Source organism: Bombyx mori, chromosome 12 (genome assembly GCF_030269925.1).
Source record: "Bombyx mori chromosome 12, ASM3026992v2".
NCBI classification, from domain to species: Eukaryota; Metazoa; Arthropoda; class Insecta; order Lepidoptera; family Bombycidae; genus Bombyx; species Bombyx mori.
In genome coordinates, this window is record NC_085118.1 from 1,979,542 (window position 1) to 2,261,490 (window position 281,949).

Sequence of the window (281,949 nt, forward strand, 5' to 3'; positions counted from 1 at the left end):
CCCACCTTAAGATATAAGTTCTAAGATCTCAAGTATAGTTAAAGCGGCTGCCTTCAAACCGAAACGCATTACTGCTTCACGGCAGAAATAGGCAGGACGGTGGTACCTATCCGCGTGGACTCGCAAAAAGTTCTACCACCAGTAAAAATACTGATATATCCACTATATTGTTTTTATGATTGAGAGATTACTGCTGGCCCGGAGGCCTTTCCAGTTTCACCAGGACAGTTGGGCGTGCAAAGTCTCAGCCAGGAGGGGTGAGGGCTGAAGGCATCTAATGCAAAGATTATTGGATCTAATAGGTCCGTAAGGACGTGTCTAGGGCGTCGACGGTGACTGGCTCCTGCGTGATCAGGATTCGGGGAGTAGTCAGCGGCGGCAACGATAAGGCGATTATCACGACGCATAGCCTTATCGAAGTACCGTTCCGACGCTGACTTCATGTATTTTTGGATTGATTCGAGGCCCAGGTCGTCGTGTAGGTCGACGTTCCTCACGAACCACGGAGCTCCGACGGCTAACCTGCAAAAGCGGGATCATAGAGATTGGAGAGTCTATGTGTGTGCGGGCCGCGTGAGCGAACACCACACTCGCGTAAGTCATGGCGGGCCTTATGCAAGTTTTGTAAAGTGTCACCTTGTTCCAAAGGGACATTTTACTCCGCTTACAGATCATGGGGTAAATAAGAGGTCCTACCACCAGTAAAAGTAGTGACATATCCACTATATTGTATAAAGGCAGAGTAGGGTTGTGGGTGCGTCACCTGTTGACGTTGTCGTGGCGCAGGTCGCAGTGCAGCACGAGCCCGTCCTCGCCGGCGGACAGCACGCGGTGCGGCTCGGCGCCGCTCACGTGCAGCTTGTGCGCGGCGCGGGAGTGCCCCATGAGGCGCCGCCGGGTCGCGCCGCCGCCGCTCGACGGACACTGCACCAGCCGGACCTGGCGATACCCACTCGATAACAACCAAGTCTCCTTGTGCCTTTTCATATATATTTAGTTACTATATTCACATTTCATTTTCTGTTTAATTCATTAAGCAATTACATTTCCACTGGTAGCGGCAGTCGAAAGGGACAATCCTTGCACTACCATTGAGACTTGAATCATCATCATCATCATCATCAGCCTTTATCTGCCCACTGCTGGACATAGGCCTTTCCCAATGCCTTCCACATAATGCGGTCCTCCGCCTTCCGCATCCAACGACTTCCCGCCGTGCGCACTAAGTCGTCAGTCCACCTGGTTGGAGGACGCCCCACGCTCCTTGTACCCTTCCGTGGCCTCCATTCGAGGACTTTCCTTTCCCACCTGGCGTCGCATTGTCACTTTAGCCTGCTAACTTTGAGAGCTATGTCGTCGACTTTGGTTCGCCTTCGAATTTCTTCGTTCCGGATTTTGTCCCTTAGAGAAATACCGAGCATAGCTCTCTCCATCGCCCGCTGTGCGACTCTTAACTTATGGGCCAGACCCTACGCCAGTGTCCAGGTTTCCATAGGTCACAGCGAGGAGAACGCAGTGGTTAAAGACTTTTGTTTTCAGGCATTCAGGAATTGGAAGGAGGAGACTTGAATGTCTCAAGGTAAATGGTGACAAGCATTGTGATGTCTATGTGCTCTAACCATTACTAAAAATAACTATAACTATACTGACTATACTGAGATCTTAGAACTCCTGTCTCAAGGTGGGTGGCGACATCTACATTTTAGATGTCTATTGGCTTGACTTAACTTAACACTTAACACCAGGTAGGCTGTGAGCTTGTCTATCCATATATGCAATAAATAAACAAAAAGTAGTGTAAGAAAAATACAATTATAAATTTTGTACAAGAACAGATTTCTCTGACTACCCACCTGGCCATCTCGAGCACACGTGACTATGTTTAGCTGACTCCTAGAATTCAAATGCAGAAACTTGCTCTGGAAAACATTTGACTTGTGACCCGTTTTTATAGTTTGAATCACTTTCTTCCTGGCCCAATCCCATATCACGACGTTTGTGTCATCAGAACCGGAGGCTAAAAGCCGACCTGTGTACAAAACAATTACTTTTTATAACAGAGTATCAAAATATCGTACAGTACTGATATCATTCAGCAATTAAAACACACAATGGAAGTACGAATCAAATTAAAATAAAGGCTATATAGTTAGCTTAGCCCCCTTTGGCCGATCATTCAGGCCTCGTTCTTAGTTTTTAGGTTCCTCAAATAATATCCATCCTGCAGTGGTTGTTTGTAAAAACGCATTTTGTTCCTCAATCATTTGGTAACAGGTCAGTCTTTAGCAAAACTTTTATGTTTTATAATTTAATTAAGTTAATTACAAGCTTTATCACATGTTAAGTAACATGTCAGTTCAGTGATTAGTAATGCTTTTAATGAAAAATAAGTACAATTACTCTCACTAATTCACTAAGCGAATTAAAATTTCAGATATGCTCTTGGAAATAAAACTTACCTTCGGGGTGAAAATTTATCGAATTAACACAGCCCCTGTGTTTTTGTAGCTGATGCAATTTCTCCAGTCTGTATACAGCATGAAGTGATCCATAGAAATTCTGTTCAAATATCACATCTGTCTTCGTCGTTTTACCGCAGGGAAATGTTATTCCCATCTCGCGTTTTATGATTTCTGTAAGAATATAAAAAGAACATCATTAGCATTACTCATGGGGGGTAGATGTTGCTCGCGTCCGTAGGATTACCATCTTTTCCTAGACCCTCCCTACACGTGCCCTCCGGGTGGTGCAAAATGAGCAACAACGCCGAGCTACAGGCGGCGGTTAATTAACCTGAATAATGGTAACCACAAACCATGAGGACTAAATTCCCTCAATAAGAGTGGCGATGGTACCTTGGGAAAGTATCATTAGTATTTCTCCCAACCCCTTTATAAAAATATGGAAAGTCAGAGTAATGAGTGTGATTTGTCATGCGCCCCGGCTAACCCCCGGCGCCCTCTGGTACCCGGGCCGGAGGGTGTGAAATCTGCTACCGAAGACGGCATAGAAGTGGCAACCCAGGCTTCTATGCCAGTAAATGCTACTGGTCAAAAGAAGTTAGTTCAGCAGGCATTCCATCCTAGCCTCTTTTTAAATCGGCCAAGAAGTTCGTCCCTAGGAAGTCTTTCAAACCAAGCGTCTGCTAAAGAAAAATGTAGTCAAAGCTCTGAGGACTCTGCCGAAACGCTAAGAGATACCACATGCCCACCACCATGGCAAAGAGTTCCTGTAAGCAGAGGTGTCAAAAGAAAGAAAACATCTTACGGTCCAGTCCCAGAATCTGTGATAACCTCAAATAAATTTAGTGGTCTTCAAATTGATCTAACAGACGAAGACTCTGAAACTACTACGCTTAAAAAAACAAGTAAACCGCCCCCAATTATTCTATATGGGGTCGACGACATTAACAAACTTACTGAAATGCTAGAAACTGTCGCGGACGTGACAGAGTTCACATTCAAGATCACTAATCGAAACCAACTAAGGATGAACTGTGTTAACATGGATGTGTATAAAAGAATCCTTACCCTAGTGAGAGAAAAGGGGCTAATAGGCCACACTTTCAATCGAAAGGATGAAAGATGCCTCAGAATTGTCATACGGAACTTACACCCTTCTACACCCATTGACATTATCAAAGAAGAAGTAGAAGCCACCGGAAATATTGTTAAGGGAGAAATAATTAATGCGAAATTCGGCCCCGAAAAGAAGCCTACTTTCACCTTTTTCGTGAATCTCTTGCCCGGCCCAAACAATAAAGCTGCTAAAGACCTTAAATTTATATACCATCAGTCTGTTGTTATCGAAGACCCGAGGAAAAGAAGGTCTATAAACCAATGTCACAGATGCCAGCAATACGGGCACTCTAAGAATTACTGTATGCGACCTCCTCGTTGTGTTAAATGCGGCCAATCCCATAAGACCTCCGATTGCGATAAAAAGACCGTAATACACCTGCGCTTTGTGCGCTCTGTAGTGGACCACATCCAGCCAACTATAAAGGATGCGAGGTATACAGAGAAATCCTTGCACGAAGGATGAAGCCGCCAACAACTAAAAGAAAGATCCTTGAAAATCCACCATCCACTAAAGGGGAGCAATTTAAGACTGCATACCCAAGACAAAGAACCCAAATACACAACACATATGCGGAAGCCATAAGATCTAACAGCACACAACAGACTGATGACTCTCCTGATTTGCAGCCACCGGTCTCTTCACCAATAGAACAATTACTTCTCAAACAAACAGAGAAATACGACCTCATCCTACAACAAATGAGCGCATTAATGATGCTCATAAATAAACTCATTAATAAGATCTCAAAATGACTTCATTAAGAATAGCTACGTGGAACATTAACGGCCTCGCCCCTAATAAGAACGAAGCGGAACTACTTATGACTCAGCATAATTTAGACGTGCTGCTAATCTCCGAGGCTCACTGTACCGCGTCCTCTAGTATAAAATTCAAAAACTATGTGCGTTACGTCACTACTCACCCTGATGGTATTGGACATGCAGGAACAGCAATAATAGTACGAAAATCCATTAAACACCACCCAATGCCTGGCTACAAAACCGATCACATTCAAGCCACTACAATACTAATTGAAGACAAAAGTGGTTGTTTTAACTTGTCAGCAATATACTGTCCGCCAAAGCATAAAATCATGGGGGATATGTTCATAGATTTCTTCCAAAGTCTCGGAAATCACTTTATCGTGGGTAGAGACTGGAACGCAAAATGCACTTACTGGGGCTCGAGACTAACGACCACAAGAGGACGACAGTTGAAGCTCTGTGTGGATGATTGCAAATTAACCACAGTTTCAACTGGGGAACCGACTTACTGGCCCTCAGACCCAAATAAAATTCCAGACCTATTGGACTTCTTTATTTTGAAAAGGTTTTCAACACACTATATCAAATCTGAGTCGTGCTATGACAGCTCCACAGACCACACTCCAGTCATACTAAATTTAAGTACAATGGTGATAGAATATACGACACCTGAAAAGTTGAGTAATAAAAGCACTGACTGGAAATCGTTCAGGGAAACTCTTGATGAAAAAATTGACCTGAAAGTAGCTCTGAAAACACCTGATGATATTGAAAATGCGACTAGATACATAACTAATCTGATCCAAGAAGCATGCTGGGTGTCCACGCCTGAAGAAGAGTCTGTAAAAACTCGTATAAACTATCCATTGGAAGTCAAAAAGGCAGTACTGGAAAAGAGGAGGCTTAGAAGAGTCTGGCACGAAAGCAGATTAGAAGCAGACAAGAAAGCGCTGTATAGGAGTGCGGTTCAACTAAAAGAAATACTGAACAACTGGCACAATAAAACGTTGGAGGATCGTCTCGTGACACTAACAGCCACTGCAGCAACTAATTACTCGTTGTGGAAATTCACCAAGAATTATAGCAGACCTCAGTCATTCAAACCTCCGATAAAAACCATGAATGGTTGGGCGCGAACATCTCAAGAAAAAGCAAACGCATTCGCTCAACATCTTGAATCAGTTTTTAAACCAAATGCTGACATAGATTTAGTACATGAGGAACATATCAATGAAATTCTGCTACAAGACTTCCAAATGCTACCCCCACAGCGGCCAGTCACAGTACGCGAAGTTTGGAGAGTTATATCAAAACTACAGGATAAAAAGGCTCCCGGATATGATCTTATAACCAAGGAGATATTAAAACAAATTCCAAGGAAGGTGGTAGTGTTCCTGACTTCACTCTATAATGGCATACTAAGAGTCCAATATTTTCCAATGGCCTGGAAAGTATCTCACATAATTATGATTCACAAGATGGGCAAACCACCCAATGAAGTATCCTCATACCGACCGATAAGCTTGCTGCCAATACTTTCCAAAGTTTTCGAGAAGCTCCTGAAAGGTAGACTTGTCCCAATTCTCAATGACGAAAAAATCATTCCTGATCATCAATTTGGGTTTAGACGAAATCATGGCACGGTCGAACAAGTTCACAGAGTCTGTGAAAAAATACGCAAAAGTTTGGAAGAAAAACTCTACTGCTCCTCGGCGTTTCTAGATATACAGCAGGCCTTTGATAAAGTGTGGCATAAAGGCCTCCTGTATAAATTAAAGGCAGCGCTACCTCATCAGTATTATTGTCTGCTAAAATCGTATCTCGCAGACAGAATATTCCAGGTGAAAGAAAGCGATTCTTTGTCACGATTCTGCGATATCTCAGCAGGTGTACCACAGGGATCAGTCCTGGGACCACTATTATATACTATATACACTGCTGACCTACCTGAGGTTAATGATGTTACCACTGCAACATTCGCCGATGATACTGCAATATTGGCGAGTCACACGGATCGTTTTGTAGCATCACAGAGATTGCAAAAAGATCTTGATAAAATATCCACATGGCTACACAAGTGGCGAATAAAAGCCAGTGCAAACAAGTCGGTACATGTTACATTCACATTGCGAAAAGGCGATTGTCCACCTGTCCATGTTAATAACGCTATATTGCCCCATCAAGACAATGTAAGATACCTAGGAATGCACTTGGACCGCCGCCTAACATGGAAACACCACATTCAAACTAAGAGACAGGAACTAAACATCCGATACAAAAATCTCCATTGGCTGTTGGGACGTAACAGCAAGCTGAGTGTTGACAACAAACTTTTAATTTACAAAGTTATCCTTAAGCCAGTTTGGCTGTACGGAATCGAATTATGGGGTAGCGCCTGCAATTCGAATATCAGTATTATACAAAGAATGCAAAACTGTATCTTGCGCTCCATAAGTGGTGTTCCGTGGTTGGTCACAAACACTGAAATACACAAAGAACTAGGGATGCCTACAATAATGCAGGAAATCGTAAAATTTAAACAAAAACACCACGAAAGACTGGAAAAGCACCCAAACAATCTGGCTGCCGCCTTGAAAAAACGAAGTTACGGTAAACGGCTCAAGAGAAAAGACGTCATATAGTTCAATGACAAATCTTAAATTTAGAGCAGATGGCTCGCTGGAGTCACGCTCTTACTGACTTAGAAAATTTCAACTCATCTAATAAAAGTACTGGATACTGATTGTAGATAAAAAGAGAGAAAAAAAAAAAAAAAAGAAATTAGCATTACTCAAATCAGTTTAAATACAAGTATCATGTCATAACTACAGTAAGATCTCAATAACTGTAATGTTCATCTAAATAGAACTCATTAAGACTATCGACCATGAAAGGCTTCACTGGAATCCTTAGACATTCAGCATATTTTATAATTAAAAATGAAAGTAGAAAGTAGAAAGTATTGAAGTTCTATGGCTTCTCTAAGGCTCTATTAAAATAGCCTGCTAAAATCCGTGAATCCAAAATGAAATCAATTACAAAGAATTCAATGGCATTCAATCAAAAACTTCACTAATTGAAACTAGGAAAGTTGATGCAGTAAAAGTTCTTTATTCACTGTTTTTTATTCATGTTATAATTCTTTGCAGGAAACAACTACAACCTAGTTTTAGTATTCATGACTACAAATTTTTTTTCGTGGCTGGATTGAGTGAACAGAAAGGGATTCAGTACTTTTTAATAAAATGTCTGCCATCAAGCAGGTCGAATGCAGGCAACATTGGAGGAAGCTGGTACAAAGACTAGACCAAGGTGGTCACGGCCCTAAGTAATGAGGAAGCGACGAAGAAGAAGAAGCCAGCAAAATATTGACTTAACAAAATTAATTATTAGCATAAAAGAATCATTGGATAAACGAAAGCCCGACACATTGAAACCAGGTGAAAAATACTTGTTTGGTATGTCAGAAATGAAGGAGAATCTGCACAAATTAGCACTTGGACTGACTATGTTATTCAAGTTGCAAATGGATTAGGACATGATGCTTGATTTGATAGATGACTTGACTGAAAATTACCAATGAAGCAGAGCCTGATAGCCTCTGCAGAGCAGAGTGATAAGCACTTTTGCCTTAAAAAGTCTGAATGAAAGTTTACATATGGAAAATGAACTTTGTAATTTTTTCATATAAAATCATCTATGGAAACGAGCTTTGGTTTTAAAAGTCTAGCTATTAATGCTAGAGCTTAATATCAATTTGAACTTAATGATCTTTTAAATATGGCCAAGAAATAATTATTAAATTGTTTAAATCCTTGCCTGAGCTGTCAATAATGATTAATCTTAATTGTGAATCAAGAAATTGCTTTTATTCTGATACAATGACATATTGATTTTCCCTAAATACAGCATGAATAAAGATTTTTTACTATATTGTATTTTTCATGGAATACCTTGCAAAATCACATAATTGTGCTCTGGTTTTGCTTTTAAAAGTACACTTGGTGTTTTTTGTCTATTTTCTTCTGATTCTTCATTTTCATCATTATCATCATTCAATCTACTCCATGGCACATCTTCATCGCTGTCTGTGTCTCCAGAGTTTAGTTGTATCATTTCATCTGAATCTTCAAACGTGTGACTGTCTGGTGAGTTTTGTGAACTAAAGATTGTTTTAGTGTGTGAATAACTTCAATCGAAAATTTAATTATGTCGACGCTTGAAAGACAAACTTGACTAAGCGACAATAACTGCTTTGTACATAAATTATAGGCAATAACCATATTCAATGCGCAAAAAAAATATATTTCTATCTAAAAATATATATCTGTCTATTGAAATCATTTCAATCTTACAGCTACTAGCTAGATTCTACTACAGCTAGATTTGTTAAAATAAATTTTGTTTTCAAGTATTTCAACTTTAAATTAGTCTACTGTAAAGTTCACGCATTGTCGCTTAGTCAAGTTTGCCTTTCAAGCGTCGATATCTGTACCTAAATTCTAATATTTTACAATATTAATAACATGTTGTATGACAAAAACAGTATAAATTTGTCCAGGTAGGCATTTGCTATACATACTTTTAAGTTCATATTTTATGAATCCACAACTTACAACAGACTATTCTAGAGGACACCCACTTAGCTTGAAAACTATTTATCAATTTTCATTAAAGGAATGAACTAAACAATATTACATATTATAATAGTGTATAGATTCATAAAATTATAAGTGATTACATGGTAAATAAAAAGATTCAGACAATAAGCTAAGAAAGTTTAAAGTATTAAATGAATTCAAATTCTTTTTGCACTTAATGGGTGGAAAATCATAGCCCAACTGCTATTAAGTAATTACTCCCCTATCTTATCTTAAAATTTAATGAGACAAAAGTCCAACACTTTGAACTCATTAGATCGGTTTTCCTTCATCATGGAACTCAATCATGACCACTTTTTAGATACATGTTTCCGTAAAAAATTCATACCAGATAAGATTTGCCCTTCAGCATAAGCAAATTGTTGATACTAAAACACCATAGGTCTTTTTCTTTAAGCTACAATGGGTGTCATGCTTGTTCACAGCAAACTCATTGTTAACTTAAATGGTGGTTTTAACCTATTTTAATTAAACCTGTTAGTTAAGACAAATTAATACAGTCAGATATTTATATACTCTTTGTTCTAAATTTATAAAAAAAATATATTAGATTGTTCGAAGATATAATAATCTTGAATTTTCACTTACCCACTATTTGAACTATCAGATTCTGTTGCACACAAATCCATATATCTTGGCTGATCATCGCTCTCTGTTTCTGAATTACTATTCTCATTCTGTCTCGCTGGCTGTGGAGTGTCTTCACTAGATAAATCATCAGAATCTTGAGAAGTATCATTACTATCAGTATCACGCTCAGGCGTCTTCCTTTTTCGGTAATTTCTATTGCGTTTTGGACGTCGTATGTTCAGAAGTATCGTATGAATATTACTGGTCGAAGGGGCTGCATTTACCAACTCGTTAGACGGCCCTTCTGATGTTCCAGCGCTGTGACCTTCACTGCTGGTGCTCTCTGATTTATCTGCTGACACTCCACTATCAATATTTTCATCTTTGCTGTTCGAAACTGAAAAAAAACGTCAAAATGGACACGAAATCTTTACGTCACGAATGTTTTTAATTACAGAAATTTTAATTGTAGTTACCAGTCTCCTTGAAACTGTCCTGAGAGCTTCCGTCGTTAAGTTTAAGCTTTTTACCACCTGATTTGGGACTTGCAGGAGATTCTCTAAATTCGTCATCGCTGGAATTATTATCATCCATAGTTTAACTGCTTTTCAACGTCCGTCTGGTCACTTCAAGGTGAAAATAAAAAATATCACAAAGCTTTAAATATGTAGATTAGAAGCAAATAAAATTTGAAACTCAAAGAAAAACGGAAATATTCAGTTAATTTATGAAATAATTTCTTTGCGAACATAAAGGATTTTGGCAACAAGAAATATGAAAAATAGTGAGTAAAAAGTGATAGACTTCATCGATAAGTATAGGAATAGCAATCGATTTTAATTCCAATTATCGAGTAGAAATTATTTTAATGTTTTTTTTTTCAAACAAACTGAACATCTAAAATACAGTTCATTTGATTAATACATTTTAGAGGCATAGAAACCATTAAAGTAATCTTAATTTAAATTTATTTTTGATGTGAGATATCTATAGCTGCACGTAAAACTGATTGCTGGCTAATTTTTTTTTATTACACAACACTATATGAAAATTAGTACATGATCAACCTTTTTCAACAGGCGATGTAGCATCATACGTCGTAAACATTCACATCCGTTTCTTACAATAAAAAAAAGATTACCCTGTTTGATTTAATAGAAGTAAAATCCGTGAACTGCTATTTATTTAGCATTGTGAGGTGATTAACCTACACTAGGCCAATATACGAATTTGGAAATAAATAAAGGATTTTTATAGTGCCAATAATCTCTTTCAGATAGTACTAATAGCTCAATTTTTTAATAAAAATAATATCGATATGAGTTTAATCGACACTTTTAGCACATTTCATTCCTATGCCGGCCACTGACATGCGCGCAAATATTCGTACATTGTACGAATGTTTGCGCGCATGTGAAGGGCCGTCAAACATTCATTCGCAAACCTAGCGGCTGTGCAAATAGGTTCGCATACTCAATTTGCGAACCCGTTTGCGCTTCCTCCTACACTTGTTTACGAATGTCTCACGAATTTCTCCTCCTTTTTAATTCGTCAATAGAACATTGAAGAGAAAAAGAGTTTTGAATTCTTTCCCAGAGATCATTAACAGCCATGCTGTTTTTATGGGATTTCTTTTGATGAAGATACGCTACACAGTAGACGTCACGAACTATGAAAATGGCGATACGTCCGTTACCTTCGCAATCGTCGGCGTAACTGGGCAAACGAATGTGTGGGAGACTACGCGAAGGTTCGCGGTTCGCGCACTTTGATGTCTGTTAAAAAACCGACACAGCTTGGAAAACCACGAATGTAGCGAAAACTTTGCATAATCATTTGCAAATGTCGTCCTACACTTGCGGGTTTGCGTATTCGTGCGCATGTGAGTGACCGGTGTTAGATTATAGACACGTCAAAGGTATAACGATTGTTCTTCAAACAAAAAAATAGTTCTACCTCGGGTAGGTATTTCTCCACAATGAAACCAAATCTCAAACTCGTTTACAAAAAAAAACAGTGTTTGTTGCCATTATACGATGCAAGTCATAAAAGACAAAAATTAAATAAATAAATAGGAACGAGAAAACTGAACAATTTAATAGTTGAATTGTATTCAGTGGACTAAATAAATATGTAGCATGTACGTTTCCTGAATTCTTAGAATAATCGTTGTGATTAAACAATTATTATAAACCCGGATTATCCAACATACTTCCTGAGTTGAGCCTAGGCACTTTATGCAAATAGCCCTTAAAATATAATAAAATATAATACAAAGTTAAGATCAAGAAAACTGGTTGTTGGTAAGTAAATGAAGCAGATGGACATTAAAAATGTACCTTTATTAGGTACCGTACCAAAAAAATCTTCACTAACTATATTAATTTTACAATTTGACATGACATGAAAGTGCCATTAGCATTTATAAAAGGATTCTTTGTTGGACGGTTAAATTTGAGGCTTGGGTTATGTAGGTGAGGGGCTATTTAAAAACACTCTGCTTCATGGTTAATATATATTGCAAGCACTTTGTACACTATTACATCATTACAATATTTTATTTTTATAAAACCCTAAGATGTTGCACTGTCCGCGTCTAGATGAGAAGTTATTTTCTCTAATTATCTGACAACTTACAAAATCTGTCGCGGATCATTTCCCAACTAAATATAAATTAATCATAAGTAATCAAATGTAATCAAGTTTTAGTTATATATTTTTTTACTTTTGTTGTCAAAGCACTGTCGATTGCATCTATAATTAAGGTGACATCTGCCATGTACTTTTGTCAATTTTTCAATGTTTTATAATGAAGATCACTTTGTTGGTGCAACTAAATAAATAAATAAATTAAAACCAAGTAGTGCCAGCCGTAGCAAATTTCTCTATTGACACTAGGACGTCCCCATTAACCCAAATTTCCGGGTAAATAGGGATATCACCTATTTCTGCTTTTTTTGGCTTAAACTGGAATGCTAATTGCATAGTTTTAAATTGGAGAACAAAGATAACCCCAAGACTCTAATCATTTTGATCCTGATATAGCATTATATACATCAACAACTACCTTAAAATTGTTCAGCAAGTTGGAATTTGTTCCTAATCACCCCGTTTTACAGATACTTATTTGCTGACTCCAGTAACCTGCCAAAACACAGATTAAACTTTGACATTTTTCACATGGTTAACATGGCTTATTATTTACGTAAAAAACTTTAATGAAAATATTACATACCGTACACAACGTACCGGCACATATCAGTAATTAAATACATTGCAGATTGATTCTAAAAATGTAATACATAACACCGTGTATTGGTACATACAACTTAATTTTTTTTATCTTATTTCAGACAATTAGTATGAGAACTAGAAAAGAGTAACAACTTTCTACATTTTACTTTTTTGTCCCGACTATCAATTATTACGGCTGCTGAGAACAATGGATTCCAGTGATGAAATTCTATCATTCCTAGATTTATTGGATCTAGACGAGGAGCTGATAGATAAAAGATTAAATTCTATAATGCTAAGAATTAACCACAGCAACGACCATTTGAAGAATGCACTTCAACTATTACAATATAAACATTTAATAAACACTCGTGAAGATTCAGAATGTGAAAATAAACGAGAATGTGATTTTGTTGTACAGCTCATTCAGAACGCACATGATGAAAACCTAAAATATATTTGTAAGATACTTAAAATTGTGCTTAGATTAAATCCATCAACTATAGTGAGTAAATCTGAACATATACTACAACAGATATTATCGAACATGGCGCTGCCAGATAAGCCAGAAACAGAATTTAATGATAATAATAAAAATATAATTCTGAACTTAGAAATCACAAACAGTATATTAGATGCGGTAATCAGTTCAAATGAAAAAATATCATTGTTATTTTTAACAAATCCTTTAGAAAACATTTTGTACTGTAATAATGATAAAGTAAAGTTTTATTTTCTAACTAGTACAGTACCTAAGTTATTTGAATGCATACTAGGCTACAGAATATTGGATCGCATATGGGATCACATAACAATATTACAACTTAATAACAATGAGGCTTGCCTGAAAATTATGAGTTGTCTGTCTGATTATTACTTACCTAGTTTTGATGCACAAGGAAATGCAAAATTTGAATCAGTCATTGCAATGAAAAGTGAATTCTGGAGTATGATATTATTGGGTTTAAATTCAAATGACACTTCAATTAGAAGAATTGCAATTTACCTTGGTAAAAGGGCTATAGATAACTTGATGTTTCTAAAAATGGATTTCAGAGCTAGTAATGACGATTTTATAATATTCTTCTGGGAACACAAAAATGCCATAACTCACAAGAAAAATTGGGAAAATTATTTCATTCTTATTGAGAGTCTAGAAGAAACTCAAAGCAATATTGTATTACCCTCGATTCAACTATTTGATAGCTTAAAGCATATTGGCAACCATTGGCTGAACTGTTGTTTCAACATAGGCTTGAAACATGACAATACTGAAGTAAGATTGAGATGTATTGAAAACAGATTAAAAGTGAAATTTTGTTCAAGGAATGAGGCCATAACTTTACTAGAAGCTCTTAATGATTTAAATATTTACCACAACTCCAAAGAGTACAGATTATTAAAAGAAAGTATATCAAAATGTTTGTTAGACAGTGATTGTCTTGAGAGCGTAATTAATGTAATACCGAATATTAAATGGTCACCAGTACCATTGTATCATTTAAGTTATGTCTTAGGGGAGATCAAATTACAAAATCCAGTCAATTTTAGAATTTTTTGTGATAAAATCAAAGAGATATTAAAATTACATTGTACAAATATACCTATAAGAAAAGCGGTCTATATAAACATATCACATTTCATAGCTAATAACTGTTATGGTATTGATTGGGAAAGTTATGGTAATATCTACCCATTGTTTCATTTCGAATTATTTGAAAATCAAAGTTTAAACACTAATCCATTTATCTTGTTAGTTAATACAATGTCAGTAGAAAAAGATGAAGAACATGATTTTTTTAAATTCATTACAAAATCATATGAAAATATTGATTTTGCTTTGTTATATTTAAAACAAAATGACAAAAACAGGGATATATTTATTGAAGAAATAGCCTCAAAATTGAAGAATGTAGGAGAAGTGATCTCTCGACAATATTGTGATAAACTAGAATGCTTTCGAGATGTAATATATTTAATAAATATCCACACTAAGACATTGAAAGATGAGAACAGTTTTATGAAAACTTTAAATATGATGATATCAAAAGAATATTCAGTAATATTACATTACATATTAGAACTTCTAATGAGTGACGTGGTTTTGAGCATAGAAGAATTGAAAGTTCTTTTAAAAGATCAGACTATAATGATATACAATACTGATAATAACTGTGCTCACATTCTTCTGCACCTTTTCAAAAGTTCAATTTTACTGCTGAATGACGAAAATACAAATATTTTTAAAAAAGCTTTCTCTCTGACAGTAATCGATTGTTTGGTCTTTGAAAATTTGGCAAATAATTCTGTACTACTTAATCATGTCGATAATATTTTAACTGAAGTGGAAATTGTTAAATTTGGAGAAATGGATACTATAAATAATGCTGAAAACGTAAGTAAGTTCAAAAATATATTCCATGAAGAATCATGTATTTTAATATACAAAATTATGAATAAGAAAATTCTGAATGTAAAAACAATAGTAAAATATGTTGAAAAAGTGATTGACTGTGGAGGATATGGCTGTCTCAAATGGATTTTAAAAATTATTAAAAAAGTTTTGAAGAAACTGCTCAATGATGATACAATTCAGTTCGATATACCGCAGTTTCTTAACAGATCATGGAAAGAAATTGAAGAATTGAAGTCAAATAGTCAGTACACACCATGTATAGAAGAATTTGTGAACATTATTACTGATGATGATTTACTAATGAAGTTATCAAACAATATAATTGTATTTTATTGCAGTAAGATAATAGAATATGGACCAGCGAGAAATATTTCACTATATTTTCTGACAAGGCAGTTGAATAAAAAAGAAATTTTAACATCAGAACTAGTGTATGTTATATGTGAAATTCTGCTATACAATCCTGTACTTAAAAAGGATCAGAGGTGATTAGTAATTGTATAAATAGTTTCAAACTGTGCTTAATTTACTTTGTATTCAAATAAAGTTTGTTGCAGGACTATAGAAAATATTGAAATTGATATTAAGAATAATGGAAAATTTAAATTGAAAGATAAAAGGTATGTAATTTTCTCTTGTTTGGTATGCTTCTGCAGATTACCAACTGGAATAAACAAGGGGCAAGACTTATTGTGAACCTGCACTGACTTGCTTAATTTAGTGTTAAGTGGGTAACCAAGTTATGATGTCTCAGTTAAATCTCAATTTTATTATATGAGGACTGTCCCGCACGTCACAGTCGCCAGGATAGGAGGTCCGGAGTACTCCGACCTCATGTTTCAAGGCGTGTGACGATGACGTTGTGATGTGTATCGATGATGTGAGTTAGATTAATTGTACATCCTTATTCCTGTCTCGTTTGTGGGTTTGTGTATCGATGATGTGAGTTAGATTAATTGTACATCCTTATTCTTGTCTCGTTTGTGGGTTTGTGTATCGATGATGTGAGTTAGATTAATTGTACATCCTTATTCTTGTCTCGTTTGTGGGTTTTCTATATATATAATGCAAGAGAATATCCTAAATACCTGAAGATTATTAATCCTTTTAACTAAATTGTTTGCAGCTTCCGCAATCATCACAACTACGAAATACAGTACCTGGCGTTGTCTACTCTAAGTAAAATAAATGACTTGGAAACGCTAAAAATAATTATCAACATTTTCATGAATAAAATGAATGAAGTGTTCAAGAATAAAGTCAGATATCACGGCAATTCTCAGACGCACAGGCTCATCGCGACGGCTCTACAGAATACACTGTTCATTGCGTTGTTAGATTCGAGAACAATCGACGATGGCGCAATGGATTGGTGTTTGAAACTATTAGGAAAATTACCTCATCAAGCCAGTGTTAAAATCTATCTTGAATGGCATATTTCTTTATGTTTGTATTTGAAGGTAAGTTATGAAGGTTAAATATGAAAGGAGTCTGAGAAGGGTCTGAATGTGGCTTTTATTATGCAATGCAGGTCCATGTTGAATTCCCAAGGAGTGGATATAATTTTTTAATACGCTTTTATTAGCTTCAGACGTATGTATGTTAGTATGTAACGGAATCTTTGAACATGATTTTGACCCCCTTCAAAACGTCGGATTAACTCGAGATTTGGTATACTTATTAAGGACAGATGACAAAATAACATTAAAAAAAAAATAGTTTAAAAAACTAACAAAATACGCTTTTATAGCAAAACCAACTAAAGCAGCACTCCACGCTTTTTTTTACAATAAAATCATTTTTTGTTACGCACTTTTTTTTACACTTTTTAATTCAAGTTTATTAAAAATTATTTTCTATTTTTTAGTTGGTATTTCTATAAAAGCGTATTTTGTAAAAAAATTTAAACTATTATCTATTTTGAAAGGAAATACGTACTTTATACGATCACGATTTCTTCTTCGTATGATAAAAAGAATACCCGCAAAATTTATAAATTCGCATAATTATTAATGGTAGAGCGTGCTGTGTAGACGGTTAGAGGTTACCGTCAAGTCTATTTCTGCCGCCAACCAGTTATAAAATGCACCTGAGACTTCATGTCTCAAGATGGGTGGGAGGCATTCACGTTGTAATGTCTGTAGTCGCCGGTAATCACTTAACGTCAGCTGGACTGTGAATTCGATCGACTAAAGTGCCATGAAAAAATGAATTAAAAGGGCTATTTCGCAAACACACAAACTACCGTGAGAACAAATGCTACATGTTACTGTATAATAAAGATTCCAAGCCCCATTGATCAATTAATTGAAAGTTTCCGTTTCCTGCAACTTATATTTAGATTGTTTTAGGCATTTAAGGTATTATTATTTTTTTAGAAAATTATTCTCAATGAGGACTTACAAAAACTCCTTGGCTCGTACAATATCCCAATATCATCACAGTTCATGATATTGTACTGGTTAATGAAACGCAAATTGTCGACAAAACGATTCGTTAACGACGAATATGATTTTGTGATGGACACTTTGCTGTCGCACACTATGGGACAGATGTTCAACACCAGACTCCACGCTCAATATCTAGCCGCAGACTTGTATCGGCGTAACGAGATTCACGCAGCCAAATACGAATACACAATTCGAGTCATAGAAAAAACGTTTGCCGAAAGTAAAAGAGACAAGAACTTTCTGAAACTGAAAAACGATTATTTTGTTAATAATTTCGATATAATCAATAATCTAACACCGTATTTCATTTATGAATGTTCATCGAAATTATCTGACGCTACTCTCAATGAGGTAAAAGATTTGGAAACAGTAAAACATCAATTGAATGTTATTAATGAAAATATAAAAATAGATATGGGTGACGATTTGAAAACTGAGTGGCTACGGGGACATGCGTCTGACGAAGAATTTGAAGAATACGAACGTATTTGTGTGTTAAATCAAAGGGAAGACTACAGTAAGGAATGTGTGGGAACAATACAGAAGAAATATATACCGTGGAAGAATATGAGTGATGTTAACTCGTATGATCACAGCAAAAAGGTATGTAATTATAATGATTTTATTTAATAACTAAGTTGCTGTTTCTTCTGGGTGATACTGTGGTTGTCTAAACGGCCGTCTGGTGTAGTGGTAAGTGACATGGTCACTGCATAAGAGGGTCGCGGGTTCGAATCCCGCCAAGGGAAGATATTTGTATGATAAATATAAATGTCTTTTCCAGGGTTATGGATGTATATTAAATATATGTATGTGTATCATAAAAATCTTACATTTATTTCCGTTATCTGGTACCTGTAACACAAGTTCTTTACAAACTTATCACGGAACCAGTTAACGTGGCGTGGTTGTTATTAAATATTTATTTATTTATTAGTATTGATAATAAAATCGATTATATATGCAAATAAACAAGGAAACGGAAATTGTTTCTAGTCTGTGGACAAATCGTGCGAATTTTTAAATCGAAATTGTATTTTTTTTTTTTTTTTTTTTTTTTTCCACAGGAGAAAATCGCCGGATCCCCACCCGCACGGCAGGTGGGGTATGTGGGAGTCGAACCTCACTAAAAACTCCTGCCGCTCACAGCCGGCGCCCTACCCCGGACCGGGTGGGAACCCAGTCGGAGTTATTGAGACGGCGGGACAGGGTTTACGCAGAGCACATTACATCCATCCCGCCGTCCCCCAGACGCCGGACCGGCGGCCGCCAGCAACATGACCGCCGGTTCCCTCGGTCGACGGGCCAAGAGCCCGATTGGTAGCGCCGCGCTACACCTTCCCCCGGAGCGGTCGGGGGAACGCGACCTACCACGCCGCCCCACGCCTAAGCTCCTCCCCGCACAAAGCGGGTGGAGCCCGAAGCTCTTAGGGGGCCGGGTTACGGACGAGACCCCGGTCCCGACCCCCTGCTCGGCGGCGGCGGGTTTCTGCGTAGTGAGGAGAGCTTTGCCTCACTCGCCCCGCCGCCTCCTTCTGCGAGATGGTGCACTCGCAGAAGTCGAGCATAGCCTTCCAGGACTCGTCACCGCCAAGCATCGACGCCACGACGCCAGGCAGCGACAAGTCCGGTCCTATCTTTGCGACCAGGACACGGCGCTGCACCTCCCAAGCGGGGCAGACAGCGAGCGTATGCTCCGCCGTGTCCAGGTCGTGTCCACAATGGTGGCACCTCGTCGTCGGCTCAGCTCCTATCCGGTGCAGGTACTTTCCAAAGCATCCGTGCCCAGTCAGCACCTGCACCAGACGGAAGGTGAGGCGTCCTCGGCCACGATTCACCCAGTCATAAAAGACCGGGTAAACCGCCTCGACGGTCCGTAGACCCCACGTGGGGTTGGCCAACCGCCTCGACCACGATTCGAGCACGGACCGCCGAGAATGGGCCTTCCGCGCCCGCAGCTCACTTTTGGAGGGACGCGCCACGCCCAGAGCACGAAGCTCACTGCGCCACCGATAGTCGGCAGCGAGCGACTCCGCCTCCAGCTCCCATGGCGGCGTCCCCGCCAACACACACGCCGCCTCGAATGAGACGGTGCGATATCCACGGATGACCCTGATAGCAACGGTGCGCTGCGGCCGGCGCAGGAACCGAGCCATAGTAGCCCGATTGAGCGGCTCAGCCCATACAGGCGCACCGTACAGGGCCATCGATCGCACCACCCCAGCGTAGAGGCGGCGTACAACCTGATCCGGCCCCCCGATATTCGGGAGCAGTCGGTTCAAAGAACCGGCTGTCCTCATTAATCGAGGGACCAGCTCCGCAAAGTGAGCACGAAAAGCCCACCGGCCGTCCAACACGAGGCCGAGGTACCTTAACTGCACCCCGACCCCTATCCGGACGCCCCCAACCACGATGTGGGCGTCGACAGGTGGCGCTCTCCGCGGCCCGTGAAACCACAAGGCCTCGGATTTACTGAGCGCCACGTCGAGGCCCAGCCTCTTGATCCTCCCGACGACGAGGGCCACTCCCGCTGTGGCGAGACGGGCAGACTCTCTATAATCATCCCCCCGGGCCACGACCAACGTGTCGTCCGCGTAACAAATAACGCGGAGACCCGGGAGGAGGGCACCCCTCAGCACCCAGTCGTACCCGATGTTCCACAAGAGGGGTCCGAGAACCGACCCCTGCGGAACACCACGCACGACCGGAAAACGGTGAAGGGTCCCACCGTACCCGGTACATTCGACCGACCTGGCCTCCAAATAGGAGCCAACCAGCCGGCGGAGGTAGAGGGGCACCCCATGCCTCTCCAGTGCCCCCCCTATCACAGACCAGGGCAGGGTGTTAAATGCGTTGGCGATGTCAAGAGACACCGCCAGTGCCACCCCACCCCGTGAGACAGCCTCGTCTGAGAGGGCCCGCACGCGAAGAATTGCATCCACGGTCGAACGGCCCTCCCGGAACCCGAACTGCTCCGCCGACAGGTCAGGTCCAACCCCGACCAGGTGCTGAACGATGCGGGCAGCCAGAATACGCTCCAGCAATTTTCCCGCCTCGTCCAGCAGTACGATAGGACGATACCCGGCGGCTGTATCTACCGGGCGCCCCTCCTTTTTCAACAGCACAAGTCTGCCCGTCCGCCAGAGCAACGGAAACCGTCCCGACTCTAGGCAACCATTAAATAGCTCCAGGAGCCGGTCCCCTAGGGCATCGAGGGCCAAGGCCAGCACCCGACCATGGACTCCGTCCGGGCCGGGGGCCGTGTCCTTTGCAGTCATCCTGACAACGGCCACACGGAGCTCTGCCCCAGTAATATGGGGCACCTCAGCAGGGGCTTCGCCGTCGATGGCGTCCGACGGCTCACCCATAGCGGGGGGAACAAAACCCTCCCGCTCCTGCGGGAACAACGCCGAAACGATGTCCCGCAGCTGTTGAGGCTGAAGTCGCTCAGTCAAAGGGGGGGCCCACGGGCGCAGTTTACCGCGCACCAGTCTGTACGGGCTCCCCCATGGATCCGCTTCGAGCGCCTCCAAGAGTCTCTCCATGTTCTGCTCCTTGGCCCGCCTGATGGCCAGCCGCAGGGCGTCCTTCGCAGCGCGATATTCGCCGTGCAGCCGGGTCTCCTCCTCTGCGAACGCGACGGGGTCGTCGCGCCGCAGGTGACGGCGACGGCGGTGTCTAGCACACTGGCGGCTCGCCCGAATGGAGACTGCACGCAATCTCGCAATTTCAGGCGACCACCAGGGCGACTGCCGCCGTCCGCAATGCCGAGGGCCGACCCGGGGCATCGAGGCATCGCATATGCGGTGCATCGCGCCGCGGAACCATTCGGCCTCAGCCTCCACATCGAAAGGGTGTGGGCGCATGGGCGTCCACGCCGCCACCATAGAGGCCTCCACCAGGAGCTCCTTCTTCAGGAGCTTCAATGCCCACCTAGGGAATGATCGGAACGCACTCCGCGGGGGGTTAACCCCGCGAGCGCCTGCGGCCGGCGTCGGCGCGGGAGCGGAAAGATCGAACCGGATATATCGGTGATCCGACAACGATTCCGCCTCCACCACCACGCCCCAGCCGAGGATGCGCTGTGCGATGGACGAGCTCGCGAACGTCAAGTCCACGATAGACTCTCCCGTCCACCGCACGCATGTCGCGACCGAGCCCCTGTTAACGATACAGAGATCGGCCGCGACCGCCCACTCCTCCAACAGCCTACCACGAGCGTCCGTGGATGGGGAACCCCAAGCGACAGACTTCGCATTGAAGTCCCCCGCCAGTATTACCGAACGGGGAGAGAGGTGACGAGCGATCACCTCTAGCCCGTCCAGAAACCGCTCGAACTCGACGGTAGGCCGATTTGGAGAGAAGTACACCCCGATCACGACGGTATTTTCTAATTGTACCGCGACGATCCCGGGGCCCCTGGTCACCATCGCCAGGGGAGGAATCATCGCGGATCTTCTTATATGTATGGCCGCCAAGCCATCAACGTCCCCAAACCAGCAGTCGTCCGCTGGGGGAACGAAGTACGGCTCGGCGACCACAGCCACGTCAATTGACCACTCCGCCATAGTCTGGAGCAGCATGTCCTGAGCTCCGGCGGAGTGGTTCAAATTTCCTTGGAGGAAGCGATAGGTGTGATCCATTAAACCTGGACCACATCCATCGCCCCCTCCCCTACTCTATTGTCCCCGCTATCGGGCTCGAACGCCTCAGCGGGGGCCAAAGTGCCAGCCGGTGCTCCCCCGGCCGACCGCTTCTTTTGGCGACGCTTAGCTTGGCGGCGCCAATTTCTAATTGCATTTTTGCCGGCCGGGGGGCATGCCTTGCCCCCGGTCCGGTGGTCAGCCTTGCGTCCGGCCGCCGCACATAACGAACAATGCGGCGCAGCCAAGCACACGGCCGCCTTGTGTCCAGGCTGACCACAGCGGAAGCACAGTCCGCTGCGGTCAACCGCACTCACGCACCTGGCGAGGCAGTGCCCAGTGCTGAAGCACCTTAGGCACCGCCAGGCACGCGGTTCTAGCAGGCGCACGTGGGCTGCTATCCAGCCCACGCGCAACCTGCCCGGATCCCCCGACGGTCTCCCGGGCGGAGGAGCAGCCAGGGCAACGGCCGCCTCCACCGGGCAACGTACCCACACGGAACCAGCCCCGGTATAACCGGAGCGCAGCTCGCCTACTGTTATGTTCTGCAGGGCACAGTTGCCCTGGGCAGCGACGGCCGCCGCCACCTCCTCCCTGGTGGTGCAGTCGTCCAGGCCGGTCACTTTCAATTCGGCCATCTTGACCGGCCTATGCACCCGCACCTCCTCTTCAGGCAGGACCATACGGAGCCTTGCCGCCAGACGCTCCGCGATGCCGGGACTATCGGCAACGGGACATTCTAGCAGTTTGGCCCCATTGGCTGTCTGCCTACAGCGGAGGCCCTCCCCCGCCCCGATCTCATCCAGGTCAACTGCCGCGCGCGCCCGAGCAATGACATCTCCGTATGTCATGCCCTTGGCTTTGGCAGCCGGCAGCAGCGTTAGGACCACTGCCGCCGACCGCGGCGCGCGCGGTTGCTTCTTCGTCGTTTTTTTTTTGTTTTTGTTTTTAGCGGCTACAGGCGCCCGACCCTGATGGGGAGCAACCTGAGCCGCTGTAGCCGCTGGCGCTCTACCAACTTGTGCAGCTGCTGGTGGAGCCTTCTTGGCACCCCGCCGGGCCACCACGTTCCACCCTTCGTCCATGTTAGACGGGGGCGGAGGCAGCGGACGAGGCTGGGGTGCTTGCGATGGGCACTTCGCGTTGGTGCCCCCCCCCCGCTTGGTTCTATCCCGTCCCGGGCCCAACCTAGTGGCTGGAGCCCGTACGGGGGCGGGGCGAGCGGCTGGAGTACCCGACACCGCGGCATATGCCGGTCGCCGAGCATCAGCCGGAGCAATGAGCTGCGCCTCGAGGGCCGCCAGCCTGCCGTCCAGCCTTTCTAATACAACCTGGACGGTGCGACTGATGACCTCGTCCAGGCTGAATTTTCCAGCCAGCTCCCGTGGCCCTACGAGTGCTTGCTGCCGCTTGGTAGCGGTCATCTCCCTAGTGCGCGGCGACGGGAGACGTGGCCGCTGCTCAGCCGCGCGCGGTGGCGGCAGCACAGGCCACCCATCGCCAGTCAGCGCCGGGGAACGGCGCTTCTGAGGCGCCCCGGCGATACATGACGTCGCTGCCGGTACATGGGCCGGTGGAGTTCGCAACCCAGTGGCCCGGGGCAACGCGGGCGACGGCGTTGACGCCGCTGCCTTACTCGAAGCAGAAGCCTCATCATCAGGCTGCTGTTGGGCTTGAAGTAGTGCTCGAAGCCTCGAATTCTCCGCCATCAGCTGTACCACCTGGTCATTGGCGGAAGCAACCGAAGGCAGAACCTTCGAGACCTGCGAGACTACCTCTCGCAGCTTACGGCCAGTGGCTTTGGTCTTAGTGCCGTTGGCCGCATATGACTTGACGGTCCTCATGGCCCTGTCTATGACCAAGGCAGGGTCTTGAAGGCCGCCTTCTTCCTCCTCTGTCGTTCGCCCGTCCAGTGAGGCGACAGACATCGACGCCGATGACTGCGCCGGTGACGGCGCGCCCCTCCTCCGGGCGGGTCTTCCTTTTGGGGGCGGCATCTCCTCCGCAGCAGAGGCCGCATCGGAGACTACCAGAACCTTCTCCGGCGGGGCATCTGCGCCAGAGGATGACGTTGGATCCCCTCCCCCCTCGCGTGAGGAAACTCGCTGGGTCTTCCTTTTCCGCCTTATCTTTTTGGCGGTTGTCTCTTTCGAGCCAGCCGCCTCGCTGTCACTGACGTGCCCAGAGTGCGTCAAGTCAGCGCTGGCGTGTCTCTGTTCGACGGGTTTTCCGCTGCCCGTCACACAGCCCCCTTCGTCATGGCAAGCTTTGCCCCCCCCAGAATACGCGGGGCAGCGTGCTCCCACCGAGGTGGAAGCACGGAGGGATTCTCCACCTAAGGTGGTACCCTCCTGGGGTAAATTTTTTAAAAACTTTGCCATCATTTGTTTTTTCCTTTGATGTTTAACCAGGGGTCGGTCCCCTGGGACGGCCCTCACGACTGGACTCCCTCCAGCCACTCATCCCATCACCGGGCACGTCACAAGCTTAGGATTAGGGCATTTTTTATAGAGGTTCGCATCCTCGCGGCCCCTGCTAATCAGCGGCCCCCGTCCCCTACTCGGTAGGGATTACGGTATGCTTCTACGAAGCCACGCCGGTAAACCGGTACCCCCCTCTGGAGGGCCTTCCCCTGTAGCTGCCAAGAGGCAACCGGGGACATGGCAACCAGCGACCGGAAGGGAGTGCCCTCCGGTTCACTTCTCATCCTCTTGGGGTCTGCCATTACTGACAGACCCACACGTCTGACCATGATGTGGCCACGCCGGCGTACCGGTACCCCCCTCTGGAAGGCCTTCCCCTTTAGCAACCAGAGAGCTGCCGGGGACATGGCCTAGCATCCAAGAGGGCTCCAGAAGGGAGCCCTCGCCCCCTTCACGCACCCTTTGTCCAGCAAAGGTGGGAAAAAGGGAACACGGTATGCAGTCTACTTAGTTCGCGGCACCCCTGTGCAGACAACGCTGCTCCACGGTGTCGGGGTGCACGCTTAAGCCCCACCGCCACGACAAGGCGAGACCACGCTTAGTGGGGAAATCGAAATTGTTGGTTGAATTTTAACTAATTTCGATTAATTTTAGTGCAGTGATATCATTTTCATCATTTAACAACATACTCTATGCATAGTTGTAATAAGGTCTATTCTACCTTTTTATTACGACGCGCTTACAAAGGACTTTCTGGTGGATACCTACCCTACATATTGGAATCCTTTTTATCAATGTGTATGTACCGAATTGATCCACGAATAAAGAAATCTTTAGCCGCGAATATAGGAATTGATTCGCATTTTTTTAAATCTGCGAATTCTGAGAAAGCCAATGAAGGAAGTGCGAATAAGGTGCTTTTATCGTATATCTGCTTGAACTGTCTTGAACTTTCAAATAAGATAGCATATGTATATTATTTTTCATCACGGCTTACTGTTGTTTATTATTATTATTATTATTATAACCGTAATGTTAGTCGACAGATGGCGTTAGTTTCATATAATTCTTTAACTGTACCATCCAAGCACTTTTGTAGTCCTCTGTACAGACTTGAGTTTCATTTGTGAATCGTTTTGAATAGCAATTGACCGACTATAATAGACTTCTCTGAACACATAATGAAAATTGCGAATAAGGAGAAGTCGTCGTGGCCTAAAGGATAAGACGTCCGGTGCATTCGTATATAGCGATGTACCGGTGTTCGAATCCCGCAGGCAGGTACCAATTTTTCTAATGAAATATGTACTCAACAAATGTTCACGATTGACTTCCACGGTGAAGGAATAACATCGTGTAATAAAAATCAAAACCGCAAAATTATAATTTGCGTAATCACTGATGGTAGGACCTCTTGTGAGTCCGCACAGGTAGGTACCACCGCCTATTTCTGCCGTGAAATAGTAATGCGTTTCGGCTTGAAGGGTGGGGCAGCCGTTGTTGAGTTGAGTTGATATTGAGACCTTAGAACTTACATCTCAAGGTGGGTTGCGCATTTACGTTGTAGATGTCTTTGGGCTCCAGTAACCACTTAACACCAGGTGGACTGTGAGCTCGTCCACCCATTTAAGCAATAAAAAATGTAGCTTTTACTGTATTTGTATTTTTTCTTTACAGAAAGAGATCATCGGAGACTTGATAGTGGTAGCTTCTTTAGTAGATAAATTGCCGAACTTGGGCGGCATGGCCCGGACCAGCGAGGTGTTCGGGGTGAGGAGCTACGTGGTGGGCAGTCTGCGGCACCTCCAGGACAAGCAATTCCAGGGATTGAGGTAACTTCCTAGTTGTGACGTCACCAACCACGTCTATACAAATAAATAAAAATTGGAGTGTCTGTTTGTAATAATACTTAGTCACGTCATAAATTCTGTCACATGATTAATGTAAAATAATTGAAACAAGTTTTTTCATAATGTAACCATTCATATACCAAAATGAACTTAACAAAACATAGATTCTTATGACACTAAAGTTTATTCAAAATGACCTCCGTGATTTTGAATACAGGCCTTCAATCTGCGCGGCCAGTCGTCTATCGCAGCACGAACGAGGTCCATGTCAATATCGGCGGCTGCCTTAATCAAGGATGTCTTGAGTGACTCCAAATTGGGATGAGGCTTTGAGCACGCCTTTTCCTCCAAGTGTTGCCATATCTTGTAATCTAACGGATTCAAATCTGGACTGGAGGAGGGCCAGTCTTCGTGCCGGATGAAGTCGATTTCACGCGCCGCCAGCCAGTCTTGTGTGCTCTTCGCTCTATGAGCTGGCGCCGAATCTTGTTGGAATACCCAGTGCCTGTTATTGAACATGGTATGAGAAACAGGTTCCACAAGGTTCGTCAGGACTGTATTTTGATACACAACTGCATTCGTTTTTACACCTTTCTCACAAAAATGTACCTCTGTTAAGTCCCAATAAGAAACTCCCAACCATACCATGAGCGAGGATGGAAAATGACCTCGTTGGACACGCGGAATACGGTTGCTCGCTTCTTCACTACTGTGTGCATACACCTTATCATTTTGTTTGTTGTAGCTCTCTTCTACGGTAAAAATTTTTTCATCCGAAAAAAGAATTTCCCGATATTTTTTTCCCGCGTACCGCTTCAACAAAGCGCGGCATCTCTTCAGTCTCAGGTCCATTAGACGAGCATTCAAACGATGTCCTGTTTTTCTTCGATATGCCCGAAGCCCTAAGTCTTCATTTAACACCCTTTTCACCGTGGTTCTGCTTAACCTCATCTGAAGGGCCAACAGTTTCTGCTTACGTTTGGGATTTCTTTGAATTCACGCCTTCACAGCTTTTATCACTACTGGAGTCCTAACAGACCGAGGGCGATCACTTCTTGACCTGTCATCTACACTAGAGTCTTCATTGTATCGTTTGATGGTACGATAAACGAATCTTTTGGTTATATTCAAATTTTTCAGTATGTTAAAAATTTGAATTGGCGCGTAACCGCAACGATGCAACGCAATAAGTGCAACACGGTCTTCTTTAAGCGTCCACTCCATATTTAAAAATGAGTAAAAATTCTAAAAGTATACATTTTTATTTTCATGAACAATTCGAGATTCGAATTCAATAAACTTTTTTGTGGCCAGCATTCTAAAAGAAAAGTTTTTACTGTGTGACAATACTTATGACCTGACTAGGTATAATAATCACTTTTTAGTAAATACGTAAGTATGTATACCACAGTACATATACCAAAATATTTTATTTTTATTTTTGTCTGTTTATTCCGGCTAATCTCTGGAACGGCTGGACCGATTTTGACGAGACTTTCACTGATAGGTAGCTGATGATATAAGGAATAACTTAGGCTACTTTTTTTTTAGATTAGCTTCGCCCCGCGGCGTCACCCGCGGATAACATGTTTAATTTTCGGAAACATTAACACATTTAATGTTTCCGAAGCGAAGCGAGGGCGGGTCGCTAGTTATTAATATAATGAATTAAATGCTACCAGCGACCTCGAATAGCTTCGGGATCTGTAATTCATTATTGTTTATGAATATAAGATGGCAGATTTTTTTCCTACTTACTTGACAATTATCGTTATATTTTGCGTAAATCACACTATATCTGTATAATTATAGCCTAAATATAATTATAACATATGCTGCTGTGTCAACTATATTATTGTAAAGCTTCGTCATAATCAAAGACTAACAAATATACATCCATACATTCTTACAAACTTTCGCATTTATAATATTAGCAGGATGTAGACTGAAATGTCTAAAATTGACTAAATAAAATAGAATATAAGATAGCAAAACGAATAATACGTAGTCCGTATTGTTTAGTTTTAAAAGTAGATTTAATTAGAAAATAAATATTTTTGGTACGTAAAAATTTATTTATTTTTCGATAAATACCCCGAAAAGTCGCATACTGATGGCATACTTTTACTGGTGATAGGGCCTCTTGTGAGTTGACACGGGTAAATACCACCACCCTGCCTTTTTCTGCCGTGAAGCAGTAATGCGTTTCGGTTTGAAGGGTGGGGCAGCCGTTGTAACTATACTGAGACCTCAGAACTTATATATCAAGGTGGGTGGCGGCATTTACGTTGTAGATGTCTGTGGGCTCCAGTAACCACTTAACATCAGGTGGGCTGTGAGCTCGTCCACTCATCTAAGCAATAAAAATAAAAAGTATTTTTTGAAATTGGTTTCGTTGTGTCGCAGTGTGTCAGCCGAGCGATGGATAGACGTTGAGGAAGTGAGACCCGGTCAGCCTCTGAAAGAGTTTCTGGCCAACAAGAAGTCGGAAGGTTACTCTGTGGTGGCAGCCGAGCAAACGTCGACCAGCGTCAAACTGGAAAGCTTTAAATTTCCAAAGAAAACTGTTTTATTACTCGGGTGAGGAATTAGACTTCTTTATATTAGAAACGTGAATATTGAGCGTAGGTCTGGTCCGTGAGTTCAAAGTCAATATCATTTTGTTATAATACGTACTTACCAAATGTTCACGATTGACTTTCACGGTGAAGGAATAACATCGTGTAATAAAAATCAAACCCGCAAAATTATAATTTGTGTAGTTACTGGCGGTAGGACCTCTTCTGAGTCGGCACGAGTAGGTACCACCACCCCGCCTATTTCTGCCGTGAAGCAGTAATGCGTTTCGGTTCGAAAGGCGGGGCAGCCGTTGTAACTATACTGAAACCTTAGGACTCATATCTCAAGGCGGGTGGAGGCGCCCCGGGCGGCATTTTTTAGGGGGCGGCAAAATTTCACAATAATTAATAAAAATATTTGAAGCATTTCATATTTTTATCGCAACTACAAATTTGGACCGATTGAACAAGCAACACCGTTTGTGTTTGTGCAAACTTTTTTATTTAAAATCTTACCTGTAGATATAATGCATAATAACGATGACTGCTTTTGCCAAACAAAAATTCTAGAATTAATGTATAGTATACATCAAAGTGAAATACCTAAAAAAAGAGCGGCAAAATTGTCTTCTGCCCCGGGCGGCTGACATACACGCTACGCCACAGTGAACCACACAACTTCGCTTCTCGCGTTCCCGCCAAAAAGTCCAATATGAGTAGTAGTAAGAGCTGGGCACAGAATAACGTGCGTGACATGAATACTTTAGACACGAGAAGGAAGGCGTGCCGTGCGACCTGCTGCCGCTCATGGACCAGTGCGTGGAGATCCCGCAGCGCGGCGTCGTGCGCTCGCTCAACGTGCACGTCGCCGCCGCCATATTCGTCTGGGAGTACACCAGGCAAAACGTCTTGTGACCTCAACACTGCAATACGAAATAAACGATTGTATATATATACTAGCTGACCCGGCAAACGTTGTGTTGCCTTAAATAAGATTTCTAGGGAAATTCTACTGTAGAAAAAAAACCTCATTTAACCACATAATACCTTATAAACAAAAAAATATATCCAAAAAATAAAAATAAAAAATAAATGTTTGGGGTGGACAACCCCATTTCACTTAGGGGTATGAAAAATAGATAGTAGCCGATTCTCAGACCTACTGAACATACTATTGATACACAAATAAAACCAAAAAAACATGGCTGAAAATGTATAGTATTGTAGAGCTCTCAAATTATATATTAAGTGTATAATCTATGATGTATAGTGAGCAATGAAGTAGGAAACCTATGGAAATGAAACGTCAACCAAAATTTCGTGCCAGTGTGACGTCATCTGGCCACAAAACATGGCGGCTTTAGTGCTGTACAAAAGATTTCAATGTTATCAGGTTTTATCGATAAACGTTCTTGGCTCATTTTATTTTAAATATTGTTGAGTATTATTTATTTGTAGAATTTATACTTTAATGGGAAGTAAGTAGGTATATTGTTATGTGCAAATATGATATGATTTAGATGGGTGAAATCTAAGACAAGTTCGTCCTTCGAAATTGCCAAGTAAACGATATGATGATTTTTAAAAGTTGCTACACTGATTTTATAAAGTTGTCGTTTGTCGCAAAACATAAAGATATGGCGTAGTTCAAAGCCATCAGCCCATTTCTAGCATGCTAAATGTTATCGTATTTTGAGTACGTGTTTTTCGTAGACTATTACAATCTATTTTAATTGTTTTGCTGACTCTAAAGTCCGTAACATACTACCGCAGCGCACCCCAAGGAAGGTGCGCCGCACCATTTGAATCACTTTCGCTTGAGAGTGATTCAAATTTTAAACTTATCAAGGGACCGCGTGAAAAAAAAAACACCTACAGAACATTTATTCATTAATTACAAACGTCATTTCTTGTGACTTCCTCTCTAAAATCACTTAATTATTAAAAATTTAACAAATTTACAATAGTGTTTTACTCACCGCGGAATAAAACTATTTTATTTAAATAGTTCCGAAGAGATTTTGTCGGTAGCCTTTTTCCCGAAATATCTAAACAGAATGTCTAAATATGTTTTGATGACATATTTTAAAGTGGTATTTATGATTAGTGTCATGATCAATAGATTCCGACCGAAAAATGGATTTTTCGGATGAGGGCTCCATAATGAATTTAAATACATATAGATAATAGTTTTAGGACATCGACTTTCTTGAGATCCTATAAAATACGTTTTAATTATTATTTTTGTATGTTTTAAGCATGATAAATTATGAAATTTTATATAATCAATCATATTAAATCGATATCATAGTCTATAAATAATGTACAACCCAAAACAGACGGCCGAACTGACGTGACAATGACATTTGGCGCGCTAAACATGGCGGATTTTCGGCCTCATTAGACGGAGACGGAGATATTTACGTATATTCATGTTTCATTTTATGTACGCACTGAAATACTGTTATATTGTTTTCCTGCGAGTTAAAGTGCTGAGTAAGAACGAGATAGATATATGTTTATGTATGTGCCTTCAAAATGGGTGCTATTTATATAAGCAATTGTACGTATAGAACAATATGTCGTGTCCCTACTATATAGGTCTATGATAGTGAGTGAGTAAGTAAGACAGGAGACCGGCTTCGTCCTCATCCCTACTACGTGATGTTTGCTGGATGAGTGGTGACACCTGGCGGGGATAGCTGATCAATTGATAGTTGATCAGTAGTCGACCGGCGAGGGCGGAAGATCAAATTAAATTTAAAAAAAATCATAATTAAAGGAACTTGAAATTATAAACTCTGAATAAGAATTTATCGTACTACAATTATAAAATTTGATTGCCATCTTGCAACCTTATTGCAGATCTGTGCATAGAAAAAAATATATTAATCGGGGTGGAAAAATAGGGGTTGATCATATAAGAGTGAAAATTGAGAGTAATATGATTTTTTTTATTTTAAGTCATAACAAAACAAAATAAAAAACTTGCCAAAAAAATTAAAGTTTATAATTAACAAATAAAAAATAGGGGTTGATCATAGAGGTGTGAAAATTTCAGAGTAATATGAATTTTTTTATTCTACGTCATGACAAAATAAAAACAAAATTCTCGCAAAAAATTTTAAGATTTTTAATTCTTCTTCTTCTTCTTCTTCTCTGTCGTTTCCTCATTGCTGAGGGTCGTGACCACCTTGGTCCAGTTTTTGCACCAACTTCCTCCAATACTGCCTGCATTCGGCCTGCTTAATGGCGCCCGGGACGCTGGTGTTTGTGGCCTCCTTGATAATGTCCGTCCACCTGGTTGGCAATCTAATAAATTAATAATAATCAAATAATTAGCAAATAAAAAATAAGGGTTGATCGTAGAAGGGTGAAAATTTAGGGTTGTATGTATTTTTATATGCTGTATCATAAAAAAATAGAAATAAAAAATTTTGTCTAAAAAATAAAAAATAAAATTTAGGGGTGGACTACCCCTAACATTTAGGGGGATGAAAAATAGATGTTGGCCGATTCTCATAGATACCGGATAAGCACAAAAAATTTCATCAAAATCGGTCAAGCCGTTTCGGAGGAGTATGGCAACGAAAACTGTGACACGAGAATTTTATATATTAGATATTGTCTTCGGTGTTTCAACTTTTTTTCCCTACCTAATCTGAGAGCCTTGAGAGGCTATATCAGCGTAACCTTAACTAGTAGGTGAGCTCACGGGGCTCAAACCTGACGACGTTGCTAACACGGACCCTAGCAAGAACAGTGCTTCGCAGAATCTACCACCGGGTCGGAAACGCGACCCACTGAGAAGATCCGGCGAGAAACTCAGTGGGCTGTGTCTGTCGGTAAATTTTTATCATTAACCCTTTGACTGTCATGTAGGGCACCGGTGCCCTACGCGACGCACTGAAGTAATTACGTCAATTTCTGTTAGTAAGCGCGTGGATTGCCCTTTGCTTTTCTTTTGAATGTATGTCTTTTTTGGTGAGAGTCAGCGCCAGGTGGCTCCTGTGCGCTGCTCACGGTGTGTCTCCCGAGACGACGTCCTACGGGATCTTCCCGGGGATGGAATCCCGTCCTATTGTCAGGACTATAAAAAAAAAAAGATACAAACATTATGGTGGTTGCGAAGTTAATGCTTGAAAGGAGTTCCCAATTTCAATTAAAATTAGATTTGTCCAAAATTGTTTGTCGATTGATTTTGAATTTTCAACATTAGCGCTAGACTCTATAATCTTACATGTTCGACTGTTAATTGAGATAATTTTTGCAAGATTTTTGCGAGATAAAAATAATTTAAAATCTATAGTGTAACGCAGCGTTCCGTTTCGCGGGGCAATAGTAGCCAAAGGGATTGTGACTCAGGTCCGTGCCGCGACGACCCACCCCGCGCTACCCGCGCCCGCGCATCTATTGCATCATTCGCACCCCCAGTTGGTGCGCGCCAGACTTTGAAGCGGAATACACGCGTCCCCGGTCGATACCGGAACTGACAACCCGAGAGTCTCATGCCAGTCGGGCACCTAACATTAAACTGGCGCCCAACGTTGGGGCGGGGCGGGGTGGGTCGTCGCGGCACGGACCTGAGTCACAATCCCTTTGGCTACTGTTGCCCCGCGAAACGGAACGCTGCGTTACAATAGTGCCTATAGTAATTTACCGTTGACGTTTATATAGTAGTATTTCGGTGCTCCATATACTGCAACCGGCTAATATTGAAGCTTTCATAAAATGACTGTGTTACATTAAAAAGCATCATGAACATTTAACAATTATTTATTGACAGAATAATTTAATAACTTTTGGCATTAACGTTATTTTAATTGGTTTCATATCAAAATCCTCCTTGTCGATTTCTATAACTGTATCTCTATCCGTTTCTTTAGGTGTGATCTCGATGGTACGTGCAAAAATTGGCTCTGGATCCGAGTTTGTCTTTATTCTGCGCCAACCTTCAGACACAAAGTCGGTGTATGAGTAACTGTTTCTGCCCAGAAATATACTCAAGGCTGGTATCTGATGGTTCATTGCAACATTCTGCGTTTTAATTTTGAAATCGCAAGTTCGAAAGCACAGTTCTTTCGATGTCAGGCACTCTGGATTTAGAATCTTCGTTTGGTCAAGCTGCCCAGCCGCTTCGGTGGACGAAACAAAGAACCATTTTCGTTTTACTTCCGGCCTTTTAGCTGTACAGTTGGTGCACCCGACACACGGAGGAGTATATTTGATGGTGCCGCTGCAATTCCAGTTTAATGAACTCTTGTAACCATTGAAGATGTAGGCAGCATACTCTCTTAAAGGACCATAGAACCAGTACTTATCCTTCTTTGCTAGGGTGTCCCTAAAAGCTCCCCACTCCATTGATGCCATAGCGTAAATCGGACGATTAGGAGTTTCAGACTCATCAGTAACTTGTTCTATTTTCATGGCATCTTTCCATACTGTGTTTCCTTTGATGATTGCCATTGAGGCGGTGATCAACTGCTTAACTTTTTGTACACCCTTACCGTTTGGAAATAAAGTGTTACCGATTGAGTTTGTGCGTCCGAGTGGCAACACTCCTACTGGAAACATGTTTGCTTGATCATTTCGTCTTAACAATCCTGAAACAGATGATATATGTACCATATATAAATGTACGTATGATATGTATATGTAGTATTTAAGATATTATAAATGAGGCCTATAAAATCAAAGGCAGCTATATCCATGTCTGTCAAATATTCAGGTAAACTACAAAAATCGGCCCTAAACACGTCATTACGGATCCTCCCGATCCATCGAAGTACTGCTCTTGCTAGGGCCAGTGTTAGCAACACTCCCGGTTTGAGAATCTGAAATAACTTTGTTCGATAGTTTTTTTTTTTTTTTGGTCATGAGGAAATCGCCGGACTTCCGCTCTTTTCTGGGGATACACGATATTCTTTTATTATTATTTTATTTATTATTTTATTATTATTTTATTTTATTTATTTTAAAACAGATTTATAAAGAATGAGAATATTACTAATAATCAGAATTTTAAATGATAAAACTTCGTTTATTAGTACTTAATACAGAGTAAACATAACTTTTTTGAACTGAATTTGTTAGAGATTTAGCTGCATTTGTTATAACATGAAAACACTAAAGCATGTTCAACTAACTAAACAAGATAGAGCCATTGTTAATACATTTTACGACATTATGGCGTTTAGCTGCCTTTGATTTTATAGGCCTCAAATATATATATGTTTTTAGGATACAATTTATTCAGAAAAATTATCTAATTATTATTATTCACTCAAAATTTAAATCATAACAGTCCCCACTGTGGCCTCCATTTACAGAGTATTCCAAGGCAATGTATAATGAATATAAGTCGTCGTAGCCCAAAGGATAAGACGTCCGGTGCATTCGTATCTAACGATGCACGGGTGTTCGAATCCCGCAGGCGGGTACCAATTTTTCTATTGAAATACGTACTTCACAAATGTTCATGATTGACTTCCACAGTGAAGGAATAACATGTAATAAAAATCAAACCCGCAAAAATTCTAATTTGCCTAATTACTGGTGGTAGAACCTCTTGTGCTGCCGTGATGCAGTAATGCGTTTCGGTTTGAAGGGTGGGGCAGCCGTTGTAACTATACTGAGACCTTTGAACTCATATCTCAAGGTGGTTGGCGCATTTACGTTGTAGATGTCTATGGGCTCCAGCAACCACTTTAAATCAGGTGGGCTGTGAGCTCATCCACCCATCTAAGCAATAAAAAAAAGAAAAAGAATAATGTACATATATAATAGCTCCGTATGTAGCATTTGTAGGAAATAAGAAATAAAAATATTCAGCTTGAACTTTCATGTGTAATGCAAACACATTCTTACCAGTTACAGTCTCAGACAAAGTACCATCTCCTCCTGCAACAATAATAGCTTCAGTACCCCTTAATGTTTCTACAATTTCTTTTGCATTTCCTTCTGAAGCTGTTTGCACAACATCTACCTGAAAAGTTTGTGATTGTTGTATAGTTGTGCTAAGCACATGGGTCATGTGTCAAGGAGAATGGTATTCATGAATTGAATCCATCAAACTATTTCTACTTGTGGTAAGACATCTTGTAAGTCTCTGTGTGGGTAGGTACCACCACCCTGCCTATTTTTTGCTGAGAAGCAGTAATGCAATTTGGTTTGAAGGGTGGGGCAGTCATTGTACTGTAAAAATGAAGACTTTAGAACGCATATCTCAAGGTAGGTAGCTAGATTTACATTGTAGATGTGTATAGGCTTCGTTAGCCACTTAACACCAGGTGGTCCGTGAGCTCATCCATCCATAGAGCAATTAAAGCTATGGGCTGTAAATATATTGATTTGAATTAGATGAAAATATTGATCTAGATTAAAGAAGCGAAATCTTTACATTTTATTTCAGATTTTTATCAAATATATGTAACATAAAATGCAAATTCTTTATACAGTAGACCAGCACTAATTTAATATGCCTGTAACTGGATCATATCAGGTCTGGATCATATCATTTAGATTAAGAGACATATTGCTTAATATGTGACATTTATCTTTGTAAATAAAGCTAATGAAATAGCCTTTTACCCCTCAATATAAATTAATTCTGTTAAATTTTCATTAATGCATGTTTGAACTATGTATACAACATAATTCAAACCCCATTGCAAGACATTTGTCTAATGACAGATCAAATGTATAAACAATTTATTGAAAACTAGTTGACCTAGCACTTTTTAGTGCCTCAATCGATAAATAAAATACCTAAGCTTTTGTATAAAATAAACTTAGAACAAACAAATGGAATCCATCCAACAGGGGGGACATATCAAAGGAAAAAAGTGCTATTTTTATTCAATTTTGAGTATTTTCATATTTATCTACCTTTTAAACCTTCTCTGGATTTCCACAAATAATTTAAGACCAAAATTAGCCAAATCGGTCCAGTCGTTCTCTATTTTAGCGAGACTAACGAACAGCAATTCATTTATATATATATATATATAGAATAGATATAGAAGATAGAAGATTATACCTGTAAACCACCTAATAATAGCAATGGTTCACAATATTTCTCAAATTCTTGTTTTGCTTTCCTCTTGTTGGCTACAGGGTTGAGAATAACTGTTATGACTGTGGGGTTTCTTTCGATGGGCAGGAGAGCTTCGCCGTAAATTGCAGCCTCTTTACATGCTGCTCGCATAAGTATATTAATTCTGTTGACAATACATAAACTAGATTTTTTAAACTTAAGTGGTAGGCGCACAGGTGATAAAGGGGCGATTAACTTGGCTGGACAGTTAAAGTGTTGGTCAAATCTTTAGTAGTAGATAGCACATAAGCTGTGGTTCTGGAAATGCTTGTAGTGAGTAGGTACGGTAGCTGCATAACATCAGTTTGGTTCGTATGACTGCCATGGTGAAGAGATGAAAACTTTTTTTGTGAATTAGTAACTCAGTTACAAAATTTAGTTTTTAATTTGAAATTTTACGCACTCATATTTTTCTTTTGCAGTCGCACTAGCGTAGTATATAGCGACTGCACCAAGGACTGATTTCTTCCAATTGTTTCGTATTGTTTTGGCAAACTTCGCTATTCTTTCCATTTTTTTGCATTAAATCGAATAAATCAAACTATAAACATAAACATTTAAGGTTATAGAACTTACAGATCAGCTGTATAATTCTACTTTTTTTTTCAGAATGGCAATCGGCTTCTGGCCATGTCCTTGTTGAGCTGTTTAAAATTTATTGTTTTGTTTTGTTTATTTCGTCTATTCACATAGGAACGAAGTTGGTGAATTGTTTTATTTTGTTAATTTTGCTGTTCTTCAGGCTTCAATGTAATTACCATCCCATCTGTGAAAGCACACAAATGTGGTAAAATGAACAAAGCTGCTGTGCTGAAAAAGTCAACTCAAAAACTAAAAAGTCTCGTAAAATTTATTCTATTTCATCTTGTTTCCTTTTATTTCATCCCAATTGATTAAATGCTATTTCACTATTTATTTTTTTCATAATCTATGACTCGAAAGTCTTTTTATGCCATTAGGACTTTTTGGCGGGAACGCGAGGAGTGAAGTTGTGTGATTTGTTTTATTTTGTCTATTTAGTGTCTCTTCAGGTTTAAATGTGTAATAATGGTGGTTTATTAACTGTTTAATATCTGTGAAAGTGCACAAATGTGGGAAAATGAAACAAAGCTGCTGGACGTAACTTCTCGGGTTCCTTCAAAAAGACCACTGAAAAAATCTCAGTAAATGACCACCATTTTACTGCGATTATATTTCATCCCATATCATTTCATTTCATTAAATTTCATCCCAGTTGCTTAATGTCTCATTAATCATCTTCATTTCATTCCACTCCATATTATCATTTTTCATAAAATTAAGAATATAAAGTAAAATAAGACATGACTTAAAGGTCTTAGTTACCAGGTCATAAAATCTCTTAAAAAAAAAAAGTTTATGCCATTAAAATTCCTAAAAAAAAAGTCAATGACAGGTAAAGGAAAAGTAGCTCATACAGTCAAATCCTGGTCGCTCTGCCAAAGCGAAATTTTTGTTGTATAAAAAGTGAAATAGCATGGAAATGAAATTGAGAGGAATAAAATGAAACAATATGAATCCGGTGACATAGGTCAACAACGTAGGTGCAAGATGGGATAAAATAAAATAATCACCGAGTAAAATTATAAAATTTTGATGAATCATAAAAAGAACCTGAGAAGTCAAGTGCAGCTTCATTTTCCCGCAATTTGTGTAGATGTGACCTATGTAGATACTAAACGGTTGATATTGGTCTAGTATTTTTTTTATTACATATCTAAATTTAAGAAGAAACATTAAATTGAGAATATAATAGTAAATCCTTCAGTAATTTTTTGGTGTTCCCGCTAAAAAATTCCAAAATCATGTCATTAAATTGTTACCAGAGTAATCAATTCCTCACAATTCAATTTAATGTGTTCCAATGATTTCACATGCACAATCGATCAATGGGGATGTAAAATATCACTTTATCCATTTTTTTTATCGCTATAAATATTATTTACTTGCATGAAAATTAAATGATGAGTTTTCCGTTGTCAGAAATTAGAAGAATGTGCACATAAAATCGATTTTAACTCAAACTATGACGAAACCATTAAATAATCGAAGTGCAGCACTACGCAATACAAATTGATTTGTCAAGAAATACATTAAACATTATTCGTGATGTGTTAATCAGGAATATTCAAAATAATAACAAATTTAACAAAGTATCTGCCATGAGTTCGAGTTGCAATGAAACATCTCAACTTCCTGATGGCTGGGTACTTTGCACTTCCAAATCAAGTCCTGGAAGGAAGTACTATTTCAATAAAAGAACGGGAAAGTCTTCCTGGACGCAACCACAGGTATTTTTTCTCTATATTTACAGATTTCATCGCTGTTACTACGGTCAACGCCTCAGTAAAATTCATTACAGGAAACGTTTTTACAAATATGTTTACGTTTAATATTGCTTTACCTACCATTCGTAGTTGGACGAGAGTAAAGATAAAAGTAAAAAAGAAAAAGATAATCAAAGGGATATGAAAAGTAAAGAAGAGGAAAAGAAGAGTTTAAAGCGTAAAAATGATGGCTCTGAACAAAACTCCCCAATTCGAAAGCAGAAAGAAGGTACTTTTCAGTCTAGTCTTTATTATGTATTAAATATAAAAAATACTTCTCAAACAATGTTTTTCGTTCTATATAATTTACGTAATCAAAATAGGTTTCAACCTAAACGTAGAAAAGTAAGGATGAGTTTGCAAAGCTAATGGTTTTGTTGGTAACCAGAAATTGTTGTTTTATTGAACCTACCCTAACATTGTACTCCTTCACATAATCACCTTTTTGACAGTTAAAATCTTTTTAGCTAAATCTTCTCCAGGGAAGTGTTGGCCCAGTCTTAATGAAATATCTCTTAAAAATGTAGAAACAAAGAGACAGAGCACAAGTCAAGAGCAAACTCAAAAAGATATCCCGGGGAGAGCACAAGAATCATACAGACACAGCAGCAGCCAAAGAGAGTCAGTCTCTAGAACAGACAGCCCTGACAGACGCACCCCAGCTAAGAATTTAGCTAACACAAGACTCACACAATTAAGGGCCCAACTTTCTTCAGAAGCACAAAAAGAGGAAAATAAAGATTCTACAGTAAAAAAACGCAAAATGTCCACAGACACTGAAACTTCACGTAACAGTAGAACGGAGAAAAGTCCTAGTTCTAGTGATGTAAAGAGTTCAACACAGTCTCCCAGCAGTGAGAGCCTACCATCAATACCATCACCATCACAGTTTTTTGCAGCAAATAAGATTATTTCATCCATGAAAGCTCAGTTACCTGAAGAATATTGTGATAAAGTGAAGCAAAAGGATATGTTTGCTGATATTGAACAAGGAATATATAATCAAGTTACAGAGTATCCATATATGAAACATCCAGCTACTCCACCACAATTTTCAGAAGCCAGCAAACTGGTTTCAGCTATAAAATCTAAGTTGACATATAAAAGTTCTGGTGTTGATTGTGACTTGATTACATATTCATCGGCACAAGATCGCTTAGATGCTCTACGTACAAGGTTGAGCAATGATGCAACTAATGCAGAATATAGCATCAACATTCCGGAAAGTAAGGAAGATTTTGCCTGTAATGAAGCTATGGACGTTGATTTGAAGAGTGAGATAAAAGAGGTTTGTATATTTAAATTTATACAATTTAGTATTCTAATGTATTCTTACATGAATTGTAATGAATATGTTTCTTCACTTTTGTTGTTGATGATTTATCTCAAAACCATTTTCTTTAAAAGATACATAGTATATGAAATTGGAGCTTTTTGTTTGCTAGAATATGCTATATACATATTATATAAAATTTTAGACTTCAAATTGAGCTAGAAAAAATAGATGTTCACCATGACTATAAATCTTTAATCTGATTAAACTATTAATCATTTTACAATTTAGCATGTAAAACTTATAGTTTAGTTTGACTAGTTTCATAACAATTTCAGACAATTCTATGTTACTTTTAAGCTTTAATTTTAACTGTATTCAAAAATGATTTGAATACAGTATTCAAAAATACTATAATTGAATGTGGGCATTTTGAAACTGCTAAACCTAGTATAATGGTGGTAGCACTTAATCAAAACTCACCTGGGTAGGTAACTAAATTTTCTGTATTTCTACTGCAAGCAAAAAGGAAATGTGTGTTTTGGTTTGAAAGATGGAATAGTGAATTTACAACTAATTTTAAATTTTGATCTTTTGTTTCTAACATTTTTGCTGCACCATAACTGCATCATAACTGGTGGTAGGACCTCTTGTGAGACCGTGTGGGTAGGTACCAGGGTGCCTATTTCTGCCGTGAAGCAGTGATGCGTTTCGGTTTGAAGGGCAGCTGTTGTAACTGTACTGAGATCATAAAACTTATATCTCAAGGTGGGTGGCGCATTTACGTTGTAGATGTCTATGGGCTCCAGTAACCACTTAACACCAGGTGGGCTGAATGCTCGTCCATCCTGCTAACCAATAAAAAAAAACTATTAATATACTCCAACAACACCTTAAAATAAGGAAGACGGTGTGATCAATATTGGTGGGGGCGGTTGTTTATCAATAGTGGAACTATACGTGTTGCAAAAAAAGGGGAATATAAATAAATAAATAAATGCACTTTCTGAGATCAGAAATTTCAAGTTTGCACCAGTAACATAATAAACTAGATTGTTAATTAGATAATTGCATTGCGTCATCGTAAATAATATTATTATTAAGGACATTTCAACCTTTTTTATTTGCATTATGTATTGCTGTGTGTGATTTTAGTCAGCGGCTTGGCTCTGCCCCTGGCATTGCTTACGTCCATGAGCCATGAGCGACGGTAACTACTCACCATCAATTGGGCTGTATGCTAGTCTGTTTACTAAGGCAATAAAAAAATGCCTGGATTCCAAATATTGCTATGACTAACTGTATTTAATACTTTTGTAGTGTTTTTAAAAATTATATTAGAAAATTAAATTATAAATCTACAAAATACACAAGATGGCATGGTAGCTTTTGGATAAATTACAACACATACATCTCATGATTAAGAGTCCTTACCCTGCTATGAAGTCTCAATAAAAATTATTAAAATAATATTTTCAGCCAAGATCAAACACCATTTCACCAGTATCAAGTTTACATGAGGATACAAGTGATCTGAAGGAGAATTTAGTATTAGTTGTCGATACTAATATATTCATACATGAGCTAGATTTCATTAAGGATGTGTTGAATTCACACGTAAAAGGTAAGAATTAAAAGCTGCTAAATTGTGGTTATTAATTGAGTACATAATTTGAAATAAAAGTAATAAAACCTCTCAGTTTGCAATACTGTGTGGGAGTATGTGTTTGACATCTATATAAGAATACTCATCGTCTTTGTACTTGCAACAGCGCTGAGATATCAGATGCTCGTGAAATGTAAAAATTGTATTAAGAATCCATTAAATCATAGTGTATGTAATCTGTATGAGAGCCTAGGCACACTGCATTGTGCACCTTGAGAAATCTGACAGAAGTCCTAATTATATTAACCAATACCTGTCCTACCCTTCATACTAGAGTACTTATCGGTTTCCTGGCAGCAATAAGCAACAGTCTCTGAACATGTGTTAAATGTCTTTTCTTAGGAACAACATGCCTGTGGTATGAGAGCGTTGGAATAATCACATCGCATGACTTGAACTCTTGAACACACTGGGCGTCTTATCCTGTAATATAATATCTCGAAATTATTTTATAATATAATATGCCAATCTATACTTCTATACTAATATTATAAAGAGGAAAGATTTGTTTGTTTGTTTGTATTGAATAGGCTCCGAAACTACTGAACTGATTTGAAAAATTCTTTCACTGTTTGAAAGCTACATTATTCCCGAGTGACATAGGATATAATTTTTTTTTGAAAAAAAAATTAGGGTTCCTTACTAAAACTCCAATAATGTAACCCAAGGTGTAAAAAAAATACCTGAAATATTCTTTACATCGCGTGCTCTGCGAAAACGATTGATGATAGAATAAAATAATGTACTACGACTTTGTAGAACACATTACTATTTCCAAAATTGTCGCCACAGCATATGTCTAACTATTATAGTTATGCCACAATAAGTGTTCTTTTATTTAGAAAAAGAAAACAACGTCAAATATCGTTGAGTTTTTTGTTAAAGAGCCAGAGAGCGGGCCTCTTGTATGAAATAATTATAATATGTCAAATCAAAGTGAAGTTAATTGTATTTAATTGCAGGTTACAGTGAGCAGCCAACTTTGTTAGTACCGTGGAGGGTGATAAATGAACTGGACAGGCTAAAAGACAATAACAATGGCAATGGTGCCGTGTGCAAACGAGCCAAGTCAGCCATGGATTACTTATACAAATGTTTACCTGAAAATAATAGGATAAAAGGTAAAAGTTTTGAACTTGTCTCAACCTCTTGTATCTTTGTGCTTCAAGATGGATTGCAAAGCTGTTTGTTTTGCTCCCCAGTAGCTTTGCGAGCATCAGATTGATTCTAACAAAGGCATCAGATTACTTCTAACAAAGGCATCAGATTGCTTCTAACAAAGGCATCAGATTGCTTCTAACGAAGTTAACAAGGGGTTTCGTTGCATTGGTCTCATAACATGTCCTATCGCCATTAATTTTTCCCTCATATTTGAAGATATTTATGTTGAATCCACAATATGACTAATCGAAATAAAAACAAGACCAACGAATACTTCTCTGGATTGTCTTTTATTGAACTTAGTGCTAGGCAAAGTATCTTTTGTCATGAAAAAAATACATTTTAATTACATATAATAATGCAACAAACAGCCAGTTCTTTGGAATTTTTTTTCCCTAAATATCTTAGGCAAATAAATTACCAGAAAATAAATTTTCTTATGCCAGTTGAAATAAATATTTTAGTTAGAAATTGATAACTATCTTAGTACCAGATTATGTAAGCTGTATAATAGCCACTATGAGCTAGATATGTTAGAAAAATTGTAAATTATTCAAATACTTTTTACCATTATTTAATACGAAAATAAAATGCTGAATATTTGAAAAAGCGGATTGTGAAAAAAAGTGGATTAGCCTCATGGTTGATCTGCTGTTAGTAAATACGAGAGTCCATAGACATTATAATGGCGCCATTCAATTATGCTCCTTCCATCCATCCAAGTTGTGTTCAATTTAATTGGAATGCATTATATTAAGATCTACTTATAATTTTTTTTATAGAAAAAAATAAAATATTTTTCTTACAGGTCAATCATTACGCGATGCAAATTCTCATATATATCCGTGCGAACTGCCAGATGACGAGATACTGAACTGCTGCCTTCAACAAGCTGAGCGGAGCAAGGATGTGGTAAAACTAGTTTTTTGCTATTTCTACAACGCTCAGTCTAGTGGAGACTCGGTGGCATATCGAAGGGTGAAAGGCTATTTAGTTTAAGCGACATTTCTCTTTGTAATCAGGGCCGCGCCACCCCTAAGGGCGCCTCCACCGAAATTATTCATGTTACACTTACACCACGACTAACTCTTTGTAGAGGAGTATCGATAAGTAAGTAGGTATAATAACCGGCAAACTTCTTGAGCATTTGTTGACGTAGTGGGGGTAAATTTGCGCATGGTACACTCACGTGCAAAAACATTACTTACTCTGCGTCATAATGCTATTAAATTATTAAAATCAACATATGTATTTATTTATATATTTATTAGAACATCAACAAAACATATAGGTTAATAATTGTAATAATTTAATCTTGGGGTAAAATAGATATTCCTTCTATTAAGTCAAAACTAGAGCTGTTGCCAGGTCTTGGTTCAGTTAAAGCGAAGCTGGTATTTGTAATTTTTTTTTCGTTATCATAATCTTGACCATCATCATCATCACTGTTTTCATCACCCGAGTCGCTATCATCGTGATGAGTCGACATAGGGCTCATCGGTGTAGTTTACGACTCGGTCGGTTCGATCTTCTTTTTTGTCTATAATTAATTATTTTTTGAAGATATTCGATTCGTAGTAATCGAATGTTACTTTTTTCATTTACCAGCTTCCGATTATTTTCTGTTCTTTTTTTCCATCTGAAGCCTAGCTCTTTCATAATTCGTCGTAAGCTTCATTCCGAGCTATTAAAATTTATATCTTCTTTAAATTTTTCGAAGCCTTTCTACGGTACGGAGTTTCGCTGCTTGTTATGTAGTTATTATGATTACATCTTTTTATTACAGATTGAACGAAACTATCCATTCCGGTAACTTTCTTCTTCCCTGATCTTTTCTTACCCGGAGTCCGAAACACGGCGAGCAAGCCAGAGCCTTTAGCTTCGTTAATAATGCACCTAACAGTACTCACTGATGTTTTTGTTGCTTCCGAAGTCTGTTTTAATTTTTCCATATCATTCTTCCCCTGTTTTATAATGAAGCAATATACGTCGTACACAAATTTTCTACCCTTTCTTTTAAGTACTACACCAGTTTGTCACGGCGTAGTGTATGTTTTATAAAAAATCAACAAACACTCAACAAATAGCAATGGCAACAAAGTCCACAAGCAATTATAACAAATAACTTAACGATTAATAACGATAGACTTTCCACTGTACGCAAGCGTACTTTTGGGAGCAAGCGGAATGAGGGCGCGGTGCGGGACGCAAGGTTCGACTGATCTACCAATAACGCGCTCGATACGATGTCCCCTGCCGTCGCGCCTCACCCTCACCACCAAAGTGATCTAAAATTCGGTTCTGCGCAGTCAAGGTCATTTGCTCAAGAAGTTTGCCGATTACTATACAATATGTGCAATGTATGCCTTTTCAATAAATAAAACATATGAATTTATAGTACAAGTCTCCCAAGATTTACTTGACGTAAACAATAAGTCAAAATTAACAAATAATAAATAAAAAAATACATTGAAACATGAAAATTCGTAAAAATAGGAGTCACTTCATTGGTTTTGCATACAGTCGTGCGCCTGTTTGTTATTAATGGTCCGTTTTATTTGGCATTAACATCAACAATTCGGTATTTTTAATTGAACTTCAATTAAGTTTACTCCATTAAAATAGCTGAAGAAGTTTTTTGTTACGATATTTTTTTCTAAACTATAAACTTTAAATATCTCTGATGTAATGTTGCAAACGTGACGCTTAAACCAAATAGCCTTTCATCCCTTGATACGAAGGTTGGGCTATTCTGGGAGTCGGAACGCGCGTCGCAACACTCTGGGGATTCCCCGCCCTACAGTTCTCTCCATCGTCAGCTCAACGAGTGTGCGAACTTCGTCCAAAGATGACCCCAGCCTTCTTACATTTAAAAAAAAATTATGCATGGATGGGTGGACGAGCTTACAGCCCACCTGGTGTTAAGTAGCTACCGGAGCCCATAGACATCTATATATATATTTATTGCCCTTTGTAGGCAGACGAGCATACGGCCCACCTGATGGTGAGTGGTTACCGTTGCCCATGGGCTTCAGCAATGCCAGGGGCAGAGCCAAGACGTTGCCTAACGTAAATCTCGCCACTTAACTTGAGATATGAGTTCTAAGGCTTTAATTATTATTTCAATTATTACATTATTATAAATACGACGCAAAACGCACAGCGAAATACATCATAACTCTTATTTTAACGTTCTGATTTATAACATATACACGACACTTTTTAGACTAAGATTGTTGTAAAAATAGATCCGATAGAAAATTAATGTTCACATTTATTGCACGAAATAAATCCGTCCTTATGTTATTTATATTTTTCAGTTGTTTTTAAATGTCCTCCAGGCCCTCCTGTCGAACGACAAGAATCTCTGCAACAAGGCGGTCATAAACGGCGTGAAATTCTACAGCCTGTCCGGGCTGAGGAAGCTGCTGGAGAACAAGCCGCCGGCCAGTCACGACCCGGACCTGATCACCGGACTCAAGTACTACGAGAATGCTGTGTACCAGCTACTGTCCAATATATTGGAGGTCAGCTGCTGTCTACACACACGCGCACACACACGCACGCACGCACACGCACGCACACACACGCACACACACGCGTACACGCCCGCACTCAACGTACACTTTTTTATTGGTGGTAGGACTTCTTGTGAGTCCGCATGGGTAGGTACCACCACCCCGCCTATTTCTGCCGTGAAGCAGTGGTGTATTTCGGTTCGAAGGGTGGGGCAGCCGTTGTAACTATACTGAGACCTTAGAACTCGTGTCTCAAGATAGGTGGCGGTATTTGCATTGTAGATGTCTATGAGCTCCGCTGTGAACTCGTCCACATTATCCAAATTAATAGCACACACTACCATATTTATTACATATTAGTTTTTTGATATAGTCAAATATTATATCTGATTTGTTTTTTTCAAAAAAACTTTTTCTCATATCGTGTTTTGGTGCACACCAAAGATTATAAATACAATAGGTAACCGCTAATTTTTTAAAATAAAAACTTCTAATTGTTTACACACCAAGTCACACACAAAAAAAAGGACTTATCTAATTTTGAAGTCTCCGGCAGATCGGTCAAGAGGTCATAACTGTGGCTTATGTCATTGACATTGGCACTATAGTAGAATTATTTTGTCCGTGCAGTTTGGGTCATAAAACATAGCCCGGCTAGGGCGGTGAGCATGTTGCGCGGACGCAACGCCATTATCGATAAAAACAAATGAGTCATCGAAGGCAGGTACACGGCGGCGGGGTGATATACGAAGGGTGGTGAGACGTTGTTATGTTATGAGTCATTTGTACTTACCCGCAAATTATAGTACATTGTCGAAGAGAAACGTGTTTTTATGCATAAATTCGTTCTCTGAATTTCTTTAGTGACACAATGGCTACTCCTTTGTTTTGTATCAAAACGGCAGAATTTATTCAAAATAATAATTGCACAAAAATGAAAAAGAAAAAAATTGTGTTAAAAATTTTCACTGAAATAAGAATAGATCTCGAAAAGTCACAAAGTGTTAATTTCTGCCGTTCTAGTTAACTTGCTGCGGCGATATGTGGTGTAAGTGTTCGATCGAACCCACAAAATGACAAAACTAAATACACTACCGATAACGCTTATCGACAACAATAATGCGCATCACTATGCCCGTCCATAAGGCTCGTGAGTGGAAGAGAGAGCGAAATACTCGCTTCACCGCTCCGATTTTTTATGACTCAAACTGCACGGACAAAATAATTCTACTATAATATATCGACGCTTGAAAGGCAAACGTGACTAAGCGACAATAACTTCTTTGTACATAAATGATAGGCAATAACCATATTCGATGCGCAAAGAAAATATATATTTCTAGGTCTATTAAAATCATTTCAATCCTACAGCTAGATTCGCTAAAATAGATTTTTTTTTCAGGTATTTTTACTTTAAATTAGTCTAGTGTAAAGTTCACGCATTGTCGCTTAGTCACGTTTGCGTTTCAAGCGTCGATATGTTGTCTCTTGTCCGTTGCAGAACGAGATGCGCGCCAAGTACAACAACCTGTGGCAGCACGTGCTGCTGAAGGCGCCGCCCTGGACGCTGCGCGACGTGCTGCAGTGCCTGCTCAAGCACTGGGTGGCCGTCTTCAACGACGTCTTCCCCAGGATACAGCACCTCATCCTCGACCTCAAGAACGCACTCACCGAGGTGCAGAGCAAAGGTAACTGCAATCTTACGATCATTAATACGAGTCTATCGGAATAGGATAAAATATAATATATAATAAAAATAATCAAGGGCATCCTCCACTTTATTAATAGGTAGGTTAATGTAATTGTTTAATGTATTATATTGTGAATAATTTTTTTTTTTTTTCTTACATTATTCGTTGGATTATTTTTTGTTATTGTGTTGTTTTGTCATAATTGTAAGGAACATTGTTGTACAAATTCAGCACTATATGTCTTGTTTTGTCGTGCGCACATAACTTATGTTGCAAGCCAGATTTTGTTTGTTTTTATTTGTGTTTTTTATGTATCTTTAGCTTGTGATGTGTATTGTGAGCCTAATAAAAAAAAAAAAAAAAAAAAAACAAAAATAGGAAAAGAATACAAGTGTTAAAATGGATCCGTGCAGCCATCGTAAAATAAAACATTACCTGACTCAAACGTCGAGTACTATGGCTCTAAATATGGCTCTAGTAGCAACGACTAACTTCAAAAATATAGAAAAATTGACGATCGTCGGTCAGTAACAGTTAACGCAAAGGATCACGACTATGACGTCATAGTACTTGCTGACGTCACAGTCTGGCTCACTGTGGATACATACGACAGTGAGATTTATCTGTGAATTTTATTAACTGTTCAACGACATGCGAGATTAGAATCAATTTTTTTATTGCTTACATGGGTGGACGTGCTCACAGCCCACCTGGTGTTAAGTGGTTACCGGAGCCCTTAGACATCTACAACGTAAATGCGTCACCCACCTTGAGATATAAGTTCTAAGGTTTCAGTATAGTTACAACGGCTGCCCCACCCTTCAAACCGAAACGCATTACTGTTTCACGGCAGAAATAGGCAGGGTGGTGGTACCTACCCGTGCGGACTCACAAGAGGTCCTACCACCAGTAAGTTGGTAGCGGCTCGGCCGTGCCGTTCTTCGTTAATTAGTAACCTGGTTATTGTTTCGCAGACCCGACCACGATCTCGCAGTCGGACGTGTCGAACTTCAAGGAGCTGTCCCTGGACCTCGCCAAGAAGTGTCAGATAATCCCGGAGTACATGGAGCTGGCCAAGATCACGGTGGAGCGGCTGTCGCGCGACGCCCGCGACTCCGACGAGGAGGTGCCCGTCATCGAGGCCTTCGAGGGGCTCTGGACCGTGTTCTCCAGCTACTGGTGCGCGCTGAGCTCCTACTCACGACTATACTTACTTATATAGAACACTAAATAATGACCGGCCTTTGCTCAGTATTTATCTTTTTTTTTAAATTGTGTTTTTTAGAAATTATATTCATTTAAATACGAATTACATATTGATAAAATGATGAAATATTCCAAGATCGTTTAGGCACTTTTAAGTGAACACGTGAGTTAGAAAGACACAAATCTATACTAATATTATAAAGAGGAAAGATTTGTTTGTTTGTTTGTTTGTTTCGAATAGGCTCCGAAACTACTGGACCGATTTGAAAAATTCTTTTTCCATTAGAAGCCGACATTGTCCCTGATGAACATAGGCTACTTTTGAAATTTTTTTTTTTTTTTTGTTTCATGTGTGTTTTAATGTTTCCGAAGCGAAGCGAGGGCGGGTCGCTAGTAATAAATAAATAAACAATTCATTTTCTTGGTCTAACCTTAAACCAAACACTCATTGGCATCGGGTGGCTTAACAACGCCATCTGCTGAAACAGCTTTAGTGTTATTGTGTCTTTAAAGCAGTTAGTTGCTCTCAATTATGAAAAATAGTATTATTATTGGCCAATAGATGTCGGGAAGAGTCATAAAGTTGAATATCGATAAAGTTGATTATTGAAAACATGAATAAAACAACATTTTCTGAAAATAAATCGTAGCTAGATCGATTTATCGCCCCCGAAATCCCCTGTATACCTAATTTTATGAAAATCGTTGGAGCCGTTTCCGAGATTTAGATTATCTCTAAAGTTGTTTGCACGCATAGCCATTTTTAACCAATTCAATGGGGTCCCATACGGTATGCCATTGAATTACTCGTAAAATATAAGCCTTATGATGAAAATTATAATATTAACGAGAAATTATATTTTTATTTATTGCTTTGATGGGTGGACTAGCTCACAGCCCACCTGGTGTTAAGTGGTTACTGGAGCCCATAGACATCTACAACGTAAATGCGCCACCCACCTTGATATATAAGTTCTAAGGTCTCAGTATAGTTACAACGACTGCCCCACCCTTCAAACCGAAACGCATTACTGCTTCACGGCAGAAATAGGCAGGGCGGTGGTACCTACCCGCGCGGACTCACAACAGGTCCTACCACCAGTAAAGTAATTAAAATAAAAGCCTGACATTCGAAGTCGTCGTGGCCTATATTATTGAAATAAATATTTTATATTCACGTATAACGTTCACGGTAAACAAATAACGTCTTGTAATGTCAGAAGTCGTCGTGGCCTAAAGGATAAGACGTCCGGTGCATTCGTGTGTAGCGATGCACCGGTGTTCGAATCCCACAGGCGGGTACCAATTTTTTTTAGCGAAATACGTACTTAACAAATGTTCACGATTGACTTTCACGGTGAAGGAATAACATCGTGTATTAAAAATCGAACCCGCAAAATTATCTTGTGGTCGTCTTGTGAGTCCGCACGGGAAGGTACCATCACCCCGCCTATTTCTGCCGGAAACAGTAATGTGTTAAGGTTCAAGCAATTGTAATAATAATAGAAAGAAATGAAACGCGGACCTCATGCCTCAATGTAACGTCTATGAGCTCTGGTACTTACCTTTTTTTTTATTGTTTAGATGGGTGGACGAGCTCACAGTCCACCTGGTGTTAAGTGGTTACTAGAGCCCATAGACATCTACGACGTAAATGCGCCACCCATCTTGACCTAATATATACCTAGTCAGGTCATAAATTCTGTCACATGTTTAATGTAAAATAATTGAAACAAGTTTATTCATTATGTAACCATTCATATACCAAAATGAACTTAACAAAACATAGATTCTTATGACACTAAAGTTTATTCAAAATGACCTCCATGATTTTGAATACAGGCCTTCAATCTGCGCGGCCAGTCGTCTATCGCAGCACGAACGAGGTCCATGTCAATATCGGCGGCTGCCTTAATCAAGGATGTCTTGAGTGACTCCAAATTGGGATGAGGCTTTGAGCACGCCTTTTCCTCCAAGTGTTGCCATATCTTGTAATCTAACGGATTCAAATCTGGACTGGAGGAGGGCCAGTCTTCGTGCCGGATGAAGTCGATTTCACGCGCCGCCAGCCAGTCTTGTGTGCTCTTCGCTCTATGAGCTGGCGCCGAATCTTGTTGGAATACCCAGTGCCTGTTATTGAACATGGTATGAGAAACAGGTTCCACAAGGTTCGTCAGGACTGTATTTTGATACACAACTGCATTCGTTTTTACACCTTTCTCACAAAAATGTACCTCTGTTAAGTCCCAATAAGAAACTCCCAACCATACCATGAGCGAGGATGGAAAATGACCTCGTTGGACACGCGGAATACGGTTGCTCGCTTCTTCACTACTGTGTGCATACACCTTATCATTTTGTTTGTTGTAGCTCTCTTCTACGGTAAAAATTTTTTCATCCGAAAAAAGAATTTCCCGATAATTTTTTCCCGCGTACCGCTTCAACAAAGCGCGGCATCTCTTCAGTCTCAGGTCCATTAGACGAGCATTCAAACGATGTCCTGTTTTTCTTCGATATGCCCGAAGCCCTAAGTCTTCATTTAACACCCTTTTCACCGTGGTTCTGCTTAACCCCATCTGAAGGGCCAACAATTTCTGCTTAAATTTGGGATTTCTTTGAATTCGCGCCTTCACAGCTTTTATCACTGCTGGAGTCCTAACAGACCGAGGGCGACCACTTCTTGACCTGTCATCTACACTAGAGTCTTCATTGTATCGTTTGATGGTACGATAAACGAATCTTTTGGTTATATTCAAAATTTTCAGTATGTTAAAAATTTGAATTGGCGCGTAACCGCAACGATGCAACGCAATAACTGCAACACGGTCTTCTTTAAGCGTCCACTCCATATTTAAAAATGAGTAAAATTCTAAAAGTATACATTTTTATTTTCATGAACAATTCGAAATTCGAATTCAATAAACTTTTTTGTGGCCAGCATTCTAAAAGAAAAGTTTTTATTGTGTGACAATACTTATGACCTGACTAGTTATTTTAAGGTCTCAGTATAGTTACAACGGCGGCCGCGCCCTTCAAACCGAAACGCATTAGTGCATCACGGCAGAAATAGGCGGGGCGGTGGTACCTAGTCGCGCGGACTCACAAGAGATCCTACCACTAGTAAACCTAGTATCACGTATAAAAGAAGTGAAGTCATATTGAGCCCCCTTACAGTGCTAAGCTGTCCACCAACCTGGGCATCGTGCACGGCCTGGAGGACAGTCTCCCCCACGACGGGCCCGACAACCTGTCCAGCAAGCTGCCCATCATCAGCTGCCACATCAGCGGACTCACGAATGCTATCGAAGGGTAAGTGTGTCAAGAAAAAAGAAATCACGCACAATCATCCAGCCACAATTTAAGATTCCCTGCGTCATAGGTACCAGAGACTGACGTACTTATAGCAGACCTAGACAAAGAGCAAACAAAACTGTTTATCTATAACACGAATGTTTGCGTACCTGACACTGAAAGAATTTTTCTAATCGGACTAGTAGTTCCTGAGATTAGCGCGTTTAAACAAACAAACTCTTCAGCTTTATAATATTAGTACAGATGATTCTGAATTCGTTAACAGCGCACTCAGCATAGAAGCTCACGACCCGAGCCTGGACGAGCACATGTACCGGCTCGAGACCACCTTCAAGGAGAGCCTCGCCTCGGCGGGGATGGACCCGGCCGTCGTCAACCAGGGGAACCTCACCGTCTTCTGCATCAAGTGCAGGTACTCAGCGATCCAATGGTAGCTTCCAGAATAGGTAGGTTAGGACCTCTTGTGACTCCGCGCGGGTAGGTACCACCGCCCCGCCTATTTCTGCCGTGTAGCAGTAATGCGTTTCGGTTTGAAGGGTGGGGCAGCCGTTGTAACTATACTGAGACCTTAGAACTCATATCTCAAGGTGGGTGGCGCAGTTGCGATGTAGATGTCTATGGGCTCCAGTAACCACTTAACACCAGGTAGGCTGTGAGCTCGTCTACCCATCTAAGCAATAAAAAAAATATTATTTACTTAGTAACCTTAAGGGGTTATTCTAGATTCACCCAATTAGTAGGTGAGCTCACGGGGCTCAAACTGGAGTGTTGCTAACACTGGCCCTAGCAAGAGCAGTGCTTCACAGAATCTACCACCGGATCGGAAACGCGACCCACTGAGAAGATCCGGCGAGAAACTCAGTGGGCTGTGTCTGAGGGTTAATTTACTCGTCGAGCCCTTCGTTGCAAGTGATGTGCTTGAGGTACCTAAAAGCACCGTTAGTGGATCGGGAGTATCAGTAATGACGTGTTTAGGGCGACATCGACTGTTTACCATTCGGTCCACAGGATCGGGTATGATTATTTACTGCGAACCGCCCGACAATACAATAATAAATAGAACTCGTTCTCTCAAAGCTATATTTTCGTTCTGCATGCTGAAGTGAATAGTGACGTCACTGTTCACAAGCGAAGAAGCACGCTCATCGAAATAGATATGTTTAAGTTTAAAACTGATTAAAAACATAAAAAATGTTAGCTTTATTTGTGTAGTGGTCAATGATCCTGATTGTTGTTCCGGTCTGTCCTCGACTCTCAGCTGACGGTCACTGTCCTTAAAGACCTTTGATGACGTGTTCCAAAAACACATATCCTCAAAACAAATATTATTTTCAGAAATATGCTCCAAGAGGCGTACACGAAGTTTGCTCAGCTCACCGAATTGTTAGACATATGCAATAAAAATACAATATTTAAATAACAATTATACAGTCGTGTGCAAAAGTGTTAAATCAAACATAATATTCGTTGTTTAACAGAATTTTCATCTCTGAAAACGTTTGTAGTGAAGTGAATAGTTTCGAATCGTTCCATACGCGATACGGGTACGCCTTCGAATAAAACTTTTAACACTTTTGAGCACGACTGTAACTATGTATCTAGTCCGATTTTTTGTACGCGATTGTACAATTCGTTTTTTAGTGTACGTACGTGTATAAGCTAATATTTTCGTTCTAATGAAGTTCCTTTCGATCCTTGTAAATATAGGTTGGTGTTAGGTACATATAGAGAATCAAAGATAAAATAAATGCGGGAGGTAATTTCATAATCCTTTGTCAGAGAGACAATTGAGATTTCGACCTTATGTTTTTAAGCGGAGAATCGCATTCAGTTTGGCCAGGGGACTGTTAGACGTCGGATGGCAAACAAAAAATTAAAATGAAACCACCGTTTTTTATTTATTTATTTAAACATACTTAAAAAAAAATAGCGTAATGCACAGTAATTGTATTATAGAATAATATATGTTGTATTTTTTAAATTCGTTAAATTTATCTATAAACCTAATAATTATCTCCTGACTTTATTCTTTAAAACGTAAGGGTAAAAGTCTATTTTTTTAATACAAAATACATTTTTATACAAAGATGTATGTAAATGTTAAATTGTAAATTATAATCCAGTGTTTGTATATTAAAAAGATAGGTGGTACTTAAAAAAAACCTTGCGCGTCCTCTTTTTTTTAAGCGATAAGTTTATATTTTTTAGATTTGCGTCACATTTACAAATTGTATGTGAAATTTCATACTAAACTTGTAAATTTTTAAAGTAGGCAAAATTAAAAACAATTCGATTATTCTAATGTACGACAATAGAGATCTGGAAATCAATATAATGTTATGGAATGTTCTAGAATGATTGAACAATAATAAAGTAATCAGTTACGTTTTCTGTAAAATACCAAGAGAACAACATTTAAAGCCTTAATATTCCTATTTAAATTAAATTATTTTAAACAGTATTATTGCATTATGTAAAATTGAACTCTTTTTTTTTTTCAATGACAGACAGGCAATGAATCTGTTTTAAGAAAAAAACATTTTTAAAACAAGAGTTTTAAAGGTTTTTCTTTACATCTTACTTTACATATTTAAAAATTGTCACGCAATCCACAAATTCCGGCCGAATACGACTAAGCTGTGACGTCATTTGGGGCCAAAACGTGCGACGCATGATCATCGGATGGTGTCCGGTTGACCACTTGTGACATCATACGTTGTGGATTGGTGTTCAACTGACGCGAACAAATGTTAGTTATAGATTCTGTTTAGTGATTGCTAAATGTAAATCGATGTTACTTAAAAAAATGAATATCGATTTATCGTTTCAGTTTTATACTATTTTTTGCCTAATGTGTTTATATCGCAAAGGAAATGGTATCTAGTATGTGTATCGCGGAGTAATTCAAGGTCGCATAGACGATAGTGAGTCTCATCATTAGAGGCATAACGTCGGATATCCGTGATTTCAAATCTATATAAAAATAAAAAAAAATGTATGTTTGTTCTCTATTATCTCCGTTCGTCCGGTCGTGGTGAAGGTTCCTCTGTGGTAATAAACAACAAATAGCGACAGAGGGCGCGCGAGAAGCCATAAGAACTTTTTGTTTCTAAGGTTTTTTCTAAACGATTGCACTAAAAAATCGATATGTCGAGTACTCGATATAAAGAAAATGTTCTACATACGATTACGTATAAAATCGATTCTTGCAAATACTAGATCCGACTTTATGTTTCCGATTATGAGCTTTTAGTATTCGAATTCTATGAATGTCTAAGTTTATAATCGTAGCTTTGACGCAGAGCTTACTGACACTGCATAGGACTAGTTTTGCGTAATTAAATCGATTATTATTTGTAATGAATCGGTTTAAAAAAACATGTAAAAATAAACTGGAAGGAACTTCGCATGTCTTCAAAGACTGACTGATTATTATAATTTGAATCTAATTACCTTAACAGAATATAGATAAGAGGATGTATTACCGTAACACTTAGACTAAGGATAACGATGTTGCTTTTGTATGAAGGGTGTTCATGGCGAAGGCGGATCGTTAAGGCCGTAAGCGGATTGAAAAATAATCGCTTATTAAGCCGCGCAATGTATCGTGTCTTGAGACTTTAGGGTCGCTGACCCCTCGTATCAGCTGGTACAGTTAGTTTAATATACATTGCGTGCGGTATCTAATAATTCGCAATTTCGCTTTTTTTTTGTAAATATAGTGCCCATGCTTACAGAAATTATTGTATATATATTTACACTTATTTATAATGTTCTATTGTAGCTTATCCAATGGAAAATGAAACTGGTGGAGATTGTCTTGTCTCGAAGACACTATTATCGAGATAAATTACAAGTCTTCTTCGTGGTAAATCGCCTTTCCCATGATTTGGCCGGATTTGAATGTCATTTTAGCTCGCAATTTTATTTACACACTTGATACTCGTTTTGGTAAGAGAGTGTTAACTATGTTAACTATAAGTGTTAACTATGAATGTGGAACGATATAGAAGAAGAGATAGACCTAAGAAGAAATGAATGGATTGCGTGAAAGACGTTATGTGTAAGAGGGGAGTGAGCGAAGAAATGGTATATGATAGAGGAGTATGGAAGGAGAAAACATGTTACGCCGACCCCACGTGACTGGGAGAAGGGCAGGAGAATGATGACTTGATACTCGTGTTCTCTTCAAAAATACTTAATGAATTGTAACGAGTGTTCGTATTAGACTGTCGGATCAAGATAATCTTACGACGAAATTTGAATTGATGCATATACGTAATGTAAATAAAATAATTAAATAGTTGTAAGTAAAATCTCCATCGAAATGACACGTCATCGTCACCCCTCGCACAAAAGTAACCCTCGTTTCGTTGTCATTAGATTATTTATATTTAGTAATTGTACATATGTATATACTTACTTTTAATTGTTAAGGTACCTTTGTGCTTGTGTACAGTCGGCTACAGAATTTGCATGGATATCTCGAATAAAACATAATTATATACAGTAAAAGCTCTTTATTCGTGGGGTATATGTTCCGTAAATATGCCGCGAATATAGGAACTGAATATGAAATGGTAATTTACATATATGATATTGTACGAGGTAGATAGAGGGGGATAAGGGCGACCGAAGAGGTACATGGATGAAGTGTGTGAATGCCGATATGAGAGAGAGGGGTGAGTGTTGAGATGACGGCTGATAGAAGAGAATGGAATAGAAAAATTCGCTGTGCCGACTCCGCCTAGTGGGATAAGGTGGAGAAAAAGAAGAAGATATTATACGAGGATAAGTTGCCACGTGGCAAAGTAAAACATACTTTAGTCATAATTGTAATAAGTTCTGTTATACTTTTTTATGAGTCCATTGGATGACGCGTTTACAAAGGACATTCGATTGGTTATCTACATAATGAAATATTTTTTATCAATGTGTATGTATCGATTAGATCTGCGAATAAGGAAATGTTTAGCCGCAAAAATAGGAATTGGGGCGCATTTTTTTAAATCTGCGTATACTGAAAAAGCTAATGAAGGAAGCGCGAATAAGGAGCTTTTACCGTATATCTCCTTAAAATATTGTCTTTCAAATAAGTTAACATGTACATTAATTATCATCACGGTTTACTGTTGTTTCGTTAGTTTCATATAATTCTGTAGCTGTACCATCCAAGCACTTTTGTAGTCCTCTGTACAGACTTGAGTTTCATTTGTGAATCGTTTTGAATAGCAATTGACCGACTATAATAGACTTCTCTGAACACGGAATGAAAATTGCGATCTTACTGACAAACAATAGACAGTTTTTTGTTTGATAATTTGGATTTTATAGACACATTTATGAGATTAAAAGCGAAATTTAAAATTATTAAATAAATGTGCAAACAACACACACAAACACAAACTTTGAATTAACTATTGAGGTCATTTAAAATAATTGCTAATATTAACTTTAGTTCATATATTTTATTCTGTTATTTTGTTAATAGCATGCCGAGAAATCGTCTCTGATGCATAATATTCACAGAGCAAGGTTTGATTGAAATAAATAAAAAAGCTGACTTAATTCGTGAAGATCCTTTCCTAGATTCCGGCATCGAGTGGTTACCGCAGTTCATAGAGCCTTCGAGAGTTACTCTTTGACCCTTCAGCCTCTATGATTGTTTTGCAGACATAAGCAGGCTGCTGATACCTACGCCTTCAGGACGAAGACGAGATGTGAGTAGATGCAGATCCGTTTGGGTTTTTTTTTTGTGGACGTAAATGTGTGGACTATTTCACAGTTCACACTGGTATTAAGGTATTACCGGTGTCCATAGACATCTACAACGTAAATGCCGCCACCCACCTTGAGATATGAGTTTTAAGGTCTCAGTATACTTACAATATAGCTTCAGCCAGTATAGCTTCTCACATGTTCGCTAGAACGCATGATTGCTTCGCAACAGTTACGGGTAGGGCGGTAGTAACAGCAGCTCTGGTACAGTACCGAAGGACGCTGCTACCCGCTCCTCTCCGCTCAGGTGGATTCCCCAGTCGGCAACCCACACGGTAAGAGATGGAGCCAATCTCAAGTTCATAATTCAAGTTTTGGGTAGTATTACGCTTGACATAAAAAAAATTTGTTAAAATGATCACATTTAATCATGTAATATCTTGACAAAAACAATGATAAAACAATTTGGTTTAATTTAATTAAGATCTCTTGATACTATTTGTTAGTTTTTTTTTTTAGGTATCCGTTTGCCTAATACAACCGTGAATTTTCCTTAATATCTCTTAATTTGTTTTGAAATAAACTTTCTCTCTGAAGTTGCTCTAAGCGCGACTAGTACCTACGAGTGATATTTCGAGCCGATCATGGCCGTATATTTTTTTTTAAATTGGGATACTTTTAAGTAAGTTTAGTTTTTGTTGAGATTAGTGTGCCGCATGCCATATTTAGTTCAATTAATAATTAATTATTTCAAAAAAAGTTTAATAAATGGTCGCATATTTATACACACTAAAACCGATTGCAATTTGATACGTCTGCGTCATGGAAATCCGATTTTCATTCTGTGTTGCCGAGAAATACGTGTTTATGGTATATTTATTTTTGATCGTCACTTTTAAACACCTTTAATATATTAGAAGAAGAAAAAACTTTCAGTAAAAATATTGAAGTCCACGAATGTATGATAGAAACAAAATATGATAGTTCACTAAAAATTGTCAGTACAGATTATGTATACGTTTTGTTGATGGTGTTATAGTGTTGCCATATCATGTTATAGATATTCCCCTATATTGGTGTTCAGTTGAAATGTAGTTGTTGGTGGTTGTTTATGAAGTTTATTTCGAAAAATAGATTATATATTATGTAATATTTCCGTAGATTGTGTTGAGAACTTGCTGTTCAATCATTTCGCTCACACTTCAATGTTTCTGTGTGTGCGTAATAAAAAGACAATCGATGTTTTATGTATATATTTACTAGGCACGTTGTTTATTGTAAGTGTATGTAAAGAAGACTTTAATGTTATTTGTAGTTATATTTGTACATTTTTCTTTAAATATATTTAAAGTTCTAACGTCGTATGTATTTGATTTTTAATACGCTTTTATTAACTTCAGATGTATGTTTGTAACGGAATCTTTGAACATGATTTTGATCCCCTTCAAAATATCGGATTAACTCAAAATTTGGTATACTTATAAAGAACCGATGACAATTGAATATTTAAAAAAAATGAGAAAAAAAATTGAAAAAATTGAATATCAACTAAAAATTGAAAAATAAATAATAGTTAAAAAAAACTAACAAAATACGCGTTTATAGAAAATTAATATCTATTTTCTATTTTTACCTGGATTTTCTATAAAAGCGTATTTTGTAAGTTTTTTAAACTATTATATTATTTATTATTCTTGCTCATTGAATTCAAAAGCGCATATATTCCGTCTGATTGCTAATCGTTGTCGTTGCTTATGACTATGACATGTATACGAGCTTTGAAAAATAACTATGACAGTTAGACAGGGTAGTTTTTTATTATATGTTTTTTGCTGGAAGTAAATTTGTTAATAGGTGAGTTCGCTGATGGTACGCAGTCTTTTTTATCGAATTCCAGTTTCATTTCCAATATAGTAATACCACGACTTATGCCACCCAGGTTTTACGCGAATACGGAGGAACGAGTTTTTAAGTTTTGACGGGCGCTCGTATCAGGTCTCCCAGTCCGCCCCCTTAGTAATCCGATTTCTTTTTGTTGTTTTTTTCCTATCTATTCTAGTGACCTCGACCCATAGATAAGACAGATGCCGCCAAGCGACTCAATTGTATTCTATAAAGTGTCTCCTGAACTTCGTTCCGAAATACATAATAGTTTCAGTACAAAAAAAAAATGCAAAGTGGTAGTGAATTTTTTATATTTTTTAGTGCGTTGATTCGTATTTTAATTTTTTTTTTTTATGCTGAACGTGAATATCGGTCGTAAGTACTTACTTGTTGACTTACAAATTAGACCCTTCAAGGCGTGAAGGCCTCCATGACCCTAATTACTAACCCTCGTTCAAGAAATTTATTATAGAGGAATATTTTTGTGGTACCAAAAAAAATCAGTGATATCATTCATCGACTCTGATCGCGTATAACGAATAAAGAAAACAAAATATGGAAGAAGAATATTATACCATAAAAATGGTATTTACTCATCAAAGATATTAGTTAAGAATAATTTATATTTCAATGGGCGCGCGGTCGAAGAACTCACTTGTACTAAGTGTACGGGCGACAAAAAGGATACGCGACATTTTAAATCAATTTTTCAAAAAGACGCGATAGTTCAATTTAGCTCGTAATTAATTTTAAGGGAAATTGGAAATAGGAGACCGATCTTTTTTTAAATATATTGTATATGGCTAGTTACATTAATAAAAACTTATTTTCATAAAAAAAAATGTTGAACATCGCAACCCCTTTCGCAAACCTCTTCGGTTGGCGTTGACGTTATTTCAATGATGATCGATTGTAATTACGTTCATAAAAGGTAAAAAAAATACCAATAGAACTATATAAATTAGTTTAATATAAATTAAATCTTATTAGCAAAAACTATAATACGTTAAAGACAATTTTCTAGATGTCCATGATCAATCTTGATCATATCCGCCGCCTTCTCAGCTATCATTACTACTGGGGCATACGTATTTCCGCTGGTTATGGTTGGCATAACGCTAGCATCCACCACTCGAAGACCTTTCACACCGTGAACTCTTAACCTCGAGTCTACCACCCCTATATGTTTATCGCCCATGGCGCAAGTCCCTACGGTATGGTACTGTGTGCTGGCTAAATTAAGGGCATAACAGGCCCAGTACTCGTGACTTCCAAAGGGCCATTGCCGACATTGTTTCACCTTTAGATCGACCACTTGAGACTTCAATTTTTTGAAGTGTGTACTGTTGATGACCGTGTTGAAGTTCTCTAGGTAACGGGCGAAATTATCTAAGTCGTTTTCGTTAGTAAAATAGCCGGAGTAGATAATTGGTGGATCCTCGGGATTAGAGCTTTTCAGAGCAATCTTTCCTCTCGATTCGGGATGTAGCAGTGTGATCAATGAGAAGACAGTTTCTTGTCCTAAGCCCGCTTCCGATAGGGCGATGCATATATCATCGCTCAACATGAGCATTTGCGAGCACATCAGCACTGGAAGAAATGAGGCCGTAGGTGAAACTGTTGCAGTTACTTGATAATCTGGATACGACTGGGATTTGTTCAAAGCGACAAAGCCCAAAATGAGCGGCACCGGAACCTTATCCATGTTCAACAAAGGGTCTATGTTGCTGATAGCAGAAGATATGCTTTCCATTCCTGTTAGTAAGACAGGGACTAATATGTGGTCTTGCATGTTTCCTCCGACGTTAGGCGAGTCAACTACTAAACTGATGTTCATATCTTCCAAGTGCTGTTTAGGTCCGACACCGGAGAGCATCAACAATTGCGGACTGTTAATTGCACCGGCTGATAAAATGACTTCTTTAGTCACCGAAATATTCAAGAAACCTGTGGGAGTTCTCACTTCGACGCCAGTCGTTTTATTGTTTTTGTCAAATATGACTTTTCTCACTAAACTGTTCTTAATGAGGTGCAAATTGGGTCGATTTTTTATTGGCGCTAGGAAAGAATAAGCAGTGCTTTGACGTTTTTGACCGGCTATCGTGTATGCGGGGATCGAATAGCCAAGTTGTTGTTGTCCATTCGTGTCGAGTAACACTTCGTGGCCTTGTTCTTTGAAAGCGTCAAAAAGACCTTCGTCGAAAGACTTCCACAGCGGTCTCGTGACTCCGAGGTATCCTTTGTTGCCGTGTAAGTCTGCGGATTCACTGCTCAAGATATGATTGTCATCGAGTCTTTCACTTTTCTTAAAGTACTGAATGACTGTATTCCAGTCCCAGCCTTCGTTTCCGTTTTCGGCCCAATTGTCGTAATCAGCCCTGTTCCCTCGGACGTAAAACATAGAGTTGAGGGAACTCGAGCCACCTAACATTTTACCCCTCGTGTGTCGGATGCTTTTAAATTTCTGGCCTTGACTCGAAAAGTCGTCGTTTACGCCGAAATATCCCCAGTTCGGCAGTAATGTCGAAGTTATAAGCGAATAACCGGGACTCTGCGAAATGAGGAATAATTGAATTTATTTTTTATTTATTTAATGCTTAGATGGGTAGGTGATTACTGAAGCCCATTGACAAACAATGATAATGCTGCCACCCACTTTGAAACATGAATTCAAAGTCACAGTTCTATAGTACAATGCGTTGCTATATTTAGATTTTATGATTTTTATACAGCTAGTAGGACGTCGTGTGAGTCCGCACGGGTAGGCACCACCGCCCTGCCTATTTCAATCGTGAAGCAAGTACCTATGCTAATGTTTTTCGGTTTGAAGGCTGTGGCAGCCGTACTGTAAAAATGGAGACTTAAGAACTCATGTCTCAAGGTGGGTGGCGGCATTTACGTTGTACATGTCTATGGGCTCCGGTAACCACTTAAAATATGGTGAGCCGTGATCTCGTCCACACATCAGAGCAATAAATAAATATTTGAAGCCTAGGCTTCTCGTTTGGTCGTTTTGAATATTATTAAGAACTTGCCAGTAGTTTCTGAGCTATCTCTAATAATTCATATTTAACTAGACGTCGACTTTGTACCTACTCATTTTTTTCATTGAAGTCGGTTTTAGTTTTTGTTAATATTTTGTATTACCGGCAATTAAACTTAATTTTTAGTTTACGTTACAAAAAAAAATATACTTCTAATGTGAAACATGACTCGCTCATGACACATAATTAATGTTTTTTCCGAAGGTATTCCAAGGCCCGTCACACGGGTTTTTTTTTGCTTCTAATTTCTTTAGAAAAAATATTTTGGTCCACACAACGAATGAAACGTAATTCACGGCACGTCTCCTGTTCAATGGTTATTGGCGCTCATTGACATGACGATCTCAACGCCATATGCCACTATGAGACACTTATGAGACACTTCGCGGCAGAAGTAGACAGGATAGTGGCATTTATCCGCGTGCCACTGTGTTTCTCGCCGATTCTTCTCAGTGGGTCGCGATTCTGATTCGGTGATAGATTCAGCGAAGCACCGCTCGCAAATTCTCGCATTTTGAGCCCGTGAGCTCAGCTACTTGTCCGAGCAAAGCTGAAATAGCCCCTTAGGCTGCCTGGGATTAGGTACGGGGAAAGCAAAATATGGGGAGGTGATCACAGTATGCTGGCATGATATTCGGAGAGCCCCGCAGCCTATTCTCCGATGAAATCGCCTTTTAAGACAACCCAAAAGGTGTGATAATGCTCATTCAGGCATCAAACAGTGCATAAAATATCTTTTTACTGGTGGTAGGACCTCTTGTGAGTCCGCGCGGGTAGGTACCACCGCCCTGCCTATTTCTCCCGTGAAGCAGTAATGCGTTTCGGTTTGAAGGGTGGGGCAGCTGTTGAAACTATACTTGAGAAAATAGAACTTACATCTCAAGGTGGGTGGCGTATTTACGTCGTAGATGTCTATGGGCTCCAGTTACTACTAAAAACCAGGTAGGTTGTGAGTTCGTCCACCCAACTTATATATTATATTATATCTTAGTGATTTGCTAAATAAAATACAAACATTAGCTATGCTTGGAGGGTCATCGCCAGCTTCTATCATCAGCACAGTCCAATTGGCGACTTCGGTGAGTCTGTTAGCTAGTACGCAGCCAGCTGATCCTCCGCCCACGATTATGAAGTCGTAACTCGAATCTGCTGAAATAAGTAAATAAATGAATAACAAATGGGAACAAGTCACAAACCGAAAAGCATTACTGCTTCACGGCAGAAATAGGCGGGGTGGTGGTACCTACCCGTGCGGACTCACATGAGGTCCTACCACCGGTAAAAATGAATGAATAACTACAGAAATAAGTCACCCACGGACATCTGGCGCCAAACTAGGATTCCCATACCATGGGAACCAGAGACTGTTAAATGTGCATACTTATATAGACGGACTCGGTGGTGCAATAGTTAGTTCCTCTAACTGTTGCGCCAAGGGTTGTGGGTTCGATTCCCACATCGGGCAAAACATTGTGTGATGAATAAGTTTGTTTGCTCTTTGTCTTGGTGATTATTAACTATATATGTATATATTTAAACCTATATACCTAAGTATGTTTATCAGTCTCTGGTATCCTTACCAAAGGGAATCCTAAATCCGGGCCGGATGACCGTGCGTGATTTAGTCCTAGCTATTTATTATTAGTTATTTATTGAATAAGTCTAAATATCTATGGTATGACTGTAAGGCTTTTCTAATGACGAGACATTTGCAGACCGTTTTAAACTATTTTTAATTTATCGAGTACATATCTTCATTATAGAAAGATGTTAATTTTAATCGAAAAACTAAACGTAATTTGATAAAACAAAATAAGTTTAGTGATGAAGTCGGTGTCAACTAATTTTGCAGTATTAACGATAACGTAAAAACGTATGGTCAGCTCTTAAAAATAATCATTAAAATTGGAGACAAGTTCTTTATAATTACACTATAAAAAAATCGAACTGAGATATTCCAAAATTTTTTGAAGTCTGTTGACAAACACGAACCACGCGTTCCGTTTATTGGGCTGTAAGATAAACTAATTAGATGACTGTGATATATAATATATTTTTATAGCCTTCATTTTTTTTCCCTACCTAATCTAGTAACCTCGAGGGGCTATACTAGATTCTCCGGGCGAGTAGGCGAGCTCACGGTGCTCTAACCTGGTGACGTTGCTAACGCTATTGCTTGCAAGAGCTGTGCTTCGCAGAACTACCACCGGATCGGAAACGCGACCCACTGAGAAGATCCGGCGAGAAACTCAGTGGGCTGGGCTTAAGGACATTTTAAATCTTGTTGAAGAACGAAACGTAATTGCCCTCTTGATAATATAATAATTTGATTTCATAGTATGTACTTGAAAATTGTAAGCTAATTAAATTCCCTCTTTGCATAAATTTCGTTACACGTTGTTAAATTATTATTTCTGTGTCTAAGTATATGTGTAGTGATGTAAATTCATGCTAAATAAATATTTAAATTCAAAGCATATTAGCATAATTATCCGATTACGAATAACGTAATAGCTGACAATAGTCTTGCCGGATCGCCCCTTTGTCTGATGGGTGATTAGGGAAACGGTAAAACAGGTTCAGATACGTTTTAAAACCGAGCATACTTCACTCTTTGTTTTTCTACCTATTCTAGTGACCTCTAGGGCTGATGCTAGATTCGCCGAACGAGTCAGTGAACTCACGGGACTCTAACTTGATATCGTTGCTAACATTAGCTCTAGCAAGAGCATTGCTTCGCAGAATTTACCACCGGATTGGAAACCCAATGAGAAGATCCGGCGAGAAATTCAGTGGACTACTTCACTCTCTACGGGCAAAAGAAAGAGAGACCGTCCCAGAACAACTTGACGTCGCTCGGTGGGGCAGGAGCTGGGCGTCTGGAGATAGACTGCCCAAGACCGATGTAAATGGAAGGATTTGATTCGAGCCCTATACCTCAGCAGAGGGTAATAGGAAAGAAAGAAGAAGAGGATTTCACTCTGTTTAAAAGTTCCCACTTCCTACACTATTTTTTTTTATTGCTTATATGGGTGGACGAGCTCACAGCCCACCTGGTGTTAAGTGGTTACTGGAGCCCATAGACATCTACAATGTAAATGCGCCACCCACCTTGAGATATGAGTACTAAGGTCTCAAGTATAGCTAAAACGGCTGCCCCACCCTTCAAACCGAAACACATTACTGCTTCACGGCAGAAATAGGCGTGGCGGTAGTACCTACCCGTGCGGACTCACAAGAGGTCCTACCACCAGTAATTACGCAAATTATAATTTTGCGGGTTCGATTTTTATTACACGATGTTGTTCCTTCACCGTGGAAGACAATCGTGGACAATTGTTAAGAACGTATTTCATTAGAAAAATTGGTACCCGCCTGCGGTATTCGAATACCGGTGCATATACGAAGGCACCGGACGTCTTATCCTTCAGGCCACGACAACTTAATGTGGGCGTTAGATTGTAATTTTTTGTGTCCGTTCACAATCTATTGTTCGTTTATAATCGCACTAGATTAATTTTATTATAAACCAACTGATGGTAAGACCTCTTGTGAGTCCGCACGGGTAGGTACCTACCACCGCCCTGCCTATTTCAGCCGTGAAGCAGTAATGCGTTTCGGTTAGAAGTATGGGGCAGCCGTTGTTACTATACTGAGACCTTAGAACTCATATCTCAAGGTGGGCGGCGGCATTTCCGTTGTAGATGTAAGCTCTTCCACCCATCTAAGCAAAAAAAAATCAACCCTTCAATCCGGTGACGTATAGATCATTGAATGGTCGATTTGTTCTTTGTCATCTATTTCAAGTATGTATGTTTTTTAAAAAGGCATTGAAAAAAATGTCTCCCAGTCATGTTCGTCCTCGTTCCATTTCTTTTCTTTTGTTTCTTTTTGAATCACCTGTCAAATCTCTGTCTTAGTCTATGTCTAGTCTTTGTAGGTCGTATGTCACAGAGGTTGTAAGCCACGACAGTCATGTATAGGAGTCCGGGCGGTTTCTTCTTAATAACGAAGTATATCACGTCACAGCGTTAAGACTGCTACTAATTTTGGGACATGGAACTCTCAACAACGCGATTGTTATCTAGTCAGTGAATCTCCCTTTTCACATCTTTGTTCGCGTCACATTGAAACATTTTGAATGTTTTTTTTATTGTACGATTTTTATTTACATTACGAACATTATAAGTCACTAGCTGTACCCATCCGTTTTGCTGGGAATTTAAAATTAACATTATTATTTCTCACCCCCACAAAGATTTTCATCATTAACGCCCCCGCAACTGGTGTAGAGAGGCCAACCCTCATATAAATATTAGCCTATCCAATAAGTACATGTATTTTCTACATGGATACAGAGTTTCAAGTCAATCGGATGCATGTATCAGTAGTTATAACGGAACACCCGTAAAACCACTGTAGATTTATATATTAGTATAGATAACATTAAAAGTATATTTGAACTAATAACAAAGATATATTATTATGAACATCAATCTCCCTTTTAACTTCTTCGTTCGCGTCACATTGAAAAATTTTGAATGTTCTTTATATTGTAAGATTTTTATTTACATTACAAACATTGTAAGTCATTTATATTTATGGACTAATAACAAGTTTTCTGCAAATATAATCAACGACCTCGTTCATAAACGTATTCGGAGTTCAGTTTTATCGTAAACAGAAACTCATTCAAATCATTACCCACGTAGCGTTGTTTACAACTATGTATATTTAATTATTATTTTATAAAGTAAAATTTTTCGTATAAAATAATTACGAGAACCGAATATAATATAATGAAAACTATTTTTACCACGCTTTTTTAGTTTATCTATCGAAGGTAAAAAGTGAAATAGATTCTTTATTAGAGTTGATAGTATAGAAACTCCTTATCAAAAGAAAACATATACATAGAAAGCTTCGATCAACAATAGTAACTAGATTTCGGGTCGGTGCATAAAATCCGTCTCGTCAAATAACAGCGCACTTGAAATGTGAGCTCTTATTTTGTTTAGTTCACTTCAAACACAGCCAATGTCAACCCGTCTCACAATACCGCAGTGTGTATTCAAAAGTTGCAAAAATAAGGCCCGAAAAAGCAATTTAACGGCCGGAGTATCTTACTTTCGGTAAGTACATGAAGTGTAAACTATATTGTAAGCTTTAAACTTATAAATAATATTAAATTTTGAACAAAATTACCGATTTTTAACCACCGCTACAAATGTTGGCCAAGGCTCGGCCAACACATGGACAAACTTTTGCTTAACAGAACAGTAAATGCATGGAGTAGATTTGTGTTGTAATAATTTTTTAAAATTTGTTAGCAGCACTTCAAAATTAGTTGGTTAAAATTGGTTAATGCTACTTTTGTGTCTGTTTGTTGGACTCTCATTAGATACTTAGCTTTCCATTTTTATTTTAGCTTTCCTAGCAATCACGTGTGCAGAATGGATCTCGATTGTCGCCAGAGAAACAAGAGATGACTTTTATAAGCCAGCTAAGAACTCCGCTTATTGACACTGGACATCTTTGCCTTTCGTGCTCACGGCTACTGAAATGTGGCCGAAACATTGTAATAAAAATACCACGCTTGAAACCGTTTAAACGTTGTTTTATTATGTGCACTGATCGCGAAAACTTAAAAATATATATTACACAAAAACGTAACGCTAATAAAATAATAAGTAATGTATAGATACTAACAAACATACATTTCCAAAACATAAAAAGTAAACAACTAAACTTTTACTTTAATTCATTAATAAATTATTTTAGTGTTAAGCGCGACTCCCTTACCTCCTGTAGTAAATAGAAATCGGCATTTCAAGAAGTAAAAATAAATTAAGCAAAACGATGTTAGTTCTCAGAGCAATTAAGGGAAAAGTTACTTTATTTGTTGCGGCTTAAGATTGATTTAACATTAAAAGTTGTTTAAAATATGTCTTTTTATTGGTAAGTGACAGAAGTAATTTATTGCTTTGCTCGTTTTATGTGACGAATGATCGTAAGTATTAGATAATGTTTTGGAGATTTGTGACTTTATTACTAGGTACCATAGTTGTTATTAGTTTGAAAGTAAAAGTGTTTCAAAACTTTTTTCTCCGTTTGTTAGTGAACGAATGTAGCTATATAAGTATATATTCACGCGGACAGTTTTTGCTTTAATTTTATACGTATCCCTTTATCTAGTTACTATTGTTGATCGAAGATAGAAAGCAGTGACAAGAGGTGTCATAAGAATAAGTGAAGAAATGTCTGTCAATTCGTGAAGTAAAATAAAATAACAAAACTACGATTTCGATATAAAATTCTAAAACATCGAGGTAACTAATACTAATTTATAAAAGTGTGTTAGTGTATTATTTCGTAACTGCCTGCACTCTGCGATTTAAAGATTGGACTCTGCTACCGAGAACTTTAAATTATATCATTCTTCATTATTAATCATTATTGCATTGGCATTTACTATCGGCAAATGTTCTGTCGACCTGTGGCTAAAATATTTTCTATTTGAATTAAGATTAAAAGATGTAAACAAGTTAATAATAAAAAAGCTTAAAATAACAATCCCATAGTCGTCCACTGCTGGACATTAGTGGACATAGTTCTCCACCAAGGTTCGCCATAATAACAGCTTCTGCGCTGCGGATTTCTAGCGGATTCTCGCGACCTTTAGCAGATCATCGGTCCACCTCTTGGGAGGCCTACCCACGCTACGCCTTCCGCTCCGTGGTCGCCACTCGAGAACAATCAAACAACAACTCGCCACAGAATTTGTATTGTACAGTTTATTTCATAGCAATGTAGTGAGTGATAACTGGATTATTTTAATAAAAAAAAAATGTAATCATTTTAAAATAAGAATTAAGTTATCAATGAAGCGATTAACTTGATGGGGTCTTTATTAGTGTATTCTTTGGTTTTCGCGACATGATTAAAATTTACTAACGATTGAGTCGACGACAGTCATCTGTGCCTACGAAAACTGTGCAAAATTAAAAAAAATATATCATTATATACTATCATACTATTATTATTATATATATATATACACTTGTATCATCAACATGGTGGGTACTTTTAAGAAATTTGTGTCTACTGTTATAAAAACTCGCAAATTATTTTTGCGTTTGCTTTCGTTGCCAAGAGGACTTTTTTATGATGGAAGGATTACTGGTGGCCCGGAGGCCTTTTCAGTTTCACCAGGACAGGTGGGCGAGCAAAGGCTCAGCCAGGAGGGGTGGGATTTGCTAACAGCTGCCCTAGCGCCTCCGAAGGAGACCTAACAACTCAAGAGCAACTGCTTCGCTAATGAGAAAAGGACAGCTATAATCAGATCAGAGAAATTAAATATTTACCTGGCACGTTGGCGTGAGCAGGGTACAGAGGCTCTCCAATTTCGAAAGACGATAGAGCGATTATTAGCAGCTGTATCACTTCTAATATTGGTATCAGAATCTTCACTTGGAACAGGGCTATCGCTTGAAGGAACATTCTGTGGAAGTATTATATTTATATTACTGGTGGTAGGACGTCTTGGGAGTCTGCACGGTTAGGTACCACCACCCTGCCTCTTTCTGCCGTGAAGCAGTGATGCGTTTCGGTTTGAAGCGTGGGGCAGCCTTTGTAACTATACTTGAGGCCTTAGAACTTTTATCTCAAGGTGGGTGGCGCATTTACGTTGTAGATGTCTATGGACTCCGGTAACCACTTAACACTAGGTGAGCCGTGAGCTCGTCCACTCATTTAAGCAATAAAAATATATATAATATATTTACAGTTTTATTATTTGTTACATAAAATATACGTGTTTATTATCTACCTATTCTCTGATAGCCTAAGGGGCCATTCGAGCTAGAGCGATATTTATGGTTTTAAATACGTTTTTATGTTATTAAAATTATTGTTACTACTGCCGTGCTCCGTGACAATGAAAACTGTAGAGTATTTTACATGATAATGTATACAAAATGGAGTAAGTACTAATAATAATATTCTTTTCATCATTCAAAGGTTATCTAGAAAAGATCGTTCGATTGTCGATCGATAATGAGCCCTATTGTTACGGAAATAGGTATTCATTGTTGTTTGTAAATAGATATTTTCGTTGCTATTGTAAGCAGACCAGCATACGGCTCACCCGATGGTAAGTAGTTAACGTCGCTCATGGACATCAGCGATTCCAGGGACACAACCGGGCTGCTTCGTACTTTTACCTACTTTTGCAGTAAATGGGCTGAGAAGATTACGATCCACTTGAAGTTATGCGGTAATAAGAGCTCAATCTCACTTCGGGTGGATGCAGTCCATTTAGAGACAACATCAAACACGGCTAGTTCAAAAAGCTGCATGAGGTTCAAGACAGCAATGGATTTGGTGGACCAACAATAAATACTTTTTTTTATTACCTAAGCTGGTAGCCTTTATAGGCTGTGCCAGCGTAACCGAGCGAGTAAGTGAGCTCTCGGGGCTCAAACCTGCGACGTTGCTAACACTAGCCCTCGCAAGAGCAGTGCTTCGCAGAACCTACCACCGTATCGTAAACGCGACCCACTGAGAAGATCCGGCGAGGAACTCAGTGGGCTTTGTCTATGGGTTAGTTTACTCACCGAACCCTTCGTCGCACGCGACAGGAATAAAGGCTTTGGATCTTTGTTGTTGGCATAATGACAAACAGATTTGATTTGAGATTTCGATCGAATGCAGCGACTCTCAACCTTTTTCTACTCAGCGACGCACTAACATACTCTTTTTTTTCCTACCTATGCTGATAGCCTTGCGAGGGTATTTCAGCTTCACCCTGACATGTAGGTGAGCTGACGGGGTTCAAACCGGAAGTGTTGCCAACACTGGCCCTAGCAAGAGCAGTGCTTCGCAGAATCTACCACCGGATCGGAAACGCGGCCCACTGAGAAGATCCGGCGAGAAACTCAGTGGGCTGTGTCTATGGATTATTTCGCTCGTCGAGCCCTTCGTCACAAGCGACGGGTTTGACGAGGACGGTGATCGGTGCTTGTGGTGCCTAAAAGCACCGTTAATGGATCGAGAGGATCCGTAATGTCGTGCTTAAGGTGATGTCGACTGTTTACCATTCGGTCTACAGGATCGGATATGTAATTCGCGGCGGCCACAATAAGAGGGTTTTCATGTCGTGCCGCCTTTTCGAAGTGATCATACTCTACAATTTCGCGACACATACATGCAAATTTTTTAATTGTTAAAACGAGGGTTGATGCATGGTAGTTACATTTAATTTTATTATACATTATTAATTAATCTATTAAATTTAGTTGTACAGTCAACATCGTATTATTACACCGGAAATGTAATTCTCCGTGTCAGCTTAGATAAGAATATCGTATTTGTAAATTTAAAATTTACTTTAAATGTTTATTAAAAACTACAAGTACAGCTTGACAAAGTGGATGCTTGGATGCAGAGATGGCGATTAAAACCTAGTGTAACTAAGTCAACGCAGGTAACATTCACCCTTCGAAAAGGTGTCTGTTGCCCTGTTTACATGGAAGGTAAAGCTTTACCAAATGCCGACTCTGTGAAATACTTGGGATTACACCTCGACAGAAGATTAACCTGGGCGAACCATATAAAAGCAAAAAAAAAGAGAAGCGAACTTGCAATTTCTCTCTTTGAATTGGTTACTGGGACGCCAGTCTCCACTATCACTAAGTAATAAACTCCTGGTCTACAAAGCGATCATAAAACCTGTCTGGACTTATGGAATAGAACTGTGGGGTTCCGCTAGCAACTCGAATATCGAGATCTTACAGAGATTTCAGAACATTGCTCTTAGAACTATCTCAAACGCGCATTGGTTTGTAAGAAATAGTGAGATTCACGAATACTTATAAATGCCGACTGTTCGAGAGGAAGTCAACAAGAACAGCAAGAGATACAAGGAGAGACTAAATGAGCACTCAAATGAATTGGCAAGGTGCCTGCTAGACACAACTGGAGATGTGAAACGTTTAAAAAGATGGCAAATTTTAGACTTAGACCAAAGAAACTAAATCTATTGCTGTAATTGATGACATTTAATGTAATGTCATCCACAACTCGAATCTCTTGGAACGCATCTGATTATGGCTATATAGCCGATTGCAGATAAATATAGAGAAAAAAAAAATGTTTATGGTAATAAAATGCAAAACATACAACAAAAAACCGGATGAACTAAATAAATAGTAAAAGAAAAAACAGCAAAAAGTCCTTCCAAATGCCACATTGAAATAGATATAGACCAAGATAGGAGGATGTCAAGTGGCGGTCGGTCGTGACATTCGTGCCAGTTCCCTATGTAGCATGATGATATGGAAAAAACGCAAGAAGAAGAAGTTTTGTAAATATCGCGACACACCTTTTTTTTATTGCTCAGAGGGGTGGACGAGCTTACAGCCGGTGTTAAGTCGTTACTGGAGCCCATAGACATCTACGACGTAAATACGCCACCCACCTTAAGATATCAGTTCTAAGGTCTCAAGTATAGTTACAAAGGCAGCCCCGCCCTTCAAACCGAAACGCATGACTACTTCACGGCAGAAATTGGCAGGGTGGTGGTACCTACTCGCGCGGACTCACAAGAGTTCCTACCACCAATAAGTGTATTTTGAGTATGTGCGTGTGCGTGGTGTATAGACAGCAGCTGACTTCCAATATATTAGACAGTAATTGGTACACAGCATTCTCACCAGTAATTACGCAAATTATAATTTTGTGGGTTTGATTTTTATTACACGATGTTATTCCTTCAGCGTGGAAGTCAATTCAGCGTGGAAGTCAATCGTGAACATTTTTTGAGTACGTATTTCATTATAAAAATTGGTACCCGCTCGGGATTCAAACACCGGTGCATCGCTCAACACGAATGCACCGGACGTCTTTATCCTTTAGGCCACGACGACTGGCACCTGACCTGACAGCAATGTGTCGCGGTACGGTCGTCGAGAACTGCTGATCCAACAGATAAGGTTTCCGGCTTACAATGCGACTACATCGGAATTCAAATCTCACTTTAAATACGTAAATGAGTCACGACTTCCCTAATGAAGAATCAAGTTCAATGCTTTTTTTTTTATTGCCCTTGTAGGCAGACGAGCATACGGCCCACCTGATGGTGAGTGGTTACCGTCGCCCATGGACTTCAGCAATGCCAGGGGCAGAACCAAGCGGCTGCCTACCGCAAAATGCCTACAAATGCCGCAAAATGCCTATGCCTACCTGCAATGATAAAATAGTTATTTGCAATGTATTCTATGAAGCGAAAAGGCGATATCAAACGGCAAACATAATAATAATAAACGTTTTAGCGTGTTATTGTTAATTAAAGGCTTTATTTTATTCCTAGCAAAGGATTGCACACGCGTTTTTTTGAAGTCTTATTGCTTCTTGCTCCATGAAACCTTGCTGACTACGAAAGGGATAATTACCTACAGTTTGCATTGAAAATTGCTGTATAAAAATGAAAATTAACATTGAGTGTTTCTGATTTTACCTCCAAATCTACATCGATTTAAATGTTTTATTTTATTTGCTTTAACAATACATTTGATGAATACCTGAAAAAGACGCAGAAACAGAAAGGAAGATCTCGTTAATGGCAGCGATTAAAAAGAGAGTGCGTTGTATATTCGTTAATATTTGATAAATACTGCACAATCAAAAAGCATTTACCTATATAGAATAATAAATTTGCGCGATATGTCTTTGCTCAGTGATAAGATTAATGGCAAGTTATAAGCATAAACTCGTAGTATTAAGGGGTGACTTTTTCCATAATAAACGTCAATACTCTTGATAAGATGAGCTTGTAAGTTTTATGTATTCGTAAATGAAATAAAAAAATAATCGGAAAGCTCATGTCAAGAGCCATTCCAGTTTATTATAGGGTTAAAATATATTTCGACACTATTAGACGCCGTTTATCTTGAAGTGTCCAAATGGGTGGGTTTATTATTTTATGGATATCGGGATAATAAGAGTGTGAAAATGTAGATAACTTGAATTGAAAATTTATCTTTATATCAATATTAACTATTAAAATCCCCGAATCCCCCGGAACCACTCTTCGTTTTTGGGCTCTCACTCTCTCACCGTTTTTGGGGTCACCGTCCTCGTCGAATTCGTCGATTACGACATCGAGTTATCAACGCTTAATCAACTATTTAATTGCATTCCTTCCAGTTCGCAAAACATATTGTGTAGTTTTGTTGTAAAATATTTTAAAGTATAGCTTAGGTACGCTTTGTCTGTCTGAAACAGCCTGGCGCAAAATCAAGGTAAAAAACGATTCTATAAATCGGAAGCGAATTTTTAACCCGTCTAATATTATGTGTATAATCTATGTCAGTATGTAATTGACGGCATTGGACGGACTTTTTGGCGGGAACGCGAGGAGTGAAGTTGTGTGATTTGTTTTATTTTGTCTATTTAGTGTTTCTTCAGGTTTAAATGTGTAATAATGGTGGTTTATTAACTGCTTAGTATCTGTGAAAGTGCACAAATGTGGGAAAATGAAATAAAGCCGCTAAACGTAACTTCTCGTGATCCTCCAAAAAGTCCACTGAAAAAGTGTCAGTAAATGACCACCCTTTTTTCTGAAATTATATGTCATCCCATATCATCTCATTTCATTCAATTTCATCCCAGTTGATTAATGTCTCAAATTAAATATCTTCATTTTATTTCATTTCACTCCATATTATCATTTTTCATAAGTATAAGAATGAGTAAATTAAAATAAGACATGACTTAAAGGTCTTAGTTACCAGATCATAAAATCCCTTAAAAAAATATTTGTTACGATATGTGACATTATGTGACATAACCTTAAAATAACAAACAATGTTAGTATTTTTAAATTTTAATTAAATTTATCAAATAACAGGAACAATAACAGATAGGAACAATGTCTAAATTACGTCAATTAATTAGCACATCTTATAGTCGTTATTATAGCCTCCAGCAGGCTAAGAAAAAATTACCTATTATAACATGCAAGCGACCGGAATTCAATCACTACGAAGGACAGAGTTATAGCAAGTATGAAGGTATAAAACTAGCTTCGCAGGGGTGGCTACACAATAAATCAAAGGGAGACTATTTCATCATACACGGGAATGCAAATAAAAAAGAAGAAACACCCGTGTATAGGAAGACTTTTGAAGATATCGGCTTGAAAGATAATTTGGTTAAAGTTGTCAAAGATTTAGGGTTTACGCTGCCCACGGCCATACAAACAAAGGCTGTACCCGCCATTCTCAATGGACACAATACGGTAATCACAGCGGAGACGGGCTGCGGGAAGACCTTAGCGTATTTGTTACCTATAATTCAACATATACTGGAATGGAAGCCAAGTATTCAAGAAGAATTTAATAGTCCATTGGCTGTTGTTATTACACCGAACAGAGAACTAGGTGGGTATTTAGATGTTCACGATTATTTACCATTTATTACATAGGTACCATAAGTTTGAAAATTTAAATGATTTATATGCTTATTATTTATATGATAAGTCATTGTCAGTCAGTATCAAAGTGGGTTTTTTAAATTATATGTATCACAGAATAATTCAAAACTGAAAACAATAAAGAAGTCTTTTGTTAATCTGTAGTTGTAACCTGCTTAAGTTAAATCTTTTGATCTTTTTATGTACAAAAATGTGAATTGAAAAAATGGACAACTTAAATTAGTAAATTTCTAAGATTTGGAGTCAGATAAACTCAAATTATCTTACTTTGCATGTAACTAGGTAAGTTAATGAAATATGGGATTTGCCTGACCAATATACGGGTAAATTAAATTAAACTAATGCAATATTGTACTGTGGTATTAACTAGGTGTTAGCCATTTTCCCTCAATTTATCTGGTTCTGTCCCAACCTGTATTCAGCTGAAGGATAGGCAATAGAGGGGTTATTAAATAAGTAACATAACCCACATACTACTCACTGGTTTCAACTTGTGAGCTAATCTTGTCGTAACTCAACATTCCATCAAAAGCATGGTGGCTTCACTTAGTTACATGTCATATATTGCTAGATAATACCTACATTAATAGATAAGTTTCCTTATTAAAGTCTCTTCAGTGACTTTATAAGTAACAACAGATAAGACCGGCAATTAAATTGGAAATTCTTAGATTAAATCATTAAGTTAAGTTAACTCTTAAAGTTATGAAAGCCTTAAGAACATGAGTAAAAAGCTATAATAAAAAATAGAGTTATGAAAGCTTTAAGAACATGATTAAAAAGCTATAACAAAGAATAGACATTAAAAGGTTGGGATGTAGCGTGTAACAATGAATTGTGAGTAAAGTTAGTCACTATGACTGTAATGTAAAAATAATAATAAGGTAATAATATATATCATTAAGTTAGGAGAATCTTACATGAAAATAGTCTGTTCTTATTTATTAGAAGTTTAGAAGGGTATATTCCTTTGGTCTTCTTGATTTGTAATTACAAGCTACCTAACATCTGTGCACAGTATAAGTGTTCTTAACACGAGTGAACTGCTCCTATTGACAATGGGTAAGCTATGCTAGGATAACTATTAACCCTATTCTTGTAGTGAACCAATTATGTTCCAGTTGTCTGAAGTTTAGAATAGGAATTTTAATGCATATGAGACTCACTAGTATAAGTCTGTAGTGAATTTTTTCTCAATTCATTTTAGCTCTACAAATAGGAGAAGTGGCTCAAACAATAGCACAAAGCATAAACATAAATGTCACGACTTTAATAGGAGGCAAAACGAAAAAAAAAATGTTAAACCCTCCAATTGAGCACAGTGACATATTAATCACAACGCTCGGAGCTTACAGTAAACTAGTCACAACTGGAATATACAAGATTCACAATGTGCATCATATTGTGCTGGATGAAGCAGATTCCCTTTTGGATGACACATTTATTGATAAAGTCACATATCTGTTGAAGAAATTTTCGGTGAGTAAATATTAAAGTTGTATTATGTTTTATTATTTAATTATGAACTTAAACGTATGTGTTGGGCAACAAATCAGTTCATTGTGTGTCTGTCTTTATACAACCCTTTATTAAAAGGAGAATAAGTACTCTCACTAATACGCTATAGGTTAATTATGACCAAACCAATTATAGCATCTATACCTTCTTTTTTGCCCAGGAAGGCATTAGTGTATGTATCATATATGAGTCGTCTATTATCAAAGGCAATCTGTGCATTTGGACAAAAAAATGTTATTGATATGGCAATACAGATTGATTTGAATATCAATCGTCTCCTTCAAAGAATACGGTTCAAAACCTGCATTAAATAAAGTATTAACTTAACCTGTTATTTGTCTAAGATGTCATTCAGAAGAGTTTTGTGACTGCCAATGGAATACAAAGTCAATAATTAGTTTTTCTGATTTACCAATAATTGTCCAAAAGTCACATTGCCGGCTTTGTTAATAGTCGACTCATATATCATATTCTTAGTACAGCTTCAATTAAATAAACATGTTATACTCATCTTCCTTTTTGCAATTAAGGTAGTTAGATTTTCTATTTCGTCATAAAGGAATGGCTTCGATAGAACACATCACCTTATCCCTTTAAAAGGATAGAAAATTTACATAATAATATTGAGTAGTTATTTGAATATAAAAAGCAATAGTGAAATCTAGGTTAAACAGGTTGACAGGCTTTTAACATACCATTGCAGACTGAGTTCAGAATAATATTAGTGGAACTTGGACAGAAAAATCAATAATAAAGTAGACACATAGATATGATACAAATTGAGTTGTAGAATAAGTAATGAGGAACTATTATACTATATAAAAAAAAGAAACTGCCGTACAATTGTAATGAAACCACTAATCGTCAGGTGGTTCTTATAGAGTTACTTGTCTTTAAGGCAATTAAATAAACCAGAATGCACAATCATAGCAGAAAATAAAATAGTTTCTGATATAAGAACTAAACTTCACTTTGTTTACTTTCAGATACAATATAAAGTTGATATTCAAGTCCCTCCCACAGGTTGTCAGTTGACTTTAGTTAGTGCAACACTACCTAGGGACCTTCCGGAAACTGTCAATAGTTTTGTAGCGGCTGAATCACTGAAAATGGTTAGAACTTCAAATATACATCGGATATTACCACATGTGCCGCAGAAGTAAGTTGAAAACGATAGTTAAAAGTAGGGTGAACTAAAGTCATTAAAAATATTGAGGAAATTAAAAATAAATAAATAATATAAGACCTTAGAACTCATATCTCAAGGTGGGTAGCGCATTTACGTCGTAGATGTCTATGGGTTCCAGTAACCACTTAACACCAGGTGGGCTGTGAGCTTGTCACCCATCTAGGCAAAAAAAAACCCATAGTAATTTGATTACCGCGTGGATATTGCTAAACTAAGGGGCTATTCCTACTACTCACCGATCTATGGGAGATATTATCTGATGCAAATATACACACATACATTGTTAAAAGACCCCAATTTCAGAACGTTGAGCATTCAAAGCCAACTGCCTCTGTTCTACGTCATCATTTCGTTTCTTTTGAGTTAAATTCCAGTTAAACCTTATGACTTCTATCAGCTGACCTTTGAATAACTCAAAGTGTGATTTTTAATTAATATCCCAGATTCTTACGTCTCGGGAAGGCGCACAAGCCCGCGGAACTCCTCAAACTTGTCCAAGCGGATCAGAACGAGAGGAGACCGGTCATGATCTTCAGCAATCAGACGTCTGGCTGCGACTTCGTGTCCATGTTCCTGAACGAGAACAACGTTGAATGCATCAACATCAACGGCCAGATGCCGGTACAGCTGAAGTTGGGGAAGTTTGAAATGTTCAGATCCGGGAAAGTTAATGTCATTTCGTGTACTGATATCGTTTCCCGAGGATTGGACACTACTAGGGTAAGTTTTAAATAATTTTTTTTGGAGATATTAAAAAAAAAGCTCTGTAAACTCACTTTGTGACCAATAAAGTTTATCAAAGTAATGAATAAAAAAATTGTATTCTCATTGACATTCTTCGTCCAGAGATGCATAACACATTCATAGGGTACATAGTACATATATTAAGGTTAATTTTATTCTTAACTTGTTTTTTTATTTCATAATATTTTTTCCAAATTTTAAATTTTCAATTATGGCACTTCTGTAAAGTTACAAAAAATGTCGCTCAAATCAATAGCCTTTCACCCCTAGATATGTTGATTATAGCCCATCTACATCAATAAGATTGACTAAGTTAAAAAATTGTTAATGATATTGAATTTCAGACGCACCACGTAATTAATTACGATTTCCCTCTGCACACGTCTGACTACATCCACCGGTGCGGGCGCGCGGGCCGGCTGGGCTCCCCGCCCGGATCCCACGTCACAAGCTTCGTGGCCTGGCCCCGCGAAGTCGAGCTGGTCCAGAAGATCGAGACCTCGGTCAGGACAAACTCTGACCTGCCCCACGTTAACGCCAACATCAAGCGGGTCATACGAGACAGGATTGTCAGGATGAGCGGGGCTCTTGCTAGGGCAAGTTGAGGAGGAGTCGGTGTTGCCAGCCGCCGTCGGTGTAAAAAAAATGTAAACTTATAAACGCTTCACTTTCCCCCCTTAGCCTGTCGTGAGTTCTGTCTCAAGCGAGGTTCGGACTTCGGTTGTTGAGCAAAAAAAAGTGGATCGGATCGAGATTTAAGCATTTTCAAAACACAATTAGTTACATTTAATTCTATAGAAGCATTGCCAATTATAAAAAAAATGTCCTAGAAAAAGCTTGAATGACTTTGAGCTAATCACACATTGAAACCGAATGTCGTTCGGACATAATTGATTGTCAGGTGACTCAGCTATGTAAATTTCACGGATATACAGATAAGCCTTCTATAACACGGTAGATACGTTCCTACAAAGTCCCGTGTTGGGCGAAACCGCGTTATATGAGACTAGAAGTCAGTACAAAAAAGAGAGTAATTTTTCTGAATAAAACATCTCAACTATGCCTGTATGTATTTTTATTATACATAAAAAAACAAGCAGTTAAATTTCTATTATTCCTTTAAATTGTGTGTCCATAGTGCATAATGTAGTTTTCTAAATCATTTTAAAAGAAAATCTCGTTAACGTGTTGTAGAAGTACCGTGTTATAGGCTACCTGTATATTTAAATTACGATTTACTATGTATATGTAAACATTTATAAACTATTGAAATAAAGACTATTACAGTTAATGTTTTGTTTTATTGAATTGGCCAATTACAACAAAGTTGTGAATTTAACCCTTGCATTACTATCGGTGACTATATTTACCCCCCACAAAATGTTGCCAGCTCCGTTTCCTTCGAAACACTGTGACAAGGCTTGCCATAGCGAAAGAGTTGAAATAAATGTCTTCTGGCAATTTTTTTTTTTCTCCATCGTATTAGGTTGAACCACCTAATACCGGATACAGAACCCCAGGACCCCAAGACTTTTAAATGTGAATACCGCCAACCACTTTGAGACATGAGATCTCAATATTGTATAATGGTTCTCAAACCGTAACGCATCATTTTTTCGTGGTAATAACAGGCAGGTGGTACTTACCCGTGGGAGCTCACAATATGCTCTACTACCAACATGGTCGTTGTTACCACTTAATGGAATGTTTCTGTCATAGTAGCATCAACGTAAAAACAAAAAAAATATACCTAGTATTTTCTTCATAATAATAATTAAAACTGATACTTTTACGGTTTAAAGTTGCGTAATAATAAAATATTGATAAAAAAATATTGTCATCATATGTATTATTCCCGACATTTATATTAATTACTTTATAATTTGCGTAGTCACGGACAACTGATCATGTAATTTTTTTTTGTTTATATTTTAAAATCAAAAATGTGCAATGAATATAACTAATGAATTGGATGTATGTAGGTTAACATTAGCTCACGTGTTTAATGGTGGTGCGTAATACCAATTTTGCATGTTTTTTGAAATTACAATTTACATTTTACTTTTTCAGTGAACTTTTTCGAAGATCCCGAGAAGCTAGGTACCTTCACCGCATTTGTTTCATTTTCCCATATTTGTGCACTTTCATAGATGTTGACAGTTAACAAAGCACCGTTATTAAACGTAAACTTAAAGAAACACTAAATGAATTATTTAAATAGAAAACAATTCACACGGCTTTGCTCCTCGCGTTCCCGCCAAAAAGTATAAAATACTTATGGTAAATGTCAATTGCCATATTATTTTATAATAGCGGTAAATTTATATAGAGATTTAGATATATAACACAAAAATAAAATTATGTTAATGGAAACCAATACATAATTACATAATTTATTTATTTAATCGACTGGTTATTTCTTACTTTCTAAAATAACCTAATTATGTATATTATGTCTAACGAGTATAATTAAACTGAACGATACACTGTTGGATAGTTTGAATAGGCATTAATTTTAACACGCTTTTCAATGTTTTCATACAATTTAAATTGAATAATTTTCATTGTGTTCATATCAAGATCCGAAAAAAAGGTTGGATAGGATAGATGACGGTGAGGGATTACAATATGTTCGACGACTTGCCTGCCTTGCAGCTGATATGAGGAAACGGAAATCAATGTGAGAAAACATAATAAATACGTAATACATTTTTCCTACTAGGTAAAATCTCAAAAAATCTATTCATAAACGACATTTTATTACTAAGTACACACCACACCATATATCTAACTTAACTCTAAAAATATCTAGTAAAAAAAAAAGTAGAGGTATACTAAATATGACCACTAAATAAAATGGTATTTCTTACTAATATTATTTATTGCTTTGCGTAGGCAACACTTAAATTTGGCTATCTTAAAACAACACTTAATTTTATATATGGCTGATTATTTTTGTAATTCCACTAAAACGGGTTAATTATTAGGCGGTTGAAGATATTTTAATGTACCTATTCGTATACTATTAGGTATATAATGTACTATTCGTGAATGCATATTATCTTCTACATATAATATATGTAAAAAGATAATGACATAACAGTTAATTATCATTTTCTTCTCTGTTTTTTATTGGAACGAAGTTCCTTACGGCAGGCTTGGAGGAGATAGGGATTTTGCGGCGCGTCCGAACTGAAAAAAAATGTGATAGTAAAACCGTAAGAAAAAGTCCGTGGAATAAAATCGTTAAATGAGACGTGCGCAGGCGCGACAGTCGTACACACAAGTGAGTAGTGTATAATACCTTTCTCTTTCTCCTTCTTTTTTTTTGCAAATTGTGTCGATTCTACATTAGCCGAAGGAACTTCATTCCTACCTGGTGTCCCACGACACCACATCTTTTTATTGATTTATTTCTTGTTTCGTTTAGTATTATAGGTATTGATCTTGAGTATTATCAACTATCAAGAAAAACTTTTTAGAAATAGTCTTTTTTTTTCAAAGTCTCTGCCAAATAAAAGTGGAATTTATGTCTTACATAATATGAGTATCAAATTTGAGGTTTCATTGATTGTGGCTGTTTTTCAAACATTCGAACAACACCAGTGTTGGTTAATTGCTAACAGGCTATATAATTTTATAAAAGCTATGACAAAATTTTAAAAGAAAGCGGCTGTTTTATTATTTTTTTAGCAAGAAAGACACAACTTCAACTTTTATGGAAGTTTTCAACACAAAAACCCGTAAAGCCCAATTTTTTTTCATCACTTCGGCTTATCATATGTATCAGATAAATAAATACAAGCTGGATTTCTTCTTAAGCGTTGCATCATTAATCAAATAAATTCAGTTATATAAATAAATTATGAGAAAAACCGTGACTTGGTTTGAACCGTGGTTTTACGGGTTTTTTTCCGTGGCTATATTGCTAAACTCCAGTCCACCCGGTGTTTAGCGGTTGCTAGACCTTGTTGCTTGTTGCTTGAAACAAGAGGTCAAAGTCTGAGTTTGTGTAGAACAATCATAGCAGCTCTAAGTATAGCATAGGTCATATAAAAAGGAAGCCACCTGACTACGTCGGAAATTTGGCATTCCTGCTCGACCTCCCCGGTCGGAGACCTAGAGGTAGACCCAAGACACGGTGGAAGGATGTAGTGCTGAAGGACAAAAGGGAATGCAATGTTGCTGACGAGGATGTCGAAGACAGAGCGAAGTGGAGGAGGAAAGTAAGGAAAGCTGATCCCACCGCCATGTGGGATAATTGGCTGGTAAGAGAGAGAATCATAGCGCCTGTTCTACAATTCAGACGCGTGTTTAATGTATAAATCGCCTTCTGTCTGTAATATAATATCTACATAAATTCATATTCCATAATTTACTAATAAAACCTACTAGATCGTTTTTTATTACTTACAAATACGAAGAAAATATTATCCGCACAACAAACTCGCTGGATATATTAATATTTATTACAACTTATAAGTTTATTTCTACTTTTTGGTGTTAATATTCCTTCATTTTTATTATGTACAAATTATATTATGTATTTTTGTTCTAATCTCAGTTAAGTCTACTCTAAATATTGACAGATAGATACCCTTCAGACATTGAAATAGTTACTAATTCAATTTTAAATTATTTAATTTACAATTCATACTACAGTCCTAGCGCGAAAAATTAGTGTAAAATATACAAAAAATACTATGTACCAAAGTGGGTACTTGTAAAATACTGGAGCGTTAAATTGAGTTTCATTTAAATCAAGTTCTTAATCATTCCTCGTCGAAGGCCCAGGCATTGCGTCTTCTGTAGACTTCGATCTGCTTTCTAGTAGGGTCTTTCCTCTATCTTCTTGATGGCTGACGTTCTGATGACTAAACCTTCGCTGCTCATCAAAGGCCTTGCCAGACACGCTCAAAATGCTACCGGCACTGGTTTTTCTTGTATCTAGAAGACTATTGGTCAAGCTGCTAGCTGTAGGAGTTATCCTATGAGGAAACCTTGGAGAGCCCTTGATTTTTTCATACGAGCTCTGGTGGGACATTGGTCTTTGATGTGTCGGTGGTAATACAAAGTTTACTTTGGTCTCGTGCTCAGCAATATATTTCTGGGGCCCTATGTGTACGCTGTTCTCCGGAATGTAACTTGAGCAGGACGGCTCGTCATCGGTTACCCGAATGATAGGGCCGCTTTTCGCGTAAGACTCTCTTCTCAGTTTCATCTCGGGGTTCGGCACGTGTAGCGTGTTGCAGGATAACACCATTGAGTGCTTTCTGGTTCCCGGAACTAATCCTGCGATCATTCCGACGTGCATTTTCAAAGCTGCCGCGATGCTTTGACTTGTCGGGTCGGCTATTGATATGGCAGACGCCTTTCTACTGGAAGGTCTACTGCCGAAGAAGCTTTTCAGTCTTCTGAGTAAGCCGGGCTGTTCTCGTTTATTGAGACACAAATTGTATAAGTCGATCGCTGGATGCGATTTCCTTTGGTCGAGCTTAGGTTGCGAGCTGAAACTGACGGAGTTCCTGCCGCGATAGGCTTCGGCTGAGGGCCAGCTTGCTCGGGGTATGACTGGCGGTAGAACTGACAGCAGGAGCATGGGTAGGCCACCGCCGATGCTTGGAGTACGTCGATCGTCGTAACGTAGATTACCTTCCTCTTCGACTGTGTTGAGCTCCAACTGAAATCGCAAAATTGGCTTATTTATGCCGAACGAACGAAGTCTGCAAAATAATAATTCCCAAACCCAACCGAGAGTTTACTAATTTATTACATTTAGGCAAATGGAAAATAAAATACATGTTCTAATACATTGAACATTAAATATCTATGTGATTAGGCTTAGACGACGATGGGAAGATGGCGGTAGCCATCACACGACACAAGATATTTGACAGAAGAAGAAGTCGTCGTGGCTTAAAAGATAAGACATCCGGTGCATTCGTGTTGAGGCGATGCACCGGTGTTCGAATCCCGCAGGCGGGTACCAATTTTTCTAATGAAATACGTACTCAACAAATGTTCACGATTGACTTCCACGGTGAAGGAATAACATCGTGTAATAAAAATCAAACCCGCAAAACTTTAATTTGCGTAATTACTGGTGGTAGGACCTCTTGTGAGTACGCGCGGGTAGGTACCACCACCCTGCCTATTTTTGCCGTGATGCAGTAATGCGTTTCGGTTTGAAGGACGGGGCAGCCGTTGTAACTATACTTGAGACCTTAGAACTTATATCTCAAGGTGAGTGACGCATTTACGTTGTAGATGTCTATGGGCTCCAGTAACCACTTAACAACAGGTGGGCTGTGAGCTCGTCCACCCATCTGAGCAATAAAAAAAAAGCCTGAGCTCCGTGAGCTCGCCTACCAGTTAGCGTTAAACCAGAATAGACCCTCGAAGCTACTGGTCGCCTGGTCGAGCCAGATAATGTTCATAATTGCATTCATAGTTCAGCATTAAATACAGCGAAGCAAGACCTAGACTTGATAGTGTACGATCAACAATTATGGCTGTACTTACGCGTCTCTGCAAGGATATCGAGGCGTTTGACCCAGTGAAGTCTAGCGGCTCTGATAGCAGTTTCTCAAGTCTTCCGATTTCTTTGTCCAGCGCCGCCACTTCTCTCCTGAACACTTTATTCTGTATTTCTATCCTGAAATGTAGTTCTTGGGTTTCGTCCGTAACGAACCTTCTGGTTTTACACTCCAGCCTCAGGCCCATGCTTTGTATGACGGGGTCTTCTTCAACTGAAATAGATATTTCTGGTGGCAGGATATGTTGTAAGTCCACATGGGTCGTTATACACCTTAAGCTCTGCCCTCATGTTTCAAGATGAATATCGGCCTTCACGTTGTGTTAATTATGGGCCCCGGTAACTACTGAATACCAAGTGGACAATGACGAGAGCTCGTCTGCCCGTCTACATATTGACACGTTCACTGCCGTGTAGGTCACCGGTGTCCTACGCGGCGCACTGAAGTAATTATGTGGATTTCTCTCCAATTTTTTTACTAAGGCGCCGAACTAACTATCTAGCAGACTGGGAAAGTCGAATCCGGAGATAATGAGAATGAATCTATTTCTAAGAGACTTAGAAGACCAAAACATACAGTAACACCACCCGCCACTGGAGTAGAGATTATTCATACTACCTTTGGAATGAGCTCCCCTCCACGGTGTTTCCCGAGCGCTATGACATGTCCTTTTTCAAATGAGGTTTGTGGAGATTACTTTACGGCAGGCAGCCGTTTAGTGTAAATATTTTTATAAGTAAAATTATATAACAGTCAACCAATTTAGTGAACGTTTCGTTAATAATATAGAAAATGAGCTAACGAGATGGCAGATGCGAAACATTGATATTATTTTGTACAGGTATAGTGGCATAAAAGTATAGTTTACGACAGGAAATTTAAGTGGTTTAATGAAAAAATATACACATTATTACATTACAATATGGACTGTATATAGTATAAAGTATAGTGTGTTTATACTATCTTATAGTGTCAGCAATCGGTTTTACGTGCGTCTATAAGTATTCCACATCAAAACTGCGCCAAAAAATATAACATCGAGCATACGTAGTTATTTCAAAAGTGAAATATACTCACTATTCCTTCTAATTGCGACAATTTTCGGCAAGAACAGCAAACAGAGCGTTGATGTCGTTGTAATAAGGATCAAACTAGTTATACTGATGTAAGCCAAAGTGGCTCTTTCGGAAATTATGGTTCCTATAACAACAACACTTGCGCTGGTGATCACAACAGAATAAACACTGATTCCGATGTATTTCGAGTCGTTTAGGGCAGAAATCTTAACGTTTCTGGTCTCCCAAGCCATGTACACCCCCACTATGAGAAGGAGGCCCTTGTAAGCGTATAAAGCGCAAAGCCAGCCCGTTGTGTTCTGAGACTTGCAGACTTCTAGCTGAAAGTAATATGGAAAAATCACTTAAGCCTTAGATCTTCTTTTTTTATTTTTCCTACCTAAGCTGATGGTCTAGAGAGACCATATCAGCGTAACCTTAACTAGTAGGTGAGCTCATGGTGCTCAAACCTGACGATGTTGCTAGCACGAACCCTAGGAAAAGCCGTGCTTCACAGAATCTACCATCGGGTCAGAAACGCGACCCACTGAGAATATGCGGCGAGAAACTCAGTGGAGCTGTGTCTGTGGGTTAATTTACTCGCCGAACCCTTCGTCGCAAGCGACGAGTTCGACGAAAACGATGACCGGCCCTTAGATCAATGCTGGTAGATGTTGTATGAACTCTAAATGGCTTACACAAGCAAGTCAGAACATATCATTTTTAAAATACAATTAGTATAGAATGAAAATTACATTGATTGTATAGCCATTAGCAACTTAAGATTGGTTATTGATTATGATTTAAGGTACATGAAATTTTGTTTCTTTATTTGGCATCAGACGCTCCTTAGATTTTATCTCTCACTACGAGTAACAATGTCAATACCTGAGGTTGATAAATCACGCTTCTATCGTTAGCGCTGATCTCAATCGTCAAGTTCTTCAGGTGTCTCTCCATTGGATCTAGGATGGTCCAGAGAGTGACGATCATGCCGTCGATCACAAGTAAAGCGCAGACCAGGGATATGAGAGGCGTATCTTGGAGTAGCTTCGTTTTGCAGACACCACTTCTGTTACTGGAATATTATAAACATTTTTTTTTCTACCTATGCAGATAGCCTTGAGAGGCTATCTATATCAGCGGAACCTTAACTAGTAGGTGAGCTCACGGGGCTCAAACATGACGACATTGCTAGCACGAACCCTAGCAAGAGCCGTGCTTCGCAGAATCTACCACCGGATCGGAAACGCGACCCACTGAGAAGATCCGGCGAGAAACTCAGTGGGCTGTGTCTGAGGGTTAATTTACTCGTCGAGCCCTTCGTCGCAAGCGACGGGTTCGACGAGAACGATGACCGGTATATACATCCCTGACCGTCGATTATATACGTTTCTTTCTCGCCTTAACGTGTGAGGGTTAGAAAAGGAAGCAGTATTGGCTAAGATTTTTCATTTAAATTTAAATTTTTTAGAAATTTAATTACAATACCGTTGGTAACATAGGGTTGCCAACTGTGTTGTTTTCTACGAAAATGTTTTAGGGCGTTTTTGATGTTTTAAAGAAGTAGCGATGAGAAGGGGTTTTAAAACATGTTGTTATGATTATTTGGTGTACTTGAACATTATAATAAAAATACCGCATAACATTTTGTTAAGCTGGACTAAATATACCTATTACTTAGATATCTTTTATTTTACGAATAAATATGCTTATTGGCTTATGATGTCTTTGTTGTGCGTATGAGGCATTGGTACTATTCAGATTTCATAAGCAACAGTAAAACTATGTTCTATAGTTAAATTTTACCTTACAAATATCCGATGAACTCTGTACGTTTTGGCAAACATCGAACCAAAAGCCAATGAAAAACCAGCCGACAGAATGTACACTCTACCCTGGAAAATACAAATTTTTACACGCTTTATATTAGCTTCACTTGTATGTATGTTTGTATGTTTGTGTAGGGATCACAAATGTCCCCATAGCATCTAATAATTACTAGATGATGACCGAGCTTGGCTTGGTTTTTTTTTTTATAACGCCATCTTATTGTGTCTTTAAAGCGGTTAGTTGCCCTCAATTAAGAAAAATAGTATTATTATTCGCCAATAGATGTCGGGAAGAGTTGATTATTTAAAACACGAATAAAACAACATTTTCTGAAAATAAATCGTTTATCGTCCCCGAAATCCCCTGTATACTAAATTTTATGAAAATCGTCTCCGAGATTCAGATTATATAAGTACCTATATATACAAGAATTGCTCGTTTAAAGGTATAAGATATTATTATGCATGTGTTAGCGGTAATTATATTGCAATGATGCTACGCCAGTCTCGGGATTGTCGGGCTGTCGATAGCACGTGAGGTTGTAATCCCAATATATGTTAGTCACTTAACTGAACAAGTGTCTTATTAGACAGACTCAACATTTGTAACTGACTCCTTTAGACGCGATTTTGATCCACTTTAAACGGCCAGATTTCATTCAAACTTTGTAGATTTATCGAGGACCGATGACAATACACTAATTTGATAAGATTATTCCATTATTCAATTTGCAAAATAAGATTTTTGCCAAATTTATATAATTTTTATCTATAGTCGATAAGGCAGGGATTGATGTTATAGTACTTAATAGTTTTAAAAATACGCTTTTATAGAAAATTTAACTAAAAAATGAAAAATAAATAATAGTTTAAAAAACTAAAAAACACGCTTTATATAAAATTCAACTAACAAATAGAAAATAAATTTTAATAAATTTAAAAAAATAATATTTCATTTAAAAAAAAACGTTTTTTTTTCAGAACTAATTAACATTCATCTATCTCATTTTATCTTAATACTTACAGTACACATGGCAGAAAAGGGCACGTATGATGGTAAAGTGGCATTGTCGACGCCCAATAACGCAACAGCAGTATATACTAGCACGCAACCAATCAGAGTCATGTTGTTCAGTCTCGGAGATGAGAGTTTTATTGATCTGAAAAATAATTTATCAAGAGCTTTAAAGCTATACCCGAAAGCTCCGCATATTTCAGTGGTGATATTACGGAGCACCTTGTGTTACCAGCGCTTATAGGCAGTACAATATACGGATACAATTGGATTGAAGTCGTCGTGGCCTAAAGGATAAGACGTCCGTTGCATTCGTATCTAGCGACGCGCCGGTGTTTAAATGCCGCAGGCGGGTACCAATTTTTCTGGTGAAATACGTACTTGACAAATGTCCACGATTGACTTCCACGGTGAAGGAATAACATCGTGTGATAAAAAATCATAATTTGCGTAATTACTGGCGGTAGGATCTCTTGTGAGTCCGCACGGGTAGGTACCACCACCCTGCCTATTTCAGCCGTGAAACAGTATTGCGTTTCGGTTTGAAGGGTGGGGCAGCCATTGTAACTATACTGAAGAACTCATATCTCAAGGTGGGGAGCGGCATTTACGTTATAGGTGTCTATGGGCTCCGGTAACCACTTAACACCAGGTGGACTGTGAGCACGCTCACCCATCTGTGCCTTAAAAAAACATAATAAAAACATAGTACGAATCCAAAACGTTTTGTGAAAGCATAATGCTGCGAATCTGCTCCATTGGTACGTGGTGCAGTGATAAAATAGAACGTCAGGATTATTTTAAATTATTTCTGAGAGCATTTGTGTTTCAAGATAGGCTTGACGTTGTAGTGGTAGACATGATTATACTACGTGAGCCACGCTCTCTAAGCTAATACAAAAAAAAAACATACCTTCTTTTACTGTAGTGTAAATTAAAGACCAGAAATGCCAGCGCAAGAGCCACGCCAGCTGCTGCCAATGTAGCCACCGCCAGTCTAGCGGGAGCCCACACGGAATCGACCCTTAGAACGAGTACCCGTCTGGCCGCGGGTATGCCACCAGCCCATTGTGGCTTGGCGCAGTCAGTACACGAGATTTCTCTGCCATGGGTGTATAATGCAACGGTTTTTGGACGACCACCTAAAGAGGGATTCATTCACTGTAGATACTTAATGACCCTCATAAAAAAACATGGACAACCACATGTTCATATATTGAAATGGTTATGGATTAAAATTGGTATTTTGATTAGAACCGTCATACCAGCATACTAGCTCATTTACTGAGCCTTTCGCCATAAGGCGCTGTTTATTTACATATTGAAATGCATATTCAAGTTTAATTGATTTATCTTCTTCTTTGTCTCCAACTAATCCCACTAGGTGGGATCGCCACAGTGAATTTTTCTCTTCCATTCTCTTCTATCAGCCGTCATCGCGACACTCAATCCTCTCTCTCTCTCTCATATCTTCATTTACACACTGCATTCATGTCTTCTTCGGTCGACAACTTCCCCCTCTACCTTGCACTACCATTTCCATACATCTCCTGGTCACATGCATCTCCTCTCTACGCAACACATGTCCATACCACGCTAACCGCTCCTTAATTAAGTTTAAGTAATTTATATTATAATTAAATGTCATCATACCGTCCTTGTTAAATGTTAAAGTAAACTCTACTAATTTTTCTCAAACACCACAGTCTTCAATTGAAACAGTAGACCAAACTCAGCATACTAGTTTTGGCTTAAAGTTGAAGCTCTCATATTTCCCAAATCGTATACATTCCCTATAATCTATACAGACCCTAACGTACCAGGGAATTTGAATTTACTTGCTAATAGCTGCTTGCTGGTAGCTTCTTGGTCCTTCATACTTTACTACTTTTTGGGGAGAGCCATAACGTTAATTTATTGATGTTGAAACTGTTAATAACAATAAAAAGTTATAAAAATATTTGAGTTTTTCTGTTCAAAATATATACCTTGAATTTGATAAAACGCTGATGTACCGATTCTGTCTGCGCCATTGAACGATACAGGTCCCTGGAATAAGAAAAACGCTTATTTATTTCGAACCAAATTTTTTCGAGAGTACTAATTTCCAGCTCCTTTGTGGGTGTAAATATATGGTATAGTAAGGATAAGAATCAATATCTTGAATAAGCAATTGTTACCCAAACCAGTGGCAATCAGTTCTTTATTACGTTATTGCATTGATGGATAAACGAACTCACAAGCCACTTGATGTGGTATCACAACGTAAATACCATCATCCACTTCAAGGCACAAGACATGGGACAAGTCTTAATTGGACTGTAGAATGGCTGGGTAGGATAATAATACCTTCCCCTTACCAATATATGGAGGTTAGCGACCATAGTATACTGGTATAATAGCCCGAGAGCTGCTGACCATTCATTGATTATTTTACCTTTCAGTCACACCCACGGGAAGAGACAGGGTGGGGTCATCCTAGGCTACAACGACTAGTTTTTGTATGCTAAAATTAACCTCCTGCTGAATATCTTGTTGCTGGAAATCATTCTTACAATGATTCGCACTTTAAGGTAATGAAACACTATTTTTACTGATATTGAACATTGAATAGTCCCGAATTAGTATTGGGACAGAGCGCCAGATGTCATACTTACAGAAACACCCAAAAAACTCAAACTCTCCAACTGATTGAGGAAGTCCTCGGCCATGTCCTTCCGGTCGTAGTCGAAATGGTCAAGGGCCAGTTTATTGTTCGTAGGCGTTCCATTGATACCCTGACTCCATTGCTGTTCAGCTCTGCTTAGTGCTAGTGCTATGACCCAGACTGCGTCGTAGGTTTGTGGGGCGTACGGAGCGACTGGTACTCCTACGGCTTCCATCTCACGGTGAAACATTTGGTTTGTCTAAAAAAAAAGATGAGTGGTGTCGTGGGACACCGGATAGGAACGAAATTTCTTATTATAAAAATATTAATTTTAAGTTCTATTCGAGGTATAAAGAAAATAAAACTGGAGAATTCAAATTCAAATTCAAATTCAAATTCAATTCAAATTCTGAGATCGTGGTAAATGAATGATAAAAATATGTTCTTGTTTGTACGTTATTACAAAGTTTAGTCGAACACTGTGTGCATTACTAACAAAAATCTTACGTTACGGACGTTTTATCCCGGTTAGGATACCCCTCCGCATCGTCCCATAAGGAACTTCGACGCAACCAAAAATTTTTAGACGAATTTACTATTTAATTTCTGCAACTGGTAAAATCACGGTCGATTTGAATTTGTCGAAAAGTCTAATGCAATGCATTTCCTAATCTAGGCCATTTGTATTAAAACCTCATTTAGATTAAACATTATTCTAAATATAAAATACCTTTGAATCATCCATAAAGAAGAAGGTTCTTACACAAGACGGTACTTATAAATAATACATTATCACGTGTTACAAGTGAATGGAATAATTTAGGTTAAATTTCTGGCCGAGAAACATGAACATAACGTGGAAATTTTCGACTTTCTTACGTTATTTCTTGTTTGCGTTGAGTTTTACTCGCAAAACTTATGTTTTTAAGCATTTTTTAATTGAATGGAGATTAATTGAGTCGACTATTATCAAAGCCGGCAATGTGACTTTTGGACAATTATTGGTAAATCAGAAAAAACGAATTATTAACTTTGTATTCCATTGGCAGTCACAAAACTCTTCTGAACGACATCTTAGATAAATAACAGGTTAAGTATTAACCTTTATTTAATGCAGGTTTTGAACCGTATTCTTTGAAGGAGACGATTATATTCAAATCAATCTGTATTGACATATCAATAACATTTTTTTGTTCAAATGCACAGATTGCCACCTTTGATAATAGACGACTCAATTAATGTTTTAGTTATTTTTCCTCTGCTTGTCAGTTAAATGGTAACGATGAACAAAAGAACGACGAAAAAATGGACAAGAATAGAGTAAAGTTCGGTGATTCCTATTAAGAAAGGCCGTCTTTAGCTGTGGACAGAACTGATATGTAAATATTCGTTACAAATGAGATGTTTGTTTTTTTTTATTGCCCTTGTAAGCAGACGGGCATACGACCCACCTGATGATGAGTGGTTACCGTCGCCCATGGACTTCAGCAATGCCAGGGGCAGAGCCAAGCCGCTGCTTACCAAGCCACTTTTCAAAATTATCATACCTACATATTAAAAAATGCTTATCATGTACAACTCACCAACCCAGAGAATGAAGCCACGTCTCCCACGATTCCTCTATAAGCTGTGACTGTGACGAGGCCTTCTAAGGCCCTGGCCAGCTGAGACCTGGCGCAAGGCGCGGTGCCTCTAATGCGAGGCGGCATGCCGGCAACAAGCCAGGCATATTCCGCTCCAAACATCCCCAACCGGAAAGCCTATAAAATAATTATTTCCGTTACTTATTTATTACGTGTCTATTGTTACGCGCTGGGGTTCGATATAAATAAAATTACACCGAAGTATAAACTAAAAACTGTATTCAACACTTAGAACACTTTAAAACTCTCAATTCCCTTCTTCCGCTTCGCTTCAGGTGATCCGTTCGCTGTTTCGCTTCGAGTAGTTCGATTACTAACTGACTGCGTGCCATCCCTGCAGCTTTTATAGTCAATACCACATCATTAGAATTATCGAGAACACTCCACACATATCTAATATTGTGTTTCCGCTATCTGACAATAGATGGCGTTGTACTTCTCGAGCGTTCTAGGTGTTACTAGATCCTTCGATATTCGTTCGACTATTCGGCGATAGATGGCGTTACTCTTACCAGCTAAATCGTGTTTAACATCTAAAGCAATATCTGCTGTCACATATCCAATAAAAATCATATAAATACAGCGGGTCCATGATGCGACCACGATACGATGGCTGCACGTGGAAAATAAGCTGTGTCTTTGGCTCTCATACAATTTCAAATAAGCACGGAAGTTAATCTATGCGAGTTTTTAAATATGTGATGGTTTAAGTGACATTTCGCTTAATAGGCGACACTTGAGTCGACTATTATCAAAGGCGGCAATCTGACTTTTGGACAATGATTGGTAAATCAGAAAAACGAATTATTGACTTTGTATTCCATTGGCAGTCACAAAACTCTTCGGAACGACATCTTAGATAAATAACAGGTTAACTATTAACCTTTATTTAATGCAGGTTTTGAACCGTATTCTTTGAAGGAGACGATTATATTCAAATAAATCTGTATTGACATATCAATAAATTTTTTTTGTCCAAATGTACAGATTGCCGCCTTTGATAATAGACGACTCACTTATCATAAGGGTGCGTTTTATGTGGTATTATTGGTAGCATCAACAGTTCGGTGATTTTAATTGAACTTCAATTAAGTTCACTTCATTCAAATAGCTGAAGTTTTTTTTTTGTTATGACATTTTTTCCAAATTTTAAACTTTAAATGGCTGTTCTATAAATATGCAAAAATGTCGGTCAAACCAATTTAAAACTGAAACTTAAAACCTGTTCCGTCATTTTAATTGTTGAATTGTTCTGTAGATGAAAATATTTAAAACTTCACAAGATTGCGTAATCCCGAAAATTGTCTTTTTAAATGTAAAATTGGAATGGCGTGTTGTAAGTGCGCTCGGCATTTTCTCGGTTCGAGAAATAAGCTTCTAATATCCGAATACGGGGCTCTATACTCCGGTGACGCAGATAAGGTAATATTGTAACCAATGGAGAATAAATTCGCATGAATATAATATATAGGGTAAATCGTTCTAAAGATTGTATTAATGTTTTTTGTACGCCAATAATACAATAAAATTCAATCGATGCATGTATGCATAAAAAGGACATGCTTGCTGAGTTTGTTTCTGTGAGAACTGTGGCTCTATTTGGAATCAGTGGTAATTTATTTTCACTTTCAATAAGAATAATCTATGACTCAGAATGTGATTCAGATTGAAATAAATGTCTATATATTTTGTAGTTTATGTATTTTATCACCTTTTTCACGTGAAAACGTCTTATAAATCGACGAACATAGGCTGCACGCACGAAAAAGTGTCACGTTCCGCCTGAGACTGAGCGTGCAAGCGAGAGTACGGAACAAGCTATAGAGAGACACGATCGGCCCAAGCGTTGGCTTGTGGCACATTTATCTCTCTGCTCGCGTGACGTCAGAGCTAGCAGCTCGAATAGTTTTGTTACTGACGTCATCACGTAATACTATAGTCCGTAAATCGACTTTACAGACAACCAACAATTTTTTTTGTTGTAAAATACAATTGAAAATTCGACCTCACATCTCAAGGTATTATAGATGAGTAGGAGCGTTCACGTAGCGATTGTTGCACGCAATCAACAAATCCTTCACGGCCATGCGATACGCCTCACCACAAGAAACTCAGTAGGTTTCTCCGATACGCTACGGTACAATGACTAAAACCTGTACCACACTAGGAGCAGGCTTAGAGACCCCGCTAACCTTACTCGTAGAACTCGGCAAAGAGCTCGACGTGCAACCTAACCTAAACATCAGCCCTCTGAGTTTCTCGTCGGATCTTTCAGCAGGTCGCGATTCCGATCCTGTAGTAGATTCATTCGCGAAGCAGCTATTCTTGAGTTGTTAGGTCTCCTTTGAAGGCGCTCGGGTAGCTGTTAGCAAATCCCACCCCTCCTGACTGAGCCCTTGCTCGCCCACCTGCCCTGGTAAAACTGGAAAGACCTCCGGGCCACCAATAATCTTTCAAACATAAGAAAGCCTGTACTGGTAAGCCGAGAGCATGACTGCTTATCTTACGAAACATTAGAATATTTAAAGTTCAAAAACACCATTGAAATTATTTTTGAAGCTAATCTGTAGATGGATACATTGCATTGATTAGAATGAAGAAACTTAAACAACATCTAGAACTAGAAACAACATTTACCGAATAGTGCGACGGAGTATCGCTAGTATATACATACATTATTTACTTAGAGATGTTGAAGTTATTCAAATAAATTTCCGAACAAAAACAAAACATTAAGTTACACACAGCTTTGAAGTTTTAATTGCTCGATATCGTCACTCGACACTCACGTCATTACCCACGGAGTTTCTCGCCGGATCTTCTCAATGGGTCGCTATTTCGATCCACAACTCTATTCAGCGAAGCACTTAGGGCTGGTGTTAGCAATTCTATCAGATTGAGCCTGTGAGCTCACCTACCGGTACATAGGTGATCAGGTAAGGAAAAAAAAACTCACCTCGCAAAATATTTTCGGTATCATCTCCTGAGAAAAGCTTCCGATTATAATTCTTGTATCTAGTTCCTGAAATACAAAAATAATTAATTATTTATTTCAATGATTCTATGTACACATGCGGATTGGATTCTGTAAAAAAAAATTATTCAAATTTAATTGATTTTAATAAAAACCTTTTTGCACATAGAACATAATGTTTAACGGCAAACATTCATAAGTTGCATTGCAAAATGCGAGATTTTGTTGTAAGCTCTAAAAGCACTGGGCAAGTAAACACAAGCTGAAAACTTAGTTGACAGGTCCAAAGCAGGCGAGCTTCTGAAACTTTGCGTCCTTTTTAATTAAAGTTTCTAATTACGTTTTTGCCCAGACTGGCTTTAGGATCTTCAGCATAATAAGTATTTAAATAGCACTAGTCGGTTCATCGTGTATTGACAACCCATAGACACAGCCCACTGAGTTTGTCGTCAGACCTTCTCAGTGGTTTGCGTATCCGATCCGTTGATGGATTCTGCGAAACACTGCTCTTGCTAGGGCCAGTTTTAGCAACACTTCCGGTTTGAGCCCCGAGAGCTCACTTAGACGCTAGGGTGAAGCTGAAATAGCCTCTTAAGGCTATCAGCATAGGTAGGAAAAGTGTAGTGACTAGTAACTGGTATCCAAGTTTTGAACATGATGTTGTAGTCACAGCTTTTTTTGTGTGTTGTTTTTTTTTTCAGTTTTACCAGAGCAGGCCCACCTGCTGAGCAAGGGCTCAGCCAAGAGGGGTGGGATTTGCTAACAGCTACCCGAGCGCCTCGAGACCTAACAGCTCAAGACTAGCTGCTTCGCGAATGAATCTACTACCGGATCGGAATCGCGGCTTGCTGAGAAGATCCGGCGAGAAACTGAGCGGGCTGATGTTAAGGTTGCTTTTATTGTACGACCTACCAGTGATTATGGAGATAAAAGCGTGTTTAAACCTTGTTAGAGATTAGCAGTTGGTCCATCTGACGACAGACTAACGATGATGATTCATAGAAGTTGGTGAAGAAATGTTAGGAGAGCTGGTATTCAGGATTTTACACGACCAGTTAGACCACAGATTCTTTGGGAATGTAAGACAACAAGAGCATCTCAAGCCATTCGCCATCTATCGCTCATTCAACACTATAAAACTTGCAAACATCTTTTTATATTGTTGTTTGTTTGAATAAAAGTTATTGGTCGGTTATTGTTGTACTTATTCTAATGATAGTCTAGAAGTGATCTAGATCTAGATAGACCGCCTATTGTCCTTTTGTGTTTTCATTGTGTTTGTGAGGTAATCTTCTTCGATCGTAATGATATATACTAGTGTACGCTTAGTGGTTGATGTTAGATTATAATATATATCTACTGATACTTATTTAGATTTATTTCACTTTTTATTTAATTCTATTTTATTTTTTTATTTAAGTTTTTTGTTGAAAACACGGGAGAGCGACTATTCCAATTTTGCTCTTTAATATGGCTCGTTATGTATTATATTATAAACATGTCTCGGGTGAGGACTTTCCCAGCCGACTTTTGGATGCGGGTTGTTAGGTGACAGTGGCTTTAGTCACTTCAAGTACAACATTTTTATTTTATTTATTTATTTTTGAATGCTTAGATAGGTGGACGAGCTCACAGCCCACCTGGTGTTACGTGGTTACTGGAGCCCATAGACATCTACAACGTAAATGCGCCACCCAACTTGAGATATAAGTTCTAAGGTCTCAGTATAGTTACAACGGCTGCCCCACCCTTCAAACTGAAACGCATTATTGTTCCACGGCAGTAATAGGCTACCTACTCGTGCGGACTCACAAGAGGTCCTACCACCAGTAACATGCCTCGTATCCTCTTAGTGCGTAGGCTGAAGCATTAATATATTTTTATTATTTTTTAATATTTAATATTCTAATATTTACTAACAATCACGCCACGTTAACTGGTCCCGTGCTAAGTTCGTAGAGAACTTGTGTTACAAGTACCAGATAACGGAAATAAATATAATATTTTTATTATACACATACATATATATAATATACACCCATAACCCTGGAAAGACATTTATATTTATAATACAAATATCTTCCCTTGGCGGGATTCGAACCCGCGACCCCCTTGTGTAGTGACCATGTCACTTACCACTACACCAGACGGCCGTTAGCGAGCGAGCGAATTCTTTATGACCCAAAAATGGTTGGTCTATAGGCAGTAAACAAAGAAAGGCAATCGACTGACAAGCAGAGGCAAGAAGGTACAGAATCTATTTATCTTTGCTTATTTCTATGCAGATTCTACTCTAAAGTACATTGCCGAGGAAAACTTTGTGAAAGAAAAGTTTGAATTTTCTTTAAGTTTATAATGAGAGCTTTGCTTTCTAGTCTCTCTAGGCGAAGTGAAGCTTCGACGTTGAAACTTTAGTTTTATATTTCAGTTCTGTTAGCTTATGAAGTATTGAATGAATCTGTTATATGTATTAACCGACTTCAAGTGAAATCCAAAAAGCGATATTAATCCAATTCGTAGATTCCATCTTCACTGATCATCATCGACTGATTTGACACTATGTCCAATGGGAGATACTCAATTTTGTTAGTTAATATTGGTGCCGAAACATTTGACCAAACATTACTATCGAATTTGAAAGATAATTCAAGAATTCCGAAAATTTATGTATTCGAAAAGTTTTTTTTTTGTACTGAAAGAAAATAATTATAGGCCAGCCCAGGATGAGGCAGAGTATGAGTGGTACTATGTGCTGTTGAATATATAAGCCATAGATTGCTATTTCAAACTAAAATCTCGGCGGGTTGTGGTCCCGATACTGGCAGATGAACTCGCAAAGCAACTGATCTTTAGCTATTAGGCCTTCTTTGGAGAATTTGGGGCCCAAAACACGTCATCTCGGATCCTCCCGATCCATAAATGGTGCTTCTAGGTATCTCAAGCACCGGTCATCGTTCTCGTCGAACCCGTCGCTTGCGATGAAGGGCTCGACGAGTAAATTAACCCTCAGACACAGCCCACTGAGTTTCTCGATGGATCTTCTCAGTGGGTCACGTTTCTGATCCGGTAGTAGATTCTGCAAAGCACGGCTCTTGCTAGGGTTCGTGTTAGTAACGCCATCAGGTTTGAGCCCCGTGAGCTTACCTACTAGTTAAGGCGACGCTGATATAGCCTCTCAAAGCTATCAGCTTAGGTAGGAAAAAAAAATGTCTATGGGCTCCAGTAACCACTAAACACCAGGTGGGCTGTAAGCTCGTCCACCCATGTAAGCAATAAAAAAAACTTACTTTGTTTAATTGATGTTGGAGAATATCTTCAAACAATATTACTTCAATATATTATGTTTTAGTAAGATTTGTATATTTCATTACAACAACTTCTAAAATGCGCAGTTTAAATCAGAACGTGTACATATATTAGAACACAATACATCTTCGTGTTGTTTCAGTTAATTACACGTAGCATACCCTTACGTTTCCACATAACATATGTACATATGTACGTGAGTTCTGATTCGATTTCACAATTTCCACTACTCCCGAAAACAACTTCTTATTGCTGATTAAATTCTATTCATTATAACAATAGGTTAAGTGTTTTTTTTATTTTATTGATTAAATGGGTGGACGAGCTCACAGCCCGCCTGGTGTTAAGTGGTTACTGGAGCCCATAGACATCTACAACGTAAATGCGCCACCCACCTTGAGATATAAGTTCTAAGGTCTCAAGTATAGTTACAACGGCTGCCCCGCCCTTCAAACCGAAACGCATTACTGCTTCACGGCAGAAATAAGCAGGGTGGTGGTACCTACCCGCGCGGATCACAAGAGGTCCTACCACCAGTAAACCTTCCCCCGCCACCCCACCGCCAGAGACAAGAATAGATGTAGAAAGATCGTGCGTGCGAAGGTGATAAAAAAGGGTTGTCACGACCCTCAGCAGTGAGGAATACCACACAAGGAGGATGTTTGAACAAAAATAGTTTACGTCACAATGACTGGTTTACTGGTGGTAGGACGTCTTGTGACGTCTTGACCTTACAACTCACGTCTCAAGGTGGTTGGCGGCATTTACATTGTAGATGTCTACGGGCTTCGGTAACCACTTAAGATCAGGCGGCCGTGAGGTCGTCCACACATCCAAGCAATAAAAAAAAAGACTATACATGAAGCTGTGTTTGCAATATTAAAGAGTTAAAAATCGCTTTTTATTCATACTTCTACTTCTAAATTCCCGCCGTTTCGCTAAGAGTTTTTATTATTGTTGCCAAATTAAGTTTTTACCATTTAACTAAGAGTTTTTAATATTGTTGCCCAATTCAGTTTTCTTTTAGCCACCGGCAATCTCATTCAGCCGTAGCGAAAAAAGAAATACATAACGAACCCCAGAACGTAATTGTGAAATGAATCCTTTTTTTTTACCTATGCTGATAAAAGCCTTGAGAGGCTATTTCAGCTTCGCCCTAACATGTGTAGGTGAGCTCACGGGGCTCAAACCGGAGAGTTGCTAACACTGACTCTAGCGAGAGCAGTGCTTCGAAGAATCCACCACCGGATCGAAAAACCCGACCCACTGAGAAGATCCGGCGAGAAACTCAGTGGGCTGTGTCTATGGGTTAATTCGCTCGTCGAGCCCTTCGTCGCAAGCGACGGGTTCGACGAGGACGGCGACCGCATCAGAAACGAATCGATATTTTCAAATCGACATGACGTAATCGTAAAAAACAAAAGTCGTAAAAATAAAATACAAAATAATGAGCTCGTAATTAAAGCATACACACATACATAATAAATACAAAATAGTTAATAGACCGCAGTACACGTAATGTATCCTTGTTGTGTATAATTAACACAAGATTCGGTGTTTATAAATTCGCAAGCGTGTGTGGTTTTGTACAAAACAGAACTACATTCTCCTACATTAGTTCATTGAACCATACAAAACAATATATATAATGAAAAATCAATGAACATAAATATTTATTTATCCGTGTACTTTCTTTTATTTTTACGATATTAAAGTTCTTGGCTCTTGATATTTTTGTGTTTTTATTGAAGTTGTGCGTTAATTAGGTCTGTATTTGTGATGTCTGCATGTGTGACTTTGGAATGGATTGGAAGCAATAATAAAAAAATATACATACACGGGCAGACGACCTCACCGCTTGGTAATAAGATAAAGATATTCTAAAACAAATTAATATACACTAAAAACAATAATCATCGAAATCGGTTGGCGTGATATTGAGTTATTGAGTTATTCATCTATTTGTAGCGCACTTACTTAATGCAAATTTAAGACTTATACGGTTTTCTCATGGATACCATTATCAGAACTCGACTAAATTGAAATGGGACCACACAGGAAGCGTCAGCTTTCTAATAAAAAAAGAATCATCAAAAGTTGATTCACCCAGTCAAAAGCTATAAGGTAACGAACATATAAAATACAGTCAAATTAAGAACCTCCTCCTTTTTTAAAGTCGGTTAAAATTACATTACAGCTTACGTGTAAATTGTATGCATAAACTTCCTACCCACCAAGTTACTACGGGTTAAGCCCAACATACATCGTTGAGTTCATCGCTAATTGCATAAAAACATATATTTCTTAAAAGTAGTCAAAAGCCACCTATTGTGTAAATTATACTTGTAAGTATTGGTTCTGTAACAGAAGCCTTCCTGATGTGCCAACAGCTGTAGTAATATTCATTACAATAATGCGAATGGCATTGGAATTTAATAATATTGATAGGGGAGAGAACATATTATTATGTACACTTTTATTTATCGTTTGTCAAATTGTCCAAATTCAAATATATGGATTTTTTTTTCTTGTATTCTATTTAGCGACCTTAGGGATTTTTTGAAACAAAAAACTTTTATCATTTTTTGTTAACACTACCTATATCTCATCAATATGTAATTGGTAGGTAAAAAAACAAAAAGGTAATCTGTTGACAAAGATACAAGGAAATGGCATTGAAATGTTTGTCTATTCCTAATTTAGATAACCTATAGAGACTTTTGGCGGGAACGCGAGGAGCGAAGTTGTGTGAATTGTTTTATTTCGTCTATTTAGTGTTTCTTCAGGTTTAAATGTGTAATAACGGAATTAATAACAGTTAATAATGGTTAATAAATCATTATTAACTGTTTAATATCTGTAAAAGTGCACAAATGTGGGAAAATGAAACAAAGCCGCTGGACGTAGGTTCTCGGAATCGTCCAAAAAGTTCATTGAAAAAGTCTCAGTAAAGAACCAACATTCTACAACATAATATTGAGATTATATTTCATCCCTTATCATCTCATCTCATTTTATTGAATTTCATGCTAATTGATTAATGTTCTAAATTAATCAACTTCATTTCATTTCACTCTTTAACATTTTTCATTTAAAAAAAAAGATTAGGCAGTATGACATGATTGACACCATTGCCTTTCCAGTTGGAAAAATAGAACTACAACTATAACCTTTAGATAAGCGGGTACAATTGATACCAATGTATTCATATACCGAAGATACCAAATTACTTCGTATTTACATCGAATGGTATTATACAGGCTTCTTATTATATCCAGTTTCAGAGTAAACATATTCTATGCTCGAAGGAAACAACATTAATATTGGAATATTGGTGAATTGAAACTCGCGGTAAACTAATGTAACTCACGAAGAACATTACGAAGCATTCCCGAAAGCGCCCATCAATTAATTTAGATCGAAACTTTTGTTATTACCAAAAAGTTCGTTTATTAATTTTACTAAGCTCCGCATTTTTATTAACATAACAAGCGAAGACAAATCACACGCCGTCATACGGTCCCAAACTAGGATTCCATGTACAATACGAATGAGAGACTATATCATATATTTTTATCAATAAAAAAATTATATACCCGAATAATTATTTCCTTTATACCTCGAATATAACTTAAAATTAATATTTTTATTATAAGGAACTTCGTTCCTATCCGGTGTCCTACGACACCACACATATTTTTTATTGCACAAGAGCAATCTTAGAGGAGGTTCATCTGAAGAGGAGCAGTGAGCGTCACATGTAAACGTGACGCTTGCCAAGCCACTACCTATTGAGACACTATTGAGATTGACTCATGTCTCACATCAGCAGACATCAACAGACCTTTAACTGTTGCAGTTGCTCCTTGAAGTCCGACTCCGCGAAGGTGATGGAGGCGGCACAGGTGATATTGGCGGCTTCTAGTTGCGTGACCAGCTCGTTCACAGCCAACGAGTAAACCTCCTCGTTCTGCGAGAAAGCCGTCACCGTGTCCCATCCGAATTGTCTGGACAAAGTGTATTATTGTGTTTAGTCTATTCAAAACATACCGATGTTTAGGATGACTTAACAAAAAAATTAAGGTAGTTGTGTTGAAGCTTTTGGGCCTACTTTGTTATAAATTGCGAGTTCATGAAAAGCTAATCTGAAACGGTAAATAATTAAATAAATTTTTGTTTTTTGAGTTAAAAATAATTAAATGAGAGAAGTCATGTTTTGAATTTTTTGCAACTGTGTTTTGATCGGTTTTTTTATTTGTTTTATCTTAGCGGACGGGCCCGCGGCGTACCTGATGTTCAGTGGTACCCAGATCCCAAAGCCATCGTCCCAGTATTAATGCCACCATCCATTCTTAAACTTGAAGTTCAAGAACTCTCAATTATCATAGCTGGTGTTCCGTCTTTCAAAGCGGAACGTATAAGTGAAGGAGAAACATACCCCACCACTAGTAAAATATTTTATATGTATCAGGGATGGCCAACCGGTCGATCGCGCTGCGAAATATTTCTAAAAGCAAGGTAATTCTCAAGTCTAGATTTTCGGACAATGGTTTCCAAAATCAGCATTTCTCTACTTAAAAAGATCTCGCTTGACAGACTCACATACATTGGATTCTTTAAGGTTGGCTATTTGCAAATACCAACCTAATTTTGAAAAACTAGCGCAAGATGCTCAGGCGCAATGCTTACACTGAGAAGTAGTTGCTAAGATTAAAATTCAGTTTTAAGTTAAGCATTTTAATAAAATTAAACATACTACTTATTTGTTTACTGAGTTCTATTGTTTCATTGAATTTTAAGAAACTTCAAGTCGGCCATCCCTGTTTTATAATAAGTGGATAGTAAATTATTTCAAAAGTTAGAACTTATTTATTGTGATACAAAACGATTCCTGGAAACCTAGGACACTTTGTATTACCTGATGAAAGCTATCCGTGCGGGGTTATGTGAGGAATCAGGCGCGACGGTGCGGCAGAAGAGGGGAAATTCTGATCTATCACTCAGAGCTGGTGACGTGGAACCGAAGGACACCTGTAACAATTAAAAATGTCCCGGTATTTTGTCGCGCACGATCGCGGTCCAGAGTGAAAACGCAATAAATAGAGTAAAGTTTATTACTCTCGTATTTATGCTTTTTTTCTCCTACCTATTATCAGCATAGAGAGCCTTGAGAGGCTATTTCAGCTTCACCCTAATATGTAGGTGAGCTCATGGGGCTCAAACCGGAAGTGTTGGTAACACTGGCCCTAGCAAGAGCAGTGCTTCGCCGAATGTACCACCGGATCGGAAACGCGACCCACTGAGAAGATCCGGCGAGAAACTCAGTGGGCTGTGTCTATGGGTTAATTCGCTCGTCGAGCCCTTCGTCGTAAGCGACTGGTTCGACGAGGACGGTGATCGGTGCTTATGGTACCTATATATTTTGTTTATTGCTTAGGTGGGTGGACGAGCACACAGCCCACCTGGTATTAAGTGGTTATTGAGTGGCTCCAGTAACCACTTAACACCAGGTAAGCTGTGAGCTCGTCCACACATCTAAGCAATAAAAAAAGCATCCCCTTTCAAATAAACCAGATTCTGAATTATCAAAATCGGTTCGCCTTAAAAAGGTTTTCTGGTAAACACACATAATTTTTGATGTTGAATTGAGAACCGCCTCCTTTTTTTTAAATCGATTAAAATGAAGCATAATAATATCGTTTCGTTAAATTGCCAGACGAGAAAATCCTCGCAGTCCACACCACTAAATTGAATAGTCGGTCCTATCAAAGCACGTAACGTTGAGTTTGAATACGGCCACTAAAGTTTCGTGCTTAACGCGAGTAACAGCTTTCGTGGTACATAATGAGATTCAATCAATTAAATGGTTTGTTAATTATGATTACGTTATCAACGCAAAATTGACGAGAAATTTAAATAAATACTGTTGGTTATAAATAGGTTTCTTTCTCAAGAAACAAAAGAAAAAATGTTATTATCATAATACTAAGTTGTTTGTTTATTATAATAGAAAAGCAACAGGTGCTATCTTTAAGTAAAATGTAATATACTGAGAAATATGTATACACGTATGTGAGACCTAAGATAAGCTAATTATAGATTTTCCTAATATAAGCTATACATAACAAACAAGGTATGAAAAACTTTTACAATAGTTATAAGTAAACTAAAATAATCTTTAAACTATTTCATCATCATCATCATCATCATCATTTCAGCCTGTCTTCTGTCCACTGCTGAACATAGGCCTCTCCAACTGATGTCCAGTGCGGCCGGTCCGTTGCCACCTGCATCCAAACTATTTAATTAAACAATATTTTGTTTTAAATTATTTTATAAAACGTAAACAGAACATTAATACGTTTTCAAAATATAAAGAAAAAACACGCATTAAATATTCATATAGAACGTGTTTGTTGGAGTGTGAAACAGTAGATAAACATCTGAACACTTTGACTGTATATTTATATTTATATATGTATATTTATATTATAATATTTGTGCACGAGTGTATCTCTGAAACAGTTAATAGTAATTAATAAACGGTTAATAATAATAATAAATAGCTATACGAAAAAAATATGTATATAAAAAATCTTCCAACCCGGTTGGTCACCGTGGAAGAATACGACCAAAACCCTCCAGAGAAGTCACCAATAGAGGAAAGAAATACCCTAGATAAATATAAACTAAGCATTAATGGGCATCACTGGAGGAGGCCTTCACCCAATCTGGGGTTCCAGTAGATTAAATAACTACATAATATTAAGTAAACATAACTATATAATATTAAGTAAACATACTAATTATATTAAGTAAGTGATAAAAACTATATAAAAAATTATATAATATTAAAATCAAATAATAAAAAAAAAACTAACACATAGATAGATTTTAAGCTATGTAAATTTACTGGAAATAAAAAGGCTTTATTATTATTATTATTATTATACGTAAAAAAATGCTTTTAACAAATTTAACTGTTTGTAAAAATATTTATGTTCAAGTTTGAGTCTAAAAAAATACTAATGTAATAAGTTGTATATTCTAATCATGGTGAAGTTATGTACGTAATTAGTGTGTGCTAAGCTCGCAGTGAATAGTTTATTGTGTCTAATGCGATGTGGGTTTGAGAAGAATTTAATTAGCGTAATTAAATAAGAACTATCGATTTGGCATAGATAATTATATAAATTTGTTTTCTATTAGAGTAGACTAAGATTTTCTGTAGTACAGTCTTGGATGGAGGCTTTCGTCAGATGTGTTTCACAATGAGATAGTCAATGGAACGCCGTGTCGTGCACAGAGGAGTAGACGGAATAAGCCCGCGCGGGGGCTCGCTAATGCAGTGGGGGGGTTCCCTAAATGAGTGTAGTAGAATTGCCTCGAACGGGGAGAGATGGCGGGACATCGTGAGACGCGTCAAGTCCACCCCCTCCAACACTACATGACGACACGACCACTCTGTCACGAGTGAAACGATTGAGAAGAAGGGACCAAGATTTCAACCAATATCAACATTCTAAGCCTCACTGCTGGGTCTAGGCTGGAGGTCAGATTTTTGTTCTTATCGTCCCTGCCTAAGTTTAAGCTAGTAACTTTACAGTTAGCAGCTGGTTAAGTTGCTTATTAAATTAAATTTCGGTTCCTCATAATTTTCTTATTATTATCCTGTGTTATGTACAGGGAGAGTTTGGTTAGAGAAATAAGCAGTTTCGATATCCTTAATTTTTCAACTAGGTTTTTATGTTGTGTATATATGTCGCAGGCAATTTGTATGATTACGCCGTTCACAAACGGCATCGTCATTATAAAAACGCTCGCCATCATGTAAAATGCCGAAGGCAAAATGATAACTCGTTAAATTGTTATAATTTCGACTGGTTAATTGGTTGTAGTTTTAGGGTGACCATAATAAAATGCAGTTTATAATAATCTGACTTTATTTCCGCAATCAGCTACTAATTAAGATTTCAAGTAAGACTAAATTATGTGCTTTGGTTTTCTTAAAGTACTTAATTAAAATATTTAAGTAACAAAACAACATTTAAATTACAAACATAATAATATAATCATGACAATAATAAAACTTCTAAGAATAATATGACACTTTCAAATAAAAAGGGTGCGTGTACTTATGTACGCGCGTAAGAAGTTATACTTTATTTTTATTCAATTTATTTCTTTTTTTTTATTAAAATTTTAATCAATTTGAAAAAAAAATCGATTAAACAACATCCTCAAACACGCATATTGGACATCCCTTTTCTTGACATCGTATAAATTCGGTAATTCTCGGTACGGTTCGGATAGTTCACCTGCGGCTGTATTCAGACTCGCCAAGTTACGTCGGTCGTATTGTAATGAGCGATTTAGTGGGCAGCTTCATTCCGTTAATTTTGTGTCACGGTGCGCGCGCATCGTAAAATTTCACTCTCATCAATTTTTCATAACGCGCCTAAAGAAGTATAACTTCAAAAGTATAACTTGATATATACATCCAATAGAACTAAAATTTCATGTCATATCCAGAAATTTCAGTTTTATTTATTCCGAGCAATGATTAAAGGTCATTCACAATTGTTAGTTGGGGCATAAAACACGTTGTGTTCTGAATACAATACCCCGTGATGGCAAGATTGAGCCACGGACGCTTCAATTTCCGCATGCAATCACACAGTCCCTCAACGTAACGTTTGATTGAAGGGTACCCATACAGCCACTCTCGAATGTCGAACCTAACTTGATTACATACAAAACAAGCCACGTATTGAGATTTCTACTAAACTAGACCGTGCAAACGAATATAGAACTTCTGCTGCACATTAATAAAGTTCCAATTCGCTTCGATGCAACGCTCAATGTTTCCGTATAACTTTTCGCTTCGGTTAGATTTAGTGTTTGTATAAACAGCATTCGCTTTCAGGCGAAGTCGATTGCGACGGTTCAAAGTTTAGATTTAATGATATGGTTTGCAAGTTTGATTGCTTTTAGTATTTTTGTAGAACGAATTCTATAGTTGAAGCATTAAGTTACTTGTTGTTGGTTTAGTTTGGTTGTGGGTATCGGCATTGCTGACGTCCATGGGCGTCGGTACCACTCATGGTCGGGTGAGCAGCATGCTCGTCTGCCCGCAAGACCAATTAAAAAAACCGATTGGTAAATCGATTGGCAAACGGTCGAAGCTCGTAATCTACGGCACGCTAGCAAAAACTTTAGGATAGGTTGCTTTATTTGTTTAAATTACCTAAAATACTGAATCTGACAAACTATCAAAATTATGTCTTTGGAAACAACTACAAAGATATAAAATCGCATTAGAATCTATTCTAAGTGTAAAAATGCCTGAAAAATAAACAGATTGCAGCTAGAAATAGGTCTATCAATAAAGCCCAAGACAACTGGTTGAGAAGTTAAAATAAATTCTGTTTGCACTGTGCTAAGACAACGCTTATGCAAAAAAGTATATTGTGTATGGCACCGAAAATATTCAATAAGCTACCTGATGCTATATAAAAGACAAATTATTTTTATTTAAAAAGAACTTGAAAAAATTATGAACGTTAAGATGTTATTTTTTAAATGGTAAATCATTATGTTAATTTTAAATTCGCTTTTTTTCTTTCCTTTGTTTTCGTTTTATGACCTAAATAACTAATTCTTATTCAATTAATTTATTTTGTTGTTTGATATTTTAATTAATTAATAATATATTTACTAATGATGGAAACTAATGGATGCTTTTATGCGAAAAGGAAGAGACAAAGATTTTGGGTACTTATAATAGTTATTTGTTGATTTTATGCAATTTCTTGTTATAGAATTAAAATTAAGAAGTCGGCCTAAAGGATAAGACGTCCGGTGCATTCGCGTGAGCGATGCAACGGTGTTCGAATCCCGCAGGCGGGTACCAATTTTTCTAATGAAATACGTACTCAACAAATGTTCACGATTGACTTCCACGGTGAAGGAATAACATCGTGTAATAAAAATCAAACCCGCAAAATTATAATTTGCGTAATTACTGGTGGTAGGACCTCTTGTGAGTCCGCGCGGGTAGGTACCATCACCCTGCCTATTTCCACCGTGAAGCAGTAATGCGTTTCGGTTTGAAGGCAGCCGTTATAATGTTAAAACTGAGACCTTAGTACTCTTGTTTCGAGGTCAGTGGTGGCATTTACATTGTAAATGTCTATAGGCTCCGGTAACCACTTAACACCAGGTGAGTGGCCTTGAGTTAGTCCACCCATCTAAGCAATAAATAAATAAAAAGTTCGTGTTTTTAAAACACATCTGTACAATTGTTCACTGGTGGTAGGGCCTCTTGTGAGTCCGCGCGGGTAGGTACCACCACCCTGCCTATATCTGCCGTCAAGCAGTAATGCGTTTCGGTTTGAAGGGCGGGGCAGCCGTTGTAACTACACTGAGACCTTAGAACTGATATCTCTTGTAGATGTCTATGGGCTGCAGTAACCACTTAACACCAGGTGGGCTGTGAGCTCGTCCACCCATCTAAGAAAAAAGAAAAAAAGAATGAATGGCTCAGCGTTGTAAATTTCACCACGTCGAGTTGACTGATACGTGTAGACGGGGCCTTTACCTGTACAATGTTCCAATAGGGTACGATTTTCGCGATGCTCTCCGTGACTTCAGAACAAGCAGTCCCCAGCAGCATGACCATTCTTGACTCCCGCTCCGTGTAGAGGGCGTGAAAGAACCTATCCACGCCCACACCTGGATCGCACTATTAAAACAAGACACATATTTGCTGCACACGGTTAAGATTTTGAACGGAACAATGAATAGCTCTGGCGCGTATTGCACCTCCGTCAAGATTGGATTAGTTCGACTATCTCTCTCTTTTGTTTGAGGATATTACGAGAACAGAGATGATATGTCAAGTTTCCGGGAGTCTAGAGGGAGATGCATGCACAAAGTGCTTTTCGGCCCTCTCCGGAAGCTTGCAAAGCATCAAGGATGAGAATTACAGTTTTACCGTAACAGAAGTTATAATTCGTAGCTGTCATAGATGCCCAGCTTCCAGTAGAAGATAGGAACGATATATCAATTAGACTATTATTACGCCTAACCAGGGAGATAATTTATTTATTGGTTTTTAATTTGTCAAAACATAACATATTATGATGATTACAAGGACACGTGTAAAGCAGTCAGGAATATAAAGCAAGCAATAACAATACCTTTGTGTCATTGGTGATGAGATGCAACTTATACCCAGGGAGTAGGTTCCTTTTGTTGACATGTTCCACTGCGAGCTTGGCAGCAGCGAGCTCTGATGCTCCGTCCACTCTTGGTGTATCTCCCACAGACAACTCGAAGAGACCGAGGATAGACACGACGCGGCTGGTTGTGGCTCTTGGTAATTCTGTTGAAAAACAAACTTGCTTGAGTATTGGATTCCCTGATCAAAGCAAAAATATTTGCTTTGATGTCTGCAGAATGCGTAGTTCTATTTTCAACACTTTTTTTTCCTACTCAAATTCAAATTCAAAATCATTTATTTCAACTTAGATGTCAGTATAACAAACTTGTTGAATGGTAAAATGTAAATAACAATGTTAACTCTACCACCGGTTCCAAAAAAAGCCACAGTCCTGAGAAGAACCGGCGAAACAAACTCAGCGGGCTTTTTTTTGTTTTTTCTCATATTTTTTTAAATAAGTAAATATGTTTGCAATAAACGAAAAAACAAGTCAAAAAATACAATTAAAAAATAAAAAAATAATGAAAAATGAAAAGGCCAGGAGCGAACGCCTCATTCCCACGTAGTGCCATCTAGTAAATAATCCTTAATTTTATACATAGGCGGCACTGAAAATTTCGGGAATTAACGAAGTGACAACATTACTATTTAAAAATGTATTTATTGCTTTTCGAAGTATTCTCCGCGAAATTTGACACATTTTTCCATACGATGGAACCAATCATTGAAGCAACCATTCCATTCGGAAGTTGGGGTCTCCAAAATGGCCGTTTTGTAGGCGTCCACAGCTTCTTCAGGTGATGAAAATCTCTGTCCACGCAATTTATTCTTTATTTTAGCGAAAGTATAGAAATCATTAGGGCTTAGGTCGGGGCTGTACGGCAGATGGTCTAATAATTCTATGTTTTCTTGCTCTAAAAACTCTTTTGTTCTGTGCGCGGTGTGAGAACTCGCATTGTCGTGATGGAGGATGATGCGGCGGTTGCAGTTCTCTTTACGGAGTTCAGAAACGACCTGTGGCAAGCAAATGCTAGCATACCATTCTGCGTTAACCGTTCTTTGTCCCTCAAGAGGAATAGTCGTAACATGGCCGGTTTTGGAGACAAACGTGGCCACCATTTTTTTTGCAACACTCCGTGAACGAACAATTTTTGTTGGCTTTAACTCATTTTCGAACACCCAAACTCGTGACTGGTTTTTTGTTTCGGGTTCGTACGCGTATATCCAGGATTCGTCACCTGATACAATGTTGTATACAGCATTTGAGGATCCTGCGTGGAATCTTTCAAGAGTTCTGACGCACCAAGTAACGCGAGCCGCTTTTTGCTCTTCACAGAGCGAATGCGGTATCCATCGGGAAAACAACTTTTTTACACCTAATTTTTCATGCAAGATTATTTGTATTTGACTCATGCCAATGTCTAAAGTTGCTTGAATTTCGCGGTATGTCACATGTCGATAGCTTACGCACAGCATCAACGTTTTCTTGGGTGACTGCAGTGTTTGGACGACCTTGACGGGGATCATCACTGAGCTTGACACGTCCACGTTGAAACTCAGCAAACCAGCGATAAATTGTGGTTTTGGATGGGGCTTCATCACCAAATGCAGAAATCATCCGGTCAACACACTGTTTTTGTGTTAAACCACTTCGAAAGTCATAATAAATCATCGCTCTTGAATTTTCTCGTCAATTCCATTTTCTCAACGACTAAATAAGTTTTGACAAAACCTCGTGACAAGACCGAGAATCTTTTTTTAAATAAATAAATGGTATTCGATCTTTAAAACCAAGGAGTTTTCAATTAAAAAGATTTTAATATGACAGGAACAGTGGAAATATTCCATTCCCGATACTTTTAGTGCAGCCTATGTACTGCTTCACGGCAGAAATAGGCAGGGCGGATTAACTACCCGTGCGGACTCACAAGAGGCCCTACCACCAGTAATTACGCAAATTATAATTTTGCGGGTTTGATTTTATAATATAATAGGTGACCGGTACAAAACACATTAATAGTAGTTTTTTAAACAAGGAAATCCAAACATACAAGCTTTAGTAGTTCAGGAGTAAGAGTTTTGAACCGAATTTCAAATAAAATGTACCTTCGGCGAAAGCCCGGTCTCCGAGCACGGCCCTAATTAATATTTGCTTCCGAAACTGTGTTTAACTTCTGGATCGCGAGTTTCGCTATTTAAGTGGACAGAAGCCCTTATTATTTGTTCAACTATATTTTATCGCTTTATTTAGGTAGATCATGGAAGTGAGACGCTTAAGATCTGCTTACAGCAATGATACGGAATGACGACAAGAGTGATTCGACAAAGGAAGGAAGGGTGGACGAGTTTACGGTCCACCTGCTTTTAAGTGGTTATCGGAGTCCATAGACATCTACAAAGTAAATGCCGCCACCTAGTTTGAGATATGAGCTCTAAGGTCTCCGTTTTTACAGTATAACGGCTGCCCCGCCCCTCAAACCGGAACGCATTACTGCTTCACGGCAGAAATAGGCAGGGTGGTGGTATCCACCCGCGCGGACTCACAAGAGGTCCTACCACCAGTAATTACGCAAATTTTAGTTTTGCGGGTTTCATTTTTATTACACGATGTTATTCCTTCACTGTGGAAGTCAATCGTGAACATTTGTTTAGTACGTATTTCATTAGAAAAATTGGTACCCGCCTGAGATTCGAACACCGGTGCATCGCTCAACACGAGTGCACCGGACGTCTTATCCGTTAGGCCACGACGACTTCTCGAGGTTTTATATTATTATAGCATATCGCTATTTGTATGCAATGAATTGGCTGTGTTTCATGGCATGGCTTTCATACCCGATCCTGTGGATCGAATGGTAAACAGTCGACGTCGCCCTAAACACGTCATTACGGATCCTCCTGATCCATTAACGGTGCTTTTAGGTACCTCAAGCACCGGTCACCGTCCTCGCCGAACCCGTCGCTTGCGACGAAGGGCTCGACGAGTAAATTAACCCATAGAAACAGCCCACTGATTTTCTCGCCGAATCTTCTCATTGGGTCGCGTTTCCGATCCGGTGGTAGATTCTGCGAAGCAATGCTCTTGCTAGGGCCTGTGTTAGCAACACTTCCGGTTTGAGCCCCGTGAGTTCACTTACACGTCAAGGAGAAGTTGAAATATCCTCTCAAGGCTATCAGCATAGGTAGGAAAAAAATGGCATTCCATGATTGACTATTGACAATCAAGTGAGCCGTCTCCTATTTACGGCAATAAAGAGCACGATACAATGCCCCACGACCCACGCGCGTTCCATCAATGCAAACATTTGAGTCGTATTCATAACGTATTCACATTGAAATCTAGGCAGATCTCTCGGAGGTCGTAATGCGGGTACGGCACGGTACCGCCGGTATTACGTTCACTTGACCGAGTCGAGTGTGTGGGAATTGTGTAATGCTCAACAGAGGCCCGATGAGTTTTGTAATTTCGACTGTATATAGTTCGGACGCTATGTCACGGGATTTCGTTTTGACAGAGAAATATGTCGAATGCTGAAAGGGTATTTGGTAACGTAAACGCGCCACCCACCTTGAAATTTAAGTTCTAAGGTCTCAGTATAGTTAGAACGGCTGCCCCACCCTTCAAACCGAAACGCATTACTGCTTCACGGCAGAAATAGGCAGGATGGTGGTACCGGTGCGGACTCACAAGAGGTCCTACTACCAGTAACCAAACTTAATTGAAGATCAATTAAAAACATCCAACTTTTGATGTTAATACCAAATAAAACGCACTTTTTATTACAAAGATAAATGTCGCGTGTTTTTAAACTAAATAGCCTTTTACTTCTCGATATAGTTGGCTATTATATTGCATTTGGAATGTTGAATGTTACAGGCGCTAATTTGGCATCTTATAATCTATAAAGGTCCTAATGTGTACAAGGAGAAACCACTAAAGTATTCATATCAAACAAACAACACCTCCGTATTCCGAGAACATGAAAATCGTGTCCACAACGACCCGATAGCGATCCCAAAAATAGATTAGGTATTGAAGATTACGAAAAACTTATAACAAACTGCTTTATTTTTAAAATCATATAAAAAATTGGCATTTTATTCATAGTTTCATATTTTCGATTCGACTGTGAGGTACTTCCACCGAAAAGTAAGCATCCGTTTTTATAAATGCATAATTTTTGTGGTCACCGATGACACTCATGTTGGAACTTCAAAAATTTACGAAACAGCCTTACAAAACAACGTTATCATAAGCATTTTTTTCGATAATACTGCTATTGTTTCATAAATCGTCTTCTTTTTCTGTAATTTATCTCACTAGGCGGGGTCGGCACAGCTAATTTTTCTCTTACAATCTCTTCTATCAGTCGTCATCTCAACACTCACTTCTCTATCTCTAATATCGTCATTCACACACTATCTTCGGTCGACTTCTTCCCACTATATCTTTCACTACTATTTCAAAACATCTCCTAGTCACATGCATCTTCTCTCTATGCATCATATGTCCACATCACGCTAATCGTCCGCTCTTTAATTTGTTGATTACCGTTTTTACTTTCACACTTCCTCCGCTATTGTTTCATAAATGTCAGATACATAATTATATTTGAAGTATCATATTTGAAGTATCAAATATAATGGCGAATAGATAGAGCTGAGCGAAGCCCGGTCGCTTATGTATTTGAAGTACAATATCTAAGAATAGCCAACACGAAAGGGACTTTTTTTTCTTTCACTATAAAAAAGATACAGAGGTCAACACGATTTTTTGTAAAAACATAGTAAATGTAAATGTAAATATTAAAAAAGGCGAAATACCAATTAGTCATTATGAGATTACAGAAATCATATGTGTGATAGATTTTCAATTTGGTATAAATACAACTTTTGCGATGTAAGAAGTTAATAAGAACGGATTTTACGGAAATCCTGTACGGAATGATTTTTCGACCATCATTTAAACATAAAGTTAACAGTTGGCAATGCTAATCGTAGCTATAGGAGACTGGTAGTTTATGCATCACAAGCAACTCCTGACTCCAGGAAAATATAATATGTTTAATCTTTTTTAATAACAATTTTATCACTTGCGAAACTCCGGGACGCGTTAATATAGCACAGACCTGGTGAGTCGAATCAGTTTTTCTCGCGGAAAGAATTGTATAATGTATTTCCAAATGAATGATTTTTCGTCTTCGATTATTGTGACTACCCCTCATCGTGAAAGAAGGTGTGAAACACAGTCCAGGATTTTACCTAAAATGAAATACTGAAAATGGTTAACGTGACCCGGGAAAAGGAAAATAATAATTAAATTTAGCTGATATATTTGTTATTATTATTATATTGCAATGCTAACATTTCTTAGACAAATTGTTATTTTATTACTGTTGATGGTCAGGAAAGTTAGCCCATCTGCTATTAAGCGTATAGTTTGCAGGGCTCATAACGTGAATATTGCCATAGTTAAAGTCTATGTTGTGTTGCATGAGGATTGTACTATCTTTCAAAAAAGGTATTGAGGTGGTACTATTACTACTACCTATGCCTGCTTGTGCCTATGGGCCGCACTTGGTGATGGCATTAACGATGTTATTAATATCTGGGAACTCTGGTAGCCTGTGAATACCAGGTAGGCCCTTTAGCTACCCAGCCAATCTAGGACGATAATGAAGAGTCATTCAAAATAAAACTGTTATATTCTTTTATCAGATCAATTTGCAGTATGTTCCTTCGAGCACGATTGTAGAATTTGTATTTACTTTTAATTAAATATAATTTTTGACCGAACTATATTAATTTAGTTTCATATTTGACGGCGGGCACATTGTTGCGTTACGTAGCCTCCGCTGAGTATGTCCACTAGTGGGAACCGAAATGTTAGATATTCTGCGGACATTAAGCCGGGGTCTCGTTTTGATGGATGTGCCACGTGTTCATCCCCGGGGCTCTACACTGCTATTTTACAAACCTCTCTTTACAACACGAAAGATATTCCCTTTCCCTGTAATTTGTTATGATAGCTTATCAAACAGGCGTTTCGCGTATGATGTAGGAAGTTCTCGACCGAAGGGATAAGCCTTCGGCTGTGTTTTTGTTGGATGTGAACTCTGCCCTTAACGCAGATAACTGTTTATGAAAGTTTTCGACAGAAACGGTTAATGGAATTTTGTGAAAAGGATATTTTTGTAAGCCTGCTTGAGTTTGATTTTTTTTTTTTTTTTTATTGCTTAGATGTGTGGACGAGCTCACAGCCCACCTGGTGTTAAGTGGTTACTGGAGCCCATAGACATCTACAACGTAAATGCGCCACACACCTTGAGATATAGTTCTAAGGTCTCAGTATAGTCACAACGGCTGCCCCACCCTTCAAACCGAAACGCATTACTGCTTCACGGCAGAAATAGGCGGGGCGGTGGTACCTACCCGTGCGGACTCACAAGAGGTCCTACCACCAGTAATTGGTGTAAGTTTTCATTATTTTGGAGCGGTTACACCGGTTTGACTTTGGTTAATGCTTCAAAAGTTTACTGTAGATACGCAGGCGAGTTCAATTGAGGCTATAGACACCCCGCTACACGGACCACAACAGAATATTCCTTTGGATTTATCGTTATCGCGATCCAGGTGTAGCTTATGTACAATCTTGAATTTGTTAAATAGGAATTTTAAAGTAATACTTGTAAATCTTTCGCAGGGTCTTTCTTCAGTTTCAAGCTAATGAAATCCATTACGTCCACCGCCAAGTTGAAGACGGTCCTACCTAAATACTCACTTCGCCTTTATTAAGCTTTAAAATGGACGGTTAAATCTGTTTTAGCTAATTTTAAAAAAAGAGGAGGTTTTATTTTCAGTTATATAGATTTTCTTTTGTGTGTTCATTGATTTCTCCGAATACTGTGGACAGATTTTACGTGCTATTTTTTTACAATAAAATCATTTTTTTTCAAACACTATTTTTAATTCAAACTTATTAAAATTTATTTTCTATTTTTTAGTTGGATTTTCTATAAAAGCGTAGTTTTTTAAACTGTTAGGTATTTTTAATTTTTTAATTAAATTAAAAAAAAATCAATTTTCTTTCTGAATCAGTCAGTTACTTATCCGAGAAATAGGTGGTCGGCGCGCCTGGTAGTGTCCCTTCTTGGTCTTGACGCAGACGCTCCGGGTCTCAGGAAAACAAAAAATCGCAAATCCTGATTATCCTAGTAAGGATAACCGATCAAACTGTTTAAAATATTGAATTGTTATCGGTCCTTAATAAGTATGCCAAATTTCGAGTTAATCCGACGTTTTGAAGGGGGTCAAAATCATGTTCAAAGATTCCGTTACGTACTAACATACATACTAACGTACGTATGAACCTAATAAGAGCGTATTAAAATATAACTATATATTTAAAGTGTTATAATATTGACCGGTTTTTATATGCAGGATGTAAGCCAACCGCTTTATAATGAATACGAAGAAAATGGTTTTTTTTATTGCCCTTGTAGGCTGACAAGCATACGGCCCACCTGATGTTGAGTGGTTACCGTCGCCCATAGACTTCAGCAATGCCAGGGGCAGAGCCAAGCTGCTGCCTACCGCTAAGCCGTATTTTAATATTTTAACCGAATTTTTAATATCATCATGTACATGGGCCGTTTTGGTTGGCCATGTCTATGATGATATAAAAATAAAAATCATGTTTTTATAAAATAATGTTTTTTTGCGTGTTGAATGCAATGAAATATATACACGGCACGCTGTTTCCAATATAGTTTGTGGGTTCATTAAAAACGAACTGAGCAAAATTAGAAGTATGTATTTATGCTTAGTTTAATAATTGAATATTGTTTCCTTTCAGTATTAATTTCAGAAACACCAGAGAAGACGTTTTAAACGAAATCCTCATGTATCTATAATTTCATGATGTTTTTTCAAAGTAAAAGATTTTTCATTTATCGAGGTCATCAAAATTAGTCTAACTCTACATTCGGGTTATAGGTTCGCATATCCAAAATTAGAATTCTATGAATTGATCATTTTAAATTATACGGAACCAAAGTTAAGTTAAAATTTGTTTAAGTTATAAATTGAAAATTACAATACAGTAATACTGTAACATTTCAGTCAATACAAAATGAGATCCTAAGAAAAAGAAAAAAATAAACACAAACACGCATTTAAGTTTAAAAAAAAATTCATTACATTTCACACATAGTTAATTAATCCTAATCGAAAATTATAATAAAATCTTATACTGGAAGTATTATAAAAAAGATTAATTATGTCAGTTCTTTCTGTGTAAAAAAAAAACTAAAAAAATAATTATATTTAAAATTGAACAATAGTTAGCGCATTATTCAAATGTCTTATAGTTGTCCGTGATGACAAAAATTGTAACGTTTTCAAAATGTCGGACACAATAGACTGAAAATAATACTGGCGGGATTAAGCCGTAGAAGTAGCTTCAAAAACTCTCAAAAAAATGTCACTTAACTAATTTAAACAGTTAAAATGCAAGTTTTAACTGTTTAAATTAGTTAAGTGGTCGTCGAAAAGCTCACAAATTTAAATTTACCGCCAATCGAAATGCGAACGTAATGATTATTAAACCATTAAGACACTCCGGAACCATAATGGAGGAGCAACAGGCTACGCCTAAATTCGGTTAGTGGTCCTAATGGCGAAACTGAATCAAGATGGGCACTGAAGCGACCCCGACAAGAGGTCAGGTTAAAGGTCAAACGAGCTTGTTAGTTGTACTAACTCGATAACGTTCTATTCAAGGTTCAGGTGGACGGAAGACCTTTGAGTGACCTAGAAAATATCGGGTCGGTTTTTGAAGTTAGAGGTTTTGAAGATATTATGATATTGTATGCACTGTTTCTTTGATAGCTGGAGACATCTGAATATCGAAATCTGTGATGTATAAATAAATAGATAAGGGTGTGAGGATATGAATAACGATTTATAGTTGGAAAAGATACGGATAACGTCTTGACTTATCGTTTGGTGTACTCAGGCAAATGTAGCCGAGGTATTGGATGTTAAAAATAATCTTATGTAGGCTATTGGAGACAATTGCACGAGAGCACCTCAGAAGTAGGTAATTTTTGAAACTAAAATCACCAAAAAAGTATCTGTTAATTAATTTTTTGCTGATTTAGACTATAAAAATGTGAAGCTCTCTTGTCTCTAAGGAACGCGGTCGCAGTCAGTGCGAGGTGACGGTACGCTTACGGGCAAAATGATTTCAAGACATTTAACTAAGTTTGGGGCGTAATATTTTGAGTGCACATTACATTATCACCTTCTGAAGGCGTTTTAGCCTAATGGGTTAGATGCACGGCGGACTTGTATGCAGTGACTCAAGGGTTCAAATTTTGAAAGCGAGTTACGTATTTATGAGCCCGTAAGGATATATTTAATTGGAACGAAGTTCCTTACGGCAGGCTTGGAGGGGATAGGGATTTTGCTGCGCGAATGAACTGAAAAAAATGTGATAGTAAAACCGTAAGAAAAAATCCGTGGAAAAAAGTGCGTGGAATAAAACCGTTAAATGAGACGTGCGCAGGCGCGACAGTCGCATACACAAGCGAGTAGTGTATAATACCTTTCTCTTTCTCCTTCTTTATAATTATTTCTATTTCTGTGTAATTTTCTGTTGTCAAACAAAAATAAAGAGACATATTTTGTTATTTTAGTTGATAATTTGAATTACGATGTTTTTTTATTTTAAGTAATTTATTATTTCTTAAAATACTGAATTTCCTAAATACTTTCTTGTACTTAAATAAAAACTAATCAGCAAAATTTAAGAAAAAAATCAAGAAAACCTACATAAAATTGAGCACGATTTTTTTTGCAATTTTTGTCGATTCTACATTAGCCGAAGGAACTTCGTTCCTACCTGGTGTCCCACGACACCACATAATTTTTTTTAACTAGCGGCCTGCTCGGGTCTTTAACAAACATTTCAACGATATTTGACGTTGTTTTATTTTTAAAATAAAAGAACACTTATTGCGGCATAACTATAATAATTAGAGATATGCTGTCGTGACACTTTTTGTAAATAATGTGTTTTCTACAAAGTCGTAGTACATTATTTTATTCTATCATCAATAGTGTTCGCAGGGCACGCGAAGTAAAGAATATTTTAGGTAATTTTTTTACACTTTTGGTTACATTATTGGAGTTTTAGTAAGGATCCCTAATTTTTTCAAAAAAGATGTATGCCTATGTCACTCTGGAATAGTATAGCTTCCAAATAGTGAAAAAATTTTTCTAATCAGTTCAGTAGTTTCGGAGCCTATTCAATACAAACAAATAATATAACAAACAAATTATTCCTCTTTATAATATTAGTATAGATGACATTTCTTCAAAGATTCTGAAGCAGTCACGTGAAGCAGTCACGAGTTTTGGCTTAAAGGACGTGACAGCCTTTGTATAATTCAAATGAGACCTCAACCTGGTGTGTCAAGATTGCGCTCACATTGTTATGGACTAACCCGGAAACTGTTCAGGGCATTAAAATATTTATAACTCATACGATGCTTTCACGAAAAATCAGAGAGCAAGAGCCACGCAATATTTTCTTCATTGTGCAGACGCCGCGCCGTTCCGATAGGATTTCACACATGGTCGCACTGTGTGCTCAATCGTTTCAGTTCAGTGGAACATACACGATCCTGAGCGAATATGCATGTCCTGTGTTCGAAGATTATCTACTGTATAAGCTTTTTTGATGTTCTGATGGCTTTTCCTCGGCAAGAAAATATTCGGCAAATATTTTTTAAGTATTTTTGAATACATTTCGCTGGGGCTTTGGCGCTTGGTCGAGATCACATTTGATCTGTCAGGCTATTAGTATTGTTACGCCGGTAAAAGTAACGCCATCTATCGCCGAATAGCCGAAACGAATATCAAAGGAACACGTAACGCCGAGAAAGCTCGAGGAGTACAACACCACCTATTGTCAGATAGCGGAAACACACATCGAAGCTACTTGACTTGCCCAGAATGTTCTCGATGAATCCAGGGATGTCGCCTCGACTATAAAAGCGTTGCAGAGATGGCACGAGTCAGTCAGTAATTGGATCTACTCGAAGCGAAACAGCGAACGGACCACCTGAAGCGAAGCGGAAGAAGTGAACTACAAGTTGTAAAGTGTTCTGTGTGTGTTTTAAATGTTGAGTACAGTTTTAATTTATACTTTGGTAGAATTTTTATTTATCCCGAACCCAGCGCGTAGCAGTATGCATCCGAGAGGGCCGCTCAATCGTAAACATGATTATTTGCGTGTGTACCCTTTCGGAATAAGGGGCATAATGATTGAGAGGGGGCGTTAAAAGCTACGGATTATGACCCCTTGTCTGCTGACTGATCGGCTCCTATTTGATAGGTTTCTTCTGAAATCTAATTCGATTTGCACCAGACCTTAGTCCTCTATTGGGGATCTTTGGATTCGCCCCCTCCCTTAGGACTGTTACGCATAACACCTCAGTGGTTGTCCGCGGCAGTTTCATTCGTCGTTTCTCGCAATAGCCTAAAAAGCCACTGGTCATTAACATAATAAACAGACTGGATAGTCCGTAGCCCAGCTGGCCATCCAAGTCTCCAGAATAATCCGCCGAAATGGGCAAGTAGCTATCTCCAAGGTATAGGTAGGTAGGTATTCTAGTTTGAAAGGCACAATATTCGATATTACAATACACTTTAAGCTTTGCCTCATAAGTGAGTGGGCGCCATAAAACTTTCAATTGAGTACCGTGAGCTTTTGTCTATCCGTCAGATCAACTTTAAAAAACGAATCTAATCCTGATAACTTTCTGCAGTTAATTCCTCATAGTTCTAACGCAGTGGCCTTATTACCAGCTCGAGCGTCGAGAAGTACTGCATCTGTCTTCGGACTTCAGACTTTCTTAAGTTTAATTAAAGCTCGACTCAGCTGTCTTCGGTCAAGCTTAACGTGAAAATATAGCAGCGCAATTTCCTTATTTACGTTTCGTCTTACATAATGTTTTGTATCGTAAGAGCTCTTTTTAATACGCTTTTATTAGCTTCAGACGTATGTATGAATGTTTGTAACAGAATCTTTGAACATGATTTTGACCGCCTTCAAAACGTCGGATTAACTCGAAATTTGGTAAATACAACATTTAAAAAAAAATTAAAAAGAAAATTGAAAGAACTGAAATTCAACTAAAAAATGAAAAATAAATAATAGTTTAAAAAAACTAACACAATATGCTTTTATAGAAAATCCAACTAAAAACAGAAAATAAATTTTAATTGAAAAAAGTGCAAGGAAAAATGATATTATTGTAAAAAGCGTGGGGTGATTTTCAGGATATTATCAAAATAACCCTTCTACTCATATCCGTTCATAAAATATTTATAACTACTTATACCTGCATGGTATAAGTAGTTATAAATATTTTATGCTTTTTTACAATAAAACCATTTATTCTTACACTATTTTTAATTCAAATTTATTAAAATTTATTTTCTATTTTTTAGTGGTATTTTCTATAAAAGCGTATTTTATTAGTTTTTTTTAAACTATTATTTATTTTGTTATTGCTATCTATTGTCAATAAATACATCCTTAAGATCCCCTTGTTTTTTCTAACTAATGTTTTTGATGTGATTTTGAACATGTGATTTTACAGGATCTATTATATATTTTTTATTTCATTTGTACCGGTAATAAGTTAATTTAATGATAATATAAAGATTACATATATTACTGAGTTTATGTTTTTTTTCTATTCACGTTTTTAGAATGGAACTCCTTTGGTACTCTTTTAGAAAAATTGCATTAGTGTGCATGCTTGCCTGACATGTGACATTTTGTATTTTATTTTTGAAGTGAAACTTCTTTATCGGCGTTGGAAAAAAATTTACCGTCACATTTTTCGGTTACGCGTCACATTTTTCCGTTACGCGCCATCTTTTTTGTATTCATGTCTATGATAATAAAATCCTTTTGTTTAAACTTTATCTAATTTAACTTTTTTGTATTCATGTCTATGATAATAAAATCCTTTTGTTTAAACTTTATCTAATTTAACTTTATTTAACCAATTTCTAGAAAGTTGCATGTAGATCATTTTTCGAAAAATAAGGCCATAAAGAAGTTTCACTTCTTACGTGTGTACACTAGTACACGCACACATTTTTTTCTTCTGGGTATACGAATATTAGAGTTTCGAGAGATCGCCGGTGTTCTTATCCCGCAGACGAATACCGTTAATATTCGTGCCTAGTGTATAAATAAAATACAGGCTCGTATATTGAATATTTGCGTTTATTCTTATTTTGTTAATTTAAATTATAACTTGCCATGCACGGAGCTAAAAGGCAGGAACGGAAGAGAGGGTTGCCAAGCGCCAAACTTAAAATTAGCAATTTAGAACTTAGGTATTACCATTACAATATTACAATATAATTCTAATGTTCATATTTTGATTGAACACCTAGCATTCGTGCGTCCAAAAATAACATAGACAACGAAGAAACAAAAGCTAGGAACGAATAAAAAACAAATCCGCAAAATTTATAAATTTGCGTCATACGATACGATACTGCCATCTGTGTAGTTTGTAGTTTAATTGTATTAGTTGTAGTTTAATTTCTAGTGTAGCGTAGTTTGTGTTCAAGACAACGATTAACGAAGCCCGTAATCGCTTAACACTATCCGTGCCGTGAGTTCGTTCACCTAATTACTGCAGTGACTTGAGTTTTTCAAGTTACTTCAACAACTGGACCGGTTTTGAAATGATACTAAATTCTGTGTACATAATTTAAACTAGATGATAGCGCCATCTTGTTGTGTCTTTAAAGCGGTTAGTTGCCCTCAATTAAGAAAAATAGTATTATTATTCGCCAATAGATGTCGGGAAGAGTTGACACGAATAAAACAACATTTTCTGAAAATAAATCGTAGCTAGATCGATTTATCGCCCTCGAAATCCCCTGTATACTAAATTTTATGAAAATCGTTGAAGTCGTTTCCGAGATTCAGATTATATATATATATTAATATACAAGAATTGCTCCTTTAAAGGTATAAGATTATAACAAAATCGATCTGTCACTTGTATACTCTTTGTTGTCGACTATAATCCGAAAACGGCCTTAAATGTTTTGCCATTAAGACAATTACATGAAAACGGTATAGGACGTAGCCTCCATTCGAAGGGCCCTCGTAGTAATATCGTTTGTAACACCGATATCCGTTTTAGGGGTCCTCGGCTAAATAGCCCGTATAATGCAAGATTTTCACTCGATGTTTGTCACAGCCATTTAAATTGGAGACTAATTTAGACTTCTGATGATAAAATTTTAAAGGTAGTTTTAATCTATGGAGTAAATTTTGAGAGGCGAATCAAAGTGGCGAATTCCGATAATCTTTTTAAGTCATCACTACTATTGCGTTTAATAAGCTTTGTAAATGATCATAAAAAATAAAAAAAAGAATTAAGTCCTACTTATCGTGATCCATGGTCACCTTACACGAACCGCGTGGTATTTTAATTGATTTAGTAACCTACATTATTGGCATTGCAGTCCCGAATACCCACAATATTAAAAAAACTTTTACAGAATAAATGACAAAATACACAGAGCTTAAAGAAGAAATAGTTAGAATTTGGAAACAAAAAAAAGTTTATATAGTCCCAATAATAATCTCAACCACTGGAGTTGTCCCAAACCACATCCACAACAGTTTAAAGCTTCTAGATTTAAAAGATAACATATTTATTTCACTACAAAGGGCAGCTATACTAAATACATGCAGAATAGTGAGAAAATTCCTGCAGCTTGAAGAAAACCAAACTTACTACACGTAATAAAAACTAGCATATTAACTCATAGCTACTGTACCGGCTCTGTCGACAAACTGAACTGAGAAAGGGGAAAAATATTAATAATAGTGGACAAGTCGCACACGGTAATTCGGCGCCAAACTAGTATTCCCTATATCAATGAAATTAAACACTGATATGCATATTTCTATACGTTTAAATATGCAGATATGGAATACCCAAACAAAAAGCTAAAATACTTGTTCATTCATTTCCAGATTTTATTTTAACTTGAAAATATATTTCTACTACGGAACCGTTTTGTTCAACAAATGTCTGTTTTATATCTTTAGAGACATTACCATCTGATATTGTAGCGTTTTAATATCAGCACCATAAAAGTAATTACGGACCTTTAATAGGTTTTTATTGGGACTTTAACGCTTTAGGTATGCGCACTTCAGGTGTGATCGTGTGGTGGTCCCCGCGGCACGTAGCAAGCGATCAAAGCTGATAGAGTTTAATATTTTCGAAATTCAAAATCAAGTTTCTTTCACAAGCACGCTGACTTTAACCGGGAATTGCGTGCTAGGATCGCGAACTAGATGATTTATTTTTTGTCAGGAGGAAATCGCCGGACTTCCACCCTTTTTTTATTTTTTATTTTTTTTATTACTTAGTTGGGTGGACGAGCTCACAGCCCACCTGGTGTTAAGTGGTTACTGGAGCCCATAGAATCTACAACGTAAATGCGCCACCCACCTTGAGATATCACTTCTAAGGTCTCAAGTTTAGTTACAACGGCTGCCCCACCCTTCAAACCGAAACGCATTACTGCTTCACGGCAGAAATAGGCAGGGTGGTGGTACCTATTCGCGCGGACTCACAAGAGGTCCTACCACCAGTAAGCCACCAGTACCATCAGTTCTTCGAAACATTCAATAAAAATATTATACTTTAAACGAGCAATTATTATATATATATATATGTTGGCGCACGCGCCAGGGATGGCTAAGCGGTAGTTTCTGTCATCACTCGTATTTGGTTGAACTCAGTTTATAAAAAGTCAATAAAACCTTTTGAATAATAATTATTGAAACTCAACACACACAACTTTCACAATGACAGGGTAAACCGACAGTTTCGTTCCACATACCAACAGACCGACTGCCTGCCAGAGACTCGCTGACTGAGACGGACGGACCGTCCGATACGGACTGGATGACTCTCTGACACGGAATGCCACGACTCTGTCCACGTACCGCCATTTTATACTGTGCCGTTACGGAGTCTACCCTACATTTTGTGATATTTATCAAAACAACATTTCATCATTTAAAATAATAGTCAAAACAACGTCTTAATATTACTAAAAGCCGTTAACCACGACACGGCTATTCTGATACATCACACGTCTCTGTGTGACGCTCCTGCAAGGAAAACAACCTTCTGCAATATCAAACAGGTTTCGTCTCGGCCAATCCTGATTCATTCGAGATTGAGGATTGGGATTCGTTTCATTACAAACCATAACGTTAGCTTTCAACAAGATCTTTAACAGACTATGTTAACCTGTGTGAGCAGATAATTTAATTACCCAATTATTAGCGACACACTATACAACTGAAAACTTTCATTAATGCTCAAGCTACGTTTTATTTTCAGAAAATGTTGTTTTGTTCGTGTTTTCAAATAATCAACTTTATGACTCTTCCCGACATCTATTGGCGAATAATAATACTATTTTTCATAATTGAGAGCAACTAACTGCTTTAAAGACACAATAACACTAAAGCTATTTCAGCAGATGGCGTTGTTAAGCCACCCGGAGCCACTTAGAAGTGCCTAAACGATCTTGGAATATTTCATCATTTTATCAATATGTAGGTAATTCGTATTTAATTTCTAAAAAATACAATTTATCAAAAAAAAATCCCAAGCAAAGTTCGGTCATCGTCTAATAACATTATACCTAAACCAAGAATAATAGAAAGTGTGTTAAAACTTAGATTTCATTACAGATAAGAACAGAACAGAACAGAATTGCCTACAAATGCCAGAGTTGAATCGTATTTTATTTACTCGTTTCCCGAACAAGTTTCTGTCTTGGAAATTAGTTCCGTCGGGATGTATTACTTTTGGAGTACACCGTCATTGAATATTTCTGGAACTTTCCGTCTTCATTTTAACATTCCAGTCTATAGTTGACGTGTATAGCGTATCGAAGAAATGGCCGATTTGAATAATAATTAAAACTAGTGGTCGCCCAGCGCCGGTTGACATTCGACCATAATTATAAATTTGATGATTATTAGGCAGATAAATAATATTAATGGATTTTTTGGCGGGAACGCTAGGAGTGAAGTTGTGTGATTTGTTTTATTTCGTCTATTTAATGTTTCTTCAGGTTTAAATGTGTAATAACGGTGGTTTATTAAATTTTTAATATCTGTGAAAATGCACAAATGTGGTAAAATGAAACAAAGCCGCTGAACGTAACTTCTCGGGATCCACCAAAAAGTCCATTGAAAAAGTCTCAGTAAATGACCACCATTTTACTGAGATTATATTTCATCCCATGTCATCTCATTTCATTTCATTAAATTCATCCCAGTTGATTAATGTCTCAAGTTAATCATCTTCATTTCATATCATTTCCCTCCATATTATCATTTCATAAAAATAAGAATATAAATTAAAATAAGGCATGACTTAAAGGTCTTAGTTACCAGTTAATAAAATCTCTAAAAAGATAATAATATTAATCTATTCTCAATTAGTCCACAGACTTTAAGCTATAAGTTTGACAATAAACAAAAGAGTATATATGCGCGTGTATGAGTCGTCTATTATCAAAGGTGGCAATCTGTGCATTTGGACAAAAAAAAATTATTGATATGTCAATACAGATTGATTTGAATATAATCGTCTTCTTCAAAGAATACGGTTCAAAACCTGCATTAAATAAAGGTTAATAGTTAACCTGTTATTTATCTAAGATGTCGTTCCGAAGAGTTTTGTGACTGCCTCCTCCTCCTCGAGTCGTGTTCCTCATGTCTGAGGGTCGTGACCACCATCACCCATGAGCTTCAATCTTAGGATCTTTTTCCACTTTCCCTGTCCACGGCGTCATGCAGCGCGCTGTACACTGTACTGTCCAAAGCGGTGCGGATCTGATCGGACCAACGAGTATGGTTGCGGCCTCTAGATCTGTTGCCTTCAACTTTCCCTGTGATCATAAGTTTTTCCAGGTTATCGCCGTCTTTCCTCGCAATGTGACCAAAATATTCGAGGATCCGCTTCAGACATACAGTAGACAGTCTGATTTTGATGCCCAGTTGCTTCAATATCGACACGTTAGTCCGGAAGGCTGTCCACGGAATTCTTAGCATGCGTCTCCAACACCACATTTCGAAAGCATCGATGCGCATTCGGTCTGCTGCTTTCAACGTCCATGTCTCAGCTCCATACAAGAAGATAGAGAAAACAAGACTGTGACTGCCAATGGAATACAAAGTCAATAATTCGTTTTTCTGATTTACCAATCATTGTCCAAAAGTCAGATTGCCGGCTTTGATAATAATCGACTCGTATGTCATATACATGATAGTGTGTGTAATGTTTTTTTTATTGGGTTAATGTATTTTTTATGCATAATAAAAAAAAAAATTAGCATTCTGCTCTGCTCCTTTTCTATATAAATTATAAGTGTGGGAAATTTTATAATCATCCATCCGCGCAATTTTCGTAAAAAGAGGTACAAAGTTTTTGCTTCACGTATTAATTAATATAGGTAAATAGATAACAATGACCGGAGCTAGTCACCCATGGTTATCTAGTTCCTAACTGTTATTATTATTAATGATATGGCGTCTTGTGAGTCCGCATGGGTAGGTACCACGGCTCTGCCTGTTTCTGCCGTGTAGCAGTAATGCGTTTTAGTTTATGGGTTGGAGCAGTTGTTGTACTGCAATACTGAGACTTTGAACTCATGTCTCAAGGTTGTGATTTTATGGGCTCTGGTATAATATAAAATTAAATCAAATAAGGTGAGATAGCACGACACCTTAAAAGTTGTATGATATAAATGATTACGCTGAAACCGAGTAGAATTTCAATAAAGCTGATTCAAAAATGAGACCAAATTTCATGCAATTAATTTAAATATTCACAAAAAAAGTGTGCAGTACAGTTGATAATGTTTTTGAACTTACGGTTTTCTCATAGTAGAGGCAAATAACGTTTAGGGATAGTTACAAAGGAGCATGTATTGGATCTTTGCAGTAGCTCACGATTCAGAGCCGGTTAGGCTTCTTCAGCGCCCCCGGTGAAGGTCAAGGGGCGACCTGAGGGGGTAGAGGCCGCGCGGTGCGCTACCAGCATTCTAGTGCGCTGCCGAGGAGTAATAGAGGGACCGGTTGGCGGTGTATTGCATTCCGGCCCGGTAGGCTGGTTTTGGTCCAGCGGGGTATTCCGGGACACCAGCGGCACCGTCTGGGCGGCCTGATGGGCTGCCGTACTGAGGCAGCCGACGTTTCAGACAGAGCCATCGATTCACCTCGAAGGCTTCGTCGGCTGGGCGCCCTTGGGGTGAGCTGCGCCGTCTGGTTGTAGTGTTTACCGCGATAACCCCCCTTACCTCATGCGGGTTCTGACCTCGGAGGGGATCGGATGCTTGGGCGAAGAGTGTAGGGGAGTCGTTTAGTGGGTAGGGTCCTGAAAACAACCTTAGGCCCGCGGTCTCGCAGTCGCGAACCAGTCCCGCGTACCCCGCGTGCCCCATAGGCGCGGGGACCACGTAGGAGATTCGGCCCCCGGCCTAAAAAAAAGGCTTCTTCAGCAGGCTTTCGGGCAGTCGTTAGCAAACCTTCCTCTTCTGGCTGAGCCCTTGAGTTCACCCATTCGTCCTAGCTAAGCGGCAAGGTTCCTAGTCTCGCGCGAACCCAACTCAATAAACTTGGTTGGACTTCACTACTTAAAATTAACAAGCACTTCAAAATACAATTTGATCTCGCTGAAAATTTCAACGAATTAATTCATAGCGATAAGTTCAAGATGATATTCGCTTATCTAATTAGCGGTTAGTGAAAGCATTTCAAACATTAGCGGTTACGGAATAATTTCCCTAATTTTATTACGAAACTTTGCTTTGAATTCATGAATTGTTATTTGATTATTTCTATTAGGTACTTATTGTGTGAGTTTTTAACACTTTCATGCTTAGAGTTAAGGTTACCGATTTATCTATTCCTGCTGTGTAGGATTCTTGCATTCAGGAGGTAACAAAGCCAAAACATTTTAACAATTTACGTTATATTTCAAGATATGGGCTGAAGCATCCTTGACTGGTATACTTTTATTCATACCGACACAGCATACTGTATTTACCTTTTATTTGGCTATGTCATCGGATTCCTTTTTCTGATCCCATATTCTATTTTTGGAGTGAAATAGTACTGAGTTCCGGTTTCAAGATTTCGACAGCCATTGTATAACAAAAATGATCTATCTTATGTCGTTTGCAAATAAATAATAGGCAGTTTAAAAAACTAACAAAATACGCTTTTATAGAATATCCAACTAAAAAATAGAAAATAAATTTTAATAAATTGAATTAAAAATAGTGTAAGAAAAAATAATTGTCTTGTAAAAAAAGCGTGGTCGGTCTGATGCTGGTTTGCACGTCACTCCGCAAGTGCCGGCGGAAGATCAGTGCCGCAGTACCGATTGAGTCACTACCGATAGCCATTGCTGAGTCAAAACTTTTTCAAACCCTCTATATTTTTCCTTTCTCTTGTGTTGGTTTAATTTTTATGAATGTATAATTGGAATAAATGTTTACTAATATTGTTAGTCGATTCTAGTAAAGCCATCTGTCGTCAAATAGCATAAATTGATATTGGAATATCTAGAAACGACTCTCGAATATTCCGGTTGTAACAAGATTGTTCTAATTCTAATTCTAATGACCTCGAGATGTTTTCGAAATAGGCAAGACGAGTCCAGAACATTCTCGAACATTCTTGAACGTTCTAATTCTATCGCAAATGTTTACGAGATTTGTAGACGCCATGAGCGGGCGACGTGAAGGCAGTTTTATTCGAAGCCAATCAACGAGCGAATCACCGGAAGCGAAGCGAAATAGGTCAATTTTGACATTGAAGCCTACTTGAAGTGTCGTAATAATTACAATAAATTGAATTTATCCTGAGCCCTAGTTCGTAATAATATTATATTCCATGATGGCGGCCGCTTGTACGTGTCCCTGCGATGCTCGACGTCATTCGGTCACCACTTAACGCCATCAAGAAAACGTAAGCAATTTCATTAGATTAGTTCAGTGATTTGGGAGGAAGCAAGTTTCCGTCTAGTTCTATTAATTCTGAGATCCGGCGTCTGACTCCTGAATTATTCAACGCTTCTGTCACTTCCACGTCAGTTGACTGTGAGTGATATAAGAACAGAGACTGGGCCACGGATTCTCGGTACAGAGTATATTTTATTGCACTTAGATTGGTTACAAGCAAAGAAACACTACTTAAAATTGGATTTCCATTCTTTAAAAAGACTGAGACTTAAATGTTAGCTTGTTAATGACTTATTGTGATATACATGTTTTTCTGTGTTACGTCCGTGCATGTTTTGTAAATGACATTTAGGTAGGTAATTCAAGTAGTCTAACTTCAATATTTTCGTAGCGATATTGAAGTTATTAGTATTTTGTTCTTTGAAGGGTAGGACAGTTGCTATTACAATTAAAGTCATTTCTCAAGACAAGTGAACTACTAAACATCATAATGCGTCTTCAATTTCTGTGTTTATCTCTAGGTTTAGAAATATTAAATTCTATCTTCTCCCCGTAAAATCTTCAGCATTCACGTAATTTCCTTGTAATTGCTATTGCCTATATTTATTTTAATAACATGTATAGTCACGAGTGAGTAGTGCTCTCAAACATTAAGCCTCTTTCGAAGCGATCCCACCCGCGAGAGGCTGGAATAGCCTTAAACTATTAGCGTACAGGAAGGAAAAAAAAACGACGTGATTCAATCATGTTCGTGGTTCAGGCGCCTGAGTATAGTCTGTGGTTTTTTTTACCCCGCAAACTGAGCACTGCGTGATAGGTTAAAATATATGCTTTGAATTTTTATCCCAATTCATATTATTTTAATTCTGTAATTCCCGATCATGGTCCTTCGAGCCGAATATGAAGCAGCGACCTACGGATATCGAGTCCCGTACAGTTTTTTTGTGATTCCCGAACATTCGTATTTATTATTTAAGTGACATCATTAGTTTGCGTGTAGCATTAAGTATTTAATCTACTACTATGGGTAAAGTTAATGTGTTTCCTCAAGTGATTGTTCTTGGGATCTTCTTATCGCAAAGATGAAAAGTGAAACAAACCAACAAAGTTACTGGTGGTAGGACCTCTTGTGAGTCCGCATGGGTAGGTACCACCGTCCTGCCTATTTCTGTCGTGAAGCAGTAATGCGTTTCGGTTTGAGAGGTGGGGCAGCCGTTCTAGCTGTACTGAGTCCTTAGTACTTATATCTTAAAGTGGGTGACGCATTTATGTTGTAGATGTTTATGGGCTCCAGTAACCATTTAACACCAGGTGAGCTGTGAGCTCGTCCACCAATCTAAGCAATAAAAAAACCGCCAGACTTCGAGACATTATAACTAATAGTTCTGTGTGAAATGCAACCTAAAGCTCTAGAAATAGTTTAGATAGAAGAAAAATTTACGCGCGTGCAACTTTTGCAGGTGAAAGTAGTAAAATCTCTTTTGCAGTGTGGTGTTCTTCATTTCCTATCCTAAAACTTCTCTTGTAATAGGGAATGCTGTATATGTATAAGAGAAACCACCTGGTCACCATTTATATATTATATTTTAAACTGTATATGTATACATAAAAATAAATTTTTATTTCTTTAATCCGTTATTAAAAATAAAATATAAGATAGTTAATATATTACTGTCATCTACGGGAGGAATAAGAAACTAATAAGAAGCCATCTGGTGGCCGACGTCCGTAAACAGAATGTTTATAAGAGAAACGACCTAGTTCGCTTTATCCTTTCCCACTCTCCACGGTCGAATGATTCACGAGACGCTCTGTCTATTTTCTCACTCTCGCTCTTCCTAAATTGTATCTTTTCTCTCTAGCCGTAACGAATCTGTCGCGAGTTAAATTTTACTCTCAACGCGCCTAAAGAAGTTTCACTTCAATAGCCGGTAGTGAGCACAATATTCAAATGTCCACGAATAAAACCTTAGTGATCCGTGACCGTGAGACCACTGGAACTGTTAAGTATTTTAACCATAAGAAGTAACACGATGACAATACGACTGTGAGATTAAGTCGTAGGGCTTGTAGTGTGTTTTGTACTTGTAAATGTGTTCCAATACTTGCACACGACTAAACGCAGCTCCACATCGCATGACGTCATATCACCTGAAGTTTTATTAACAGCCAGTTATGTTGTCAATTAATTTTATTTCCAGCCAGTTTTATAGTCAATTAGTTTTGTTTATAAGTGCGTGTTATGTTTATATTCATTTAATGTGTTTCGTGAAATCGACCAGACAAATACAAGAAAGAGAAGTCCTCTCCATTGTTCATCTTCCGTCCAAACTGCAAGTGACTGAAGGCTAGTACATCGATACACAAGTATCTTAGAGAAGCGTCTACGATAGCCTTCTTATCGTGGCCACCGCTAACTACTTGTACATATCCGATCCAGGCGACGGGGCAAAGCAAAGCCGCTGTCGTCCATATCTTGTCGGACCCCCCGGATCCACTGTCGGTGCTTTTAGGCTCTTCAAGCACTGGTCATCGTCCTCGTCAAACTCGTCGACTCCGACGAAGAGTTCCACATGCAAACTAGCCCATAGATTCAACCTACTGAGTTTCTGGCCAGATCTTCTCAGTAGGTCACGATTCCGATCCGGTAGTAGATTCGGCGAAGCACTGCTCTTGCTAGGGCTAGTGTTCGCAATTCTCTCAGGCGAGTGCGTGAGCTCACCTACCGGTCCGCGCGAAATTGGAATAGCCTGGTGGTACGACCTCTTGTGAGTCTGTACGGGTAGGTACCACCACCCCGCCTATTTCTGCCGTGAAGCAGTAATGCGTTTCGGTTTGAAGGGTGGGGAGCCGTTGTAACTATACTGAGAACTTAGAACTTATATCTCAAGGTGGGTGGCGCATTTACGTTGTAGATGTCTATGGGCTCCAGTAACCACTTAACACCAGGCGGGCTGTGAGCTCGTCCACCCATCTAAGCATTAAAAAAAACCTCTTGGGCTACCAACGATTAGGTAGGAAAAAAGAAAGCTAGTACAAACAGCCACTTCAAGCTCTTGTTTTGTAAAGTTCCGTAAATTCTGTTTTAGTTTAAATTCACGTTTACCACGTGACACATTGGCAGGTTGTCAGTCTTAAATTGGCAAACTTCGACGAGAGTCTTGCATGACCTCTGAGCTCCCAGCGCTATAACAGAACTCTAGTTTACAAATGAGAAAATTGTCTTTTAAAAGTTTACCTCACCGAAGTGATTTTAAAATGTCCCCTTTTAAGAATAACAGAATTTGGGTCAGGCTCGGCACCTCGGTCGAACTTATTTAACTTCTATTGTTAAGGAAAGCTATTTTTTCGCGTAAATGATTCAGTCTCTGAAGCTCAACTTTTTTAAGCTTCAATGAACGAAAGTTTCAGGTATGGTTTCTGTTATAACTTTTGCCATTTAAAACCAATTCACATAATAAAAAAATTGAAACCAGTATTGGACATAGCCCACGGAGTGTTTCGCCGGTTCTTCTCAGTGGGTCGCGTTTCCGATCCGGTGGTAGATTCAGTGAAGCATTGCTCTTGCCAGGGCCAGTGTTAGCAACACTCTCGGTCTGAGCCCCGTGAGCTTGCCTACGGGTCAAGGCCACGCTGAAACAACCTCTCAAGGCTATCAGCATAGGTAAGGAAAAAATACCCTATATATAAATAAATAAATAACTATTATAAATAAATGAATATGCAAAAGTACCTTTGTTTAGAAGTAGTAGGATATAGTTATGTTTTGACCAGAGATTTTAAGAATTCTGAAACGCTTTGACTGACTTGGTTGTGTAGTAGGTAGCGTTCATAGCATAGGCAAAGGGTCGTCGCTTCGATTCCCACAACGGGCAAACATTAGTATGATATAATATGATGATATTTCTTTGCACTTTGTCTAGGAGTTTAATACCTATTTGTGTATATGTATATTTAAACGTCATATATCAGTCTCTGATTTCTATAATTTCTAGTTTGGAGCAAAATGACCATGTATGACTTGTTCAAAAAATATATCGTTACTCAGTATCTTCAAAAGAAAACCTTGAAAATGCTCAAATTATACAATAAAAAAAAAAAATTAAAGCAAATTAGTCATGAAAAGGATCCTTGTCTCTTTGAATTGAATAGAACCAATCTTTCAAACGCTCAACAGACTTTTCCTTCAATCTTAATGAAGTCCATCGGGCAATATATTTCCTTAATATACTTTACTCTTTATTATAATTACTTTCATAAGTCTAGAAAATGTACTAAATATAAATCAACTTACCGTTTATAAAAGTTGAACTAGAAGTATTCACGTCCGTAATTTGAGCGGGAGGATTTAGGATAGGATGAAAAGATCCGCTCGGATAATTCTTTAAGTCACGTATTTTGGCCTCAGTCGTTTTGTTTTTATCTAAATTGAATTTTACTGTAAACGTTTCATTAGTAATTAAATTTCTGTCATCTTTCTTGTTGACTGTGGTCGAAAAATCGTAAAATATTTTAGTTCTCGTTACGTCATCGACTCTGAGTTTTTCCATTGAATTATCTTTATTTTCTATATTAAGTACACCTATTTCTATAGCTTTTAAATCGTCACCAATATCTGATTCATTAGATTCAGATATTGTTGCATTAAAATCAGTGATTAGATCTTTAGTTATATTTTCCAGTTTCACTGTACCAATAAATTCGTGAACGTCTTCTGAAAACTCATTATTGGTGTTGTTCGTTAAGTCATTAAAATTTTCATTCAATATATTTGTTTCGTTTGATATATTTGGCTCGTACATTTGGGTTTTGATATTCGATACAAGAATTAGTGATAGAAGAAGGACAAAGGGCTTGTTTGAGTTTTTTTCGTAAAGGGGTGAATAAAGGTGTAGGGATAAAATGGATATTTCCTTTTGCGTCATGCCAGGCCGGCCTCAGCACCGCCTAACCTGGAATAAAGATTAAATATCCCAATTAAAAATCAACTTTGATTAAATCTACACACGAAAATGTTAAGTTTGCCTTTGTAAGTATCATTTACATGAATTTTTAAAGGTGTTTGTTGTGTTCGAGTAGATAGTAAATAAATAATATTATTAAATAGTAAATTTGCTTTTATAGAAATTAGTGTAATAAGCACTATTAGAGGAGCGAACTTATAGTCTGTGACGGTAGCCATCATAGAACACAAGATATTTGAAAGATGCCTGAATCTCACTAACGACAATTTCACGATAAGCATGTAATGATATGGAGTACTTCAGAATGAATAAACAATAAAATAAATAATTGCGTTTACTGTTATATAATAAGAAAACAACATTTAAAGCCGTTAATCTCTTTTTAAAATTAATTTTGTAAATTAAACAGTAAATTGTATTATTAAGCTATACAAAACTGAGTCTCAAATATTAAGTGTTATCTATGAAACTGAGCTCTCTTTTACTATATGACAGATTTCACTCCAGGACACTGAAGAAAAATCATTTAAAAACTAAAGAGTATTAACTTCGATCAATAATACTACAGTATTAAATAATAAAGGTTTTTCTTTAAAAGCATATCTACAAGTTCCGAACAACAACGTCCCGACCCACGTTCTTACAGATCCATCTGATCCGCTGATACTGTTATTAGATGCTTGCAGCTCTAGCACTAGGAGCTGGGAACTCTGGCAACCATACTCGTCGAACTCGGCAAAGAGTTCGACGTGCAACTTAACCCTTACATCAGCCCGTTGAGCTTTTCGCCTGATCTCAGATTCCGATCTGGTATTAGATGCATTCGTAGAGGTATTAGATTCAAGCAGCTGCCCTTGAGTTAGGTTTCCTTCTCATCCCTACTGGCTGAGCCTTTTCTCATCCACCTATCCTGGTAAAATTGGAAAGGCCTCCAAGCCACCGGTGTGCACTCGACATCTCAATTGTTTTTGTAACGTTTGTTATACTTTAATCCGAAACGCATAAATACTTTGAAGCAGAAATAGGCAGGATGGTTGTGCTTATCTTTCCGGATGTCCAGTAATTAAAAAAACGAAATATTTGGTCATTCCCACTACAATGAAGCTAAAGTTCATGTAAATACTTTTCTGGTAAACGATAAAAACGTGTAATCAAATAACAAATAATAATGATACTTAAGCTATTAAAATCTTTATCGAAACAAGGAAAAGATTTCGAAGGGAACAAATGAAATGTTTTTTTTCTTGCAAAAAATAAATCACTTCAAAAAACCGATTCCCCCATCCGTACTTCACGCGACAATTAACCTCTCCTCATTCAATAGATCTGCTTACAAAGACATGATTCAATACTGATTGAACTCGACAAAAGATCTTTTGTTGCCAATCAACATTGACCCTTCACAGAGACGTTTCAAAAGCTAGATTAATTTGATCAGGCTCACAACGCCGCCGGCTCCTGATCAGGTATTGTCCAACGGCAGTTTTTGTTACTTCAATTCTCGATCGGTTATTGTATTCGAGATGTGAATAATGAATGTTTGAAAACTTCACTCCTTTATGCTGATTTCATTGAATATTCTCATTGTACGCATATATCTGATTCTACATAGCTACAAACATTATAATTGAATGCTTGAAACGTAAACAATAAATTAGTTTTATAGATCTTTTAATATGAAATATACGCACATTCCGTTATAGGAAAGACGTTATGTAAAATAATGGTAGCTTCGGCCGTATCGTAAGGGGGGTGATGGTCACATTATTTAACCCTATCTATTTACTGGTAGCCTAAAGGGCAATTTCAGCTACGCTCAGACGGGTAGGTGAGCTCAGGGGCTCATCTTGAGTGAATTTGCTAACACTAGCCCTAGCAAAATCACTGCTTGGCAGAATCTACCACAGGATTGGAATCGCGACCCACTGACAAGATCCGGCAAGAAACTCAGTGGGTTATTTCGCTTGTCGAATTCTTCGTCGTAAACGACGAGTTCGACGAGGACGGTGACCGGTGCTGGAGGAGCCTAAAAGCACCAAAAGTGGATTCGGGGGATCCGACAAGACATGTTTCAGGCAACGGCGACTTTGCGTGCCCTGTCGCCTGAGTCGGATAAGTAATTAGCGGTTGCCACGATATGAGGATTATCGTGTCTCGTCGCTTTTTCAAAGTAGCGTTCTGACGCTTCTTTAAGATACTTACGCATCGGTAGTAAATTAAGAATCGCCGTGAAGATCTATATTCCTCATATACCACTGTGCTCCGACGGCTATCCTGCAGAAACGGTATTGGATTACCTGGAGAGAGTTCAGGCGTGTACGGGCCGCGTGAGCGAACACTACACGGCATATGTCATGACGGGACGTATGCAAGATTTGTAGAGTGTCACCTTGTTACGAAGGGACAGCTTACTCCGCTTGCAGATCATGCGGTAGAGTCGGCTGAGTAGGAATGTGGCTCGATCGCCTACTTATTTAATGTGGGGACGTCATCCCTCTATCGAGGGTAACACCTGGATACTTGGCATTCAGAGGCCACGCTATGGGCTGGCCGAAGATTTTAATTGCGGGAATGGAGTTAGCGCACCTAATTTGTGACAAGATACTAGCAGTGGTGCCGAGAGGGCGACCCCTTTTGAAGAGCACGGCTATGTTTTCTGTGGGGTTGATGTCGATGCGCCACTTCCAGAGCCACTGTCCTAAATTAGTGGCCGCGGTCTGGAGTTTAATTATGCAAGAACTACGTCTTCCTACTCGAGTAGTAGATAGCTTTACCATCCGCGGAAAGAGCTAATTGGGTATATCATTAATATATAGGCTAAAAAGTAGCAGGGAGAGATTGGAGCCTTGTGGAACTCCGGCCGAGATTTGTCGCGGGAGAGAACAAGTTCCCACAACTCTATCGGAAACGAACGGTTCGATATGAAGTCACGTATGTTGAGCACGAGATTGTCTGGCACGCCCATGTTATACAGTTTGTAAATTAAGCCGTCGTTCCAGACTTCGTCGAACGCCTTTGCGATATCGAAAAAGAGGGCTCCCGTGAGGACGGGTCTATTAAGCCCTACTAAGATGTGCATGATCGAAACGCATTACTGCTTCACGACTAAAGTAGGCAGGGTGGTGGTACCTACCCGTGCGGACTCACAAGAGGTCCTACCACCGGTAAGAAAGTTCTTTCTGTATTAAATTCATTCTGTAATAGATACTTTTAATAAAGCTTACTATAGAATTGATTCGCATTCACTTCGGATGAACAGTGCATTTTATTCTACGCTTTTGCGTAAATATGGAAAAGTATTTAATATGCCATAGCAATGCCATTTCCCAGCGTTATTTTTAGGAAGTAGGTAAACATTCTATATAAAATAACTTGAAATCGAATTTAAAAAGAGTTGAGAAAAAAAAAACAAAAATACTTAAAAATATACCATGAAATTTCAATCTAAATTAAGTGTACGCTCATCTTGACAGCAAATTGCAGATCCCGGCGGAAAACGAATGTGAAGAGTGTGACATGTCACAAGTCATGTGTGTATACAGTGTAATAAAGTTACGGTAGATCAAAGCAATTATGTTGAATAAATGCGTGTTTTATCGACGAGTACGCACACATTTTGTACGAATGGCTTGGCACAGTTGTGCCACAGGGATTTTAACGACAGTAACAATGGAGAGTAACCGTGTTAAAAAAAAATTTGTATTCACATGTGGCGGTATTTATCGTACAACCCAAGATATTTGACAAATGCCTGAATCGCGGTTACGACATTTTCAAGATAAGTTTACATTGTCGAGCTCGGCAAAGAGTTCGACGTGCAACCTAACCTGTACATCAGCCCGCTGAGTTTCTCGCCGGATCTTCTCAGTGGGTCGCGATTCTAATCCGGTAGTTGATTAATTCGTGAAGCAGCTACTCTTGAGTTGTTAGGTCTCCGTTGGAGGCGCTCGGGTAGCTGTTAGCAAATCCCACCCCTCCTGGCTGAGCTTTTGCTCGCCCTGCCCTGGTAAAACTGGAAAGGCCTCCAGGCCACCAGTGATCTCTCAAGCATAAAAATAAATAAGCTTGCATATATACAAGTTCCGAACAATAACATTAGGACCGTCGGTCTACTGAGCAATATCACCTGCTCGGTGGAAGATCTTCCCTCCGTCGTTATACTGACACACACATCCCCAGACAAATCCCCCCCCCCTCGTATGTAGTGAGCTGGTTTGTTCAGCTAGACCAAAAATATTGAATAATTTCGAGGAGGTTTTTAATCTAAAAAATGTGACTTCACACGCGGAAAGTTTTTATGAGAATCAAAAATATATTCAAAAAATTTTTTTTTTTTATTGCTTAGATGGTTGGTCGAGCTCACAGCCCACCTGGTTGTTAAGTGGTAGCTGGCGCCCATAGACATCTACAGCGTAAATGCGCCCCCACCTTGAGATATAAGTTAGCCTTCTATATTAGCCTTCTATATTATTTTGTAATTGAATTTCGAGAGCGCATTGAACGTTCTGTGATTAATTTGTACTGTGACAAAAAGCGCTCGGTAAATCCGGAAGAATTAACAATTTATTTTCAATGGAATTGACACACACGTTAACATTAAGGTTTCAGCAAACAAAATGCTCAATAAACGTTATTACTCGTCTGGTGTAGTGGTAAGTGACATGGTCACTACACAAGGGGGTCGCGGGTTCGAATCCCGCCATGTGAAGATATTTGTATGATAAATATAAATGTCTTTTCCAGGGTTATGGATGTATATTAAATATATGTATGTGTATAATAAAACTCTTACATTTATTTCCGTTATCTGGTACCTGTAACACAAGTTCTTTACGCACTTATAACGGGACCAGTTAACGTGGCGTGATTGTTAGTAAATATTTATATTTATATTATTTATTATATTTACTCCCACGTTTTGTTTTGTCATATTCGATTCTATGATTGTAATTATGTTATTCTTTTTGGAATGAAATACTTATTTCTAGTATCTAGTTGCTACCCGAATTGATAAATAATGTAAAATAAATGTCAAATTCTCAATTGAGGTACTAACGGTTTTTACCCTTCAAGAGAACATAACTTCGATGATGATACCGCCCCACCAGCTTAAAGCACCGACCAGACCCTACGAAAGCTCGACGTAAAGGGGAATTTAAAAGAATTGGATGTCAACTTAAATATGGTAATCCGCATTTACATCTGAAAGCTAGCGGTCACGAAATACGATTACGAATTTCAAATTAGGTTTTTTGGGTTGTACGACTTGTCCCGTAGGGTAGATGCCTACCAAATATATACCTACAAATGTATAATATAGTAATCGTGTTTGAAAGTGTCTTTTATTAGCAGTGGTGGTGAAACAAGAATTGTAAACGGTATGATGCAGCGGTCGGGAAACTTTTTTAATTATTACCCCTAAATATTTTTGTGTAAGTTGATATTAACATCATGGCGAAGAACAACAAAAAAAAACGAAATCGCTTCTTTTTAGTATCTTTCATATTATAGACCCCATGATAATTTTGAAAAGAAAACAATAACTAAAAATTTAACGATTCCAAAGAAGTTTCACTTCAATATATATTTTTTACTCACAAAAGCTTCAATGCTACCCCCAAAATTTCATTTTATCCCATTTAGGGTAATTTACCCTGGTTCCCCGACCGCTGGTATAATAATTTCAAGCATAAACACACACAAAGAAACACAATTATATAGAACTTCCAATTAAATATGTCGGAGCAACGTCATTTTTAGTTCACTAAAAATAGTTGAAGTTAATTGCTTCCATAATCTTATGTATGTCAACAACTGTATAAAACGGTATTCAAGAGCATTAATGACTAAGTTACCCCCACTTTCTACTATAAATACGAGTGACTATTGTCGCACAAAACTTGTCAGGTTTGAGCCTCGTGAGCCTTACCTACTAGCTCGGCAAATCTAGAATAATCCCACGAGGTTACTAGAGTAGGTACTAAAGAGAAAAAAACGCACAAAACAGTCCGGCTCGAGCCACCGAACGAAGCGGATCTCTCTGTTGATATCGCTTGAAATGTAATAAACGGAATTAATTGGAAAAGTGAGTCTTAATTACTGTTTTTTTCCTTCTTTTTTTTTATAGCTTACATGAGTGGAAACCGCAACGAATTTCTGCTTCACGGTAGAAATAGGCGGGGTGGTGGTACCTACCAGTGCGAAGTCAGAAGAGGTTCTACCCCAGTAAATTCAATTACTTTTCATTACTTACAATTCGGTATGTTTGACTTAGTATTTGATTCAAAGGATTTTTTACTGAAATGGGGCGTATTTTAAATGCAGGTAGATGCTACCAATTTATACAGCCTATTTTTACAGTGGAGTAGACATTGTTTCCGGATTGAAAGTTAATGTGAACGATGTGATTGCGGGTTTTTGAGGCTAATCAAGCTGTATAGAAAAATCTAAGACATCCTCTGCTAACGAACCAAGGTTTGTGAAGAGGAAGTCACTGAAACTTCAGTCATCCTGAAGGCTGAAGAACTAGGCTCAAGATTTGACTAAGCCTTAAAGCACTCCCGCAGGAGCGGGAGGGTTTTGTCCCTCCCGCTATGGGCGGGCCGTCTGACACCGTCGACGGCCAAGCTCCTGCTGAGGTGCCCCGTATTACCGAGGCAGAGCTCCGGGTGGCCGTTGTCAAGATGACTGCGAAAGACACGGCCCCCGGCCCGGACGGAGTCCACGGCCGGGTATTGGCCTTGGCCCTCGGTGCCCTGGGGGACCGGCTCCTTGAGCTATACAATGGCTGCTTGGAGTCGGGACGGTTTCCGTCGCTCTGGCGGACGGGTAGACTTGTGTTGTTGAGGAAGGAGGGGCGCCCGGTGGATACAGCCGCTGGGTATCGTCCTATCGTGCTGCTGGACGAGGCGGGAAAATTGCTGGAACGTATTCTGGCTGCCCGCATCGTTCGGCACCTGGTCGGGGTGGGGCCTGACCTGTCGGCGGAGCAGTACGGCTTCCGGGAGGGCCGTTCGACCGTGGATGCAATTCTTCGCGTGCGGTCCCTCTCGGACGAGGCCGTTTCTCGGGGTGGGGTGGCGCTGGCGGTGTCTCTTGACATCGCCAACGCATTTAACACTCTGCCCTGGACCGTGATAGGGGGGGCACTGGAGAGGCATGGAGTGCCCCTCTACCTCCGCCGGCTGGTTGGGTCCTATTTGGCGGCCAGGTCGGTCGTATGTACCGGGTACGGTGGGACCCTTCATCGTTTTCCGGTCGTGCGTGGTGTTCCGCAGGGGTCGGTTCTCGGCCCCCTCTTGTGGAATATCGGGTACGACTGGGTGCTGAGGGGCGCCCTCCTCCCGGGCCTCCGCGTTATTTGTTACGCGGACGACACGTTGGTCGTGGCCCGGGGGGATGATTTTAGGGAGTCTGCCCGTCTCGCCACAGCGGGAGTGGCCCTCGTCGTCGGAAGGATAAGGAGTCTGGGTCTCGACGTGGCGCTCAGTAAATCCGAGGCTCTGTGGTTTCACGGGCCGCGGAGGGCGCCACCAGTTGACACCCACATCGTGGTTGGAGGCGTCCGGATAGGGGTCGGGGTGCAGTTGAAGTACCTCGGCCTCGTGTTGGACAGCCGGTGGGCTTTTCGTGCTCACTTTGCGGAGCTGGTCCCCCGATTGATGGGGACGGCCGGTTCTTTGAGCCGGCTGCTCCCGAATATTGGGGGACCGGATCAGGTTGTGCGCCGCCTCTACGCGGGGGTGGTGCGATCGATGGCCCTGTACGGTGCACCTGTGTGGGCTGAGCCGCGCAACCGGGCCACTATGGCTCGGTTCCTGCGCCGGCCGCAGCGCACCGTTGCCATCAGGGTCATCCGCGGATATCGCACCGTCTCCTTCGAGGCGGCGTGTGTTTTGGCGGGGACGCCGCCATGGGAGCTGGAGGCGGAGTCGCTCGCTGCCGACTATCGGTGGCGCAGCGAGCTCCGTGCTCGGGGCGTGGCGCGTGTCCCCGAGAGTGAGCTGCGGGCGCGGAAGGCCCATTCTCGGCGGTCCGTGCTCGAGTCGTGGTCGAGGCGATTGGCCAACCCCACGTGGGGGCTACGGACCGTCGAGGCGGTTTACCCGGTCTTTGATGACTGGGTGAATCGTGGCGAGGGACGTCTCACCTTTCGTCTGGTGCAGGTGCTGACCGGGCACGGATGCTTCGGGAAGTACCTGCGCCGGATAGGGGCTGAGCCGACGACGAGGTGTCACCATTGTGGACACGACCTGGACACGGCGGAGCATACGCTCGCTGTCTGCCCCGCTTGGGAGGTGCAGCGCCGTGTCCTGGTCGCAAAGATAGGACCTGACTTGTCGCTGCCTGGCGTCGTGGCGTCGATGCTTGGCAGCGATGAGTCATGGAAGGCTATGCTCGACTTCTGCGAGTGCACCATCTCGCAGAAGGAGGCGGCGGGGCGAGTGAGGGAAAGCTCTCCTCACTACGCAGAAACCCGCCGCCGCCGAGCAGGGGGTCGGGACCGGGGTCGTATCCGTGACCTGGCCCCCTAAGAGCTAGGGGTCCCACCCGTTTTGTGCGGGGAGGGACCCAGACGAGGGGTGGCGTGCTCTGCACGCTCACCCGCAATAGGAAGCCGGGTGATGGTAGACCGCGTTCCCCCGACCGCTCTGGGGGAAGGTGTAACGCGGCGCCATCAAAGCGGGCTCTCGGCCCGCTGAACGAGGGAACCGGTGGTCGTTTCGCTGGCGGCCACCGGTCCGGCGTCCGTGGGACGGTGGGATGGATGTAATGTGCTCTGCGTCAACCCTGTCCCGCCGTTTCAATAGCCCCGACTGGGCTCTGGCCCGGTCCGAGGTAGGGCGCCGGTTGTGAGCGGCAGGAGTTTTTAGTGAGGTTCAACTCCCACATACCCCACCTGCCGCGCGGGTGGGGATCCGGCGATTTTCTCCTGTGGAAAAAAAAAAAAAAAAAAAAAAAGCCTTAAAGCACAAAAAGCGAAATGCCTCGCCAACGCAGACACGAGCGAGAAAAATACAAGAAAGCTTTAAAAGAGTTGCGTCATAATCGCAACCTTGAGTCTAAAAAGCGCTTTTTATTTTTCAAGAGCTTTTAGAGCGGTAAATTGAACTCTCGACACGTGCCTTATTATCACAATAGAGCTTATTATCATCTGAAATGCAACCTAATTTGCCTCAGAGTGCTCACTAAATTCAATTTGTACAGAATTATCGGATGTTAAATTTAATATTTTTATCTCTTTAATTGTTTTTGTACCCGCTGGCCGCAAATCGCACAAGATAAAGACACATGGTATTTTTTAGAGGATGCCTTCACACTTGAGGAGGGTTCATGTAAACAAACTTCTATATTTACACACTATAAACTTAAAAGCACTATCTACATTTATAATTTTTTAAACGAAGGGGAGGGAGGGAAGAGGGATAAGGGAAGGGAGGGAAGAGGGATAAGGGAAGGGAGGGAAGAGGGATAAGGGAAGGGAGGGAAGAGGGATAAGGGAAGGGAGGGAAGAGGGATAAGAGGAGGGAGGAAGGAGGGGTAAATACGTGTTAATGTGATGCTAACAATTTTTTCTTCTTCTTTTCTTTTTTTCTTTTCTTCTTTACAATCAGAGATCAGTATCAAGTGCCTAAAGATAGCTTTAGAAACAAGCAGAACAGTTGCACTCACCCGTTTAGGCTCAGAATAAGCTCCCAGTAAAGCTTTAGACAAATTCTCTGCTAGTCTTTTGATTTAAAACAGTCTCAAATGCTTGCTATTTTTTCTGTTAACTTAAAGCCTGTGATGCGTAATATGGGTAGTGTTTACGATTGCTCACGGTCAGCGGTCGTCGATAATTGACATGGTTATTGACACGAATGTAGGTTACGTGAGCTGTTCGTGGATCAAAACAAGCGAAACGACAAAATTTCATGTTAATCAAATTTCAGAGCAAAATGTATTCGTATTAAAATTGAATTTTGCATTAATCCTAGTTGTTTCGGTGTGAGACTAAGCCGAGGTTTCAGCGGAATAAACTTTCATAAATAAAGGTTTTAAGGTAAATATAAATTATTCGTAGCTAGGGAATAGAGATCGTTTGGGACGGAAGGTGGCTGGTTTTGACACGGCTCACGGTGTTATGTACTGTTGCGTCATTTCACATGTATCTTTTTATGTATTTTGTTTATCTGGGAGGCAGCTTAGAAGTAACAGAAGTATATAAGTATTAGAATAATAAGCAGTAGAAGGAAAGAGACCCCATGGCCGATTACCTAGCCGTTGGCGTGATCAAGTAACCGCTCTAACTGGGTTGCCAGTCGCAACCGCCATTCGAGAACCTGAGGACCGGACGAGATGTTAACAGCTCACGAGACCGGCCACGGTCAAGTTTCAGGGACACGACCTTCAGCAATGAAGAAAGCCACGAAGAAGAAGAAGGGAGGCAGCGAACGTTTTTTTCCCTTCTTATTTGCTGGTAGCCTAGTTCTAGCCTAGTAGTTGGAATAGCCCCTATTCCAACTACGCTTGGACGGGTAGGTGAGCTCACGGCCTCAACCTGAGAGAATTTGCTAACACTTGTCCTAGCAAGAGCAGTGCAGAATGTACCACCGGATTGCAATAGCGATCCTTTGAGAAGATTCGACGAGAAAGGTCAGTTTTAGCTTGACCAAAAGAGATTCTTAGATTGCAGCTCGAAATCCGGACTTGATGTAGTATTTTATGGTATATATATATGTAATTAGCAATCGTGTAGATCTTGGGAATCAAAATATAATGTCTTTTTTATATTAAAAATATTTAATGCAACCGCGTTAACAGCGCCTTGATATACAAAATTCAATTACAAACATATCGACGTGGCCTAAACAATAAGATGCATGCCCGGCACATCTGTAAGAAGCGCATACGTTGCATGACTATGCCGGTGTTTGAATCGCGCAGGCAGGCACCAATTTTTCTAATTAAATGCATATTATTCACATAGCACAAGTTCACGAATTACTTCCACGGTGAAGGAATGACGACGTGTAATAAAAATCAAATTTCCAAAAAAAATATATATCTAATATATAAAATTCTCGTGTCACAGTTTTCGTTGCCATACTCCTCCGAAACGGCTCGACCGATTTTCGTCAACCTTAGCATGCATATCGGTCAGGGTTGAGAATCGAACAACATCTATTTTTCATTCCCCTAAATGTTAAGGGTGGTCCACCCCTAAATTTGATTTGTTATTTTTTGAACAAAAATTTTTGTTTTTATTTTTTTATGATACAACATACAAAAATACATACAAAAATACATACAACCCTAAATTTTCATCCCTCTACGATCAACCCTTATTTTTTATTTGCTAATTAAAACTTTAAATTTTTTTGCGAGAATTTTGTTTTTATTTTGTCATGACGTAGAATAAAAAAAATCATATTACTCTGAAATTTTCACCCCTCTACGATCAACCCCTATTTTTTATTTGTTAATTATAAACTTTAATTTTTAGATTTTCATTTTCATTTTTATTTTTATTTTGTCATGAATTAAAATAAAAAATCTGATGTTACTCTAAATTTTTCATCCCTCTATGATCAACCCCTATTTTTTATTTGTTAATTATAAACTTTAATTTTTTCGCAAGTTTTTTATTTTATTTTGTCACTAGCTGACCCAGCAAACGTTGTGTTGCCTTAAATAAGATATCTAGGGAAATTCTACTGTAGAAAAAAAAACCTCATTTAACCACATAATACCTCATTATAAATAAATAAAAAATATCCAAAAAATTAAAATAAAAAATAAATGTTTGGGGTGGACTACCCTTTTCACTTAGGGGTATGAAAAATAGATAGTAGCCGATTCTCAGACCTACTGAACATACTATTGATACACAAATAAAACCAAAAAAATATGGCTGAAAAATGTTTAGTATTGTATAGCTCTCAAATATATTAAGTGTATAATCTAAGATGTATAGTGAGTAAGTAAGACAGGAGACCGGCTTCGTCCTCATCCCTACTACGTGATGTTTGCTGCATGAGTGGTGACACCTGGCGGGGAGAGCTGATCGATTGATAGTTGATCAGTAGTCGACCGGCGAGGGCGGGAGAACAAATTCAATTTAAAAAAAATCATAATTAAAGGAACTTGAAATTATAAACTCTGAATAAGAATTTATCGTACTACAATTATAATATTTGATTGCCATCTTGCAACCTTATTGTGGATCTGTGCACAGAAATAAATAAAAAAACTGATGGAAAAATAGGGGTTGATCGTATAAGAGTGAAAATTGAGAGTAATATGATTTTTTTTATTTTAAGTCATGACAAAATAATATAAAAAACTTGCGAAAAAATTAAAGTTTATAATTAACAAATAAAAAATAGGGGTTGATCATAGAGGGATGAAAAATTTAGAGTAACATCAGATTTTTTATTTTAATTCATGACAAAATAAAAATAAAAATGAAAATCTTGCCAAAAAAATTAAAGTTTTTAATTAGCAAATAAAAAATAAGGGTTGATCGTAGAGGGGTGAAAATTTAGGGCTGTATGTATTTTTGTATGCTGTATCTTCTTAAGGCTGTATCATAAAAAAATAAAAACAAAAATTTTTGTCTAAAAAATAACAAATCAAATTTAGGGGTGGGTTTAGATGTTGTTCGATTCTCAATTCTGACCGATATGCACGCTAAGATTCACGAAAATCGGTCGAGCCGTTTCGGAGGAGTATGGGAACGACCACTGTGACACGAGAATTTTATATATTAGATAATGAAGTATTATGTGGTTAAATGAGGTTTTTTTTCTACAGTACAATTTCCCTAGATATCTTATTTAAGGCAACACAACGTTTGCCGGGTCAGCTAGTATAGGTATATATATGTAATATATTGTGAGCCCGGGCAGGTAGGTGCCACTACCCTAGCATATTTCTGCCGTTGCACTATAGAACTGAGATTTAGAACTGTAAAGAAGATGTCTCAAGGTGCAGGGTTCCGGCAGCTGCGTTGCTGATATTTATGGGCTCTTGTGACCACTTAACATGAGGTAGGGCGTTAACTAGTTTAACCATCTAGGCATACTGTGCTCCTTACACATAAATTTTTATTTAAAACTTTTGAAACAAAATATACTAATATGCTCAAAGCTTGCTGTAAATATTATAACGTATTTATTAATTAGGTTTAACAAAATTATTAAGAAAGTCAGTTTGATGTCTATTAGTGAAGTTTCTGTCCTAAATAATTAGGACGCGAGTCGCGTCTGAATGTTTTTGACGTTACATTCAAAACAGCTGTCACAGAAATCCTGACGTAAAATTGAATTCATCTAATGAATGTTCTGGAGAAATAGTTCGTGCTCTTTTTTGTTTTATCATTGAACAAATATTTGAAAATTGAATTTAACAAAAACAGTAAAAACATTTATTGTCTTTCACAAAGAAAATACATTTTTTTTAGAAGTAAACAAAAATAATTGTTGCTCAGCTTACTTATCATAAAGAGAACAAAACTTAATATTTAAACGTATCTAGAACCATATAATGATATGTGAAAAAATACTATAAAGAACGGAAGTGAGTAATGAAATGATGCAAACATTTTAAAATTCATATAGTTTTTAAATTAAAAAAGGGTATCAGTAGTTATAAATATTTTATGAACAGATATGAGCAGAAGGGTTATTTTGATAATATCCTGAAAAACACCACACGCTTTTTTACAATAAAATCATTTTTTCTTCCACTATTTTTAATTCAAAATCATTAAAATTTATTTTCTATTTTTTAGTTGGATTTTCTATAAAAGCGTATTTTGTTAGTTTTCTTAAACAATTATTTATTTTTCATTTTTTTTGTTGACTTTCAATTTTTTATTATTATTGAATTGTCATCGGTCTTCAATAAGTATACCAAATTTCCAGTTAAACTGACGTTTTGAAGGGGGTCAAAATCATGTCCAAAGATTTCGTTACATACCGACATACTACGTCTGAAGCTAATAAAAGCGTATTAATACAATATACCATTATTACAGTGACAACCCTGTTTCGGGAATTCACAGATTCATATTTCGAGATTAGAAGTAGCCAAATCAATAAGCCATCAAAATTAGCATCTCCCCAGCACAATCGAATTGATATGACTTACTGCTGATATGGAAGCCTATACAATATCCTAGATGCTTCTGTCGCTAAGCAATCATGTGTTCTAGCCTGAAGGGTACAACAGATGCTATACAAAAAAAAACGGACTTTGAACTTTCCTCTCTTCAAGGTGATTTATGTGTGAAGTCTAACGCTTCGGCCAACTCCTCAATCACTTGATGGAGCATGAGCTTGTGCGTATTTCCTGGCTCCTCCTGCGGTATTAAAATTATCTGGTTATATGTATATGTCGGCACAAGGACGCGAGAACGAATATTTGAATTATTTAAATGTTAAGTTGAAGTTTGGACCATTAGCACGTCATTACGGATCCTCCTGATCCATTAACGGTGCTTTTAGGCACCACAAGCACCGGTCACCGTCCTCGTCGAACCCGTCGCTTGCGACGAAGGGCTCGACGAGCGAACTAACCCATAGACACAGCCCACTGAGTTGCTCGCCGGATCTTCTCAGTGGGTCTTGTTTCCGATCCGGTGGTAGATTCTGCGAAGCACTGCTCTTGCTAAAGTCAGTGTTAGCAACTCTCCGGTTGAGCCCCGCGAGCTCACCTACAAACGTTAGGGCGAAGCTGAAATAGCCTCTCAAGGCTATCAGCATAGGTAAAAAAAAAGGACCATTAGAGGGTGCTACGTTAAATGTAAAGCTACCCACAAATAACTTTTAGTGACGTTTTAAAACATTTTTACTGGTGGTAGGACTTCTTGTGAGTCCGCATGGGTAGGTACCGCCATCACGCCAATTTCTGCCGTGAAGCAGTAATGCGTTTCGGTTTGAACGTTGGGGCAGCCGTTGTACTGTTAAACTGAGACCTTGCAACTCTTGTTTCAAGGTGGGTGGCGGGATTTACGTTGTAGATGTCTATGGGTTCCGGTTACCACTTAACAAAAGGTGGGCCTTGAGCTATAAAAAAAACCCTAACCCTTGGTTTTAATATGAATACGACCGTCCTATGGTGGTCAAGAGAGTTGAGTGTGAAGTACAGGAGCGATTGGATCTTCTTCTAAATCGCAAAGTATCAGGGATGAGCGAGGCTAGTAATGTCACATGCCTGACGTTATATCTTTTAAAACAATCAGGGAATTGTCGCTCCATCATATATTTTGTCTTAATGATTCAATCGTATTTCTCTTCTTATCTCATATTTGCTATATAACCATTGTTGATGTAGTTATACATTGAAAACTGCTGATATTTCTGTGTTGAACTTTTCCTGTCCGGCAATTGGTGGTAGGACCTTTTGTGAGTCCGCACGATGCCTATTTCTACCGTGAAGTAGTAATGCGTTTCGGTTTGAAGGCTGGGGCAGCCGTTGTAACTATACTTGAGACCTTAGAACTTATATCTCAAGATGGATGACGGCATTTATGTTGTAGATGTCTATGTGCGCCGGTACCCACTTAACACCAGGTGGGCTTTGAGCTTGTCCACCCATTTAAGCAATAAAATGCGCTAAGCAATAAAATGTATTGCGCAAACGAACGCTCTGAGATCGTGGTCAATGAATGATAAAAAAAATGTTTTTATTTGTACGTTATTACAAAGCTATGTCGTACACTGTGTGCATTACTAATTTGTACGTTATTACAAAGTTAAGTCGTACACTGTGTGCATTACTAATAAAAATCTTACGTTACGGACGTTTTTTCCCGGTTAGGTTACCCCTCCGCATCGTCCCATAAGGAACTTCGTTGCAAAAAAACCCTGTCTAGGAAACATTCTAAGCAAGGAGGCTGCTAATTGTAACGCTTCTTATTAAAATGTTATCTTAATGTAAACATTAAGATAACATTATGATGTTTTTCACTTGTGTCGTTTCCTTAAATAACTAAATATCTATCTACCGTGTGACGTCACGTGTAAAAGGCGTTGCGGGGAGTGCTCTCAGTTTGCCTTGTACAAGATAAATGTGGAAATACATACGTTGCGAAAACAACGAATGTGAGTAAGACGTGTGAATAATAAATTTAGCTCTGGGGGTAATATGGAGTGTTTTAAAAATAGCTTGCTTGGAACAATGTGTATTGTTACGCTTCGGTTTTTTTTTTAAATTACTGTTTCATTTCGGTTTTTTAAATTTATTTTCATTAAATTATTTCATAATATTTCACTTAAATCTCTATATATAAAAATGAATTGCTGTTCGTTAGTCTCGCTAAAACTCGAGAACGGCTGGACCGATTTTGGTCTTGAATTATTTGTGGAAGTCCAGGAAATGTTTAAGAGGTAGATAAATATAAAAATGCTCGGAATTAAATAAAAATAACGATTTTGTTTTTCTTTTGGTGTGTCCCCCGTCGGAGGGATTCCTGTTGTTTGTTTTAAGTTTATTTTATACAAAAGTTTAGGTCTTTTATTTATCGATTGAGGCACTACGAAGTCTGCCGGGTCAGCTAGTTATTTTATAAGTTTTCGTGATCACGGACTCGACAACCACGAAAATTAAAATTAAAAATTTCCAAAGAAAATCTTTTCTCAGTATATCTGTAAACTGATCAAGTAAAGTATAAATCATTCGAAATGTCGCAAATAATAACAATAGAATAGATGGGATTAAAATCGTTTTATTAAAATCGATTAAAATCGATCGTTTCGATTATCTCCACGACTCGCGAAAATCGAAGAAAATGCTGCTTTGATTCGTAAAACAGTATTGTTTTCAGTTTACGTTAAGACCGATTACTGTCATATCGGCTTAGAGAGTTATCAGCTTATGTTCTGTTTGCTGATTACTAAGTATATATTCTTCACAATACGCGAAAAAATGTCTGGTATTGATTGTATAAACCGTTTATACACACAATATTTTAAACTTCCGATTAATAATCTATATATTAATACGTGAAGCAAAAACTTTGTATCCCTTTTTATGAAAATTATATAAAGAAGTAATTATAAATGAGATATATAGATTAAATTAGATATAAATTAAAGAAATGATATATAGAGAAGGAGTGCAGAATGATTTTTTTTTATTATCCATTAATAATACATTAAATCAATAAAAAAAACATTACACACACTACTACGTATTTGACGCACACACATATATGTATATACTATTTGTTTATGGTCAAACTTTTGTTATTGCTTTTTTTTATTTTTTTATTTTTTATTCCTTGGATGTGTGGACGAGCTCACAGCCCACCTGATGTTAAGTGGTTACTGGAGCCCATAGACATCTACAACGTAAATGCGCCACACACCTTGAGATATAGTTCTAAGGTCTCGTATAGTCAAACGGCTGCCCCACCCTTCAAACCGAAACGTATTACTGCTTCACGGCAGAAATAGGCGGGGTGGTGGTACCTACCCGTGCGGACTCACAAGAGGTCCTACCGCCAGTAAATGCTTAAAGTCTAGACGAAATCTGTTATTATAGAAGTATAATAAATAGTCTTTGACAATAGAACCATCATAATGTTCAAATTTATAATTTCAATTAATTATAGTCGAATTTCGACTACTGCGGGACAACTAGTAAAGTTTAATTGGCGTATAAGGAACGTGACAAAAATCTTTCATCGGACGGGTGCTTTTGCGCGGTAGGCATTTTGTTCTAAATATTGTTATCCGAAGCTTGTATATGTATGTATGTCGGCTATCTTGAAAACACGGCACAGAGCTCTTTCACGACAGCTTAAAAATTAACACTAATAGTAAGCATCACGTGCACAGGTATGTATGACTACTGTACTGTTACGCCGGTAAGAGTAACGCCATCTATCGCCGAATAGTCGAACGCATATCGAAGGATCTAGTAGCACACAGAACGCTCGAGAAGTACAACGCCATCTATTGTCCGATAGCAGAAACACAATACTCGAAATGTGTGGAATATTCTCGATAATTCTAGGGATGTAGTATCGGCTATAAAAGCGTTGCAGAGATGACACGCAGCAGTCAGTCAGTAATCGGAACTACTCGAAGAGAAACAGCGAACGGATCACCTGAAGCGAAGCGGAAGAAGCGAATTGAGAGTTTTAAAGTGTTTGTTGAGTGTTATAAGTGTTCTAAGTTTTGAATACAGTTTTTAATTTATACTTCGGTTGAATTTTATTTATCCCGAATCCCAGCGCGTAACAATACCAATATCTATCGCGAAGTTTGTGTTCTGCTTAGATTAGTGAAACAGCGATTTCGACCTCATGTCTCAAAGTTGTCGGTATTCACGTTGTGATCCATAAGCACCGACAACCATTGAGCACCATTAAACAAACATTAACTATATAGTTAAATATCAATCTTTGCAGGTACTTTTTTTGTAAGGCATGCCTATGTTATTTTAATATATTAACATGGCTCGAGAGACTCCATTGTAATATTGTTTCGGAACGTCGTAAAGAATCTAAAAGGAATCGTATTAGCACGACCCTGTTTAATTTGCATACTTTCCGTCCGTACCGAGACTGAATGTTTTTTTTTTTTTGTTCACATCAAAAGGCTGCGAGCGTCTGGTCCTTCGCTACAGAGCATTAAGCTTCTCAGGCTGGACGGCAGGATAATGGAAATGTGGAATAATGCGGAATGAGAAAGCCCTATTTGTTATTTTCTATGTCGACGTGAAATAAAGTATTTATTTTTGTTTTCACGGCGTCTCGGCGTGATTAGTAGTGTCTAAACTTTTTTATTGCGATAATTGGTGAACAAACTCGCGTTTTGCTATTAAGGAATTAGATAATTGGATTGGTGCTTTCTCAAATTGAAACGCAAGTCACGGCACGTCAACAGATGGCCTGAAAATTTAAATATTATGGAGAATAATATGGCAATCTAAGAAAAAGAAGAGGAAAAAAGAAAATATAAAGAGAGAAACATCTTTCTATTGATTTCGATGACGACGTATGCTTTATTTGTGACTAGCGATCCGCCCTCCCTTCGCTTCGGAAACATGAAATTTTATTATTATTTACGATATCACATTAGAAACCTCAAAAATAACAGTATTTCTCCACTATTCAATGAATGTTATTATACATATAAACCTTTCTTTTCAATCACTCTAACTATTAAAAAAAACGGCATCAAAATCCGTTGCGTAGTTTTAAAGATTTAAGCATACATAGGGACAGACAGATATAGGTAACAGAGAAAGCGACTTTGTTTTATACTATGTAGTGATGAATAAGTTTTTACTTTAAGAAAGTAAAGAAAGTACCGGGAAAAGAAGAAATAGGCAAAATGCTAGTTATTCATCTAAATTTATTTTATAACATTCAAAGTATGCTCCTTTAAAAACGATACATTTACGCCAACGAATAATCCAATCATCGAAACATCTTTTAAACGCTTTTTCCGAAATCGAGTTTAGTTTCGCGAATTCTCCTTCATGTCTTCTATCGAATTAAGACGGGTGACGCGAAGTGGTAATTTGAGTTTAGGAAAAGAAAAAAATATAGAAGTCCGCTGAAGTCATATCTGGTGAATAAGCTGAATAGGGGGTTGCAAAGAATACAGTCAACATGATTTTAAGTTATCATCGACTTTAGCGTGGTTTTTTCGGCTTAGGTTCAGTTGGAAGCGCCACTCCGAAGCTTGTTGACCAGTTTGCATGTCAAACTCATAAGAGAGTAGAGAGGAGTAGAGTTCATCCATATTACCTGGAGCCACTGCGTTCATCCACAGTGCGTTTCCAAAGATCTTTTTTGCCACGTAACATCCGGCTTTGGAATGAGCTCCCTTCCACGGTGTTCCCCAAGCGCTATGACTTATCCTTATTCAAACGAGGCTTCTGGAGAGAACTCAAGGGTAGACCGCGGCTTGGCTCTGCCCCCGGGCGTTGCTGAAGTTCATGGGCGACGGTAACCACTCACCATCCGGTGAGCCGTATGCTGGTATGCCTACTAGGCAAAAAAATAATAAAGAAACCCAAGTCTCGTCACCAGTAAAAATGTATTTCAGGAATACTGAGACGGACTTGTCTCGTTCTAACATATCCTCAGCGACTGAGCTTTTGGAGAAAATTTAGATCTTTCGGGACTAGCCGAAAGGCAAAATGTTTCATACCCAAGTGATTATTTAAAGTGGTACGGATCGACTCGCGAGATACCGAAAGTTCAGCAGCTATCTCTCAAAAATTGGAATGAGGATTATCAGTGATTATTTTTGCGATCTTAACTTCAGTTGCAGACGTTGATGGCCTACTAGAGCGAGGAAAATCTTCCATTATATCTCGTCCGCTTTTAAGCGCTTTGTAACACTCGTGAGCAAGAGTTTTTCATAAAGTCGATTCAACGTAAGCCTTCTGCGACATTTTCAGTAAATCCGAACTGGAAATTCCATTAGCGATGCAATATTTAAAACAAACTCTTTGTTCGATGTTTTTGTCCATTATGAAATTCGCAATACACTCTGAATATGATGTAACTAAAAACAGCACTTTGTTTAATCTAAATAACTAACGCTACTCAAACTCCGCGCCTAAATGGAAAACTGTTGGGCAAATCTAACAACAAAAAAACAACAAAATATTGAGTTTGGAACCATAAACAAATCAACCATTCCCGATACTTTTTGACTGAATGTAACACGGAAATGTGAGGAAATTCGGTGTATTAATTAACCCACTGAGTTTCTGGCCAGATTTTAAGTGGGTGGTATCCGGTGGTAGTTTCAGCGAAGCACTGCTCCTACTAGGTAGGGCCAGTGTCAGCAACCTTCTTCAGATTGAGCCCGTGAGCTCACCTAATAGTCTAGTACTACTAGTGAGTATCTGGAATAGCCCGTTGGACTAACAGCGATTAGGTTGGGAAGTATTAATTATTAAGAAGATAATACTTTAGAAGATGAACGGCAACCAATTTTTTATTTCGTAATGTTTGATAGGACTTCCATAAGCCATAATAACATTACAATAATCTTGCCGAAAATTAAAAACAACTATAAAGAGCTAGTAAAATGTTTTAACAAGGATTGGTTCAGGAAGAAGGTTGGTTCAGTTATAAGATTTCAGGAGCGTAAGCTATTATACACCGGATGGTAACTAACAATGGTGACCGTTATTACTTTTAATGGAGAAATACTATCATAGAGAAGACAATTTTTCAGTTTTAATATTACAAAACCGATATCACGATCATCAGATTTTTCCGACGACGATCTATCCGGAGCCCATCTGAACAGTGTATCTCTGCAATAACTCACCAGACAGAGCCAAAATAAACAAAGTCTACGCCCCGTATTAAAAGAAATCGGCCGGTAGACGAATCTGATTGTATGAAAGTCCAATACACAAAAAACTCTTAAAGAGTAACCATAAAAAATGTAAAAGTAGCTTACAGATAGTTCTTAATCATTAAATTATCATTAATCAATCAAATAAAACAAAATATTGGATGTGTCTTATAGCAGCGCTTGGTGTAAATCGTGTGTGCGTTATACATATTTTGTACGGACTAAGGCACTACGAGTTTGCTTTTGTAGTAATTTGTAGTCCTGTCCTCTAGTAATATGTATGGTTGATGAGCATTAAAATCTTAATGTCCTGATGACACTGGAAAGGACACCGGGTCACCAGTAAGACTAAGCTCCTAAAAAATATATATTAAAATCTTCAGGAAGTCGAATTTGCATACCCGTATCTACTGAATACTTTTGAGACAAATTGTCATAGATATTTAATATCTTTTCACCAAATATCAATTTGATGTGTTTATCGAACGATTTTGAATACTCGTGTTTGTGAAAACCCAAAAAAAATATCTAAATATTACATCGCTGTACGTGTCTCCCGGCAAAAAGGTTTTGAGTTACTAAAATGATTTTCCTCCGTCGAATTTCCCTAAAAGGCAGTAAATTACGCGTAGGAGTCTAGCCGGGTGATCGATAGACCCTCCTATTTATTTCCATAATCATTTACGTTATCGTTATGAAGTGAAAGCTGTGAGTGAGAAGTTCAGTCGAGCAAATAAAGTGTAACGTGTCTTCGAAAGTTTGGAGACAGTGCTTCGAGAATAAGCTTTCGGTTTTATGTATCTGTTATTACATCATCTATTTTAGGTTTGTGTTTTATCCGTGATATTTTGTTTTAGTAATAGATTAATGAATATATTCTTGGGGGTAGGTTTCTAGTTTCCATTACTGCGTTTGGCTGTGGTGGTGTGGTGGTCGTTGTGTAGTGACGGCCAAGAGTAGCACTATCTCTTCCCGTGGGTATCCAGAAGCAATTTAGCCCAATGGAAAATGTTCTCAATAGCTTTCTCTTAGTATATCGATAGCAAGTTGTGGGGTATCTGGAGCCTTCACGGATTTGTGTCTGTGAAGCAGTGATGTATGGTATATGAAGCTATAATTCCAATTTAGAGGGTCGAACAGTCAATGCAATGCAATCGAGGATTTAATTTTCATTCGGTCCGAATCCATTCGGTAGAAAATCTTCTAAAAATTCTAAGTTACTTATATATTAGGTAACCAAATTAATATAAATTATTTTAAAAGATGTACCGTTCTATCTATGGTATGTACATATGAGTCGACTATTATCAAAGCCGGCAATCTGACTTTTGGACAATTATTGGTAAATCAGAAAAACGAATTATTGACTTTGTATTCCATTGGCAGTCACAAAACTCTTCGGAACGACATCTTAGATAAATAACAGGTTAACTATTAACCTTTATTTAATGCAGGTTTTGAACTGTATTCTTTGAAGGAGACGATTATATTCAAATCAATCTGTCTTGACATATCAATAACATTTTTTTGTCCAAATGCACAGATTGCCACCTTTGATAATAGACGACTCATATATTAAATATGTCCCTAAAAATAAGTGTCGCCATTAAATTTATTTCGGTCAGTAAAACAAGGTACAAAGTTTCGGGTCCGCCATTAGTACAGATAAGATTAGTTTGCGTTCGGGGCGCGATAAGACGAACGAATCCGGCTTAGGATTCTTATTTGAAAGTGAAACGTTTGAGCTAAGCGTAGAAATTTTACAGCATTACACGCGATTAAAAATTCATCAAGATTATTTATTTATTAAGTTGCACCAACAAAGTGATCATCAATACAAAACATTGACAAATTGACAAAAGTTCGTGGCAGATGTCACTTTAATTATAGGTGCAATCGACAGTGCGTTAACAAAAAAAAAAAATTATATAACTAAGATTTGATTACATTTGATTGATTGCTTAAGATTAATTTATATTTAATTGGGAAATGTCCCGCGACAGATTTTTCCTGTAGGCTGTGAGACAATTAGAAAAAAACATATATTTCAAAATTTAAATTAGTTCAGCGCAATCGGACAACTCCAAACATTCAGTTAACAATAAACATTGTTTTTCCTTGCTTTACAGCCTCAGTTCTGAAGAAGACTTCATGTTAAGACTCGTCGTTCAAGACGATGATTAAGAAGCACTCACGTTGTCATATCTTTTTTTATTTTTTTTATTGCTTAGATTAATGGACGAGCTCACGGGCCCCATGGTTTTAAATGGTTACTGGAGCCCATAGACATCTACAACGTAAATGCCGCCACCGCTGCGTTTGAAGTCGTCGTGGCCTAACGGATAAGACGTCCGATGTATTCGTGTAGAGCAACGGTTCCAAAACTAATTTTTTCTACTGCCCACTTTGAGAATAAATTATTTTTTAACGCCCCCATTTTTTCACCTACTTAAGAACCACTAGAGCGAGAGCTCAATCGATGTCTAAGACTCCTCCTAGATGAAATTACAAATCGCCTCCCCGGCCTCTACAGAACGCCTCCATTTTTTTTGGGTCTCTTACCCTTGGGTCCTCCAGCGCCCACAAGGGGGCGTTATCGCCCACTTTGGGAAAGGCTGGTGTAGAGCGATGCACCGGTGTTCGAATCTCAGGCGGGTACAAATTTTTCTAATGAAATACGTACTCAATAAATGTTCACGATTGACTTCCACGGTGAAGGAATAACATCGTGTAATAAAAATGAAACCCGCAAAATTATAATATGCGTAATTACTGGTGGTAGGACCTCTTGTGAGTCCGCGCGGGTGGGTACCACCGCCTGCCTATTTCTGCCGTGAAGCAGTAATGCGTTTCGGTTTGAAGGTGTGGCAGCCGCTGTAACTATACTTGAGACCTTAGAACTTATATCTCAAGGTGGGTGGCGCATTTACGTTGTGGATGTCTATGGGCTCCAGTAACCACTTAACACCAGGTGGGCTGTGAGTTCGTCCACCCATCTAAGCAATAATAAAAAAAAAACCTACCTTGAGATATAAGTTGTAAGGTCTCAGTTTAGTTACAACAGCTGCCCCACCCTTCAAACCGAAACACATAACCGCTTTACGGCAGCAATAGGCAGGGTGGTAGTACCTACCCGTGCGGACTCACAAGAGGTCCTGCCACCAGTAATTGTGATATCTATGAAACATGGTTATCGCTCAAAATAGACCGTGGCATTGTTTGACTATCTTCAATAAACTATAGATACATCCGAAAAACAAATACCAAATCGCACAAGCAAAACACTGGTGTCACAAATAAGGCTTTGGAACGTTTACGAAAGCCGAAAATAGCTTGAATATTTCACTGATTTAAGCGTAACAGTCTGCCCACGTGCTCCCTGAATACTTGAGTGAGCAGCTTAGAATGGTGCTGTAAATGGAGCATTGGAAACAAATTGAATCCGCGTGAACGCTTGGACGAGATTACGGTCTCGATGCTAGTTATATTCATGTTTACGTTTATAATAAAAAAGGTTTACTTCAAACCGACTTCAAATAAGTTTAGTTTTGTTTTGTGTATGTTTAATGGCTTCTTCGTTATTTGTGGAGAGATTTATGGCCTTTTTAGGCAGACGAGCCTGCGGTCCTCCTAATGGTATATCGTAGCTCTTGGACGACAGCAATGCTATAGAAGTCGCCGTGACCTAAAAGATAAGACGTCCGGTGAATTCGTGTTGAAGCGATGCACCGGTGTTCGAATCCCGCAGGCGGGTACCAATTTTTCTAATGAAATACGTACTTAACAAATGTTCACGATTGACTTCCACGGTGAAGGAATAGCAACGTGTAATAAAAATAAAAAACCTGCAAAATTATAATTTGCGTAATTATTGGTGGTAGGACCTCTTGTGAGTCCGCACGGGTAGGTACCACCACCGTGCCTATTTCTGCCGTGAAGCAGTAATGCGTTTCGGTTTGAAGGGCGGGGCAGCCGTTATAACTATACTGAGACCTTAGAACTTATATCTCAAGGTGGGTGGCGCATTTACGTTGTAGATGCGTATGGGGTCCAGTAACCACTTAACACCAGGTGGGCTGTGAGCTCGTCCACCCTTCTAAGAAATAAAAAAAAACTGTGGAGGTTCAGTCCAAAGCCGGATGATCGCTGGAAACGCACTGTCGATGAACGCAGCTGTTCCAGCTAGCATGAATTAAATCTGCTCTGTGTGCTGTGTGCTTATTGCGAGTATTTAACGTTCTCGATAGCGTAAAAGTTAACTCAAATTTGTATGGAGTCGGAAGGTTTGCCAACGTTTGCCGCTAGGGGCGCTGTTCCAATTGCATACAAATTTGAGTTAGAGCTTTTACGCTATCGATAACGTTAAAAAGCTCGCACTAAGCACACTGGTGATAGGAGGTGTGATGGTAGAAAATTTTGATTATTTTGTAAATTGATGCGATTATTGTTTATTTATTTGAAGGCTATATTGTCGAGACGGTTGCAATGTTAAGTTTATTTAAAGCATTTCATTTAATTAATTTTTATCTTGGCTGCGGTTTTTAATTTTTTTTAATTAAAATTAGACAATAAAGTTGCATTATTTTGTTAATACACTTAATTATTCTGACTGATTTAATCGGGATTGCAAAAAAAATTTTATTTAAAAGAAAAGAAAAAGTAAAGAAAAACAGAAGATCTACGAATCGGTTGGAGACAGTCTGCTTGAAAGATGTTAGTGATGTCATATGTATGCATTTTGTAAAAATGGTAATTACTTATGCCAAATTTCTAAGTAGGTATTGAAAGGTTTGAAGTCCCAGTATTTGCGAATATTTCGTTCTTGAAAAACAATTCTCGTATATAGTTAGGTTTTGTTTATTTTTAATATTACTCGAAGAGGGTTGTATTTTAAGGGTAAGCTTTGCAACGTGGCGGGAGCAGCGAGCTATCAGTCTAAATGAATTATAGAATACTGTATTGGTTATATAAGTCTTGTGGGATATAAAATACGAAATGTGTTTTAATTAATTGCATTTCTCAGTGGGTCGCGCTTCCGATCCGGTGGTAGTTTGTACAAAGCACTGCTCTTGCATTTCGATAAAGCGGCACGACACGAGAACCCTCTCATCGTGGCCGCCGGTAACTACATTCCCGACCCTGCGGACAGAATGGAAAGCAGCCGACGTCGCCCCAAACACGTCATCTCGGATCCTCCCGATCCACTAACGGTGCTTTTAGGTACCTCAGGCACCAGTCATCGTTCTCGTCGAACCCGTCACTTACTACGAAGGGTTCGACAAGTAAATTAACTAAGTTAAGTAAATTAAAATTCTCAGTGGGTCGCGTTTCCGATCCGGTGGTAGATTCTGCGAAACACGGCTCTTGCTAGGGTACGTGTTAGCAACGTCGTCAGGTAAGAGCCCCGTGAGCTCACCTATTCGTTCTGTGTATTTAGTATAACCCTACGAGGTTACTAGAAAAACTAGAAAAAAAAATGCACCATAAAGATACATTTTATAATGAGATATTTAATGAAGTTGAGACCTTTATCCCTGATATACACTAGATTAGGACTTTACCCCTTCGAACTCAGAAACAAGGGACATCCATATTCATCCGACCTTAAATTAAGATTCAGGTAGATCTGCTATGATTGCGTTCTTACGTAATACGTGGTTGAACGTCGTGTTTCATGTAAATAATTTCCCCAGAGCGCGAGCCGGTTTGATTGCCTATTCAGTGACGTGTCTTAGTCCCACGTTTTAGGTGGAAACTCTTCTTGATTCGTTTCGCTCGAAGCTTGCGAGCGGAATCAGATTTCGACTTTGTATATTATGTTGATTTCGGATTTTATTTAAATATTTTATGCCGTTTTCGTGACATCCGAATTTTTAGTGCCGATTAACTAATTGGATTGGTTGTCGTTTTTCATATGTCTTCGGTGTGATTGGAACTATATATAGTATATGTGTGATTTTAAATATTTACGGGAGGCATCGTCTTGGCTCTGCCCCTGGCATTGCTGAAGTCAATGGGCGACGGTAACCACTCACCACCAGGTGAGCCATACGTTCGTCTGCATACTACGGCAATAAATAAATATATTATTTAGAAAGGTGGACGAACTGACGGCTCACCTAGTTTTAAGTGGTTACCGGAGCCCTGAGACATGAGATCTAAGTCTTAGTTTACAGTACAACGGCTGCCTCGCCTTTCATATTTCATTACTGTTTCGCGATATATGTAGATAATTTTTTTCCGTGCATGACTGAACGAACTCATATTGTTTGTGTAAAGTGATTATCGGACGTTGGACCTTAAAACCTGGATGCCCCCACTGTGAAGTCTTAATAGTGTCTTAGTCGTGTAAACTTGAGTTTTTCAAGCTGCGACAATTCCGCTTTCTACCGTCGATATGTATCTACCTATATATTGCCACAAAATATTCACAAACGCCAAACAAATACGAAGGGGCACTTCGAAGAGTAATAGAACATTTTTAATTTCCGCACAATACAAAAATATGTCCGAGACCAAACACTTTTTTTTTTTTTCCTACCTATGCTGATAGCCTTGAGAGGCTATTTCAGCTTCACCCTAACGTTTGTAGGTGAGCTCACGGGGCTCAAACCGGCGAGTTGCTAACACTGACCCTAGCAAGAGCAGTGCTTCGTAGAATCTACCACCGGATCGGAAACGCGACCCACTGAGAAGATCCGGCGAGAAACTCATTGGGCTGCCCCACCAGTGCAACTGTGTACAGTTTTTATTGAATATTTATTTTCGACTTCAACGTCCGGTGGGAATGTAAGGCGCGAAAGAAAAATGACAAGGGCAAGCTGAAAATAAATTGCCTATTCGTTTTGACGGCGACACAAAACGAATTAACCTGGAAATTGTAACATCAAAGGGAAGAAGAAAAAAAACGCCTAACGTCGGAGCTCATAATAGCAGGGAGGTGAAAATTGATAATTTTCCTTCTATTATTATTCCGTTACTTTCATGTTCTTTGGTTATTATATTATTTCGACGCTTCTAGTAAATATTTGAATTGTTATTTTTTTATGTCCCTTTCCAGTAAAATGCCAATTTATATTGGTAAATTGGCATTTATAATTGTATTATATTATATTATTTTATTTTATTTTTTATTGCTTAGATGGGTGGACAAGCTCACAGCCCACCTGGCGATAAGTGGGGACTGGAGCCCATAGACATTTACAAAGTAAATGCGCCATCCACCTTGAGATATAAGTTCTAAGGTCTCAATTATAGTTACAACGGCTGCTCCACCCTTCAAGCCGAAACGCATTACTGTTTCACGGCAGAAATAGGCAGGGCGGTGGTACCTACCCGTGCGGATTCACAAGAGGTCCTATCACCAGTAAAAAAGCTAGTGTTACCACGCCTTCCGTTCTTCAAAAGAGATGGTGGTAGGTCATATTGCATCGGTCGTCGTTAGGGCGATTTGTGGGTACCGCACCGTCTCCTCTAGGGCGGCGTGCGTTCTCGCCGTGACGCCACTCTGGGACCTGGTGATGGAGAAACTCGCCGCCGATTATGCGTGATGATGTAACCTCCATGATAGGGGGAGCCACGTAAAACACGACATTTCGGATCCTCCCGATCCACTAACGGTGCTTCTAGGTACCTCAAGCACCGGTCATCGTTCTCGTCGAACCCGTCGCTTGCGACGAAGGGCTCGACGAGTAAATTAACCCACAGACACAGCCCACTGAGTTTCTCGCCGGAACTTCTCAGTGGGTCGCGTTTCCGATCTGGTGGTAGATTCCGCGAAGCACTGCTCTTGGTAGGGCCAGTGCTAGCAACACTCCGGTTTGAGCCCCGTGAGCTCACCTACACGTTAGGGTGAAGCTGAAATAGCCTCTCAAGGCTATCAGCATAGGTAGGAAAAAAATCCCCTAGAATTATATACAATAGTAACTTAATTCGATTTTCGGTTAGATAAATCTATATGATAATACGGCCTGTATTATTTCATAAATAAATATTATTTGAAATCTCTATTACGTTATTTCACGACACCGGTGATTCAATTTTGTAAGCCACCTGAGTTTCTATCTAATGTTCGAATCTAATATTATCATAGTAGTGCAATAAAATTGCAAAATGATTCTTTAAATATTTAATTTTATTAAGATGGATTTTGTTTTTTACTCATAGAATCGTAAAGTTACACTTTTCGGAGTAGGCAAAATCACGAAAATATTTTGACAATATTATTTTATGACTATTGAAATATCATTGAGTACTGCCCTCGTAACTTTGACTATACGCATAATTTTTCACTTTAAGCCTTCAGTAATAACATTTTTACTGTCTCTAAGAACTTCAGGGGGCGACATTTTGTTTTTGTGTTCTTTAAAAAACTGAATAAGGTTTAATACATTTCCGTCTTCCCACAATCTCAAACTGGATGATCAATGCATGTGCATTTGTTGAAAGTCAGATAGGTAATAAAGGAGATATCTATATATATAAAAATGAATTGCTGTTCGTTAGTCTCGCTAAAACTCGAGAACGGCTGGACCGATTTGGCTAATTTTGGTCTTGAATTATTTGTGGAAATCCAGAGAAGGTTTAAAAGGTAGAGAAATATGAAAATGCTCGGAATTAAATAAAAATAACGGACGGATTCCTTTTGTTTGTTTTATGTTTATTTTATACAAAAGCTTAGGTCTTTTATTTATTGATTGAGGCACTACGAAGTCTGCCGGGTCAGCTAGTTTAGGATAAAGTTTGAAGGTAATGAAGTATGACGATGTAAGCACGTGTCGTGTCTGTGATCGTATTAGCCGTCCGCAGATCTTGATGACGAGTTAAACAAATTTCTTAGGAAAAACAAGTTCGAAAATCATATATGCAAATTTAGCTTTCTATAATTCACACGTAAATTCAAACTGGATTACATGTAATCCTCGGGATTATACCTATTTGGAATTGCATGTCGAAATTGGTTTTTGTGTTATTTATTATATAATTTATTAATGGTCTTAAATTAAAAAAATTATGACGTATTCATTAAATTTTCAACTCTATATATATACAACTGCAGACAATATCTAACTAATTACTGTTCCAGAAACATTAGGTACATCTAATTTTAATTTCATTTTCGCTGTTTTAGAACAAAATTTTCACAAAAAAAAAATCACCAATAAACTGTTGAACATTAGGTATAAGTACGATTGAACAATATACCATTTTTCTAGATCCCCAGTCGCTCTGGAATCAAATCTTCCGAAAGCTTCGGTTGATAACGAAATGCTTGAATAAGATATAACCTTGCTCCTGTCGAAGTCGCTAATAGACTATCAGGACCGATTCAATCCCGATAAGCGAAAGGGCTAAGGCTGAGTTTAGTGGATTTGACGTTTATTGTAATGAAGGGCCCGATCGGGAAATTAAAAGCCTTTTTTGCCAAAGGATTTTTGATTGGAAGTTTCAATAATTAACATACTGTTACGCGCTGGGGTTCGGGATAAATAAAATTTCACCAAAGTACAACTTAAAAACTGTATTCAACACTTAAAACACTTAAACACTTTAAAACACTCAACAAACACTTTGAAACTTTCAATTCGCTAGTTCCGCTTCGCTTCGGGTGTACCGTTCGCTGTTTTGCTTCGAGTAGTTCTGATTACTGACTGACTGCGTGCCTCATTCCTAGAATTATCGAGAATATTCTACACATCTCTAGTAGTCGTTTACGCTATCTGTCAATAGATGGCGTTGTACTTCTCGCGCGTTCTGGGCGCTACTAGATCCTTCGATAGTCGTTCAACTATTCGGCGATAGATGGCGTTACTCTTACCGGCGTAACAATACAAATTTCCGTGTATTGCGACGTCATCACGAATTGTGTTTTAAATATCTGGAGTTCGTTTGCAAGGTGGCTGAACTGTGTTCGACTAACATGGGTCACTAAAAATGTTCATCATCGATTTAATAGTTTTTAATTACAAAAGCTGGCTATAATTTCCCATTGCATTTGAGGGGCCTTATGTGAGTTCGGATAGGTACCATCCTTCTTCTATCTGTTTCTTCCCCGAGAGATTTATTTCGGTTTCTAAAGTACGTCAACCGTTTTATAACAATTCCGATCTTATATCTTTAGTTGGATGACATCATTTACATTGTGATGCTCCTAATTATTATATTAGTGAGCACATTGTTACCTTTCCGTACAGACCTTTCCGAATACGTTTTATCTAAGAAATAAACGCAAAACTTAAACCACGCTATATTCTCGTTCCGATTTCGACACGTAAAGATAAGTTCCTGCCATTTATAAAGGTGTAAGGTCAGGTTCTAAAGATATATGAGGCTAATACAAATAGCAGAGACGTAATGGTTTTCGTCGCTGTTCCTTAATGGATGAGTAGCACGCAATCACAGGGACGGATTCGAAGAACATTTTTAATGATTTTAATGATTTACTTCATTAAAATAAATAATAGTTTAAAAAAACTAACAGAATACGCTTTTATGTAAGAAAAAATGATTTTAATGTAAAAAAAGCGTGGGGTGCTTTTCAAAATATTATGAAAATAACCCTTCTACTTATATCTGTTCATAAAATATTTATAACTACTGATACCATGCACCCCACGCCTTTTTTACAATTAAATCATTTTTTCTTACACTATTTTTAATTCAAATTTATTAAAATTTATTTCCAATTTTTTTGTTGGATTTTCTATAAAAGCGTGTTTTGTTAGTTTTTTTAAACTATTATTTATTTTTCATGTTTTAGTTGAATTTAAATTTTTTCAATATATTTTTTAATTATGAATTGTCATCGGTCCTTAATAAGTATACCAAATTTCGAGTGAATCCGACGTTTTGAAGGGGGTCAAAATCATGGTCAAAGATTCCGTTACAAACATACATACGTCTGAAGCTAATAAAAGCGTGTTAATTAATAACGTTTAAAAAGACAACTAAAACAACTGGATGGACTGGAACTGGATGGATAGGGGAAGTGGGCATTAGAGATGTCCAAAACTCACCCGATGCTAATTGGTTCACTCTTTACAGAATAATCGTGCCCGTTTCTATGATGTTTATAGCGAATTGTCGTTCTGCTATTTTCATTATAATCAGTTGCCATTTCTAGTGCTTTAAACTATTACTAGACTGTGGTGTATTAAGTTGTTCTGTGGGTGATTTCGGTTGAATGAGTCGGTGAGCGTTCATTTTTTTTTATTACTTAGATGGATGGACGAGCTCACGGCCTATCTGATGTTAAGTGGTTACCGGAGCCCATAGACATCTACAACATAAATGCCGCCACCCACCGTGAGATATGAGTTCTAAGGTCTTAGTATAGTTTTCCCTTTGTCCTTCAGCACCACATAATTCCACCTTGTCTTGGCTTGGACAAGCGAGGGATTACTGCCCTATTATGATGGGGGATTAACTGGAGAATGTACAGCAGCGTTCTCTAATTATTAAAGCATTTAATGGTTGCGAAGCGTGTGAGACCATCACTGCCATTCCTATTCCTGCCGCGAGGTTCTCCTACATTTCGGTTTGATGGAAAAGAGCCCTAACAATTAAGACTTTAACCTCATGTGGATTGGTCTAACTACTCACATTTTGATGTCCGTGGACTCTGTTCCTTCACTCACCTTCGCGACATTAATAAAAAAAGTCCTCTAAAAAAACCACTACACGTAGTTCTCGGTGAAATCATTAACATTTTGTGTTTTTATTAAATTACGCAATAACGCTTACGTTTACGGAATTAACTTTTACTAGAGGTCCCGCAGTAGTCGAAATTCGACTATAAATAACTGGAATTGTAAGTTTGTACACTATTATGATTGTATTTTATACTTCTATAATCACAAATTTCGCCAAGACTACACCGTAAAAAATATTAACAAAGACAAACAATATTTAATATATTCTCAAATTGACAACAGACGTCAAGAACAAAAGTTTGACAATAAATAGTCACATACATGGTATGTAGTGTGTGTAATGTTTTCTTTATTGATTTAAAGTATCTTTTACGCATTATTTAAAAAAAATTATTAGCATTGTGCACTTCTTCTCTATATTCTCTATCAGTGTGGGAAATTTCATACTCCTCCGTCCGCGTAATTTTCGTAAAAAGGAACACAAAGTTTTTGCTTCACGTATTAATATATAGATTAAATTGTGTGCTGTCAAAATAAAATATAATAAGGCAAATTAATGAAAAAAATTTTTTTAGCCAAACAGCGAGCCGAACTACAAACTCAAATATAATTTTATTCAAATTAATAACGTTAAAAGACTCCCCGACATAGATACCATTCCCGTACATGTTTCTTCGTAGTCTCACGTTCTTGTCACGGTGGTGGTCATATGCTTCTTTTTTTTTATTACCCTTTTAGGCAGACGAGCATACGGCTCACCTAATGGTGAGTGGTTACCGTCGCCCATTGACTTCAGCAATGCCAGGGGCAGAGCCAAGCCGCTGCCTACCGCTTAATACTCTCCACAAGCCTCGTTTGTAGAAGGACATGTCATAATGCTCGGGAAACACCGTGGAGCTCATTCCATAGCCGGATGGTACGTGGCAAATGCACTATTGAAGGAGACAGATTTGATGCGGCTCACGATATCTCATCAGCTCTCTCTGCCTGAAGGTAACCACATCGATGGAACCTCCTATTAGAGACTCAATTCGGACTGTAGAATTCAAATAGATATAACAGACACCAAACTAAATAATAAGCGTCTTAAAAATATATACATACGTCCAATTCAAAATGCCACACATATTTAAAGTTATCAAGAATATTCATTATAAATATACATGTAAATCTTTGTGTACTAATAATAATAAACAATAGTTTCAAAAAAAAAAAAAAAAAAGTGTGTGTGTCCGCTCCGACGCACGACTGGAGTTTACTGGATATAAAAAATTAAACGAAACAATACGAGAAATAGTTCTATATTACGACAACACGATACACTACAGATTATTAACAAATTAACGAGACACAAAACAAACGACTAACAAATATATGAAAATACAATAATGAGAGAAACGCGCGATCAGTACGAGGCTTTGTGGCGGACTGCCGGCGCAGGCGCATAACGCATTTCGTGTGACATGCTAGTACGATTTTGGTCCCCATAATTTTCATACCCCGGGCCTATATATGTAAATCGATTCTAAAGGAGTAAACTCCAAAAAACTAAAAAAATACGCCTTTATAGAATATCCAACTAAAAAATAGAAAATAAATCTTAATAAATTTGAGTTAAAAATATTGTAAGAAAAATTATTTTATTGTAAAAAAAGCGCGGGTTGCTATTCAGGATATTATCAAAATAACCCTTCTAGTCATCATATCTGTTCATAAAATATTTATATCTATTGATACCATGCACATCACGCTTTTTTTTAAATTATTAAAAATGGAATAACTCGTTAAATTTTTCATAATAATTATGTTTGTCGTATAAAGTATAATACTTCCATCGTTAAGCACCGAAGCAATCCCGAAACCTCATTACGAAAGCTCCCGAAAACTTAATCACATATAAGCTTGTATCGTTGAGCAAAACCGTTTGTTAAAGCACACGACATTAATATAAACATTAAGTTGCTTTCGCGAAGTTTCGTTCACGCACTCAACAGTGATACGAGCTTCGCAAACAATAATTCCGAAGTTTCAGTTACTTATCAAGCTCGACAACTGTTTTTTTTGTTAACAATTCTATTAAGGGTATGGTAAAATACAATAATAAAGGTGAATTAAAAGTGACCTATCCTAACAAATGTAATAGAGATGAATTTGTCTAATTATTGGTGATACGGCGAATTGTACCTACAAGAGTAGATACTACCACGCCTATTTCTATTACCTATATGCCTATTTCGAAATGTGGTGCTGGAGGAGGATGTTGGGTATTCCCTGGACCGCACGCCGCACCAATGTGTCCATCCTAGCTCAGTTGAAGATCCGGACTATACTCTCCACCATTTGCATGCGAAGTATTCTTGAATACTTTGGCCACATCGCAAGGAAAGACAGTGACAACTTGGAGAAATTGGTGGTCACTGGAAAGGTCGAGGGCAAGCAACCAAGAGGCAGGAACCCGACCCGTTGGACGGACCAGATTCGTGCAGCCCTTGATACCACAGTGCACGATGCTCTGCACTCAGCTGCAGATAGGAACAGATGGCGGTGCACTATAAAAAACAAACTGTTTCAAGGCCATGACCACGACCCTCAGTAATGAGGAAACCGACGCAGGGAGGAGGAGATATTCCTATTCCTGCTACGAAGCCATCTGCTTCAGAATAAGAAGCGATTGTACAATTAAACAATAACTTCGATCTCATAGTAATTGTTTATGGTGGTATTATCTAATCTATGGGTTCTCTTGTCCCGAAATGCCCTCCAGGTTTGGATTACGAAGATCATTTCTCATACTGGTGGTGCTAGGACCTCTTGTGAATCCGCACGGGTAGGTACCACCACCCTGCCTATTTCTGCCGTGAAGCAGTAATGCGTTTCGGTTTGAAGGGTGGGGCAGCCGTTGTCGTTACACCACCACCATGTGGGATAAATAGCTGAGAAGAGAGAGTCTAAGCTCTTCCTCAACCTGTGTCCACCCAATGTCTCTTCATACATTATATGCATTCCATTCTATTCGGTCTCTTGCCTTTCGCATCCAGTCCTTACCAGCTATTTTCACCAGGTCGTCGGTCCGCCTCATTGTTTGTCTGTCCATGTTACGAGGTCTCCGTTCCAATACTTTTCTGCCTCACCCATTGTCAGTGCGACGACATATGTGGCCAGCCCAATTCCACTTTGTCCGAGGACTTTGGCTATGTCAGTCAAAGCAGTCAAAAACTTTTGCGTCGCATCGCGAGAGCATCGGTATCGCAGGATCCGACTGATGCATGACCACGACCACTCTGTCAAGAGTGTACGACTAAGAAGAAGGAAGAAGAATTTGTACTACTCGTAATAAAGATCTGTTTAAATCTGAATTTAATACACATGAAAATTGTTCTATTGTCCGCACACGCATCACGGCGTAGTGACGGGTATATGTTCAGACAAAAGTTTAAATCCTAATTTCCTATGCATAATTCCCGAACCAACATTAAATTCGTGAGCCCATTGTTCGTCTAAATGGACGTATAATTTATTAAAACCCTTCCTAAACAACGTACGTCATCATGATATTGTTTATTATTTGAATTTGAAAAGGCCCTTGGTAATTTTTCGATCGCCCTTCGACCAACCCCAAATTTGAAACCGGACATGTCCCTTTTGCGTGGACGCATGAACGAGCTCTCGGCCCACCTGGTTTTAAATGGCTATCACCATACCCTTACGAAATGAAGACGAATTATAGATCCGTGTATCTATTTTTTATTGACTTAATTCCTCTCAAAATAAAATTGTGGCGTTTTATCCTTTAGGCGATGACACCTTAAATGTAAATACGATCGTATTTGTTAGATACGAGGGATAGATAGGAGGGATACACGAGTGAAACACTTGCCTGCTGTTAACACACTGTCCTATATTTGTTGAAATACCCCGTATGCGTAGGCACACGCACACATACTTAACATTCCTCCCCTTAGCTTAGATATAATATGTACATAACTACTCTAAACAAAACAAAAGATTATAAAAGATTAGATCGGCCATAGATTCGTCTGTCTACATATTTAAGAAAAATGACACGCGTCTCTTGTTTAAATTTTTCTTATTTTATTTTTATTGCTTAAAAGGGTGGACGAGCTCACAGCCCACCTGGTGTTAAGCGGTTAGCGGAGCTTATAGACATCTACAACATAAATGCTGCGACCCACCTTGAGATATGAGTTCTAAGGGCTCAGTATAGTCAGAACGGCTGCCCCACGCTTCAAAACGAAACGCATTACTGCTTCACGGCAGAAATAGGCAGGGCGGTGGTACCTACCCGTGCGGACTCACAAGAGGTCTTACCACAAGTAATTACGCAAATTATAATTTTGCGGGTTTGATTTTTACTACACGATGTTATTCCTTCACCGTGGAAGTCAATCGTGAACAGTTGTTAGGTACGTATTTCATTAGAAAAATTGGTACTTGCCGGCGGGATTCGAACATAGGTGCATTACTAGATACGAATGCACCCGACCTCTTATCCTTTAGGCCACGAAGACTTCTGAAATATGGTCCATTTCGAAAACCGACAATGACAATGACAGTCCGTTTCAAAAACGTTCGTAAAAAACCAAACCTGTGGAAGCTAAGATTAGCGAACTGTATATTCGAGAATATTCGCATATTTATGAATAACTTTATCCACTACCTCCATTTTAGTCCCCGGGAGAGATCAGTATTATAAATCTGGAAGCATTCGCTGCTACCTTCAGCACTTTACTTGTGAAATAAAATATAATGTTGTATTTGATTTAAGAATTTACATTTTATTTAAGGCCTATCTCTAGTAGCAATAAAAGCTTTTGCATTGAACCGCTTAAATAATGAATAAATAAATAATTAAATACATAGTAAAACAGTAAAATAAAACAAGAATAACGTACAAATTTATTTAAGAGACCATATAAGTATTGTGAATCCTTAATTTAAATTAGCAAATAAATAATGTCGATGAACACAAAAACCTTCGATGTAGGCATTTAGGAAACCGTTCGCACGCAGTTATTGTGTCATTTACTGCTCTTTCACCTTAATGGCTTGGTGCTTTCTTGCTTAAAGGAAATGCCAAGGAAATATTTAACCAATGGTCGGTTGTAGCTTCAAATAAATTAATCAATAGGAATCATGACGATCCACGGATAGAGAAACAAGCAACGGTACAAATGTATTTATGAGTTCTATTTCTTAAAAATTATCAATCGAATCTAAGTCTTCCCTAGAACCGTTGGCTTCGCCCATAATGGCCCAGTAAGGAGGGGGTAACTCATTAATAGGGATAGCGGCACTCTCCTCAATCAGGTCAGTCCTGTATCCGATTTGTACAGGGATTTCAAACACGATATTGAAATGCGGCATTGGAAGATCCACAGTTATCTTAACTGCATATTCCCTTTGAACTATTTTAGAATTTTCAACTGACATTATATCAGGAGGAAGATTCATAATTATAAGCATAGTTTGATGATCACCGCTATTGATGGAAGCCGTTTTTGTATCTGTATCCGGTACATCTTTAAAGTTTTGTATTTTTCTACTTGATCTCGCTTTGAACGAGTGCACTTCGATCAATTTTGTTTCAACACCTTTTATAACGAGGTTAGTGTTATTGTGTACTTCATAGTTAAGTTCGATTTTAGTGCCAGGAGCTAAAACGCAACTCTCTACGTTCGCTCTGATTTTAACTGTCCTAGGGCTACTCGATATTAGTCTGCACAAGTTTTTATCTTTACTAAATACAGTCGGAACCGTTGGTAGATTGGGAGTTACACCTGACAACATAGTAATATAATATCTGAAATGCTTGTTTAATTTAAATAAGCCCGGTTTCTCGAATTTTATCCGAACAAAATAAGATATCTTGCATTTCACTATATGATGTGGCAAATGTTTCATGTATTTGAAGGAAGGCGGTAAATTTTTCGGTACCGTAAAACTAAAATTCGTTTCATAGCATCCAAATGGTAAAATTCCTTTTTCGTCTTCCCGTATTATATTATCAATGTCGACGTACTCTTCGAAGCAATAAAAAACATTCGGCCTGTTCTGTTGTCTGCGTTGTGTGTTTCTGATTCTGAGAACTCCGCCGCCTTTTAGCGATACAATAATCCTTTTCACGGCCGTGTCTCTGTCTACTGCATATTTAATTACACCAGACACCGTTTCGCCGGGCACAAAGGTTCCATCAGGAGGATTAAATAATTTCATCTCGCAGTGTATTCCCATTCTTTTGACTCGCGCACTTTCAAAGTGTCATTGAAAAATCCATACGCACTAAACAATACAAAAGTTATTGGGTAACTGAAACCTATGATAAATATTGTCGGTTGATAAGTTCAGTGATAGCAAAAATGATAAGTATATCGGTGACTATACAAAAATTTATCAATCGATATTTTAGAGTCAAGGTTTTTCATGTGGTCTGATAAATAATCAATTAGAATATACGCATATATTGTAACTATCTTAAGTGTTATCTTAAAAGTATTTAATCAATAAATTTTGTTATAAGTGCTTAATCTCTTACCAACAACACGTTTAACGAGAAACATATTTATATTTTGATGATTCATGATGTTCAATCAAATTTTAAGTGTATTTCATAAATATGCTTCCGTCCAATGAAATAATAAAGGCCTATGCTTCAATCAGAAACCATAAAAGTTTCATACTTCAGTGTCAGAAACATATCAGTATGACATTTTATTGCTGGATGCAGACTATCCAAATTTAGTTAACGCTTAATTGAGTTCGGATACATGATTAAATAAATGAAAATTCGTTTTACGCGAAGCGATTGGATACTTTTGTCTATTCAAACTACAGTTTTGTTACTGACGTCACGTTTAGGGTTATTTATGAGTGGCTCTGGATCTTTGGTCTTGTCTATTCTCGTTTCTTTGTGGGAAGCAAGTTTACGGGTATCCGAATTAACTGAAAGACCAGAGTATCTGAGTTTTTTGCGGCTTTAGTTGTTTTCGTTATTTTAATAGTTTGGTTTATTCTCACATGTCTTTTTTCCTCTACCCATTCGCTGGTAACCTAAGGGGGTATTCCAGCTATACCCGGACATCACGTATCATTTCAATATATACATACGCATTATTAATTGGGATTGCTTAAGATATTCATAGACTGCAGCGTATCTATTATAGGGAGACATTTCGAAAAAGACGCCATGTGACACGTTTTGGCGGATTTTTTGTAAATTACATAACAAAATGATGAATTTTACTATATTTTCCTACTAGAAATGAAAATTTTGTAATACATCGTAAGAAATAGAACCCAGGCCGATTGAATTAGGTAACCCTAGCGTACGTAAGTTAACTTGACGGTCAAAGGAGTCCTTATTGGTTCGTCCGCCGACCGCCAACTTAAGTCTGCGATAAACCGAAGAGTCTATTGTAAAATCTTCCGATCACTCGAGGTCTACTCGAGCATGGGATCCGGCATTCAAGTGTAAGGAACAGCTGGTCTAACAAAAAAAATCCATGAGTCACAATTATAAAGAGCCCTCCAGGCCTCTTTTATTTGATGCTGCCTACCTCTTAAAACTGCACGAGAGGACTCGAGTGCCTGGCCTATTTTATTAGAAGTTTGTTCTTCAAACGAATTTATGTCTTGATGCGAATTAAAATAGAGGTTAAATTCGTTTTGTCTTCATACTGAAATTGTGTAGACGTGAAAAATACTTGGTCGTGTTTAATTAAGAATTTAAAATACGTAAAACGTTATTGATGTAAGGTCGTTTGTCGCGTGTAGGAGATGAATGCATGTAATTAAAATTGTAAACAAGTTAACTTTGATGTTATGCAATTTTGAACTTTATTAACTTGGTATTAATGTTATTAACAACTTGTCATGTTAGAGCATCATTAGATATGGGTACGCGAGCTTTGACTCCTTGAGCTATTGCAACCATCACCCCACTCTCCCTAGGAGTGGTTTGATTATCTATGCTTCTACGGTAGTGATAGCTGTCATAGAATAGAACATATTTGACTATGACATATTTAACCTGACTCGCACCAACGACATTTTCAAGATAAATTTTTATTTATATAAGTTCCGAGTAACTAAATTCGATCCGTCTTTGAAACTAACCCCGCGAAGAGCATTTATATCATAAGTTTGTTTGTAATAAGACATTTTTATCCTTTGCTGTCACTCTGATCACTATTCCATCATCCATATTACACAACAAAGAATTTAAGACTGATCCATGACGTAATTGGAAGAACATTGTTCATCGCCAGAGATAAAATATAGGGCTTTTGCTTAGAGAGTTAAGTCTGTTTAAAATATTGGTTTCGAGTATCTGAAGCAAAAATATACGAATTTCACTGGAGCGTGAAGTGTATAATCAAAATTTTTTTGCAACGAAATCCTATTAAAATCATATTATTCAAGTGATGCTTTTTTATGTTTAAGTAGTTCTTACTCTATGTGCTACACAGTGTGTCAAACTGGTAGTAAGTAACTATTATCTAGATGTTATATTATAAAAAAATGATATATGAAATTTTATGTGTTTATTTGTCGACAATGAAGGCACAAAGATTATCTTTTTTAAATGAACAGTTTAAATTATAAAATTATATGCTTTTATTTATTTATTTATTTATAACTTTATATACTAGATAGTATAAAGGTGGACTTAATGCTATAGGCATTCAATGACAGTCTACCTTAGGGGGGTGCAGAGATGAATCTTAGTAGGTGTAGTGTGATAGTGATATACATAAACATATGTGTATATAAGTATATAACATACATAATATTTATAGATAGAAATACTTGTACTTAAATAAATACATATACATAAATATGTATATAATATGTATATATTAGATTTCTAGTCATTTTTCTAAATATTGTTTATTTCTATGTATCAAAAATCGCAGCCATGTGGTATCGATACGTCTCTGGCAGCGCAGTAGTCATTTGTTAATGTCTCTTCTTGAAAAAGTCACGTGTATTGGAGCTAACAAACTCTTCCAAGACATTTTGTACTGTTTCTTGGCCATTGAATTTTTTCCCTGCCAAGCCTTCCTATTTCTGTTAATTAAACGGATTAACTCCAGAATTTCTGTTAATTAAACGGTTGTCGGGAAGAAATCGCTTTTAGCGATAAGACCGCCTATTGTACAAATGTATCTGCTTGTCGACCGTTTTCTAATTTTAATTGTGTTTTGGTGTGCAATAAAGTATGTTCTCTCTCTCTCTCTCTGTTTCTCTCTCTCGCTCTCTCTGTCTTTTTTTTTTTTTTTTTTTTATTTTTTTTATGATTGATGGATTACTGGTGGCCCGGAGGCCTTTCCAGTTTCACCAGGACAGGTGGGCGAGCAAAGGCTCAGCCAGCTGGCGCAAGGTCTGATTAGTACGGTGTGTGACGGTAAAACTTCCAAATCTACCTTTTGTGATTGTATAGGATGAGGTTAAGTGTTGTCGTGCAGGAGAAGTGGGGACCGGCTTAAAGCTGTCCAGATATTCACGAAATTCTTAATGATTGTGTCAAATGTCTCACAGCATATATCCGCAGTAATGCGGGTGTCATTAACTAAGAAGCTAGGATGAATTATACGGGGCACTAGACCATCAAATAGTGAATTTTTAGGGGTAAGTTTTCGTTTGGGACATTGCCATAGCTTAGGTGACCGCTTAAGATTTTTTAAAATAATCCATTTTTCATCACAAAGTAAAAATGCTGTTCAAAATAGGTTGAATTTAAAAATGTAAATCCGTATTAAAAAAAATAAAGATACGATACAATACACAAATTACATTTAAAATTGGTAGTACATTTAAATCTTAAAACGGCAACGCATTAGACATATTATATTTAGAAGAACATTTTCATGAAAAGTTTTCTTTTAAAAATTGATCTAAAAATTTTGTGATTGACAGGTCGAATCTCCAAAAATACATCCCATCTCATCTCTGAAGAAGCAATAGTCGACGTTAAGCCTCTATTATTAAGATTTATTTCCACTGCAACAATAGGTTTTGAGTTCTTATTCAGATTAGAACATATACTTCGATGTACACTAAAATAAAAAAAACATTATATTTTATTAATATTAAAATTATTATACGTGGCTTGTCGTCTCTCTTTCGGACAACCTTATCAATTTACGATGTGTCGTTAATTTAACGAGACAGTAATATAAACATACATAAATAAAATACATAATATATAATGGTATTTATTTTCAAATGTGTAGGTCTAATTCAATGGTAAAACTGCTTAGCAGTAGTATTTAGTAAAACACAATGCGAGCTTCACAATGTATGGATTTCATTTTGAGAAGTGCTAAATTTATTTATTTACTAGCGACCCGCCCTCGCTTCTCCTCGGAAACATTAAATATTATTATTGATAGTGGAGTCCCGCGATGTTACCCGCGGTTATTGTCGTACCGCGAGAGACGCCGCGGGGCTATGCTAGTCTAAAAAAAGTAGCCTGAGTTACTCCTTATATCATCAGCTACCTGTCAGTGAAAGTCCCGTCAAAATCGGTCCAGCCGTTCCAGAGATTAGACGGAACAAACAGACAGACAGATAGACAGACAGACAGACAAAAATGTTAAAAAATGTTATTTTGGTGTATGTACCGTATATATATTCATTTGCATGTAGTAAAAAGCGGCTATTTCAATATTACAAACAGACACTTCAATTTTATTTATATGTATAGATGTATAGATAAACTCATTGTTATCACATTCGCTTTAGATCTGCTTGTACTAGTCGTTGTTTTAATGAAGATTCATCTTATAAGGAGGGTTTTTTAGTATAATTTTTACCACAGTTACCGATTGTATTTTTTTTAACAACGATCCTTTTTCTTTTCATAGTCTAATTTTATTCACTGAACGTAATATGCTTTAATTAATATCTTTTGATATTTAGAATGGGTCATTGAAAATTCATTTGAAATTAAACAGTTGAATCATCTATATATTAATACGTGAAGCAAAAACTTTGTATCCCTTTTTACGAAAACTGCGCGGACGGAGGAGTATGAAATTTTCCACACTTATAGAGAATATAGAGAAGAAGTGCACAATGATAATATTTTTTTTAAATAATGCATAAAAGATACATTAAATTAATAAAGAAAACATTACACACACTACATACCATGTGTTTGACGCACACACGCATGCATAGTAGTTATTGTCAAACTTTTGTTCTTGACGTCTGTGGTCGGATTGAGAATAGATTAAATATTGTTTGTCTTTATTAATATTTTTTTATAGTGTAGTCTTGGTGAAATATGTGATTATAGAAGTATAAAATACAATCATAATAGTGTACAAACTTGCAATTCCAATTAATTATAGTCGAATTTCGACTACTGCGGGACCGCTAGTTTAAATAAAATAACAAAACTTAGTTTGTCACGTTCTTAGCACAACGTTATGTGTCTTTTATGAATAGGATAGGTCTTATTAAACTTATCTCCGACGTTCCATCTGCGTTTTCCTTCACTTTTTTGTGTTGCAGTCGTAAAGAACTTAACGATGGTCATAATTTACGATTTCTTTATCCCTCCATCCTTAGTGCCCCGAAGCAATAATCGGGGTCAAGCATAAACTGTTTATGGATTCTTAAATCGTTTGCTGTGTGAGTCATGCGTTTACCGACAAGTTTATTGAGATGAGCTAATTGTACAAATCTAGGCGGAAAAAACTTCACCGATCGTACGATCGGTGGACATTTATTTATATTCTTTTTGAACGAAGTTCCTTGTGGGACGATGCGGAGGTGTACCCTAACCGGGAAAAAACGTCCGTAACGTAAGATTTTTATTAGTGGACACAGTGTGCGACTTAACTTTGTAATAACGTACAAATTAGTAATGCACACAGTGTACGACTTAACTTTGTAATAACATACAAAATTATAATAACATATTTTTTATGATTCATTGACCACAATCTCAGAGCGTTCGTTTGCGCAATACACTAACTCTTATGCAAACAACCGTGAATGAAGTGTACCACAATAAGTTCGCACGTTACCGAATGACCGTGGGTTGTTGCGAAGCCTCCAGTTTTATTTTCTTTATACCTCGAATAGAACTTAAAATTAATATTTTTATAATAAAGAACTTCGTTCCTATCCGGTGTCCACACACCACCACACATCTTTTTTTTATTTATTAGGCACACAATACACATTACAAGCTAAAAAGATATACAAAAAATAAAAACAAATAAAAAAACAAAATCTGGCTTGCAACATAATTGTGCGCACGACTAAGCAAGACAAATGTGCTGAATTTAGACATAATGTTCTTTACAACTATATATGATGATGAGATAGATATTTTTTTCCTACCTATGCTGATAGCTAAGAGGCTATTTCAGGTTTTCCTTGGCGCATAGGTGAGCTCACGGGGTTCAAACCGCTAACACTGGCCCTATCAAGAGCAGTGCTTCGCAGAATCTACCACCAGATCGGAAACGCGACTCACTAAGAAGATCCGGCGAGAAACTCAGTGGGCTACGCGCTACTGGGAAGTTGTCTGGGTTGGAAAAAAAATAGTTTTATTTGTATCGTCAGTTCCTACTGTTGTTGAGCAGTCAGTCAACTCTATCAATAAGCAATGGAATGCAAACAGTTTTAATAAAAGCAGTCTAGTAGTTGTATGCTTGGAGCTTGAAGGAAAAAACATGAAAAAATAATAATTAAATAGATGATTTACTGGTGGTAGGACCTCTTCTGAGTCCGCACGGGTAGCTACCACCACGCTGCCTATTTCTGCCGTGAAGCAGTGATGCGTTTCCGTTTGAAGGGCGGGGCAGCCGCTGTAGCTATACTGAGACCTTAGAACTTATATCTCAAGGTGGGTGGCGCATTTACGTTGTAGATGTCTATGGGCTCCAGTAACCACTTAGCACCATGTGGGCTGTGAGCTCGTCCACCCATCTAAGCAATAAAAAATAAAAGATGATTCGTAGTGAAGTAATCACTAAAGAATTTGGGTCTGTTGTCTAAAAGTTGAACGTTGAATCCACGTTTTAGTGTCTAAGGCAGACGACAATTCACTAAAAAATAACAACGTCTCATTTTTACCACGTATTCATTTTATTTCTTTCATTGTCGGGCTTTATTTTCTTTCACGGCTTTGTCTCTCAAGCTTGTAGGTATTCCTGAACAACTTACTATTCATTTTTATATTGTTGGTAAATGTATACTTTTAGCTACGTGCGAATATATCATTACTAGCTTTTGTCCGCGACTTCGTCCGCGTGGAATAGTGAACTTTTTTTTAGATATTTTAATATGGAACAATTCTGTCATATATTATTTTAGCGAAACTTTAATCGTTTCTGCAGCGTACGCAGCGGAAGCTCTCAAAAAGAAAAAAAATTCTGATTTTGAAACATTATTTATTGGTGCTCCGCTTGTATTAGTCTTAGCGTGATGTTATATAGCCTATAGCCTTCCTCGACAAATGGGCTATCTAACACTGAGATATTTTTTTAAATTGGACCTGTAGTTCCTGAGATTAGCGCGCTTAAACAAACAAACTCTTCAGCTTTATAATATTAAGTATAAACGTCAATTTAAATAGTCATGAACACTTACAGTAAATCTGAAAACTGGAACAAATGTAATCAGTGGCTTTAGTGTAACAATTACCACGTGATTATGTTTTATTGTTGTTAACGCACAATATGTTGTTAATTGCGAAGCCTAATATAATATTTTGTGGAAAATAAAATGTGTTACTCTCTAGAGGATTTTTTTTAATTTTTTTTATTGCTTATATGGGTGGAGGAGCTCACAGCCCACCTGGTATTAAGTGCTTACAGGAGCCCAAAGACATCTACAACGTAAATGCCGCCACCTACCTTGAGATATGAGTTCTAAGATCTCAGTATAGTTACAACGGCTGCCCCACCCTTCAAGCCGAAACGCATTACTTACTGCTTCACAGCAGAAATAGACAGGGTGGTGTCTACCTATGCGGACTCGCCAGTAAAAAAAAACGTACGAATTCAAGATAGGCAAAATGGAAATCCATTTTTTTCGGATTCATAAGAGAATCCTTCACTGTATGTTAATGAACATCAAAGCAGTAGAGATTCTTATAATATTTGTTTGCACGAATCGAAAATTATTTGGAAATTACTTTGGCTTAATACCAAACATGTCTTTTTTGACGTGACAACGTCTTATAATGCGATGGAGCCGGCTGTACGCACGAAAAAACATGACTCATGCGGCGTTACCTCGCTCTGAGGCGTTCCATTTAAGGCTTGAAGTGAAAGCGAGAGCGCGAAACGAGCGACAAAGAGGCACAATCGGCCTCCGCGTTCGGCAGCGTTCGACATCTGTCTCTCTCCTACTTGAGTAAGCGATGCATCCGCGTGGACAGCTGCTATACAATAATACATTTACATGTTTTCGTCAAGTATGAAGTTCAGTGAAAAGTAAATGTGGTGTCGATTGTTTATAGCAACGATAATTGCGATAATTGAAAAATGAAACCATTCAGTATTTTCTTATGACATTGTCACGTTCAACTATCGTCAGTAAACCGACTTTACAGACAATCGATTTCTATTAGGTATTGTGTGCATAGCGTTGTTTCGTTATATAAGTATTTTTTAGTAAAGGGTGTTCTTCATTTGTAAGTCTAAAGAGACGAAAAGAGTACTTTGTCCTTCTCTAGACTAAAAGAGACTGTTAAATTTTATGAACTGATAGAAAATTTTAGTTAAGCCATTCCACTTCAATTGTAAAGGTTCGATTTGTCAGAAAAGCGTTTTTAAATAGCCATGTTAAATGTCAAAACATCAACAGATAGCAAAACGTGTAAACTTCCTGAACATTAAAATCTTAGTACATATTATTATGTGAACTTATTTCCGAACTATAAAAAAAAGTGCGTCCGTACAAAGTACACATGTCAGAAGTGAAACTTTTTTGGCGAACTAATTTGTAAGTCTTGCTTATATTTATACAAATCTAAAACTAGATTTCTGAGACTTAGAGGAAGGGAAAAAGGAAGATATGTTCCCGCCAAAAGTCTGTCAAATGTCAATCTCAAGCCTCAGTGTTGACAGTCACATTATGTTTAGATTTCTAAATTGTAAATGACTAATATTTTGCAAATTGAATTGACTAATTTAATTTCATGCTATTTGATTAATGTTCCAAATTCTTTTCATTTCATTTCAATTCCTATTAACATTTTCCACAAAAAAAATATAAAATATTAGGCTGTATGGTATGATACATTTGTCTTTCCAGTTGGAAAAATACAACAACTACTACTAATGACACTTGACAAGTACTTAATTTCAATAGTAGTTTGATGTCACTTCCGTTGCATACCTGCGTGACGTTCTGTAAAAATTTTACCCTCATGCGCCTAAAGAAGTTTCACTTCAATAAAATTTTCAACAAACGAGATAGACATCACGAACATAAATACATATATAGTAAAATCTATGCCCACGTCATGGTCGTTAAATAATTACGCCTCAATCTACGCGTTCTTCGGATTCTATAAAATCCAATCAATCTAAAGGTTCTATTGAATTACACAATACAGAAATGGCTCGCAGTATTAATAAGTACATCGGGTAATTACGCGTAAATATCACATGTCATTTACACATATTTCTTTTCATGTTGGTACTAATAATTACGAAACATAATTGGCATGGCATAGGTTATGGCATCTGTAGAATATGGGACGACATCAAAGAAAATATGAACCGATATACATAGCTTTGCTTGAATGATCTTGTTTGAGTGGTTGGTGATCATCAGGACTTACACTTGCATAAGTGTTTTTGAACATTGGTGGTTGAACAAGTTCGCGGTCTACGTTGAGCGGTTACCGGTACCCAAACACACCACATCACGAATTCCATCACAGGTCTTGAGATATGAGGTGAAACTCTTCAAACCGGATCGCTGGACTGTTTCACGGCATCCTTCCTTCTGGATGACTCAGGGTTCCGGGACCGACTTCATCAAGGTTCTACAAAGGTTCGATGGGAGTCTTCGCGTGTCCATAGTGTACACTTTAAATCAGCAATTAAGATGAATTTACACCGTTACCATTTTGGTTAATGTTCGACAACCTGCGACCTAATAAAGAAAACAACTGAATCCACCACAGTCCAGTTTTCGCGAAATACTTGGAACTGCCAGATCTGGAAGGGCATCGCCAGGAAGTTAATCCTCGCAGACATGGGGGACCTAATGAATGGTATACGTGTATATCATCAGCGCAACCACGACCACTCTGACAAGAGTGTTCGGCTAAGAAGAATAATAAATATGAGAGAGTCGTATTTACATGCTTTAGGTTCCACCGGTAGAGAATTTAGGTAATTTTACGGTAGGCAGTGGCTTGACTTTATCTCTGGTATTGCTGATGTCCATGGGCGATGGTAACCACTCATTAGGTGGGGCGTACGCTCGTCTGCTTACAAGGGCAATAAAAAAATATTTCTTAATTTAACATTTGAAGTATTGTATTTGAAATTATAATTAAGAAATAATTAAATGAAATTAAAATGAAAATCATTATATGCAGTAGTTTCTATTGGTTACTTAATTGCCTAGTTCAGTTATCTAAAGATTGATAAGATTTAAAACGCATCACACATTTTTATCGCACATATATTTGTGGTGAGTGTACAAAAAAGAAAAAAAATATTAATTTCTTCATGAATTATCTTTACCGCAAATTATGCTAATTTTATTTGGGTTGTCCGCATATTTTTCGGCGTTAATTTTTTTGTATACGTACAAAGTTACGGCGGGAACTTTTTTAAAATGTTTTTCAAGTGAAATGGAAATAAGGTCTCATCGTAAAACAAAAATACGATTTTTCGTGTTTTAATGTTGGTTACGTGCGGTTTTTGTTGAAAATTGTTTGTTTTTATTAGCGCAATCAATACTTGTGTCACATGCATTGAGATATTAACACAATATCTTTATGTTAACAAGATGAGAGGGTTATTTTGGTAGTGGTCAATAATGGTTCAGGGCGTTATTGGAAGTGAAATAATTAAATAACACAACTGTAACCAGTCTTATTTTGTATTGTTTTAATATTAAATTATTATTGTCTAATTACAATTGCATAAGTTGATAAAAAATGCTATGCAATAGCTTTACGGCGGCAGTCCCCGAGTGCCACACGTGTTTTTAAGCACCAAATATCCCCGAAAGTTCCCGAAGTCTATCATGATGACACGGATGCCGCCAATCTCTTTGGGAATCGTTCAATTCAATCGTCAATCTTTCAATTGTATTTCTCATCCTTCAAGACACAACTGCTTCGTAGTAAAATAGCAGGATTGTGTCACCTAACCACGTAGGCACATAATTCGTTCGACAATCAGTAAACGACTGATTAGAACAAAATTAACGCTTCTCCTCATCTCTAACCACGTTTATGGACCTGTAGTGCTCTATCTACTCCAGTAATACACCACGTGAGGGTGCTACGCAAAGAAAATTGATGTCATTACGGGAAAACGCTTTTCTATCTTCTTATCTTTATCATACTATATGTGTTTGTTAAAAGGGATATGAAGTTTATGGCCGAGTGCATCACTGATATTTTTGTAAGGCAGCAATATTATTATTGTTTTGGGAGATCTTTATATTATTATTCGTAAGTCATCGGACAATATACTCACAGTACGATTGGTGGATTGTGCCTATAAATTTTTAAGTCGTGATCATTTTGAGTTTTTATTATTGTTTAAATGAGTGAACGAGCTCACAGCCCACCTAATGTTAAGTGGTTACTGGAGCCCATAGACATCTACGACGTAAATGCGCCACCCACCTTGAGATATCAGTTCTAAGGTCTCAAGTATAGTTACAGCGGCTGCCCCAACCTTCGAACCGAAACGCATTACTGCTTCACGGCAAAAATAGGCAGGGTGGTGGTACCTACTCGCGCGGATTCACAAGAGATCCTACCACCAGTAACAAAAGATCTTCAATTTTCAAACCATCATGAGAGGATTTCGAAAGAAATTTCTAAATTAAAATTAACGGTACCAGTCGGGGTATATCGGGCAAAAAAGCAATAGAATTATTGCGTTATCTTAATCGGGACTATGTTTTAGATGTCTTGAAACTGATGGAAATTGAGTTAGTAGATGTTCGGAGGAAACAACACCGGGAAGAATCGCTCGGTAGACCGACGATACGAATGACAGTGCTCGGAAGTTCTATGTGTGCGAAAATATCTTGTAAAAGTGCTTAGAACAATTCAAGCATCTGTCAAATGTCTTGTGTTCTTTGTTAGCTACCGCCAAAGAAACAGATTAATATAAGAAATCAGAGTTAACATTAACACGTTCGCATGAGAAACCTCATTTCTGAATATTGCTACTGTGGCGCACCTTTTACCCATACAAAGTTTAGCAACGTCTAAAAACGTCTAGCTGCAATAAGTACATCTTATTATGATTTTTTTTAGGGAACGCGGTGATGTAGGCTATGAAAATCGAATGTATTGCGGCGTTAAGTAGTAGTAGTAGTATGGTAAGTAAATGCGCCATAGCTAAGTAGTAGGTAGTAAATGCGCCTATAAAATAAACGTCCAAAGACGTTCGGACAAGATAAATATGATAATCTAGAGGCCGTCATAATAAAATCGTCTTTTCGCATTAAAAGTGTACAATTTCCAAAAAATAATCGAAGCTCAGTTAAAATGCGGAATCATTTGGTATCGCCAGTATTTTCTCACAAATACTGTTGTGGCGGATAGCCATCATACAACGCAAGATAATTGACAGATGCCTGAATCTCGCTTACGACATTTTCAAGATAAAGCGCATATATACAAGTTCCGAATAACAACATTCGGACCGTCGGTCTACCGAGCAATATCACCCGCTCGGTGGAAGATCTTTCCTTTCATCGTATATCCCCAAAAGTACTAGTAGTACGTAGTCGTCTTGTAGTTTGTTACCGACAATTTTCAAAAAAGTCACCCGCTCGGTGGAAGATCTTCCCTTTGTCGTAAGTCCCAAACTGTCAAAAGAGCGTAGTTTAGTTTGAGTTTTTTTTTAGTTTACCTATGTTTTAACTACTATTAACAAAATTAATACATAATTTTATCTTACTTTAAAAGACAGATAATGTAACTGGTGAAAAATAAAAAAATAAATGTTGCAAAGATGATTAATATTAAAAATATAATATGTTTTAAACCTTTAAAGCACTCTCCTGTAAAATAAGTAAGTTTTGAGATTATACAGTTTTAATGCGAGATGAAGATGTGACGTTGCACCATTTCATAATTTTCAAACACGTCGTTGTAAGACGTAGCTCACGCGAATGTGTTAAATGAAAAAAAAAGTTGTCTTCACTGAAATCCGAGAGATTGCGGTCATCAAAATTTGTAAATTTGTATTAACTAGAGGTCCCGCAGTAGTCGAAATTCGACTATAATTAATTGGAATTGTAAGTTTGTACACTATTATGATTGTATTTTATACTTCTATAATCACAAATTTCGCCAAGACTACACTATAAAAAATATTAACAAACACAAACAATATTTAATCTATTCTCAATTTGACAACAGACGTCAAGAACAAAAGTTTGACAATAAATAGTATGCATGCGTGTGTGCGTCAAATACATGGTATGTAGTGTGTGTAATGTTTTCTTTATTGAATTAATGTATCTTTTATGCATTATTTGAAAAAAATATTAGTATTGTGCACTTCTTCTCTATATTCTCTATAAGTGTGGAAAATTTCATACTCCTCCGTCCGCGCAATTTTCGTAAAAAGGGATACAAAGTTTTTGCTTCACGTATTAATATAGGTATATTTGTATTAATACTAATAAGACCAGAAGCCAAACATATACATTTATAATGTACGAACGTACATTAAGCTGCACGTAGTTTCAAAAGTTCGATCCCGCATCGAAAGTTCAACATACATTTTGTATTCGCAAAGAGGGAAAATTGTTGAAAATCTATTTACACGAAGCTCTCCGAGGTTATTAGAGAAGCTTTCGTGTTAAAGTTCACGAGAATCGTTAAGCTGTGAGCTTCATGACGACCTTGGTGTGCGAACTTGAAGTGTCTACCACAATATCGCCGCTTTCACCTTCTTGGTAATGTGTTAAGATGTTTTGAGCACGTGTAGCATGTTTTCAGCATCGTAACAGTCAATGGGTGGGCATTCTCTAAATTCGACCGCGGCATTTTCATGTTTTCCATTGCTAATTAGCAAAACTGATAATGAGTAGCTTGGTCGAGTATCACGAGTACCTACACAGTCCTGCAAATTAATCTTTCTACTGTCAAAGCGATAAAGTCTGCGCAATGTACATCGTACTTTTACGTTTTGCTGGTGGTAGGACCTCTTGTGAGTCCGCACGGCTTCTGCTGTGAATCAGTGGTGCGTTTCGGTTTGAAGGGTGGGCGCAGCCGTTGTAACTATACTGAGACCTTAGAACTTATATCTCAAGATGGGTGACGCATTTACGTTGTAGATGTCTATGGGCTCCAGTAACCACACCAGGTGGACTGTGAGCTCGTTCACCGATATAAGCATTAAAAAAATTAAAAAAAACAGTCCCAACACGTCAAATGGAAATCCAATTTGTTTTTGTCACCGACCTCAATCTAAATACAGCGGTCCTTCGGGATCCGTTTGCCAGTACTTAAGCTGTCCGAACGTGATTCCAAATGTTAGGTACAGTTAAAATGCTCTGAAGCGTTTCGTATTGAAATGGCAAACATCAGGACCCTTGTGTGTCAGTCTATCTGTATTCGCGGTAGTTCACTCGCAGACTATTGAATTGGCACTTTGTAAATGCAATTTATATGTATACCAGCGACCCGCCCTCGCTTCGCTTCGGAAACTGTAATTTATTATTGATTTCTCCAATATTTCATGGATGTTATTATATTATACATATAAACTCTTCAATCACTCTATCTATTAAAAAAAAAAGTGTGTGTGTCCGCTCCGACGCACGACTGGAGTTTACTGGATATAAAAAATTAAACGAAACAATACGAGAAATAGTTCTATATTACGACAACACGATACACTACAGATTATTAACAAATTAACGAGACACAAAACAAACGACTAACAAATATATGAAAATACAATAATGAGAGAAACGCGCGATCAGTACGAGGCTTTGTGGCGGACTGCCGGCGCAGCAGCCCGGCGTCACCTGCGATAACGCATTTCGTGTGACATGCGCAATCAGGCGCATAACGCATTTCGTGTGACATGCTAGTACGATTTTGGTCCCCATAATTTTCATACCCCGGGCCTATATATGTAAATCGATTCTAAAGGAGTAAACTCCAAAAACCGCCTCAAAATCCGTTGCGTAGTTTTAAAGATTTGAGCATACACAGGGATATAGGGACAGAGAAAGCGACTTTGTTTTATACTATGTAGTGATTAACCGACTTAATCACCGTAAAAACTACTTAAGCTGGAATTAATTAAGAGGTTTTTTTATTGCTTAGATGGGTGGACGAGCTCTTGGTGTTAAGTGGTTACCGGACCCTATGGATATCTATAACCTAAATGCCATCACCCACCTTGAGATATGAGTTCTAAGGTTTTAGTTTTTACAAAACAACGGCTGTCCTACCCAAAAGCGTTAATACTTTACGGCAGAAATAGACAGGGCGGTGGTACCTACCCATGCGGACTTCTGTTGGAGAATTGTAAACATAATTTATATTATCTGTAATGTCAAAAAATGGTTCTTGTTTTGCTCACGTGTGACGCCACCGTCTTTCCTTTTCCTAGCGTGTTTCTTCTTTTTACTATTTGCATTAAACCGTTATATATTTTATTCCGGAGTATTATTTCAACAACTTCTTTTGATTATTGATTATATCATATTGTTTATATAAATATTATTGAAAGGTAACTTTAAGAACGTGACTTTCAGTGTGAGTTGCAAACTGTTAAGGCAGTTATCTTTTCGGGTAAGAGTTAGAAATAAAAACAGAAATTAAAAAAAAATATATTGGGCTGCTACTGATAAGAAACTAATTGGTTTACACATAAAGGACTAATTAATTGTTCAGATTGATAAATCAAGTATTTTGTCAACAATTGATCTTTCCACGAAACACATACATTTTTCTTTTACATAAGATCTAACCACGATCTCTTCTTAACTACCAAGCCAAAGTAGCACATAAAATAGGACAATCTTTCTGAAGCAACAATAGCTTGTAAACAAACATAATATCGGGATATTTGATATGTCGGCGACTGAAGTGAGTGATCAATTAAGATGAATATGTAATCTAATAGGGGGAGGATACATTACAATGATTGAAGAATAGTAAAGATTGAGCACCAAGCCTATAATGTTATTATAATTGGTACCTAATTGTAATAGTCAGGAATAAATAAAAGGCTTTCAGTGGTAGTAACTTATTGGACAAAAATATTCACTACATAATATATGGACCGTTTATTATGAAAGTGGTGTAAGTCCATTTTTGAGAAAAATGAGCTATCTCGTAATTCATGCTTAATTTAATGTAAATTTTTTATATATAACTAGTCCGTGTTTAATTTCTCAAAAAAATCCCATGTTTTGTACAACTTAAAATCGGTCGGTAAATGAAATTGCATAATCATCGATTATGAAAGTGGTGTAAGTCCAATTGACAGAGGTAGGTGGCACAGCCAGACCTCATATGATTTGCCTGTATTTTTAAATCAACAAATATAGTAACCATTAATTTTCTCGAAACAAAAGAAAATGGACTTACGCCACTTTCAAAATAAACGGTCCATATATTCATTTAAAAAATATAACAACTTAACAATATATTAGAGGTCCCGCAGTAGTCGAAATTCGACTATAATTAATTGGAATTGTCAGTTTGTACACTATTATGATTGTATTTTATACTTTTTTTTTTTATTGCCCTTATAGGCAGACGAGCATATGGCCCACCTGATGGTGAGTGGTTACCGTTGCCCATGGACTTCAGCAATGCCAGGGGCAGAGCCAAGCCGCTGCCTACCGCTTAATACTCTCCACAAGCCTCGTTTGAAGAAGGACATGTCATAGCGCTCGGGAAACACCGTGGAGGGGAGCTCATTCCATAGCCGGATGGTACGTGGCAAAAAAGATCTCTGGAAACGCACTGTGGATGACCGCAGTGGCTCCAGGTAGTACGGATGAACTCTACTCCGATGGCGGGCGGTGCGATGGTAAAAACGAGATGCCGGTATCATCTCGAACAATTCCTCAGAGCACTTCTATAATCACAAATTTTGCCAAGACTACACTATAAAAAATAGTAACAAAGACAAACAATATATATATTTAATCTATTCTCAATTTGACAACAGATGCCAAGAACAAAAGTTTGTCAATAAATAGTATGCATGCGTGTTGCTTCAAATGGTATATATATAGTGTGTGTAATGTTTTGTTTATTGATTAAATGTATCTTTTATGCATTATTTAAAAAAAATATTAGCATTGTGCACTTCTTCTCTATATTCTCTATAAGTGTGCAAAATTTTATACTCCTCCGTTCGCGCACTTTTCGTAAAAAGGGATACAAAGTTTTTGCTTCACGTATTAATATATAGATTCTAGATGCCATCATTTAATTCAGAAGTTGTTTCATAGTAGAAATAAACAGTACGATTGTTCGAACTGATATCAGCTGTTTTACTACCCGTATTCAAAGACATCATAGCTGTAGTTTGTTGTGTCTACATCATCACATATACAGCCAAAGTTGGACAAAATATTTAGTTTAAGGAATAATTTTATAGTATCGGTTGTTCTTCAGTATTCGAAGACATCATAGCTGTAGTTTGGCAAGCTGTAGTAACACACCAGGTGGGCTGTGAACTCGTCCACCCATCTAAGCAATAAAAAAAATGCGAAACAGGAATGTAACGCATCACGTGAATGTTTACCTAAGGCCTTAGTGTAAGGCTAGTTGCCGAAGTCAGAAATCCAAAACATAAACACGTAGCTCGAACAACAACGGGCGAGACAAGCTCAGAGAACACCTTCGGGAATGACATTAAATATTTATCTGACGAACGAAAAATATTAGATATAGTATGAGACGAAAACCAGGGCATTAAGACGTTTATGGAGGTGGGTTGATCCTCACTGGTACACGGTGAATATGAGGCGGATTCAAGTCAGTGCGTGACTCGAATTTTTCTGCTCTCATATTAGCTTCACAATGCTGTATGTAAGAGTCTAATAGGTTATTAAGGAATAAAGTATAATACTTTCATCGTCATATTAGTTACAGAAGTCCGATAAATTCCCACAATCATTAATTGATGTAACTAAAGTGAATGTTACGGCATTCCCTTTAGATTTTCCGAGTCGCAGACACAAAGCTACTTTTACGTATTATTTTCGCGTTTTTACTGTAACTATTTTTTATTTTAGACTTTTCGATTAGTTTACAGTTTTGGTGATAACGGACGACTTAGGTTTTCTTCATCTATATTTTAGTCACAGCTTTAATATAAGATGCTTCCTCTAGTAATGTTTCTTAATGGATCGTGTAAGTTTTTTTTTATTGCTTAGATGTTTGGATGAGCTCACAGCACACCTTGAGATATAAATTCTAAGGTCTTAGTATAGTTACAACGGCTGCCCCACCCTTCAAACCGAAAGGCGTTACTGCTTGACGGCAGAAATAGGCGGAATGGTGGTACTTAACCGTGCGGACTCACAAGAGGTCCTACCACCAGTAATTACACAAATTATTATTTTGCGGGTTTGATTTTTATTACACGATGCTATTTCCTTCACCGTGGAAGTTAATCGTGAACATTTGTTGAGTACATATTTCATTAGAAAAATTGGTACCCGCCTGCGGGATTCGAACACCGGTGCATCGCTTCAACACGAATGCACCAGACGTCTTATCCTTTAGGCCACGACGACTTCAGAATTGATCTCAGATTTGAGTATATAGATACAATTACTCAGTGCTAATTGCTGACTTGAGTATATGGATACACTTACTGAGTACTAATTGCTCAGGGATTCGATTTGAGTACATCCCACACCGTTGCCGTCTTATTATTAGACTTAATGTCTCCAAAAGGGAGGCTGGATTGACATTGTAATTGATTCGATCATCTGTCTACGAAACAAATTACAATATAAAAGTAAAGGTTTCCACGGCGAAGGAATAAAACGGTTTGGTGAAGGCAAAATTTACACTTTAGTCCATAAATGAAACTCCACCACCGGTTTCAAAATCTTAAGAAAAATCAATGAGTATTTCGTAGATAAGTTAGCTAATTCTAATAATGGAAGTAAATGGAAGAGTTGAACAGCTTGAAGTATTTAAAAGTAATGGTGACGTCAATATTTGCTGTATTTATTTATCCAACTTAACGCACAAGAGTACAGTGGCTGATTTAATGCCTAAAGAATTCTCTACTAGTAAACTGAGCGTGGAGTAGAGTCCTATGCATTTCATTCCGAAAAAAAAAACAAAAAAAAATTAAAAAAATATTAATAAAAAGCTTTTAATAAATTTCGTGTACAGAGAGCAGAATGTGAATCGAAATATATTTTATCTGAATATCATAGATTTCCCGTGTATGCAGCTTAAAGCTTTTTTGAACTTCGTTTAGTTATAAATTAAAAATGATTACATTACATTTTCGCGTGATATGAAACGCAAATAAATATAGCATTTTCAGAGCCTCTATAGAGATAGAGGCTCTCAAAATGCTATATAGTAATTGCTAAAATTCTGTTGCGTTTCGAGTTTTGATCAATCCATGAAAAACAAAGAAAAACGCGTTTTTTTTGTCCATTTTAACTGCAAATTATTCGAATAATGAGAACTATAATACTGTTATTATATATTAGTAGATAAAATAAATTTTAAGAATAATAATAAGGCATAAGAATTTTTACGACTTTTGAAAACATAAATAAATAAGATACAAAATCAAAATAAGCCTTACCGTTCTCGCAATATTCAAAGCACGTGCAACAAATCGACATGATTTAATTGTTTTTGATCACATTTTCTTCAAAATATTGTTACGCACTCATTTTAACAGCGAATCTCAAATTTTCTTTCATCAAGTTTTGGTTACCAATTAAATTTGTATTAGGATTCTAATCAACATCGCGTCTAGTAGAATTCTCGTAGCGCTACGCGTAGAAGCGCACCGTACAACCGCTACGAGCGCTACGAAGTGACTGAGCGCGAGTAGCAGCAGCTACGACGGAATACGGCGTAAATATCAGAATAATATCCAGTATTATTAAATTTATCCTCTGAAGATTTGCACGGTTTTTTCTCACTCAGTCCTTGTTTATATTCTGTAATTTAAAATGATTTATCAAACTGGTAGTTTTATAGTTTCATTTTTGTTTCATTTGGTGTTGTGTGAAGTGTAGTGCTGGCTACATGGTTTTACTGGTGGTAGAGCGTCTGATGAGCCGGACCTTGTAGGTACTACCACTCTGACTATTTTCTGTTGCGAAGCAGTAATGCGTTCTAAATCGAAATATAGGTTAGCCGTTGTGCCACAGAGCTTATATTTTAGAACTCATGTCTTAAGGTGGGCGGCGACATTTACCTATGAGTTCCAGCAATGACTTAACATCAGGTGGGCTGTGAGATCGTTCACCTGTTTAAGTTATAAAAAGTGGTAATGAGAATGATTAACGTGGTGCAAGACACTGACGATTAGTAATTTAATTGAAAGGAAAGTGTGATACGAATAATATGATCTTTTCTAAACCCGCGTTCTCTGCAGTGGTAATGTTCTTCAAGAAACTATGAGTAGAAATCAGGGCACTTGAGAATATGACATAATTACAGTTTGTTTATTTTTTCTTTTTCGGGAGCTAACCTTAGCGATTACCATCGCTCGTAATGCCCGCGTAGTGTACAAACTTATAATTTCAATTATTTATAGTTGAATTTCAACTACCGGAGGACCACTAGTTCTAATAAATATATACTAAGTTTCACAAATATTGCTTGCTTATCTATTGGTATGGTGCTCATTGTCAACGCATAACTAACATCCTTCATACGATCAAGTCATTCCGATAGAGGCACCCGTCACGTGCGGACGTGCTCATCGTCCACTCGATCGCCCGGTCTTTGTTCGCCCGGCTTTTGTTAGCCCGGCCATTGTTCGCGCGGCCTGTGTTTGTGGTACATCTGCCGACTAAGTGCTCTTTCTGGAAGTTTTTATTTGTTTTGTTTCCTTTTGTTGTTTCTGTGTTCGTGGTACATCTGCCGACAAAGTGGTTTCCTGCAAGTATTTATTTGTTTTGTTTCTTTTCGTAATTTCTGTTTTGTTGTGCTTTTTCTTTGTCCTGTAGTAATCGCGCCGCATTGCCACCTGTGTTCAATAGAACCGCTCAGGTCCGAGAAGTTGGGGCCTCGCCGCAAGGCGAGTGTTTTCAAGACCCGGGGCCGCCCCACCTGGGTACTCAGCGATCATGGACGCTGTATTCGCGGAATTCCTCCGACTTCGCCACCCACAGCTCGCCTCGGAGTTTTTGGCCTTCAAGGCCAATCACACTGCGAGCCCTCTCGAGGACTCCGCCGCGCTCGCTGCTCCTGCGTCGCCTGTACCTGCGTGCAGAGCTTCTGCATTGAGCACCGCAGCCTCTGTCGTGCCTGCCGCTCCCGTGTCGCCTATACTGGCGAGAAAAGCTGCTGCGTCGTCCGCCGTGACCATCGTTTCAGCTGAGCGATCATCCGCGGCCTCCGTCGCGCCCTCTAAAACACCTACACTTGCTCGTAGGTCGCCTGCACCGGCCTCCTCGTGCTCCGACTCTGACTCGGACATGGAGGTCGACCTCGCCCCCGCCTCATCGACGGATGGATTCACCCTGGTACAGAAGGGTAAGAAGCGTGCCGCGGAGTCTCGAGCTCCCGCGGCCGCTAAAATTAGCAAAGCCGTGAACGCGTCGCGCCCCCGCCCTCAGACTCCCGTTGCGCCCCCAGCCCGTGCCACTCCGTCGCCGCGTCCGGTGGCACAAAATAAAACCCAGACCCCTCCCCCGGTTATCCTTCAGGAGAAGGCAGCTTGGGTTCGAGTTTGCCTGGCCCTTAAGGCCAAAAATATCAATTTCACGAATGCCCGTAACCTCGCGAACGGCATTCAAATTAAGGTTCAAACACCCGACGACCATAGGGCCCTCTCTTCTTACCTCCGTAAGGAGCGTATAAGTTTCCATACGTATACGCTCCAGGAGGAGCGCGAACTCCGCGTTGTAATACGCGGAATCCCTAAAGAGTTAGATGTAGAGCTCGTAAAAGCCGACCTGTTAGAACAAGGCCTACCAGTGAATTCTGTGCACCGTATGCACACCGGTCGCGGTAGGGAGCCATATAATATGGTTCTAGTCGCTCTCCAGCCTACCCCCGAGGGTAAGAAAATCTTTAACACACAGACCGTCTGTAGGCTCTCTGGTATCGCTGTCGAAGCCCCCCATAAAAAAGGCACTCCTAGCCAGTGCCATAACTGTCAATTGTACGGGCACTCTTCCCGTAACTGTCACGCGCGCCCCCGATGTGTTAAGTGTTTGGGCGATCACGCCACGGCCCTCTGCGCTCGCGACCAAAAAACCGCGATGGAACCGCCTAGCTGCGTCCTGTGTCGAACACAGGGTCACCCCGCGAATTACCGTGGTTGCCCCCGAGCCCCTAAAATAAATCGCCGCGTCGCCCGCCAAAACCGCCTCCGAGCTTCCGGCCCAGACATCAAAGCCTCGGCACCCTCTGCGTCGCAGGCTAAGCCAGCGTTCGTTCCGGCGGCGGTGCCCAGTGTCTCGGCCTGGGCAAAACCGCTGCCGTACACGAACACGGCTACAACTCCCTCCTCCGCGATTCGTCCCGCCCCCGCGACTCGTCCCTCTCCCGCGACTTGCCCTCCGACCGCGTCCGACAATCTCGCTTTAGCGATCGACTTCTTTCAGTCGATCAACTTTGAGCGCGTTAACGCTTTGGGCGACGCCATTCGCGCTGCCTCCACTGCACAACACTTTATCGCCGTTGTGCAGGAATACGCCGACGTATACGCGTCATTAAATACGTACGTCCTCCCCTCACTCCGCCGGTAATCAATGGCGTATATAAGTAGAATAAAGCCCCTATCCGTAACGATAGGATTTTTTAACGCTTACGGTCTCGCAAATCAACGTGATCAGGTTTCTGACTTTTTGCGTGACCACCAAATTGATATCTTTTTAGTGCAGGAGACCCTACTTAAGCCCGCGCGCCGTGACCCTAAAATCGCGAACTATAACATGGTCAGGAACGACAGGCTCTCTGCCCGTGGTGGTGGTACCGTCATTTACTATAGAAGAGCCCTGCATTGCGTCCCGCTCGATCCTCCCGCGCTCGCTAATATCGAAGCATCAGTGTGCCGAATCTCACTGACGGGACACGCGCCGATCGTTATCGCGTCCGTTTATCTTCCACCGGATAAGATCGTTCTAAGCAGTGATATCGAGGCGCTGCTCGGTATGGGGAGCTCTGTCATTCTGGCGGGCGACCTAAATTGTAAACACATCAGGTGGAACTCACACACCACAACCCCGAATGGCAGGCGGCTTGACGCGTTAGTCGATGATCTCGCCTTCGATATCGTCGCTCCGCTAACCCCGACTCACTACCCGCTAAATATCGCGCATCGCCCGGATATACTCGACATAGCGTTATTAAAAAACGTAACTCTGCGCTTACACTCGATCGAAGTAGTTTCAGAGTTAGATTCAGACCACCGTCCCGTCGTTATGAAGCTCGGTCGCGCTCCCGATTCCGTTCCCGTCACGAGGACTGTGGTGGATTGGCACACGCTGGGCATCAGCCTGGCTGAATCTGATCCACCATCGCTTCCGTTTAGTCCGGACTCTATCCCGTCTCCTCAGGATACCGCTGAAGCCATAGACATCGTAACGTCACACATCACCTCGACATTAGATAGGTCATCGAAGCAAGTTGTAGCGGAGGACTTCCTTCACCGCTTCAAATTGCCCGACGATATTAGGGAACTCCTTAGAGCTAAGAACGCCTCGATCCGTGCGTACGATAGGTATCCTACCGCGGAAAATCGTATTCGAATTTCTGCCCTACAACGCGACGTAAAGTCTCGCATCACCGAAGTCCGAGATGCCAGATGGTCTGATTTCTTAGAAGGACTCGCGCCCTCTCAAAGGTCTTACTACCGCTTAGCTCGTACTCTCAAATCGGATACGGTAGTAACTATGCCCCCCCTCGTAGGCCCCTCAGGCCGACTCGCGGCGTTCGATGATGACGAAAAAGCAGAGCTGCTGGCCGATACATTGCAAACCCAGTGCACGCCCAGCACTCAATCCGTGGACCCTGTTCATGTAGAATTAGTAGACAGTGAGGTAGAACGCAGAGCCTCCTTGCCACCCTCTGATGCGTTACCACCCGTCACCCCGATGGAAGTTAAAGACTTGATCAAAGACCTACGTCCTCGCAAGGCTCCCGGTTCCGACGGTATATCCAACCGCGTTATTAAACTTCTACCCGTCCAACTCATCGTGATGTTGGCATCTATTTTCAATGCCGCTATGGCGAACTGTATCTTTCCCGCGGTGTGGAAAGAAGCGGACGTTATCGGCATACATAAACCCGGTAAACCAAAAAATCATCCGACGAGCTACCGCCCGATTAGCCTCCTCATGTCTCTAGGCAAACTGTATGAGCGTCTGCTCTACAAACGCCTCAGAGACTTCGTCTCATCCAAGGGCATTCTTATCGATGAACAATTCGGATTCCGTACAAATCACTCATGCGTTCAACAGGTGCACCGCCTCACGGAGCACATTCTTGTGGGGCTTAATCGACCAAAACCGTTATACACGGGAGCTCTCTTCTTCGACGTCGCAAAAGCGTTCGACAAAGTCTGGCACAATGGTTTGATTTTCAAACTATTCAACATGGGCGTGCCGGATAGTCTCGTGCTCATCATACGGGACTTCTTGTCGAACCGCTCTTTTCGATATCGAGTCGAGGGAACCCGCTCCTCCCCACGACCTCTCACAGCTGGAGTCCCGCAAGGCTCTGTCCTCTCACCCCTCCTATTTAGCTTATTCGTCAACGATATTCCCCGGTCGCCGCCGACCCATTTAGCTTTATTCGCCGACGACACGACTGTTTACTATTCTAGTAGAAATAAGTCCCTAATCGCGAAGAAGCTTCAGAGCGCAGCCCTAGCCCTAGGACAGTGGTTCCGAAAATGGCGCATAGACATCAACCCAGCGAAAAGTACTGCGGTGCTATTTCAGAGGGGAAGCTCCACACGGATTTCCTCCCGGATTAGGAGGAGGAATCTCACACCCCCGATTACTCTCTTTAGACAACCCATACCCTGGGCCAGGAAGGTCAAGTACCTGGGCGTTACCCTGGATGCATCGATGACATTCCGCCCGCATATAAAATCAGTCCGTGACCGTGCCGCGTTTATTCTCGGTAGACTCTACCCCATGATCTGTAAGCGGAGTAAAATGTCCCTTCGGAACAAGGTGACACTTTACAAAACTTGCATAAGGCCCGTCATGACTTACGCGAGTGTGGTGTTCGCTCACGCGGCCCGCACACACATAGACACCCTCCAATCCCTACAATCCCGCTTTTGCAGGTTAGCTGTCGGGGCTCCGTGGTTCGTGAGGAACGTTGACCTACACGACGACCTGGGCCTCGAATCAATTCGGAAATACATGAAGTCAGCGTCGGAACGATACTTCGATAAGGCTATGCGTCATGATAATCGCCTTATCGTTGCCGCCGCTGACTACTCCCCGAATCCTGATCACGCAGGAGCCAGTCACCGTCGACGCCCTAGACACGTCCTTACGGATCCATCAGATCCAATAACCTTTGCATTAGATGCCTTCAGCTCTAATACTAGGGGCAGGCTTAGGGACCCCGGTAACCGTACTCGTCGAACTCGACAAAGAGGTCGACGTGCAACCTAACCCATGCATCAGCCCGCTGAGTTTCTCGCCGGATCTTCTCAGCGGGTCGCGATTCCGATCCGGTAGTAGATTCATTCGCGAAACAATTGCTCTTGAGTTGTTAGGTCTCCTTCGGAGGCGCTCGGGCAGTTGTTAGCAAATCCCATCCCTCTTGGCTGAGCCTTTGCTCGCCCACCTGTCCTGGTGAAACTGGAAAGGCCTTCGGGCCACCAGTAAACTTTCAATCATAAAAAAAAAAAAAAAAAAAAAAAAAAACGATCAAGTAAGGCATTAACTAGCTTAACTGCAGTTGGAAACCGTTAGAGTCCCAGTTTCTTTGTTGAAGACTTGAAATGTCGGTCGTTATGATTTTATTTTCTCCTTTTACGAAGAATTTAATAGTTTTACGCTGCAACAGTGTCGGCAATCGTAAAATCCAAATCGCGAATTGCACGATCCGGCGACAACGGTTTTTATTATGAAGTTTTGTGGTGGTGTAATGCGATTATATTGCATTTTTTTTTATTGCTTAGATGGTTGGACGAGCTCACAGCCCACCTGGTGTCAAGTGGTTACTGGAGCCCATAGACATCCACAACGTAAATGCGCCACCCACCTTGAGATTTAAGTTCTAAGATCTCAAGTATAGTTACAACGGCTGTCCCACCCTTCAAACCGAAACGCATTACTGTTTCACGGCAGAAATAGGCAGGGTGGTGGTACCCACCCGCGCGGACTCACAAGAGGTCCTACCACCCGTAAATAGCATTTGTTCAATTTGAAAGTGGTTCAGTAACTTGGGTATACACCCAACAACAAAGCCAATAAATACTTCTTGGTAGAGTATCGCTATCAGTGACCCACTACCATTCTTAATTTCGAAAAACAATTGTTGATTTCTGTTTGAAGGACAGTCGAGTAGAAAAATATAATGGACATTGACCATTTAATTTTCTTTGATTGAAAAATAATTTCGAGAAATAGATTAGCGCACTATAAAAAGTTGAAAAACTATTCTTTATAATAGCCCAAATGTGTTTTCATATATATTTTACCTGCTTAGTTCGTAGATGAAATCGAAATTATTTAAAAAGTGAACAGGTGACAATTGACATTGATAGAAGGATTAAAAAAAATTTAGGCAACTACTCCGGTTTGTTGATGCTACTAATGATGTCAATACCTTAAAAAGCGACGCCTTGAATTCATGAAAAAAAAGTTACTTAAATCTATCACGACAACGATTTTTTTACAAAAACATCGGAACTTATAAGTATAAAACAATGCCGAATGAGATTATAATATTATATTTTATATATGCTTATACCTATTTCCATATAGTCTTACGGTAGCGGTGTTAAGATGGTAGATTGTAGTATTAATGGTCTTTGGATATCTCTTAAATTTATTAGGATTTATTTGTTGAAAATTCCAAATTGTGAGTTTAAATGTGAGCTTGAAAAGAAAAAGACAAAAGAAAACCCAATAGGTCTAATGTTTCAGACCAGTCTGGATTAATGAAAAACAGACAAGGAAATTAAGGAAATAAAAAAATTAAAATATTGCCCGTGTAGGCAGACGAGCATACAACCCACCTGATGGTGAGTGGTTACCGTCGACTATGGACTTCGGCAATGACAGAGCCAAGCCGCTGCCTACCGCTTAGTACTCTCCACAAGCCTCGTTTCAAGAAGGATATGTCATAGCGCTCGGGAAACACAGTGGAGGGGAGCTCATTCCAAAGCCGGATGGTAGGTGGCAAAAAAGATCTCTGGAAGCGCACTGTGGATGAACGCAGTGGCTCCAGGTTGTATGGATGAACTCACTTGTGATTTGTAATCAACATATTACCAGCCCAGTGCCTCATACATCATCAGCCTGTATCTATCCACTGCTGGATGTAGGCCTCTCCCATAGTCCGCCACAATGAACGATCCTCCGCCTTCCGCATCCAATCTCTCCCAGCATATCGTCGCAAGTCATCGGTCCAACGGGCAGGGGGACGCCCAACGCTGCGCTTACCGGTACGCGGTCTCCAGTCCAGAACACGTCTGCTCCATCGGCCATCGGTTCTGCGACACGTATGTCCAGCCCATTGCCATTTCAGCTTGCTAATCTTTAGGGCTATGTCGGTTACTTTGGTTCTTTGACGGATTTCCTCATTTCTAAGTCGATCCATCAAAGAAACTCCGAGCATACACCTTTCCATAGCACGCTGAGCGACTTTGAACTTACGGACTAGACCTACGGTCAATGTCCACGTTTCGGCGCCATATGTCATGACCGGCAGCACGCAAGCGTTGAAGACTTTTGTTTTTAGGCATTGCGGGATTGCTGAGTTCAAGATATGACGGAGTTTTCCATACGCAACCCAACCCAACTGTATGCGCCTATCAGCTTCCTTCTCAAAGTTGGCCCTGCCTAGCTGAATAATTTGGCCTAGATAAGTGTATTCAGACACAACTTCGAGTACCGCGGATTCGACTATTACCGGTCCAGGAATGATATGGTCGTTGACCATGACCTTAGTTTTGTCCAGATTCATTCCCAGACCAACACGTCGTGACGCGGCATTCAGCTCACCCAGCATACAGCTGAGATCCTCCAGCGACTCTGCCATCATAACGATATCGTCTGCAAATCGGAGGTGTGAGAGATACTCGCCATTGACATTGATGCCGAGCTTACTCCAGTCCAGAGTCTTGAAGACATCCTCGAGAGCAGCAATGAACAGTTTCGGCGATATAACGTCACCCTGTCGCACCCCTCTGTGAAGCTCAATCGGGTTTGTCTGCTGGTTTTGGATCTAGACTGTCATTTTGGCGGCTTTGTATAAACTCTTCAACACCTCAAGCCCAGTGCCTCAGTGGCCACTTATTCTATAAATATCTGCTCTCTGTTTAATGACAAAGTGTTCTGCCCACTTCGTCATTAAATGATAAAGCTTGTAATTAGTTTCGAATGAATGTTCGCAGTCGTACTCGGAAAAGCTAGGCCCCTAATTTAAATTTAAATTAAACTAAAATCTAAAACTTTGCAGGGCTTCTGCATCTGGCTGACAAGGGCAGACCGCACCTTCACTTAGTTTTAATATTCAATTTCCTGACGTTAAACCCTCTACGACTTCACATAGTGAAAACTCGCTCGCCAAGTATTGACAGCGAGTCGCCCGAGATCTAATTCAACAAGTTTTAATTGATTCCCATTAAGCGTTCAGCCTGAGTTTGCCCTTAATTAACTGTCTTAGGTAGAATATAACTTGTCTCTGGTAATGAGGATCCGTGCATGGTCAGAGCTGTCAGAGCTTCTAAAGTTCAAGGTACTAGTTAGTGGCTTTAAGGAGGCATTTCATTAGAAAATAAAATGTAAGTATATCGTTAAGCTAGACGCTTTATTTAGTGAAATCATTTTCATGTTAGCATATTTCTCTGACCACTTCAATATCCGGGAACTGTTTGTCATTTATAGTACATATTTTACTTCGTATTTCGCGAATTGTGGACATAATAAAAACAATCATTATGATTTAACCTCACGTTTTTTTTTGTCATAACATTTTTTTTATTAGAATAGAATATAGAATTTACAGCATAGTAATTTTTTTATTGTTTTTATCTTGCGCCGGTACTCAAATCTCGAATTAGAAAAATAGATATTGCCGTTATGGATGCTATACCATATTCTCGTCTGACCACTCAAATGTACCACAAACACTAGAAGATATCGCATCATCGGAAAATGTTACACCGGTAGTATTCGCAAAATATAAAGATCGACAAATCACACATCAAAGTCTAAGTAAAGTCTGGCTTAAAGGTACGAGTGCACCGGGCGCCTTATCCTTTAGCCCACGGCGACTTTAACGACAGACTTTTTGGCGGGAACGCGAGGAGTGAAGTTATGTGATTTGTTTTATTTTGTCTATTTAGTGTTTTTTCAGGTTTAAATGTGTAACAACGGTGGTATATTAACTGTTTAGTATCAGTGAAGTGCACAAATATGGGAAAATGAAACAAAGCCGCTAAACGCAACTTCTCGGGATACTTCTAAAAGTTCACTGAAAAAGTCTAAGGAAATGACCATCATTTTACTGAGATTATATCTCATCTCATCTCATTTCGTCTCATCTCATGCCATGTTTTATATTAATTAACTTCATTTCATTTCATAATATCATTTTTCATGTAAAAAAGGTTTCATTAAAATTAAAATAAGACTTGACCTAAAGATCTTAGGTACCAGGTCATAAAATCCCTTTAAAAAAAAACTTTAACGACAAGAGCGTGTCGATTCTATTGATATTTCACCTGGAACTTTAAACGATTTTTTTTTTAATTTGTTAAGATTTTAAATAAAGTAATAACCGCTTTCAACGCATGGCTTACTGACAGAACCGCTATTAGTGATATAAAAAATTAATGAAAAGAAAAACAATTGTTCATATAGCATGTTTTTTTTTTGTAAAAAGGACGTATCACATCTAAATGGCCATTACATCTTGCACATAAATAATTATGTAATATGACAGTATTTATTAAACTATAATAACTCAAAACTTAAAATAAAACAGCATTCCGTGTCTCTGTGCAGTACAAGAAAGGTAATAACTATAGAAATGGTTTAACTAAATCAGACTAATAGAACATAAATCAGCGAATTTTGGAATTACTATAGTATAGTATAGTTACCACGGCTACCCCACCTTTCAAACCGAAACGCAATGCTGCTTCAGGGCAGAAATAGACGGAGTGGTGGTACCTACCCGTGCGGACTCACAAGAGGTCCTACCACCAGTAATTACGCAAATTATAATTTTGCGGGTTTGATTTTTATTACACGATGTTGTTCCTTCACCGCGGAAGTCAATCGTGAACATTTGTTAAGTACGTATTTCATTAGAAAAATTGGTATCCGCCTGCGGGATTCGAACACCGGTGCATCGCTATATACGAATGCACCGTACGTCTTATCCTATAGGTCACGACGACTTTACATTTATTTCATTGTAGTTGATTAAAGTTATTGTTATCTAAGTATTTTTGGAATCAATTACAAGCCTATTAGGAATCGACTATAATTTATTTTTGAACAGATGCTTGTTGATTCCTTCGAAGTATATTGGCAAATATTGGTCCCAGTCTATGGTGGAAGGATCGCAGCGGAAGACAGCGCGGTCTGAATCGCTCAGTGCCGCACTAAGCACACGGGCTCGCTCGCAACGAAGCAACCACGACTGAGACGTGAAGAATTCCAGTTGATCACGACTTCTCACTACTAGATTATGTTGCTTGACGAATCTGAAACATATTAAAAGGCTACATTTTATTATGCCGATGAGATTTTTTACCGGTGGTAGGATCTCTTGTGTGTTCACGCGGGTAGATACCAACTACCGCCCCGCATATTTCTGCCGTGAAGCAGTAATGCGTTTCGGTCTGAAGGGTAGGGCCGCCGTTGTAACTATACTGAGATCTTAGAACTTATATCTCAAGGTGGGTGGCGCATTTACGTTGTAGATGTCTATGGGCTCCAGTAACCACTTAACATCAGGTGGGATGTGAGCTCGTCCACCCAACTAAGCAATAAAAAAAAGGGTAACGCCATCTGCATCAAACAGCAGAAATAAATATCAAAATAACTAGTACTATCGGGAACGCTCGGGAAGTGTAACGCCATCTATTGTCAAATAGAGCAAAACGTATGTCGAAACGACTAGTACTATCAGAAATGTTATTGATAATTGTAAACTGGTCGTGTCGATTACAAAAGCGTTGCAGAGATGACCCCGGTTCTACTCGAAATAGAACAGCGAACGGATCATCTGAAGCGAAATGGAAGAAGTGAATTGCGATTTGTAATGTGTACCTTTTTTTTTTTTTTTTTTTTCCACAGTAGAAAATCGCCGGATCCCCACCCGCGCGGCAGGTGGGGTATGTGGGAGTTGAACCTCACTAAAAACTCCTGCCGCTCACGACCGGCGCCCTACCTCGGACCGGGCCGGAGCCCAGTCGGGGCTATTGAAACGGCGGGACAGGGTTGACGCAGAGCACATTACATCCATCCCACCGTCCCACGGACGCCGGACCGGTGGCCGCCAGCGACACGACCACCGGTTCCCTCGTTCAGCGGGCCGAGAGCCCGCTTTGATGGCGCCGCGTTACACCTTTCCCCAGAGCGGTCGGGGGAACGCGGTCTACCATCACCCGGCTTCCTATTGCGGGTGAGCGTGCAAAGCACGCCACCCCACGTCTGGGTCTCTCCCCGCACAAAACGGGTGGGACCCCTAGCTCTTAGGGGGCCAGGTCACGGATACGACCCCGGTCCCGACCCCCTGCTCGGCGGCGGCGGGTTTCTGCGTAGTGAGGAGAGCTTTCCCTCGCTCGCCCCGCCGCCTCCTTCTGCGAGATGGTGCACTCGCAGAAGTCGAGCATAGCCTTCCATGACTCATCGCTGCCAAGCATCGACGTAATGTGTACCTTAGGTGTTTTAAGTGTTAAATAGAGTTTTTACTTCCGTGAAAGTTTTATTTATCCTTAGCTATAGCGCATCGGACAAACGCATCAATCCTGGAAGAACTAGGCGTCTCCTCAAGACTCTCCACCGTTTGCCTACGTAGGATTTTAGATTTTTTCGGTCACGTTGCGAGGAATAAGGGTGATAATCTCGAAAGACTTCTCATCACCGGCAAAGTGGAAGGAAAGAGACCTACGGGGCGTAGTCCCATGCGCTGGTCCGATCAGATTAAGACGTCTTTGGAATCCAGCATCAATGTCGCTATCCACTGCGCGGAGGACAGGAGTGAATGGAGGAACATAGTCCTAACAAATGTGCTCCGTAAAGGTCATGACCCACAGCACTGAGGAATACGGCGCACGGAGTGGAGCCCTAGCGCATAACATTATATTAGCTGGGATAAATTGATGAAACGTTCGTAACAAGGTGACAGTGTGAAACGGACGAATTAGATTAGTAGTCTTAATAAATCTTGTGAAAACTAACTTGGCTTCTTTCCTCTGGGTTTTCATCCATAAGTCAGCTAGGAAAGCCGGCGTGGTCTGCATGAGAAACGTGACCAGTTTTATTAATGGCTTCTGTTTAGTCAATAAAGTCGTTGCTGCGAATGGTGCGGCATTACCTAAGTAAATTTTTGTATATTAAATTTTGCAATCCATTTACAAATTCATTTGGTTAATTTTTTTTATGATTGAAGTATACTGGTGGCCCGGAGGCCTTTCCAGTTTCACCAGGACAGGTGGGCGAGCAAAGGCTCAGCCAGAAGGGGTGAGATTTGCTAACAGCTGCCCGAGCGCCTCCGAAGGAGACCTAACAGCTCAAGAGCAGCTGCTTCGCGTATGAATCTACTACCGGTTCGGAATCGTGACCCGCTGAGAAGATCCGGCGATAAACTCAGCAAGCTGATTCATGGGTTAGGTTATACGTCGAACTCTTTGTCGAGTTCGACGAGTGCGGTTACCGGGGTCCCTAAGCCTGCTCCTAGTGTTAGAGCTGAAGGCGTCTAATGCAAAGGTTATTGGATTGATGGATCCGTAAGGTCGTGTCTAGGGCGTCGATGGTGACTGGCTCCTGCGTGATCAGGACTCCGGGAGTAGTCAGCGGCGGCAACGATACGGCGATTATCATGAAGCATAGCTTATCGAAGTACCGTTCCGACGCTGACTTCATGTATTTCTGGATTGATTCGAGGCCCAGGTCGTCGTGTAAGTCCACGTTCCTCACGAACCACGGAGTTCCGACGGCTAACCTGCAAAAGCGGGATTGTAGAGATTGGAGGGTGTCTATGTGTGTGCGGGTCGCGTGAGCGAAAACCACAGTCGCGTAAGTCATGATCGGCCTTATGCAAGTTTTGTAAAGTGTCACCTTGTTTCGAAGGGACATTTTACTCCGCTTACAGATCATAGGATAAAGACGGCCGAGAATAAACGCGGCGCGGTCGCGGACTGAAGGTGTTTTATGTATTACCTAAAACGCTACGAAGCAAATACTTCATCACTAACACGATTTTAATATGCTTTTATTAGCTTGGTATGTATCTACTGGTGGTAGGATTTCTTGTGAGTCCGCGTGGGTAGGTACCACCACCCTACCGCCGTTGTAACTATACTTGAGACCTTAGAACTTATATCTCAAGATGGCTGATGGCATTTACGTTGTAGATGTCTCTGTGCTCCAGTAAACACTTAACACCAGGTGGGCTGTGAGCTCGTCCACCCATCTAAGCAATAAAAAAGCATTTGTTTGAATATAAGAGAATATTGAGCGTCATTTTCAATACTTCCGATTAACTTGAAAATTTTGCATATGCATCACGGATGTATCAATACAATAATTTTAGAATTTCGCTGTAATATCTCCACCGGCATCAACAAAAATTAAAATAAAAGTTGAAATTCATTGGTTACATTGATTTCCACTCGGGATATCTCCACTGAGAAAACCAGTTCTACAAGTAAAAGCCTTTTAACCAAATTTTTTATCACATTTGGTTCACTATTATTATGTAAGCAATTAACTACAATTACAAGACTTCAAATTCGTTTATATGTGCGTACTACCTTAATATTTGATATAGCTTAGCGATTCACTTATAATATATTATCCTGTAAAACGCAAAATATTATTAACACTCTTAGGTACTTACTCGTTGGATTTTTTGATGCGAATTCGGAGAGCTTTATAAATATTCTTCGGATTGAAATGGGATTAAGATCGCTGGTTGTGACGTGATATACTGTGACCTCTTTGGTACTGAAATACATAGTTCCGTACGATTCATTTGGGTATCATCAGCCAATGCTAGCTCGCTTCGAATCAGAAAAAGTACTATTGGTTACTTTCTGGCATAGCGGAATAGCAGTGACTTGCAAGAAGCCAGCTTTTTTTATTTTACCTAGCCATATATCTGTATTCTCGATGAGATATTTTGGCTTAATCTTGACTTTAGTTGAAGGAACAATGATTAGCTAAAGGAGAGCTATTTGCCACACGCTATTACCGATATGAAATTTTGGCATAGACTTTTAGTGTTCTAATATTTTCGTAATTATTTAAAAGATAATATTTTATTTATGTAACATTATTAGGTCAATCTAAATGTTTTATTTCGTGTGCGGCATGAATGGTATGTATCGCAAGCGTGGTAGCATTTAAGGCTTAGCCTCGGCAATGTTGACAGTCATACCTACTCTCTACTGATGGTAGAACGTCTTGTGAGTCTGCACGGGTAGGCACCATCGCCCTGCCTATTTCTGCCGTGAAGCAGTAATGACTTTCGGTTTGAAAGGTGGGGCAGCCGTTGTACAGTAAAAACGGAGACCTTAGAACCCATATTTCAAAGTAGGTGGCGGCATTTACGTTGTAGATGTCTATGGGCTCCGGTAACTATTTAACACCAGGTGGGTCGCTTGTCCACTCATCTAGGGAATCATTAAAAAAATGGAAACTTACGGCTTATATTTAGCAATCGCTACTAATGTAAGGTTGACAACATAGTCTAGAGGTATCAGATCAATATTCTCCTCGCCTGTGCTGTACATTATGTTGTTCCATCCCTTCAAAGCAAATGCTGCCATAGCAGTTGCACCACTCCAACTATCCACGAACCCTCGCACTGGCTCTTCAGCACTCGCTGTAACTGCAGAAGTAATGTTTATAATACCCGAAATGCATAGCTGAGACAATTATTTTACGTTCTTGATAGGAAAGGTAGTTGAAGCTACGTTATTAAACAGTGGGTGATATTGTCATTAGATTAGAAATTAGATGCATTAGAAATGTGGTGCTGGAGAAGGATGCTCCGTATATCTTGGACTGAGCATCGCACCAACGCCTCGATTCTGAAATAACTAAATATATCTCACAGTTTGTCGTCAACAGTGCAATCCAGGATTCTTCGATATTTTGGACATGTATTGCGACGGTCAGCAGAGTCTAACGAGAAACTTGTTGTTCAGGGGAGGGTCAATGGTAAGAGATCTCGTGGACGAATCGCCATGCGATGGACTGATCAGGTGTAAGACTTTACTGAAACCCCACTTAACGAGTACGTGCGCCGGGCCTCGGTTCGCAAACTATGGAAAACATCTGTCAAGGCTTTAATAAGCAAGAATTCCACATGACCACGATTGCTCTGCCAAAAGCAACCTACTATGATGATGATGATTATGATATTGTCACCAATCTGGCAAGTATCTAAGATATTGGCAGGTTAATACTTTACATTTAACCGCCGTATCTTTGAAGATGTTTCAGAAGTGGCACTCGGTTTTCTATTGTAGAAAGCTATTTTTGTGTTCATGATCCTGTATTGGGAAATTTGTATAGTGCTAGTCATGAATCTCATGGATTTTTAGTCGATAAGTACCCAATAATTCCTAGAGGTGTTCCTCATGAACTGTCCAAGAAGGTTCTCCCAATTTGGGTCTAAATTGGACTGCACCATTTTTCTATATAACTCAATTTTGTTGTCTCTTAATTTGTTTTTTGTATAATTCGTAATATATTTGATCCGTGACTTTCTGAGAGCAAATCGTGTTGTCAAATTGAACCTGCTAAATTGGTCGTATCTTGTTCACGCATTCCGCGAATCTATTTTATTATTAACTCCGTATTATTTCTAGGAACAAATAAATTCAACACGTTCTGAATGAAAGTTTAAAACTTACTAATCGAAGGCCTAATGATAATTGTTGGTATTTCACCGTGTTCTTCAGCAACTAAGTTTTCTGCCAGCGCTTTTGTGTATGCATATGTGTTTGGGTGGTTACCTGGTAAAAATGATATTGTTTTATGTATGTTTTCTTCTTCGGATTATGAGAAATATATTCGGTTGATTTTTTTGTTGTCTTGGCCCATTATAGAATTTTTTGTCGGAAAGTTTAATTTCTGATTCAAAAGACACTGTAGTCGATGTAATAGAAATTTAACATTCATCTCGTACTGAGCTATGGCAATGACGTTGTAATTTGATGTAACGATGAGTTTGTCTATCCAAAAACAGAGACTATTTTGCCTACCGCAGTAATCTTTATAGAAGAAGAGACTGTAATTTGTTGGACAAATGATTTTAATTTTATACTCCATAATTTGGCACCATTCAACGGAAACATAATCAACTCGGGACCAAGCATCATTTTCAATAAAGTGCCAAACAGTACCGAAGATCTTAGATACCACAACATTAATAGTACTATGTCCTATTAATGTTGGATTCTCATCTATATTAAAATAACAAACTGGAGAGAGAGCCTTCCTAGCTTAAAGAGAGAGACTAGCCTTTTAGAGAGGAAAGGGTAATTGCTCTGTGGCAGGTACAGACAGCAGTTTACTGCCTCATGTTGTCTTAGGACATACCATAATGCTCCAGTTAATATTAACGGAGTTGTTGCGAAAGATACGTACGGAAATTTGTTGGGAATTCTACTGCATCGGACGATATAAAAGTCGTTTTCGCCCGAAGAAGGGATTGGGCGTTATCAGTCAGACTTTTGTGTTTGAGATGCATACTATTTATAACAATGATAAAAGAAAAACGACTTTGTTTTTTCTAAGTACGTTATGATTCTTGGTAACCTTTTAAACTCACCTATAAATTTTATCATTTCATCGTTGTCTTTACCTAATATATAATGTTCTTCAGCGAACTTCTGTATTTCGTTTAGATTTAGGGACTGAGGATAAAGTTTTTCTTCTAAAATTCTTTGACTTGTGTTAGAATAAGCTGTAGACACATATACGAACATCTGGAATTAAAGTCACAATGTAGTGTCTTTTACATTAATTTTCAGTCAAATTAAAGATACTCTGTACATAGAATGAAAAAAAAAATTGGATAAAACAGAAAGAATACTCGAAAAACAACACTTAAATAGAGACAAACGTATCCTCGTACTTCTGTTCTGTGATATACCTCTTCCTTCATCTGAAACATCTTCCTTCATCTTCGTCTCTTCAGTCATCTGAAGCAGTCACAAGTACCTATGTCAACAGATCAGTGATTTGCAATACAATTGAGACTTCGATCTCATGTCTGAAGGTATTCAAGCCGGAATCCGGTCCCAAAATGATCTGAACGTCTTAATTCGAAACTGTTTTTAGTTTTATTTTATTTTAATTTTTTTTATTGCTTAGATGGGTGGACCAGCTCACAGCCCACGTGGTGTTAAGTGGCTACTGGAGCCCATAGACATCTAAAACGTAAATGCGCCACCCACCTTGAGACATAAGTTCTAAGATGTCAGGTATAGTTACAACGGCTGCCCCATCCTTCAAACCGAAACGTATTACTGCTTCACGGCAGAAATAAGCAGGGTGGTGGTACCTACCCGCGCGAACTCTCAAGAGGTCCTACCACCAATAAAAGTTATTTTACAGAAGTTGCTATGGTTAGTGTTGTGAGATAAAAAAAACCAGTTAGGCGCGATATACATGTAGGAATGGAATGGCCGAAGCATCGCTGAGTGAATGAGATAGGAGAAGTCGTGTTAGAAGGTAAGAAAGACGGCGAATGAATGTTTGACCTATAGTTTTCTTTCAAGTAAGAAGAGGAAGGAGGGTAGTTACCTCACGCAACATTGGACAGACAAAGTGGAATTCGGAAGACGGAAGACGTGTATATTTTATTTACTTTGCTATAACAAAGACTGCCTTAAAATCAAGTTAAAGGTAACTATTTGTTTTGGCCTAAATAGAGGTTCCCACACAAATACATTATTGAACAGGTAATGTACCAACCGCTAAGTTTTTCATTTCTTTAACGAGTTCCAACACTTTCATCGTACCTCCAACATTCGTGTTCAGAGTAAATTTTAAATGATCGTTTAGTTTGACCGAAGCGGCTGAGTGAATCACTATCGACACCTGAAAGAAAAACAACTTTAGCACGTTACCGAAGGCGTCGCTAATTCATAACCACAAGGACTCAAGACTCTTGTTTACTGTCTAGTTAATCAAATAGTTCTTTTCACAGTCCATCCATACAATTGAATATCAACTCCCACCGTAAGGTATACTGGGTAATGAGAAAATACAAGTAGCCCGAAGGCCTTTCCAGTTTCGCCCCACCTGCGAGCAAAGGCTCAGCCAAGAGGGGATGGGAGTTGCTAACAGCTGCCCAAGCGTTTCCAAAGAAGACCTAACGACTCAAGGGAAACAGCTTCGCGAATGAATCTATACCCTAGTTTGTTGTTCTCTGCTATTGCACAAGATGTGCTTCGAGCAATTATTTGCGTTCGTGATCCTGTTTTCTTTTCAGCGCACCTCGCCTTCGCGCGTTCTGTACCAAACATCCGCAACCGACCTTTGATGCACTCAGTGAATTTTCATTGATCGTACTGATAATATTGGATTATATATTATGTAGTATTCATAATAATATTTATGCATTAATCAATAATTAATTTGGTGCTAATATGAACACTTTATCAAATAAGTACATACCTCGTTGATTAATATATTTCTTTCTTCATCGCACAATCCTAGTTTGGGTGCGGTGATATCACCAGAGATGGGAATGATTTTTTTGAAATATTCTGGATGTTCGTATTTTATTCGTGAAAAAATCTGAAAAACGAATCGGGTATTGGTGGTTAGACGAATTGTCGGTCAATTTGGGTGTTCCTTACCAATATCATAACCACGATCCGACTATAGAATTAGACATACGATGTCACTTTATCAGCATCGTGGGAAATAAAATATGTTTGTCTACGACCAAAAACGCACCCAATCATTGCACTTGTACCGATCTGATTAATTCTATTGGATCAATAAGTTTTAAAAATAGGACGGCATGAATTGACTTTCTAAATAACTAAAAAATAATTGAAAATTAAAAACAAATCACACATGAACATCTGAACCCAAAACTAGGATTTCCGGGACTATAGGAACCAGATACTTATATGTTAATTTATATGCATATTTAGAGATCAAATACCCGGACACAAAGTGAACAAGCTGTTTTGGTAAATTAATATTTGGTCGAAATGGGGATTGAATCCGCAGCTGTCGGTCTAGCAATGACGGACGCTAATTTTTGCGTAATCGGGTCAGTGAGTGATTGCGTTGTATGGAAAATATTAAGAATCATCTCACAAATAAAAAAAAACTCAATACTAACGGGCTGATCAAGATATTTTCTCATTCGCTCTTCAGTGTTCGACCCTTTCTTGTCTCGAATCAAAATGTAAATGCTTACTATGCCCGGACACGAATACGCAAGTTTCTCAACGTACGCCTGGAAAGAAATGTGTACGTAATTGAAATAGAAATAACAAATTTATCTTCAGAGATATTATGTTATTGTTGGCAACGAACATAGAGTCCATCTGAAGGTTAGTGGCAAACCAACGGTACAGATAGGCTGCTCCTTATTGTTAATTTATCAAACCTTGTTTGTCATGTCATGGACATGTCATAGAACAAAAGGAACGCCATTGTAGTTTCGATGTTTAATAGTCTTCTTGTTAGGTGTCATTGGCGCAACGCTTTCTCTTATCATGTTACGTAGTTATTTGTCTTATATATATATGCCTATCCGAAGTCAGCCTTCCCTGAGTATATCTTCATTTTATTTATTATACCTAAGTGCTTCGTATCTGGTGTAAAGTGGTTACAAGAGCCCATAGATATCAACGAATCTTCAACATGAATTCTAAGTCTGAATTTTTAAAGTACCACGGCTGCCCCCTCCTTTCAAAGGTATTACTGCTTCACACCATGCATAGGCCGGATGGTGGTAACAGATTACAGACCAAGTTACAGACTTTTCTCAAAATACAGACCTACACATTCGCTGGTAGCCCAAGGGACGGTTCGGTGAGCTCACGGGCTCAACCTGAAATGATTTTGCTAACACTAGCCCTAGCAAGAGCAGTTCTGTGCAGAATCTACGACTGGATCGAAGTCACAACCCGCTGAGAAGATTCGTAAATCAGTGGGCTGTGTCTATGGGGATTATATTTTACACTTGGACAGCATGTTCTGTGTTATAAATGTATAATTTTTTTTTTTTTTTTTTTTATTGCTTAGATGGATGGACGAGCTCACAGCCCACCTGATGTTAAGTGGTTACTGGAGCCCATAGACATCTACAACGTAAATGCGCCACCCACCTCGAGATATAAGTTCTAAGGTCTCAGTATAGTTACAACGGCTACCCCACCCTTCGAACCGAAACGCATTACTGCTTCACGGCGGAAATAGGCGGGGTGGTGGTACCTACCCGTGCGGACTCCCAATGACTTAATAAATTGATTCTAGACTTGATTAAGATTTATCGCTATTTGAAATTGAAGGCTAGCACACTGACGTTGTAGCGTGACAACAACTCCAAGATATTTTACAATACATATTGTGTAACTAAGCAAACTGTGTAGTTGCAATGTAGTTTAATTTATGTTCTAGATTTATAACAATGTCATCGCATCGTTAACTAATAACTATTTAATATTATCGTGAGTGATGAGCTCACCGGATAATAAAGTTGACAAAGCTTTATCTTTCATGCCAAATGCTATTAATCATTTAAAATACATAGTGGAATAGGGAACGCAGCGCATACAATAAAACTTCCACTGTTCCAAAATCTTCTGTTATAATAATAATAAACTAGCGACCCGCCCTCGCTTCGCTTCGGAAACATTAAAACACACATGAAACCAAAAAAAAAAAATAAAAAAAAAATTAAAAGAAGTAGCCTATGTTCATCAGGGACAATGTCGGCTTCTAATGGAAAAATAATTTTTCAAATCGGTCCAGTAGTTTCGGAGTAATTTCGGAAATCTTTCCTCTTTATAATATTAGTATAGAAAACTGATAAACACTTTTATTACACCTTGCTCATTTTTTAACCGTCTTCACCATCTTCCTTTCCTCTTCTGTCATTCTGTTTGTCATTCTTTATTCCCTTTCTTTCCGTTTTCTCTCACTCACATCCTAACGCTCCGTTCCAAACTCTTTTCATGCGTTCCGTTCTTACCAATCCTACATATATAGTATAAGCATAATGCAATACTTAATAACGGTTTTTCACTTTGTTTTTATAAATTTTTGTATCGGTATTAAATGGCTTGTTTGCATAGCCCGTATTCCTCGAGATTCAGACTTGTTGTTTTGAAATTGAAATCCCATGTTTTGAAATTGAAATCCGGGCTAAGCTGAACATTGTTGGTCAGTCGCTCACCTTTCCAAGGAATCCGGTCGCTCCTGTAATAAAAACGGATTTACCATCGTAAAATTCCCTCACGGTCTGATAATGTTCATCCAAAGTTCCATTGTGTGACATCTAGAAAAAAAAAAGAAGCTAATACGCATTCATGTTACATGATCTAATCATGAACGGCTGTGTATGCTGAAATTAATATTAACAATAGCCATGGTAATCGACAAAAACAAAATACACTTGTCAAATTTCACATAATAAAAAATAAAAGCATTTAAAGGTAGTAGGACCTCTTGTGAGTCCGCACGGGTGGGTACCACCACCCTGCCTATTTCTGCCGTGAAGCAGTAATGCGTTTCGGTTTGAAGGATGGGGCAGCCGTTGTAGGTGTCTATGGGCTCCAGTAACCGCTTAACACCAAGTGGGCTGTGAGCTCGTCCGGCCAACTAAGCAATAAAAATAAAATAAAAAAAATAGCCCTCATTACAAGAGGCGACGTAGTTCGCTCCCGTTTGACCGAAGATATAATTATGAATATCATGCTGGGGTACTATGATGCAGTAAAAGCAATCAATCTAACTATGCAGCCTATCGATTCTCTAATATGCGCCACGTCGATTCAGCCTTTGTTGGCATTGACACGAAGCCAAATGTGTACGTCAAGTCCATACACTACGTTACGTCTATAAACATGATATTCCAAAAAAATATGGCAGCTCGTGAACCGTTTCCCTATATGGGACTAACACTTGAAATATATTATAGTGTTTGTTCATTAGAGCCAGTCACTTTGGCGGACAGAAATGAAGAAATTAATGGTAAACAGTAACAAACTAAAGAGATTTTCTTTCAACTTTTTACTTATAAACGCGAAAAATACTTTTTTTCCCCGCTAAACAACTTTTAATACCTATATGCCAATATTGAAAAAAAAATAATCATTACCTTGGAGATTACGCGGAATTTGAAAATAATTTGAAGCTGATCACAGTTTTTCCTTAACAAAACTTATAATCGTTTAAATCAGGCAAGTATTGTTTCGTCGCTACCTCACTGTCGTATGACAATGCATGAAAAATTTGTTACTTTATATAGAACCTTGAAAACCATTTAATAGATTTAAAAAAAACTAGTGGTCCCGCAGTAGTCGAAATTCGACTGTAATCAATTGAAATTTTATGTTTCAACATTATTACGGTTCTATTGTCAAATACTATTATACTTAGATAATATTATCACAGATTTCACCAAAACTACACTATACATAAATAAATAAAAAAGATAAACAATATTCATCTATATCATTTGACCACAGACTTTAAATACTTTTTTTTTCCACAGGAGAAAATAGCCGAATCCCCACCCGCACGGCAGGTATGTGGGAGTCGAACCTCATCAAAAACTCCTGCCGCTCACAGCCGGCGCCCTACCCCGGACCGGGCGGGAACCCAGTCAGAGCTATTGAGACGGCGGGACGGGGTTTACGCAGAGCATATTACATCCATCCCGCCGTCCCCCAGACGCCATACCGGCGGCCGCTAGCGACACGACCGCCGGTTCTCTCGGTCGACGGGCCAAGAGCCCGCATTAATGGCGCCGCGCTATACCTTCCCCTGGAGCGGTCGGGGGAATGCGGCCTACCACGCCACCCCACGCCTAGGATCCTCACCGCACAAAGCGGGTGGAGCCCAAAGCTCTTAGGGGGCCGGGTTACGGACGGGACCCCGATCCCGACCCCCTGCTCGGCGGCGGTGGGTTTCTGCGTAGTGAGGAGAGCTTTGCCTCACTCGCCCCGCCGCCTCCTTCTGTGAGATGGTGCACTCTCACCTCGTAAGGCTTATGGAGAGTATTAAGCGGTAGGCAGAAGTCGAGCATAGCCTTCCAAGACTCGTCGCTGCCAAGCATCGACGCCACGACGCCTGGCAGTGACAGGTCCGGTCCTATCTTTGCGACAAGGACACGGCGCTGCACCTCCCAAGCGGAGCAGACAGCGAGCGTATGCTCCGCCGTGTCCAGGTCGTATCCACAATGGTGGCACCTCGTCGTCGGCTCAGCTCCTATCCGGTGCAAGTACTTCCCGAAGCATCCGTGCCCGGTCAGCACCTGCACCAGACGAAAGGTGAGACGTCCTTCGCCACGATTCACCCGGTCATCAAAGACCGGGTAAACAGCCTCGACGGTTCGTATCCCCCAAGTGGGGTTGGCCAATCGCCTCGACTCGTGGTCTCGACTCTAGCACGGACCGCCGAGAATGGGCCTTTCGCGCCCGCAGCTCACTTCGGGGGACCAGCTCCGCAAAGCGAGCACGAAAAGCCCACCGGCTGTCCAACACGAGGCTGATACCTCAAGTTGCATAGGGGTCGGGATGTACCTCAAGTGCATCCCGACCCCTATCCGGACGCCTCCAACCACGATGTGGGCGTCAACAGGTGGACTTTAAACACTAACAAAAGTTTGACAATTGACAATAAAAAAAAGGGTATATTTTTTATATAAATATATGTGTTGTGTCAAATATATGGTAGTGTGTGTAATGTTTTCTTTATTGATTTAATGTATCTTATATGCATTATTTAAAAAAAAATTAGCATTGTGCACTTCTCCTCTATATTCTCTATAAGTGTGGAAAATTTCATACTCCTCCGTCCGCGCAATTTTCGTAAAAAGGGATAAAAAGTTCTTGCTTCACGTAATAATATATAGATACGACCTACTCTGATATAATTTAGTATTATAGGGGTGTAACTATATAACTTTTTTATTGCCGTGTTTGTGAATACGGCAGCAATGACAGGGGCAGAGCCGAGCCGCTGCCTACCGTTAAGAACTCTCCAGAAATGGGAATGACATTAGGAAACATCGTAGAAAGGAGCTCGCTCATTCCAAAGCCGGATGGTACTGTTATATATTTTTAATGTACCTAAAAATGCAATGTAAGGTGCACGACGTAATGCAGCTCAGTTAGGTTGCCGACAGATCACGCCGTTCAATTCTAACCGCGCTCCCGGTGACACTTGCCCCAATTAATTTCAATTGTTAATTTCAAATGTTTTAATTATTAGAATTAAATAAAGTTCTTTTTTTAAAAAACTTTTCTAATAAATCCTCGTAACAGTACGTGCCAAAAAAGATCTCTGGAAACGGATTATGGATGAATGCAGTGGCTCTAGGTAGTATAGATGAACTCTACTCCGGCGGTGGGCGGTGCGATGGTAAAAACGAAATTATGATATTTACTAGTACTAAATTCGTAGTAAGACGAGTTTGTGAATAGTAACATATTGTATAATGGTTGTCATATCTTCGAAGACACAGCATTTGACTGCTTCGCGATAGAAATAGGCAGGATCTTAATACCTTCTCTGTGGAACAGGTCCGTATCGGCCCGCGGCGGTACTGTCAGCTGGTGCGGGCGAAGAAAACTATGACTGCCCACGCCATATTGCCGTTGACAGCTGCTCGCCATGCGAGGTTCCTCCTCCTCCAGTCGGTGCTGGCCTCCAGATTGCCGATCAGGACTAAGCTCGGCATTTACAAGACGTATGTCCGTTTCCGTATCACGTAAGTAGCTGCGGCCTGGTATCATTTCATCCCGCAAGGGATGCGCGAGAGGTTACATGCCTAGCCAAATTCGGCTCTTCGCGCGATAGCAGGAGCAGGGCGTTACGTCAGCAATGACGTAATTGCCCGGGATCTAGGTGTGGAGTCGCTCGAGGAGTTCATCCGGGGGCTAGCTCGTAATCTTTACGAGCGGACTGATGGTGGACCCCACGAGTACCTCCGCAATATAGCTCCCTTGCACACCAGGCCACGTCCTGATGGTCGGGCGCTACCGGAACCCCCAGCTATGGCAAGAGAGTCGACTTAATCGGAGTGATATGGGAGTGTTCATAATGAGTGCCCCCATGGGACTGATAGGTGCCCCCATATATCATTCCCTCCCACATTGTTGGGGTGCCCCCTTATGGGAACCCATTTCCCACCCCCGTGGGTTGACCACTTTCCCGTCTGGGGAGTGTTTTTAACTCGGACTCTCCCCACTTAGGTCTTCCACCTTCTGGGAAGCCCTGAGCGGGTGAGCGCCAGATCAAGTGCCGCGGCTCCTCTGTTTTGTAGGGGTGGGACCGGTGGCGGGCCCTGATCGTTGCTAACTGTTGTCCTTTGTTTACTGTATTTAGTTTTAGTTACTTGCAAGGAAAAAAAAGTAAAAATAAACAGAGGACAGCACGACGCCGGAGGGTCCTTGCCGATGGGCGTCATTCATTCAACAACTCAAGCCCATCGTAAATTATATTTAAGTATATGTAGATGTAAATTGCGGCCGAACACGCCGCGAACAGCTCCCAATGGGGCTGCTCTCAATTCCCCAGCACAATTTCACCACTGCCCTGTGTGGCAGGGAGTTCATCCCCGGCTAGTGCCCCGTAAGGGGGTACGATGACCACAGTAAGTAAGTACGCAAGCGTCTACACGGGGCATATTTGACATGAGACGGTTTATCTTATCAACCCCGCCCACTTGTTGATTATATAAGTGTATAGTATATAAATAATCTACTATATTAAAATTTGAATACTTGTTACGGGTGAGATCGAGACTATTTACTTGTTAACTTTTGTTCTTTTACGACCTTAAAGTCCTTTGTGTGTTTACAAATTGCAACTAAGTATTTGATAATGTGCATGATTTTTTGTGACTATCTATGGTTTTGTTTGTTTGTAACAATGCATTTATATTTAAACAGAAAATAACTTTGAAACTAACATATCGAATTGTTAGTATTAAAGTGCCAATTTGTGTATTTTTTAAATTAATTAAGATACTCCTGTAAAAAAACTCTCCACGACTGTTACGTGTAAATGTTTTTCAAGGTTAATAAATAAATTATTATTATTATTAATTATTTATGAGCCATATTATTATGTGGTGTTAAATAATAAACAGAATTCATAGATATAACTACGTGAATGGGGCTTGAGTGAAGAACTACGTGACTACGTAAACCTTGAGGCATGAGGTCGATGGTTGTGGGAGAAACAGGGAGGATGCTGCTGGTGGTAGGCAGTCTCAAACATGTTCTCAATGCAGGGCTAAGCGCTAATCATCATCATCAGCCTTTATCTGCCCACTGCTGGACATAGGCCTTCCCCAATGCCTTCCACATAATGCGGTCCTCCGCCGTGCGCACTAAGTCGTCAGTCCACCTGGTTGGAGGACGCCCCACGCTCCTGGTAGCCATCCGTGGCCTCTATTCGAGGACTTTTCTCCCCCACCTGGCTAATATGTAATTACACAGATTTATAAATTTTGCTGCTTTAATTATTAACACCCGACATTTTATTATCGGATACGTTGGGTACACACATATATATATATATATATATATATAACGTGACGCGCAAATACCTACGTAAACAAATCCATTAGTATTTTAATTCATTTAAATTAATTTTCCCTTTTTTTTGTATTTTCGTTTTGTATAACACAGTACGAAATTAGGTTTTTAATTTTAATTTATCAATGTGTGTATATTTTTTTTTATATTTCAGACATATTCATCAATCATTCAAATTGCATTGATAGGATAGATGGATTACCATCCATAATACGGAATAATTCTTCTTTATAAAAGTTTGCTTGGAAGACATTGTTTTCAGCGGTAGGGCCGTAATAGTAACGTTATCAATTATCTTAAGCTTATCATTTTTTGAAATGACTTTCAGTAAAGAGTTTTTTTTATTCGGTAAACATTTTTACGCCTTCACCAAGCTATTTTTGTAAGCTATTTGCATATCATTTGAAGAAACTGTACTATAAAAAATGAGATTTAGAACTCATATCTCAAGGTGGCATTTAAGTTGTTCATATCTTCAGGCTCCGGCAACCACTTAACGCCATGAGGGCCCTCATCCATCCATCTAAGCAAAAGTAAGTATATACCGCAACTCAACAGCTTTGTAGATCGGTATAATCGCATCTCTCACACCTGGCCAGGGCGGCTGCGACTCCGCACTCGTAGTTACGAATATCCTGCCTGGTTGAAGGTAGATCTCTCGTCAAACAACACAGTGGAAACTTTGACCAGATGCGTCAATATGGGTGGCGGCATTCACAATGATCTGTGCATAGATAATACACATAAATTAGTTAAAGCAACTCAAGCACTCAACAAAAATGTTTACGGGCGTCGGCCACTAGATGGCTTCGCTTCGATTAGTTTCTCGTTGCCCCTGTAGATGGCAGTAACATATTACCTATCCTATATTTTATTTTTAATGAAGGATTTTGTAAATTTTCAGAAACCACAAATTGATAAAGTTTAATCAATTGGTCTATAACAAATAAAGACTTGTATGATTTATTAGTTGTTTTTTTCTGTGTGTTAGTTATACAGTAATTAAATGCCTTAATATAAGTTTAGGGGCATGCGTTACAAGATGTTGCTAGTTACCATACAAACAAAATATTTGTCTTAAAATATCGCAGTTTCAGAGCCCTGGATATATGAACTGCGGTACCCACTTGACATCAGGTGAAAAACTTATTTATAATCTACCAGACCTACCTATTATCATTCTAACTAATAGGATTTTGTTAAATATCTACTAAGCAATATCTAATAGTATCTATGTTTTTGTTTGCATCATTTTCCGTTTCCGATATAATCTGTGTGCACGCTATCAATTCAAGAATAAAGCTATGTTCACTCTGCTAAATATGTATTAATAAAAAAGGAATCCAGTAACATCCAAAATACAGCAACCTCCTGTGATAAACAAATTATTAAAAGATTTTAATAAATATACTGTAAATAATGATAAAAATGCAACAACCTAAAGATGTATTGGTGTTTAGACGTAACGCGTCTGGACTGATATAGAGCTGTATTAGAACTACTTAAAGGCATAATTAGTTACGCATTGGGTGAAGTACAATCGAAGTTAAAACCACAACTTTTTTTTGTTATTTTGCATATAATAAATTTAAAAGCGTCATTCGTATTCTATCAACTCATTTATTATTTATTGTATAATGATATCAAGTGCTTCAGTCAATAAAAGAATTAACTGCGTTTTCTGTAATTTAAATACGAACAATGAAGTTGATAATATTGCAACAGAATAAAATTACAATTAACAATTGACAATATAAAATTAAAATTATAATAAATTCATCTAACATAATATTCACTCACCTTGTAATATAGTCTGGCCATAAATACTGTTACAAAGGAAAACAAAAAAAATTCTATTGCAAATAACATTTATTACTTCTACAGTGTGTTAGTTTAATACATAAATATAAAACAATTTAAAGTATAAAAAGCTTATTCGAAATAGTCTCCATTGGCTGCAATACAGTCCTTTAAACGTTGAGGCCAGTTATCAATAGAAGCACGCACTCTTTTCATGGGAAAAATTTTCACTGCCAATCGTACGGATTGTTTTAGGGACTCCAAATTATCATGGCGCTTAAAGCAAGCCGTACTCTCTAAAACTGACCATAAATCATAATCCAGCGGATTAAGGTCGGGACTAGACGACGGCCAGTCTTCAGCTCTGATGATGTCCGAAACGTTCATTTCCAACCAAGACTTCGTAGACCGAGCTTTATGACCTGGCGCCGAGTCTTGCTGGAAGGACAATTCTTGATTATTGAACATGGTGTTGTTAAGGAGCTTCACTACCTTCTCAAGAATGGTATCTTGATACAATTGTGCCTATGTTTTGATACCTTTTTCACAAGAGTATGGCTCCGTCACTCCTTCATAGCTAATACCCCACCAAACCACCACTGATGTCGGATAGTGCCCACGTTGCACTCTGTCGACTAATTGGGAAGCTTCCTTAGAGCTTTGAGTATAAATACGGTCATTTTGTTTGTTAAAATGTTGCTCAATTGTAAAAAATTTCTCATCCGTAAACAAAAATTTTCTATGACCTCCCACCCTATTCTCTTTTAAATTGTCAGTTAAGAAATGACCAGTACGTCTTTTATAAGCTGCAAGTCCTAAGTCATCTTTTAAAATACGCGACATGGTTCTAGGTGCTATCTTCATCTCCCGAGATAAAATCTTTTGCTTTCGAACAGGATTTCTTCGAATTCTTTCCCTTACTGCTTTGACCACCTTTTTCGTACGAACACTACGAGGACGGCCAGATCTTTTTCTGTCACAAGCAGAGGAGGTCTCATTGCACCTATTAATAGCCCGGTACACAAACATTTTACTAATACCAAGCGTATGGAGAGTTTTAAAAATTGCATTTGGCTCCATACCTACTTTGTGTAATGCAATCAAAGCGATTCGGTTCTCTTTATCACCCCACTCCATTTTAATATCGCAAAATATTGTACAATGTATTGGCGCCAAAATGAAAAAACTCAATGAGCAATCATATAAATATGACAGATTCCAAATTCAAATGTAATATTTTGTTTATTTTTAATTGTAACAGTATTTATGGCCAGACTAAGTAGATAAGAAAACAACATTTAAAGCCCTTAATATCTTTATTTCAATTAATATTTTGAACAATATTATTATATTATTTAAGATTGTAAGTGAACTATGTAGTCTAAGAAAAATCTTTTTAAAATTAAAGAGATTTTTGTTTACATCTATATACCTATAATATATATAAAAATGAAATGCTGTTCGTTAGTCTCGCTAAAACTCGAGAACGGCAGGACCGATTCGGCTAATTTTGGTCTTCAATTATTTGTGGAATTCCAAAGAAGGTTTAAAAGGTAGATAAATATGAAAATGCTCGGAATTAAATAAAAATAACAATTTTGTTTTCCTTTTGATGTGTCCCCCATCGGACGGATTCCTTTTGTTTGTTTTATGTTTATTTTATACAAAAATTTAGGTTTATTTATCGATTGAGGCACTACGAAGTCTACCGGGTCAGCTAGTATTGTATAAATATTCTTCTAATTATCAAATCCGGGGCAGCCGTTGTAACTACACTCAGACCTTAGAACTTTTATCTCAAGGTGGGTGGCGGCATTTACGTTATAGATGTCTATGGGCTCCGGTAACCATTTGACATCAGGTCGGCTGTGAGCACCCATCTATACAATAAATAAATAAAATGGAACTCCTATCACTCATTCCGCGAGTCAATTTGTGGATTCCATCGTTTGTGCGCTGAACATTGCTGATCACGTTGTGTGAAGTTATTGTTATATTATAAGTACTATTTTTATTTATGTACGACAGGGAATAATTTTGGAATGGTTGAAGCGGCAATGTAAAACGTTGTCACCAACGATACATTGCGTGCCATTAAAAGGCAAAGTTTTTTTTTCTGTTCACAAGAAAACAAAAAGCTTTTAATTGTTCGACGCATCTGTTCTTAGGTTCTTCGGTTTTTCCAGTAAAAATTTCGTGACACCATCGAAGTATATTTGTGCGTATTGCTCCCAATGTATTGTGGAGGGGTCGCAGTTGAAGACGGCGCGGTCCAGGTCACTGAGCTCTGCATTAAGGGCGCACACTCGCTCGCATTTAAACACCCACGACTTAAATATGAAGCATCGTAATGTCTTCACAATAGAGTATAGCTTGGATTGTGTTCTGAAGAACCTTAAAAAGAAAAAAATAATTAAGATGTGTCAGACGCCCCTCCATTTTATTTAACGTATTGTTACGCCGGTAAGAGTAACACCATCTATCGCCGAATATTCGAACGAATATCGGAGGACCTAGTAGCACCTAGAGCGCTCGAGAAGTACAATGCCATCTATTGACATATAGCGGAAACTACTACTAGAAATGTGTGGAATATTCTCGATAATTCTAGGGATGACGTATCGACTATAAAAGCGTTGCAGGGATGGCACGCAGTCAGTCAGTAATCGGAATTACTCGAAGCGAAACAGCGAATGGATCACCTGAAGCGAAGCGGAAGAAGCGAATTGAGAGTTTTAAAATGTTTGTTGAGTGTTTAAGTGTTCTAAGTGTTAAATACAGTTTTTAGTTGTACTTTGGTGGAATTTTATTTATTCCGAACCCCAGCGCGTAACAGTATGAAATAAGTAAAGAAAGGTAGGTAGGTAGGAAAGGTAAAAAACAAGGTAGAAGGGGAAGAGGTCGACCGAAGAAGATACGGATGGAGTGTGTGAATGACGATATGAGAGTGAGAAGAGTGAGTGTTGAAATGACGGCTGATAGAAAAGAATGAAAGAGAAAATCAGCTGTGCCGACCCCACTTAATGAGATAAGGTGAAGAAAAAGAAGAAGAAATAAACAACGATAGGGTTATTTTGTCGCCGTCATCATGTGTCAACCTAAAACGGAAATGCCACCACCACTCGGAGATATGAAGCAAAATATTGGTATAAGGTCCGTTAGGAGTGCACCGTGAAATTACTTAATCGCAATCAGTTAAACGTATTTAAATTTTAGATCATGTTTTTTTGCTTCCCAAAAGCTAAGTTGAACAATAGCAATTTGTTATGCATTAAAACATTATGTGCGCTGGGAAACGGAAAAAAAGGTAATATCGTAAATTTTTCATGTTCCTAATCCTTATAACAATTGAATAATGGTAAAAAGATAACATGCACTTTTTTATTTGTAGTCTGGTGGCGGTAAATGCGTCATCTTATCTAAAAATATTTGTGTAAATTTCTAAAAAGAACTTAGCATAATTGAAAACGTAAAAAGAAATATTTCTTTACATTGTCTGCTTGCCGAAGATTCGCATCACGAAATCTGCGAGTCCAGCCATAGTCATTAGAAAATAGCTCATAACCTTCAGCATCCAGATGTGCGGGTTGAATAATATAAGGTACGGAAATGGGAAAACATCTGAAAATTTTTCAATTATTAATTTGCATTTATTTGTGGTTGGGAAAAATTTCTTCTGGTCCGGAGAGCTTGCCGCTTAACTAGCACGTGCGGGTGATCTCGAAGACTATTAGGAGGTGAAGGCTTGAAGTCGTCGTTGTCTAAAGGATAATACCTCCCGGTCGGTGCATCCGTGTTGAGTGATGCACCGGTGTTCGAATCCCAGGTGGGTACCAATTTTTTTAATGAAATACGTACTCAACAAATGTTCACGATTGACTTCCACGGTGAAGGAATAACATCGTGTAATAAAAATCAAACCCGCAAAATTATTACTGATTGTAGGACCTCTTGTGAGTCCGCGCGGGTGGGTACCATCACCCTGCCTATTTCTGCCGTGAACCAGCAATGTGTTTCGGTTTAAGGGTGGGGCTGTAATTCTACTATAAACTGAGACTATAGAACTCATGTCCCAAGGAGAGCTTAACGTTGTTGCTGTCTATGGGCTCTGGTAAACACTTAACTTCAGGTTAGCCGTTAGCTCGTCGACACATCTCAGAAATAAATAAGACTCACAGGACACATTTCAACATCCTGAGCTACACAGTGGCTATAAATCACAAACGATCATTCGTCTGCATTAGCTGGTAATGAAATGTTGAGTATAGAGATTAAACTTACTGCTCTTTCGTTTTACAGCGACATTACAGTACAGCGAACAGAATTGTTTTAATGTAATTGGATTGCAGGAACCAGAACAGCTATTTAGAATTGTTACTTTTTTGGAACTGTAACAAAAATCCAGTTTTATTTTTCTTATATATTTTTTTTCTTTTTTTCCTACCTAAGCTGATAGTCTTGAGAGGCTAAGTCAGCGTAAATTAACAAGTAGGTGAGCTCGCGGGGCTCAAATATGGGGGCGTTGCTGACACAAGCCCTAGCAAGAGCAATGCTTCGCAGAATCTAGCACCGAATCGGAAACGCGACTCACTGAGAAGATCCGGCGAGAAACTCAGTGGGCTGTGTCTATGTGTTAGTTTACTATTGTTCTTGTCTAATCTAATCGAGTCATTGAGAATTTTTACAGTATCATAAAAGTGGTTAATAAGCTAGGTTTTTTTTACATAGTTCGTAATAAAAGTCGGTTACTTGTTGGGGTACCAAACAACATATAAATACCAACATCGACAATATACAAATACCTAATGATTATTTTGTTATCGATTTAAAATCACCTAATTAAAAGTACTTTTACGGTTTTTAATCTCGCTTTCTTTATTGTGATTTCATAATTTAATTATTATCGTAAAATTTGTTTTAATTGTGTTTGAGACTCGCTTAAGAAATTCGGAGAAGATTTAATTCACCTGTTACATTTAGCAGCAGCTACTAATGCGAGATTACAAACAAAATCTACTGGGATCAAATCCAGTATGTTCTGCTCGTTGCCAGGTAGCACACGGCATAAACCTTTCCCGATCAAGTGCATTATTCCTGTGGCTCCATTCCAAGTGTCAACCCATCCTTCAAGAGGCTCCGTAATTCCAGCTGTTACTGGAAATGTAAAATACAAATATTCGTTACACATTTAGGGTTTTAAATAAATAATAGTTTAAAAAAACGAACAAAATACGCTTATATAGAAAGTCCATGGTGTCAGTAGTTATAAATATTTTATGAACAGATATGAGTAGATGGGTTATTTTAATAATATCCTGAAAAGCACCCCACGCGGTTTTTTACAATAAAATCATTTTTTCTTACACTATTTTTAATTCAAATTTATTAAAATTTATTTTCTATTTTTTAGTTGGATTTTCAATAAAAGCATATTTTGGTAGTTTTTTTAAACTATTATTTATTTTTCATTTTTTAGTTGAATTTCATTTTTTCAATATTTTTTTTAATAATGAATTGTCATCGGTCCTTAATAAGTATACCAAATTTTGAGTTAATCCGACGTTTTGAAGGGGGTCAAAATCATGTTCAAAGATTCCGTTACATACATACGTCTGAAGCTAATAAAAGCGTATTAAATACTTTTAACGTGTTTTACCATATTGATGAAAAATATACAAAAATAGTGAAAAAAAAACAGTAATCAATATACAAAATTAAATGACTATTTGAAAATATAAACCCATCTTTTTTAAATAAGCTTCATTACAATTTACTAGCCAGACATAGAAAATTCGCTTTTCAAATGGGCAGTATTTCAATACGACAACTTCATAGATTTTTACGTCTTCTTTTTAACTTAGTTGGTGATTCATGTGTAAGGATAGGGTGGACAGGTTGCATTAAAAATTAATATTTACTGATGGAAGGTCTTATGACTACAGTAGGAATGTCGCCGTGGTTTTCAGCCACAAGGTTCTCGGCGAGTGCTTTCGTGAAAGCGTATGTGTTTGGTTGACCATCTGAAAATGAGAAAAAAAAACAGATTGGAATAGATTAGGTTGTTTACTTATTCTTATCGACTAATGATTTTTATGAGTATTCCGGATATTTTGGATTATTAATGTCAACTTTTTTGTTTGTAATTTTTCCTTTACTTTGTTTTCTCTGAAAATATTGTAAAGTATTTATAATCTATACTATAATAATATTATAAAGAGGAAAGATTTCTTTGTTTGTTTGTTTCGAATAGGCTCCGAAACTACTGGACCGATTTGAAAAATTCTTTTTCCATTAGAAGCCGACATTGGCCCTGATGAACATAGGCTACTTTTTTTATTTTTTTTTTTATTTTTTTTTTGGTTTCATGTGTATTTTAATGTTTCCGAAGCGAAGCGAGGGCGGGTCGCTAGTATGTTATATTTACCGTTGACACAAAAATTACAATGTAGTCATGTGGTTCACCAATATTATATACAAACTTACAAGGCCATTTCCGAGCGATCGCTTCAGAATTAAATGATAGTATCTCTTTTTAATTGTTGCTTAGACGTTTGAACGAGTTCACGGCCCGCCTGGTGTTAAATGGTTACCGGAGTCGATTGACTTCACCCACATTGAGACTTGAGATCTCAATTTCGTGGTAATTGCGAAAATCAATTTTTTTACGTATTTGAGTTTTATTACACCTTTTATTATCCTTCATTGTGGAAGTCATTCTTGAAAATGAGTTAATTACTAAGACTTGTACGTAATTCATTAGAAAAATTAATATCATTAGTCTTAGTTATTACTTAGTCGTATAGCACGACGACTTCAACAAATGTGTGAGGCGAGAAAATACCGCGGTGCGTTTTTATAAATGCACGCAGAGATGAGCTCAAAGCCACATTTTTTTTATAGCGGCTATCCTCACAACTCCCATTACTACCAACTTCGAGACAGACATGATCCGGCTGTACACGGATACACGGATATACCCGTGGGGATCCACTATGCGGTATCCTAACCTTAGTCCTAATAATATGTGATTTGTATTCTCGATTTATTTGCAACATAATTTTGGTTCTTATCCGGTTTTAAATGCAACTAAAACTGGGTGTCAAATTTGCGGAGGTGCAGATAAGTCACAGAATAGGCAATAAGACTTAGATCTTTACTTACTTAATAAATAAGTAACAATACTTACTGAGTATTTTACTGATATTCTTCTCGTTGTTTCCGTGTCGTTTGATAGTTTCGTATACTTCCGCTACTCTTGCGGGTGGAGGGTAGATGACCTCTTCTATAATATCTAACTGTGTGTGAGCATATGTTGTCGATATATACACAAAGACCTGTTGGTAGAGATTCGTTATCAACAGAGGCAGCATGGTGTTAAGTGGTTACTGGAGCCCATAGACATCTACGACGTAAATGCGCCACCCACCTTGAGATATAAGTTCTAAGGTCTCAATATAGTTACAACGGCTGCCCCGCCCTTCAAACCGAAACGCATTACAGCTTTACGGCAGAAATAGGCGGGGTGGTAGTACCCACCCGCGCGGACTCTCAAGAGGTCCTACCACCAGTGCATCTCAAGAGGTCCTACCACCAGTGCAGCTCATCTACTATTGAGATTTTAGCCTGTCCTCTATCCTGCTCCTCGACCGTTTTGTCGGATGAGCTTCGGATTCACCTGATATTAAGCGGTTGTCAGTTTTTTCGATCAACAAACCCTAAATTAATATTGACACGGTCGAAACGTCCACCGGAACGCGCAGTTTTTTGTTTGCGGCAGAAATAGGTAGAATGACAGTATCTGGTGGAGTGCTTACTTACAGGCGTCAGTAAAATTGTCTTTATATAGATATTTTCGATGCTTTGTGCAAAAAGAAACGACTTTATGTTTTCAATATTTAAATTCATGAATTGTTCTAAACTTTACAACGTTAATTGAATAATTACGCAATTTAATTGCAGTTTACCTTTATATTCTTTATCTTACGACACAAACGCATGACCTGTTCGGTTCCTTGATAGTTGATTTTCATTGCATATTCAAGTGCATCGTTAAACTTGACTGTGGCACCTGAATGAATTACAACCGACACCTGTGATCGAAGAAAAACTTTTATCTATAGATATATATAAAAATGAATTGGGTCGGCGGTGACCGGGGAATATCGTTAATAAATAAACTAAATAGGAGCGGAGAGAGAACGGAGCCTTGCGGGACTCCAGCCGTGAGTGGTCGCGGGGAGGAGCGGGTTCCCTCTATAGGTACTCGATATCGAAAAGAGCGGTTAGACAGGAAGCCCCGTATGATGATCACGAGACTGTCCGGTACGCCCATGTTGAAAAGTTTGAAAATCAAACCGTTGTGCCAGACTTTGTCGAACGCTTTTGCGACGTCGAAGAAGAGGGCTCCCGTGTAGATCGGCTTTGGTCGGTTAAGTCCTACGAGAATACGCTCCGTGAGGCGGTGCACCTGTTGTACGCATGAGTGATTTGCACGGAATCCGAATTGTTCATCGATGAGAATGCCCTTGGATGAGACGAAGTCTCTGAGGCGTTTGTAGAGCAGACGCTCATACAGTTTGCCTAGAGACATGAGGAGGCTAATCGGGCGGTAGCTCGTCGGATGATTTTTTGGTTTACCGGGTTTATGTATGCCGATAACGTCCGCTTCTTTCCACACCGCGGGAAAGATACAGTTCGCAATAGCGGCATTGAAAATAGATGATCCCATATGAAAATATGGGACCACCATTGACGCGGTATTTTCCAGATATTTAGAAGATATCAAGTCTCAAACTTATCTTTCTTATTTCAGTTACCATAAACCTATAGTTTAATAAATATTCCTGAATAACCTACATGTATTGTAAGATAATAAAAATCTTTTGAACAATATTAACTTCTCATTTATTTAATAAAAGAAAAAAAATTGTTTTCTTATCGGTCACCACGCTCAAAAAGTGTAACTTGAATTAATATCAAAGAAAAACAAAAGGAAAAAAATACTACATAAATAAAATAAATAAATAATTATAATTACATTACTTGAAAAAAATGCTATTCAATAGCTTTACCGCGCTTTGCCACACGTCTTCTTTTTAAATTATATTATATTATAAATCATTGTGAATAAAATAAAGTTGATAACTTTGTAAAGTAGTTTTATTTTATTTTTATCAATAAAAAAACCATAATAAAAATGTATACCCGAATAATTATTTTCTTTATACTCGAATAGAACTTAAAATTAATATTTTTATAATAAGGAACTTCCCACGACACCACACATCTTTTTATAGCAATAACTAAAAACTCTAATTTTTCTCCTTACATATAGCTTACCTCATCGATTAGTTTTTCTTCATCACTAGGCTCCAGACCAAGGTTCGGTTTGCATAAGTCTCCAGCAATAGGCACAATTTTATTCAAATCTTCTGGTCTTTCATTCTTTAGTCGAGTAAAAATCTGTTGTCAGAGAATGTTAAAAAAGGCTACTTTATAAGTTTTTTTTATTGCTTAGATGGGTGGACGAGCTCACAGCCCACCTGGTGTTAAGTGGTTTCTGGAGCCCATAGACATCTACAATGTAAATGCGCCACCCACGTTGATATATAAGTTATAAGGTATAGCTACAACGGCTGCCCCGCCCTTCAAGCCGAAACGCATTACTGCTTCACGGCAGAAATAGGCAGGGTGATGATACCTACCCGTGCGGACTCACAAAAGGTCCTACCTACCATGAATCAATATTAAGTGTAATAAATATGATTATCAATGGCTATGACTTAATTTTACTGAGCTTACACTGCTTTACACTGCTTAGTTGTATGTGACTTGTATCAATTGACGCTGCAGTTTTATTCTGAGCAGGGACTAGTTTTTCGATAGCCAGATCTAGTAACTAAGCAGACACCAATGGAGAAGGAGATCCTTACGCGGAAGTGGCATTGGATTGGTCACACTTTGAGAAAGCCCGATACCCACCTATCAAAGAGAGCACTGACCTGGAAAGTGTCTGGCAAAAGGAAGAGAGGCCGCCCCAGAACAACTTGGCGTCGCTCGGTGGATCAGGAGCTAGGGGTCTTGGGCATGACGTGGGAGGAGCTAGAACAGACTGCCCAAGACCGATATAAATGGAAAAAATTGATTCGAGCCCTACACTCCAGCAGAGGGTAATAGGAAAGAATGATGATGATGATGAGATCTAGTAAGAGAAGCACTTGGTGGAAGTCTGTAGCATGCGGTCCATGCCACCCATGATCGAACACAGTGGAAGAACGTCACATGTGGTCGCGATCCTCAGCAGTGAGGGAACGATATAGAAGAACTAGTTTTCCAGATTAAAAAGCAGTTATTATGTATTAACGAATAATTTTCATTAATCCTATTTTAAATATTTCTAAAATCCCAACGAACATTCGAGAACATTCTTACCGGACTATCAAGAAGTTGTTTTAATTTTTGTAAAACATTCTGCTTGGGTGTTTCTCGTATCAATACGTAAACTTTATTCAATGCGGGACAGCTGTATACCAACTTCTCGACTAGGACCTGAAATTAAACTTCAATAATGATGTAATGGATCCAAAATAGAATTGAACTTGTTTTTCCAAAGATTTCTTTCGTAAAAGGTAATTAATAACATTCCTTAGTGAACAACCGTAATTTAGAAGTTTCTTCTCTGCTAATAGCAAATAATAATATTTTGAACAGAGACATTAAATTTGATCAGGAATTTAACTTGGACACTATCAAAGCATTAAAAATCACTGGTATGAAGTTTGTGGTAGAGGTAACCAATTCAAAGTCATATTTGTTCTGAAGATAAGTGCTGATCCATGAAAACATTTCTGTTAGTATTCATTAAAAAAATTATCCCTACCATGGGGTAAACACCTAACTTAGAAAAAACAATTGAACTTAGATCGATGGATTGTAAATATTTGTTTTAATTATAGCCGCTTAGTAAACATGAACTTTTTTATTTTTTATTGCTCAGATGAGTGGACGAGCTCACAGCCCACCTGGTGTTAAGTGGTTACTGGAGCCCATAGACATCTACAACGTAAATGCGCCACCCAGCTTGAGATATAAGTTCTAAGGTCTCAAGTATAGTTACAACGGCTGCCCCACCCTTCAAACCGAAACGCATTACTGCTTCACGGCAGAAATAAGCAGGGTGGTGGTGGTACCTACTCGCGCGGACTCATAAAAGGTCGTACCACAAGTACGTACGTAATTTTTAGAACATAACTATTCGAAATTACCTTCCCTAGGAATCCTGTTCCTCCTGTAATGAAGACTGTTTTTCCAGCATAGAAATCCGGTATGGATTTATAAGAATCGTGGGCGATCATATTATAGCCTGAAAATTTAAAATGTCGTCACTGAACTGATTTGATGAGAGCAGTTAATTTAACTTAGTGGCACGAAATCTCAGGCCTTTGTCCAGCAGTAAGCTTGTGCTATTATGACCATATTGTTTTGACACGTCTTGCATTAATAGTTTGGCTACGAAATCGCAAATTCTGGGTAGACTACTAGTATAACTATCGATTCATCTTTATATTAATACGTGAAGCAAAAACTTTGTATCCCTTTTTACGAAAATTGCGCGGACGGAGGAGTATGAAATTTTCCACACTTATAGAGAATATAGAGAAGAAGTGCACAATGCTAATATTTTTTTTAAATAATGCAAGATTACATAAAATATACATTAAATCAACAAAGAAAAAATTACACACACTACATACCATGTATTTGACGCACACAAGCATGCATACTATTTATTGTCAAACTTTGTTCTTGACGTCTGTTGTCAAGTTGAGAATATAATATGGTTTGTCTTTGTTAATATTTTTTATAGTGGAGTCTTTGCGAAATTTGTGATTATAGAAGTATAAAATACAATCATAATAGTGTACAAACTTACAATTCCAATTAATTATAGTCGAATTTCGACTAATGCGGGACCTCTAGTTTAATTAAATACTTCAAATTTACCAGCCTAGACCTGCCATCACACATGATATGCGATTTTCATATTTACGTATTATGAATCTCAACGCGAATGTATGCAAAACTCGTTCGTTTATTATAAGTAAGTTTAAGTTAACCGAGCTTAGTTTAAGTAAATCGTGAGTGTTTTTGGATGATTTTTTTATCCGTAACTAGCGACCCCGGCGAACTTTGTTCCGCCTTAGAGGCAATAAATGAGCAGACTTTTGATCAAGGTCAATTTTTTATTTGGATAATTAATGTAAATTAAAAAAGCAAGTATTTTAATGATTCTTTATTGGCCATGTATTTTAGTTATTATTATTATATTTTCTTGTTCTTCTTCAGTCCTTTCACTCGCAAAGTTTCGAATCCTAGTTGCATTACGGTTTCGTCGGGAAAGATTTGAACGTGTTGGTCGCGGCATGGCTTTCTTAATGATTACCTATCTCGGCACAATGAGCTAATCGAAACCGAAATAAACACATCAACCGGACAACTTCAAAATTCTACTATAATTAACCATAAACTACATTACGTTTAGCTGTCAGTTGCGTTTTGTTATTCCATATCTGCTGCGTTTTGTTATACCACATTTTATGTCACATCCCACAGAAACGTGATAAAAAGTATCCTATGTCCTTCTCCTGATCCTAAGCTACCTCCCTACCAATTTTCAGCCAAATCAGTTCAGCCGTTCTTGAGTTATAAATAGTGTAACTAACACGACTTTCTTTTATATATATAGATTATTCAGCTAGTGAGATTACAGTGTGTTTCTCGCCGGATCTTCTCAGTGGGTTGCAATTTTCATGGGGATAAAGAGATATTTAAAAAATAAGATAAGAATTTTAGCTTATATCATATGATTTTTGCTGTCAATACACTGACACTTTAACATCATCATCAGCTTAAATATTAATACGTTAAGCAAAAACTTTGTATCCCTTTTTACGAAAATTGCGCGGACGGAGGAGTATGAAATTTTCCACACTTATAGAGAAGAAGTGCACAATGCTAATTTTTTTTTTAAATAATGCATAAAAGATACATTAAATCAATAAAGAAAACATTACACACACTACATACCATGTATTTGACGCACACTCATGCATACTATTTATTGTCAAACTTTTGTTCTTGGCGTCTGTGGTCAAATTGAGAATAGATTAAATATAGGTATTGTTTGCCTTTGTTAATATTTTTTATAGTGTAGTCTTGGCGAAATTTGTGATTATAGAAGTATAAAATACAATCATAATAGTGTACAAACTTACAATTCCAATTAATTATAGTCGAATTTCGACTACTGCGGGACCTCTAGTCTATATTAATATACTTAGTCTGGCCATAAATACTGTTACAATTAAAAATAAACAAAATATAGCATTTCAATTTGGAATCTGTCATTTTTATATGAGAGTTTTCTCATTTTGGCGCCAATACATTGTACAATATTTTGCGATATTAAAATGGAGTGGGGTGATAAAGAGAACCGAATCGCTGTGATTGCATTACACAAAGGAGGTATGGAGCCAAATGCAATTTGTAAAACTCTCCATAGGCTTGGTATTAGTAAAATGTTTGTGTACCGGGCTATTAATAGGTGCAATGAGACCTTCTCTGTTTGTGACAGAAAAAGATCTGGCCGTCCACGTAGTGTTCGTACGAAAAAGGTGGTCAAAGCAGTAAGGGAAAGAATTCGAAGAAATCCTGTCCGGAAGCAAAAGATTTTATCTCGGGAGATGAAGATAGCACCTAGAACCATGTCGCGTATTTTAAAAGATGACTAGGACTTGCAGCCTTTAAGAGACGTACTGGTCATTTCTTAACTTATAATTTAAAAGAGAATAGGGTGGTAAAATCGAAACAACTACTGAAGCGGTACGCAAAGGGAGGTCATAGAAAATTTTTGTTTACGGATGAGAAAATTTTTACAATTGAGCAACATTTTAACAAACAAAATGACCGGATTTATGCTCAAAGCTCTAAGGAAGTTTCCCAATCAATCAACAGAGTGCAACGTGGGCACTATCCGACTTCAGTGATGGTTTGGTGGCTATGAAGTAGTGACTGAGCCATACTTTTGTGAAAAAGGTATCAAAACATCGGCACAAGTGTATCAAGATACCATTCTTGAGAAGGTAGTGAAGCCCCTTAACAACGCCATGTTCAATAATCAAGAATGGTCCTTCCAGCAAGACTCGGCGCCAGGTCATAAAGCTCGCTCTACGCAGTCTTGGTTGGAAACGAACGTTTCGGACTTCATCAGAGCTGAAGACTGGCCATCGTCTAGTCCCGATCTTAATCCGCTGGATTATGATTTATGGTCAGTTTTAGAGAGTACGGCTTGCTCTAAGCGCCATGATTTGGAGTCCCTAAAACAATCTGTACGATTGGCAGTGAAAAATTTTCCCATGGAAAGAGTGCGTGCTTCTGTTGATTACTGGCCTCAACGTTTAAAGGACTGTATTGCAGCCAATGGAGACCACTTCGAATAAGCTACTGATTTTACTAAATACTTTAAATTGTTTTATATTTATGTATTAAACTAACACACTGTAAAAGTAATAAATGTAATTTGAAATAATAATGTTAAACTTAAATGCCCAGTGAAGCGGAGGGGTACAGCTAGTTATTTATATTAGTACTAGATGATGATCGGTTTTTTTTTTATAACGCCATATTGTTGTGTCTTTAAAGCGGCTAGTTGCCCCCAATTAAGAAAAATAGTATTATTATTCGCCAATAGATGTCGGGAAGAGTTGATTATTGAAAACAGGAATGCCCCACCCTTAAAACAAAACGCATTACTGCTTCACGGCAGAAACAGGCAGGGCGGTGGTACCCACCCGCGCGGACTCACAAGAGGTCCTACCACCAGTAATTACGCAAATTATAATTTTGCGAGTTTCATTGTTTTTATTACACGATGTTATTCCTTCATCGTGTAAGTCAATCGTGAACATTTGTTGAGTACGTAATTCATTAGAAAAATTGGTACCCGCCTGGGATTCGAACACTTGCGGAGAGTACTTTATGGTAGGCAGCGGCTTGGCTCTGCCCCTGGCATTGCTGACGTCCATGAGCGACGGTGACCACTTACGATCAGGTGGGCCGCATGCTCGTCTGCCTACAAAGGCAATAAAAAAAAACCGTTGCATCGCTCAACACGAATGCACCGGACGTCTTAACTCTTAGGCCACGACGACTTCAATTATATATTATTATCAACACATATAATAAAATCGTAACTGGTCGCTGTCTGTACATGGAAGATATTTCAGGAAAAGTGTTATAGGGGGCTTTCTTAGAATAATTACACATAGAAACCAAGTCCGCCTCCGTAAAGTGAGGCAACTCAAACCTAGCCATATTGGCTAAGTTCATTATTCGGCCCGTCAGTGCTCAAGCACGTGTCGTATTGAAAAGTACTCCCGAAATTTTTATTAAAAATGACGGTTTGTTCAATGAACGGATGTCATAGTATATCAGAAAAACACAAAAAAGATAGTAACAATACATTTCATGCGTAAGTAATGCGTTTGAACGTATATTTATACGTAAAACATTCATAAAAATGAAAAATGAATTTCAATAATTTGTAATGCCATAGTTTATGAAAATGTTGCCAACACGGGGAAATATTCTCACACATTTTGTTGTTTAATTAAAAGTGAAACACGTCTCAATTAGGCAATTAAAAGCGCATTTTTTTATAATTAAATTGATTAATAAGGAAACTGAGACAAAAACACAACAAGTTCGCATAATTATAATAATAATATGTTATTTGATGTTTTGGTTTGGTTTTAGGGTTCCTTCCTATCATCGAAGCGACAATTGTTCAGAAAACAGTTGCAGTTGTTACAAGGCTACTGAAATTAATAATTATACATGTTATTTGTTTTTCTTTCTCATAAAGTGTTCTCACCTCGATCACTCTTAAGACCCGTATCTATCTATAGACAAGTTATAACTTGAAACATGACTTTTCTCTACAATTCTGGCTCTTATTTGTTTGAGCATAAAATATTTTCTTAGGTCATTCCTTAAGCAAAAGTAATTACTTTGCTTGACTATAGATACAGACGTAAACTAGAATGCTTCTAAGTGAATTAGAATATTCGCGTGTTTTTTATAAGTTACACTATTATTAAATTAAAAAACCACCCTACAAACAATGCCACCTAAAACTTATAAATAATAACTTTACACCAAATAATGTAAGTATTTTGAAGTAGGTCGTGTGGTGGCGGGTTTAAACAAAAAACAAAAAAATGTATACAGGTTTTATTTGCATCATGTAGGCAATATTCGCGTATTCTGGTAAATAGGTACGTTAGATTATTTAGGATGTAAACAAAACTGGTCACTACCGAGTAGTTTCGATAGACGAATTGCACTTATATAAATATTTAACTCCTAATCGTTTAGGGGATCTAGGGGGGCCTTGTCATCAGTTCAGCAGTAATAATTGATGAGTTCCAAATAAATAAAAGGTGTAATCTAACAATCACATTTGTTCTGTGATCACAAGTAATAGTTTCAACTTCCCTATTATTAGAGAAAGTTAATATATTGGCAACATTCTTTTTTTCACTGTGTGCGTTTCGTCGAGCGTAAATACAAGTACCTTACGCACACATAGATTATATTTTTGCCTCACTTTTGACAGACCGCTTTGAAGAGAACTATCGTTCTATGTGTAATTATTCTAAGGGGGCTTTATGAACGCAATAGAACCCAAAAAAATGATTTTTAGAATTTTTGTCTGTTTATCTGTTTGTCTGTTTGTCCGTGCGTTTGTGCACGCTAATCTCAGAAACAGCTCTGATTTAAATGTGGTTTTCACTAATTTATTGTGGTAAGCTTTACTTAACATTTGGTGTTTGTTTCATGTGAATCTGTTCATAAATAAAAAAGTTATGCCAATTTAAAGAATCACGTATATAGCTGGGCGTTTGTAGATTGTTTACGCCTGTGCGGCCGCGCGGGTATGCAAAGTGCGGCCGCGCCGCTGCCGCGCCGCTGCTTCCTTCACGAACCCGTCGCTTGCGACGAAGGGCTCGATGAGTAAATTAACCCATAGGCACGTTTGTTTTCTATAGTTAAAAGATTAGGTTGACACGACTTAATAGTTATTAATAATGAATAAACTGTAATAAAGTTAAACTGTGTAATAATCTGTAAGTATTTATAATTTAGTTTTATGATAAGTACGTGTTTACCAAACAACGTTGTGTTAGTAGCTACTACTTATTGTAAGAATGCCTCGAAAAAGATCCAACTTCTCCCAGTGCAGCAGGAATGCTAAAAGGACGGCTTTACGGTAGGCAGCGGCTTGGCTCTGCCCCTGGCATTGCTGAAGTCCATGGCGACGGTAACCACTCACCATCAGGTGGGCCGTATGCTCGTCTGCCTACAAGAGCAATAAAAAAAAAAAAAAAAAGGTCAGGTCATGAGGCAACTCCGAGGATACCGCACCGTCTCCTTCGAGGCGGCGTGCTTGCTCGCCGGGGCGCCACCCTGGGACCTGGAGGCGGAGGCGCTCGCTGCCGATTACCGGTGGCGTAGCGAGCTTCGCTCTAGGGGGGAAGGGCGCCCCGGCGAAGGAGTAGTTCGAGCGCGGAGGCTCCAATCTCGGCGGTCCGTGCTGGAGGCGTGGTCTCGCCGCTTGGCGGACCCGTCGGCCGGCCTCCGTACCGTCGAGGCGGTCCGCCCGGTTCTCGCGGACTGGGTGGGCCGCGACCGCGGATGCCTCACCTTCCGGCTGACGCAAATGTTGACCGGCCATGGTTGTTTTGGCCGGTACCTTTTCAAAATAGCCGGAAGGGAACCGACGGCGCAGTGCCACCACTGCGCGGACCGCGACGAGGAAGACACAGCGGAACATACATTGGCGCGTTGCTCTGGATTCGACGAGCAACGCGCCGCCCTCGTCGCGGTCATTGGAGAGGACCTCTCGCTGCCGCGCGTCGTGGCTACGATGCTCGGCAGCGACGCGTCCTGGAAGGCGATGCTCGACTTCTGCGAGTCCACCATCTCGCAGAAGGAGGCGGCGGAGCGAGAGAGGGAGAGCTCTTCCCTTTCCGCACCGATCCGTCGCCGTCGAGCCGGGGGCCGGAGGCGGGAATACGCCCGTACGTCCCGGCCCCTGTAGGTGGCGGCCTCCCCCCGGTGAAGGTCAAGGGGCGACCTGAGGGGGTGAGGCCGCGCGGCGCGCTACCAGCACTCTAGCGCGCTGCCGTGGAGTGATTAGAGCGACCGGTCGACGGTGTATCGCGTCCCGACCCGGCAGGCTGGTTCTGGTCCAGCGGGGTATTCCGGGACACCAGCGGCACCGTCTGGGCGGCCCGACGGGCTGCCGTACCGAGACGGCCGACGTTTCAGAGCCTTCGATTCGCCTCGAAGGCTCCGTCGGCTGGGCGTCCTTGGGGTGAGCCGCGCCGTCTGGTTGTAGTGTTGACCGCGGTAGCCCCCCTACCTCATCCGGGTTCTGACCTCGGAGGGGATCGGACGTCGGGTGTAAGAGTGCAGGGGAGTCGTTTAGTGGGTGGGTCCTAAAATCCTTGGGCCCGCGGTCTGCTCACAACACCATGCAGATCGTTGAGTCTCACATACCCCGCGCGCCCCTTTTGCGCGGGGACCTCGTAGGAGGTTCGGCCCTCTACCCGAAAAAAAAAAAAAAAAAAAAAAAAGGTCATGAGGCAATACTCACTACATCTCAGGAACGTCAAGCGAGGTTTCGTGTTAGAGAAAGGTCCAGGCTTCCAGGTCCTACAAGAAGGTAATTGCCAAGGCGAAGTCGGAGCACGTTGCTAGAGTTGGCGAGCGATTAAAGAGCTATCCCTCTGGGAGCCGTGCTTTTTGGTCGCTCGCCAAAGCTGCAGAAGGAAACTTTTGCAGGTCTAGTCTCCCACCACTGCGCAAGTCCGATGACACTGGCTCACAGCGCGAAAGAGAAGGCTGACCTTCTGGTCAAACTCTTCGCCTCGAACTCGACTGTGGATGACGGGGGTGCCACACCACCGAACATCCCTTCTATCGAAGCCACCATCTTACGGAATCCCCGAGGGTCTCTGCAAGTGGATCGCTAGCTTTTTGGATGGGCGGAGCATCACGGTCGTTGTAGGCGGTGACTGTTCTGATACCATGACCATTAACGCTGGCGTTCCACAAGGTTCGGTGCTCTCCCCCACGCTTTTCATTCTGTATATCAATGACATGCTGTCTATTGATGGCATGCATTGCTATGCAGATGATAGCACGGGGGATGCGCGATATATCGGCCATCAGAGTCTCTCTCGGAGCGTGGTGCAAGAGAGACGATCAAAACTTGTGTCTGAAGTGGAGAACTCTCTGGGGCGAGTCTCCAAATGGGGTGAATTGAACTTGGTTCAATTCACCCCATTTGGTTGTTTATAAAGCACAAGTCCGGCCTCGCGTGGAGTACTGCTCCCATCTCTGGGCCGGGGCTCCCAAATACCAGCTTCTTCCATTTGACTCCATACAGAGGAGGGCCGAGGCCCGTCATGACTTACGCGAGTGTGGTGTTCGCTCACGCGGCCCGCACACACATAGTCACCCTTCAATCCCTACAATCCCGCTTTTGCAGGTTAGCTGTCGGGGCTCCGTGGTTCGTGAGGAACGTTGACCTACACGACGACCTGGGCCTCGAATCAATTCGGAAATAGGGGAAAGTGGGGGAAACGCGAACGCTGGGTAATGCCGAATTCAATGGTTCTAATATGTTAGAAAGATATATCCTAATTTTATTTGCCGCCATTTCGGAGATCACGCCACCACTGATGCCAGTCAATAACACGGAAGACGCGGACACACGTACTTCATTCCGATTTGAGCAACCGACGCGCGTGGACGTGCTCATTGTTCGTTCGATTGCCCGACCTCGGTTCGTGGCACATCTGGCGTCCAAGTGTTTTGTCGGAAGTGACTACCGGTGATAATAGATCATTGTTCGTGGCACATCTGTGGCCCAAGTGTTTCTCGGAATTTGTACCTGCGCCTAATTGCAAGGCATTGCCGCCTGGGAACTGTGCAGTGGTTCTATTCACTCTAATTCTATTCTATTTATTCTATTCACTAAAATTTCTAAAATTCCTAGAATCGCTTCGGCCAATTTAGTGTTACCGACGCAGGGGCCTCGCCGCAAGGCGAGCGCGTGTTTAAGTCCCGGGGCAGCCCCCCCTGGGCAGTGCGAAGAAATGGAGTTCTCTCCAACCAACACACTGCTCGCGGAATTCTTAAGCGAGAAATACCCGGCCCTCGAATCAGAATTTTTAGCTTACAAAGCTAAACGCGCCGTGAACTGTTCTGCCGTGCCCGCCGCGCCCGCTGTTTCCGCCACGCCTGCCATTCCCGCGTCCCCTGCAAGCGCGCGCAAAACTCCCGCGCCGTACACCGCAGGCTCCGTCGCGCCCAGCACACCCGTGTCCCCATACTGTCGCGAAAAACTCCCGCGTCTACCGCGGCAGCTTCCGTTCTACCTCAGCGATCGTCTGCGGCCTCCGTCGCGTCCGCCGCTCCCGCGCCTTCCTCCTCGTCCTCCGACTCTGACTCGGATATGGAGGTTGACCTCGTTCCCGCCTCATTAACAGATGGATTCACTCTCGTGCAAAAGGGTAAGAAGCGCGCCGCGGAGTCCCGAGCTTCCGCGGCCGCTAAAATAAGCAAAGCCGCGAACGCGTCGCGCCCCCGCCCTTAGACCCCCGTCGCTCCCTGTCCCCGTGCCACGCCGTCGCCGCGCCCGGTGGCACAAACGAGAAATCAGGCCCCTCCTCCGTTGATTCTTCAAGAGAAGGCTGCTTGGGACCGTGTCTCCCTGGCCCTTAAGGCCAAGAACATAAATTTTGTCAGTGCCCGTAACCTCGCGAACGGGATACAGATAAAAGTAGCAACACCCGACGACCATAGGGCCCTCTCAAGCTACCTCCAAAAGGAGCGTATAAGTTATCATACGTATACGCTCCAGGAGGAGCGTGAGCTCCGTGCAGTCATACGTGGCATCCCCAAGGAGTTAGATGACGAGCTCGTAAAGGCCGACCTACTCGAACAAGGCCTACCCGTAAACTCCGTGCACCGCATGCACACAGGACGCGGGAGGGAGCCATACAATATGGTTCTCGTCGCCCTCCAGTCTACCCCCGAGGGTAAGCAAATCTTTAACGTCCGAACGGTCTGTAGGCTTTCCGGGATCACCGTGGAAACCCCTCATAAAAAAGGCACTCCGAGCCAGTGCCACAATTGTCAGCTGTACGGGCATTCTTCCCGTAATTGTCACGCGCGCCCTCGATGCGTCAAGTGTTTGGACAATCACGCCACGACTGTTTGCACTCGCGATCAAAAAACCGCGACGGAACCACCTAGCTGCGTCCTGTGCCGAACACAGGGTCACCCCGCGAATTACCGTGGATGCCCCCGAGCCCCTAAAATAAATCGCCGCGTCGCGCGCCAAAACCGCCTCCGAGCTTCTGGCCCTGACATCAAAGCCACGGCACCCTCTGTGCCGAAGGCTAAGCCTGCCTTCGTGCCGGCGCCGGTGCCCAGCGGCTCGGCCTGGGCTAAACCGTTGCCGTACGCGAACACGGCTGTAGCTCCCTCCCCCGCGATTCGTCCCGCCCCCACGATACGTCCCTCCCCCGTGATTCGTTCCTCCCCCGTGATTCGTTCCTCCCCCGCGACCAGCACTCCGACCGCGTCCGACAATCTCGCTCTAGCGATCGACTTTTTTCAGTCGATCAACTTTGAGCGTGTTAATGCTTTGGGTGACGGTAGTAGATTCATTCGCGAAACAATTGCTCTTGAGTTGTTAGGTCTCCTTCGGAGGCGCTCGGGCGGTTGTTAGCAAATCCCGCCCCTCTTGGCTGAGCCTTTGCTCGCCCACCTGTCCTGGTGAAACTGGAAAGGCCTTCGGGCCACCAGTAAACTTTCAATCATAAAAAAAAAAAAAAAAAAACGCACACGTACTTAAAAAGGTATGCATTTTTCAATATTTTGTATGTTTTAGATGTAATTTTTTGGTAAATTCAAGTTGATGTAACTTTATTTCTATCTACAATAATAATTCAGCTTTTACATAGTGGAATAATCACATATTATTCAGCTAAATGATAATGATGTAGTAGGCAAAATAAATTTAACCAAAATTGTTTTTTGACCTTTAATTATTTTCGATTCCGCGGGGTAAAGACGAACACTCTATGTCGGGCAATCTCGAACATTCGCCGTTACCCCACTCCCGTTTGTAAGTACCCCGTTCAACTTTTTTTTAAATATTGTTACAGATGCCTTGTACTTACAAAAGAAAGACCGAACTGAAGTATAGTTTAGAAGATCTCAAAAACCACTAATTTTGAACATCTAATGAAAGAAGTGTTAATACAGCCATGGTTGGATGAAAACCTTTATTTACAGACGATCAGGAAACGTAAGAAATCAAGAAGATAACGGAAAGATGGCAAAAAAGGAACCCAAATAAAAAGATTGAAATGTAATGAGAGAACACCTTCAAACAAGAAGTATGAAATATTATTAAAGAATTTGAACAATATAAAAAAAGACTTTAGTCTCTAGTCAAAATACGAAAAAAAAAAAGAAAAAAGCGAAAAAGAAAATAAAGACTACTTTTGTATTTTTGTAGACATAAATATATAGATCCTCCCGTTGAAGACTAGATTGTGTGCTATGTGTGCAAAAAATGGGCTCACGAGAGTTGTACTGACGGACAGTCAACATCGTTGGGTTTTAAATGTGATCTATGTCGTTAATAATGTTGGTTCGTAATCACCCCACTTGGTGTTCGTATTTACCCGACTGATGTCGGGCAAAGCCGAACACTACGGGTTTTGTTTTTCTTTCATATTGTTGCAGTTTATTAAAAAAATATAAATGATGATTAGTGAATAAGTTAGACAGATAAGTAAACTTTATAATAATAAAAAATTAAAAAATCTGTGATTAAATTCCATTGTTTTATTTAAGTTTTCCCTTAGGTGTTCGTATATCCCACACTTTCCCCTACATGAAGTCAGCGTCGGAACGATACTTCGATAAGGCTATGCGTCATGATAATCGCCTTATCGTTGCCGCCGCTGACTACTCCCCGAATCCTGATCATGCAGGAGCCAGTCACCGTCGACGCCCTAGACACGTTCTTACGGATCCATCAGATCCAATAACCTTTGCATTAGATGCCTTCAACTCTAATACTAGGGGCAGGCTTAGGGACCCCGGTAACCGTACTCGTCGAACTCGACAAAGAGGTCGTGCAACCTAACCCATGCATCAGCCCGCTGAGTTTCTCGCCGGATCTTCTCAGCGGGTCGCGATTCCGATCCGGTAGTAGATTCATTCGCGAAACAATTGCTCTTGAGTTGTTAGGTCTCCTTCGGAGGCGCTCGGGCAGTTGTTAGCAAATCCCGCCCCTCTTGGCTGAGCCTTTGCTCGCCCACCTGTCCTGGTGAAACTGGAAAGGCCTTCGGGCCACCAGTAAACTTTCAATCATAAAAAAAAAAATAAAAAAAAAAGGAGGGCCGTTCGGATTGTCGATAATCCCATTCCCACGGATCGTTTGGAACCTCTGGGTCTGCGGAGGGATTTCGGTCCCCTCTGTATTTTGTATAGTATGTTCCATGGGGAGTGCTCTGAGGAATTGTTTGAGATGATACCGGCATCTCGTTTTTACCATCGCACCGCCCGCCACCGGAGTAGAGTTCATCCATACTACCTGGAGCCACTGCGGGCATCCACAGTGCTTTTCCAGAGATCTTTTTTGCCACGTACCATCCGGCTATGGAATGAGCTCCGCTCCACGGTGTTTCCCGAGCACTATGACATGTCATTCTTCAAGCGAGGCTTGTGGAGAGTATTAAGCGGTAGGCAGCGGCTTGGCTCTGCCCCTGGCATTGCTGAAGCCCATGGGCGACGGTAACCACTCACCATCAGGTGGGCCGTATGCTCGTCTGCCTACAAAGGCAATAAAAAAAAATAAAAAGAAACTTCGGCTCAGCGAGAATTTCGATTGAGTCCACATTGTTCTCAAAAAAAGACCACTCGAATTAGGGTGAACAGGGAACAGCGTGACGCAAGTTTGTCCATCGATCGTGAATCTTATACACTATCGCTGAGACTTTCACTGATAGGGAATCCCGCCTGAACTCCTCAGAGGGTTGGGACAGCAAATGCCCGGTTTTAGGAGACACTTGAAGAACGAGAAACACGTCTCACTGCCGATCGCGAGGCGCATGCACTATCGCTTGAGTCTGGGACCTTTACTAATAGGGAAATCCGTCTGAGCATTCAGAGGGCTCGGACAGCAATTACCTGGTCTCAGGAGACACTTGAAGAACGTGAAGCACGTCTCTCTGCCGATTGCGAGGCTCATGCACTATCACTTGAGTCTGAGACCTTTACTGATAGGGAAATCCGTCTGAGCTCTCAGAGGGTTCGGACAGGAAATGCCCGGTCTCAGGAGACACTTGCAGAATGAGAAGCACGTCTCACTGTCGATCGGGAGGCGCATGCACTATCGCTTGAGTCCGAGACCTTTACTGATAGGGAAATCCGTTTGAGCTTTCAGAGGGTTCGGACAGCAAAAGTTTGCCCGGTCTCGGGAGACACTAGATGAACGGGAAGCACAACTCACTACCGATCGCGTTTCCAGTGAGCCTATGCTTCGTGATGATAATAAATAAAGCCCAAGGTCAGACGCTAAAAGTTGTGGTTGTAGATATAAGTGTTAATTGCTTTTCACACAGTCAACTCGGTCACACGGTTATGTAGCTCTGTCACATGTTAGCAATCCTAGCAACCTGTATGCTTTGATCCCCGATGGCTATACGTCTATGTCGTGTATGGAGAAGCGTTACTTTAAATTAGATTTTTCTAAATACCCAATTAACGGTGCTTATAGACCAAAAGATATGTTCTAAAACTGATGCCCAAAGTCGCTATTCCACGCGGACGGAGTCGCGGGCACAGCTAGTGACTTAATAAATTGACTGTAGACTTGATTAAGATTTATCGCTATTTCAAATTGAAGGCTAGCACATTGACATTGTAGCGTGACAACAACTGCAAGATATTTTACAATACATATTGTGTAACTAACCAAACTGTGTAGTTGCAATGTAGTTTAATTTATGTTCTAGATTTATAACAATGTCATCGCATCGTTAAATAATAACTATTTAATATTATCGTGAGTGATGAGCTCACCGGATAATAAATTTGACAAACTTTATCTTTCATGCCGAATGCTATTAATCATTTCAAGTTAAACTCGTTCGTTTATTATAAGTAAGTTTAAGTAAATCGAACTTAGTACAAATCGTGAGTGTTTTTGGATGTTTTTCTTAACCGTAATTATTCAGCTAGTGAGATTACAGCGTGTTTCTCGCCGGATCTTCTCAGTGGGTTGCGATTTCGAACCGGTAGTAGATTCTGCAAAGCACTGCTCTTGCTAGGGCTAGTGTTAGTAAATCTTCTCAGGTTGAGCCCGTGAGCTCACCTACCCTTCCGGGCGTAGCTGTAATAGCCCCTTAGGTTACCAGCGAATAGATAGAAAAAAAATTACAGTATACGTTACTCCCCTACTCTCTCCTCTGCTCTATACTCATAAAAGAAATCCCGAAAACGGTCGGAATTACGGATCTATGGCTGTTATCATCTTATATTGAATAAGCTGCAAAATGCGTCATTGACAATATTGCCAGAAAGATCTACCAGTCGAATGTGATAAGAAATGTGAGGATATTAAATAATTTAGAACGAATTACTTTGTTAAAATTGAAAATCTGCTTGTGATGGGCAAATAAATAAATAATTCTATTTGTATTTTAATTAGAAATGAAAAAAAATCGCTTAGCATACAATGTACGCACAAAAATAGAGCAAACAAGGTTGATGAAGGGCAAATGTATTTGAAGTGTTTCAACAGCGGCCATGAAGTGGCATTATAAACAAACATTTCATTGTTTCTATAAATTGCACATGATTATGAAAGGCCCGTCAGGCCTGTCAGGCCTTCTTTAAATTAATTAAAAAGATGCAAGTTTACCGAACTTATCCTTAAAGTTGAAGGTAAGAAGGAAGGTCACTTCATTAGTATCACATTTTTTTTATATTTTTTTTTATTGCTTAGATGGGTGGACGAGCTCACAGCCCACCTGGTGTTAAGTGGTTACTGGAGCCCATAGACATCTACAACGTAAATGCGCCACCCACCTTGAGATATAAGTTCTAAGGTCTCAGTATAGTTCCAACGGCTACCCCACCCTTCGAACCGAAACGCATTACTGCTTCACGGCGGAAATAGGCGGGGTGGTGGTACCTACCCATGCGGACTCCCAAGAGGTCCTACCACCAGTGATTACGCAAATTATAATTTTGCGGGTTTGATTTTTACTACACGATGTTATTCCTTCACCGTGGAAGTCAGTCGTGAACATTTGTTGAGTACGTATTTCATTAGAAAAATTGGTACCCGCCTGCGGGATTCGAACACCGGTGCATCGCTACACAGGAATGCACCGGACGTCTTATCCTTTAGGCCACGACGACTTTTATTCAGTTGGGTAAAATTATATATCAATGTCGTCAAATAGCAATCATATTTGCAGGTACTTGAGTGCATTGGCCATATTACCAGGCATCTGAACAGTTTAGAAGCTCATTATCAAAAATCGACATGATATAATTAGGAAAAAGCATCACGCTAGTGGAAGATATAAAAATAGCTTAATAATAATAATAATAGCCGGGGACAAATCACGCACGGTCATCCGGGCCCAATTTAGGATTTCCTGTATTATTGGTACCAGACTGATAAACATATTTATAAATTATGAAACTTATACATATTATTATATAGATAATAAACATCCAGACAAAGTGCAAATAAACGTGTTCATCACACAATGTTTGATTGTCGTGAGCTAAAAACAAAAACTATTCATATCAATGGGCATTACTATCGCACGATCCCCAATTCTCGCAAGCTATATTTTCACTTACGACACGCGTGTATACGAACAATTGACTTGTAAGCTTTTCAAATCTATACTATAATAATATTATAAAGAGGAAAGATTTGTTTGTTTGTTTGTATTGAATAGGCTCCGAGACTACTGAACCTCTTTCACTGTTTAGAAGCTACACTATTCCAGAGTGACATAGGCTATAATCTTTTTTGAAAAAAATTAGGGATCCTTACTTAAATGCCAATAATGTAACCCAAGGTATAAACAAATTACCTAAAATATTCTTTACGTCGCGTGCCCTGCGAAAACTATTGATGATAGAATAAAATAACATACAACGACTTTGTAGAACACATTATTATTTACAAAAATTATCGTTGAAATTTTTGTTAAAGACCCGAGCGGAGCCGGAGCGTGCCGCTAGTAAAAAATAAACTGGAGTGATTACTGATGGTGTATTGTATTTATATCGAAGAGAATAGGGTTAAATACCATAACCCAACCTAATTCTATCTTGAAGATCTGTGGCGGGTAGCCATCATACAACGCAAGATATTTGACAGATGCCTGAATCTCGCTTACGACATTTTCAAGATAAGCTTGCATATATACAAGTTCCGATCAACAACATTCAGACCGTCGGACTACTGAGCAAATATCACCCGCTCAGTGGAAGATCTTCCCTGCGTCGTTTAAGCATCCCCAAAGATCTTATGGGTTCTAGCTTGAACAACGGGATAACGGTTACATAATGACATTGAGACTTCAAACTTTAATCCCAAGGTCGATATTTATGGCAATTTACTAAAAATCAGGTTAGCTGCAAGCTGATTTGTGCCCAGTGTTATCATAGTTAAAGTCATTAACGAATTGGCTAACAATGCGGTCAAGGAACATTTTATACTTGTAAATGACATTGTGTTACTTTGTAATTGTAAATCGAATTGTACATATGTGATTACCGACTGAGACATACTTAGTTTTATGCTTGGGAGTCAATTATTTCGAGTCTTTTAGTTTTGAGGAAGCCATAGCAAAGAGATCACTGCGGCCTCTAATTGTTGGCCTGTGATTATTCTTAGAACGCCAAGATTGGACTCCAAGGGGATTTCTGTCGTAGAATATTATGCATTGAATTCCATTTATTCATCGTTCCCATATGCAATATAGTCTAGCCAACAAGTGCCTTTTTGGTCAACATTTTTTTAGCAGTCTCCGAAAATTATGTTTGAGGTGTCATTCGATTTGGAATGACATCTAGATGATTTTTGAAAAAAATGAAGTTCCGCATGCAAAAATTGCAAAAGTTATTAACAATTAACAAAAAAAAAGAAGGTTTAGTTTTTTGTAAATATCTCAAAAACTAATTTAAAAAATTCAAATTAAGAAAAAGATTCAAAGAGAGAAGGAAATTTCCCAAAAAAAAGTCCGTACTCCCGGAACTGTAGGACCGATATTTATAATTTTCCCAGAGGGATGAAAATACGGCCGAAAACGGGTACTCTATATGAGCTAACTTTAACGCTATCGAGAACTTTAAAAAACTCACACTAAGCACACTGGTTACTAGACCCATTCTGCGATCCGATGTTCAATATTAAATTTACGTATAAATAAAATAAAGTAAACTCACAGGTTCAATATGTCTTGTAACGTTCACTCGCCACAAAATTAATTGCGAAACTGAGAGAAAAATCACCATTGCTTCGCTTTTATATTTCTTTAGGGAAATGTTCATCTAGACTTAAGGTAAGGCTTAAGGTAATTTATTCCTGTTTTGAACTATTGAAATGAATGGAATCTCAATGATATCCGAATGAACTATTGAATATTTAAAAAAATATATGTTCAAACAATTGGTTCGAATGGATTCCACATTTTTACGCGACTAATTTTTACAAAGCCTTAGAAGAAAAGCCAAGATACTTAGTTCGAAAAAAAAGGCACCATACATTACAAACGGAGTGTTTTTTTTTATAGCTAAAATGTTTGGACGAGCTCACAGCCTAGTATTAAGTGGTTACTGCAGCCCATATATCTCAAGGTGGGTGGCACATTTACGTCGTAGATGTCTATGGGCTCCAGTAACCACTTAACACCAGGTGGGCTGTGAGCTCGTCCACCCAACTAGCAATAAAAAAAAAGTTCAGAGACAGTAATGAAATTAAGTTTAAATAACAGACTATTTATCCCTCTAATTATAAATAAATTAAAATCAATATTGTTCATGGGGATACAGAGATATTAAAAAAATAAGATAAGAATTTTAGGTTATATAATATGATTTTGCTGTCAATACACTGACACTTGAACATCATCATCAGCTTAAATCTGTACTATATCTATACTAACTAGTGGTCCCGCAGTAGTCGAAATTCGACTATAATTAATTGAAATTATAAGTTTCAACATTATTATGGTCCTATTGTTACAGATTTCGCCAAGGCTACACTATAGACAAATACTCGTAATATTAAAGATAAACAATACTAACCTATTCTCAATTTGACTGCAGACTTTAAGCAATAACAACAGTTTGACAATAAACAAAGAGTATATGTGTGTGTGTCAAATAAATGGTAGTGTGTGTAATGTTTTCTTTATTGATTTAATGTATCTTTTATGCATTATTTAAAAAAAATATTAGCATTGTGCACTTCTTCTCTATATTTTCTATAAGTGTGGAAAATTTCATACTCCTCCGTCCGCGCAATTTTCGTAAAAAGGGATATACAGTCAAACCTGGATAAGCGAGAGTTCAAGGGAGCACAATCTCATTCTCGCTTATAGAGGTTTCTCACTAACCCGAGTTTCTCGCTAATGCTCCTCTGAATTTCGTTTCGCGATTTTCCGCATTCAAATGCATTCACTATTTTAAGTTTATCACTTAATGACAGTACATTAATTTTCCGTTTTTACATGATGCAGAACAGAACTTTCCTTCGCAGTTGATTAACGATAAACTAAGTAAGTCCGACAAACAGGACGGTACACAGGTACACGTGTCCATTCGAAAATAATGTGATAAAAGAATACGATAAAATAACAACGTTATTTAGTTCCATGAAATAGAATAGGTTCATTATTCACGAGAAAACAATACAAAAACAATGATAGGAAGTTCCACGAAAGTTAAAAATGAGTCATAAAATAGCAGATGTTAAATTTGTAATTTGTTTTGTCATTTGTTCCTCCTAAATAATATAAATAAATAAATAAATCTCGGCTGTCGCTTATAGAGGTATAGATAGGTAGCAGTCTCATTTACGGAGGTCCATGAGGAAAAAACGACTCTCTCTTACAGAGGTTTCTGTTTCTCGCTAATAGAGGTTTTGGGAGCTTAAAATGACGGGTCCTGGCTATTACTCTCACTTATAGAGTTTTCTTACTTATCCAGTTCTCACTTACCCAGGTTTGAATGTACAAAGTTTTTGCTTCACGTATTAATATATAGATTATATAAATCTACAGTGGTTTTTACGGATGTTCCGTTATAACTACTGGACCATGTATCCGATTGACTTGAAACTTGGTATCCATGTAGAAAATACATGTCCTTAATGGATAGGCTAATATTTATATGAGTGTTGGACTCCCTACACCAGTTGCGGGGGCGTTAATGATGAGAACATTTGTGCGGGTGGGAAATAATAATGTTAATTTTAAATGCCCAGCGAAGCGGAGGGGTACAGCTAGTTATTTATATTAGTGTACTTTATGACACAGACCTAATTCACAAGACTTTTTTTTTTTTTTATTGCCTAGATGTGTGGACGAGCTCACAGCCCACCTGGTGTTAAGTGGTTACTGGAACCCATAGACATCCACAACAAATGCGCCATACACCTTGAGATATAAGTTCTAAGGTCTCAAGTATAGTTACAACGGCTGCCCCACCCTTCAAACCGAAACGCATTACTGCTTCACGGCAGAAACAGGCGGGGCGGTGGTACCCACCCGTGCGGACTCACAAGAGGTCCTACCACCAGTAATTACGCAAATTATAATTTTGGGGGTTTGATTTTTATTACACGATGTTATTCCTTCACCGTGGAAGTCAATCGTGAACAATTGTAATGTACGTATTTCATTAGAAAAATTGGTACCCGCCTGCGGGATTCGAACGCCGTTGCATCGCTATATAGGAACGCACCGGACGTCTTATCCTTTAGGCCACGACGACTTCTCTATAATAAGCAGGTATCGCAACGAAACACTTATTAGTATCCACAATGCCCACGAGTGCGAAAACGAGTGATCAAAGGTAATGTACATGTAATGTAACGTCAATAAACATTAAACAAGCGTAGTTTTTGGAACGAAGTTCCTTATCGCGCGTTGTGAAAGGGGGCTAGACGGAAAAAATTCTTACGAAAAGTTGTCACGACACTTTTTAGATCCGTCATTCTGACCAATCAACGTGTAGGCGCTTATCGCGTGACATTGCTCGTATCCGATTGGTCCGCGTAATGAGTACAGTTTCTCGAGATAGCGTTTCAACAATAGTAATTTAGTTCATAGTATTGTTTTTTTCTTCTTCATAATGCCGTAGTTTATTATTATAATTTAAAAAAAAATTACATTTCCTTCACTAATTAATCGAAAGGAACTTCGTTCCATCCGGGTGTCCCTTGACACCTCTGAATTTTTTTTTGCTTAAGATCAATAATTATTCATCCATGTAATGATATTTTATTCTACGGATTTAAAAGTACAAATAGAGATTTTGAAGTTATACTTCTTTAGGCGCGTTATGAAAAATTGATGAGAGTGAAGTTTTTCGATTTTTTTTTAATTTTTTTTTATTGCCTTTGTAGGCAGACGGGCATACGGCCCACCTGATGGTGAGTGGTTACCGTCGCCCATGGACTTCAGCAATGCCAGGGGCAGAGCCAAGCCGCTGCCTACCGCTTAATACTCTCCACAAGCCTCGTTTGAAGAAGGACATGTCATAGCGCTCGGGAAACACCGTGGAGGGGAGCTCATTCCATAGCCGGATGGTACGTGGCAAAAAAGATCTTTGGAAACGCACTGTGGATGATCGCAGTGGCTCCAGGTAGTATGGATGAACTCTACTCCGGTGGCGGGCGGTGCGATGGTAAAAACGAGATGCTGGTATCATCTCGAACAATTCCTCAGAGCACTCCCCATGGAACATACGGTACAAAATACAGAGGGAACCGAAGTCCCTCCACAGACCCAGAGGCTCCAAACGATCCGAGAGAATGGGATTATCGACAATCCGAACGGCCCTCCTCTGTATGGAGTCAAATGGAAGAAGCTGGTATTTGGGAGCCCCGGCCCAGAGATGGGAACAGTACTCCACGCGAGGCCGGACTTGTGCTTTATAAAGCAAAAGTCTTTGTCCAGGCGTGAAGTACCGCTTCGCTCTGTTGAGGACTCCCAGCATTTTGGACGCCAACTTGGCTTTGCCTTCCAAATGACTCCGAAACTGGACATCGCTCGAAATGTCGACCCCAAGTATCCCGATACTCTCGGAAGGTTGCAGGGATACTCCTTGGAATTGCGGCGCCATGACAAAGGGGTCCTTCTTCGCAGTGAACGCGCAGTCGATGCGCGCGCACCGTGACACAAAATTAACAGAATGAAGTTGCCCACTAAATCACTCATTACTACGTCCGACGTAACTTGGCGAGTCTGAATATAGCCGCAGGTGAACTTTCGCGCACGTACACTCGTAAAAAAAGTGTTATTAGCATTCATTTTTTAGTAATATAAATGTCAAAATTATTATCTAATATAATTCATACTTAATATTATTAAATTATTAACGTTAAATATTTATTATTAATTATTCAATATTAAAAAAAAGGAAATAAATTTAATAAAAATAAAGTATAACTTCTTACGCGCGTACATAAGTACACGCACCCTTTTTTTGTTTAGATTATAATATTGTATAATAGTTTTAAAATCCATTAATTAAATATGTTAATATATTTTGCTAGTTTTTTGCAATATAATGCTTTGTTAAGAAGATTTATTGTGAATTGTTTAAAATATAATTATATTTTACCTATGGCAACTCCCTCAATATTATCAATGTAGCTTAGTCGTGCTAATTTCTTTTTATTTATGATTTTAATTTTCCCACCATTAAATTACCCTTAAATTTTATACTAAGTATATTATAATGAAATGTTTTTTTTCTATAGATATTTCATTGATGTCCTTGAGAGCACGAATAGCTGGGCCGAAAATGGCCCATGTCCAAATTTATACCAACATTTTATTTAATATTTTTTTTTATTGCTTAGATGGGTGGACGAGCTCACAGCCCACCTGGTGTTAAGTGGTTACTGGAGCCCATAGACATCTACAACGCAAATGCGCCACCCACCTTGAGATTATAAGATCTAAGATCTCAGTATAGTTACAACGGCAGCCCCACCCTTAAAACCAAAACGCATTACTGCTTCACGGCAGAAACAGGCAGGGCGGTGGTACCCACCCGCGCGGACTCACAAGAGGTCCTCCACCAGTAACTACGCAAATTATAATTTTACGAGTTTCATTGTTTTTATTACACGATGTTATTCCTTCACCGTGGAAGTCAATCGTGAACATTTGTTGAGTACGTAATTCATTAGAAAAATTGGTACCCGCCTGCGGGATTCGAACACCGTTGCATCGCTTAACACGAATGCACCGGACGTCTTATCCCTTAGGCCACGACGACTTCAAATATAATATTATTATTAATAAATAAGCATCGCTCGCTCACTAAATCGCGGCACACACGTGATGTTCTTTTACGTTATTTTTTTTTCCATTAATATTCTATTAATAAACTTTGTTTTTACTATGACTTTTTCGTGAATTTACGCACATTGCGCACTTTAGGTTTCGTCTTAATATCGTCGTAATTTATTATGGACAGTTGGTCAAACAAACATTGTAGCTTCCAAAAGGCATATTGGTCACCCACAGATTACTTCGGAGTCTTTGAAATAGTACTCTAGCGCCTGACGTCATCAAACAATTAATATTTAATATGATTAATTAACAAGTACGAAATAAAATATTGCGATTATAACGACATAACCTTCATACGTAAATAGATATTTTAACCGAATGCTATTGAAAATGGAGTATAAACGTTTTTAGTTTTTTTTTTGCTTAGATGGATGGACGAACTCACAGCCCCCCCGTTGTTAAGTGGTTACTGGAGTCCATAGACATCTACAACGTAAATGCGCCACCCAGCTTGAGATATAATTTTTAAGGTCTCATAAGGTCAGTATAGTTACAACGGCTGCGCCACCCATTAAACCGAAACGCATTACAGCTTCACGGCAGAAATAGGCAGGGTGGTACCTATCCGTGCGGACTCAGAAGAGGTCCTACCACCAGTAAAGCGGTATATATAATATAAATAATAAATCACTACATAGTATAAAACAAAGTCGCTTTCTCTGTCCTTATATCCCTATGTATGTTTAAATCTTTAAAACTATGCAAAGGATTAAGATGCGGTTTTTTAAAAAAAATAGAATGATTAAAGAGGAAGGTTTATATGTATAATAACATCCATTAAATAGTGGAGAAATCAATAATAAATTATAGTTTCCGAAGCGACTGGTGGTAGGATCTCTTGTGAAGAAGAAGAAGAAGGGTCGTCGTACCCCCTTTCGGGGGCACGGAACGGGCCTCGGGGCAAACCCCACTGCCCGGAACGAAGCTCCCTGCCACACAGGGCAGGGGTGAAGTGTTTGCAAGACGGGATTAGGGGGAGCTGTTCGTATGCGTGCTCGGCACACTCACATCGACAAAATAATAAATACTTATATATAATACGATAGGCTTGTTGTCATGGGTGGAGTGATGCCCGTGGAGGAGTCTCCCCGGCGCCGGCTGCTGTCGTCTGCTTCCTACGGTTTTTTTTTTTTTTTCTCTAACTACTAAACTATAAACTAACTACGAACTAACTAACTAACTAACTATACACTATATACAGAGCAGGGCAGCAGTCAGCAACTAAACCGGGGCCCGCCACCGGCCCCATGCTGCGGCCCCACCTCTACAAGTCAGAGGGGGAGCCGCGGCACTGGTTTGGCGCTCACCCGCTAGGGGCTCCCCAGAAGGGGAAGACCGTCACGGGGAGGGACCGACGTAAATCACTCCCCTTAAGGGGGAGTGGTCCACCCAAACGGGCGGTAGAAATGGGTCCCCATAGGGGGGCACCCCAACAGTGTGGGGGGAAGAAAATGTAGAGTGTGGACAGCTCAGTCCCATGGGGGCACTCATTATGAGCACTCCCATATCACTCCGGTTAAGCCGACTATCTTACCATAGCCGGGGGTTCTAGTAGCTCCCTTGGTAGCGCCCTACCATCAGGTGGTCTGGCGTGCAAGGGAGCTATATTGTGGAGATGCTCGTGGGGTCCACCGTCAGCCCGCTCGTACATATTACGAGCTAGCCTCCGAATGAACTCCTCGAGCGACTCCACATCTAGATCCCGGGCGATTACGTCATTTCTGACGTAACGCCCTGCTCCGACTATCGTGCGAAGAGCCAGATTCTGCTGGGCCTGTAACTTCACCCGCATGACCTGCGGGATGAGGTGATACCAGGCCGCAGCTGCGTACGTGATACGGGAACGAACATACGTCTTGTAAATGCCGAGTCCAGTCCTGGTCGGCAACCTGGAGGCCAACACCGGCCGGAGGAGAAACCTCGCGTAGCGGGCGGCCGCCAATGCCGACTTGGCGTGGGCGGTCATCCTCAAACTCCGGTCGATATTGACTCCCAGGTACCGGACACTGGGCCTAAACTCGACATTGACTCCACGAAGACTGAGCTGTCCTGGGACGACTCTTGTGCGGACCGGACCGAAGAGAATAGCCGCGGTCTTCCCCACGCTGACCGCGACCCTCCATCGGTCCAGCCACTGGGGCAGTAGGTCCAACAGCCTCTGCATCCTCGAAATGGCCACAAAGGGGAAATTTGAGGACGCGAAGTAGGCGCTGTCGTCGGCAAACAGCGCCAACTTCACGTCGGCTTCCCACGCTTGGAGGTTGCCCTCGAGCGTGGGAATGTCGTTGGTGTAGAGAGCGTAGAGGACTGGTGCCAGGACGCTTCCCTGGGGAACTCCGGCCGTGACTGGGCGCACCGACGACTTAGCGCCCTCGACCGCGACAAAGAAGGATCTTCCCTCCAGGTACGACCCCAGCAGTCGCACATAGGCGTGCTGGAGGTCCGTGTTCTGCAACAGCTTGTAGATCAGTCCCGCATGCCAGACACGGTCGAAGGCCTTCTCGATATCGAGAAAGACTGCGGCCGTGTACTGGCGCGCGTTGGACCGATCCGCCAAGTGGTGCATAACGCGGACCAATTGCAGCATTGTCGAGTGACCGCTGCGAAACCCGAATTGCTCGGGTCTGAGAAGGATGTGCGGCGACACCCTTCTCAGCAGCAGCCGCTCGAACAACTTGCCCATATGCGACAGCAGAGTGATCGGACGATAACTGGAGGGATTTCTTCTATCCTTGCCGGGTTTGGGCAGGGCAATAACCTTAAAAAAAAAAAAAAAAGGGCAATAACCTTGCCCAATTTCCAAATTCCCGGGAAGTGTCCTGTGGACAGAATGGAATTGAACAGTCGTGTCATGAATGACACGACCGTTTCGGGGAAGTGGAAAAATGCGAGGGAGGGAATACTGTCCTCGCCCGGCGCCTTGCGCCCCTTCATCCGCTTGATGGAGAGGCGCAATTCACTGGGAGTGATGAAATCACAATCTCCCAACGGTGGCACCGGGGAGGAGAGTAGGCTTGCTACGCTCTCTTCCACCGATTGGTGGAATGCGGCCTCTGAGGGTGCAGAGTTATTTGGAGCGAACTGCCGCTCCAGCATTACGGCCAGGACATCGGCGCGGGCCTGAGCCGAGAAGCATCCGTTACCCCTCTCGTCCACGAGTGGACAAGTCGGGGCAGGCCGATTTGAGAGCTGGCGGCAAAGTCGGTGGAGGGACATGGACGAGGGGTCCTCACGGGCCTCGTCGATCCGTTCCTCCCACGCATAGCCCCGATAGGAGCTAATCTTCGCCGCCAACTCCGCTTCCAGCTTATTAAGCTCGCGCTTGATCCTGGGACAACGAGTTGTCGCCCAGAGCCTCCTCAGGCCCCTCTTCCGGCGAATAATCGCTTTCAGATGGGCCGGGAGTATACCTCTGGGCCCGCCGCTGGGCACAAGAGTCGTCGCCTGGTCGATCGCTCCCCTGATGGAGTCGACAAGGCGGACTGCCGCGTCGTCGACACCCTTAGGGGTGTTGGGGTCCTGAATTACGGGAAGGTCGACTAGGCGTCTCTTAAAGAGCTCCCAGTCGACCTTCGGTCGTAGGGGCGAGGTCGCAACCCGGGTGAGCCCCATTCCCAGTGTGACCAGGATAGGGAGATGGGGGGTACCCAGGTCGTACAGTGCCTCAATAGTTAAGGGGCACCGTAGCCCCTTATGAACGCACACATCCAACACGTCGGGCTGGAGTTGCGCGGCGGTCGGAATGTGCGTGGGTTCGTCGGGGCCGACCACAGAGTAGTCGCCCCTATCGGCATCTTCTAACAGCCGCCTGCCCACTGCTGAGTTCAGTCGGGAGCCCCACGCGACGTGCCTCGCGTTGAGGTCCCCGACCAGCAGAGCTGGGCGGCTGTCGCAATTTAGGACCCGTCTTATGTCCCCGGGGTGAAAATCAGGCCCCGGGGGTCTATACGCGGCATAAACCCGCATATCTCCCCCCGAGGTGTGGATCCTCACACCGATCGACCTTGTCGATGTGAAGGCCAACAAATCCAACTGATCATGTACCACATCTCGCCTGACGAGCGCCGCAGTGCCCCTGAACGGCGTCCCGGCAGGACTCACCTCGTCACGTCGGTACATGAAGTAGTTTGGAATCCTGAACACATCCCGAGGACGTAGCTTGGTCTCGCCCAGGAGCACAACCTCAGGGTTGTACTCCCGGGCGAGAACCAAGAGATCGTTCTTGCGGGTTTTTACCCCGCCGGGGTTCCAATAAATGATGCGCAGTTCCTGGCTAGCCATTGAACTGCGCAATCATTCGGTAGAACCCCGACAAGAGAGCCCCGAAGGGGCTGGCTCCCGAGGCGATCTCACGGATCACTCCGGAGACCACCTCGGACAATTTCTCCCAAAGCGCGAGGAGCCATGCAGCAAAGCCGGCAGGTTGTGAGGCCTGCCGACCGCTGCGCTGCTCGCGCTGAGGGCGGGGAGGAAGAGGGGGCAGAGTATTGCCCAACATTTCTGATTGGGCTTGAGGCATGGTTTGACCCTCCAACTGTGGAGGGTTGGTGTCGGCATTAACATTGGCTTCCATAGCCTCTTGCGCCGGTTGGTCGACTTCCATATTTCTGGCAGTTTCCTCTCTCGCCAATTTCTTTTTCTGTTTTTTCCTCTCCTTCTTTTTTTTGTTTTTATTTTTGTTTCTCGAGGACTTGGGGGCTGGGCCAGCTGTCTGGCGAGTATCGAGGGCTGTGTTGACAGCTGCAAATGGGGGCTCGGCCACGAGGAATAGGGGTGGGCTTTTTGGTCTGACGCGGCGGGTTGGGCTGCGCCATCAGCGTGGCCGCTGACGGCCCAGCCTCCACTACCGAGACAGACGGATAGGTACTAGGAGGGGGAGGGGCTGGGGTTTGGGAAGATTTCCCTTTCCCCTTCCCCTTCCCCTTGGGAATGGGTGCAGACACGACAGGAGCAGCTGGAGCTGGGACATTCCTGGGCCGCGGCACCGGTGGAACAGGAGGGGGGATGGTTACTCCCATCATCCTGGCCCTCTTGCGGTAGACCACACACCGCCGATCGGTGGCGGCGTGGTCCTTCTCGCAATTAGCGCAGGATAATGGGCCATCCCTTGGCCTCGGGCAGTCCGCCACAATGTGCTCGCCGGCACATCGAACGCAGCGGACCGCACGGTGACAGTTCGTGGACGCGTGCCCGAAGGCCTGGCAGCGGTGACACTGCGCAGGTCCCCGGGTTGGACGCTATCCCTCGACCGTCACCCCCGGCAAGTATAACAGTTCGTTAACTGAATACAGCCGGGCGAGGTCACCCTTGGAGAGGTGGTCCAGAGCCACGAAAAAAACGCAGCCCTGTCTCCCCCTCTTGGCCTGGATGCACCGGGCATAACGGGCAGGAAAGCCCAGCTCCTTGAGGGCGTTTGTTACCTCTGCCGCATCGGTGTCGGCAGGGAGACCCCGGACAGCTACCTTCGAGGGTATCTCCTCCGCCAACGCAAAGCAATACCATTTAATGGTTTTGTCTGCAGCGGAGGCCCTCGAGAGATAGTCCTGGATCACCCTGTACTCCTCCGCCGATGACGGCAGGAAGCGGAAACCGGCGCCGTGGGGTCTGGCAGAAGGAGCCCTACCGTAGCGCTCCCTAATGGCCGCCATGTGGCGAGACCAGTTCGGGAGAGCTTCCACCATGATAGGTGGATGACGGCGGAGCTCCTCCTGAGCCCGACCCCTCGGCCTCGGGGGTGGAGGAACTTGTGATTGGGCAGGTCTGGGGCGTGTACCTACTGGGGGTTGGGATGCGGCAACGGTCGCGTAGGACGTTGAGGGAATGGGTTGAGGAAGGTTGGGAAACTGTTGGGCTTTGGTGGACTCGAGGTCCATATACCTGGTGGAATCCAGGTTATCCGCCGTGCCGCTTAGGGCGGGGGCACCACGAGTTGGATCCACCGGGATAGGGGATATGGAGGGGAAGGGGATCGAGGGGGGATCTGAGTGGGCGTGGGGCTACCCCTGTCCTGGCGGGGGCCCTCGGCTTGGGAACGGGTTTAGCTAATGGGATGGGACTCCCAGTAGGGGATGAAGATCTGGATGAGGATGGAGTAGTAGTGTTGGAGGAGGAGGGGGGGAGGACGTGGCCTCGCTATCCTCTCCCTCTGACTTAGAGGAAGGTCCTATTCTGGGTCGCTTATCATGGTCCTCAGATGAACCACGGTCAGACTCGGACCTGGCCTTCTTCCTCGGCCGAGGTGGCCCAGGGCAATCGGTCGACAGGGGAACGAGACCTTCCCCCGGACCGATCCCCGGGGACACCCGGGCCGAGACCGGAGACCTGGCCGAATTGTCCTTACCGGGGTCCATCGGGACCGGTCGAGTTTGTGGAATGGGGCGACGGGCGAATAATTCGTCCATTGCCCGACGTCCCTGTCGGGACGGGCCGGGTGTGCTGATGATGGGGGGAGAAGCCCCACCAGACATGATTTGGCTATCTTAGTCAGAATGCGGACATTAGTACCCTCACTGGGAGGTCAGCGACTCTATAATGACCTATGTCAAATGTCAGAGGCCCTATCGCCTCCCACCCAATGTAATAAAATAAAATAAAATAAACAGAACGACTAATTAGTAAATGTAACTATGACTGATTTCAATTATAACAAATAAACAAAGCAACTATTCTAACTCAATCTCGGATTATAAATTTAAGATTAATTAAAGTCAATTAAAGTCAACAAAAATTTAATGAAATAAAGGTAAATAAAAATTAGAATAATATAAAGGTAAATGAAAAAAAAAGAATACTAAAAATATGCTACTACACACTAACGTCTGCCGCTGCAGTTCCCCACACGCGCTATGAACTAATAACTGATGACTAAGTATATCTATAACTATCTAATCTGTAATTAATAAGTAACTAACTATAAGGAGTAACTATGACCTATGAATACTAGAATAATCAATGTAGTAATTTAATAATTATAAATTTAAAAAGAAGGAGAATAGAAATATTAAATTAAAAATTAATTTGAGTATGTCAATGAAACAAATTATAATTTATGAATATTAACAGTGGCAGTACGGACAGAAGCACGGAAGGGGACCCGGGGTCCGATACCTCAGCCCGATGGTCCTCCAGGCAGGGGGCCCCCGATTCAAAGATGTCAAAATAATTTTGAGATCAATAAGCCGAGAGGTCCACCGCCCAGGGGTCCACAGACTTCGGGATCACACCACTCAAGTCTCCCCAACCGGCACTGAACTCCACCAACTGTTAATTAAATCTAAACTTCTAAGTAACTATGTAAAACTATTGAGATAATGAGATAATATTAATCAACTATACAACTACTTACCGAACAACTGGACTGGGGCCCGCAGCATGCAAACGCCAGTGCTTCTGTAAACGGGGGAAGACAACAGGGACCACTTATGATAGGTGGTCAGTCTACCAAAATGTACTGAATTTGTGGTCAAATTACAACTATGATAATTACAAAAAAAAATATAACAGCAAATGTGGGTAGAATGAAAAAAAAAAGTTAAAAAGCTAATTGAAATTTTATCTATTATATAAAAAAAAGCAAACTAATCTATTATGTAATTAACTACGTATAAATGAATCTAAAACTAAATTAAACGACCAATATACAACTATGTATTGAGTATGAAATTAAATTTACTAATAACGAATTAAACAATGAACGAAACTAGAACTAGAACTAAACCTACCTGTAAGGGCGCCTACGCCGCAGACCTGTGAATAAGATTGGCCTTCGGGTGTTGGTGACAGCCCCTCCTAACCCCGAAGGGTAGGGGAGGACTGGGAACAGACACGGGCGGCCAGACTCAATGGCGCTCACGTACACCAATTTTATTAAAAAATAAAATGATTACGCAGCTTTCACAGGCTGATCGACACCTACCCGCTATTAACCAATGTTAAGAATAAAAGTGTCAATCAACTCACCTGTTCCCGGGTCCTGCGTTACGCTGCTCGGAATGTCTCCAACCCGAAGCAGCACCGCTAGATAAAACACTCGCACTTTGGGCACACACTGACTGCACAGCACAGCACAGCCTGGTGTCCCGGGGGATCTCTTGTGAGTCCGCACGGGTAGGTACCACCACCCTGCCTATTTCTGCCGTGAAGCAGTAATGCGTTTCGGTTTTAAAGGTGGGGCAGCCGTTGTAACTATACTTGAGACCTTAGAACTTATATCTCAAGGTGGGTGGCGCATTTACGTCGTAGATGTCTATGGGCTCCAGTAACCACTTAACACCAGGTGGGCTGTGACTCGTCCATCCAGGAATGCAAATAAAAATAATAATAATAAAAAAAAAGCGAAGCGAGGGCGGTTCGCTAGTAATATATAAATATTGTGGCGGGAGCGTTCAAAGATTTGACCAATTTGATATTTACGTTCTGAATTTACTTCGTGCTCACCTGGATACGTCTGCCCGATGTAGTTGCCTGGAAATTCAGTGGCTGTTTATTTTTCATTTGCTATTCACTGACAAGAGAAGCAAACATACGTACGAAATGTTAATTGAACGTTATTGTTTATTCATTTGTTTACTAACAACAATACGTTTGTTTTTGTACTAAAAAAAATATATATTCATACACAGCGTGTGACTATGAAGAAAGTTTCCCTTTTTGTTATAACAGGAGGAAGTCTGGAAGTGGCATCTGTGACAGAGAAGTTGAGAAGTGCGTGTTTGGGATTGTATGGACATGTGATGAGACAAAATAATAATAATAATAATAAATAAATATTTACTAACAATCACGCCACGTTAACTGGTCCCGTGATAAGTTCGTAAAGAACTTGTGTTACAGGTACCAGATAACGGATATAAATGTAAGATTTTTATTATACACATACATATATTTAATATACATCCATAACCCTGGAAAATACATTTATATTTATCATACAAATATCTTCCCTTGGCGGGATTCGAACCCGCGACCCCCTTGTGTAGTGACCATGTCACTTACCACTACACCAGACGGCCGTTCAAATGACAATGAGGTTGGTAAGAGAGTTTTAATTATGAATGTGAAAGGCTTTAAAGGAAGAAGAACATATGGATAGATTGCGTGAAAGACGATATTTGTAAGAGGGGAGTGAGCGAGGAAATGGTATATGATAGAGGAGTATGGAAGGAGAAAACACGCTGCGCCGACCCCAGGTGACTGGGAGAAGGGCAGGAGAATGATAATATAGAGCTCTTGTGCGATTTGGAAACCTAAGCTGATGGTCTTGAGAGACCATTTCAGCGTAACCTTAACTAGTAGGTGAGCTCACGGAGCTCAAACCTGACGTCCTTGCTAACACTAACCGTGCCAAGAGAAGTGCTTCGCAGAATCTACTACCGGATCGGAAATGCGATCCACCGAGAAGATCCAGCGAGAAACTTAGTGGGCTGTATCTGTGGGTTAATTTGCTCGCGGAGTCCTTTGTCGCAAGCGACGGGTTCGACGAGAACGATGACCGGTGTTTGGGGTACCGAAAAGCACCGTTAGTGGTACGGGAGGATCCGAAATGACGTGTGATTTGGAAGAGGTCAATCAATAATTTAAATACAGCTGTAGATATATTGTGTTTTTTGCCAATAAAGAAAAACTATTTTAATGGACGAATGAAAACCCTGTAAAGGGCATCTTGAATTTGACTTGATACATAGTTATATATATTTTAGCTATGAAGTTGTTGTTTTAAACTACTGGTCATTAAAACGTAATTTATGTACATATATATGGCTGGCAATGAATTCCAAAGGCAAATGAATTTAATTAAAAAAAAAAATGGAATTATATTTTATAATTCAGTCATTTCATCCTTGATTACTGTTTATTCTCCAATGTATCTTTTCATCAATATGGGCACGATATTATTTATACGAGTAATTATGGAATACGAGTTCCATCGCAGTAGCAATGCAAAAAAGACCTGGAAGGTAATTAAGAGTATCACTCAAACCGGAAAAGAAACTATTCAGCCTCTAGAGCTTCTTAATAAGTTTAGTGATAGCCAAGTCTCCATTAACTCAGTTAACTCCTACTTTTCAAATATTGGGAAAGAGCTTGCTAGTAAAATAATTCATACTTCGGTTACTGAAACCACTGTTCCCAAGTTTACATATTCTCAAGTGAATTCAATGGTTCTGCCGGGAGTATCCGAACAGGAAGTCATTGACGTAATACGTGGCCTTCGTGGTGACTGTGCTTCTGGTTGGGATGGTATACCCCCTGAGTTATTCAAGCTCGCCTGTCCTGCGTTAGCCCCAATAATTACCTACGTTTGTAACCTCGCTATTGAATCCGGAAAATTTCCCAACTCACTCAAAAAAGCAATTGTCGATCCAATATACAAGAGTGGGGACAGAGATAGTGTTAACAATTATAGACCGATTTCAGTGTTGCCAACTTTATCGAAGGTTCAGGAAAAAATTCTGAATAAAGCATTGACTGGCTTTTTAGATTCCAATAAAATAATTTCAAATTACCAGTTTGGATTTAGAAAGAACATTTCCACTGAAGATGCTGTAAGTTCGCTAATTAAGCACACTGTTGCGGAAATTGAACGCAAACAAAAGTGTCTTGGTATCTTTCTAGATCTGTCTAAGGCATTTGACACTGTCTGTGTCCCTCTTCTGATCAATAAATTGGAAGTTCTGGGAGTCAGAGGTAACGTTCTGTTTCTTTTCAGCGACTATTTGTCAAATCGTACACAATGTACCAAGATCGGTCCTCATATAAGCAAGCAGGGGCAAATTGAGTACGGGGTTCCGCAGGGCAGTATTCTTGAGCCCACTTTGTTCTTGCTCTATGTAAACGATCTCTGTAGTCAATCTTACCCCTACTGTCGTCTCTTTGCATATGCTGATGATACAGCATTTATCGTTTCAGGCAACACGTGGGTAGAGGCAATTGAGAATGCTGAGTTTGCAATGAAGCAGACGATGACATGGCTGAACCGCAACCTATTAACTCTAAACATTGACAAAACCAAATTTTTAACATTTGCAAGCAGAAAATCCGTCCAACCCCCGCGTGATTCCATTACTCTCAAGGCCCATGTATGTAATGCACGATATTCCGCATGCAATTGCTCGGAAATTGCTAGGACTTATAATATCAGATATTTGGGGGTATTGGTGGACAGCTGTTTCAGTTGGTATGGTCAACTGGAATTTGTGACGACGCACATTCGAAGCTTAATTTTTATTTTTAAAAAACTAAGAGGCTCGGCTGATAAGCAAATATTGCTTACCGTATACACTTCCCTTTGCGAGTCGCTTATAACATATTGCATCCCTATTTGGGGATGTGCCTGCAAGACAAAGTTTATTAATATCGAACGAGCGCAAAGGGTATTGCTCAATGTGATGCTGGGAAAGCCTTTTGGGTACTCTACTAGACAACTCTATCGTGATGCAGGAGTGCTGACGGTTAGACAACTGTTTATCTACAGGTCCGTTCTGCGACAGCACTCCTGCCTCCCATCAATACCTAAAGAAACTTCACTTCCCACGAGGAGACGAAAACCGGCCTTTGACACTATTGCTTGTAGGACGGAATTTGCCAGACGACAGATTTATTCGTCAGGTAGCAGAATTTATAATAAAGTAAATATATCTCAGCAGATAGATGGCTTAAATAGGTATGACGTTAAAAATAATCTGAAGTCTTGGCTCTTAAACTTATGACTATTTTGAAACAGAACAAGTCGTGTTGTAAAAATGTATAATGATGTATATATAGTATGATACACTGTTGATTTATTGTAGCTAATTTTAACTTAATATTTTATTATACTTTATTGTATGACACACATACACACACACACAAACACACATACACTCACACACACACACACACGTACGTACTATATTCTTACAGATCGTTCTACCTGGTTAACTTTCTTTACCTGGTGACCTAGTACTGAACCACTGACTTTTGTAGCACAGGTTTTCCTAGCATAAAAGTCAGGGGATATTGTTATTGTAAACCTCATAAAAAAGCCATGTATATTATTATACTAGTGTTAAGAATTTTTGTACGTGTTTGTATTTTAAGAGGCTTGAATAAATATTATTACTATTAAAATTTCAAATTTCAAAAGAATGCCATACAAACGGCTTATAACATTATAATGATGTGTCGTGATTGGTTTATATGTATATATATTATTAATTTGAACACTTTCAATATGGCAATTTTGTTTAAAAAAAAATAGTGCCCGCGCAACTTGGTGCACGTGAAAGAAGTGAAACTTCAGTACTGTGGTTTTCTTCATTTTTCATCTTTAAATAAAATTTCTCTTGTAATAGGGAATGCTGTGTGGAAAAGAAACGACCTCTTCGCCATTTATATATATTAATTTTAAATTATATATAATAATATATAGAAAAATATATTTTTTTATACCTTCGTGAAAAATAAAATATAGGATAGTTAATATGCTACTGCTATCTACAGGAGCAAAGAGAAACTAATAAAAAGCCATCTAGTGGCCGACGCCCGTAAACAGAATGTGTATAAGAGAAACGACTTAACTCGCTTTCTCCCTTCTTTCCGAGGTCTAGTGGTTCGCGAGACGCTCTGTCTACTTTCTTACTCTCGCTCTTCCTAAATTATAGGTATTTTTTCTACCTAACCATAAGAAATCTGTCGCTAGCTAAATTTTACACTCATTCGTCTCGAGAAGTTTCACTTCAAAAATTAACTCCTTAGTCGCCCGTACACTAAAGTCAACAACGACGAAATTAAAGGCGATAGTGGAAGCTGATGATACTCAATTTATCGCTGAGTTAGAAGCAGCTTTCAATGTTAGCATCAAAACAATAATGGTCCATTTGCATCAAATTGGTAAGGTAAAAAGTTTTACACCATAAGTGGATGCCATACAAAACTGAACGATCGCCAGCCCATGCGAGGAAAATTTTATTTTTTTTGACAATCGTAAGCAGTCAGACAACTTTCAAAGCTTGGACAACTTTTATTTATTTATTTATTTATGTACACACAGAAAACAAGACACAGTACAGAGTAATAGGAAAATTATGTACAAAGGCACTGCTTATTTCTTGGGAACTTTGAGACATGGTATAAGTTTCATACCAGAGAGGCAGAAAAATTTGCCTTTGAAGAGTTGCAGTTGCATTGAAAAATTACCACTGTGCTGGCAAAGTTACACTGAAACCATGGGTACATGTTGTGGATAGAAATAATGAATATTTATAAAAAAAAAACACATTAATTTTCTATACAGTAAATTAATAGTGTACTTGTTAACTTAGTAATTTCGTAGGTAAATACCAATATAATACGTGTTATTTAGACAATACGTACGTACGTGCAATATGTAAATACACGTTAATAATACGTCATAAATATAATAAAAAATATGTTCAAATATAGACAACTGGTCATAAAAACAATTTAATTTATGCATGTATATAAAAAAAAAATCAAATTGTTAACGAGGCTTCTTGATGTAACACGCGGCAGCAACTTGTGATGGCCGCGCGTGTTTTCTTGAATCACGGAGGCTCCTTTGTAATGGACGCGCCAACAAAAATTGTGTGCAGCGGGCGCGCGCGATCGCACGGCCGGTCGGTGGCGGAATGGGATGGCTGCGGCGCGCGCGCGTCCCGCAGCACGTAGAGGGGGGGCACCGCTTCGTTCGTTAACAAACTGGCCCTCTTGGAGCAGATGCATCTTTCTGGTCCAACATAACTGGTAATGGACAGAGCCTATTCCAAGCTCTGCGTAAGGTTCCTGAAGTAGTTTTTACGTCTGCCACCCGGTTGACGCCGTCAGCGCCTGGGTAAACTGTGGTGACACGTCCCAGCAGCCATCTATTGGGGGGCAGCCGATCATCTTTAATGAGAACCATCTCTCCTGGCTGTGGTTGTCCTCTATTTGTGCGCCATTTGTTTCGGATCTGCAATTCTGAAACGTACTCCTTGTAGTATCGATTCCAAAAATGTGTTTTTAATAATTGTATCCTTTTATATCTGGAAAGCATATGAACTGGAGTATCATCGACCTGGGGAGCAGGTAACATAGTGAGCGTTCGTCCAATCAAGAAATGCGCTGGTGTAAGAGGAACTAAATCTGATGGATCAGATGAAATTGGAGTGAGAGGTCTAGAATTCAGTATTGCCTCAATTTGAACCAATACAGTTCATCTCTTCATAATCCAAATGAGCCATTGACAATACATGAGTTAAATGTTTTTTAATTGATTTAACTGACCCTTCTGCTACGCCGTTAAAATGTGGACTGTAGGCTGGACTAAATTTGAAATTAATTTCGTTTTCAGCACCGTATGAAATAATATCGTTAGATTGATTTTTTAGAAACCTAACTATTTCGTTGCAAGCACCCACGAAATTAGTTCCGTTGTCGGAGTAGATCACAGCTGGCTTACCTCTGCGGGCAATAAATCTATTTAAGGCTGCAATGAAACCTTTAGAACTTAAGTCGGTGACGAGTTCTATGTGCATCGCTCTCACTGCCAGGCAAACAAAAACGGCAATATATGCCTTCTTCAACTGACAGCCACGACCTTTTCTGTTTGCCATCATAATGGGACCAGCATAGTCCACAGCTGTATTACTGAAAGGGTAGTCTGCTTGCAATCTTTGTAGAGGTAGGTTGCCCATGATAGGCTGATAAGTTTTGCCTGCAAATCTAAGGCAGGATATGCAATTTCGAGTAACATTTCTACAAAGATTACGACCATTGACTATCCAGTATTTATGTCGCAACGTTGATAACAACAGCTGTGGTCCAGCATGTAAAAGAATTTTGTGATAGTGTGTGACTAATATTTAAGTTGTGATGTGATGCGTCTAGTAAGATAGGGTGCTTTGTGTTGTAATCATAGTGAGAGTTTGACAGTCTACCTCCTACTCGTATTATACCTGCATGGTCAATAAAAGGGTTTAATTTGAGAAGTTTGTCCTTAGGAGACAGCGGGCCTTTATTAAGTAATTGTGAGTATTGTTTACAGTATGAATCACATTGTACTTGTTTGCACAATAATTCTAATGCAGTATTTAGTTCTGTGACAGTCAAGGGACCTGATGTTTTATTGCGAGAATATTGACAGTTGGAAATGAATCTTTTTACATAAGCTATGATACGTTGTAATTTACTAAATTCAGAAAAATTGTTAAAATATTGAGAAATATTGAAATTCTGACAATGAAAGTCATCAGTTGACAGATGGCATTGATGTTTCATTTCTGGCAAACTAGCAATATTCACATCTTGTGGCTGTGTGGGCCACTGCACATCTGTTTGATGTAAGAAGTGCGGACCTCCCCACCACAAAAGTGAAGATTGAAGTTGCGCTGCATTAAGACCGCGAGAACCAATGTCAGCCGGGTTCATATCTGTGGGAACATAGTTCCATGAATTAGGATCAGAATTATTAGTGATCTCATTAATTCTATTGTATACAAATTGTTTTAGTTTTAACTTGCATGTTTTGATCCAGCCCAACACAATAGTTGAGTCACACCAAAAAAATGTTGAGTCAATGTTTAAACGTAATGAATTTACTACCTTTTTTGTTAACCTTGTAGCGAGAAGGGCGCCGCAAAGCTCCAACCTTGGCATAGTCAGCCTTTGCTTCAATGGTGCCACTCTGCCCTTTGCAAGTATCAAATGTACTTGTACATTCCCAGTTTCAGACACTGAGCGTAGATATATACAAGCTGAATAGGCCTTAATGGAGGCATCAGAAAATGCGTGCAATTCGACCTTAACATACGAATTGCATAACACTCTACGAGGGATTTCTATTTTTGTAATTTCTGGTAAGTATTTAATAAAGTCGTGCCATTGTGACTCAACATCAGCAGGTAGCTGGTCATCCCATGTGATATTCTTAGCCCATAGTGTTTGTAATATGAGTTTTGCCTGTAACATGCAAGGATTAATTAAACCAAGTGGATCAAACACTTGAGCAATTGTGGATAAAATTGTACGTTTATTTGTGTTAGGCTGATTTGATATTTTATTTATTGCAAATAATAATGTGTCCTTTTTACAGGCCCAGAGTAAACCTAATGTTTTTGTATAATCATGTTTGTTTAAGTTTAATAACTCGTTTGTATTATTTTCGCTAACAATATCATCCAGGATAGACGGTTGATTGGACAGCCATTTACGTAAATGAAAACGTGCGCCTTCTAACGTCTGAATGACGCCTTTACATATTTATATTAACGTTTTTTCATCATCATGCCCAGATATATAATCATCTACATAAAAATCGTGTAAAATTGCTTCCCGAACATCCTCATTGGTGCATTCTTGTCCCAGCTGTACCAGACATCTAGTTGCTAAATACGGTGCTGATGCGGTCCCATATGTGACTGTGTTTAATTTATATTGTTTAATTGGCTGGCTGGGGTGTGATCGCCAAAATATTTGTTGCAAACATCGTTGTTTATTGTTAACATAAATTTGTCTATACATTTTTTGTATATCTGACGTTACTACAAACTTATGCTGTCTAAATCGAATCAATATGCTAAGTAAATCATCTTGTACAGTTGGCCTAATATGTTGAATATCATTGAATGATAAACCCGTGCTTGTTACAGCTGAACAATCAAAGACTGTACGTAATTTTGTAGTGAGGCTGTTTTCCCGCAAAACGCCATGATGAGGCATGAAGTATGAAATGCAGTCGTTTTGTATTGTTTCATTTTCTGACATGTGACCTAAAGCCAAATATTCTTCAAGAAAATTTGTGTATTTTTCTTTGAACTCTGCGTTGCGTTTAAATTTACGTTCCAAAGATTGAAACCTAATTAGAGCTTGTTGTTTGGAATCCCCTAAAGATTCAGGTGATCCTTTTAATGGAATGGTAACAATAAATTTGCCATCTGGGTGGCGCTTTGTTGTTTGTGTAAATATTTGTTCACACTCACTCTCACCTTTAGTATGGATTTGTTGAGCAGAGGGAACTGATTCTAGTTCGAAAAATTTGTCTAACTTCTCATCAAGCTCATTGTTGTTTAGAAAATGGCAATGGACTGTATTGTTGGTGTTAAATTTTGTGTTTGATTGTATAGAGCCGGTGACAAGCCACCCTAATGTTGTTTCAATCAGAGTTGGCTTGTTCTTTCCCAGGACAATATGATTGTTTTGAAGGACATCCCAAAAGATGTCCGCCCCCAGCAACATCTGCACCTCAGACGGCGTGGAGAAGGTTGGATCCGCGAGGTGGATGCGAGAGGGAATGGAAAAGAAATTGCAATTAATTTGTGAAGTAGGTATCAACTGAGTGATATGTGGTACAACAAAACAATTGACGTCAGTTGTATAACCACTGTTTGTGAGTGACGATATGGTGACATCTTTTTGTAATTTTTGAGGACTGATTGTTCAACCCTTGTACTAGTAGTGAAGTAGAATAACTGCGTATTCCTAATTTCGCTCGTAAAGTTTCTGTGACAAAACTAGATGTACTTACATTGTCGAGTAGTACACGAACTTTATGTGTTTGACCATCACAGCCTTGTATATTGACCATAGCAGTGGATAGAAGTACCTGACTGTGATGTGTGGATGAGAGTGTGACACAACTCGATTCCTTTTGAGTCTGTTCCTGCACAGTGGGCAAGACTACACAGCCCGCTGATGAAGTTGAAGCTTCCGGAACAGTGTTTTTATTGTGTAACAGAGTGTTGTGGCGCTGTGTGCACAGCTTACAGGAACTGAGCCTACAGTGCTGTTCATCATGACCTGCACGCAAACAGTTTGTGCATAGATTTAATTGTTTAACTCGGTCAAGACGCATCTCAATCGGCATTGATTTGAATTTCATACATTGGTAAATTGCATGATTATTCTTGCACACAGGACATCTAAACAGTGCTTGTTTTTGTGTTTGGTTAACTACAAACGTCTTTGGACGGTTGTGAGTAATATCGCTGTGTCTGCGTTGTGATTGTTGCTGTTTTGTATATGTTGATGATTCCTCCACTGTCTCTAGTAAGTCAGCACGATTTTTTAGAAATGTGTGAAAATCTTGTAACGTAGGTAATTTCGTTAAATTATTGCGTTTCTCTTCCCAGTCACGTAGTGTGCCTGGGTCTAACTTACCAGACACCATGTGTATTATGATAATGTCCCAGTGCTCTGTAGGTAGATTCAGTGTTTTTAAAGCTCTTAAATTTCGATTAACTGAATCTATTGTACTTCTTAAAGCCTTGGAAGATTCTTGAACTATTGGTGGTATGTTAAATATTGCTTGTATGTGATTATTGACCAAAATTCGATCGTTATTATATCGATCGCATAACAGATCCCATGCTATGTCATAATTTTCAGCGGAGAACTCTAGGGATTTAATAATATGTGAAGCGCTCTCTTTTAATGTATTTCGTAAGTAGTGAAACTTATGGATTTTGGGAATGGTTGTGTTGTCGTGTATAAGGGATTTGTAAGTGTCGTGATATTCTAGCCATTCCTGATAGCGTCCAGAAAAGATCGGCAAATTTATAGTAGGTAATTTAATGTTTGGCCTACCAGACGGTCCAGTGTTAATATTAGAACCCGTCACCGACCCGGCATCCTGATCCGCAGAGGCAGCGCTGAGCATCTTCTGCGCACAAGCCACGCAGCCGAAGTAGCTGTTCTCGAAAATCTCTCTTTCCTTGTGTTCATCATCTGAAATTTCCACCAGACTTTCTAAATCAGTCTGAACTGAATCGAACTCATTGTATAAATCTAGAATTTTATCTAAGCGAGCCTTTAATTCAAAAGCTTGTACCTCATTGACCCTTTTACTAGGCAAAAGTGAATCTATATATGTTTTAAATATGGTAAGCTTCGCCTTATGGCTAGATCTAGTTTTCTTTAATGATTTAATATCCATCGTGCAAATAAATAAGCAAATGACACCAACCGAAATCAATTTCAAATTTTTCAACTGAAAGCAATTAATAATTAGCAATAATTAGCGTGAGAGAAAAAAGGGAAGAATACAAAACAATACTTAAAGCAGAGAAGCTGCGACAGAAGCAATGCGAAGCAGAAAGGACAGGCGCGACTGCAGCTAGCCACGCGGCCGCGCGGCGTGGTCTGGCGTCGGATCGCTGGAATTTATAAAATCAAAATGATTTGCACTGTATTCGTAAAAACTGGCACAACACAGCAATATTTCTTGATTTGTTGTAGTCTTGTCTTGAATTTGTATGATTCACGCCGACGCGCCGCGAAGCAATCCGTGTCTCGATGTTTCTCGAATAACCTCGCCAATGTCGATATACTCCTTTGTTCCGTTTTGTCTTGAAACGATGTTCAAAGTTGTATCCGGCTCGAATCTTGTTAACGAGGCTTCTTGATGTAACACACGGCAGCAACTTGTGATGGCCGCGCGTGTTTTCTTGAATCACGGAGGCTCCTTTGTAATGGACGCGCCAACAAAAATTGTGTGCAGCGGGCGCGCGCGATCGCACGGCCGGTCGGTGGCGGAATGGGATGGCTGCGGCGCGCGCGCGTCCCGCAGCACGTAGAGGGGGGGCACCGCTTCGTTCGTTAACACAAATAAAAAAAAAAAAAAAACTTCATTTAACCCGTAGACAACAGGGCATCAATGATAACACCGAAACGAATTAATGTGCCACAGAAATAGGCCGTGCGTGATCAGAATGCGTCAGTAATCAATGCTTTTTTATTTTTTTATTGCTTAGATGGGTGGACGAGCTCACAGTCCACCTGGTGTGAAGTGGTTACTGGAGCCTATAGGCATCTATAACGTAGATTCGCCACCCATCTTGAGATATAAGTTCTAAGGTCTCAGTATAGTTACAACGGCTGCCCCTCTCTTCAAACCGAAACGCATTACTGCTTCACGGCAGAAATAGGCAAGGTGGTACTTACCCGTGCGGACTCACAACACGTCCTGCCACCAGTAACACAATGAAATGTTCACTTGCAGCAAATGTAACCTTAATAATGCTCCCGCATTCTCACAGGTCACTGCAAAGCATAAACTGCAAGTCAACACCGTTGCCTCATAAGGTAATATTTTTAAACCGTATTTTCCGTAGGGAGTGTTTTTTATCTGTCATCTATTTTTATCATATCATAATCTGAGGCTATTCCGCCTATTTAGAAACACAGGGCATTTTCAGAAATAGTTCAGCCCACTGAGTAAATTAACCCACAGACACAACCCACTGAGTTTCTTGCCGGATCTTCTCAGTGGGTCGCGGTTCCGATCCGGTGGTAGATTCTGCGAAGCACTGCTCTTGGTAGGGTTAGTGTTAGCAACAACGTCAGGTTTGAGCCCCGTGAGCTCACCTACTCGCCCGATTACGCCGATATGGTCTCTCAAGACCATCAGCTTAGGTAGGAAAAAAAAAAGGGAAAAAGTTCTTCCCGTAGGCTCTGCTTTGGTTCCCACCTACAGAATCTTCCCTCTATGGCTATAACAAATCCTTCTTGGAGCCAG

At 39.4% G+C, this 281,949-nt stretch overlaps 10 protein-coding genes and 3 long non-coding RNA genes across 22 annotated transcripts in view; 6 read left to right on the top strand and 7 right to left on the bottom strand.

The window, feature by feature from the left end:
* Window positions 1-10,492, bottom strand: part of LOC101744761 (DDB1- and CUL4-associated factor 8) — a 22,893-nt gene extending 12,401 nt beyond the window's left edge. The window contains exons 1-6 of the mRNA XM_012693207.4: window positions 10,054-10,492; window positions 9,596-9,974; window positions 8,300-8,508; window positions 2,460-2,633; window positions 1,854-2,029; window positions 764-939 (exon numbers count right to left, since the gene is read on the bottom strand). Coding sequence (XP_012548661.1) covers window positions 764-939; window positions 1,854-2,029; window positions 2,460-2,633; window positions 8,300-8,508; window positions 9,596-9,974; window positions 10,054-10,171 — 1,232 coding nt within the window. The 5' untranslated portion in view covers window positions 10,172-10,492. The remainder of the gene's footprint in view (window positions 1-763; window positions 940-1,853; window positions 2,030-2,459; window positions 2,634-8,299; window positions 8,509-9,595; window positions 9,975-10,053) is intronic.
* A 2,227-nt stretch (window positions 10,493-12,719) lies between these two features.
* Window positions 12,720-30,106, top strand: LOC101738311 (probable methyltransferase TARBP1). 5 transcript variants are annotated; one of them, XM_038014520.2, is made up of 9 exons: window positions 12,720-12,838; window positions 12,931-15,468; window positions 15,566-15,712; window positions 15,775-15,847; window positions 16,354-16,687; window positions 17,606-18,280; window positions 26,421-26,575; window positions 29,000-29,173; window positions 29,919-30,106. In XM_038014520.2, exons 3-9 carry the CDS (start codon window positions 15,661-15,663, stop codon window positions 30,064-30,066), a joined length of 1,611 nt encoding a protein of 536 aa, XP_037870448.1. In that variant the 5' UTR covers window positions 12,720-12,838; window positions 12,931-15,468; window positions 15,566-15,660; the 3' UTR covers window positions 30,067-30,106. The 5 variants fall into 5 exon arrangements, with proteins under 5 accessions (XP_037870448.1, XP_037870447.1, XP_037870445.1 ...); XM_038014519.2 differs by having other exon boundaries at window positions 12,931-15,210; XM_038014517.2 differs by having other exon boundaries at window positions 12,931-15,206; window positions 15,785-15,847.
* A 3,805-nt stretch (window positions 30,107-33,911) lies between these two features.
* On the bottom strand, window positions 33,912-38,143 carry LOC101745244 (acylglycerol kinase, mitochondrial). Its single transcript, XM_004929367.4, has 4 exons — window positions 37,650-38,143; window positions 37,190-37,370; window positions 36,019-36,136; window positions 33,912-34,754 (listed from the first exon to the last, which is right to left on the bottom strand). Exons 1-4 carry the CDS (start codon window positions 37,757-37,759, stop codon window positions 33,928-33,930), a joined length of 1,236 nt encoding a protein of 411 aa, XP_004929424.1. The 5' UTR covers window positions 37,760-38,143; the 3' UTR covers window positions 33,912-33,927.
* Window positions 38,144-39,031: 888 nt separating this feature from the next.
* LOC101738450 (transcriptional protein SWT1) lies at window positions 39,032-60,497 on the top strand. Of its 2 annotated transcripts, XM_062671353.1 has the most exons (13): window positions 39,032-39,161; window positions 39,248-39,555; window positions 39,682-39,820; window positions 40,059-40,879; window positions 42,344-42,488; window positions 43,493-43,651; window positions 44,500-44,603; window positions 47,033-47,218; window positions 48,711-48,897; window positions 49,875-50,079; window positions 53,281-53,415; window positions 53,684-53,830; window positions 54,754-60,497. In XM_062671353.1, exons 2-13 carry the CDS (start codon window positions 39,427-39,429, stop codon window positions 54,836-54,838), a joined length of 2,442 nt encoding a protein of 813 aa, XP_062527337.1. In that variant the 5' UTR covers window positions 39,032-39,161; window positions 39,248-39,426; the 3' UTR covers window positions 54,839-60,497. The 2 variants fall into 2 exon arrangements, with proteins under 2 accessions (XP_062527337.1, XP_012548724.2); XM_012693270.4 differs by having other exon boundaries at window positions 39,088-39,555.
* Window positions 60,498-61,969: 1,472 nt separating this feature from the next.
* Window positions 61,970-71,589, bottom strand: LOC101745388 (ecdysone oxidase). Of its 2 annotated transcripts, none has more exons than XM_038014619.2 (3): window positions 71,429-71,589; window positions 65,080-65,213; window positions 61,970-63,571 (listed from the first exon to the last, which is right to left on the bottom strand). In XM_038014619.2, the coding sequence occupies exons 1-3, from the start codon at window positions 71,562-71,564 to the stop codon at window positions 62,027-62,029; spliced, it is 1,815 nt and encodes a 604-aa protein (XP_037870547.1). In that variant the 5' UTR covers window positions 71,565-71,589; the 3' UTR covers window positions 61,970-62,026. The 2 variants fall into 2 exon arrangements, with proteins under 2 accessions (XP_037870547.1, XP_037870548.1); XM_038014620.2 differs by having other exon boundaries at window positions 65,080-65,210; window positions 71,429-71,588.
* LOC134199808 (uncharacterized) lies at window positions 68,980-69,900 on the top strand. Its single transcript, XR_009974443.1, has 2 exons — window positions 68,980-69,196; window positions 69,493-69,900. It is a non-coding gene; the product is annotated as an uncharacterized LOC134199808 (long non-coding RNA).
* Window positions 71,590-76,456: 4,867 nt separating the features above from the next.
* LOC101745532 (probable ATP-dependent RNA helicase DDX28) lies at window positions 76,457-82,298 on the top strand. The gene is made up of 5 exons (XM_004929369.5): window positions 76,457-77,503; window positions 78,764-79,035; window positions 80,061-80,233; window positions 80,707-80,983; window positions 81,352-82,298. The coding sequence occupies exons 1-5, from the start codon at window positions 76,993-76,995 to the stop codon at window positions 81,610-81,612; spliced, it is 1,494 nt and encodes a 497-aa protein (XP_004929426.1). The 5' UTR covers window positions 76,457-76,992; the 3' UTR covers window positions 81,613-82,298.
* Window positions 82,299-83,388: 1,090 nt separating this feature from the next.
* LOC101738582 (gamma-aminobutyric acid type B receptor subunit 2) lies at window positions 83,389-198,558 on the bottom strand. The gene is made up of 17 exons (XM_012693100.4): window positions 198,316-198,558; window positions 138,651-139,308; window positions 113,217-113,401; window positions 112,616-112,759; window positions 106,934-107,046; window positions 105,860-106,022; window positions 98,692-98,757; window positions 95,676-95,852; window positions 94,103-94,351; window positions 93,434-93,494; window positions 92,359-92,587; window positions 91,455-91,590; window positions 90,408-90,496; window positions 89,487-89,676; window positions 88,621-88,939; window positions 87,530-87,756; window positions 83,389-86,687 (listed from the first exon to the last, which is right to left on the bottom strand). Exons 2-17 carry the CDS (start codon window positions 139,279-139,281, stop codon window positions 85,776-85,778), a joined length of 3,891 nt encoding a protein of 1,296 aa, XP_012548554.3. The 5' UTR covers window positions 139,282-139,308; window positions 198,316-198,558; the 3' UTR covers window positions 83,389-85,775.
* LOC110385771 (arrestin domain-containing protein 17) lies at window positions 177,186-179,007 on the bottom strand. The gene is made up of 2 exons (XM_021350125.3): window positions 178,845-179,007; window positions 177,186-178,591 (listed from the first exon to the last, which is right to left on the bottom strand). Exon 2 carries the CDS (start codon window positions 178,541-178,543, stop codon window positions 177,506-177,508), a length of 1,038 nt encoding a protein of 345 aa, XP_021205800.1. The 5' UTR covers window positions 178,544-178,591; window positions 178,845-179,007; the 3' UTR covers window positions 177,186-177,505.
* Window positions 198,559-208,747: 10,189 nt separating the features above from the next.
* Far (fatty-acyl reductase) lies at window positions 208,748-221,603 on the bottom strand. Of its 2 annotated transcripts, none has more exons than XM_021350036.3 (11): window positions 221,436-221,603; window positions 220,512-220,534; window positions 218,448-218,564; window positions 217,766-217,888; window positions 217,061-217,186; window positions 215,913-216,069; window positions 214,993-215,094; window positions 213,776-213,962; window positions 212,970-213,076; window positions 211,310-211,445; window positions 208,748-209,607 (listed from the first exon to the last, which is right to left on the bottom strand). In XM_021350036.3, exons 3-11 carry the CDS (start codon window positions 218,469-218,471, stop codon window positions 209,382-209,384), a joined length of 1,188 nt encoding a protein of 395 aa, XP_021205711.1. In that variant the 5' UTR covers window positions 218,472-218,564; window positions 220,512-220,534; window positions 221,436-221,603; the 3' UTR covers window positions 208,748-209,381.
* A 7,379-nt stretch (window positions 221,604-228,982) lies between these two features.
* LOC101745831 (putative fatty acyl-CoA reductase CG5065) lies at window positions 228,983-256,452 on the bottom strand. Of its 3 annotated transcripts, none has more exons than XM_004929371.3 (11): window positions 256,318-256,452; window positions 238,950-239,047; window positions 238,117-238,233; window positions 237,025-237,147; window positions 235,650-235,775; window positions 234,872-235,019; window positions 233,604-233,705; window positions 232,653-232,839; window positions 231,967-232,073; window positions 231,177-231,306; window positions 228,983-230,079 (listed from the first exon to the last, which is right to left on the bottom strand). In XM_004929371.3, the coding sequence occupies exons 2-11, from the start codon at window positions 239,037-239,039 to the stop codon at window positions 229,827-229,829; spliced, it is 1,383 nt and encodes a 460-aa protein (XP_004929428.1). In that variant the 5' UTR covers window positions 239,040-239,047; window positions 256,318-256,452; the 3' UTR covers window positions 228,983-229,826. The 3 variants fall into 3 exon arrangements, with proteins under 3 accessions (XP_004929428.1, XP_037870512.1, XP_062527342.1); XM_038014584.2 differs by having other exon boundaries at window positions 256,234-256,352; XM_062671358.1 differs by lacking the exon at window positions 256,318-256,452 and adding an exon at window positions 239,439-239,545.
* LOC134199810 (uncharacterized) lies at window positions 232,991-262,486 on the top strand. The gene is made up of 2 exons (XR_009974445.1): window positions 232,991-233,282; window positions 262,308-262,486. It is a non-coding gene; the product is annotated as an uncharacterized LOC134199810 (long non-coding RNA).
* Window positions 242,997-243,582, top strand: LOC134199812 (uncharacterized). Its single transcript, XR_009974449.1, has 2 exons — window positions 242,997-243,214; window positions 243,499-243,582. It is a non-coding gene; the product is annotated as an uncharacterized LOC134199812 (long non-coding RNA).
* Window positions 262,487-281,949: the final 19,463 nt, after the last annotated feature.

What these genes read in the sequence shown, in the direction of transcription:
- LOC101738311 (XM_038014516.2), top strand. Translation starts at nt 13,020, where the DNA reads ATGGATTCCAGTGATGAAATTCTATCATTCCTAGATTTATTGGATCTA. An exon ending in TTTAAATTGAAAGATAAAAG is followed by an intron (nt 15,848 to 16,353) that starts GTATGTAATTTT and finishes AATTGTTTGCAG; the next exon opens with CTTCCGCAATCATCACAACT. An exon ending in CGTATGATCACAGCAAAAAG is followed by an intron (nt 18,281 to 26,420) that starts GTATGTAATTAT and finishes TTTTCTTTACAG; the next exon opens with AAAGAGATCATCGGAGACTT.
- LOC101745244 (XM_004929367.4), bottom strand. Translation starts at nt 37,759, where the DNA reads ATGGAAAGAATAGCGAAGTTTGCCAAAACAATACGAAACAATTGGAAG. An exon ending in ACTGCAAAAGAAAAATATGA is followed by an intron (nt 37,371 to 37,649) that starts GTGCGTAAAATT and finishes TATTGTCAACAG; the next exon opens with AATTAATATACTTATGCGAG. An exon ending in TATTATTAGGTGGTTTACAG is followed by an intron (nt 36,137 to 37,189) that starts GTATAATCTTCT and finishes CAAACTTTTCAG; the next exon opens with GTAGATGTTGTGCAAACAGC.
- LOC101738450 (XM_062671353.1), top strand. Translation starts at nt 39,427, where the DNA reads ATGAGTTCGAGTTGCAATGAAACATCTCAACTTCCTGATGGCTGGGTA. An exon ending in AATTCGAAAGCAGAAAGAAG is followed by an intron (nt 39,821 to 40,058) that starts GTACTTTTCAGT and finishes AAATCTTTTTAG; the next exon opens with CTAAATCTTCTCCAGGGAAG. An exon ending in TGAAGAGTGAGATAAAAGAG is followed by an intron (nt 40,880 to 42,343) that starts GTTTGTATATTT and finishes TAATATTTTCAG; the next exon opens with CCAAGATCAAACACCATTTC.
- LOC101745388 (XM_038014619.2), bottom strand. Translation starts at nt 71,564, where the DNA reads ATGTTCCTTCAAGCGATAGCCCTGTTCCAAGTGAAGATTCTGATACCA. An exon ending in TGCTCACGCCAACGTGCCAG is followed by an intron (nt 65,214 to 71,428) that starts GTAAATATTTAA and finishes TACTTATTTCAG; the next exon opens with CAGATTCGAGTTACGACTTC. An exon ending in ACCCTCCAAGCATAGCTAAT is followed by an intron (nt 63,572 to 65,079) that starts GTTTGTATTTTA and finishes CTCATTTCGCAG; the next exon opens with AGTCCCGGTTATTCGCTTAT.
- LOC101745532 (XM_004929369.5), top strand. Translation starts at nt 76,993, where the DNA reads ATGTCTAAATTACGTCAATTAATTAGCACATCTTATAGTCGTTATTAT. An exon ending in ATCTGTTGAAGAAATTTTCG is followed by an intron (nt 79,036 to 80,060) that starts GTGAGTAAATAT and finishes GTTTACTTTCAG; the next exon opens with ATACAATATAAAGTTGATAT. An exon ending in TTACCACATGTGCCGCAGAA is followed by an intron (nt 80,234 to 80,706) that starts GTAAGTTGAAAA and finishes TTAATATCCCAG; the next exon opens with ATTCTTACGTCTCGGGAAGG.
- LOC101738582 (XM_012693100.4), bottom strand. Translation starts at nt 139,281, where the DNA reads ATGACGCAAAAGGAAATATCCATTTTATCCCTACACCTTTATTCACCC. An exon ending in TCATCACCAATGACACAAAG is followed by an intron (nt 112,760 to 113,216) that starts GTATTGTTATTG and finishes TTGTTTTAATAG; the next exon opens with TGCGATCCAGGTGTGGGCGT. An exon ending in CCTATTGGAACATTGTACAG is followed by an intron (nt 107,047 to 112,615) that starts GTAAAGGCCCCG and finishes TAATTGTTACAG; the next exon opens with GTGTCCTTCGGTTCCACGTC.
- LOC110385771 (XM_021350125.3), bottom strand. Translation starts at nt 178,543, where the DNA reads ATGGGAATACACTGCGAGATGAAATTATTTAATCCTCCTGATGGAACC.
- Far (XM_021350036.3), bottom strand. Translation starts at nt 218,471, where the DNA reads ATGAGAAAATATCTTGATCAGCCC. An exon ending in GAAAATATCTTGATCAGCCC is followed by an intron (nt 217,889 to 218,447) that starts GTTAGTATTGAG and finishes TTCGTTTTTCAG; the next exon opens with ATTTTTTCACGAATAAAATA. An exon ending in ACCCAGAGGAAAGAAGCCAA is followed by an intron (nt 209,608 to 211,309) that starts GTTAGTTTTCAC and finishes AATATGTTTCAG; the next exon opens with ATTCGTCAAGCAACATAATC.
- LOC101745831 (XM_062671358.1), bottom strand. Translation starts at nt 239,466, where the DNA reads ATGCATGCTTGTGTGCGTCAAATACATG. An exon ending in GTAAGATAAAGAATATAAAG is followed by an intron (nt 235,020 to 235,649) that starts GTAAACTGCAAT and finishes CTCTACCAACAG; the next exon opens with GTCTTTGTGTATATATCGAC. An exon ending in GCTGCTGCTAAATGTAACAG is followed by an intron (nt 232,074 to 232,652) that starts GTGAATTAAATC and finishes TTTTTGTTACAG; the next exon opens with TTCCAAAAAAGTAACAATTC.